Source organism: Lycorma delicatula, chromosome 9 (assembly GCF_047948215.1).
Source record: "Lycorma delicatula isolate Av1 chromosome 9, ASM4794821v1, whole genome shotgun sequence".
In the NCBI taxonomy this organism is placed as follows: domain Eukaryota; kingdom Metazoa; phylum Arthropoda; class Insecta; order Hemiptera; family Fulgoridae; genus Lycorma; species Lycorma delicatula.
In genome coordinates, this window is record NC_134463.1 from 10,765,001 (window position 1) to 11,012,585 (window position 247,585).

The 247,585-nt window shown below is 30.5% G+C and overlaps 2 protein-coding genes and 1 pseudogene across 3 annotated transcripts; all 3 read left to right on the forward strand.

The window, feature by feature from the left end:
* Nucleotides 1-11,147: 11,147 nt before the first annotated feature.
* Nucleotides 11,148-189,533, forward strand: LOC142330605 (uncharacterized). 2 transcript variants are annotated; one of them, XM_075376005.1, is made up of 24 exons: nt 11,148-11,352; nt 29,159-29,298; nt 79,719-79,879; nt 112,135-112,284; nt 112,716-112,845; nt 119,532-119,727; nt 123,469-123,609; nt 123,795-123,909; nt 129,333-129,510; nt 134,822-134,991; nt 142,121-142,229; nt 142,346-142,521; nt 143,817-143,955; nt 146,850-147,136; nt 149,367-149,540; nt 151,503-151,679; nt 154,464-154,667; nt 157,977-158,231; nt 160,619-160,791; nt 162,730-162,883; nt 168,435-168,696; nt 174,777-174,923; nt 178,312-178,468; nt 179,786-189,533. In XM_075376005.1, the coding sequence occupies exons 2-24, from the start codon at nt 29,270-29,272 to the stop codon at nt 180,122-180,124; spliced, it is 4,023 nt and encodes a 1,340-aa protein (XP_075232120.1). In that variant the 5' UTR covers nt 11,148-11,352; nt 29,159-29,269; the 3' UTR covers nt 180,125-189,533. The 2 variants fall into 2 exon arrangements, with proteins under 2 accessions (XP_075232120.1, XP_075232121.1); XM_075376006.1 differs by having other exon boundaries at nt 29,162-29,298.
* A 4,960-nt stretch (nt 189,534-194,493) lies between these two features.
* Nucleotides 194,494-221,466, forward strand: LOC142330402 (NEDD8 ultimate buster 1-like; annotated as a pseudogene).
* A 15,422-nt stretch (nt 221,467-236,888) lies between these two features.
* LOC142330403 (rapamycin-insensitive companion of mTOR-like) lies at nt 236,889-242,891 on the forward strand. Its single transcript, XM_075375626.1, has 5 exons — nt 236,889-237,098; nt 237,189-237,233; nt 241,041-241,200; nt 242,182-242,313; nt 242,735-242,891. The coding sequence occupies exons 1-5, from the start codon at nt 237,044-237,046 to the stop codon at nt 242,889-242,891; spliced, it is 549 nt and encodes a 182-aa protein (XP_075231741.1). The 5' UTR covers nt 236,889-237,043.
* Nucleotides 242,892-247,585: the final 4,694 nt, after the last annotated feature.

Consider the following 247,585-nt stretch of genomic DNA (forward strand, 5'->3'; position numbering starts at 1 on the left):
GTAAATACTTTGATGATGCGCAAATTAAGAAGAGAGGCCTCGTCCTGGGTATTAGGTTCCTAGGTCCGATACATGTGACCCACCGGGTTGGTCTAGCGGTGAACTCGTCAACGCAAATCAGCCGATTTCGAAGTCGAGATTTCTGCGGTTCAAATTCTAGTAAAAGTAGTTAGTTACTTTTATACGGATTTGAATTCTAGATCGTAGATACCGCTGTTCTTTGCCGTTGGGCTTCAGTTAACCGTACGTCTCTGGAACGGTCGACCTGAGACTGTACAACACTACAGTTCATTCATTCATATCATCTTCTGAAGCAATACCTTACGGAGGTTACGAAGGCTAAACAGAAAAGAAAAGAAAGCTCCAAAACATGTGCTCTCTTTAATCGCCTTTGATCTTCCTCATTTTATCTTGAGGTTAACAGATAGATATCTTACGCGGTCGTTAAGTCTTACTTTGTATGTAGTTGAAAATCGATCGACTTCCTTTCGAACGCACGACAACCTTAAGCGTAGGGTTAAGTAAATATATTTCATATTAAAAGAAAAATTAATTATAACGAGTCCTAAGTCTATTATTATTATTATTTTTAGTATTTTATAAAAGAATATTTATTAAATGCCCATCAGTAATATTTGCGGGCGATCTGAACAATTCATTCCCGTAGATAGCACGTTCATTTTCAAGATAACAAGGACCCTGTCTAAACTGTCTAAACTGAGGAATGAATCGGTTTCCCTTTACTTTCTTTTCTGATCCGGTTGTACCTTACCGTATTACCGAGTAAAATCCACCGAAAATGCAGGCCCAGTTGTTCGATAACGTGGAACTTTCATTATTTTCACCAGAGATTCTGGCTGTATAATAAACATCATTACTCTCAGAGAAATCAGTTAAAATTACTTCCTTTTTACTTTTAATACTTTAGATGCGTTGTTGCTATAATTACGGTTTGGACAGGTCGAATAAAATAACAAATTACTTTTTTATATTTTAAATTAGGAAACAATTTATAAATACATTATCCACTCGGCAGGGAATATAACTTTTTACGTAAGAAAATAATTTTTTAGTTTTTTTATAATATAAATTATACGATAATTTTATTTATAAATTATGAATTTTTTTTATCCTAAGAAAATACTTTTTGTCTTTAAATATTTCTTCGTTAAAAAATAAATAAATAAAAAAAATTATTTAAGTAGTTTAGTTTTAAATTTAGAAATACTTTTCTTTATTTTAAACCCGGAATTACATATTTGTTCTCATTGATGTTTTAATCCCACCTTTTGAAAATAACGTAATAACTTTTATTTTTCATGTTATCTATCATCCATAATTACCGTAATTCGTGAAATATGTCTAATAATTCTATCTCACATCGTGTTATTTTATGTAGTTTTTTCGTAATTAGACTGTTTTATTATGTAATACGAATTAGCTTATTTAAAAAAATTATATATATAATGGAATAATGAATATTAGCTCGTTTGTTATAATTTAAAATTTATTAATAATATTTTGACTTATATTTTATGTAGTTATTTTAAATTTAAGAGTATTTAAATAACTCTGTTATTAAAAATCTTATTCGTAATATTTTTAATTAGGTAATAGAACGGGTTATAAATACTTTATATTTAGTTAAAGGAGATTGATTGTTAAACAAGATTTTTGTCGTAAATAAATTCATTTTATTACATAGACACTTCTGTACATCTGATTCTCCTTGGAATTTTTTGATGTACTATATCGCGTAAAATTACCAGTTTTTTGTTTTAAGTATCTGTGATTATAATATTTTTTACAGTAGTTTAATGTTATTGACTAGTACCCTACACGATTTAAACGCATTATTGTAGGAAATAATATTATTACTTCGATATCGGTTATTTAGTTGCCTTATTTTTTTTCTTTTTAATAGTATATGATTTGTATTTAATGAACGTAATAACAGGTTCGTAAGAAAAACTTGCATTTAACATTTTTTTTTAAGTTGATAGGAATTTCTTGACAAAAAATTTACATGAACCGCTTAAAATCAATGAAAAACATTTTTTTTTTAAATTAAAAGTAAACTCGCCTTGAGAAAAGTATTAAAAAGTTAATATAGCTAATGTAATTTAATTCTTTAAAAAGCGAATTCCTTACGATTTCCTTATCCCTTAGTTGGAACGTTGTGAAAATATTGAAATTTAATATTTTTAATATTTTGTGGAAATTAATATTTCGGAAAACAAAAAACTAAAACGCCGTTTACAAAAAATTAGTTTAAAATTAAAAAAATGTACAGTTATTTCGATTTTTAAACGGTTATCATCAGTATAGTGAAGAAATAGTGGTATTAATGTTGTAGGCCAGCGGTTCCCAAACTTTTCCTAGTCGCGGCGCCCTTTTTCAATTAACATTTTTCCACGGCGCCCTACCCTAAGTAAAAGTACGACTGCTCGTAAGTAAGAGAGAAAAATAAATAAAACTCGTGTATTTTCATTATATTTTTTACTTTAACATTAAATTAATAATTATGAACGTCTCGGTTCTGTTAATTATGAAACTTTTACAATATTTCGCGGCTCCCCGGGGCGCACAATTTGGGGAATCGCTGTTGTAGGCGATCTACCTCTGTAGGCGGTTCTTAGATGGCGCCACTGAAATGCTACATTGAAATAAGAAAATAAATACGAAAAAGAATGAATGAATGGACTGATTTAAGATTAAATGGATTTATTTTTATTTATTAAAACCGAAATTATTAATATAATCTCACCGAACTTAACCTACGCTCGCTTCGCTCGTCAGTTAAGGTTAAAGTCGAGCGAAGCGACCGCAGTTTAAGTTTGGTTAGATTATATTTATAGTTACGAGCGTGTAATTGTAACACGAGGAAGGTTAATTTATTATTAAATTAGTTTATTTATTTATTATTTTTCGTATTTATTTTCTTATTTCAATGTAGCGTGTTTCAGTGGCGCCATCTAAGATCTAACTACAGAGGTAGATCGCCTTCTACATTAATACCGAAATAGTATATCAAAATAAATAAAGGAGTTAGTTATAACGAATAATATTAAAAGAAAACAAAAAACAATTCTTACGAAATATTGTAAAAGGACTTTTTTCAGTTTTATAGAATTACATTTAAGTTTAATTTTACAATTTTTCTTTTAATTTTTCTTATCGGTAAACATTTTTCTTTACGTTTTAAAATTAAACAGTATTATTGTTTTACTTTTTACATTCCCGGCTGTTTAGTTATATTTCATGGATTTACTGTGTACTGTTTAAGGGAATTTATATATATATATATATATATATATATATATACTAATCGAGTCAAATTTTTCCCGTTACAGCTTTTGTAGATTTTAACTTTTCATAACTTTAAAAGAAAAAAACACTCCGGAAACATATAGAGTGAATCAAGTGTATGGAAACTCCTTAACAACTTTAAAATCGTTCCAAGAAAAAAGTAAATTATATAAATAGAAAGTTGGTACGATGTCTGTACCAAAAATGGCGGCGGAATAAAGTTTGAATTTTGAAAAAATTGCATTGATAATTTAAGTAACTATTACCGCAAATAAATATATTCATAAATATTTGATTGAGTGGATATTATAGAATAAATTTATTTAAAAAAAAAAAAAAAAGCTATTATTAAGCCTAATGATGTTTGCATATTTACTTATATTTCATTCTAATAAATGTTTGAAACGTCCTTGTGTGTCAGTCGGTTGTAAAAGGATGATAATGCTTTTTTCGCTAATTCCCTAGTAATATTTTGTAATGATTCTCGAATTATGTTTTTTAAATCGTCGATCTCTTGGGGCTTATTATGATAAACAATACTTTTTGAGTGGCCCCATAGAAAGTAATCCGTTGGTGACAAGTCGTGTGATGTAGCTAACCGTTCTATTTGATCCCTTCGGCCGATCCATCTTCCAGGAAAAGATGTATTTAAAATTTCACTTACCTGAAGACGGAAATGAGGGGGAGAAGCATCTTGTTATAACCAAATGTTTTGGAAATTGGGGCTAACAACGTTTTGAATGTTTGGAATGATAAGGTCGAGAAGCAAAGACTCGTATTTCACAGCGTTTAAATTTCCATCAATAAATATAGGCCCTATCAATCGTCCAGCTGTAATACACCTGTCCGTACATTTATTTTGACTGGATACTGTATATGCGCCTCATAATATCAGTCCAGTATAGACAATTATAATCCATCGGGTTGGTCTAGTGGTGAACGCGTCTTCCGTAGGATGTTGAAATATTTTAGTTAGCGGTGTTGTAACATCTAGTTGTGCACCTCCTCTTTCGATTCCAATCGACTGGACCAAAAGTGTCAAATAAAAGCCCAAAATACAAAAAAAATTGATTTTGGACGTTTTCTTAACCGCAGTAATAAGCCCTCGTCGAGAGCTTTTCAACGATATATTATAAGCGGTACTTATTTTCATCGCTTCCAAAGTTACAGCCAAATAAAATTTTAATTAATGAAATTAAATATTTGGATCTTATAAGGGGAATGCACATCGGTTCGAATCGGACTTCATCTACTTTCTTTTTAACTGTTTTTTTTTTTTTAATTTAAATGTATAAATTTATTAATAATTAAACTGATTTAAAAAAAAATTACGGTAAATAATAATTCAATAAAAAAAAAAAAGAAAAAATATCAGCGGTTGTTAATGAAAATAAGTTTTATGTACTTTTAATTTTAAAAAAAATGTGTATATGTAATTTAATAGGCGTACAAGGAAGTCATGTGACATCCAAATCAGGTTTTTAAAGTAAAATTTAATTAATTCAGTTTAATATGTTTTTATTTAATTTTATTATTTAAACTTACTAGATGTAGTAATTTTTAAAATTTAATCTTTATCCCGTCGCCATTTTGGGTACAAATATTCTACCGACTTTTTATTTATATCATTTTTCTTGTCTTAAAGAGACATTTAGAATGATCTATCGCACTTAAAATAGAGTTACAACCACTTAGCCACCTCCCAAAAATCGGTTCAAATTGTATTTCTCGTTAAAAGGTAAAGTAGTTGACCGATACCTTACGCTGAAAGTCAGAGTATACTGTTTGGAACAGTTTTCAAGTTGTTAAGGGGTTTCCATACTTTAATCTCTCACACACACATACACACACTACATATATATATATTTATTTATACAAAATAATGTACATATATATGTACATATTTGTGTGTGTATGTTGTTCTGTTTGTTATTTGATACACGTGGAAATTTCTATATATGGAGCACTCACATGTCATTTAATTTTGGTCAAGGGACAGAGAGATACGGACTTTATGGATTCCGCATCTCAAAAATTTATTCGAACGGTAGGTAAATTTTTTTTTCATTATTTTAATGCTTTTTACTTAGATAGCTAAGATACTTTTTGATCGTATTCGGTTATATTCAAACCCCTAATAAAGGGGTAAGGGTTTTCTGCTCCCGTAAAGGGACGTAAAACCTTTTTTCTTTTTTGTCTCTTCTATATTCAGAGTCGCACTTTTATAAATTAAATGAATCTATTATATTTTGTGCGTTTGGTTTGGTTATGTAATTGAATAATTTCATTCAGGGTTTGAGAATAATAAGACTTCTTTTTTTTTTTTTTGCTTTTTTAGTCGGATAACGTTTTGCTTGATATCTTCAGACCGGATTAAATTTTTATTAAAAAATATTTTTTATGAATTTTTGTACGATATTTTTTCAAAGAAGGTCATCAACGCCATTTAATTTTTGTTACAACCGGTGAAGGTGCGATATATGGATCTCGTATTTCAAATCTTACAATTTTTTATATGACAAACCCTTACGACAAGGGGTGACCAAAATGTTGCTAGAATTGTAAGAAGGCGGGGCTTTTCTTATCCTAAACATGTGAAACTTTTTTTTGTCGTATTGAGTAAAGTTGAAGTTTTTCTTCTTTTAGGTGGAAATTTTTTTTATCGGATTTTAGTACCGATGAAATCCACCTCAACCTTCCGGCGTGCCGAAAGCGATTTTTTTTTTGTATGGGATGCGTTAACTTTTCAATTAACGATAATAAATATCTATCGATTAACAACACAGTTACAGGTCTTTCCCGTCGCGCGGCTAAAGCCACGTTCCGGGAAAGTCCTACAATTGTAGTTTGTTTCTACTGTACGGCTTACACACACAACTTAGTTTAAAATATTTATCGTTTTATTTAAATATAATATTTTTTCGTTTATTTAATTCAATGATTTTAGCTAAAGCGCTCGCGTATAACGTATTTAATTCGCGTGGCTGTTGCGGTACTAGCGGCGACAGTAGCACCGACTAAACTAATCTAATTTCACAACTTACATACAAAAAATTTCACTCGTACAGTTGTCAGACTGGTGTTGCCGTAAAGCTTAACGCACTAGGTACCGACTCGACGGGGCGATCCAGTAGTTTGTGACCCAACCAGACCGAGTTATATTTTTACACTTTAAATAATATTTTTATTTAGTTTTTTTGTACATTCTGGGTCCGGACATAGCTGGCGCGTCTAATGTATCGGGAGACAATAAATATTCTCTGCTGCATTGTGTAACCCGTTTTCCTCAATCTTTCTTAATTAAATACGCGACAAAAAAACAAACATTCTTCCAGAAAGTTGCGTCACTTTTTGAACACTTTTTTATATAGATATACATATTTATATGTAGACTTGTACAGATAATGAATATATTGCAAACGGGTTAGTAAGCGAGTAAATAATAATTACGTATGTAATTTAAAAGTAATAGAGGATAAGTGGCACAGATACTCACGATTTATTAGTATAGTAGGGGGAATTTCTCCTACCGTAAAATCTGTTTTTATTTGCCCCCATCGCGCAAATTCATATTCCTTGTTTTCTTTATAGGGATTAATTAATTTTTATTGCATTTTACTTTCGTGAACTTTGATTATTTAATTTTTTTAAATCGGGTTGTTTGTAATATTTTCATTTCACGTTATTGTTATTATACTTTAATTATTATTATGATATAAATTATTACAGCAATATACTCGATTATGAATATTAATACCAAGGTTATTGTAACAAATGCATTAAAGTGTAATTATTTAAATACATCATCAGGTATATATGTTGTATAATATATTTTTACATGTTTTTATTGTGTTGTATTTTATTATAATGCGTATTAAAATACTTGTTGCAGGCTACATAACAGGAACTATTCATTTTAACGTGCAAAGATTAATTTATAATATATAAACATTATGGAATCTTTTATCGTAAAGTATTGATTCTTTTTAATTATAATAAATGTGTATGGATATGTTTTATTTATATTACGTATCGTTAAATTTTAATCAGAAAAAACTAGTTGCAGAATTTATTTAACAGTGCAGCCTGAAACAGTATCACAAGGTATCGTATTTATTTATAAAAAAATATTTGTTACAATAATAAGAAACTTGTTTAATATTAATTTATCATAAGCGATATTAATTTTCAGTCGCTTGATTAATATTATTATAATTTAAATTGGATTCCGATTTAATAATTCATTTATGTAGGCTTTATGATTCTATCAATAATAAGAACCGGATAGACTTATTTAAAAGAACATACTGATTCTCCTTGATTTATGTAATTATGTATTACTGGTTAATATAAATATATATATATATTTTTTTTTTGGTTTTGTTATTGTATATACTATATACACTCAAACTATTCAGTTTATTTGAAAACCAAAATTTTTCGCTACTTCGTACAAGGAACTAAAAACAACAGCAATAGGTAGTGCTGCAAAGCTGTTCATCCGAAATTATTGTATTAACATTTTTAAAAAGTATTTTGCTTGGGTTGCGTTTAAATGGAAACATCTAATATATGTTTGGAAAAGAACAAGAACATAAAAAAAGTCCCACCGTTCAACTTTCATTAAGATGTCCACAAGTATAGAAATGAACAATTGCAAACATGTACAGGAACCAAACAGCAACAATAACAATCGAAGAACATAAGAAAGAAGCCCTAATAAGAAAGGGAGTCCGACAAGGATGTTCCCTATCGCCGTTACTTTTTAATCTTTACATGGAACTAGCAGTTAATGATGTTAAAGAACAATTTAGATTCGGAGTAACAGTACAAGGTGAAAAGATAAAGATGCTACGATTTGCTGATGATATAGTAATTCTAGCCGAGAGTAAAAAGAATTTAGAAGAAACAATGAACGGCATAGATGAAGTCCTACGCAAAAACTATCGCGTGAAAATAAACAAGAACAAAACAAAAGTAATGAAATGTAGTAGAAATAACAAAGATGGACCGCTGAATGTGAAAATAGGAGGAGAAAAGATTATGGAGGTAGAAGAATTTTGTTATTTGGGAAGTAAAATTACTAAAGATGGACGAAGCAGGAGCGATATAAAATGCCGAATAGAACAAGCGAAACGAGCCTTCAGTAAGAAATATAATTTGTTTACATCAAAAATTAATTTAAATGTCAGGAAAAGATTTTTGAAAGTATATGTTTGGAGTGTCGCTTTATATGGAAGTGAAACTTGGACGATCGGAGTATCTGAGAAGAAAAGATTAGAAGCTTTTGAAATGCGGTGCTATAGGAGAATGTTAAAAATCAGATGGGTGGATAAAGTGACAAATGAAGAGGTATTGCGGCAAATAGATGAAGAAAGTAGCATTTGGAAAAATATAGTTAAAAGAAGAGACAGACTTATAGGCCACATACTAAGGCATCCTGGAATAGTCGCTTTAATATTGGAAGGACAGGTAGAAGGGAAAAATTGTGTAGGCAGGCCACGTTTGGAGTATGTAAAACAAATTGTTGGGGATGTAGGATGTAGAGGGTATACTGAAATGAAACGAGTAGCACTAGATAGGGAATCTTGGAGAGCTGCATCAAACCAGTCAAATGACTGAAGACAAAAAAAAAACCGTAAAATTAGAAATAAGTATTTTTACGTAAAATGTGAAATAAAGAATTCAAAATTGGTTTATTGTTTTTCAATAAAAAGGAATTATTTTATCGTAAATTGTATCTTTTATAAAGCTTAAAATGATTGAATTGAAAAAATTAATCGGATAACTTGACAGCCTTAGCGAAACAAAAGGTTATGCGATCTTCAAAGTCCGGCAATTTATTCCCGGAATTTTTTTTAGTATTTTAGAAACTGTAATTTTTCTTATTGTTTTTACATATAAATGAGCTATACCAGAGGGTTATTGAGATGACCGGAACAGAAGTTACAAAAAATACTTTTTTACTTATAACTGAAACCTAGATGGTCATTTTCATTGTTAAAAAATCATCGTCCATTAGATACTACGAAAAGAATTATTTATAATATCTTTTATTTATAAAAGATAGAAGGCTAATGACCTGAGGCAGTTGATACCCGTAACCTCAAAAATAAATAAATATTCGATTGAAAAAGCTTTAAAGGGGTAGAAAGATCGGTTTAAAGATTTATCTAAACTATAAATTAAAAAAATAAATAAATACACAACAGAGATTTTTTAGAACAAGATCTGATGGAATTTCAGAATGAAAAAACTAAAAGTAACAAAATAAAACGTACTGAGCAAAGAAGAAAAGAACTCGTCGAAATGATTAAAATTTACTGAGAAAAGAGAGAGTACTTCAAAATAGTTTTCTTTATGCGCAGTGCACAGCAGCTTATCTCGAAAAAAGCTTACCGCACCGTCGTATGATTTTCCCGTCATGCGGCTTTAACTGACTTTCTGAAGTACGGCTTACACACGCATTCGTACACAACTTAATTTGAAATATTTATCGTTCTATTTAAATATAATACTTTTTCGTTTATTTAATCCGATGATTTTAACTAAAGCGCGTACGCATACCGTATTTAATTCGCGCAAGTGTATCGGTTCTAGCAGCGACGGTCGCCATTAGCCAAACTAATGTAATTTCACAACTTACATAGAATTAATTTCGCTTGTACGGTCGGCAGATTGGTGTAGCCGCGAGGCTTAACGCATCAGGTACCGAGTCAACCGGGCGATCGAGTTCGAGACTCGACCGGACCGAGTTAATTTTTTTTTTTACACTTTAAGTGTTATCCATTTATTTAATTCTACCGTTCACCTGTGATGTCACAACATAGCAGTAGTTTAGAGCATTTTTGGGGTGGGGGTGCGATTACGCAAAAAAAGTTTTGCAAATATTATTATTTTTAATCGTTAACAAATACGCCTAAGAAAAATATGACCTTAATTATGCGAAATCTCGGGATATTGAGGGTGACCTTTTATATACAAGTAATTAGTATTTTGACCAAGTTTGGTCAAAGTCGGTCCATTAGTTTTTGAGATGTAAGGTGATTTACAGGCCGACACCGAAAACACACGAACATATGAACATTAACATCCGGAAAATTTACGTCCGGTTTTTTTGGGTTTCTTAGGTGTCAAAACGTCAAGATCCAGTGAAAACCGCATATACACAAATTGGACCTATTACAATACTTTCCCTTCTAGAACTACAGCTCTGTTAAAGCACTATCTAAACGGGAAAATGAATATTGGGACCGTATATTTAAGGCTTTCGTGAATTAATTGTAAAAATTAGATTAGAATTTAATTGTAGAATTTAGATTTAATAATAATAAAACTGGATAATAAATAATAGATAATTATATTTGTAAAATGTGATATTTTGTAAATAAGAGACTGATTGGCACAGAATAAAAACTATTGAAGAGATGCATCAAACTAGTTACACGATTATCGATAAATAATATCTATATATAACATTTTAAACAAGTTTTCTCGTTATTAATTTTATATTGTATTAAAATCTTAATAATAATAATTCGCACGAAAAAGCGTCGGTAGATAGATAACAGTATTGTATTATCTAGGATATGCAAATATGACAAAATGCAAATCATATGAATAAAATATTTTACTTTAAACGAATACTATTAAATAATGAAAGTTGTAATGCTTGTTTGTACGCGCGTAAAAGTATGTGTGTATAAAATACGAGGTGGAAGTGGAATCGATGAAAGGAGGCGGCGGTGCAGTTGAAGTAAACAAGCGACAGTGAATGAGAAAAAGACGACGAAGAGGTGATACACGGGTAAAGGAGGCGAGGGAATTCATTAAACTGGAGGGGAGAAAGTTTTCAATATTTGTCTCTTTCTCTTTTCGTTTGCGGTAATTCTGTGGGGTTGGTCGGTACTAGTCTTGTTTTGTTATAAACGTTTTGTTCGTATCACTCTCGTCTTCAGTATTAATTTGTGCAGTTGTCTGGTGACTGTTAAAGTGCGCTTCGTAGTTTTTAATTGTTTCGTGGTGTTTCTATCTTATTCGTGTGTATGTTTTATTGTACTATATAAGTACACTTCATGTTCTTTTTTATAATTATTTATTATTATTATTTTAATAAAATTAAACTTTTTTAATATAATTTATTTATATGATTTTTAGACCGTTTTGGAATTATTTTTAGAAATTAAGTTACACGTGTTTTTTTTGTAGAAATTAAAAAAAAAATAAAAGCGTATTTTTAAAATTTACATTTAACAGATAATATTAAAAATTAATCTCTAAAGAAATAACTTTCAACGTTTTGAGCTCATCATAACGTGAAATATTTTTATAAATTTGATAATTAATAATAAATTAGCAAAAATACTATAATGTTGATGTAAAAAAAATAAATAAAATTGATTAGGTTTCTTTTTTATAGATAATTGCTATTTTAACTAATAATATAAAATAATTTCTGTGTCAAATACGTGAGCATTCTGTGTTTTTTTTTTCACGAAGATTTCTATTGCGAACCTACAGCGTGCCGTAGCTCCAGTTGCGATTACAATTAATTCGCTTCTTATGATTATTAATATAATTAATTTCTTTAAGCGTTTAAACGAGGAGATATATATTTTTTAAATAAAACTTAAAAAGATTTGCAGGAAACGGGGAGATGTATTTTTCCTTTCTTATTAATGTATTTATTTTTGCTTATTTTTATTTTATTAGAGGTTATATAAATTATAATCAAAGATCGTTACGGATTTTTTTTATAGAGAGATCTGTATAACATTTACTCCGTTTTTCAAAATTATTCTAAATTCATTAATTATTATCTCTTTATTTTAACATATAATTATTTATTTTATCGGTTCTAAACTTTTCCTCCTTCCGTAGTTTTGCTTTTTACTTTCTACATTTCCTTTCTATATTAAACTTCTTAGAATTTGGCATAGCCTTCTTTTTTTGCAATCCATTTTAAATTTATTTTTATTCCTTTTTTTTCTATATATTATTCTGTAAAATAATTCTTTCGTAATTTTCTTTTTTTTTAAATTATAATTTCGTATTATAAAGACATATACACCTTAAAATTATTTATAAAAATTTTATTTTTTAATAAAAATCATCGTCTTTCTGACGTAAATTGTTCTTTTCATTATTATTTGTCCTTTATAATTTTACCGCTTAAAAAGTTTTTACTTTGACTTCTGAAGTATATTGTTCTTCTATTATAATATTTAACTTAACGTTATCATTTTAAATTACAAATTTCAAAAACATGTTTTATATAAAATTTGGTATTGCTATAGAAAAATTGAACCGTTTAATTTTCGTGAAAATTAGTACTTAAAATATAATTTGGAATAATAAACTTATAAATAGTATTAGGACATTCATCTTTTTAGCGAAACGGTAGCTTTTTTACTTTTCATCTGAAAGATTCTGGGTTCGAATCCTGGCGTGATTTGACATTTTTATATTCAAAACTTTCATTTATCAAAATAAAAAGTAACGGAGGTTAAATATTTTGGGTATCTGCTTATAGTTTTAGGATTGAATTAAAGAATAAATAAATGCATAGTCTTTATAAAAAAGTTACAGTTGTTGGTATATTCTTGCACATGTCAATCAGCGTTAAAACATAATTAATTTTTTTATTATAGTTTTATATTTGGCTTTTTTAAGTCAAATTAGTGTTATTTATTGTTGTACTCCGTTTGCATTGCGTTATAAAACTACTAATAAAATGATAATAGAAAAAAAAATAGTATTATAATAATAAAACAACAAAAAGCGGTTTAATAAAAACGAATCTGTATTTTTTAAGCGTTTTATTTCATTTACATTTTAAACAAAAGATCACCATTAATATATATAAACTTCTTTCGCAAATCCTTGAACTTGTTCTAAACTATTTTTAATCATTCACGAATCCGGTTTCAGGACAGTTATACTTCGTTTTTTAAATATATTGCAGACAGTAGTCTGCAGTGTATTTAAAAAACAAATTGAACCTTCACCGCAAAAATTCCAATTTTTTGAATCGGTTTTATGTAAAAATAATTAAATAAATGAGGGCGTAAAATTTAATATTTATTTTTTATTTAATTATTTTCGTGTGTATAAATACAAAAGTTATATATAAAATACAAAAAAAAACATATGCATATATATAACGTATATACATATTATGAAACAACATATATATAAAAACGTATATACATATTATATTGTGTACGTAAAAGTTATACAAAAGTTTTTTATTTAATTTTTAATCTTTGTATATATATATCCTTTAAAAAATTAACTATATTATATTATAGTTCTCAAACAATATAGGTTGCTCGAATGTAACAAATTTTTAATTCTTAATTTCATTAATTTTTACTTCCTTTTAGGAAGTAAAGGGTAAAGGAAGTATTGTGTTTGCGAAAAATTTCAGTTCTCAGATTTCAACGGAAATATCCATTTTGACCATCCCTGAATTCATTTTAACTAATTTCGGGGTGAAGTCTGTACGTATATGTATATGTATCTCATAACTCAAAAACGATTAGCCGTAGGATGTTAAAATTTTGAATTTAGGACTTACGTAACATCTAGTCGTGCACCTCCCCTTTTGATTGCAGTCAATTGGACCAAAAGTGTCCAAAAAAAGCGCAAAATCCAAAAAAATTGGATTTTGGACTGCAGTAATAAGCCCTCATTGAGAGCTGTTCAACGATATATCATAAATCGTACTTATTTTCATCGGTTCCAGAGTTATAATTAAATAAAATTTTAATTAATGAAATATTTGGATCTTACAAGAGGAAGACACATCGGTAGTTTTTTTTCATTTAAATATATTGATTTATTAATAATAATTATTAACCTCTGATTGTAAAAAAAAATTACCATAAATAATAATAATAATAATAAAAATGAAAAAATATCAAAAATTATTATTGAAATAAAATTTTATGTACTTTCATTTAAAAAAAAAAAAAATGTGTATCTGTAATTTAATAGGCGTATAAGAAAGTCATATGGTGTCCACATCAGATATTTTTCTTTGTTTCCTGTTAAAAGTAATTTTCGTTTAAATTTTACAGCGTCGTTACCCTTTTCCTATCAGCTGTTTAAAAAAAAATATATATGTATAACATATTTTTATACGGGTCAGTCGGACACAAAATTTATTTCGATAATTTTAGTTATTTATTTTTTAATTAAAAAAATAAAAATAAAATTCAGCCGTTTCAATAAACGGAACAAATATTTTAAAATCGGAGTGTTAGCGTCTCGGCCTTTCATCCGGAGGTTCCGGGTTCGAATCCCGGTTGGCATTTTTCATACGTTACAAAATTCTATTTCCATATCCCACGCACAAGCGAACTTTTATTATAAAATTCTAATTTTTTGGGTCGACGGGTCTGTGTCGTTTTTGAAAGTTATTTATTCCTAATATGTAAATTCAGTATGTTCAAATTGTTTACGATCTCACGACTCAAGGTATAACTTATAAATGAGTAGTCGTAAACAGAATCAGGCCGACCATTTCTGAGACGTGTGGTTAATTGAATCCCAACAACCAAAGTTCATATGTATCCACCGATTAGTATTCAAATACGTATAAAAGTTATTTTTACTAGAATATCAACTTCAGAAACTTTCTTCGAAAATTAGTTGTTAAACAGTTGATTTGCGAATTAAAATTTTTTTTTTTAAATGTATCGATGGTTTAATGTTGTCCATTTACGTTACGTGTGATATATGCATATGTTTGTAATAGATTCTATGTGAAAACAGTTAAATAATTCTGTTAACTGTGAATTAACAGCACTTAACAGTACTATCTACTGTTATTAGAACTTTCTTAATATAAATATTTGTCAGTAATTTTAATTTAATGAGAAAATGAAAGTTATTTGTCTATATTTACAATTTATTCTGAGTTTTATTGAAAATTTAGTTTTATTCTCAGTTAGATATTTTGACATATGTGCTATTTATTGTTTGTTAAAAAAAAACTTGTCATTTACAGTATATATTTTTAAATAATTTTTCACCCGTAAAGGAATAGATAAAACTTTACATTATCTACATTAAACTTTATTATGTATTTAATACACACACACACACACACACACACACACACACACACACAGTGTGTGTGTGTGTGTGTGTGTTTGTTTTTTTTACACAAACACATACGTAAATAAATAAATGGATTATTTAAGATCAAGTTGTTTTCTCTGTGTTATTAATAATGTAATTATTAAACCGGTTCCTTCGGAAGAGTGAAAATATCACTTGCAGTGCTCAGTATAATTTGCGTTTTGGAGGACTTAACATGATGATATCCGACAGTATTTTTACTTCAATGAAGAAGGTAATAGAAAATCAGTTCACCTTTTGTTCTTCTTAGTAAACTTATTACGGGGGAATTTTTTTTTTTTATTCTTAAGAATGGTTATGCAATTTTTAGGATTTTCTTTTGTCTTATGCCAAATCGTCTAAAACAGTTAAAATTATGGCGTCTTACAAACAATGATAATGAAATGTTAGTTTGGATTTGGTAAATTTATTTTAAGTTTTAAGTTTCCCCATTTTCACAATAAGAACCGTAATAGTGTTCTAAATAACAATTAATTGAAATATCAATTTTCGGTATATTTTTACTTTACAGTATTCAATATTAAATTTATGCTGTTAAAAACCACGTGAATAACAAAGAAAAAACACAAATTATAATTTGTTTGATCACAATCTATGTTGGATCCGGTTCATTTGTTCTATAATATGTTGCTACTTAATCTGTTTTTACGTTAAATATTATAACTAAAATGTTGTTGTTGGCGATCTAACATTAGACGCACTAGTTATTCTAGCAAAAATATAACTAATCCCAAGAATAACAAGCATCCTATACCAGGCTTACTTGGAAAGGTGGAAGTGAAATAATTAATCGTATTATTTTTTCGCTGAGTATACTATTTTTTATTAGAATAAATATTCCACCGAAATGTAGATGATGTTCAACCCTATGAGTGATTTATCCGTTGTGTTTATTACACGGATTGGCCGTTTAATTAACCTTATTAGTCTAATAGAAAGCGATTCTGATTAATAACCGCTTCTACTTTATATGTGTCATAGTCATTAGAAACAATAGGTACTAAGGTTTTAAGTGCGTTGTACACTGTTTTGAAGTAGAACTTATTTATTATCCCTCCAATTAATCATTTAAAATTTTTCCCAAAACTGATGTTCCTGTTGATGTTCCTGATGTATCCTGTAAAAAGGATATTGTCAAGTATTACTGCAAAAATTGAGAATTCATAGAAAAGCGATGCATATTTAATTCGTAGAAATCGATTTAGAATCTGTAATTTCCTTTATGCAATTATTAAAGCTTATTATAGTTACAACGTAGTCATGCGTAATAACCTACGTAATTACACCGCGGTTTATGAGATTGTATCTCATTTTATTTATCGCTAGCGGGAATTATTTAATAAAAATCTTTCATCTGATGAGTAGAATAAGAGATTGATTTCCGTATAAATTATTCTTTACCGGTATCAGTATAGATCACTTTTTAAATTACGGCACTAAATTTTTCCCAGATCATCAAAAATACTTCTTTAAATATTTATTTACCTAACAATAAAGCGATGATTATAAGCTGTTAATGGATGATAATGAATTATATACCCTGAGAATAAATTTAATCCCCTAGTGGAATTCGAACCCGGAACTCTGTCACTGAAATATTTATGGCGTTATATACGCGGTAAACTTGACGAAAAACGTTTTTTGATTTTTTTTTTTTTTAGGTTTAAATACTATAATTTTATTAAATGATTCTCTCTTTTTCTTTTTAGCCTCCAGAACCACCGTAAGGTATTACTTCAGAGGATGAAGGAAGATAATATATATGAATGTAAATGAAGTGTAGTCTTGTACAGTCTCAGGTCGACCGTTTCTGAGATGAGTGATTAATTGAAACCCAACCGCCAAAGAACAGCGGTATCCACAATCTAGTATTCAAATCCGTATAAAAACATCAGCCTTTACCAGGATTTGAACCTTAGAACTCTCGAATTCGAAATCGGCTGATTTGCGATGAGTTAACCACTAGACTAGGCCGGTAGGCTTTTTTTCGTTAAATGACTAATAAATGCGTACGTTTGGTGGAATTTACGAACATTTATTGTAAACGAATATAGTGTTCATTGATTCTCAAACTTTTACGCCCGCCGCCCACATTGAGAATGAAAATTTTTCTAGCGCCCCCAAAAATTTTGAACTCACCATCTGTTAAAAATAATAATTGCAATTGCTGTTTTTAAGATGCGCTCTTAAAAACAGCGATTGCAATTATTATTTTTAAACGTGGCATATCCTATCCCTGAATTGAAATTTACATTTTAAATGAGAGCATTTAAAACGCATATTTATCATATTTGGTTCATATTTAAAGATTTCAATACCTAGGCGCAAAATGAACAAAAGCCAAAAACTGCAATGCTACATTAAAGATCTTACAATTTTTCATTAAAGCTAGATCAAAACTCTTTTAATTTCCATATTTATTTGTATCTAAACGTTGCTTAGATCGAAATATATACTGCAGAAAAGACACAAATGGCCTTTTCTTTTTAAAGTGAAATATTTCGGTTCCGAAAATTCTTAGAGAGAAATACGTAAAAAAAAACTAAAGCTAAAGTCTTAAGGTTTTAAAGATTTTAATGCAGTTTACTGAAAAAATTTCCTTTCCCCATGCGCTCGATCAAACATGAAGAAAAACTTTCTAATTTTTAAAACTTTTCTTATCGCTGATTTTTTTTTAATTTGATGATTTTTGAAATCTGAAGTTTACTGTAGAGCAGTCAAGCTTTATTATTTTTTTTATAAGTCTCCCAAAGCTTCTTGGTTGCAAAGTTAAAGTAGTTTGTATACAATAATTTTTTATCATATAATATAGGTGTCCCTTTAATTTTTTCTACTAGTGTACTAGATAATTTATTTTAGTTTGAAATATCAGGAAAACATAATTGTTGCCTTTTTTTAATCAGCTATGGCCTTCCTAGACCGCCTGAACGCGCCCAATTTTCTGTAGGCCTTCTACCGACCCAAAAGGCCTCCAGCACCCACAAGGGAGCGTTGTCGCCCACTTTGAGTACTTATTTTTGTCTTCAGTCATTTGACTGGTTTGATGCAGCTCTCAAAGATTCCCTATCTAGTGCTAGTTGTTTCCTTTCGGTATACCCTCTACATCCTGCATCCCTAAAAATTTGTTTTACGTATTCCAAACGTTGCCTGCCTGCACAATTTTTTCCTTCTACCTGTCCCTCCAGTATTAAAGCGACTACTCCAGGATGCCTTAATATATGGCCGTAGTATGTGTTATCTTTGTTCCGCCTAAGTTCGCTTCTGCTGATTTAAGAATTTCCTTTTTAAAATTCTCCCATTCTTCTTCTACATTTTCTGCCTTCTTCCCAAAAGCCTCAAAAATCTTCTTTACCTCCTCCTCCTCAAGCTTCTCTAAATTCCACCGATTAATCTGATATCTTTTCTTCAGGTTTTTAAACCCCGATCTACATTTCATTAACACTAAATTGTGGTCGCTATCGATGTCTGCTCCAGGGTAAGTTTTGCAGTCGACGAGTTGATTTCTTAATCTTTGCTTAACTATGATATAATCTGTTTGATACCTTGCAGTATCAACTGTCTTTTTCCACGTGTATATTCTTCTGTTATGATTTTTAAAATGGGTGTTGGCAATTACTAAATTATACTTCGTGCAAAACTCTATAAGTCGGTCCCCTCTTTTATTCCTTTTGCCCAGCCCGTATTCACCACTATATTTCCTTCCTTGCCTTTTCCAATGCTTGCACTCCAATTTCCAACTGTTTTACGTGTTTAATTGATTCGTATACACACTTTACCTCATCATCATCATGGGCGCTTGTAGGCATATAAACATTAAGAATCGTTGTCGGTTAGGTTTCGATTTTATCCTTATTACAATGATTCTATCGCTATGCTTTTTGAAAGACTCTACTCTCTTCCCAATCTTCTTGTTCGTTACGAAACCCCTACTCCTGCCTGCCCGTTATTTGAAGCTGAGTTAATTATTCTAAAATCACCCGACCAAAAGTCGTTTTTATCTTCCCACCGAACCTCTGTTATTCCTGCTACATCTACGTTTATCCTATCCGTTTCTCTATTTAAATTTTCTAACCTATCAACCTTTTTTAAAGTTCTAACATTCCACGTTGCGACTCGTAGAATGTTATTTTTCAATTTCCTGGTGACCCCTTCCTTAGTAGTCCCCAACCGGAGATCCTAACGGGGGACTGGTTTACCTCCGGAATATTTTACCAAGGAAGGCGTCTCCATCTTTGTTATATGAAAATGCAGAGCTACATTTTCTTGGAAAAAAAGCAGCTGTAGTTTTCCATTGCTTTCAGTTGCGCAGTACTCAGAGGACTGAGTGATGTTGATATGGCCGTTTAAGTCGTCCTTCCTTCTTTTTCCTGTTTAGCCTCCGGTAACTACCGTTTAGATAATTCTTCAGAGGATGAATGAGGATGATATGTATGAGTGTAAATGAAGTGTAGTCTTGTACATTCTCAGTTCGACCATTCCTGAGATGTGTGGTTAATTGAAACCCAACCATCAAAGAACACCGGTATCCACGATCTAGTATTCAAATCCATGTAAAAATATCTGGCTTTACTAGGACTTGAACGCTGTAACTTTTGACTTTTGACTTTTTTGTAACGTTTAAGTCGTCCTGACCGACACCAACAACTACTGAAGGAACTGCTGCCCTCTTTCAGGAATCATTCCTTAGTCTGGCTCTCAACAGATACCTCTCTGATACGGTTGCACCTTCGGTCCAGCTACTCCGTGTCACAGAGCACTCAAGCCCCCTCACCATCGGCAAGGTCTCATGATTCATATAGGGAGCGCTTTTTTTAGGTAAATTAAAAGTATTTAAATTTTACAGAGATCTAAACTTATTGTACTAGAAACAGATATAACTAACAAATAATTTACAGTAAATGTTCATAAATTTCACCATTGACATCGCATGCACTTTTAAACTCTTTTTCTTAAATTTTCTATCGCCAATCTTCGTGTTCCTTGATGAGACCAATAGCATTGCGAATACGAGCGATCATTTCATCACGTGTTTTATCCATCCCCATAAAGAGTAATCGGAGGGAGTAAGGTCTAATGATCTTTGAGACCGATTTACCACCCCTCTACGTTTAATCCATTTACCAGTAAATCTTTCACCTAAGAATTAATTATCTTTCTTCTTTCGTGAAATGTTTTGGTGTTCCATTAAGTCGATAGAAAATTTCCATTCGATTCGTCAATGAAAAATTTTCAAAAACAGTTACAAAATTCATTGTTTAAAAATTCCAGACAATTTCTCGTTGTAACACGTTGTTCTAGTATGAAAGAGCCTATTAATTTCAGCTGTTTTTAATTTTTACAAATTCATATTTTTTTTCTGTTAAGTTTTGGTTCTGTTTTGTTTTTAATAATAGAATTTTGTTTTTTTGTTTTTCATAGACGTTATTATAACAATTTCTCAGAATTAAATCTTGTTTGTTATGAAAATAAAATTTACCCGTTTATTAGTAATTTAACAAAGTTATTGTATTTCAAACCTAAAAGACCGTGTTTTTCGTCACAAAATTTTTCTGTTTTTAATACAGAAGATGCCGTTCTGGGACATATTTTATTCGATTTTTCAGGTCAAAAAACATAAGAAACGATCAAGTTTACCCCTTATATATCGCCCTAAAAATTTCAGTATGACCTCATTTCACGAGGGAAACTGAAATCCAGGCGAAATTTTTCCTTTTCACGGGTGAACGTTTTCCTTATTTCAAGCTTTAGAAACTGTTTCCCTTTCCTCCTGCATCATTCTGTTTATATATATACATATAAATCTTTAAAAGAAAGTAGGTTTAAATTAAGCATTTGTTCTATTTGTAGACAGAAGTTTCATTACGTAAAAAAAGAGAGAAAAACTAAAATCATGTTTTTGCTTTCGAAATATTATTCTTTGAAAATGAAATGTACCTTTTCAATTTATTTTCTTGAGGATGATTTATTTATTATGTTATTATTCCGTTGTTTAATTTGTGGTAACAACTTTCTTTTGAATATAGATTAAAGAATGGTCATGTTTTTTTTTACATTCTTTGCAATTTTCGTTTTCGTTTAAATGTTAATTTTCATTTCTCATTTGTTTATTTCATATAATCTGTTTTATGCTTTTTTTACATGTATATTAATTATTCATCCTGTTATTAAATACACAATTTACGTAAATTGTTTAAAAGTTGTTTACATTTACAAAAGAGAAAAAAAATTGTTAAAGAAGTAAACTATTATTATTATTATTAATAAATCAGTATATTTAAATTAAAAAAAAAAAGGAAATCAAGTCGGATTCGACCCGATGCGCATTCCCGTTGTAAGATAGAAATATTTCATTAATTAAAATTTTATTTGGCTATAACTCTGGAACCGATGAAAATAAGTACCGCTTATGTTATATCGTTGAAAAGCTCTCAATTAGGGCTTGTTACTGGAGTACCAAAAAGTCCAAAATCCAAATTTATTGGATTTTGGGCTTTTTGGACACTTTTGGTCCGGTCGATTGCAATCAAAAAGGAAGGTGCACAACAAGATGTTACAATAGTCCTAAATCCAAAATTTTAGCGTTCTACGGCTAATTTTTTTTTTTAGTTATGCGAGATACGTACGTACAGACGTCACGCGGAAACTAGTCAAAATTGATTCAGGGATGGTCATAAAGGATATTTCCGAAATTTTTCGCGATTGAAATACTTCCTTTACTTCGTACAAGGAAGTAAAAAGAAGAAAAATCTTAAAAATTATTTCTACTAATGTTATTTATTTGTTTTTAAGACACTTGTTTAAGAGATATGACTATAGAATTTAGATGTTTCTAGTAGACTCAAAAGATAAATATTCGATATTACAGTCTAGTTTGAGATTTGATTAAGGGAACTGTTTATTTTATTTTGTTTTTTTAATGTTAGAGATAGCCACAGGGATCGCGCTTCCTCAAAACGGTTAACGAGTTAGTTCAGAGGGCTTTAAATTAGAATAGATGAGCGAACTTGTAAGTAACCCGATACAAAAGCGAGAGTAAAGTTGAGTAAACGAACCGATGGAAATATCTGCCGGGGCAATTTGCATCGGTAGCATCCTGCCAGAGGCCTAACTGATGATTGTGATATCTCATTTAGAGAGTGTAAAAGACAACCTCCATTAAAGTCCATCAGGGCTATGATCGGAGGAGGTATCCCACCTCCTCCAATCCCAGCCACCCCGGTGGCTGGGATCGGTACAAGGCGGATTTCTTCCACTAAGAGGATCATTTGATGATAAAATTTATTTTAATCATTTAGTTCTACATCTACGGACTGTTAATTAAAGATAATTATGGATTATGGATATTTCCACATATACACACATAATTTTAATTTAGAGTTTCTATTTTTTTATTATCAAAATTATAAAATCCGGTAATTATCAAGTTTAATAGTTGACTAAAAAAAAAGTAATTATCAATCTGTTGTAATACTATTTTAAATAAAGGTCTTTTTAATTCGTTTAACCTATTGAATTATTGCTGCTCATTGTTATATGTAGGGCTAAATATCATTTGTTACTAATTTTACTTTAACGGGCTTGTCATGCTAATATCGAATAATATATTCGGTTCATTAATGAATGCTACGGGAAACCACTTTATTCCTCACATTTCCTAGTAAGTCTGGCACGGGGTGCTTGTTATACCTAAATATGGCTTTATACAGAATGTTCAGAAAGACGTAACTTTGTGGGAAAATGGATAAGTTGCAGTAGTTGTTGAAAGTGGTCTCCTTTATACAATTCACATAATTGAATACGTTGTTGCATGCTCTTAAAAACATGTTGTAACGTTTGCTGAGGAATTGCAGCGACACATCGTTCAATTTCGCTATGAAATTCAGCAAAGATGTGAGGATGAGTTTTATAAGCAGCATCCTTGAGTATCCCTAAAAGAAAAGTCAGGAGGGGATAAATCAAAACACCGAGGAGCCCACAACCCCTTTGAAAAGGCATTTATCCATGAAAACACCGATTCAAGAATGTCATAGTGTTATTGGGTGTATCGAACCGTAGCATTGTCATGCTGAAACTACGTGTACTCTAGCCGCTCTGTAGGCATAGTATTTACAAATTGCTGCACAATCTGTATGTAGCGGTCACTGTTCACCGTGCCGTGAAAGAATGTCATAAAGATTCGCCTATGTGACATTGCGCGCTAAACAGACACTTTTTATCCGCGCAGAGGAGACTCGTGCAGCAGATGTGGATTTTCCGTACACCAAATGCGTGAATTCTGTACATTTACGTATCCATCAAGGTGGAACCGAAACCGGTGGTCGAGTTCTTCCCCGTTTGGCGTTACAGATGACATTAACCGCTGACAGAGAGCTACATGTTTTCCAGTATCTGGAGGTAACAACTCGTGAACAACAACGATTCTGTACGGATGACTCTTTAAACACTTGCGCGATGCCGTTTGGGCACTACCGACGGAAAGACCAGACGGGCTAAATAGGGGTCGCACAGATTTCTTGGGACTAACAGAATATTTAACTTGAACGACGATCAACTTTTCTGTGTTAGAACTTTCGGCTGCATCTGCCGCGTTCCCTGTCTCGTGGAATTTGTCGTAGCCTCTTGATGGAGGACTTGTTTGGTGCATCCACACCGTACTTTGAGTAAAGGCATTCTGGGTCTGGCATAACTTTTTTTTATAGTGGTGGACGAACCCCATTTACGGGCGCCTAAGCAGTGTCGGGCTCGCTAACAGGTTCCGCAGGATGTTATTAAGTGCGTATGTATATCTGCGCACTACCGACTAAACCTCCACCCCTGGAAGCCCACCCCCTGGAACAGCTAGTAGAGCATTACTTCAGGGGGGGTTAACGCCCCAACATACACAGAGTTGGTCACCACAAGGAAACATCAAAGCCATATCATCACGCGCTTCATAAAACACAATACATCACAAAAGGATATCAAACACAGTTCCAACCAAGTGCAAACACTCCCACAGGCACATGAGACCTCCTCAGACACACACTCCACACGCTCACACACACGGGTACAGACCCTGCCGACGCACAGACCCAGACATCGCATGAACCCAAGCGGAGAGAAACACCAATCACAAAAGGCACTCTCGAAAGAGACGCCCATCAACCACACATGCACTCGCCGTGCACACACACCCACACACGCCTAGCAAAACACGCACTCAACTCACATACTTACCCGTAACAGTCATCAGTCCTTGCTTCAGTGATGAGGGCAACACGGTCAGGCACCGGGAACGGGTTTCCACGACCTCAACGCGGGTTTGGACATAAATGGCACATCTGATGTATCGGGTGACAATAAGTATTCTCTGCTGCATTGTGTAACCCGTTTTTCCTCAATTAAACCTGCAACAAAAGAAGGAAACATTCTTCCATAAGGTCGCGTCACTTTTTGAACGCTTATTATTTACGGGTATAACTTGTGATTCATGTCAGGTCGCCTTCAACTGTTTTGATTATGACACTCTCAGCATATATACAGAATTGATCCAAAATTCGTTTTAAGTACATTTATTATTTTAACACTAAATTTATCAAATTTCATAAATGTTAATCTTTTACCAGATATATTAATATATATTTTTTTTTAACGAAATTCTCTTTTATATTTTTTTATGCATTATTGAGGCTTCATTTTGCATCGATTTAAGTGATTATATATTTGCGGCTCATTAGAGTCGCAAGGACACTCCCATGGGCTGAGTAATACTTGATTGTTGAGTTGGCCCAGGGGAACAGGAGAACAAACAAAAAAAAAACAACATATTTTGTAGTTGCGGAGTATATTTTTTCTGGTGGTCTGATAATAATATTCTCCCTTATTATTTTTAATTGAAAATTTTTAAAAAGAAAAATTACATGGCCTATATGAACGATTAAAATTTTTTTTTCATATTTTTATCGTAGCCTTACATTGATCTTCATGAATCAAAAATCACTACTGTAATGATACAATCAATCCGTAAGAATAACATGCATCCCGTATTAGACTTACTAAAGAAAGTACGGTTCGAAGTGGTTTTCCTATTGCCTTTTTATCTGAGCTGAATCTACGATCGCATGTGCGTGCCAATCCCATCAAAATGCAGATGATATTCAGTCCTATCCTTCATTTTCTTCACTGCAGGAACCGGCTGTAAATTAAACATCATTGCTTTCAAAGAAAGCAATTTTAACTCCTTCCTCTTGTAACTCAGGTTCTTTACGCGCGACATAATCATAAGAAAGAATGGGACAGAGTAATAATGTAACCCTTCTGCAATGACAATGAAACATCGCTTATATATACTGCTTCAGTTCAAGGGATTCGTCAACATTAGTATTGGTTTTTTGCGGCAAAATAATATGTAATAAAATTTTATTCAAAGTATTTTTGTACAAAAATTCAAGTAATTTTGGTGTAAAATTTAAATGTAGATTTGAAAATGAATCTGAAAACATTTTTTTTGATTTTATACCGGGTGTTTGTTTTAAAACGCAACCCGATTTAAATAAAAATAATGTGCTATATTTAGCGCGATTAGTTATTAATATTATAATTATTTTCGCAGAACTATATTGAGATAAAATTTTTTATAACAAATATTGAAAGCGTCCACCATTTTCATCAATGCAAGTTTTGTACCCTCTTTTTCATATTCCGTGCAAGCTGTCGATATGTACCTCTCTTACGATTTCTCATAATTCTTGAGTTATAATGGCATCCATATTTAGTATACGATTCCAGATTTATTTTTATCTCTACAATCAATTTTCGAAATAAGTGTTCTTTTCTGGCGGACCACTCAAGAGTGGCCAATCAGTATAATTATTTATTACGATTTTTATAAATCGTAAATATAATTTTAAAATGATTATCGTAGTAATCGTCTAATTAATTAAATCTATTTTAATTAACGAATTGATTATTTGAATCTACAAATAAAACCGATAATATCATGACCTTTATTTTAACATATGTTCAACTTCTTCTTATTGTAGCTTCAAAATTTCCAGTTTTATCTTTCCTCCCGTTACATTTCAGAAGATTGATTTTTTACCTTCTTTGTCGTTTTTTATATAATACGCTTTCGTTACACGAACGCCAAACATTAAGTAGATATATTTTTGTAATTCGTTTTTTTTTAAATGAAATACTTATTAAATTTTTTTTATCCTTAAAACTGTTTTAAATTTTCAGAATTTTTTTCTGTATAAAAAATTTATTATCGGTTATAATCTTAATGTTTTTTTTTAAAGTCTTCTTTGATTTAAATTATCAGTCGTTTGTAATTTCATTGAAAAAAAAACATGTTTGATGATATCACCACGTAAGATTGAAAGCGCTTATGCGTGGGATACAGAAACAGAATTTTGTAGCGTATAAAAAATGCCATGTCTGACCGGGATTCGAATCCGAGACCTGCAGATGAAAGGTCGAGATGCTACCACTCGGCCACGGAGATTGGCTCTTCCTCTGGTTTGGATATTAGGCAGTAGTAGATATCGGTGTTCTTCGATGGTTGGGGTTCAATTAACTGTACATCTCAGGAATGATCGACCTTAATCTATACAAAACTGTTATTTACATGCCGTACGTATCATATGCATCTAATTTGGCCTTGAAGTTAAATACTGTTTACAATTTGAGCTGATTGCAATGAACACATTAGGAGTAGAAAAAAATAAAAATAAAATAAAACAGATTTCTGGAAGAAATATATTATTTTCTTCGTAGTAGTAATAATGCAATCGTATGCTATTTTTTAAAAAAAGCATGTATATTATGATAAAATATCGACAAAAAATTCACATCAAAATATAATATACGGCCAAATGTTTTTCAAATGAATATCGTAATTTTAGGATGATATTCTACTATCTTTGAAGTCACTTAATTTAACAAAAGCGATGAAGTTATAACAATATTATATAACTAATTTATTTAAACGAACTCGGTAAAATTTTAATTTGAAAAAAGTTTAAAATTTACAATTTCCTTTGTATTTTTAGATTATTAATGAATAAAACAGCAAAATGTTTACTTAACGAGATATGCTATAACCGGGTTTAATTATTTATTTAACAATTTATCTAAAAATTACTCTAATTATTAATCAAATTTTACTAACGCCGATCTCAATAGCAGAACTCAATAGTTTAATTCGAAGGTTCAGGCATGGCATTCTTTACATATTATAAATATTCATTATCGTCCATTACAATTAAATTTTTATTGAACGTTAGCTTGTTGCTGAAAAAAATGTATTTTTTCCAGTAAATAATTTTTTTTGCTGAAAATATATAAATTTATTTATACATACACACGCGTGCGCGCATATATATATATATATGCGTGTGTGTGCGTGCGCGCGTGTGTATTTTAGAAACAAGTACTGACTTAACATTTTTTTACATACGTTATTTTTCTTTTAGAGGGAAAAATTGTACTTTACTGGATAATTTACATATTATTTAATAACTGGATCGTATTTATTTTATTAAAAAATATCCATAACCAAAACCATTACTAAAATGAAAATCAGTTTTTTTTACAACCCCAAAATTCATCACGAGTTCTTTCGAAATTTATACAGTTTTCAGGATATATATATATATATATATATATATATATATATATATATATATATATATATATATATATATATAAAATCAGAATTTTTATTTTTGTTTACAGTAACAGGACTCTTAATCTGATGTTTGTTTTTTGTAGTTTTTGCAAAGATGGATTAAAACATTTGATAATAATATAAATATATTTTTTAGTATGTTTTTTTTTTAATATAAAATACATAAATGTATTTTTTTATACTAGGAGACCTGACAATTCTTCGTTATTGCTAGATTTTAGTATATGTATATATTGGATGAACACAATTGAAAGTTTGGTAAAACATTAACAAAATAATATTAAGGAACTTCACAAAATATAACCTTTCCCATTTACCCTTTCCCTTTCTCCCTTTCCCCTTTTCCTATTTACGAATTTCCCATTCCCATTTTCGTTTTTACCACATTTCCTTTTCCCCATTTCCTCTTTCCTCCTTTCCTTTCCCTTCCCCCGTTTCTCTTTCCCTATTTTCCTTCCCCATTTCTCTTTCTTCCTTCATATTTTCTTTTTTCTACTTTCCCCTTTCAATTTTCTTTTCCCGTTTTTCCTTTTCCCCGTTTTCCCCTTTTTTCTTTTTTCCATTTTCACTTCTTCCCTTTTTACTTTCTTCCTTTTTCGATATTTTCCTCTTTTTCTTTTCCGATTTTTCCCTTTTTCCCTTTTTCCCCGCGCGTAAATCGGTCCGATAGTTTTTTAGTCTATAGCGGACGCACTGAAATGAAATCGTAAAATATTTAGTATAGCGTGTGTTGCTTTTACGTTCAACAAATAGCGCTGTTTTAGAAAAAAAAATATTTCCTGTCACAGGTGTGACATCTTAGGTATATAAATAGTAGGTAAATAAAAACACGCGCGTATTCGAATGCGACGTTGTGTCAAAATTTCAAAGCGATCGGTGAAGAACTTTCGGAGATTTAAGATTTTGAACAAAGAAACATTTACATTTTTATTTATTCTTAATTGTAAAAGCTAAAATTGCAGAAATTTTTTTTTTAAATCAATTTTTATTTTTATGTAAATTAATCGAGTTTATATATTATTTGTTTTGTAGCAGTTGGAAATAAACGTAAACCATTAACGAACATGAAGTGTGTCTAAATAATCGATATTAACACTTTTATTTATATTTAATTATTGTTGAAAGTGAAAAATAAATATTACCATGTTTGGATCTATTATATTATTTTCTTGGTAAGTAATTTATTTTTTTACTATTTATTTAATTTATATATATACAAATATAGTTATATAACATTTTATGCGTGCTTTATATAATACTTTTGTTATACATTTGTTTTAAGTTATACGCTTTATATATTAAGTGTACTAGTATAGGATATAAATATTATACAGTTAACCTGTATTGTAATTATAATGAGGAACTATTTTTTTTAATCGCGCGATTCTAATCGGGAACAATTTATTTTTTATTACTTCCTTATAATGATTTTATTAGCGCGTAATAATTTTAGAAATGTACTATACTAATTTTTGTCTTTTAATCGATTGGAATTTATAAATAATTATTTAATATGCAAGTCATACCAATTCCTTGACAACATCAGTAATAATTCAGCCGCTGTTACTCGAACCCTTGACGATTTTCGTGGAATGAATCCGGTCTGAAATGGATTGATACCTTTCTGTTCTAAATAATAGATTATAATTAATGTAACTGTCGGAAAAATGATATTTAATAAATTGATATAAGTTGTTTGTCGTTTAAAAATGATTTACGAGATTGGCAATGTAATCGATTAATTTACTATATTAAGGATACGATTAAATTCAGCAAAGCTTTAGGCCGTTCAGATAAATGCGTGTACGTAATTAAGTTAAAAATCGATGAATCGAATCGAATTGAATGAGAATTCTTTCTAATTGTTTATTTTTTTCGACTGTATTTTCTGAAACGGTAAAAGCATTGCTTATCGGTTGATAATGACCTCTCCCTCCAGATTTAGGTATTTCTCGACAAGACATTAGTGAAAAAAAAAAAAGTTAAATTATTTTTTATTCGTGTAAATGTATTAACCTATGTTTGATTTGCATTTCAAGAACAGTTTAACGTATAATTTTAAAATTGTGGTAACTAATGGATTAGGGAAATTAATCGTAGATAGTAACTGAAAGTGTATTGCATAATACAAATTACATCTAACTCTAATTTGAAAGAGATCTTTTATACTGAAAACTTTAATTTATTCAGAAAGAAAAAAACATATAGTTTCTTCCGGACTCTAATAAACTATTCTATACAATGAAAATAATGGAAAAAGTTCGCAAAAACATATGCCCGAACTACCTGCCTACTTGCATATAAGCTAACGGCTTTTTTTTTTTTTTTTTTTTGTCTTCAGTCATGTGACTGGTTTGATGCAGCTCTCCAAGATTCCCTATCTAGTGCTAGTCGTTTCATTTCAGTATACCCTCTACATCCTACATCCCCAACAATTTGTTTTACATACTCCAAACGTGGCCTGCCTACACAATTATTCCCTTCTACCTGTCCTTCCAATATTAAAGCGACTATTCCAGGATGTCTTAGTATGTGGCCTATAAGTCTGTCTCTTCTTTTAACTATATTTTTCCAAATGCTACTTTCTTCATCTATTTGCCGCAATACCTCTTCATTTGTCATTTTATCCACCCATCTGATTTTTAACATTCTCCTATAGCACCGCATTTCAAAAGCTTCTAATCTTTTCTTCTCAGATACTCCGATCGCCCAAGTTTCACTTCCATATAAAGCGACACTCCAAACATACACTTTCAAAAATCTTTTCCTGACATTTAAATTAATTTTTGATGTAAACAAATTATATTTCTTACTGAAGGCTCGTTTAGCTTGTGCTATTCGGCATTTTATATCGCTCCTGCTTCGTCCATCTTTAGTAATTTTACTTCCCAAATAACAAAATTCTTCTACCTCCATAATCTTTTTTCCTCCTATTTTCACATTCAGCGGTCCATCTTTGTTATTTCTACTACATTTCATTACTTTTGTTTTGTTCTTGTTTATTTTCACGCGATAGTTCTTGCGTAGGACTTCATCTATGCCGTTCATTGTTTCTTCTAAATCCTTTTTACTCTCGGCTAGAATTACTATATCATCAGCAAATCGTAGCATCTTTATCTTTTCACCTTGTACTGTTACTCCGAATCTAAATTGTTCTTTAACATCATTAACTGCTAGTTCCATGTAAAGATTAAAAAGTAACGGAGATAGGGAACATCCTTGTCGGACTCCCTTTCTTATTAGGGCTAACGGCTTATAATCACATAACGCTTTGTAATCTAGTCGATCGAAAATTCTTAGAATAGTTAATAATTCACTGTGATACTTACGCAACAAAACAATAAACAATGATTTACGACTATCGGATGTAATTCAATTATAGTGAAACGTTTCTGTAAAGAATTTCTTCTCAAAATAATTCTACAGAAAGGGTAAAAAGAGGATTCATGAAGATATTATTTTAAGGTAATAAATAACATTTTAATTCATCGTTACATATAGCCGTAAAATACCTCAAACATGATAAAATTTTCTTAAATAAAGAAATAGAAACAATTAAAAGTATTGCTGTCGCTAACGGTTATAACGTCGGTACTATAAACAAATTATATAATAAAATTAATATAAATAACAATACAAAATTATTCCCAGATAAAAAGGATAAAATATACATAAAAAATGAATACACCCCTTTTAGTCAAAAAGTTGAAAAAAATAAATAAATATATATATATAATAAAACTGTATAACACCTGTATTTCCTACTAGTAATAAATGAATTAAATATATTAATAATAATTATAATACAAAATCATCAATCAGATTTGATAGTATACAGTCTCGTTTGTAAGGATTGCGACATCATATACATGGTTATGACCGATCGCAATTTCTCCATACGTGAAAAAGAGCGCATAAATAGCATTACAAATAATAAACCAGAAAACTCCAAACATGCCAAACATAGAATACGGTCATAGATACAATCATAATTTCATGAAAATCTTAGATATTTCCTATAAATATTACAATACTTGTAATTTAAAAAAATATCATATTTACTGTAATAATAAAAATTTAATTAACGAACAAAAAATGTTTTTTTTTTTGTCTTCAGTCATTTGACTGGTTTGATGCAGCTCTCCAAGATTCCCTATCTAGTGCTAGTCGTTTCATTTCAGTATACCCTCTACATCCTACATCCCTAACAATTTGTTTTACATATTCCAAACGTGGCCTGCCTACACAATTTTTCCTTTCTACCTGTCCTTCCAATATTAAAGCGACTATTCCAGGATGCCTTAGTATGTGGCCTGTAAGTCTGTCTCTTCTTTTAACTATATTTTTCCAAATGCTTCTTTCTTCATCTATTTGTCGCAATACCTCTTCATTTGTCGCTTTATCCACCCATCTGATTTTTAACATTCTCCTATAGCACCGCATTTCAAAAGCTTCTAATCTTTTCTTCTCGGATACTCCGATCGTCTAAGTTTCACTTCCATATAAAGCGACACTCCAAACATATAGTTTCAAAAATCTTTTCCTGACATTTAAATTAATTTTTGATGTAAACAAATTATATTTCTTACTGAAGGCTCGTTTAGCTTGTGCTATTCGGCATTTTATATCGCGCCTGCTTTGTCCATCTTTAGTAATTCTACTTCCCAAATAACAAAATTCTTCTACCTCCATAATCTTTTCTACTCCTATTTTCACATTCAGTGGTCCATCTTTGTTATTTCTACTACATTTCATTACTTTTGTTTTATTCTTGTTTATTTTCTAAAAAATATAATTATTTTTATAATATATAATTATTTTTGTACAATTATTTTATAAAAAATGTTTAAAGATGATATATTATTTAAAAACATAGTAAATATAAATATAAAGAAATAATAATTTAATCTAATAATTATCTCGTAGAATACACGGTTCCGTTTAATTTCATTTTAATCCAACAGAATACATATATTTTCCTTCAGTATACTGTTAGGACCGAACAGTCGTCACTGTTTACACATTTTAATTTACGGTTTTTAATTTTTGGCTTCGATTTAATATTTTAACACCTGATGATGGATACATTAAATAAAATCATTTTTAGCGATGAGGCAAAAAAGATTGAAAAACTTTCTACGCATCCTCAACGGGTCACGGTTTGGTGCGGATTTTGGGGTGGGGAATTAATTGGACCTTATTTCTTTGAAAATAAAAATGCAGATGCCGTTACCGTTGATGATATCGTGAGATGATTACAAACCTGTGTGGCCTAAAATTAACGGTATAGATGTGGAAGACATGTAGTTTCAACAATACGGTGTAACATATCACACTGCCGATGAGTGTGCAGCTATTGCAAGAAAAGATCGTGTTCGCAGCGAATTGGACGCTAAAATCATATTACTTGACACCGTTTGACTTTTTTCTTTGGGGTTATGTTAAGGATAAAGTGTACATCGATTGTTTGTCGTAACGACAAACGATTGAGGACCTCAAAAAATAAATTCGACAAATTGCCGACATTTCCCAGCAATTATGTCAGTATGTTTTGGAAAATTTTGTCAAAAGTGTGAGCATGTGCAGCCAAGGCCGGGGAGCTCAGATGTCATCGGTCAGATGTCTTATACCACACGGTACCTCCATGTCACTACTTTCTAATAAAGCAAAAATATTATCAATTATAAAATTTAAAATGTGTTTTATCAAAAAATTAAAATGTCAGCTCATTTTGGGACACTTTATATTGAAATACTTGAGATTATTTGAAGGGTCACGTCGACGGGTGGTTTCATTCCTCATGTCATGTCCATTTCATTACTTTTTTCGGAAATTTTTTGTTTTGAATAATGTACAAAAATAATTATGAACTTTAAAAAAACGTCGCTGGAGCATTGGTTATATGATAATATATATATATTTCAGGTTATTTAATTTAAAAAAAAAGAGTTTGTAATTATAAGACAGATTGCTACATATTTGCCTTTTAACTATTAAGTTATACGAATTGGTTTTGAAACTATTATGACATAGCACGTAAGTTGTAACGCATTTTAAAATGATTAATACAATGTTTGGAATTTCCAAAACTCTCACTTTTATTCATTATTAGTCCACATGAATCTTACTAAATTCTTAGATTAATTCTAATAGACGAAGTAATTGTTACATCTAGTAATGCTGTGTATGTATATGATATAGTTTTGATGTATCCTTCAGGCTGAAGTTAATTGAAACAGGCTTTTAAGAAAAATTGATTCTTAATAAATAATTTTATAGAATTCACGTATTATCCGAGAGTATTATGTTGTAGATTTTTTCTTGTTATTGTAAACGTATAGATTGACGATTTTATATTTGATATGAATTGTTTTTACTTCCTTTTATGATGATGTAATATTATATGTACGTACGAGTTTGTATGCTTTCTTTAATTAATCTTAACGTACGTACATAAAGTATTTTTTAAATTGTATACTATATTACTATATGCATCTTAAAGTGAAAGTTTATTAAGACCGACGATTTATTACATTTTTATAAGATTACTATTTAGATATAACCGTTACTAGATATTAATTTACTTTCGTCGTAACTCATGAACGTGTATATATGAATATATTTGATTTCCTTTCCTTTTTTACACGTGCGTGGGTACATGTATATACCGATATCGTGTTAATAAAAAATGTTTCATTTAATTGTTGGATTAAAACCTCATTAAAAGTTAATTACACTTCTCATAATACATTCTTTTATTTTAAACTAGCCAGGGAGCTCCGCCCCCTGGACCATCGACCCGTTAGTATTCTCATGTTTGTGAGAATATTAAGTACTTACAAATATTCATTAAAGACAAGTAATAAAATTAGAGGTTTTAAAAAACCAACTACGAAATTAAATTGTATAATTTAATATTAAAATAATAATTAGAAAGATTTAGAAACATTCAAAAGCCGTTTTTAAGAAACATATCTGCTGCAGCACTCCCTGGCGGTTTATATCCGTAAAACTAATCTAAGTACCTGCTGTGAATTGATACCTATGTAATGCAAAAAATGCATCGAAATCGGGTTTAGTAGATTTTGAAGAAAATGATAGCGCGAGCGAGCACTAAACCTCTTACTCCAAACGTACATACCGTCTCCGTTCCGTCATGGGTAAAAAAAAGATTAGTAATTTTATATTTCTGTTTCCATGGTGACAGAAATAAAATGAATACATCGTTCGTATCAAGAAGCGTGGTGCTTCTATACTTATTTATTTTTATAAAATTTCAAAAAAACTTGTGTGCAATAGTTTTTTTTTAACAAAATGTAAAAAAATAATAAGTATAATAAATGTTAATGTAGACATCTACTGTTTATATTACACGATACAATTTATTATACAGTAGTTAATTCAGTTTTTCCATAGATGAAAGCGCTTCATTCAAAATAAAAATGTGAGCGCATACGGGGTGTGTGAAAAAACTAATGAGACTGACTTTTTACTTACAAAGTTTTTAATTTTTTTCAAACAACAATATTATCCCCTTCAAAGTAGTTTCCTTGGGCAGCTATACACCGGCGGAGTCGTTGTTCCCTCTCCTGGCAGCAGCGCTGGAAGGCTTCAACCGGTCGGTCATAATCTTTTGAATGTTCTCCAGAGTTCCAAAATAATGTCTTTTTAAGACACGTTTCAATGTCGGGAAAAGGAAAAGTCACAAGGACTCAAATCAGGAGAATGGGGGGTTGAGAAACCGTAGGAATCTTTTTTGAGGTCAAAAATTCCCTGATGGAAATGACCGTGTGACTCGGGGCATTGTCATGATGAAGCATCCACTTGTCTGCAATGTCTGGTCTCACGCGAATCAATCTTTTCCTGAGCCTTTCAAGGACACCTTTGTAAAACACTTGGTTGACAGTTTGTACTGGAGGAACAAATTCTTTATGCACGATATCCCTACTGTCAAAAAAGCAAATCGGCACGGTTTTGATCTTTGATTTACTCATTCGACATTTTTTTGGTCGAGGAGATGACGGAGTGTGCCGCTCTTCACTTTGCCGCTTTGTTTCAAGATCGTACTCAAATATCCAGGATTCATCACCTGTATCACACGATTGGAGAATTCTTAGTCGTTGTCAATCCTCTCAAGAAGATCTATGCACACATTTCTTCGATTGTCCTTCTCTTCCGTTGTGAGGTTTTTCGGCACCGATTTCGCACAAACCTTTCGCACGTCCAAATCGCCTGTCAAAATTTGATGTACGGTGAAAGTGTTTAAATTTAACCGTTCACTCATCATCCTTATTGTTAAACGACGGTCTGATCCCGCAAGAACCCTCACACGCTCGACGTTTTCGTCAGATTTTGAAGTTGAAGGTCTCCCCAAGCGAGGTTGATCTTAACGTGTTCTCGGCCTTCGAAAAATGATTTGTGGCAGCGGGAAACTTTTGTTCTTGATAAGCAATGTTCCCCATAGGCCTGTTTCAACTTTTCGAAGGTCACACTCGCGGATTCCTCAAGTTTAACGCAAAACTTGATCGCACAACTTTGCTCTAAATTCTGACGCTCCATTTTCGTACCGCACAACAAAAACACAACTTCACTGATGGCACTGTCAAAAATAATGTGTTGGCTGAACGGAGTTGAAACTCGTACTGAGCATGTGGAAGGGATGAACAAACCGGTCTAGCACAGACCGGTAGATACAGCGTTGCCAGATCGGTCGCAGTGTTACCAATTTCATTACTTTTCTCACACACCTCGTACAACAAACAAACCAACGCCCACTCCTTTTTATTGCAGAAATAAATCTAAAACAATTATTTTTGTATTTTGTATTGTACATTCTCGATTTTCTGCTAATTGTATGCTACTGCATCAAATAAAGCCAGAATAGTATTACTTTTGGTCATAATTAGATAAAATTTAATGTTTATAATTTGTTTCTAAAGTACGTATTTAAACACCCCCCCCCCCGCCCCTTTTATTTATTGTGATCGTGACGTCATCTTTTCATTGTACATTCTCTTAGATGAGCGATTTAGAACCGAAACGCTGCAGACCAGAGTACACGGTGTGCAACATTTTATAAATGAAGTTAAAAAAGTATAGATTAAATTTTGTATTTATATTAGCAAAAGTTTATATATTTATCATATTTTTTTATAAAATATGTTCGAAATGAGCGTCCTGCGCAGCACTTTTCTGCTCATATTTTGAGAGATCATATCGTGAGTCACCTGACGCAATGTATTGTCGATGCTGTCAATTTCTTGTTTCGCCTTTAAGTCAAGTATAATGTGGGGATTTAATTCATAAATTCCATCCTTTAAATAGCCCCGAAGAAAAAATCGCGACTAGAGGACAGCACCCTCTGCTGGAAGTTCTTCGTTCTTCTGTAAAAGCTGCATGAACACACGGTAGTGAATCGTTTGATGTTGTTTTGTCTTGTTGATAATTCAAGCCGTACTCTTTTTTACGATCTGTTAACTGAACGTAGAATTCTTCTAAGTTTGTAACAGCAATTTTTGTATTGCCCGCCGGGCCGGTTTAGTGATTAACTCGACGTCGCAAATCGGTTATTTAACAGCTGATTTTCGATGTCGACGATTCTGAGGTTCAAATCCTAATAAAAGTTAATCGCTTTTAAACGGATTTGAGTGGATACCGATGTACTTTAGCGGTTGGAGTTCAATTAACCACACGTCTCAGGAACGGTCGGCCTGAATCTGCAAAAGCCTACACCTCATTTACATATCATACATATCATCTTTATCTCGTTGGATCGTGGGGGGGGGGGGTTGCTTATTGTTCACTAGTAGAACAGATTGCAAACATATATATTAGAAAAAAAAATTCTGTATTGACAGTCTGGTCAAAAAATATTGCTTCCATTATACGATTACTAACAGCAGAGTTTGAAAACAGCACACCATACACCAATTTTCTCATTGTGAAGTGAACGCTTAAACATGTGATGAGGATTTTCAGTCGGTAAGGTGATTTTTTCCCTCGGAATTTTATGAAGGATCTTATATGCCTCCAGCGCTTATCGGTCTACAGGACCGCTGTACTTATTTGAGGTACAGGATTGAAGAGGCTGTCGCTTCCATTACTTCAGATATAATGGTTAAAGTACGGGATTAACTCTACTCTCGGTCGGATGTTTGCCATGTTTTGAAAGGCCTTCGTATTTGATAGTTGAGCGCCGTAAGTTACGGTAGGTGGTCGTGGATGGAAAGCCATATGAAGGCGATAGATTAGTAGGTTGTGTAAACACACTAATGGAGATGTGTGCCGTGGCATTTGCATCGGTGGCGTTCTGACAAGAGGCCAAACTGATGAGCGTGTTTGTCGTCAAGTTTGGAGGGTCTAAGACGACCTCCGGTAATGCCCATTAGGGCTTGGAACGTAGGGGGTGGTTGTGGTGACCGGGATCGTCATAAGGCGGGTGTCTTACCCTACAGGGATCAGGATATTCACGTTGAACATTTGTAGGGAAAAACTGTAAGAGTTACTCTGTTATTTTATTTGCGATTCATTACTGTAAGTCTAATTAAGAAATATTAAACGACTTTAAAACCCCGGTATTCTTTTATGTACACTATATATTTTATTATGTTTTTTGACCGATTAAAAAAAAAAAAAAAGATAAAATGGAGTTTAGATTCAAATGTTTTCTCCTCTCTTTGTTTTCTAATAAAACTTTAGTTATATGATAATGAAAATATTAAAACTGGTATTATGAATTATCAATTGTTCTCTAAGCGGCTAATAATTAATTCTGAATATATTATTCGAATCAGGACATTCATGTTTCAAGGTAAATTCAAATCGTGCAAAGGGTTACTCGCTACCAATCTATTTTTTTATTTATCTTAATTCAGTTACCTTCTACTTTTTTATCGTTATATGATAAAAAATATTTGTTATACATCCGTGAAAAAATTCGTTGAATATAACTTTAAAATACTCGATTTAATTCATTACCGTTAAAAACCGGTTGCTAATATTAGTTTATCACGTTGATTTCTTTTATACTTTTATATAAAAAACATAATTTATTATTATTATTACTAAGAAAGAACACACAGTAATATTTTTTTCGCGTTTCTTCTTTCTGCAGTAACAATAAATTATATTTCAACCGATTTAAAATGAAAGTAAACGTAGGAAAAGAGGCTGTTATAGTTATCATATATTTAAATGTATTTCTGATTGTTTAGCGAGACAGATCAAATACTATGCTCGGGTAATTCTATGCTCTAAAATTATGATCGCTGTTTTTAATATAATTCTTAATATATAACATTTTAAATTACTTATATTTATAAATAGATCATTATTATGAAATGAAAAAAAAAATATAATATTTTTAATTTTCAAAGGATTTGGCACCGTTCGTATTAATACAATCTGTTAATGTTTTCACTTACCAACAATTTTCAGTGTGTTTGAGCTAGCGCTTTCGTAGTCGCTTCTCCATCATCACGGATTTTATTGAAGTTGTTAATTTAATATTCATGTGTATAAATTCTCTATCTATAATTATAATTAAATTTAAGTTAAAATTGTTACGTTCATAATAGTCGATCGTCAAATAATAAAATAATTTATACGTCGATAGGAATGTAAAGTCATATCCGTAAGATGTTTACGACTATTACGAAATATAAATTAAATAGTACCGACCTATTAATTAATAATTATTGTATAATTTGTTTATATAGGATATCATTATCGAATCTGACTTGTTCGTTCATCGTATTCAAATATATATGACGTTTTCTAATATGCTGGTTTTATAATAATTATTATTGTATTCTTTTAATATATTCGTTAGGGTTATAATTATATCCAATTTCTAAAATGTATTCAGCGAAATTAGATTTTTCTTTACTATTTTTAATTATACAAAGAACATTAATTGTAATTCCAATTAACAACTTAAATAAAATACCTGATGATGGAGAAGTGACTCCGAAAGCGCTAGGACACATACATTGAAAATTGATGGTAAATGAAAACATTAATTTATACGAATTATAACATAATTGGAGATATTTTATTGATAATCCGTGACTTAGCGGTGCACAAAGTTAATCGCAATTGTTAATCGCTTTTAATCTAACTGAACAATATCGTATTTTTGTTGAACTTCATCGGTATTGTTTGCTTGTTTCACGTTTTTCCGGTTTGTATATTTATTAATTTTTTTAAATGATGCATGTTTGTTGTACCTAGCTTTTTTCCCCCCGGGCTATAGCGATGTATGCTGCTATAGCTATAATAGGAAAGTATTTTTTTTTTGTCTTCAGTCATTTAACTGGTTTGACGCAGCTCTCCAAGCTTCCCTATCTAGTGCTAGTCGTTTCATTTCGGTATACCCCAAATATTCGACGTCCCTAACAATTTTTTTTCCATATTTCAAACGTTGTCTGCCTGCACAATTTTTCCTATCTAACTGTTCCTTCAATATCAAAACGACTATTCCAGGATACCGTAAGATGTGGCCTATAAGTCTGTTCTTCTTTTAATTACATTTTTCCAAATGGTTCTTTCTTCATCAATTGGCCGCAACACCTCTTCATTTGTCACTTTTTTGAAGTTCGACGGAACTTCCTTTTTTTTTTTGTAAATATTACACACCAGCTTGTATAATCTATCTATCGCTTCTTCACCTAATCTGCGCAGTAATTCCGCAGGTATCTCGTCTATCCTAGCAGCCTTTCTGCTATTCAAATCCTTTAATGCTCTATTTGAATTCCGATGTGAGTATTGTATCTCTCTTTTCATTCTCTTCGACTTCCTTTTCTTTCTCTATATATAAGACTAGTTTCTAAATCATTTCGTCCGTATAACTCTTCAATATATTCCACCCACCCATCAACCTTTTCTTTCGAGTTAAAAATCGGTGTACCATCTTTGTGTAACACATTATTAGATTTTAATTTATGTACCACAAAATTTTCCTTAACTTCTCTGTATGCTTCGTCTATTTTACCGTGATCATTTCTCTTTCCACTTCTGAACACTTTTCTTTAACCCACTCTTCTTTTGTTAATTTACACTTCCTGTTTATAGTATTTCTTAATTTTCGATACTTTCTTTTACCTTCTTCGTCAGTAATATTCTTATACTTTCTACGCTCATCCATCATCTGCAAAAAACCTTCAAAGAAGGTAAATTTAAGCGATTCAGTTCTTTAAGCGTCGAAAAATAGAAGGAGACTTCATTTTCGTTTAAATATATAATAAAAATGTTTCTTTTTTTCATTTAATGTCAAAGCAAATAAATTTAGATCAAAATCATTACATTTACTTTAATTATTGAAATTATTGATTTTGTTTTTTCCCCTAAAGATATATTTAGTTTTTGCATTAATTTTCTGTCACAGTTTTTCTTATGTCTTTAACGCGTGTAAAGAATCTGAGTTACAAGACTGTGCGTCTTAACTCTAACTTGTGCAGTTAGAGTTACTTTCTTTTAGAGTAATGATATTGATTAGTCCCTTTATTGAACGAATGATGACGTTACATGTTTTATTTTTTACAGTATTTCAGTATGCTTTACCAAGTTGATATAGTTAGAGAAAACAAACCGGTGAGTCGGTTCATTCCCCATCGGTTAAAATTGATAACTTCTTAATGTTAACAAAAAGGGGATCGTCGTATATTAACATCTTTACTTTGAAAGAAAATTACTTATAATACTGGTTCTTTTACTTCAGATGAATCACAGCCAAAAGAAAAACATGAATAAATAGTGTAAAATCAGCCGATTGATTTTTTATAGTCTTTTAAGTTACATTACATACTTCGTGGTAAAGCCTAATGTTAGGAAAGTCAAACTTGTTTATATGAAACTGACGTCACCATTATACAGCTTTTTGTCCTTCAATATTGTTCGATCGTCTTTAATTTAATTATTTTTATATATTATCGACAATTTATTATATTTTTAATCGTAAAAGTTTTATTTAACATCATTTAATGATTTTGTACTTGTTAAAATTTATTAATTATAGATTTAATTTAATTAAATTTTAATTTAATTTAATTTTATTTTATTTAGATTTAATTTAATTTAATAGTAGAAGGAAGATTAAAGAAAAACAAACCAACATACTTGGCGTTTATAGACCTAGAAAAGGCTTTCGATAACGTAGACTGGAATAAAATGTTCAGCATTTTAAAAAAATTAGGGTTCAAATACAGAGATAGAAGAACAATTGCTAACATGTACAGGAACCAAACAGCAACAATAACAATTGAAGAACATAAGAAAGAAGCCCTAATAAGAAAGGGAGTCCGACAAGGATGTTCCCTATCTCCGTTACTTTTTAATCTTTACATGGAACTAGCAGTTAATGATGTTAAAGAACAATTTAGATTCGGAGTAACAGTACAAGGTGAAAAGATAAAGATGCTACGATTTGCTGATGATATAGTAATTCTAGCCGAGAGTAAAAAGGATTTAGAAGAAACAATGAACGGCATAGATGAAGTCCTACGCAAGAACTATCGCATGAAAATAAACAAGAACAAAACAAAAGTAATGAAATGTAGTAGAAATAACAAAGATGGACCGCTGAATGTGAAAATAGGAGGAGAAAAGATTATGGAGGAAGAAGAATTTTGTTATTTGGGAAGTAAAATTACTAAAGATGGACGAAGCAGGAGCGATATAAAATGCCGAATAGCACAAGCTAAACGAGCCTTCAGTAAGAAATATAATTTGTTTACATCAAAAATTAATTTAAATCTCAGGAAAAGATTTTTGAAAGTGTATGTTTGGAGTGTCGCTTTATATGGAAGTGAAACTTGGACGATCGGAGTATCTGAGAAGAAAAGATTAGAAGCTTTTGAAATGCGGTGCTATAGGAGAATGTTAAAAATCAGATGGGTGGATAAAGTGACAAATGAAGAGGTATTGCGGCAAATAGATGAAGAAAGAAGCATTTGGAAAAATATAGTTAAAAGAAGAGACAGACTTATAGGCCACATACTAAGGCATCCTGGAATAGTCGCTTTAACATTGGAAGGACAGGTAGAAGGGAAAAATTGTGTAGGCAGGCCACGTTTGGAGTATGTAAAACAAATTGTTGGGGATCTAGTATGTAGAGGGTATACTGAAATGAAACGACTAGCACTAGATAGGGAATCTTGGAGAGCTGCATCAAACCAGTCAAATGACTGAAGACAAAAAAAAAAAAATGTATTCAGCGAAATTAGATTTTTCTTTATTATTTTTAATTATACAAAGAACATTAATTGTAATTCCAATCAACAACTTAAATAAAATACCTGATGATGGAGAAGTGACTCCGAAAGCGCTAGGACACATACATTGAAAATTGATGGTAAATGAAAACATTAATTTATACGAATTATAACATAATTGGAGATATTTTATTGATAATCCGTGACTTAGCGGTGCACAAAGTTAATCGCAATTGTTAATCGCTTTTAATCTAACTGAACCATATCGTATTTTTGTTGAACTTCATCGGTATTGTTTGCTTGTTTCACGTTTTTCCGGTTTGTATATTTATTAATTTTTTTAAATGATGCATGTTTGTTGTACTTAGCATGTTTGTTGTACTTTTTCCCCCGGGCTATAGTGATGTATGCTGCTATAGCTATAATAGGAAAGTATTTTTTTTTTGTCTTCAGTCATTTAACTGGTTTGACGCAGCTGTCCAAGCTTCCCTATCTAGTGCTAGTCGTTTCATTTCGGTATACTCCAAATATTCGACGTCCCTAACAATTTTTTTTCCATATTTCAAACGTTGTCTGCCTGCACAATTTTTCCTATCTAACTGTTCCTTCAATATCAAAACGACTATTCCAGGATACCGTAAGATGTGGCCTATAAGTCTGTTCTTCTTTTAATTACATTTTTCCAAATGGTTCTTTCTTCATCAATTGGCCGCAACACCTCTTCATTTGTCACTTTTTTGAAGTTCGACGGAACTTCCTTTTTTTTTTTGTAAATATTACACACCAGCTTGTATAATCTATCTATCGCTTCTTCACCTAATCTGCGCAGTAATTCCGCAGGTATCTCGTCTATCCTAGCAGCCTTTCTGCTATTCAAATCCTTTAATGCTCTATTTGAATTCCGATGTGAGTATTGTATCTCTCTTTTCATTCTCTTCGACTTCCTTTTCTTTCTCTATATATAAGACTAGTTTCTAAATCATTTCGTCCGTATAACTCTTCAATATATTCCACCCACCCATCAACCTTTTCTTTCGAGTTAAAAATCGGTGTACCATCTTTGTGTAACACATTATTAGATTTTAATTTATGTACCACAAAATTTTCCTTAACTTCTCTGTATGCTTCGTCTATTTTACCGTGATCATTTCTCTTTCCACTTCTGAACACTTTTCTTTAACCCACTCTTCTTTTGTTAATTTACACTTCCTGTTTATAGTATTTCTTAATTTTCGATACTTTCTTTTACCTTCTTCGTCAGTAATATTCTTATACTTTCTACGCTCATCCATCATCTGCAAAAAACCTTCAAAGAAGGTAAATTTAAGCGATTCAGTTCTTTAAGCGTCGAAAAATAGAAGGAGACTTCATTTTCGTTTAAATATATAATAAAAATGTTTCTTTTTTTCATTTAATGTCAAAGCAAATAAATTTAGATCAAAATCATTACATTTACTTTAATTATTGAAATTATTGATTTTGTTTTTTCCCCTAAAGATATATTTAGTTTTTGCATTAATTTTCTGTCACAGTTTTTCTTATGTCTTTAACGCGTGTAAAGAATCTGAGTTACAAGACTGTGCGTCTTAACTCTAACTTGTGCAGTTAGAGTTACTTTCTTTTAGAGTAATGATATTGATTAGTCCCTTTATTGAACGAATGATGACGTTACATGTTTTATTTTTTACAGTATTTCAGTATGCTTTACCAAGTTGATATAGTTAGAGAAAACAAACCGGTGAGTCGGTTCATTCCCCATCGGTTAAAATTGATAACTTCTTAATGTTAACAAAAAGGGGATCGTCGTATATTAACATCTTTACTTTGAAAGAAAATTACTTATAATACTGGTTCTTTTACTTCAGATGAATCACAGCCAAAAGAAAAACATGAATAAATAGTGTAAAATCAGCCGATTGATTTTTTATAGTCTTTTAAGTTACATTACATACTTCGTGGTAAAGCCTAATGTTAGGAAAGTCAAACTTGTTTATATGAAACTGACGTCACCATTATACAGCTTTTTGTCCTTCAATATTGTTCGATCGTCTTTAATTTAATTATTTTTATATATTATCGACAATTTATTATATTTTTAATCGTAAAAGTTTTATTTAACATCATTTAATGATTTTGTACTTGTTAAAATTTATTAATTATAGATTTAATTTAATTAAATTTTAATTTAATTTAATTTTATTTTATTTAGATTTAATTTAATTTAATAGTAGAAGGAAGATTAAAGAAAAACAAACCAACATACTTGGCGTTTATAGACCTAGAAAAGGCTTTCGATAACGTAGACTGGAATAAAATGTTCAGCATTTTAAAAAAATTAGGGTTCAAATACAGAGATAGAAGAACAATTGCTAACATGTACAGGAACCAAACAGCAACAATAACAATTGAAGAACATAAGAAAGAAGCCCTAATAAGAAAGGGAGTCCGACAAGGATGTTCCCTATCTCCGTTACTTTTTAATCTTTACATGGAACTAGCAGTTAATGATGTTAAAGAACAATTTAGATTCGGAGTAACAGTACAAGGTGAAAAGATAAAGATGCTACGATTTGCTGATGATATAGTAATTCTAGCCGAGAGTAAAAAGGATTTAGAAGAAACAATGAACGGCATAGATGAAGTCCTACGCAAGAACTATCGCATGAAAATAAACAAGAACAAAACAAAAGTAATGAAATGTAGTAGAAATAACAAAGATGGACCGCTGAATGTGAAAATAGGAGGAGAAAAGATTATGGAGGAAGAAGAATTTTGTTATTTGGGAAGTAAAATTACTAAAGATGGACGAAGCAGGAGCGATATAAAATGCCGAATAGCACAAGCTAAACGAGCCTTCAGTAAGAAATATAATTTGTTTACATCAAAAATTAATTTAAATCTCAGGAAAAGATTTTTGAAAGTGTATGTTTGGAGTGTCGCTTTATATGGAAGTGAAACTTGGACGATCGGAGTATCTGAGAAGAAAAGATTAGAAGCTTTTGAAATGCGGTGCTATAGGAGAATGTTAAAAATCAGATGGGTGGATAAAGTGACAAATGAAGAGGTATTGCGGCAAATAGATGAAGAAAGAAGCATTTGGAAAAATATAGTTAAAAGAAGAGACAGACTTATAGGCCACATACTAAGGCATCCTGGAATAGTCGCTTTAACATTGGAAGGACAGGTAGAAGGGAAAAATTGTGTAGGCAGGCCACGTTTGGAGTATGTAAAACAAATTGTTGGGGATCTAGTATGTAGAGGGTATACTGAAATGAAACGACTAGCACTAGATAGGGAATCTTGGAGAGCTGCATCAAACCAGTCAAATGACTGAAGACAAAAAAAAAAAAATGTATTCAGCGAAATTAGATTTTTCTTTATTATTTTTAATTATACAAAGAACATTAATTGTAATTCCAATTAACAACTTAAATAAAATACCTGATGATGGAGAAGTGACTCCGAAAGCGCTAGGACACATACATTGAAAATTGATGGTAAATGAAAACATTAATTTATACGAATTATAACATAATTGGAGATATTTTATTGATAATCCGTGACTTAGCGGTGCACAAAGTTAATCGCAATTGTTAATCGCTTTTAATCTAACTGAACCATATCGTATTTTTGTTGAACTTCATCGGTATTGTTTGCTTGTTTCACGTTTTTCCGGTTTGTATATTTATTAATTTTTTTAAATGATGCATGTTTGTTGTACTTAGCATGTTTGTTGTACTTTTTCCCCCGGGCTATAGTGATGTATGCTGCTATAGCTATAATAGGAAAGTATTTTTTTTTTGTCTTCAGTCATTTAACTGGTTTGACGCAGCTGTCCAAGCTTCCCTATCTAGTGCTAGTCGTTTCATTTCGGTATACTCCAAATATTCGACGTCCCTAACAATTTTTTTTCCATATTTCAAACGTTGTCTGCCTGCACAATTTTTCCTATCTAACTGTTCCTTCAATATCAAAACGACTATTCCAGGATACCGTAAGATGTGGCCTATAAGTCTGTTCTTCTTTTAATTACATTTTTCCAAATGGTTCTTTCTTCATCAATTGGCCGCAACACCTCTTCATTTGTCACTTTTTTGAAGTTCGACGGAACTTCCTTTTTTTTTTTGTAAATATTACACACCAGCTTGTATAATCTATCTATCGCTTCTTCACCTAATCTGCGCAGTAATTCCGCAGGTATCTCGTCTATCCTAGCAGCCTTTCTGCTATTCAAATCCTTTAATGCTCTATTTGAATTCCGATGTGAGTATTGTATCTCTCTTTTCATTCTCTTCGACTTCCTTTTCTTTCTCTATATATAAGACTAGTTTCTAAATCATTTCGTCCGTATAACTCTTCAATATATTCCACCCACCCATCAACCTTTTCTTTCGAGTTAAAAATCGGTGTACCATCTTTGTGTAACACATTATTAGATTTTAATTTATGTACCACAAAATTTTCCTTAACTTCTCTGTATGCTTCGTCTATTTTACCGTGATCATTTCTCTTTCCACTTCTGAACACTTTTCTTTAACCCACTCTTCTTTTGTTAATTTACACTTCCTGTTTATAGTATTTCTTAATTTTCGATACTTTCTTTTACCTTCTTCGTCAGTAATATTCTTATACTTTCTACGCTCATCCATCATCTGCAAAAAACCTTCAAAGAAGGTAAATTTAAGCGATTCAGTTCTTTAAGCGTCGAAAAATAGAAGGAGACTTCATTTTCGTTTAAATATATAATAAAAATGTTTCTTTTTTTCATTTAATGTCAAAGCAAATAAATTTAGATCAAAATCATTACATTTACTTTAATTATTGAAATTATTGATTTTGTTTTTTCCCCTAAAGATATATTTAGTTTTTGCATTAATTTTCTGTCACAGTTTTTCTTATGTCTTTAACGCGTGTAAAGAATCTGAGTTACAAGACTGTGCGTCTTAACTCTAACTTGTGCAGTTAGAGTTACTTTCTTTTAGAGTAATGATATTGATTAGTCCCTTTATTGAACGAATGATGACGTTACATGTTTTATTTTTTACAGTATTTCAGTATGCTTTACCAAGTTGATATAGTTAGAGAAAACAAACCGGTGAGTCGGTTCATTCCCCATCGGTTAAAATTGATAACTTCTTAATGTTAACAAAAAGGGGATCGTCGTATATTAACATCTTTACTTTGAAAGAAAATTACTTATAATACTGGTTCTTTTACTTCAGATGAATCACAGCCAAAAGAAAAACATGAATAAATAGTGTAAAATCAGCCGATTGATTTTTTATAGTCTTTTAAGTTACATTACATACTTCGTGGTAAAGCCTAATGTTAGGAAAGTCAAACTTGTTTATATGAAACTGACGTCACCATTATACAGCTTTTTGTCCTTCAATATTGTTCGATCGTCTTTAATTTAATTATTTTTATATATTATCGACAATTTATTATATTTTTAATCGTAAAAGTTTTATTTAACATCATTTAATGATTTTGTACTTGTTAAAATTTATTAATTATAGATTTAATTTAATTAAATTTTAATTTAATTTAATTTTATTTTATTTAGATTTAATTTAATTTAATAGTAGAAGGAAGATTAAAGAAAAACAAACCAACATACTTGGCGTTTATAGACCTAGAAAAGGCTTTCGATAACGTAGACTGGAATAAAATGTTCAGCATTTTAAAAAAATTAGGGTTCAAATACAGAGATAGAAGAACAATTGCTAACATGTACAGGAACCAAACAGCAACAATAACAATTGAAGAACATAAGAAAGAAGCCCTAATAAGAAAGGGAGTCCGACAAGGATGTTCCCTATCTCCGTTACTTTTTAATCTTTACATGGAACTAGCAGTTAATGATGTTAAAGAACAATTTAGATTCGGAGTAACAGTACAAGGTGAAAAGATAAAGATGCTACGATTTGCTGATGATATAGTAATTCTAGCCGAGAGTAAAAAGGATTTAGAAGAAACAATGAACGGCATAGATGAAGTCCTACGCAAGAACTATCGCATGAAAATAAACAAGAACAAAACAAAAGTAATGAAATGTAGTAGAAATAACAAAGATGGACCGCTGAATGTGAAAATAGGAGGAGAAAAGATTATGGAGGAAGAAGAATTTTGTTATTTGGGAAGTAAAATTACTAAAGATGGACGAAGCAGGAGCGATATAAAATGCCGAATAGCACAAGCTAAACGAGCCTTCAGTAAGAAATATAATTTGTTTACATCAAAAATTAATTTAAATCTCAGGAAAAGATTTTTGAAAGTGTATGTTTGGAGTGTCGCTTTATATGGAAGTGAAACTTGGACGATCGGAGTATCTGAGAAGAAAAGATTAGAAGCTTTTGAAATGCGGTGCTATAGGAGAATGTTAAAAATCAGATGGGTGGATAAAGTGACAAATGAAGAGGTATTGCGGCAAATAGATGAAGAAAGAAGCATTTGGAAAAATATAGTTAAAAGAAGAGACAGACTTATAGGCCACATACTAAGGCATCCTGGAATAGTCGCTTTAACATTGGAAGGACAGGTAGAAGGGAAAAATTGTGTAGGCAGGCCACGTTTGGAGTATGTAAAACAAATTGTTGGGGATCTAGTATGTAGAGGGTATACTGAAATGAAACGACTAGCACTAGATAGGGAATCTTGGAGAGCTGCATCAAACCAGTCAAATGACTGAAGACAAAAAAAAAAAAATGTATTCAGCGAAATTAGATTTTTCTTTATTATTTTTAATTATACAAAGAACATTAATTGTAATTCCAATTAACAACTTAAATAAAATACCTGATGATGGAGAAGTGACTCCGAAAGCGCTAGGACACATACATTGAAAATTGATGGTAAATGAAAACATTAATTTATACGAATTATAACATAATTGGAGATATTTTATTGATAATCCGTGACTTAGCGGTGCACAAAGTTAATCGCAATTGTTAATCGCTTTTAATCTAACTGAACCATATCGTATTTTTGTTGAACTTCATCGGTATTGTTTGCTTGTTTCACGTTTTTCCGGTTTGTATATTTATTAATTTTTTTAAATGATGCATGTTTGTTGTACTTAGCATGTTTGTTGTACTTTTTCCCCCGGGCTATAGTGATGTATGCTGCTATAGCTATAATAGGAAAGTATTTTTTTTTTGTCTTCAGTCATTTAACTGGTTTGACGCAGCTGTCCAAGCTTCCCTATCTAGTGCTAGTCGTTTCATTTCGGTATACTCCAAATATTCGACGTCCCTAACAATTTTTTTTCCATATTTCAAACGTTGTCTGCCTGCACAATTTTTCCTATCTAACTGTTCCTTCAATATCAAAACGACTATTCCAGGATACCGTAAGATGTGGCCTATAAGTCTGTTCTTCTTTTAATTACATTTTTCCAAATGGTTCTTTCTTCATCAATTGGCCGCAACACCTCTTCATTTGTCACTTTTTTGAAGTTCGACGGAACTTCCTTTTTTTTTTTGTAAATATTACACACCAGCTTGTATAATCTATCTATCGCTTCTTCACCTAATCTGCGCAGTAATTCCGCAGGTATCTCGTCTATCCTAGCAGCCTTTCTGCTATTCAAATCCTTTAATGCTCTATTTGAATTCCGATGTGAGTATTGTATCTCTCTTTTCATTCTCTTCGACTTCCTTTTCTTTCTCTATATATAAGACTAGTTTCTAAATCATTTCGTCCGTATAACTCTTCAATATATTCCACCCACCCATCAACCTTTTCTTTCGAGTTAAAAATCGGTGTACCATCTTTGTGTAACACATTATTAGATTTTAATTTATGTACCACAAAATTTTCCTTAACTTCTCTGTATGCTTCGTCTATTTTACCGTGATCATTTCTCTTTCCACTTCTGAACACTTTTCTTTAACCCACTCTTCTTTTGTTAATTTACACTTCCTGTTTATAGTATTTCTTAATTTTCGATACTTTCTTTTACCTTCTTCGTCAGTAATATTCTTATACTTTCTACGCTCATCCATCATCTGCAAAAAACCTTCAAAGAAGGTAAATTTAAGCGATTCAGTTCTTTAAGCGTCGAAAAATAGAAGGAGACTTCATTTTCGTTTAAATATATAATAAAAATGTTTCTTTTTTTCATTTAATGTCAAAGCAAATAAATTTAGATCAAAATCATTACATTTACTTTAATTATTGAAATTATTGATTTTGTTTTTTCCCCTAAAGATATATTTAGTTTTTGCATTAATTTTCTGTCACAGTTTTTCTTATGTCTTTAACGCGTGTAAAGAATCTGAGTTACAAGACTGTGCGTCTTAACTCTAACTTGTGCAGTTAGAGTTACTTTCTTTTAGAGTAATGATATTGATTAGTCCCTTTATTGAACGAATGATGACGTTACATGTTTTATTTTTTACAGTATTTCAGTATGCTTTACCAAGTTGATATAGTTAGAGAAAACAAACCGGTGAGTCGGTTCATTCCCCATCGGTTAAAATTGATAACTTCTTAATGTTAACAAAAAGGGGATCGTCGTATATTAACATCTTTACTTTGAAAGAAAATTACTTATAATACTGGTTCTTTTACTTCAGATGAATCACAGCCAAAAGAAAAACATGAATAAATAGTGTAAAATCAGCCGATTGATTTTTTATAGTCTTTTAAGTTACATTACATACTTCGTGGTAAAGCCTAATGTTAGGAAAGTCAAACTTGTTTATATGAAACTGACGTCACCATTATACAGCTTTTTGTCCTTCAATATTGTTCGATCGTCTTTAATTTAATTATTTTTATATATTATCGACAATTTATTATATTTTTAATCGTAAAAGTTTTATTTAACATCATTTAATGATTTTGTACTTGTTAAAATTTATTAATTATAGATTTAATTTAATTAAATTTTAATTTAATTTAATTTTATTTTATTTAGATTTAATTTAATTTAATAGTAGAAGGAAGATTAAAGAAAAACAAACCAACATACTTGGCGTTTATAGACCTAGAAAAGGCTTTCGATAACGTAGACTGGAATAAAATGTTCAGCATTTTAAAAAAATTAGGGTTCAAATACAGAGATAGAAGAACAATTGCTAACATGTACAGGAACCAAACAGCAACAATAACAATTGAAGAACATAAGAAAGAAGCCCTAATAAGAAAGGGAGTCCGACAAGGATGTTCCCTATCTCCGTTACTTTTTAATCTTTACATGGAACTAGCAGTTAATGATGTTAAAGAACAATTTAGATTCGGAGTAACAGTACAAGGTGAAAAGATAAAGATGCTACGATTTGCTGATGATATAGTAATTCTAGCCGAGAGTAAAAAGGATTTAGAAGAAACAATGAACGGCATAGATGAAGTCCTACGCAAGAACTATCGCATGAAAATAAACAAGAACAAAACAAAAGTAATGAAATGTAGTAGAAATAACAAAGATGGACCGCTGAATGTGAAAATAGGAGGAGAAAAGATTATGGAGGAAGAAGAATTTTGTTATTTGGGAAGTAAAATTACTAAAGATGGACGAAGCAGGAGCGATATAAAATGCCGAATAGCACAAGCTAAACGAGCCTTCAGTAAGAAATATAATTTGTTTACATCAAAAATTAATTTAAATCTCAGGAAAAGATTTTTGAAAGTGTATGTTTGGAGTGTCGCTTTATATGGAAGTGAAACTTGGACGATCGGAGTATCTGAGAAGAAAAGATTAGAAGCTTTTGAAATGCGGTGCTATAGGAGAATGTTAAAAATCAGATGGGTGGATAAAGTGACAAATGAAGAGGTATTGCGGCAAATAGATGAAGAAAGAAGCATTTGGAAAAATATAGTTAAAAGAAGAGACAGACTTATAGGCCACATACTAAGGCATCCTGGAATAGTCGCTTTAACATTGGAAGGACAGGTAGAAGGGAAAAATTGTGTAGGCAGGCCACGTTTGGAGTATGTAAAACAAATTGTTGGGGATCTAGTATGTAGAGGGTATACTGAAATGAAACGACTAGCACTAGATAGGGAATCTTGGAGAGCTGCATCAAACCAGTCAAATGACTGAAGACAAAAAAAAAAAAATGTATTCAGCGAAATTAGATTTTTCTTTATTATTTTTAATTATACAAAGAACATTAATTGTAATTCCAATTAACAACTTAAATAAAATACCTGATGATGGAGAAGTGACTCCGAAAGCGCTAGGACACATACATTGAAAATTGATGGTAAATGAAAACATTAATTTATACGAATTATAACATAATTGGAGATATTTTATTGATAATCCGTGACTTAGCGGTGCACAAAGTTAATCGCAATTGTTAATCGCTTTTAATCTAACTGAACCATATCGTATTTTTGTTGAACTTCATCGGTATTGTTTGCTTGTTTCACGTTTTTCCGGTTTGTATATTTATTAATTTTTTTAAATGATGCATGTTTGTTGTACTTAGCATGTTTGTTGTACTTTTTCCCCCGGGCTATAGTGATGTATGCTGCTATAGCTATAATAGGAAAGTATTTTTTTTTTGTCTTCAGTCATTTAACTGGTTTGACGCAGCTGTCCAAGCTTCCCTATCTAGTGCTAGTCGTTTCATTTCGGTATACTCCAAATATTCGACGTCCCTAACAATTTTTTTTCCATATTTCAAACGTTGTCTGCCTGCACAATTTTTCCTATCTAACTGTTCCTTCAATATCAAAACGACTATTCCAGGATACCGTAAGATGTGGCCTATAAGTCTGTTCTTCTTTTAATTACATTTTTCCAAATGGTTCTTTCTTCATCAATTGGCCGCAACACCTCTTCATTTGTCACTTTTTTGAAGTTCGACGGAACTTCCTTTTTTTTTTTGTAAATATTACACACCAGCTTGTATAATCTATCTATCGCTTCTTCACCTAATCTGCGCAGTAATTCCGCAGGTATCTCGTCTATCCTAGCAGCCTTTCTGCTATTCAAATCCTTTAATGCTCTATTTGAATTCCGATGTGAGTATTGTATCTCTCTTTTCATTCTCTTCGACTTCCTTTTCTTTCTCTATATATAAGACTAGTTTCTAAATCATTTCGTCCGTATAACTCTTCAATATATTCCACCCACCCATCAACCTTTTCTTTCGAGTTAAAAATCGGTGTACCATCTTTGTGTAACACATTATTAGATTTTAATTTATGTACCACAAAATTTTCCTTAACTTCTCTGTATGCTTCGTCTATTTTACCGTGATCATTTCTCTTTCCACTTCTGAACACTTTTCTTTAACCCACTCTTCTTTTGTTAATTTACACTTCCTGTTTATAGTATTTCTTAATTTTCGATACTTTCTTTTACCTTCTTCGTCAGTAATATTCTTATACTTTCTACGCTCATCCATCATCTGCAAAAAACCTTCAAAGAAGGTAAATTTAAGCGATTCAGTTCTTTAAGCGTCGAAAAATAGAAGGAGACTTCATTTTCGTTTAAATATATAATAAAAATGTTTCTTTTTTTCATTTAATGTCAAAGCAAATAAATTTAGATCAAAATCATTACATTTACTTTAATTATTGAAATTATTGATTTTGTTTTTTCCCCTAAAGATATATTTAGTTTTTGCATTAATTTTCTGTCACAGTTTTTCTTATGTCTTTAACGCGTGTAAAGAATCTGAGTTACAAGACTGTGCGTCTTAACTCTAACTTGTGCAGTTAGAGTTACTTTCTTTTAGAGTAATGATATTGATTAGTCCCTTTATTGAACGAATGATGACGTTACATGTTTTATTTTTTACAGTATTTCAGTATGCTTTACCAAGTTGATATAGTTAGAGAAAACAAACCGGTGAGTCGGTTCATTCCCCATCGGTTAAAATTGATAACTTCTTAATGTTAACAAAAAGGGGATCGTCGTATATTAACATCTTTACTTTGAAAGAAAATTACTTATAATACTGGTTCTTTTACTTCAGATGAATCACAGCCAAAAGAAAAACATGAATAAATAGTGTAAAATCAGCCGATTGATTTTTTATAGTCTTTTAAGTTACATTACATACTTCGTGGTAAAGCCTAATGTTAGGAAAGTCAAACTTGTTTATATGAAACTGACGTCACCATTATACAGCTTTTTGTCCTTCAATATTGTTCGATCGTCTTTAATTTAATTATTTTTATATATTATCGACAATTTATTATATTTTTAATCGTAAAAGTTTTATTTAACATCATTTAATGATTTTGTACTTGTTAAAATTTATTAATTATAGATTTAATTTAATTAAATTTTAATTTAATTTAATTTTATTTTATTTAGATTTAATTTAATTTAATAGTAGAAGGAAGATTAAAGAAAAACAAACCAACATACTTGGCGTTTATAGACCTAGAAAAGGCTTTCGATAACGTAGACTGGAATAAAATGTTCAGCATTTTAAAAAAATTAGGGTTCAAATACAGAGATAGAAGAACAATTGCTAACATGTACAGGAACCAAACAGCAACAATAACAATTGAAGAACATAAGAAAGAAGCCCTAATAAGAAAGGGAGTCCGACAAGGATGTTCCCTATCTCCGTTACTTTTTAATCTTTACATGGAACTAGCAGTTAATGATGTTAAAGAACAATTTAGATTCGGAGTAACAGTACAAGGTGAAAAGATAAAGATGCTACGATTTGCTGATGATATAGTAATTCTAGCCGAGAGTAAAAAGGATTTAGAAGAAACAATGAACGGCATAGATGAAGTCCTACGCAAGAACTATCGCATGAAAATAAACAAGAACAAAACAAAAGTAATGAAATGTAGTAGAAATAACAAAGATGGACCGCTGAATGTGAAAATAGGAGGAGAAAAGATTATGGAGGAAGAAGAATTTTGTTATTTGGGAAGTAAAATTACTAAAGATGGACGAAGCAGGAGCGATATAAAATGCCGAATAGCACAAGCTAAACGAGCCTTCAGTAAGAAATATAATTTGTTTACATCAAAAATTAATTTAAATCTCAGGAAAAGATTTTTGAAAGTGTATGTTTGGAGTGTCGCTTTATATGGAAGTGAAACTTGGACGATCGGAGTATCTGAGAAGAAAAGATTAGAAGCTTTTGAAATGCGGTGCTATAGGAGAATGTTAAAAATCAGATGGGTGGATAAAGTGACAAATGAAGAGGTATTGCGGCAAATAGATGAAGAAAGAAGCATTTGGAAAAATATAGTTAAAAGAAGAGACAGACTTATAGGCCACATACTAAGGCATCCTGGAATAGTCGCTTTAACATTGGAAGGACAGGTAGAAGGGAAAAATTGTGTAGGCAGGCCACGTTTGGAGTATGTAAAACAAATTGTTGGGGATCTAGTATGTAGAGGGTATACTGAAATGAAACGACTAGCACTAGATAGGGAATCTTGGAGAGCTGCATCAAACCAGTCAAATGACTGAAGACAAAAAAAAAAAAATGTATTCAGCGAAATTAGATTTTTCTTTATTATTTTTAATTATACAAAGAACATTAATTGTAATTCCAATCAACAACTTAAATAAAATACCTGATGATGGAGAAGTGACTCCGAAAGCGCTAGGACACATACATTGAAAATTGATGGTAAATGAAAACATTAATTTATACGAATTATAACATAATTGGAGATATTTTATTGATAATCCGTGACTTAGCGGTGCACAAAGTTAATCGCAATTGTTAATCGCTTTTAATCTAACTGAACCATATCGTATTTTTGTTGAACTTCATCGGTATTGTTTGCTTGTTTCACGTTTTTCCGGTTTGTATATTTATTAATTTTTTTAAATGATGCATGTTTGTTGTACTTAGCATGTTTGTTGTACTTTTTCCCCCGGGCTATAGTGATGTATGCTGCTATAGCTATAATAGGAAAGTATTTTTTTTTTGTCTTCAGTCATTTAACTGGTTTGACGCAGCTGTCCAAGCTTCCCTATCTAGTGCTAGTCGTTTCATTTCGGTATACTCCAAATATTCGACGTCCCTAACAATTTTTTTTCCATATTTCAAACGTTGTCTGCCTGCACAATTTTTCCTATCTAACTGTTCCTTCAATATCAAAACGACTATTCCAGGATACCGTAAGATGTGGCCTATAAGTCTGTTCTTCTTTTAATTACATTTTTCCAAATGGTTCTTTCTTCATCAATTGGCCGCAACACCTCTTCATTTGTCACTTTTTTGAAGTTCGACGGAACTTCCTTTTTTTTTTTGTAAATATTACACACCAGCTTGTATAATCTATCTATCGCTTCTTCACCTAATCTGCGCAGTAATTCCGCAGGTATCTCGTCTATCCTAGCAGCCTTTCTGCTATTCAAATCCTTTAATGCTCTATTTGAATTCCGATGTGAGTATTGTATCTCTCTTTTCATTCTCTTCGACTTCCTTTTCTTTCTCTATATATAAGACTAGTTTCTAAATCATTTCGTCCGTATAACTCTTCAATATATTCCACCCACCCATCAACCTTTTCTTTCGAGTTAAAAATCGGTGTACCATCTTTGTGTAACACATTATTAGATTTTAATTTATGTACCACAAAATTTTCCTTAACTTCTCTGTATGCTTCGTCTATTTTACCGTGATCATTTCTCTTTCCACTTCTGAACACTTTTCTTTAACCCACTCTTCTTTTGTTAATTTACACTTCCTGTTTATAGTATTTCTTAATTTTCGATACTTTCTTTTACCTTCTTCGTCAGTAATATTCTTATACTTTCTACGCTCATCCATCATCTGCAAAAAACCTTCAAAGAAGGTAAATTTAAGCGATTCAGTTCTTTAAGCGTCGAAAAATAGAAGGAGACTTCATTTTCGTTTAAATATATAATAAAAATGTTTCTTTTTTTCATTTAATGTCAAAGCAAATAAATTTAGATCAAAATCATTACATTTACTTTAATTATTGAAATTATTGATTTTGTTTTTTCCCCTAAAGATATATTTAGTTTTTGCATTAATTTTCTGTCACAGTTTTTCTTATGTCTTTAACGCGTGTAAAGAATCTGAGTTACAAGACTGTGCGTCTTAACTCTAACTTGTGCAGTTAGAGTTACTTTCTTTTAGAGTAATGATATTGATTAGTCCCTTTATTGAACGAATGATGACGTTACATGTTTTATTTTTTACAGTATTTCAGTATGCTTTACCAAGTTGATATAGTTAGAGAAAACAAACCGGTGAGTCGGTTCATTCCCCATCGGTTAAAATTGATAACTTCTTAATGTTAACAAAAAGGGGATCGTCGTATATTAACATCTTTACTTTGAAAGAAAATTACTTATAATACTGGTTCTTTTACTTCAGATGAATCACAGCCAAAAGAAAAACATGAATAAATAGTGTAAAATCAGCCGATTGATTTTTTATAGTCTTTTAAGTTACATTACATACTTCGTGGTAAAGCCTAATGTTAGGAAAGTCAAACTTGTTTATATGAAACTGACGTCACCATTATACAGCTTTTTGTCCTTCAATATTGTTCGATCGTCTTTAATTTAATTATTTTTATATATTATCGACAATTTATTATATTTTTAATCGTAAAAGTTTTATTTAACATCATTTAATGATTTTGTACTTGTTAAAATTTATTAATTATAGATTTAATTTAATTAAATTTTAATTTAATTTAATTTTATTTTATTTAGATTTAATTTAATTTAATAGTAGAAGGAAGATTAAAGAAAAACAAACCAACATACTTGGCGTTTATAGACCTAGAAAAGGCTTTCGATAACGTAGACTGGAATAAAATGTTCAGCATTTTAAAAAAATTAGGGTTCAAATACAGAGATAGAAGAACAATTGCTAACATGTACAGGAACCAAACAGCAACAATAACAATTGAAGAACATAAGAAAGAAGCCCTAATAAGAAAGGGAGTCCGACAAGGATGTTCCCTATCTCCGTTACTTTTTAATCTTTACATGGAACTAGCAGTTAATGATGTTAAAGAACAATTTAGATTCGGAGTAACAGTACAAGGTGAAAAGATAAAGATGCTACGATTTGCTGATGATATAGTAATTCTAGCCGAGAGTAAAAAGGATTTAGAAGAAACAATGAACGGCATAGATGAAGTCCTACGCAAGAACTATCGCATGAAAATAAACAAGAACAAAACAAAAGTAATGAAATGTAGTAGAAATAACAAAGATGGACCGCTGAATGTGAAAATAGGAGGAGAAAAGATTATGGAGGAAGAAGAATTTTGTTATTTGGGAAGTAAAATTACTAAAGATGGACGAAGCAGGAGCGATATAAAATGCCGAATAGCACAAGCTAAACGAGCCTTCAGTAAGAAATATAATTTGTTTACATCAAAAATTAATTTAAATCTCAGGAAAAGATTTTTGAAAGTGTATGTTTGGAGTGTCGCTTTATATGGAAGTGAAACTTGGACGATCGGAGTATCTGAGAAGAAAAGATTAGAAGCTTTTGAAATGCGGTGCTATAGGAGAATGTTAAAAATCAGATGGGTGGATAAAGTGACAAATGAAGAGGTATTGCGGCAAATAGATGAAGAAAGAAGCATTTGGAAAAATATAGTTAAAAGAAGAGACAGACTTATAGGCCACATACTAAGGCATCCTGGAATAGTCGCTTTAACATTGGAAGGACAGGTAGAAGGGAAAAATTGTGTAGGCAGGCCACGTTTGGAGTATGTAAAACAAATTGTTGGGGATCTAGTATGTAGAGGGTATACTGAAATGAAACGACTAGCACTAGATAGGGAATCTTGGAGAGCTGCATCAAACCAGTCAAATGACTGAAGACAAAAAAAAAAAAAATGTATTCAGCGAAATTAGATTTTTCTTTATTATTTTTAATTATACAAAGAACATTAATTGTAATTCCAATTAACAACTTAAATAAAATACCTGATGATGGAGAAGTGACTCCGAAAGCGCTAGGACACATACATTGAAAATTGATGGTAAATGAAAACATTAATTTATACGAATTATAACATAATTGGAGATATTTTATTGATAATCCGTGACTTAGCGGTGCACAAAGTTAATCGCAATTGTTAATCGCTTTTAATCTAACTGAACCATATCGTATTTTTGTTGAACTTCATCGGTATTGTTTGCTTGTTTCACGTTTTTCCGGTTTGTATATTTATTAATTTTTTTAAATGATGCATGTTTGTTGTACTTAGCATGTTTGTTGTACTTTTTCCCCCGGGCTATAGTGATGTATGCTGCTATAGCTATAATAGGAAAGTATTTTTTTTTTGTCTTCAGTCATTTAACTGGTTTGACGCAGCTGTCCAAGCTTCCCTATCTAGTGCTAGTCGTTTCATTTCGGTATACTCCAAATATTCGACGTCCCTAACAATTTTTTTTCCATATTTCAAACGTTGTCTGCCTGCACAATTTTTCCTATCTAACTGTTCCTTCAATATCAAAACGACTATTCCAGGATACCGTAAGATGTGGCCTATAAGTCTGTTCTTCTTTTAATTACATTTTTCCAAATGCTTCTTTCTTCATCAATTGGCCGCAACACCTCTTCATTTGTCACTTTTTTGAAGTTCGACGGAACTTCCTTTTTTTTGTAAATATTACACACCAGCTTGTATAATCTATCTATCGCTTCTTCACCTAATCTGCGCAGTAATTCCGCAGGTATCCCGTCTATCCTAGCAGCCTTTCTGCTATTCAAATCCTTTAATGCTCTATTTGAATTCCGATGTCAGTATTGTATCTCTCTTTTCATTCTCTTCGACTTCCTTTTCTTTCTCTATATATAAGACTAGTTTCTAAATCATTTCGTCCGTATAACTCTTCAATATATTCCACCCACCCATCAACCTTTTCTTTCGAGTTAAAAATCGGTGTACCATCTTTGTGTAACACATTATTAGATTTTAATTTATGTACCACAAAATTTTCCTTAATTTCCCTGTATGCTTCGTCTATTTTACCGTGATCATTTCTCTTTCCACTTCTGCACACTTTTCTTTAATCCACTCTTCTTTTGTTAATTTACACTTCCTGTTTATAGTATTTCTTAATTTTCGATACTTTCTTTTACCTTCTTCGTCAGTAATATTCTTATACTTTCTACGCTCATCCATCTGCAAAAAACCTTCAAAGAAGGTAAATTTAAGCGATTCAGTTCTTTAAGCGTCGAAAAATAGAAGGAGACTTCATTTTCGTTTAAATATATAATAAAAATGTTTCTTTTTTTCATTTAATGTCAAAGCAAATAAATTTAGATCAAAATCATTACATTTACTTTAATTATTGAAATTATTGATTTTGTTTTTTCCCCTAAAGATATATTTAGTTTTTGCATTATTTTTTCTGTCACAGTTTTTCTTATGTCTTTAACGCGTGTAAAGAATCTGAGTTACAAGACTGTGCGTCTTAACTCTAACTTGTGCAGTTAGAGTTACTTTCTTTTAGAGTAATGATATTGATTAGTCCCTTTATTGAACGAATGATGACGTTACATTTTTTATTTTTTACAGTATTTCAGTATGCTTTACCAAGTTGATATAGTTAGAGAAAACAAACCGGTGAGTCGGTTCATTCCCCATCGGTTAAATTTGATAACTTCTTAATGTTAACAAAAAAGGGATCGTCGTATATTAACATCTTTACTTTGAAAGAAAATTACTCATAATACTGGTTCTTTTACTTCAGATGAATCACAGCCAAAAGAAAAACATGAATAAATAGTGTAAAATCAGCCTATTGATTTTTTATAGTCTTTTAAGTTACATTACATACTTCGTGGTAAGCCTAATGTTAGGAAAGTCAAACTTGTTTATATGAAACTGACGTCACCATTATACAGCTTTTTGTCCTTCAATATTGTTCATTTTTATATATTATCGACAATTTATTATATTTTTAATTATAAAAGTTTTATTTAACATCATTTAATGATTTTGTACTTGTTAAAATTTATTAATTATAGATTTAATTAAGTAGATAATAACTAGTACAGCATATGTTCATACTCTAAGTACAGGAACTAAAACGGTTTAGGCGACCTGATACGAAACATAACTTGGTCGGTATAATTGTGAAACTGAAATAACAATTATTTTTGAGACAACAAATATTACAAGGCAGGAAAGTGTCGCGTGAATTCCTACTACACTACATTCTTCAGTAGCTATACAACTACTTTTCTTTCTTTTTCCTTTCTTTTTCCTAACCGGAGGCTAAATCCGGTAACTACCGTTTAGATAATTCTTCAGAGGATGAATGAGGATGATATGTATGAGTGTAAATGAAGTGTAGTCTTGTACATTCTCAGTTCGACCGTTCCTGAGATGTGTGGTTAATTGAAACCCAACCACCAAAGAACACCGGTATCCACGATCTAGTATTCAAATCCATGTAAAAATATCTGGCTTTACTAGGACTTGAACGCTGTAACTCTCGACTTCCAAATCAGCTGATTTGGGAAGACGCGTTCACCACTAGACCAACCCGGTGGGTTAGCTATACAACTAATGGATGTTGACTTGCTAAGACCGCCGAATTGCACCCGAGATATTCAGATTTACAAGTGACTCCTTCAGTCGGTTTATTCAGACGGGCCGATTACTAAATAACATCATTACTCAGTTATATGTGCTTTAATTGGGAAACCGAAAGGCAATGGAACGTAGTTGATGGCTTTCTTAGATTCTTAGCCGTGCGGAGGATGGCTAAAGGTGTCTGATGCTGTTATAAATGTATAGATGGAATAGCAGGCCTGGTGGCTAGGGGTGCTTATTTCGCCAAAGTAGACGTTTTGCTATCGAGATCCGGTTAGCTTAGATATTCGCTGTTAGGAATAGATGTGTGGAGAACTCTGCGATGGAGCTGCAATGTAGGAGGGTGTAGGCATTGATTTTGCTCCCGAAAGTGGACCAGAGCAGAGAGAAATACGGTATATTTTCATTAGAGGTTTATTAAATTTTGGAATCTATTTCTTGATTTTTAAGTAAATCAATAGGAGTTTGAGTAAATTGAATTGTAGGATAAAATTGTCGTTATTGCGATCACCACTTGTTTTGTCGGTATGAGGACAGTATTTTTGGTGTTTAAAGATTCAGTCAAGTAATGATCTGAGTGCGTATCTAATTGGAGTTAGATATAGGAAAAGTTTTTGTGTGAAACCTTCGGTGTTAAGAGGAAGTTGCGAGGATCGCGCTTCCGTGAATCGATTAATTTGATAGTTGAGGGTTGTAATTTACGGTAGGCATTTGCATCGGTGGCATCCTGACAGAGATCAAACCGATGACAGTGTTGTGTTATCAAGTTTAGAGGGTCTGAAAGACGACCGTCAGGGCTAAAAACGGAAGGGTGGTATGGCGACCGGCATCATCACGAGGGCCCGGATGCTTTAAATATGTCACAGCCGTAAAAATAGTAGGAGATAATCCAAAGTAATAAATTAATTTGTCCTTTCTGCCATGAAATAGGGTATTATATAAATTTCCTTTACTTAAAAGGGTAGATAAATGCACCTGCATGGCTGTTTAAAATGTTATTAATTGCAACGTGCGGTTTGTAATAATTATTAAGACAACCTAATAGTACGCGTGTACTAAAAACGCCTGTACCGCTCAAAGACCATTTCATTCGAGCACAATGAAACAGAATCGGTACTCTCCCTTATCCGGGTAACCTATTAATCTTTTCAAGTTATTAATCGCGTCAATTCATTAGGGTTATATTTTTCTATATGTTTTTCCACCGAAGAAAAATACTGACGAAATTACGATAGTAATTTTTACGAATCTGTTAAATAACGAGAATAATGTTGTAAAATATTTTATTTTAAATTTATACATCTTCAATATACACCCCTCCTCTATCTCTACAACGCTCCATTCGAATATTCCATTGTTCTAAACAGCGCTGAAAGTCTTCTTCTGTGAGCTCTTTCATGACGCGTGCCGCTGTTTCTTTCATAGCTTCAACGGTCTGAAATTTTGTTCCTTTTAATGCAGATTTTACCGGGGAGCGGATAAAAGCCGCTTTAGAATTTTGATCATTATCTTCAACGTTTTCTCGTCCATTTTGGAAACGCTTAAACCACTCAAAAACCAGCGCACGTGATAAACATTCATTACCACACACTTTGTCTAATAAAAGATAAGTTTCAGTAGCGGTTTTTTCAAGTTTCATGTGAAATTTCACGCCGATTCTTTGCTCTAATAAAACGAAGGCCACGGCCAGAGTAATATGTCTACAGAAACTGGAGTGGCGACAATCGAAGGAGAAGGCTTCATGCTACACAGTTGTCGGTCGTACGAATTTGGCGCATGCGCATTTCGCTCGTAGCATTATTCTCGTTTTTATTTAATAGCCGCTCCTCGTATACCTATTAAACCTGTTATGTAACGTTATCTAACCTGTCAAATATTAAAAGAGATCGGTTCAGAAAGCAATGCCGAATGGGCTCTTCGTTATATTCTAATCCTACTTCCTTTAAAAATATTAAGCGTTTGAAATTGTAATACCGTAACTTTTAATCGACTTGGTAAAAGTAGGAGCTTCTTAATTCGGCAAGTTTATTTATTAAACACTTATTAAGTCCAACTGAACCGGTTCTGTTTTTTTGTTTTGTTTCATTTTGTAAAATATGGTTTTGTAATTATCTCTTGCAAGATTTTTCAGATAACATCGAAGGAATTTTCAGATAATTTTTGCAAAAATTGATAAAAGGGAGGGGGCGTTTCGGCCGAAATAAAATTTAAAATTTTCCCTGGGGTATTTTAGAAAAAAAGTACTTTCTTACCAAAGTAGAAGTTTTTTTTTTAAGCTCACAAACTATCAAAACGTTTTATTTAATATTCACCTTCTCCCAAAAAAGGACTGTATTTTTTTCCTTTTTACTTCCTTATACGAAGTAAAGTTATTGTGATCGCGAAAAATTTCGGTTTTCAAATTTCAACGGAAATATCCAGTTTGACCATCCCTGAATCCATTTTGACTAGTTTCAGCGTGACATCTCTGCGTATGTACGTATCTCACATTACTCGAAAATGATTAGCCGAAGGATGTTAAAATTTTGGATTTAGGACTGTTGTAATATATAGTTGTGCACCTCCTCTTTTGATTGCAATCGACTGGACCAAAAGTGTCAAAAAAAGCCCCAAAAAAAAAACGTTTTCTTAACTGCAGTAATAAGCACTCATTGAGGGCTTTCAACGATATATCATAAGTGGTACTTATTTTCATTGGTTGCAGAGTTATAGCCCAATAAAATTTTAATTAATGAAATTTTTGGATCGTACTAGGGGGAGGAACATTGGTTCAAATCCGACTTCAAATAAATATATTTTTTTAAACTTTTTATTTAATTTGACTGATTTATTAATAGTTAATAACCTCTGATTGTGAAAAAAATTAACAATAAATAATAATTCAATAATAACAATATTAAAAAAAAATATGAAAAAATATCGGAAGTTATGAATGAAATAAAATTTTATGTTTTTTCATTTTAAAAAAATGTGTATATGTGATTTTAATAGTCTTACAAGGAAGTCATGTGATGTCCACATCAGATTTTTTGTTACCTCAATATATTGGGTTTCACCACAGATTTCTCAAAACTTGCTGCAGATACGGTTTTGGAATCTATTTTACTCGATTTTTCAGGTCAAAAAACATAAAAAAATCACTAACTATGTCCTTAATTAACGTCCTAAAAATTTCATTACGACCCCATTTTACCGGGGTAGCTGAAATCCTACCGAATTCTTTCACTAGCCGTAATTCGCAAACGAAACATTTTAGGACAATTTTTATATCAACTTTTTTCATTATTTTCACTAGTAGAATAGGTTACGAAAATCCCGGGAGAACTTCGTGATAGACTCTATATATATTCCTGTATTCCTAATAGCCTTAATAGATTTCATCCTCAGTAATTCCCGTACATGAATTTAATTTAACATATACTTAATTTCGTATCTTTGTTTAAAAATAAAAACGCACATTCACTTTTAAAAGTTAGACATTTTCTTTAAATTATGACTATTTGAAGTCGATGTGATGTTAAAGGTTAAATTTAATGGAATTTATTTGAGTAGTCTCCCCACATATTTTGAGATTTTTTTTTATCAAATAATATTAAATGTAAAGATAGCGTCTTGGCATTTCTTGCGGAGGTCCCGGGTTCGAATCACGGTCAGGCGTGGCTTCTTTTCATACGCTATCAATTTCCACCGGGGTAATGACCGTAGCTGTTGACGCACGCTTTTTCATAACAAAACGTAATTGAATTAAAAGATTATTTTACTCAAATAAAACTATTTAAAACATATTTATATTGAAATTGATGCTTTAAAACTTTGAATTTTATTTTATATATATATATATATATATATATATATATATATATATATATATATATATATATATATATATATATAAAGAAGAAAAACCAGAGAAATAAAATTATATCCTGTAGCTAATAAACAATTTGTAGGGCGCATTGACAGACAAGAGGAGAGAGCTAAACACTATCTTCCTATGAACTAAAGTTAATTCGAAATAACTGTTAACTGTCCAATCATTTAAAATATTAAAGCGTACTTGCTGTTTTGTGTTCTCGGTAGACAGTATACGAGTTAACAGAAATCAACGTGACTGACTCTCATTTATTTTTTATCGCGCAAAAATTTCAGTCACGATTATATTTTTATTTATTTATTTCTTTTCTTTGATAAGTCGATAACATTTTATTAACGTGTGTAAATATTCAATCTGTATAATATCGCATTATTTGAATATCAATACACTTAATATATGACAATGTATGTCAGAATTAACAGTCTAAACAGTGTCTTGTTCATTTTAATTTTCTCGATGCATATCTGTAGTTATTTTTATCATAGCATTGTTGTATGAAAATACAAAATAGGATTTACAATTCTTCTTTTTTATCATCTTTATATTTATCTTGAAACATAAAATATTTATGAGAAATTATCTTTTAGATGTCAACTGCTATGCGTTTTAGAAAGACCAGACGTAAGAATGTCTCTTATATATGCATTGTTACTCTTAAAAAACAAATTAAAACGATCCCTTTCGGCACACCGGAAGGCGGAGGTGGATTTCACCGATGCTAAGTAGGGGATAAAAAGGATTTCCACCTTAAAATTAAGAAAAACTTCAAATTTACTCGATACGTCAGCGTTTGCTTGTGAAAAAATTTCACATGTTTACTATACGACAAGCCCATCTTACAATTCCAGTAAAAGTTTGGTCATCTCTTGCCGTAAGGGTTGATCGTATCAAAAATTGTTTCAGACAAAATTTTAGGTAATATTTAGAGGACTAACGACCGCTTTAAACCGATTCGATATTGTGCCTGTTAAGAGAGATATGATGTTTTTTGTCTTCTAAACCCCATTTTTTCCACCCCCTGGGTCAGCGGTTGGTGATATCAAAAAACTTTAGTGAAATAGGTTTTAGGTCCTTATCCAAAGAATCGTAGGAACTTTAAACGAATTCGATATTTTACTTAATAAGAAAGTTATAGAGATTTTTTTTTCGAAAAAGCCTTCCTCCATTACCGTTCCCACGATTCGATTTTAGCCGGTAACGAAGTCGACCGAGATTTTGGGTTTTTTAGGTCGATTGTTTTTTAGGGAACAATTTGAAAGTGATTGGCGCAAAATTACGGCAGTTAACGTGTTCGCAAGAAAGTGAAATGTATATAAACTTTTGAGCTGACGGTGGTTTTGGGGTCTGGAAGATGTGAAACGCGAAGATATGTCGAATCAAGAACCCATTACAATAGGTTGCTTTCTGCTTTCTTATGAAATCTACGTAAAATATTGGATTGTCCAAAAATATAATGAAATAAACTATTTTGTAATATTTGGGGGATTTTACCCATTTACAACCCCTTAAAATTGTATAATTCATTCGGTTTGAAAAATAGATGTTTTACATAAAAATAAAAACAATAATTTACTTTTAATTATTAAAGACTTTTACTCATTTTGAATAAAAGTCCATTTAAAACCACGAACCCGTTTATATTAAGAGTTAACATCGGACCTTTAATTATTAAATTTCACGTCATTATTTTCAAGTCATTTAAATATAAATGCGTTGATATTAAAGCGTTTAGCTGCCTTATCCTATTCGTATTGTATTATAATATTAAATAATTTTTTTTTTCATATTATAAGCGTGTCATTACACATGTATTATTGGTATTTTTTTTTTAATTTTGTTTATATAAGGTAGGAATTTTTAATATTATTACGATCTATTAAATGAAATGTTTTATCTCTTTAATTTTTAAATAGCAAATGTAATAATATTTTTTAATACTGTAGACCGGAAAACTCGTTCGTTTTTTTATTTTATGTTTTAATATGTCGACATTAGAATATAAACAAAATCAAATAAATAAATCATATATATATATATGTAACCGTTTACTTCAGGGTTATCCTTTTTCCGTTTAGCCTCCGGAACTACCGTAAGCTATTACTTCAGATGACGAATGAGGATGATATGAATGAATGTAAATGAAGTGTAGTTTTGTACAGTTTCAGGTCGACCGTTCCTGTTAATCTAGTCCCAACCACCAAAGAACACCGGCATCCAATATCTAGTATTCAAATCCTAGACTTTTGTTTCAGGAAAAGGTTTTAGGTAATGTTTAGAGGACTAACGACCACCTTAAATGACGGTGCCAAACTTTACTTAGATAAATTTTAGACCGTTATTCAAAGAATAATAAGAACTTTAATTGAATTCAATATTTTACTTAATAAGAAAATTATAGCGGTATTTTATTTTTTGGTTTTGTTTTGTTGGTTTTGGTTATCCCTTGCCGTAAGAATTGGTCATTTCAAAAACTGCTTCAGACAAAAGTTTTAAGTAATCTTTAGAGGAGTAACGACCACTTTAAACCGACGCGATACTAAGCCTATTAAGGGAGATATGATATTTTTTGCCCTCAAAACCCCATTTTTCCACCCCCTGAGCCAGTGGGTGGTATAATATCAAAAAACTTTACTTACATATGTTTTAGGCCCTTATCAAAAGAATCGTAGAAACTTTAAACGAATTCGATATTTTTCTTAGTAAAAAAGTCATAGCAATATTTTGTTTTTTCGAAAAAGCCAAAAGTGATTGGCCCAAAATTACAGCATTTATCTTGTCCACAAGAAAGTGAAATATATATATATAAACTTTTGAGCTGACGGTAGTTTTGGGGTCTGGGAGATGTGAAACGCGAAGATATATCGAAATTTCCTGGAAGTCTAATTTTGGTACCCGTTACAATAGGTAGCTTTCTTATGAAATCTACCTAAAACATTAGCAACTTGATTTAGGACATCAAAAAAAGAAAGAATTTCATACAGACAAATTTTGCTTCATTTTCTCTCTTTCCGGTAGTTTTGTTCTGTTTTTTTAATAAAAATGTATAATTTAAGAACGGACTGAGATATTTTAACGACATTTGGTGTAAATATACCTAACAATATCTTCTATTAAATATATAAATTTAAAAAAGTTTTACCTTTTAAAATGATAAAATGGTGGCCTTTTAGATTTTTTAGTCATTAGCAGCTCCATAAATATTAATATTATGGAATTATGTTTTATTAGATAAAATTTTAATACTTTTATTGTTAATCGAGTGATACCCTATTTGTTAAAATCGGTTGATAAATTGTTGAGATGTGGTTGAATTATTTCTTGGATCGCAAAATGTACAGAATCAAACAATGTTGTGGCTGTTTTCATTTCCTTCACTAATTGAATTAGAAATAATTAATAGTAATGAAAAAATTAATAATAATAATGATAAACAATAAAGAATTAATAAACTAATATATGCCAAACTAGCAGTTAATGTATATCAGTATATAAATTGGAAAACAAGATTACCCTAAAAATCCGAGTTTATAAAAATCTACAATTAGATGGTCATTTCAGTTGTTGATCAGTCGTCATCATCATCAGTAAACACTGAGAAAATTGTGTGTGTGTGTGTGTGTGTGTGTGTGTGCGCGCGCGCGTTTGTGTGTATTATTATATAAAAAAATATAATATATCATGTTATGGTTTATCTTCATCTTATCTCACTAAGTTTATTGCATGAATCTGTTTATTTAATGATTATTTTTCGTATTAGACTGGAAACTTTGAACGAATCTTTTTCGATGTACAGTACAATGAGTTATACAGTTTTTAGTCGGATATTACTTAAATATTATAATATTAGCCATTAATAAGAGCGGTAAATAGATAATAAAATTCTCCACTCTCCATCGGTTAACACGAAGTAACTATTCTTATCTTTCTCTTTTCTTCATACTTCAGAAGTTACAGTCTGATTCTCTGGAATTACATCGTATTGAAATTCTTTGTTGTATATTTAATTTTATTTCGTTTTAATTTAATAACATTTTGTTATACTGAAAAAAAAAGGTTTTCAATTTTGTAGCCTTTATTGTTATATTTTTCAGTGTATAATGTACAGGTGTCCTTTAAAGGTGAGGCCAAACTCTAGTAAGCGATTTTAATTAACATAGAAGAAAAAATTTGCGGTGAACAGGTCCGAAAACGCATATTATTCTCTCTGTCCGCCGTTATGTATTTTTTACGAAAAAAATTATTTTTCAAGAAAGGTTGGAGATAAGCGATAAATTTTGTTTCCTATATTTTAAAGTAACATTTTTTAATAAGAAAAAATAACGGTACTCTTCAATCTTAAATATCTTGAGAATTAATAGATTTATCAGATTGAATCGAAATAAAAATTATGAAGGATTTTTTTATGAACAAAACGACACCTTAGTCGTAAAACTCCGACGACAAACAACAGAGATATTGCAAAACGTAGGCCTAAAACGATATGCCGGACATTTTTTTTTTTTATTATCGTGGTTCTGATTAAATTGCTCGTTTTAGAAAGTTTAATCAGAATTTAATTTTAATCGAATTTAATCAGAAAATTTGATTTTTTTATCGAGTGAGTCACGATAATAAAAAAACAAGATTGCCGATACGTCGGTTTAGGCCTACTTTTTGCAATAACTCTTTTGTTTGTCGTCGGATTTTTACGATTAAGATGTCGTTTTATTCACAAAAAAAAAATGTTTCATAATTTTTATAATACGACACAATTTGGTAAATCTAATAATTACTAAGATATTTAAGATTGAAAAGTATAGTTTTTTTTCCTATTAAAAATGTTAGTTTAAAATTAATAAAACATTTTATTACGTTATATTTTCTTAAAAAAAAAAAAAAAACCTTATAATGGCGAACATATAAAAAATATGCGTTTTCGGACCTATTCACCGGACATTTTTCCTTCAGTACGTTAGTTAAGCAGAATCACTTCCTAAAAATTGGTCTCACCTTTAAACGACACTCAGTAAAAATGTATAAGTAATGCGATGCAGGTACATATATTGGTAATAAATATGACCGGTGTTACTTCATATACTCGTTTAAAAAATATTTCATAATATACTTTGCAATAACAATGTGGGACAAATATTACTTGATTACTCCAATTCGTTATATGCGGGTGTAGAATATATTTTTCTTGTAGGAAAAGATTGTAACAATTATTATTTAGGACGTAATTATAACAGCTTATTGTATAATGCTAGTTACCGATATTTGTATTAATGTAATTTTGTATTGTAAATATAAATTATATATTAAATTTAATTTTTAATTGTTGTCTTATTTTGTAATTTGTTTATTGTTATTACTTATACATATATAGTAGTCGGTTGTATTGTTTATGTATACATTGCTTAAAATAGAATGTAAAAACATGTTAAACATTACGTGAAAGTTACAACTTGAATTTTAACTTATAATATATGTGTGGCTCACTATAAAAATAATATCATGTTTTAGTATCGGTCACTTCAATTATTTATTCAGTTTATAATCGTATTGCTTGAAGGTCATTTTACTGATCGGTAATTTTAACAATTCAGAATTTTAATTTCAGTTTAGTAAGAGTCCATTGACTAGATTGGATGTATTAAATTAATATATATATCTCCCACGAAGAGGTATACGCTTTTGATTTCGTATTACTCGCCCATCCCTCCACCGATTCTACTGAAACTTTACAGACCTTTTAATAAAGATTTTAAAAATTTTCTGTGAAAATTCAACTTTCTAGGAGTTATAGAAACACAATGACGGCTTTCAAATAAAAAAATCAATTTCACATAAATTACGTTTTTTATTTATTACAAAATAGCTAGTAAAAATTATTAAAAATAGATGAATTACAGAATGAAAACAACTCCTAAAATTATGAGATTTTTTTTAATGAATTAATAAAGAAAATACGGTACTCAAACTGAAATCAACCGACAGCGACGCACTGGTATTATCTTTTATAAATCTTGCGTATGCATTTAAAAAGAAATGTCTTGGAATTCTTATAATTTGTTCTTCAATTACCCTTTAAACTCTTCATTAGTGTTAAGGCTATGGGAGTACACAAGTCCCTTTTAATTACCCCACAATAAAAAGTCGCAAACAGTATGGTCTGGCGATCTCGCTGGGAAGTCAAAAAATTCACTTCCACGACCGATCTTACGACCGTGAAAGTGAGTATTTAGTAGCAGTTTAACTGGGTTTACAAAATGAGGTATGTCTCCGTCTTTCCGAAAAGTAGTGTATCTTATTTTTGGAACAGTAAATTGAGGCATTACGTGTTGTAGGATAATACACCATCGACCATAACAGTTTCCCAGACAGTAATGCTTTTTTGATTTAAGCTGCTTCTGCTCAAGAATGTGAGGGTTTTCGGTGTTATAATAAATACAGTTATGCCTGCTTTTCATACCGTTAAGGTAGAAAGTAGATTCATCTGAGGATGCAACACGTTCATCCCGCTCTGGATCGACTTCATGATGCTACATAATACGCGAACGAAACTCAACTCTCCTATCTGGGTCATCTTCCAAAAGATTAGGAACCGGTTGGCTTCTAAAAAATTTAACTTTATTCCTTTTTGCTGTTGTTTGAACAGTCGACTTTGGCACACCGGTATCTAAAGAAACCTTTCTCGCTGAATTAGGTTTACCTGGAGATCTCAGTAATGAAACGCGTACCGTTTCCTCCTAATTTATCAGTAGATCGGCTGTATTTTTTAACTACACTTCCAGTTTCCAACAACAAACACTTCTACTTAGAAATTAACATCTTGGTCGGTGGATCAATATTAGGAAATTCGGCACTTGTGCACTTTAGGTGGTGCCGCGGTTTGAAAAAAGCTTTTCTCCAAAAATAATATTTTGCTGCTTATAATTATAATTTATTATTTAAACTTGATTATTTAAATTATAAGCCAAAGGTTTGCTACTTATAATTATAGATATAAATTAATCAAACTTAACCTACGCTCGCTTCGCTCGCTAACCTCGATTAAGTAACAGTAATGTTATGATTATTTAAATAATAAATAATTCCAGTAAGTAATAAATTTTAAAAAAATTAACCTCCGGGACCACCGTTAAGTATTACTTCAGGGGATGAAATAAATGACAATTTTTTAGAGTATGAAAATGCCATGCCTGATCGGGATTCGAACCGGGGGACTTCTGGATGAAATCCGAGACGCTACCAGATGCGCCACGGAGGCCGAAAAATTTATTATTTAAATACTCTAAACATTACTGTGTTAATTAGTCAAGGTTAGCGAGCGTAGGTTAAGTTTGGTTAAATTATATTTATAAAATAAGTAACTGTAAATGGTTATAAAAATCGTAATATCAGTTATATCGGGTGATATTAACAATAATCAAAAAGTTTGCAATTTATTGGTAGACAGGCTAATACGTAAGCCACTGTGGTACCACCTAAAGTGCACTAATGTCGGAAATTCAGCTCTGAAATATCATGTGGATTCTACTAGATTGTCAAATGCAATGGCCCGTGCACATTTATCTTTTTGTTCAGTTATAAATTCCATTCTAACAACTAAATGTCTAAACTGAAAAGTGAAGCAAGGTTATGACTAATTAGTAACTTGTTTTATTCAGTTTGAACTGCTGTTTAATAATACATCATCAGGTTTTAATGATTTTTACCAGCTATTTTGTAATAACCCACCGGGTTAGTCTAGTGGTGAACGCGTCGTCCCAAATCAGCCGATTTGGAAGTCGAGACTTCCAGCGTTCAATTTGTAGTAAAGGCAGTTACTTTTATACGGATTTGAATACTAGATCGTGGATACCGGTATTCTTTAGTGGTTGGGTTTCAATTAACCTCCCATCTCAGGAATGGTCGAACTTTATTTTCTTTTTTCTGTTTAGCCTCCGGTAACTACCGTTTAGATAATTCTTCAGAGGATGAATGATAAATATATTTATATATAATATATATACCATACAATGTATGATTGTAAATGAAGTGTAGTCTTGTACATTCTCAGTTCGACCGTTACTGAGATGTGTGGTTAATTGAAACCCAACCGCCAAAGAACACCGGTATCCACGATCTAGTATTCAAATCCGTGTAAAAATATCTGGCTTTACTAGGAATTGAACGCTGTAACTCTCGACTTCCAAATCAGCTGATTTGGGAAGACGCTTTCACAACTAGACCAACCCGGTGGGTAGGAATGGTCGAACTGAGACTGTACATGACCACACTTCATTTACACTCATACATATCATCCTCATTCATCCTCTGAAATAATACCTGAACGGTAATTACCGGAAGCTAAACACGAAAAAGAAAGAAATGCTATTTTTGTAATAAAAAATGTGGTTCATCTGAAGTTAATGTTTTTATCTGAAAGCCGCCATTTTATTTCCATAAATCCTACAAGGTTAAAAATTTCACAGTACGTATTTAAAACTTTCGTTAAAAGCGCTGTAAAATTTCAATAGAATCGGTTGGGGAATATGCGAGTGATACTAAATCAAAACCGAATACCTCTTAGTGGAACACACAAGATATATATATATACATTTGTGTAGTCTACATCATTACTCTTAGGGAATGCAATTCTGATTGGTGTCTATTGTAGCTGAGATTCCAAAAATGCGTTGCAACTGTAAGAAAGGCCGAGATAGATAGAATAAATAACAAATAAATTTATTTAATTTTGTAAAGCAAGAAATCTTGCATATTAAGGATTGTAATTTTAGAAGATTCTATACTCATGCATTATAACAATGTAAAAAAAAAAGACACAAATAGTGTAAAACAATAAATTAATGTATCCCTGTATGTAGCGAAACAACGCAGAAAGTACATTGTTTCAACCAAGCAGGGGAATAGTGGTTTTATTTGAGAATGTAGAAGCGATATAAAAAATACAAGTAAATTTACAGTTACCGGTTTACTATTGGACAAGGTCATGGATTAATTTATATATATTCCGTGTACTTTGCATTAATAGTCTATTTAATATTAATATTATTTCTATTTATGTACTTTAAGATATAAATTGTATAATGAACTGAGGTATGTGACTGGTTATTGTAAAGAAAATTCTCAATATACGTGCACTTCTAATTTCATTTTTAATAGAGGAATATTGCAGTTAAAATCGTAGTTCTCCACACTATTCCGATTATTTTTCGTAACATCGAATTTAATGATATTATCGATAGCTACCGATACATCAAACATAATTAATAATTTTTATCGATCAATTCATAAATTTACTTAATGAACGTAGCGGTAAATACGATGATGGTGATATATTTTTTCCGAAGATTTCCCTTTTGCTTTCCCGTCAAGGTAGCGTAGAAGCTCTAAAAGGGAAAGTATTCTAATCGGCCAAATTTCGGCACAATGCGGTTTTCACCGAATCTTGACGTTTTGACACTTAGGGAACCAAAAAATAACGGATGGAAATTTTCCGGATGTTCGTATGCACGTGTGTTCAGTGTTGCCCTCTAAAGTCACCTTATATCTTCAGAACTACTCGACCGATTTTGACCAAACTTGGTCTGATTACTTTTCTATATGGGGCATTGATGTCATTAAATTTTCAACTTAAAAGGTCAAGGGGGTGTGGCTATCCCGAACAAGGTCACCCTCAGAATCACGATATTTCTTTCGCTTAATTATGATCATTTCTTTCTTAGTTGCATTTGTTAAAATTAAAAAGTAACAATATTTGTAAAAAAGTATTTTTGCAAAATCGCATCTCTGTCTCAAAAATTGTTCTAAACTACTGGTATGTTATGACGTTTAGTTAGTGCCAACCGTCGCCGTTAGTACCGCCATACCTGCGCGAATTAAATACGGTACGCGCGCGCGCGCTTTAATTAGAATCATTGAATTAAATAAACGAAAAAATATTATATTTAAATAAAAAGATAAATATTTTAAGTTGTGTGTGTAAGTCGTGCATCAGAAACAACCCGTAGTTGTAGGACTTTCAGTCAGTACAGTTTGTAGTTCTACGACTTGTTGTCAGTTTGTTTTGGTTTATGATTTCGCCAAGCTTGTGCGTGAAAAATTGAAATGGAATTTTTTACCGTATGAAAAAATGTCAAGTCTGGCCGGGATTCTAATCTGGGACCTAGATGAAGCAAACGATAGAATATTCGGTTAAATTATATTATTAAGGCCAAAGCGTTCCTGTCACATAACTTTTATCTTGTATTAAGGTCTTATTTGGAAGATTGATATTTTTAAATTAAATCTGGGAACAATGTTTCTCAACTGTAGAAAATCAATATCGGTGTACCCCAAAGGAAATGTTCTTGAAACTTTAATGGTTTGTGTTTTACTAGGTGCTGCATAAAACCTGAAGGCTTACGAACAGGGAAAAAGACAGTTTAATTACCGAACGTATTTTTAAATTTATCTTTCCGATACATTATTATACCCATGCCATTTATCAATTACACAAAAGATATAGAATATCACCCAAATGACATTTTTCATCAGGCACTCCTCAAGCTTTTCATAGAAACTCTCAAAAACATGACCTAACTTCACTTGTACTGTGGTAGCAATTTCGTGGTTTACGGTCTCCTTAAATTTATCCAAATTACGGGTTTATTCACCTACAAAAAAAAACCCCACATATTCCGAGGTCGGGAGAACGAGATTTTGTCTTCATGGTGAAAGATTTGAAGTCCAGGAAAATTCTGTTTCAAATATTCATTGTAATGATAGCTGTGTTGCTTCTTGCTACTACCAAACTCGATTGCGAACAAGGCGTCTTCTTCAAAGTTTTGAACATTTTGAAGAAAGCAGATGTAGGGGCTAAGTCTTCACTGTTTATTGCAAATCTATTTATAACATAGCATACGTTTTTGGTAACGTTCGCTAATGATACGACTACTCTGGTTATCGATGAGAAATCAGTACTAGCTTGATATTGTTTGTAGAATAATCTTGCGGTTGAAGAAATCAAGGAATTAAATAAAGGAAAGCAAATTTGTATCTGTTACATTTACTCTTTGAAAAGGAGTGTAGCCGCTTGTGATACTGAAATATGTAGGATTGTCTTAGTAAAAAGAAAAATGTCCAAATATTTGGGAATGAACCTAGACCTCTTCGTCTTACGCGAAAGAAGCATCAAATATTAAAAGAATAAAATTTGTATCGATGGCGAAAGGTTTATTCGAAATATCGGGAAAGCGTCTTAACTTTCACGTTAATCTGCACGATCAGATCTACGTGATGATCAGAAGTCAGCCTACCATTCAACGGATGTACTTTTCGAAAACTTTGCCTATAACTGGCAAGAGCGACAGAGGTCTGTAAGAACAACTCACGGTGGGATCCTTTTCGCCACCTTTGAAGAACAATTTCAATTCACCAAGATTCCAACAGAATGGAAAATGTCGAGCAAAGAGCATTCTAGTAAAAACCCTAGTCAGGGGACGAAGAATCTATGCGAACACCGCATGAAGGAGCTCCGCCGTGATACAATCATACTTGGGGCTTTGTTCCTAGCAATTATTCTGAAGCAGCACATTTTTTGAGACGTGTGCATATGGGAATGAGCCATTACAGGAAGAGTGAGATTAAACTTTTAACATATTTGAGAAATAAACATATTTGCTAATACCCCGCATCCGAAGTTCAAAGCACGAACGTAGTATCTAAAAGGCAGCGGTATAAGAAAATAATAAGAAATAAAATTAAAAACAACTTTAAAAACTCATAAAGTAAAATTTCTCTAAATTTCAATTTTTTTAGTTAAATTAAAAATTAACGTTCTAACTAATCCGAATCGGGCACCGACTTTGAACTACGAAAAGTAGAAATTTAAACAATAACTGAACAATATAATTTTATTTTTTTAGTATATGTTTCTTATATCGTTAATTTATTCCTAGTTTCTTCATTTATATTCTTTTAATTTTTATTTAAAATGTGGATAAGATTACAACAAAAAAAATCCGAAGATATGAATAGATATTCTATAAAAAAAAACAGTTTCTCTTTGAAAGTATGAAAAGAAAAAAAAACGTTAACTGCTAGTCATAAAATTTCGAAATGAGTACTCGTAAATAATTATAACTAAAGATTCTTATTTATATATTCCAAACAGCTTTAGCTCATGTTTGCTAGTAATTAACGCTTCTTCATTGAAACGGTTTCAGAATAAATTATACAAAATTCTAATTATTAAAATTTTCCTTCTTTAAATAATCCATTCCAATAAAAGAAATTTCATACATTCCTTTATACAGAGACAATTAAACAATTTTTTACAAACAGAGATGTTGATATTGTTTTCAAATCTGGTAATTCTCTTGGTAAATTTATTAAGAATAATAAAAGTAAAACTGATAGACATAAACAAATCCCAAGTTTACAAACTTTCATATGGTTCTTGAGATAAAGTTTATATCTGACAAACCGGAAGATCTTTTGAAAAACTTTGAAAGGGACCGCAAATCTTGTTGTTCCCAATAATAAGAGAGTTTCTAATTATGCCTGTAATTTAATCGATGAAAATCGTGTTTTAGTGATAATTTCAAAGTACTTAATGTCGAGAACGAAGATTTGAAACGACCGTTTAGTCATTGGAAATTAATATTCTTAAAAATGTTAATTTAGTTTTGTTGAACTTATGGATGTTAGATGGGCTTCTTATCTTTTGTATGTACCGCCCCTTTTTCTGAATTGACCGATAGTATTTACTGTTATATGTGTACACTCCTTATTGTTGCTCTTTATCTTGTGCGTTTTATTTCCTCTGATTGTTATATTTATCTTTTTCGTTATACGTACTTCTCGTGTAACGCCTGAGGAAGGTACTGTGCACCGAAACTGCTGTTGTGATTTTTTTAAATAATTTTGTTAAAATCAAAAACATATTTATTTTCTTTTGAAGAACTGAAGAGTTGTTTTTAAATTTTGTTATTTTAATAAAAATATGCGCGTGATTTAACAAAAACCGTTTTCCCTTTTTCTGTTTCAGGACAATATTTGTTGTAACGGCAGAATGGGTACCGCGTTCTTCATCATCAGTTTGTACCGCTTCAAAATATAGTAATTTAGATGGTGTTTGTAATAATGTAAGGCATCCTGATTGGGGTACTACTGGATCGCCGTTTCTTCGTTTATTACCGGCTAAATACGGTAAGTAAAATGCTTGTTTTTAAAAATATTAATATTAAATTTATATTGGTTATTAGAAAATAATTGTTAATTTCAACAAAAAAAAATGTATTGGAATTTTTATGGAATAACGTATACGTATTTCAGTAACTGTTTTTTTCCTAATATGTACGTTACAATCTGTTCAGCTTTCTTTCTTTTCCTGTTTAGTCTCCGTTAATTACCTTTCAGATAATACTTCAGCGGATGAATGAAGATGATATGTAAATGAAGTGTAATCTTGTACAGTCTCGGTTCGACCGTTCCTGAGATGTGTGGTTAATTGAGACCCGACCACCAAAGAACACCGGTATCCACGATCTAGTATTCAAATCCGTGTTAAAATAACTGACTTTACTAGGACTTGAACGCTGGAAGAATCTTTTCAACTAGTAATCAATAAGTAAACCCACCGGGTTGGTCTAGTTGTGAAAGCGTCTTCCCAAATCAGCTGATTTGGAAGTCGAGAGTTCCAGCGTTCAAGTCCTAGTAAAATCAGTTATTTTTACACGGACTTGAATACTAGATCGTGGATACCGGTGTCCTTTGGCGGTTGGGTTTCAATTAACCGCATATCTCAGGAACGATCGAACTGAGACTGTACAAGACTACACTTCATTTACACTCACACATGTCATCATCTGAAGTATTAGCTGAAAGGTAATTACCGAAGGCTAAACAGGAAAAAGAAAGTGAACAATAAGCAACCCCCACGGCCCAATGAGATGAGGAAGATATGTACTACACGTAAACGAGGTGTAGTCTTATTTAGGCTCAAGTTGAATATTCTTGAATAGAGTCCTTAATTGAACCCCGACCACCAAAACACCGATATCCATTGTCTAGTGTTCAAATACGTGTAAAATCAATTAACTTTTACGGGGATTTGTAATCTCAGAACCTTCGACTTTAAAAATCAATTGTTAAACAACTGATTTACGACGACGAGTTAACCGTAATTTATGACAACAGATTCAAACGAAGTACTCAGTTTTCATTGTGGACCGGCTGTTAGTATTGCCAACCTATACGATAAAATTTGTTGTAATATTTCTGAAGTAAATAAATTTCAAATTAGTTTTCTACGTAATTGAATATACAGAGCTAAAATATTGTTTTATCAATTTTGTATTTCTTTTAAAATTATTTTCAGATTTTAGCGTTTTTATTTTTAAAAAGATTATTTGTTAATTACCGAAAGAGTAATACGATTTTCTGTTTATTTTTCGTCTGTTTTACATAAAAACTACGACATTTTATAGTTTATATTTACTTTTTATTGGCTATATTTACATTAATTTTCTCAGAATTAAATTCTATTCACATTTAGTTACTAAATTTTCCTTATTTATTAGTAATTTAACAAAGCTTCACCGAATTTTGTGTTTTACATCGGATATATTAAGAACGAATGAAGTTACAGTTCTGGGGCCTGTTTTATCCTATTTCCTACCTCAAATTACATATGAAACCGCCAACTTTACTCTTTAATTTGGATCTAAAAAATTACGGTAGGGCTTCTTAGTAGAAGAGTTGAAATTCTGGTGAAATCTTTCGCTAGCCGTATCTCTAAAACAAAGCGTTTCCAGACTTATGTTTATATGAACTTTTTTCATTATTTTCACCGGTAGAACATGTCCTGAAAGTTTCTCATTTTCTTCGTGGGAAAATCTGTATATCTGCAAACCGTCTATGAAAATTAATTACTCGTTTTAAATATTTACACTTAAGGTATGTGAAAAAGTAGTTGCGGGAATATCAGAGGAACGTCTTCTAAACAAAACAAAAAAAAAGAAAATGTAATATCGAAATCGAGGTCCAACTGGTAAAAGAGGAAAACTTGAATGTAAAATATACAGGTGTTCCTGGAAAGGAAATAGTATATCAGGAGAGGATTTCGGGAGGTGTTTCTAGAACCAAAAATAAAAGTCGTTTATGAATATCAGTCCAGAACTGTTTAACTTTGGAGTTATCGCTTCCGAAAGATTTCATCCCGATTTTTGGTTCACAGGTAATAGAATGTGGTAATTTTTTTTTTTTATGCAATTATGTAAAAAGAAATTCATGTATTTTTATTTTAGATGACCTGAAAAGAATTTGAGTTATTCTATTTGTTTCGTCGATTTTAATGATAAATGTTTTTAACATTAATTGGAAGGTAATAAATTTTCAAGGTTAAATTAATTAAATTTTTACTAACTTGAGTATTGATTTTTTTTTAATTATTATTTAGCCGTAAAAATAAATGTCTTTAATTAAAGTCGAATTTTTCAAATTAATATTTTGTCTTTTTTAATTGACTTTATTTACTTCAATTTTGTCAATTTTTTACTACAGATACAGTTCTCAGAATAATTTTTATATCAAATAACATATAAATATAATATTTTAAACCGATGTAAAAAAAAAAATAAATAAATAAAATAAAAATAGTATTAGATTATCTACGTAGTAAAAAGCTGACTAAATCATTCGGCAGCCGTAATTTGAAAACAACGAATTTCCGGTTGTATATTGAAATGGCATTTTTTCTCATTTTTAAAACTATAACCTCTCAAGTATCCTTTCCTGGTGGAATAGTTTCTATATATTTATTTGGATCGTATTGAAAACCTTCCTTTTTTTGCGCTTAGTTAAAAATAATAACGATCGATTGTAAAATATATCGAGTGATTTTTCTGAACAGATTGACAGACATTTATATATTTAAAATAAAATGTCAAATTTCATTTTCCTTTCACTTCTATTTCTTTGTTCCAAATAAAAAATATCCGTCACGAAATATTTTATTCATCATCTAATGTCATTAAAAAAAAAATTATTTTTGATTTGCGGCAGTCTAATAATATCACGTTATTCTTCAGACCATCGATATGGTTTATCGATACATTACTTGTTATTCATGTATATAAGAAAGCAATCGGAGTTTTATTAGTCCGGAGTTTTATTAGAAATATTATTATTATATATTTCTGGTTTTAATTCTGATATTTATTATTTTTATCTAAGATAATTATCTTCTTTTTTTTCTTTATTTATATTTTATTACACAATATTTATTTTATTTTACTTTCTATCTATAATGAATTCGTGGCATTCGAAAGTGTTTTTTTTAAATTTTTAAATAGAATTTATTCATAACTCGTCTGTTCACACGTTTTAATTTATATTAGTTTAACCGTACGTAGTTAACCATATCTGGATTTTTTATTTCCTGTCGCTGTATTTAGAATTCTAAACTGAAAAGAGTCACGGCGTTCTTTTTATTTTCAAATACTTTCCTGTGTAGTTAAGTGAAATGTTGCATATTAGTCGCCTATTAATAAGTATAAAGCGCTGCTTGTATTACATATTAAATAATACAGTACCCCCTATTACATTAAATATTATTAAACAATTTTTTTTTTTTTTTTTTATTTCTCATGAACTTTGTTTATGTAATAGTATTTTGTTTTTGTATTCAATTTTTTTCTCTACAAATGTTTACCTTATTAGTATAATACATATAAACATAATATGATAAATTTATATATTGATATATTATACAAAGGAAGGAAGTAACTGTTTTTAATAAGGATTTAAGTCACGATTGTACTTACAATATTTCTATCCTTTTATTACGTTAATAGGCGTGTGTACTTTTTAATGTTATTATTACACTAAATTATGTAAGAATAACCTTATTTAAATAGGTAGAAGTAATAAGAACAACAAACAAAATTTATAATTGAATTTACGTGCACTTCTTATTCAAATAATTTTATAATTGTTATGTCATAATTAAGCAATAAATATTTATTGAATTATTTATTTTTTTTTTGTCTTCAGTCATTTGACTGGTTTGATGCAGCTCTCCAAGATTCCCTATCTAATGCTAGTCGTTTCATTTCAGTATACCTTCTACATCCTACATCCCCAACAATTTGTTTTACATACTCCAAACGTGGCCTGCCTACACAATTTTTCCCTTCTACCTGTCCTTCCAATATTAAAGCGACTATTCCAGGATGCCTTAGTATGCGGCCTATAAGTCTGTCTCTTCTTTTAACTATATTTTTCCAAACGCTTCTTTCTTCATCTATTTGCCGCAATACCTCTTCATTTGTCACTTTATCCACCCATCTGATTTTTAACATTCTCCTATAGCACCACATTTCAAAAGCTTCTAATCTTTTCTTCTCAGATACTCCGATCGTCCAAGTTTCACTTCCATATAAAGCGACACTCCAAACGTACACTTTCAAAAATCTTTTCCTGACATTTAAATTAATTTTTGATGTAAACAAATTATATTTCTTACTGAAGGCTCGTTTAGCTTGTGCTATTGGGCATTTTATATCGCTCCTGCTTCGTCCATCTTTAGTAATTTTACTTCCCAAATAACAAAATTCTTCTACCTCCATAATCTTTTCTCCTCCTATTTTCACATTCAGCGGTCCATCTTTGTTATTTCTACTACATTTCATTACTTTTGTTTTGTTCTTGTTTATTTTCACGCGATAGTTCTTGCGTAGGACTTCATCTATACCGTTCATTGTTTCTTCTAAATCCTTTTTACTCTCGGCTAGAATTACTATATCATCAGCAAATCGTAGCATCTTTATCTTTTCACCTTGTACTGTTACTCCGAATCTAAATTGTTCTTTAACATCATTAACCGCTAGTTCCATGTAAAGATTAAAAAGTAACGGAGATAGGGAACATCCTTGTCGGATTCCCTTTCTTATTAGGGCTTCTTTCTTATGTTCTTCAATTGTTATTGTTGCTGTTTGGTTCTTGTACATGTTAGCAATTGTTCTTCTATCTCTGTATTTGAACCCTAATTTTTTTAAAATGCTGAACATTTTATTCCAATCTACGTTATCGAAAGCCTTTTCTAGATCTATAAACGCCAAGTATGTTGGTTTGTTTTTCTTTAATCTTCCTTCTACTATTAATCTGAGGCCTAAAATTGCTTCCCTTGTCCCTATACTTTTCCTGAAACCAAATTGGTCTTCTCCTAACACTTCTTCCACTCTCCTCTCAATTCTTCTGTATAAAATTCTAGTTAAGATTTTTGATGCATGACTAGTTAAACTAATTGTTCTATATTCTTCACATTTATCTGCCCCTGCTTTCTTTGGTATCATAACTATAACACTTTTTTTGAAGTCTGACGGAAATTCCCCTTTTTCATAAATATTACACCCCAGTTTGTATAATCTATCAATCGCTTCCTCACCTGCACTGCGCAGTAATTCTACAGGTATTCCGTCTATTCCAGGAGCCTTATTGAATTATTAAATAAATAAAAAAATTGTAATAAAAAAAACATTCCAAATACAACTTCAAAATTTCAATACATTTGTAATATTTAACAGAACGTATTTTATGTACTTATCACATCTACGCTATTATATAAAGACGAAGAGTGTTTTTGTTTGTTCGGGAAAAACAAAAAACTAGTCGATCAAGACGCAACCAAATTTTACCCATCTTTCTTGGGATAACTGAGAAGGTTTTTAATTTATTTCATCTCAAAAATTCTCGAAGAACCAACCGATCGATTGCTTTCAAATTTTCAGGATACGTTATTATACGGTAGATAATTATACCGCGGAAGGTTTTAAGCCAGACCGAAGTTCTAACTCCCTTGAAGGTTAAAATATTAAAAATATTCATTATTTGTTCACCCCCAAGTAGGGTGAAGTTGTAAATTAAAGATATTCATTAAGGGAAAAAATTATTCCTTTTACTTCGTTATTATATTTGACCGGGTGGGAAGACGATAGCATGGACGAATTAGGTTAGAACATCATTCCTGTTGAAAGAAGTTTGATTTTTACATTTTTAACGTGGTCATCAGTAATAGTCATTGTGTAAAATTATTCAAAAGTGAAAAATTAATATCGATTGTTTTATTATTATGCTATGTTAAATTTTATCGTGAGAAAATTATTACTTAATTTGATACTTATTTACAATATTAGAATTAACAATAAATGAAAACGATTAATATTTAATCGAATCGAACGTTAAGTGGAGGACATAAAACAGACACAAAATTACATCAATTTTCTGTCATAACTCGGCTATTTGTTAACCGATTTTAAAAAATAAAGTGATATTTTGTTCAAAATGAAAGGTTTAATATTTTGGAAATAACACATATTTAACTTATATAACTTATAACATATAAAACTTATATTTACGGAAATATAACGTATCGAAAAATAAAAATGGCCGCCGTTTTGTAATTTGCGAAAGTATTTAAGTCCTGATTTTTTGTTAATTTGAAAACTTTATTACAAAGACGCTTACAGAATATTAATCCGAACTTGAGATATAAATTTTTATATAAAAATAACAAAATGGCGGACAGCGGGAGAACGAAGGAGAAATTACCATTTTTCCTAAGGATATTTTTTGTTTAGTTTTACAAGTATAATCCGAAAAAGTATAGCCAGCCCGCTAGTTTAAAAACACTCTGTTAATACAAGTATATTAGTGTATAGTTATATGCTTATATATGGTTAAGCTATAATTCTATTCCGTTTGGTGATGAAAAACAATTTTTTTTTCTTCAATTCGTCTATTTAGATAATTCATTTTTTTTTAAAGTTATCTGCTTAAATTGTATTGAACAGCTTCACAATGTGATGATCGATGTAGGAATTTCTTCTAAAATACGTATATATTTTTTAAAAATAATCATTGAAATCCGTTTATTTATGAAAAGTAAGGTAAGGGTGAATATTCAAACAGAAAAGATACGTATAGATCGAATTATAAATAATTTCCTATCCTCTTTTATTAAAAAATTATTTCTAAGAACTAACAAATTACTAATTTTATTAAATTATTTCGATAATTACTTACGATTTAAGTTATTTAATATGTATATAAATTTAATGCAACAATGTAATACTTAACTTTGCGGCACTTTTTTCAATGACAAAGTTCCGCTGCAACTACAATTTCAAGGCTGTGTCTATTTAAATCAAGCTGTCCGTTCAACCAGAACGATTGTAACATAATATCTATTTATAAATTAATGTAATCAAATGCGAAGTAATAGCGTAATGATAATTTTTATAAATTTATTTTAATATTCTTGTGTGTTAAGTACGGAGTAAGAATAAATTTATTAGCTCTGGCTCTAGTCTACGTGCGAATTTTTTTTTTTGTTGAATATGTATGTATTCATGTATGACAAAAATTTATTAATTATTAGTATTATTATTATTTTATTTGAAACGGATCGATAAGTATTTTACTTACTACGTTATTTAAATCAAATTATTGATTTTAGATTCGGTTTAGCTATTTCATTTTTTTTTCAATTTTTTTTACGGAAAAACGAGCGAAAAGATTACAATTTGTTATCAGCTTACGACATTATATCTAAAAATTTATGAATAAACCATAGTAAATGTTGAGAATGTATTTTTTCGCAATATTTTTCTCTTTACGCTATATTTTATTGTTTAATTTCGGATGACGGTATTACGTAAACATTCTGTCTTACGTATTGTATCCGTTAAATAACGGTGAAGTTTGATGCAATCTTACGTTTAAAAACAAAGCATGGCAGTAATATAAGTGCACATCAATATGATAACAAACTTTCCAGAATTTTATCTGCTCAATAGATTTTTATATGCGTCCCGTTAGGTGTCTTGTAGAACATCGAGATGATATTCAATCTCTTGACATATACGAAAGAAGATTTAGTGTGATAAATGAAACAGCTTCAGCGATTCGTTCTTTAAAAGTGTCAAACTGAGAACTACAAAGACATAAGTCTTTAATTAGCTCCTAGAGTAACCGGTTAACAAAGAAAGTCTAGAAGACGTTTTCGAATCATCATCATTATTATTATTATTATTCTCTTGGGCAAGCCTAGTAAAAAGCATCCTGGCCGGCCCAAAGGCAAGGCGCAGGAGCTATAACTATTGTTCTGACATGCGTTGTATATGGGAACATGAACTATTGAATATTACGGGTGAAATATATGAATGAAAGACAAAATACCAGACATAAAAATGTATGAACTGCCAGATGTTAACGGCCATTGTCCCCCGTCTGCAGCTCCATCTGATGACGATCAGGTGGCTCTTCAAGAACAGGCGTTAGCTTATCGCTCGAGCTTGTGATGTACCGACGGACCAAGCGGCATGTATCCAGCAACACAGCCTTCTGCATTGGTCGGAACAGATTTGCTGATACTCCAACGGATCTTAATTAATCATGCAGAGAACGTGGAATCTCTCCCATCGCGCCCAAAACCACCGGGACTACCATTAGTTATTACTGTATGATTTAATACAGTCGATATGTATAATAGATAAACATGTATGCGTAGTATAAAGTTAGAAATTATACATATCAATAAAGTATTTAAATATACTGTTTGTACGTAACTAAAATTTGAGTTTGTATATTTATCAGTAAAGAATCATTTGCCGGTTATTCTTAATCGTTACCACACTCTTACCATCGCTGAGGGTGACTCATTTAAGAGTAATGCAATATAGAGTTGCAGTGTTGCATGATATTTACAATGAAGATGATATATATTTCTTATGGTTTAATATATTTTTTTCGGGGATCCTAAATGTGCTAAGTTAATATAATTAATTTATCTCGTGTTTTGGAGGTTTTATGGTATATTTTTTTCAATTATTAAAAAGTTAGTTAGCATCATATTCGAAATATTTAGTTATTAGGGCAGAGTTCCATATGGGTAGAATGACGTAAGCAGTGAGGAAATGTAAATAGATCTGATTAGAGCATATCAACAAGATGGAAGACAGTAGGTTCCCCCTAAGAGCATTGAACTATCGTCCAGAGGATAGACAAGATTGAGATCGGCCCAGAAAAAAATGAGTGGAAACTTTATGATTCCTTATAGAATTTGAATCCTAATCCATGATAGCTGAAGAAAAAGAAATTAGTCTTCCCGCCTTTTAGAGGTCTTACACATGATTTAAAAAATTGATATTTTAAATATATATATATATATATATGTGTGTGTGTGTGTGTGTGTGTATTTTAGTAAATCTTACATTAGTAAGTTTGAACCAGTTTGATAGATAACACTATAATTGCGTAATGATTATTACAAAATTTTAATTTTGGCGGTCATTTTTGAGGTTCGACGGTCAATCACGGCCATTCGTGTATTTTTGTAATCTAACAATGCTTAATCTGAATCGGAAATCAAAATCAAGATCGGAGACAAAAAGTGTTCACATACGTTCATATTAAATGCAATAACGAACTGTTGGTTGGTTGAAAATCAGTAGGGGAAGGCTGAAGACCATAGAAGCCAGGCTGTCCACCCGTTGGTGAGGAAATGTTTTGTTTAGATAATCCTGCACGAATGTGAAAAAATATGGAGAATCTCCTAACGTGGAGTATTCGAGAGATTGCATACCCTTTTTAAATATCCGGGAAGTTTTTCTCGTTAAAGTTTGTTTTTTCTGGAATAAAAGTAGGAATTAATAACTATGTCTCATCTGTTTGCGCCCTAATCATTTACTTTTGGAATGTTAGGTTGATTTTCCGTAATGACATTTGGAGTCGATGGACTCGCCGGCTGATCGGAGAGATTGGGCCGTGGTTTGGTGAGCTAAACTATCGGCTCACCCAATTCCTGACCGGAAAAGGTGCGTTTCGGACATACCACTTAAAGGAGAAGGACCGAGGACCCTGAATGCCCGTACTCTGGAGAACGAAATACTGCAGAGCATGTTATTTTTGTGTGCAACAGCTAGGTGGACGAGAGACGCGAATCCGTCGCCTCTACAGTACAGATTAATGCGGACAGCATAGTGCGTACCGTGCTCGTCGGAGGCCGCTATTTTGCTGCATCGTCAAAACTGGTCACGGTAGTTTTACAACAAAAGGAGAGGGTTGCGAGGAGGTGAAGGACAGTCAGTCTCCTGTGGAACTGCTGTTCGTCCGTATTTATATAGATGGGGAACACTGATTAGACAGGTGGACCCTGGAGCCCCTGAGCCAAAAGACCGTAGTCCCTATGGCAAGGCTGACAAGGAAGACAATGAGCTCAATGAAGACTAGCTGGAAACAAAGACCTCCAAGGACAGAAGGTGAAAACAAAGGCTGGAGAGCGAGGGAGTGACGGACAGTTTCCTGTGGAGCCGTCGTTCGTCCGCGCTTGCGTGAATGGGCGACGGTGATAATGCACGGGGACTAGATCCCCGAGCTCGAAGGCACCTTCTGGGGCTGTGTTGTGCTTAATTGCGGGTCCGGCCCCTGGAGGGGAATTGGGAGGTGGAAGCTTAGTTGGTAGGGCGCAGGTATACATACATCAACCCACCGGATTGGTCTAGTGAACGCGTCTTCCCAAATCTGCTGATTTGAAAGTCGAGAGTTCCAGCGTTCAAGTCCTAGTAGTCAGTTGTTTTTACACGGATTTGAATACTACATCGTGGATACCGGTGTTCTTTGGTGGTTGGGTTTCAATTAACCGCTCATTTCAGGAACGGTTGAACTGAGACTGTACAAGACTGCACTTCATTTACACTCGTACATATCATCCTCATTCATCCTCTGAAGTATTATCTGAAAGGTAATTACCGGAGGCTAAACAGGAAAAAGAAAGGTATACATATGTCGGGTTGATCTAATGGTGAACGCGTCTTTCCAAATCAGCTGATTTGGAAGTCGAGAGTTCCAGCGTTCAAGTCCTAGTAAAGGCAGTTCAGTTATTAAGTCGGATTCAAACCGATGTGCTTTCCGCTGTAAAATCAAAATATTTCATTAATTAAACTTTTATTTGGTTTTAACTCTGGAACCGATTAAAATAATTAGCACTTATTATATATCGTTGAAAAGCTCTCGATGAGGGCTTATTACTACAGTTAAGAAAAGGTCCAAAATTCAATTTTTTTTTTATTTCGGACTTTTGGTCCGTCTGATTGCAATAAAAAGGGGAGGTGCACAACTAGGTGTTACAAAAGTTCTAAATCCAAAATTTCAACATCCTACGGCTAATTGTTTTTGAGTTATGCGGGATACATACGTACGTACGTACGTACAGATGTCACGCCGAAACTAGTCAAAATGGATTCAGGAATGGTCAAAATGGATATTTCCGTTGAAATCTGAAAACCGAAATTTTTCGTGATCATAACACTTCCTTTACTTCATAAAAAGAAGTAGGAAAGGAACTTCTCCTGTATTTTCTTGGATGAATCAAGGGAAAGCGCGGTAAAATATTATTCAGAACAGCATCACAGATAATAATTAATTATCAGTTATTTAAAATATAAACACTTGAAATAATGTCAAGTTAGTCAAGTAGAAATTACAATGACAGCGAAAGACGCGAAATCGACAATAAATAACCTTCGAACATTTTTCGGAAGTTCAAGCGATGTAGAAGATGGTGTATTTAGTGCATTAGTAAAGATTGAAAATGCCATTGATTTTCAAATCTACCACAAGAAAAAATTACAAACTTTTTTCAAGAAATAATTAAAGGTATTGTACGATATTTCATTATTTTTAAATTTTTACATAATGCTATACACATTTTGGCTTTTCTAACGTAGTTTAGTAATGCAGTACGTTATTATAGATTAACATAAATTTTTATTAAATTATGAAATTTTTCTGTACAATTTTTGAGTTTCATTATTTTTCTTCTCTAAATAGAAAATTCTCTAAATCGAAAAAATACTGGTCCTTGAGATTCAAATAAAAGCGGTTTGGCTCTATTTTTAAATAGCACGTACGCACTACTTTTTGGCAACCAGTCGCACGTGTTCTGCATGTTGGATTATAGAAGTAGAGGCAGCTTGTAGGGAGGACCCGCTTTTAGATTATACATGTACTATAATTTTTCTATCTGTTATAGAGGGATGAAAATAATTTTTAGATGATTCTTGAACTGTTTTTTTGTAGGCTATGAATGTTAAATATGTTTCACGTGTAGGAGGTCGATGAAAATCCTATTATTCGTTATTTATCGGTAAAAAAAATGATGTAAAAATTGTTAGGTTGTTTATAAATATTTTTTTCAAAATTTATCATTTGTTTTTGAAAATGCAGAACTTATTTAAATGTCAATATTAATGATTTAGATAAAACAGAAGTAAAAACGAGTCAGGTGTTAACCGTATTAAAAAAAAATAAATATTTTAAAGTCGAAATATAAGCCGATAAAATAAAAAAGTAAGAGTGTATATTATTGTATTACGGAACCCGGAACCATCTTAGTAGCTGACTTGTTATTTAGTGTTATTACTATTATGTTAGTGTCCTGTTTCACTGGGGGTACAGGTTTTACTAGTTACTGCTGCAGCGATGTCGGCTGAACTACGAACTGCTGCTGGTGTAGTACCAGCGAGCGTAAGGTTAAAACAAGCCTTGAGACGTTAGTCTATGGCATGTCATTGACCTTGTGGCTCACTTTCATTACTGTCACTTTCTCCAATGTCAATAATATATTACCCAACAACAATAAACAACAACAGCGTAGAATATAATAACATAACGTAGCGATTCTAATCGACAATACAATCGACAAGTATACTCCACCTGGTAATTTTTAATTTGTTGTTTCTCTCTACTTTTTGAAATTTTTAACTCTTTTATTTAATTATTATTATTGTTTATGATAATTTTGTACTGTTATAAACAAATTAATTCTTTTTTCTTTATTTTATAACATTAAAAATGAAAAAGAACGGCCTCCTTGGTACAAATGGTAGAGCGGTTACCTGTTCCACGATTTCAGATTCGATTACCGGTTAGAGCTTGAAATATATAGAACAGTTAATTTTTAACGCCCTCATTAGTTGAGGAATTTATAATTTTACATGATTGATTTGATGTTATATTACATTCTTTTCTGTTCTGCGATAACCTTATATATATATATATATATATATATATATTTTTTTTTTTTTTGTCTTCAGTCATTTGACTGGTTTGATGCAGCTCTCCAAGATTCCCTATCTAGTGCTAGTCGTTTCATTTCAGTATACCCTCTACATCCTACATCCCTAACAATTTGTTTTACATATTCCAAACGTGGCCTGCCTACACAATTTTTCCCTTCTACCTGTCCTTCCAAAATTAAAGCGACTATTCCAGGATGCCTTAGTATGTGGCCTATAAGTCTGCCTCTTCTTTTAACTATATTTTTCCAAACGCTTCTTTCTTCATCTATTTGCCGCAATACCTCTTCATTTGTCGCTTTATCCACCCGTCTGATTTTTAACATTGTCCTATAGCACCGCATTTCAAAAGCTTCTAATCTTTTCTTCTCGGATACTCCGATCGTCCAAGTTTCACTTCCATATAAAGCGACACTCCAAACATACACTTTCAAAAATCTTTTCCTGACATTTAAATTAATTTTTGATGTAAACAACTTATATTTCTTACTGAAGGCTCGTTTAGCTTGTTCTATTCGGCATTTTATATCGCTCCTGCTTCGTCCATCTTTAGTAATTCTACTTCCCAAATAACAAAATTCTTCTACCTCCATAATCTTTTCTCCTCCTATTTTCACATTCAGCGGTCCATCTTTGTTATTTCTACTACATTTCATTACTTTTGTTTTGTTCTTGTTTATTTTCATGCGATAGTTCTTGCGTAGGACTTCATCTATGCCGTTCATTGTATATATATATATATATATATATACTTAATTCTCAGTTTATTCGTTTTATATATAGACTGTACAAAAAAGAACGTCCAGATTTTAAATCTATTTAATATCTCGACTTTGATTTGCAGTAATGAATAGCAAACAAATGGAAAGAGTAACTTATACAGTTTATCCCTACAAGCGTTCAGTGTGAACATTTTCGTCACGCTGCACACATGCAATCGGTATATAACAATTTTTGAAGAATTCTATATTCATTTAACAGATCGCGAAAAAGAGTATACTTTGTTCCAAGGCAAATAAACATGTTACGCATCAAACGATTCACTTGCACGTGTTCATAAAGCTTTTACAGAAGAACAAACTGTCAACAATAGCCTCCGCGTTCCCTAGTTGAGAACTTTTGCTCGGGGCTATTTGAAGGATAAAATCTACGAATCAAATTCTCACGATGAACTGAAGTCGACATTCAACAAGAAATCGAAGCGGAAACGTACAAACAAGATCCTTTATAAAACTCCAAAGGTAAAAACCAGATGGAACCAAATCGGGTGACCTTTTACGACACCGAAAACATACTCTGTCATCAACTTCATGCCGACAGATCCAGCGGTCCGGGAAAAGTTGTTCAACCGATCCCGTCATACCCCTGATGAGGCGTACCGTTTTGTTGTCAAATAAAATGATCTGGACGATCTTGCAGTCCAGGAAAGAGCTAGACACGCAGCGTATACAAATAATAACTACTGTTACGCTCACTTTAGCGAAAAAAACTAAAAAAACGGCCCGCAGCTAACCGATAGAAAAATTTAATTTCGAGAAGTCCCTATTGCATTATAAGAGTTCATTGAAATTTTTTCATCAAGATGAAATGTTGACTCATCCCTAATCACAATACGATCGAGAAAGTCGTTGTCATCTTTCTGATGCAACATGTCGATCGTGTAGACGGCACGCAAAGCGCAAGTCTGTAGGCTTTAAAGCCTGTAATAGGTGAATACGGGCTACGGACGTATATGTAATTGTTTCCTTAAAATGTTATACAGCGGCATTGCTTGTTCGTATCTGTTTCTTCCTGACGAATTTTTTACAACTACGCAGAAAAGTTTCCGTGATATTTTTCAGCAGTTTCTTCAGACAGACATCCTTGGTCGGTTGTTTCAAATTGTTTAAGCAGTGTACGAATGCTATTTATTAACACTCGGATGATCCCAGTTGAATTCTCTATGCGGCGCACGTGGAACTGTAATTCAAGATAACCATTTAATAAACTGCAAAGCATAGAAGGCTCTCTGTTCAGGAGTCGCCATCTGTGCTAGTGGCGTTATCAGACGGAAAGATGCAGAATCAGTTTACGTCCGTGCACGTAATAAAACTGTCTTTTTTGTTCTTTGATTATAGCCTTAAATCAGCACTGTACACCTCATCCAAAATGTATTATAACAAACTAAAACTCAACTTTTTTTTTTGTATATCCGGTATTCTTTTTCTTCCTTTTGTTTTTACCTTCAAATCATTCATCTACTATTCATATCGATTAAAACTGATTACTTCAATATTCCTATTAATGACGGTTACTATTAGTATACGGATTTGAATACTAGATCGTGGATACCGGTGTTCTTTGGCGGTTGGGTTTCAATTAACCACACTCTCAGGATCGGTCGATCTGAGAGACTGTACAAGATTAAACTTCATTTATATTCATGCATATCGTTCTCATTCATCCTTTCAAGTGATACTTTACGATGGTTCCGGAGGCTAAACAGAAAAAAGAAAGAGTATTTTAATACATTGCCAAACAGGTTTTGTCTTTTTACAAGTTTCTGATACAAAATTTTTTTTTTCGTTTTTATACATCTTATCTATCGGTGTAATTTTCAATATTCTCTTGTAACACTATATTTAAAAATTTTTCTTTCTTTTCATTTCTATTTTAAAGTTGTAATTTTATGATAAATTTATTATTTCATAGTCTATTAATTAAATTTTTCGTCTTTATTAAAAATATTAATTTGCATAATTTTTACTTCCTTGTACGAAGTAAAAGAAGTATTGTGATCGCGAAAAATTTCGGTTTCCAGATTTCAACTGAATTATCCATTTTGACCATCCCTGAATAATTTTGACTAGTTTCGGCGTGACGTCTGTACGTACGTACGTATATATCTTGCATAACTCAAAAACGTTTAGCCGTTGGACGTTAAAATTTTGGATTTAGGACTGTTGTAACATCTAGTTGTGCACCTCCCCTTTTTATTGCAATTGACTGGACTAAAAGCGTTCAAAAAAGCCCAAAATAAAAAAAATTGGATTTTGGACTTTTTCTTAACTGCAGTAATAATCCCTCATCGAGGGATTTTCAACGATGTATCATAATCGGTACTTATTTTCATCGGTCCAGAGTTATAGCCAAATAAAATTTTAATTAATGAAATATTTGAATCTTAGAGGGCACGTTGGTTAGAAGCAGTCTTCATCTCTTTTTTTTAAACTTTTTTTTTTAATTTAAAAATATCGATTTATTAATAATTATTAACCTTTCATTGTAAAATAATTTTTACGATGAATAATAATTCAATAATAACAAAAAAATCAAAAGTTTTTAACGGAATAAAATTTTATGTACTTTTCATTTTATAAAATGTGTAAATGTAATTTAATAGGCATAAAAGAAGGCATGTGTTGTACACATCAGACTTTTTTTTAGAAGAAAAAATCAAAAGTTTAAAAATATTTATGTTTTATGAGGTAATTTTTTAAAAAATATTTATGTTAAAATGTGTAGAGAACCGATTGAAATTTTTAGCGTAAAATATTTTAAAATAGTATTGACGTTGGAAAACTTTCGTTGCTGTAATTAACTGCAGTTTTTCAAAATATTAAAAAAAATTGTAATATTGGGTTTAACAATCATAAAGATATTAGAGTTTGAGAAATTGGAAAAAGACAAAAATATATCCTACGTTTTGGGAAGTATTTTATTATTTGTTGGAATCGCTAAATTTTGATATTCAATTTAATTAAAAAAAAAAAATTGAATATGTAAATAAATTTTCAAACAATCATAAGTTACGGAAACAATGAATCGCCTCCTCTCTCTCCCCGAGGATTAAAAAAAGTGACTGTGCTTCCCTCCTACTATTAATATTATTTTTTATATATATTTATACTAATTTAAAAAATAAAATATATAGTTGTAAAAATGTAAAAAAATAAAACATTAATTTGCTTTTGAAGCAGGGCAGGGTGAGTTAATATTAATATTTTGGGCGAGTTAATATTTTTTACATCGTACTATAGAATGTTCAAAAAGTGACGCAACCTATGGGAAAACGAGTAAGTTACAATACTGTTGTAAGCGACCTCTATTATCCGTTTCACATAAGCTCGTAAACACTTGTAACGTCTGTTGAGAAATTGCAGGGACACACCGTTTAATTTCGCTGTGTAATTCGGGAATGGCGTGAGGATGAGTTTTGTATGCAGCATCCTTAAGGTATTCCCACAAGAAATCGCCAGGAGGGGATAAATCAGGATACCGAACAGGCCGCAATCCCTTCGAAATCACTTGTCCATAAAAACACTGATCCAAGAACGTCATGTGTCGTCGGGTGTTTATTGTCCTGATGAAACCACGTGTACTCTAGCCGTTCTACAGGTATAGTGTTTACAGATTATTGTACCAATTTGTATGTAGCGCTCACTGTTTACTTTAGATTCGCCTAGATGAGGATGTACTCCAAACACCCACTTTTTGTCCGTGCAGAGGATGCTCGTGGATTTTCCGTACATCAGATGTGTGAATTTTGTGCTTGTTCTACTGGTGAAAATAATGAAAAAAGTTCATACGAACGTAGTTGTGGAAACGCTTGCTTTGTTTTCGAGTTACGAAAGATTTCGCCTGGATTTTGGCATTTCTAATAAAAAAAGCCCTACCGTAATATTTGGGATCCAAATTAAGGAGTAAAGTTGGTGTTTTCTTATGTAATTTCAGTCGGGAAATAGGATAAAACAGAACTCAGAACTGTAACTCTAGCGCTTTTTAAAATATCCGACGTAAAGCACAAAATTCGGTGTTGAAAAACATTTCCTGAACGTTTCTTCCTTTCTTAATGGGACACTCTGTATAATTGTAAAAATCAAAATCAATAAGGATAAGAACTGGAGACCGTGAAGGACAGCTATCCACCCTTTCCATCCCCCTCATCGGTGAAGGAGTATTTCGTTTAGATAATCCCTCCCCACGATTGTGATAAAATATGGAATAACTTCGTCAAACTGGAAAATGGAATTCTCTGGTATTCGAAACACCGCATATCTTTCTCGTATTGATGTTGGATAATAACATGAAGGTTCAGTGCTTGTATTCAAATATTATATCGTTGTACTCGTCTCAAAATGCAATTTAACCGTCGCAAATAAAATCGTTTAAAAACTACCCGTTATGATCTAACGGACCCTTTTTTTGTTGTTTTTAGCTTTTAGCCTTTTTCCCCTTTTTAACCTCCGGGAAAAAAGGATCTAGTCTCCGGGTCGTCAGGATCTAATCGACCCAGATAATCTGTAAAGAATTTAAATCGTTTAACATTCTGATTTGGATGTTTAATTTTATGAAATACCTGAATTTTATAATCCGTAAACGTTAGCCTTTTATAATTAGTACTTTTAATTCTGCGTAAAATTAAAAGCGAAAATGTCATTTGATCGAGGAGGCAGAAGTGAGCCCAAATGTTTTTATGAAAAATATTAATTTTTTCACATTTATAATCTAAATGTTTTAAAATTAAGTCGTTATTAATATTTAATAATTCTAAGGCGTATTTCAAATAAGAATCTTTCATCGGTAAAGCCGGGAAATTGAGTCCTTGCTAGCCTTTTTTTTATAATATACTCGTATTTGTATTTTGAATGTTTGAATAAAACTTTTTAAAAAATATTATATTTTTAAATCGCCTGTTTTGTGTTTACCCGTTAAAAATATTATCTTTGCACATTTGCAGTAGCGATGCAAATATATTAAGATAATGAACAAATAGAATCGGTACAAAATAAAATATTCTTTTCGTTACTTTAATCGATAAATATTTAAGTTATATTTTTAAAATCACGTTACACGAGAATATAAATGCAAACGATTCAAGTTTATGTAATTAGTATTATTTAAAAATTCAGCGACAGTGTAATATTGTCTTTGTAAAAGGAAATTTTTTATTCGATTTTAAATTAATTAGTCGAAAGTCGTATTAAAAATAAATACAGAAGTTTTAATAATAAGCAAGCTACCCTCTTAGGACGACGTAAAGCGAAAGTAGGTTTTGTTAGCCGATTTCATCAAAATTAATATTTATTTATTGTTTTTACAGATAAATAAATAATCTTTTTTTTAATTTACCTTTTAAATATATTGAAAAAAAAATTACAAAAAAAATTTCTCCAAAATATAATATTGTATTTTATATGGGAAATATACGTAGGCATAATAAATATTTAATATCGATTATTAAAAAACGTTTAGCGATCGATTAAAACGATTCAAATCTAAACAATACAGTTAAATTTTTTGAAGCGAGTCGATTTGATCGTTTCATCAAAATTTATTACGGAGCGGTCATTAGAAAGGAAAGTAGGGGTCGAATTAGGAAACGATCATTTGATGAGGTGAAAAAAATTTGTCTGCGTCGAGGAGGGGATTGGTGACGGTTAGAGTGGTGTAAAGATTTACCGTGGAGATGGTCCAAGGGCTCATAAAATTGTCAAATGAACAACGATGAAAATTTATCAACGTACAAGGTGCCCCAAAACCTGCTAATATTTATTAGATATACTTTTATTTTCATTAATTATTTTTCCTCATTTAATATTGTTTGCATCGTATTGTATTATGCGTTATGCGGTAATTTTTTAAACTAGACATATTTAATTTATTCTCGCGTACCTGTTTTGTATAATTCCGCTTTGTATAATCCTGTTTTGTATCTTCTCTGCAATTTTTACTGTCTACCTCGTAATTAACGAAACCTGGATGGTGTAATACCTTGTTTATCAAGATACGACATTTTGTAGAGAATTCTTCGATTCTTATCGCCTTAATACCGCTTCGTTTTGTATTTTTCAGTACACCTAATTTTTAGTATCCTTCTTAAAAAATTATTTTTTAAAGCTTCTATTTTTTCCCCGTAGGAAATATTAATACTGCATTAATTTAATTACGGGAATAGATCCGTGAGATTAACAGTCGTACGAAATATTATTTTTTAAAGTTTATAAAAAAAATATAGAAGGTAGTCTAATAGGTAAGTTATAATGGGAAATTGAAAAAGAAATTTTTTTCCCTTTCGGCACGCCGGAAAACGGAGGTAGATTTCACCGGTGCTAAGTAGGGGGTAAAAAAGATTTCCACCTTAAAGTTAAGAAAAACTTCAAATTTACCCGATACGACAACGGTTGCGTGTGAAAAAATGTTTCACATGTTTAGCATACGACAAACCCCATCTTCTTACAATTCCAGCAAACGTTTGGTCATCCCTGTCCGTAAGGGTTGGTCATATCAAAAATTGTTTCAGACAAAAGCTTTATGAAATGTTTAGAGGACTAACGACTACTTTAAAACGATTAGATAATGCGCCTATTAAGGAAGTATGATTTTTTTTCGTCCTCGAACCCCATTTTTTCCACCCCCTGGGCCAATGGTTGGTGATATCAAAAAAACTTTACTTAGATAAGTTTTAGGCCCTTATCCAAACAATATTAGGAACTTTAAACGAATTCGTTATGTTACTTAATAAGAAAGTTATAGCGATATTCTGTTTTTTCGAAAAGCCCCCCCATTTCCACCCCTATGGTTCGATTCTGCCCATTAACAAACTCGACTGACATTTTTGGTCGTTATATTTTATGTATCAATTTGAAAGTTATTGGTGGATAATTACGGCAGTTATTGTGTCCACACAATAGTGAACATATATATATATATATATATATATATAAACCTTTAAACTGACGGTGATTTTGGGGTCCGGGGTATGTGAAACGCGAAGATTGTCGAAATTTTTCGGAAGTCGAATCATTGTACCCGTGGTAAGTTCTTATGAAATCTACCTAAAAGAAACTGACGGCTATAGAAATGACTTACTGAGGAGATGCTGCCGGATGACGTTGCTAAATGGCATCGGAAGTGAGCGTTTTAGGGATGTTATAAATGTCATATCTTCATCGACTGAAAATACCTCTACAAAATAAATGTTGAATATGGATACATGTGTCCACAGAGGTTCTAATAGAAATTGGAGAAGACCGTTCAGAGTGAATGCGATTAGAGGCCTTAGAGGATCGTACTTTGGAACCACAATTTTCTAAACGTTCATCGACTTCCACGACTTAAAATAGAAAAGATTAAAGAATGGAGTGCGTTAAATGATCGCAAAGGTTGTAGATACTCATTAAAATAACCCGGATAACGGGGTAGTAGGACTGCCTTTTTTTTTTGTCTTCAGTCATTTGACTGGTTTGATGCAGCTCTCCAAGATTCCCTATCTAGTGCTAGTCGTTTCATTTCAGTATACCCTCTACATCCTACATCCCCAACAATTTGTTTTACATACTCCAAACGTGGCCTGCCTACACAATTTTTCCCTTCTACCTGTCCTTCCAATATTAAAGCGACTATTCCAGGATGCCTTAGTATGTGGCCTATAAGTCTGTCTCTTCTTTTAACTATATTTTTCCAAATGCTTCTTTCTTCATCTATTTGCCGCAATACCTCTTCATTTGTCACTTTATCCACCCGTCTGATTTTTAACATTCTCCTATAGCATCGCATTTCAAAAGCTTCTAATCTTTTCTTCTCAGATACTCCGATCGTCCAAGTTTCACTTCCATATAAAGCGACACTCCAAACATACACTTTCAAAAATCTTTTCCTGACATTTAAATTAATTTTTGATGTAAACAACTTATATTTCTTACTGAAGGCTCGTTTAGCTTGTGCTATTCGGCATTTTATATCGCTCCTGCTTCGTCCATCTTTAGTAATTCTACTTCCCAAATAACAAAATTCTTCTACCTCCATAATCTTTTCTCCTCCTATTTTCACATTCAGCGGTCCATCTTTGTTATTTCTACTACTAGGACTGCCATCACGTGATTACAACCGCGTTCCGGGAAAGTCCTACAACTAACTGTAGATTGTTTCTGTTGCACGGCTTACTCACACAACGTAATTTAAAATATTTATCATTTTATTTAAATATAATATTTTTTCGTTTATTTAATTCTATGATTCTAACTAAAGCGCGCGCGCATGTCGTATTTAATTCGCGCGGGTGTGGTGGTACTAGTGGCAACGGTCGGCATTAAGTAATGTAATTTCACGACTTACAAAGAAAAGATTTTGCTTGTACGGTCAGCAGACTGGTGTAGGCGCGAGCTTAACGTACCAGGTACCCCGAATCAACCAGGCGATCGAGTTCGAGAACTAGCCAGACCGTGTTGCTGCTTTTTTACACGTTAAATATTATTCATTTATTTAATTCTACCGATCGTTTGTGGTATCACAACATTTTTTGGGGTGGGGGTGCGATTTTATAATTTTTTTTTTGGCAAATATTGTTATTTTTTAATTATTAACAAATGCGCCTAAGAAAAATACGACCTTAATTATACGACATCTCGAGATACTGAGGGTGACCTTGCTCTACAGCCTCGCCCCTTTGACCTTTTAAGATGAAAATTTAACGGCATCATTGCACCATATATAGAAGTAATCTGACCGAGTTTGGTCAAAATCGGTCTAATAGTCCTGGAGATATAAGATGATTTAGAGGCCGACACCGAATACACACACGTATATATGAACATTAACATCCGGAAAATTTCCATCCGGTTTTTTTGGGTTCCTTAGTTGTCAAAACGTCAAGATTCGGTGAAAACCGCATGTTGTAATCGCATCAATTACAACAATTTCCCTTCTAGGGCTATAGTTTTTCTATAATACTAGACGGGAAAGTAAAAATTGTAAAACAAATTTTTAATTAAAAGTAAAATACTATAAATATCTGGTTTTGTTTTTAATCTTTTTTAAAAATGTTATTCGCTAAAGAAACCCTTTATCGTATAATCTTTTTTTGATATTTTAATTTTTTTTTTTTCCATTCGTATGTGATCAAATTTATATTGTTTTTTTGCAGATATGATATTTTATAGAACAAAAAACAATAAAGGTTTTAGATATTAATTATAGATGTTCTTTTTTTCTCAGTCGTCCGTATCGTTGACTTGTAATAAAAAGTTCCTTATGATAACAGGCATATATAGATTCAAATCTACCGACCTCCATGGCGGAGCCATGGATATATTATTCATGAATAGCCATGAATAGCCATGAATAGGTATTATTCATCTCTACCTTTCATCCAGTAGGTCCCTTGTTCGAATCGCGGTTATATGCATAATTTTTCATACACTAAAAATATTTCCGTACAATATTCTTACGCCTAGTATCTTTCCTACTTTATGTGGTCAGTTAATCGACAAATTTATCACAAAAAAAAATATTTTTTTATAAATAATTAATAAATATATAAATAATTCTCTAAATTATTCCGTTACAAGAAAAAAAACGAGTAACTAGGATGCAGATCGCAACGGGAAACCCGGCACACGTCTTTGTTTCGCAATTAATTGAATATAACCTCTCGCATGTTTTGTAGTTTTTATTCACCTTCGTAAGTGTTACCAACCTTGACATTAAAAAAATAAAGTGCTATAAAAAATATAGCGTTACTGTTCACTGGAATTGTAACAACAATAAGTGAAAGAATTATTCGTGAGACATTCGATGACGATTAAAACAGATCGTGATTATGTTGCGCGTGGGTTGAGTATGTATGTCATCGTTGAGTAAATAAAAAAAAAAACACGATAGCGATGACATTTTTATTGTCACGTTTGTAATGAAACATGTATCTCTATGTCCGTTTTGTTTTTTATACTTTTACGATTAATTAAACTGTTAATATATTGCATTTATATATTTTTGTCATTATTTATTATATAGTAAAACATTCTATGAAACAGAAAAAAAAATCGGCATTAATAAATATCTCTTCTTTATTTTAAGTGAAACTGTGTTACATTTATTAAAATGCCATTTAAAAATGCCAACAACATATATTGAACTCCACTCAGCGATTTTACCTTTGATGATTTACTTTTGTAAATTACCGGTTATATATATGGGGTTTCACAGCATATTTAATGTGCCTTTGGCCATTGGTGTTTTACTTTTTTTAATATATATTTCAGTTTTTTATAATATTACTCACTGACCTCATATATTCCAGCTGTTCCACATACAGGATCACTAACTGTAACAAATTAATTCCCTTTTTTTTAATATCCACCCATGCCTATATATATATATATATATATATATATATATATATATATATATATATACACACACCAAACTGAAAATGAAAAAAATTGATAACTTAGTTCACTGAGATGACTAAAAATGATATTTATTTTTTTAGTAAAAATTTTAATTTTGACGCTTGCAGTAGTTTTTTGTTAATTGCTTGGTAAACGTCATTTTCCCAAGAGCAATGAGTCTTCATTGATGAACATTATTTTTCCAGTAGTTCTTATGTACATGTTTAGACAAATTTTGTATGAAATATCCGGATGTGGCAATGCCTAACAATTCGATTCGACCATAACGAAATTAATCGCCTGTTTTAGAGAATGCGGACCAGTTGCAGGTAAGAAGAGAATTAGGAGACCGGCCTAAATTGGCTGAGGTTAAGAAAGTGAAGCAGCGTTTGCCTTCAAAAAGCTTGAGGAGACTACCATTGCACTCTCAGATTTCATATGGAATTGCTCAGAGAGCGATGAAGCAGTTACACTTTCGTGCATATCATGTTCGCAGTGTTCAGGAATTGAAGGAGCCGGATAAAGAATAGTGCGCATAGTGTACTGTACATGGTTTCGGTCATTTGTTGACAACCATGGAATTGCAGAACTTCATCGTGTTTTTTTCACTGATGAGGTGTGGTTTCACCTTAGTAGCTATGTGAACATCCCAACCCCATAGGGGAAGACATCCGCCTAGTGACGTTCCGGTCGCCCCCCCCCTTCCATGCCTTGTTGGGTTCTCTGACTTTTTACATCTCATAGTAATAAGCCTGGCCTCGTTGGGATGCCACCGATGCAAATGCCTCGATAGACATTTGCATTGGTGATTTAATAACTCAGTTTGTTGCCTTCGCTGTAGGCTCGTCCTGACATCTTGATTGTCCCACATCGTCTCCCTCTGAACTAGCTAATCGAGCTCGCGGAAGCGCGAACACCGCGTCTAGTTCTACTTATTATGAGCCAATTTCGTGAATGTCTCGTAATTCGAGGCAAATAAACACCGCATGCCATCACAGACATGTTGATCGCAACAACGAGATTTTGTTCTAGTTCCCTTAATGAACTCAGCTTACGCTTACTAAACCCCTGACTTAGGTTAATTACGGACTCCGGTCTGGTCTACCAGGGAGAGGCGGATTGATCGCCTACTCCCACTCATCCATCGCAGAGTCCCGCGTGACATTCACCACCGTAAACCGTCGTCGAGATGCCGCTACACCTCACGGCTGCATGGCGTCCCATGCCCATCGGCAGCTCAATCGTCGTTCCGCCGACAGCTTTAACTGTCATTGACACCTCTTATCTAACTAACCGTGGCTCGCTGCCGAAGCGCCTACCTTCGGTCAATCAAACTGTCCAGGCGGACCCTAGCCACACGGGTTCCTACTCTACTAAATTCCCTTGGCCGCCCTACGTTGGGCGAGGAATTTCAGGAAGCCAGCCACAATTGTCCAGTCTCTGCGAGTCCTCCAGTTGGCCCGCAGATCAAAGAAGGAGTTCACTCTCTCAAGTTTCCTACCAACTCTGGTACGCTCAGCTTTGTACCTCGGACAGACATACAGGACATGGTCCACCGTGTCATCGACCCTACATTCCGGGCACAAGCCGGAGTCAACCAACCTTTACTTTTTCCTGTTTAGCCTCCGGTAACTACAGTTTAGATAATTCTTCAGAGGATGAATGAGGATGATATGTATGAGTGTAAATGAAGTCTTGTACAGACTCAGTTCGACCATTCCTGAGATGTGTGGTTAATTGAAACCCAACCACCAAAGAACACCGGTATCCACGATCTAGTATTCAAGTCCGTGTAAAAATAACTGGCTTTACTAGGATTTGAAAGCTGGAAATCTCGGCTTCCAAATCAGCTGATTTGGGAAGACGCGTTCACCACTAGACTAACCCGGTGGGTTGGAGTCAACCAACCTAAACCTAGCCAAACTATCCCTATAAGCACTATGTCCCGAAAGAAATTGAATAATATGCCGATTGGGGAAACCCAGCTAATAGCACTCAACTCCCTAACATTTAGAATGATACCATGCATGGCTATGTGAAAAGTCAAAACACTAGAATTTGGTTGATTGAAAATCCAGTGTTACCTGAAAACCCCTTACCAGAAAATGGAAGTGTGGTGTGCCATATCAGATCATCAAATAGTGGGCCCAATTTTCTTTGAAACTACAGTGAACAGTTTTGTGGTAATGGGACATCATTATACAAATTATTGCATTTTTAAAGATGATGATCATTGGTTCTAGCAGGAAAGAGCCACATGTCACACATCTAATGAAACAATGCATTTCTTGCACTAGTTTTTTGGTGAGCATATCATCCCTAAAGAATGATGGCACCCGTGTTCATTCGATTTGACGTCCCCAGATTTCTTCCTGTGAGGTTATCTTAAAGGAAAGGTTAAAATTATTATAAAGGAAAGATATGATTAGTTGAAAAACAAATCGTACTGGAGGAACTGAAGATGAACATAACAATGGAGATTAATAACATCAGTATACATGTGCTCCACAAAGTGACCTCAAACATGGTAAAAATAGTTCTTACATGAGTTACTGAACGGGGCAGACATTTTGAGCATATGTTGTGATAATAAAAAAATCTTTAAATATTATTACTTAATGTCTTATTTTTTTTACTTTGATATGCACGACTTTTGGATCTCTCTGTAAAGAAATATTCAAAATTTCATCCTGCATTCATGTTTGTATATAATCATCAGACTAATAAACATAATTATGACGGTTTAGTAGGTCATTCTACTAGAAGTTTGCATCATCAGTACTGCTTCATCACTAAACTGTAGAAATAAGGATTTGTTTATAATGAGTAATAAATTTTTCACATTATTCCACTCGTATCAAAATCATTTTCATTTGCATGAATGATGAGTAGGAACATTTACTGTAATCTTGGCTAACTAAACTTAAATTCTTTTAGAAACTTTTTTAAGTTTATCTTGGGATTCTACAATCTAATATTAGCCTTTTTGGTTTGCGTTTATTAATCTTTACAATGAGTTATTTATTTTCTACTGTTCAACTAGTTCTAGGCCTATTTGGTCACAAAGCATCTCCAATAATTCCAGTATTTTCAAATTTTATGTTCAGCATATGCAAATGTTAATGCATCAGTAATAAAGAATTAGAATTTTTTATGAAATTCTTACAGTGGCAGTATCCTTATTATTTTTTCATCAAGATTAAAGTATAAAAACTCATTTTTGTATTTTTTAAAATTTAAATGCCATTATTTTCAATAGAAATACAAAAATTAAATGAACAACAGTTGGTTAATAATATTTGTTTCGATTGATTATTATAGGTTGCAAAATTAAAACTTAACTCCTGTACAGAGTTTATATCTACGTGCAGGGGAAACCAACTTTTAGTCATTGTGTATGTCATGTAAAAACAGGTGACTCATGTAACTTATTGGATACTATACTGTAAGGAAGGAATAAAAATGCATGCAGAATACAGTTGCTAAAGATTGAAAAATGGCATGTTCTATGAAATAATTTATTTTTTCTTCAACCCATTCAGAAGCAATCTCTTGATCTGTTGATTATTTTCTTTCATTATCTTTTATCTCTTCATAATTGGATTGGTATCATAGATGCTGCTCTTTTTCCATCTGTAGCACTATATTGATTTATTCTAGTAGCTGGAGTACCTTTTCTTTATTTTTGCTCATTGCGATTCAAGGGTTGCACAGTAAGTCAACCTAAATGCTTATCGGGTGAAATTGGATTTCTTCCTTCTTCTCCTAAAAAACAATCTAATTAATGTATTCTTATAGTATTGAATTATTGAACTTTTAAAATGATTACAAAGTATTTAATTTAGTTTTTTGGGAAAATTTTACAGAAACAACTTAAGAAATTCAGTATATTATATCCAAAAAAATTGCAATGAAATTGTAAACCGTACGTAAGTCTCACAAATATTTCTTCCGCTCAAAAAACAAAAATTTCTGATATATATATATAAAACTGTCTGTGTTTAACAAAATGATTCTGATAGCAAAAAGTATGAAAGACACTACATTTCTATTATTAAAATCTGTTATTAATTTAGAATTTTGTTTTTAAAAAATACATGTTAAATATATGTAATAGAAAATAGATATACAATAATAGATTTATAATCAATGTTAAAGGTTCCATATAACAAGCAAAAAAAATAAAAATTTGTTTCAAAACTCTTACTGGCCCGATTTCATTTATATGTAATACATGTCAAATTTATAGAAATAATACAATTATTATGATTATTTGTTGTTTAATAAATGAAATCAGGCCGGTAAGAGTGTTGAAACAAATTTTTCCATTTTTTGCATGGAACACTTAAACACTGTTTATTATCTATTGTTGTATATATATATTTGCTATTACATATATTTAACATGTATTTTTTTTTAAACAAAATTCTAAATTAATAACAGATTTTGATAATAGAAATGTAGTGTCTTACCATTTTTGATACCAGTTTCGTTTTGTTAAAAACAATTTTATTTATATTATAGAAATTTTTGTTTTTAGAGTGGAAGAAATGATATCAGAGAGACTCTTATCGTACGGTTTAAAATTTCATTTAATATCACTGCGTTTTGTTAGATTATTCCTTTATTTTTTTTATACATTACCGATAGTTATCTTAAGTATTTATTATTAAAATGTATTGCCTTTCTAGAACAAACAAATATACATTTTGTGAATTTCACGGCCAATTTTTTTTTTTTTTGATACTCATATCATTCACTTTATACCATAATTTTATTTCTTTAATAAAATTAGTATAATGACTTTCACAAATCAAAGATCCATGGTATAATATTGCACTTACTATATTTTAAGTGTAACTTTGATTTTTATTCTGTTTTATTTATCACTTTTTTAATAAAATTAATATAATCTCTTGTAAACTAATACTTTTATTTTATTTTTTCTTAAAGAAGGGATAGGAATTAAAAAAATTGTTTCATCTTCAGTATTTTCATTTACATAAGAGCATTTACTACTAAAACAAGCTGTAGTATATATTTTTTTTAAATTTTATTATTTCAAGTATATTATCAAGTTTTTGTATACTACTATCAAGTACTGCTATCTAGCGGCACGATTCATAAGGTCACAGTAAAAAAATTAAAAATTACATATTCGAGTCCCGCGGTTCATTAAGTGGAAAAAATGTTGTCTAACAAAATTTGAGGTATTTTTTGAAAATATTCTTTATTACAAATGTAATTGAAACGAAATATAATGTTTCCATGCTTATTTCTTAATATTCATTTCACTTTTAGGTTAGGTCATGTTTAGAAGTGTAAACGTAGTTCGTTGACTTCACCATCTACAGACTCTTACTGGCAATGGCTCCACTGGCAAGTGTAGTGGGGTCGGGGCTCTCTGATGATGGCATTAAGGACCCTCATGGTATGAGGGTCCTTAATGCCATCATCATCATACCGCTGTCCCCTTGCATTCCTTGAGGAATGCAAGGGGACAGCGGTACGCGGAACGCGTGCCGGCTGCAGGTAGGTTAGCGACAGGGAGTGTAGCCCCATAGTGGAGAAGTGGATTAGCTGACCGGAAGTAGTGGTTGGCTCGCTCCGATGAGGCTTTGGGGACCCCGGTGGGAGATCCTCCGGTAGGAGGCAGATAGGGTGGGCAGAGACTGCTGCTGCCATGACACACTGAGGCGACCATGCTATGTCTTAACAGGCGGAGGCTGGTTGCCTTGGGATGTTTAATAAGTAAAGAAAAAAAAAGAAAAGACCGGTGAAGTTCTAACGAACCCCGTGATACTACTTATTATTTCACTTTCTAGTGTGTTAAAAGCAAGTTAGTTTTTTAAAATAAATTATTTCATGCTTTTTTGTGATAAATTAGCAAAAGGTTCTAAAAATTTGTAACCAAAAAATTTTTTTTTACGAATAAGGTATTAGTGTATATTATGAATGTTGTGATTTTATTCTTTCATTAACTGTTTTAAGTAAAGTTTTTTGAGAGCGATCTGTTACGAAATCTGAATTTCTTTTTTACTTCCTTGTACGAAGTAAAGGAAGTACTGTGATCGCAAAAAATTTCGGTTTTCAGATTTCAACGGAAATATACATTTTGACCATCCCTGAATTCATTTTGATTAGTAAGTAGGTACATATACATACGTATGAATCTCGCATAACTCAAAAAAAAAATTAGCTGTAGGATGTTGAAATTTTTGATTTAGGACTGCTGTAACATCTAGTTGTGCTCCTCCCCTTTTCATTGTAATCGACCAAAAAATCCAAAAAAATTGGATTTTGGACTTTTTCTGAACTGCAGTAATAAGCCCTCAATGAAAGCTTTTCAATGATATATCATAAGTGGTACTTATTTTTATTGGTTCCAGAGTTATATGAAAAAAAAAAATTTAATTAATGAAATATTTTGATCATACAAGGGGAAGGCACATCGGTTCGAATTTCTATACATTTACTTTTTCTTTTTTTTTTTTTAAATTTAAATCTATTGATTTATTAATAATTATTAACCTTTGATTGTAAAAAAAAAAATTTTACAATAAATAATAATAATAATACGGTAATAACAAAAGAAATCAGAAGTTATTAGTGAAATGAAATCTTATGTATTTTTAAAAATGTGTATATGTAATTTAATAAGCATACAAGTCATATGGTATCCACAGATTTTTTATTTTCTGTGGTTTTAATTTTTTAGTTTAATTTTGGGGATAATAATCAAATTATTGATTAGTAGTTTTTAGTTTTTCTATCTTGTGTAGAAATATTTTATATCCAAGGTTTACTGGCGATCAGAATAGGTGTTCACTGGTGTAATGACACCTTAAACCTGTCATTAAGGTGTCAGTTATGTCAGTTTATATGTAGAAAGATCACTCTTTCTTTTTTATATCTCTTCTTATTTCTGTTTACCATTTTTCCTTACCATTCATCCTTTTTCCTATTGTAGGTTGAAGTGCATTCCTGCTAGGTTGGAGGCGCTAGCACTGAAAAGCTTTCAGCGGATGAACTGAAGGGGAATCGGGCCGGGAGGACAAAGCACATATGCAGCTAGTCTCCCAAGGTCAGCTCAAGTAAGCTTTCAGACTGGTCTAAAGGACTGGAACACAAATTCTGTCCTAATTAACAAACTAATGTATAACTGCCAAATAAAAAATACCCACTCGAAAATATGAATGACCAAGCAGCAAAAGACTTTTGTCCAGTCTCTGTGAGAGTAGGGAGATACATAAATCTCCCACTATCTTTGTGTTCCATTCTGTTGTAGGCTTCATGGACCCTGCTTATCAGACCAATACCTACTTATTCTATGCTGAGGATACAAGGAACTGTGAATTTGATATGTCCTGTTACCATAAGGTTTGGAACATCATTCCAGGGACTTTGTTCGATATATACAGCTCATTAACTTTATTTATACTATCACTTGGTGACAGTACTGAGTACTCTGTACGTTTTAAGTTTAAATTACATCTAATCTTAAATCAATAACTACTTACTACTGGACCAGCTAGTTGGTTTGATGTTTAGCAATCTTAACTTCTAAATTAGCTATGTTGAGTTTGATTCCAGGCAGAGATCAAGATTTTTTTCATTGGTTATTTTTTCTGTCTCCTGATACGCTTTGAAATATATATTAAATAATTTTAAAAAAAGAGAAGGTAATTCTGTAATGAAATAAAAATATTTTTCACTCAAAAAATTGTATAAAGCTGTTAATTAACACAAGTACTAATGTTATATGGTATCAGTACCGTACATAAGATGATTTATTTTATTTTATTCAAATAATTAATTTCAAGAAATTAATTAATTGAAAAAAATAATTAATTGAAATAATTAATTTCAATTGTTAAAAAATCTGTAGATTACATTTTTTTATAATCTGTCTATCAACAATTAATTATTACTTCATAAATAATAAAGGTGTAGTTATGAATTATATTTCATTTAAAAATAATCTACAGATTTTTTAACAACTGATGTTTAAGGTTTAAAGCCCTCCTCATTAAATATAAAATGTAAATAATGTTAATATAAATTATTATATTAATAACATACTCGCTAAGTGAAATACATCATTACCTACTTATTTGTTTATGTGTTCAATATTTACCATTTTTAATTACGATTTGTTTCTATTAATTTGTTCTAGAACCAGAGTCCCAAGAATGGCTTCCTAGTATTGAAAATATATTAGCTTCGATACAGTCTGTGATTAAACCTGAACATCATGACTTTGTTACAAGTATACTTCCTATTTGGGCAGAATTGATTCGACGTGATATCTCGCTTATTACTGAAGGTAAAATTTCATTAATTGTATGAAATTTCTAATAGTATTATTATTTTTTTAATATTTTTCTCTTTTAAGTAAAAATTTGTTATTTTTTAAACATAATAATCATTTATTTTAGTTGTTAATTATAAATATTTCTTCGATGAATATTTTGTATTTCTTTTTTTGTTGTATTATTTAATTTAAGTAGAAATAATTTAATATAAATTAAATTAACTCTTAATTTATCTATTTATTAGGGTTATGTTATATTGGAGATTTGATGAACATATCTATTTGTGTCATACTAGACTAAATTGTGATGAAGATATCCTAAAAATGCATTATATTACTTGTAAATATAAGAAATTTTAAGATGTATAATGATAATAAATATTCATTAATATTTTAATTAAAATTTAAAACTTATTATTAATTAGGCATTGTTTTATTTCCAGATAATGGTTCTTTAGTCAATGGTGCTAGTGGTTTCTTAGATGCTTCGTTTCTGTATGGCAATTCAGAACAATATTCTAAAACGTTCAGGCATTTTGATAAAGCTGAACTTGAATTATCATCGTGTAAAGAGTAAGTTCTGAATAAGTTAAATATATATGTTTATATATTTTTTAATAGAATATCGGCGTCCTTGATGGCTCTTAGTCAGTAGCATCACTAACTGTAAAACTAAACGTCCTAGGCTCAGAGCTCTCTTCAAGGGTGTAGCTTGGTAAAATAGAACTATTTTTTGATAAAAATAACAAATAATATAAATAATAACAAACATTTTAGTGATATGTAGAAAATATTACACGTGTAAATTTTACATTGTAGTTTTACCATTCAGCAACACTCCATAATTGTTACTTGTCCCAAAAATAAGGCTGTATTTCATGTCATTTTGTATATAGCTGAAGCTTTAATTCATTTGATCAATTTAATTACTACCAGACAACATGACTTTGTCTGAAATCCTTATAGTGTGTAAAACCAGTACATAAATAAAAGTAGAAGTGTGAATTAAACTTTTCTAATGTCTAATCTTATCTTCTTTGAGAACGTTAGAAGAATAGTAGTAATTCATTAATTTTGTAATTGTTAATCAATCAATCAATTTAAAAAAAGCAAAGACCAAATTGACCAACAAACGTTTTCAATATATCATCACATCTTACAGATAAAAAAAAATGCATGTACAGTGTATAAAGATTAGATCATCTGTAAGGAATTTACCTTTTATGATCATTTGAATTTACCACATTACTTTCTAAAGATATTAGCAAATCAAAAGGTGTCTCAGTTGTTCAAGCAGGTTCGAGAAAATGATTGCATTTGAAGCATTCTCGGAATTAACAGATTAGATTATTTTGAAAAAAACAAATCATATCCATGACTGTACAGTCATAAAAGGAAATTACTTGTTCTGTCTTTTGTTAGTTCTTTTCCTAATCTGAAATCTGTAATAAATTTTATTAATCTGTCAATTTATAAAATCAAGTACACAGTGACTTTCAGAATACTCTGTATGACTAAGAACTGTATAAAACTGAAGATGATGTAATCGACGAAGATGAGAGATGAAGATGATGAGAAACTAAATTACAAAAGACAGATTAATAGTAGCTATGATGCTTATAGCAAATTTTTCCAGCATGTCCAAATCCTTATTTATAAATCCCTTAACATGTGAAACTAGATGTTTTTTTTTTAGTATTTCTTTAATTTAAATGTACAATGTTTGCTTTTCAAGTTTTTTTAATATATTTTTTCACACAAGGAATACTACTTTCAGGAAACAAAATGCTAGAGTGAAACATACAGAACTGTAATTATGTATATAGGCGTATATATTGTATATGTATAAATGTTAATAAATAATGTTTTAGAAAAGTTTCTAAGTACAAATCTGACATAATAGTAACACTACATGACAAAAAAAGAAAACCAGTATATTGTTGGATCAACTCATGATATTTTTTCATGTGAACTGTGAATCATAAAGAATGTGAATTAAAAATGCTGCAATATTTTTATAGTTCATTGATTTTGTTGTTAATTTCTGATTAATAACTGGGAATTCCAACTTCCACATCTTGTAATAAGATTTTGTATAAATGTTCTGTGGTTTTATAAGATCATTTAGCTTTACTATTGATTGTTAGTAATAAAAAGTATTGGATATCTTTGATGATTCTTATGCTATTATTCTAATTTGTATTGTGCAAAATAATTGTAGATATTAATTTTCTTTTTCTATTCATACCTTAAAAAGGTTTTGTTTTAATTTGTATATTTTTGTTGTTATAAAATTTTAAAATGTATTATTTTTTTATAGCATATTATTTTTGCTCAAAGCGTGTTTTAATTAATTCAGTCTTCATGGCAGAGAGGTAGATTCTAGGTTCAAATCTTGGTCAGACGTGGCATTTTTTACACACTACAAAATTTATTTCTTATTGTAAAAAAATCTAAAAATTTGGTTAAACTCATTTCATTAATCTCAAAAAATGTTTCAATCTTGTTCAGTTAATCTTAAATAATTTCTACTAGCTCTCATATCATTAATGAACCATGAGAAAATTTTTTTTTAGTTTTGCTGTAACATTTTTTTCTTAAAAAAATAAATCAGCTCAATTAATTAAAATTTATCGGCAGAATGGATAGAAGAAGTATGAATTTATTTATTTCTTAAGCGATTAAAATGTATAACTTTTAATTATGGAATGTAGTTTCACTCTGTTTTATACGTTTAGTATTCATTTTATGTGATTTTGTAACAGTAGCTACATGAAGTTAAAATATTAGTTTGCCTAATTGCATAGTTTTGTACAATTACAGGAAAATATAGTCTTGTTATGTGATAAGAATAATTTATGAAATAGTCTTGAATAAAATAAATTATGATTGTAAGCACTAATTACTTTCATACATTTGTAACTATATCTTAGTCAATAGTGATTTTGTTATTTAGTTCAAATACACCTTTTACTTTCATTACTTATTATGATGAGTGGTACTGATGATATATTTTTTAAACTAAGTAAATGAAAGCTTTTTCTTTTAGTGAATAACTTACTTTTTTCTTTCTAGAAATAAGTTTTAATAACGAGTTACTTTTCTGGTGTATTATTCTTTTTCACTGTTAGATATTAAAGAGAAATTAAAATCGCTTTATCTCTGCTTTAGTGATATTTTGTTAATGTAATTAAATAAATGTTAAAGTTAAAATTTATATAGAATCACTAAATCTTTTTCTTATTGGTGACCACTTATTTCATTAGTGTCCAGATTTGTAATTATCAAATAGGCAAAGAAGTACTAGTGAAGTTGTTAACAATAGTTTAAGTTTGAATATACTCTCTTCATATTTGAAATTTTCTTAACCAGAACAAAATTTGAAAAAACTACTGCTTTGCAAACTTATAAAATGTTCTCTTCACTATAAATAATATAATGAGGGTGTCCCAGGAGATGTTGACCAAACATAAGACACTGATTCAGGACATAAAAAAAGTTCATGTTTGCAGTTGCCCTATTTCATCATTACCTGTTTTATTATTACTAATAATAGAAATAATTATTTATACTTTTAATGCAATTTGTGAAGGAAGTGAAAACTGGTAAAGAAGTTTCAGAGTACATATATGCGACCCACTGTAACAGTTTTAGCTATACCCCAGCTATTTACGAGCTATCTATTTACTCTATTTTACTCAGCTATCTCATGTGTCAACCAATTTCAAAAAATGAGGAACCATTTTGTTCATGATACGTTTGTTTATTTTACCTCAGAAAACATAATTTGATGAAATTAATATTTACATGACAATTAACAATTTAAAAATGCTACATAAAATTTTCAAACTTATTTTTTTATATAAGATGTTGTTTGAATAACGTCGCATGTTTTTGTGTGTTTATATATCTCATTAAAATATCTCATCCATTCTTAAAATATAGGTTTTTATTGAAAAAACACAAATTGGTGGATAGAGAAAAAGTCAAACGACTTAGGGGATTTGTAACCACAAACCTTTTTATCTACTTTGATGCTCTGGACTATCATTAAATTTGGCCTATACCTCCTGAGACATTCTGTTTGTACATGTGTAAAATAATCACTTACAGTTTTTTTTTTATTTTGATATATTTATGAGTCATGTTTTTTTTATGTTTAATGAATTTTGGGATCTGAAAAACTGTTTATACAAAAAAGAATATCAGGAATTTAACTTATTATAATATATTTCGGATGAAGACTACAGTGTTGATTTAAGGCTAGAATCAAAGAAAGACAGGACAGTTTTAGTTGCGTGCATGGCCAGAGATTGATTTCCCATCTTTCCACTGGCATTGAACAGAAAAACGTCTTTGTTTTGCAGTTTGCTAAATTTAAATTAATAGTTTGGTTTTATTACAGTTCAAAATGTGTTCAGTAGAAAATTTAATTATGATTCTCCTAGTGGCAATAAAATTCATCGATGATATAATCAGTTTGAAATGACTGGATGTCTATCTAAAACCCACCGGGTTGGTCTAGTGGTGAACTCGTCATTGCAAATCTGCTGATTTCAAAGTTGAAAGTTCTAAGGTTCCAATTCTAGTAAAGGCAGTTACTTTTATAAAGATTTGATTACTAGATTTGGTTACCAGTGTTCTGTGGTGGTTGGGTTTTTCAATTAACCACACATCACAGGAACGGTTGACTTGAGACTGTACAAGACTACACTTCATTTACATTCATGCATTTCATCCTCTGAAGTAATATCTTATGGCGGTTCCAGAAGCTAAACAGAAAAAGAAAGAAGGATGTCTACACAAAGGAAAGAGTATGAGATAGCCAAGGGTGTTTGATGAAAATTAAAGATGACAACTTTCTTGATTGTATTTTGTTTAGTGATGAGTCAATATTTCATCTTAGTAGAAAAGTAAGTTGCATAATGTCCATATGTAGGGGCTGAGAAAATCCTCATGAAAAAATGCATTTTATAAGGGACTCCCCAAAATAAAATGTTTTCTGTATAATATCCTGCCGACAAGTTTAGGTGTTCTTTTTTGCTGAAGCAAGTATATTAGGAATTTGGTTATTTGGATATGCTGTACAGATGGACTAGAGAATTTTATTTGGAAGCAAGGTGGTGAGCCTTCCCACTGGAATAAATTTGTATGGGATTGATCGAATGATGTTTTCCTCAACTGCTGGGTAGGTCATCATGGACCCAATAACAGAGCTATGTGCGATGCCCTCCAAGGTTTGATACAATCTGATCCCATGTGATTTTTTTCCTTTTCTGGTTTTATAAAGGATCTGAAGTGTGGGATAGGATTGAAACATCTGTCGCTTCCAGTACTGGTACACATTCTAGTTAAAGTACGGGATGAACTCTCCTATCAGTTATGTTTACCACACAACAAAAGGTGCTCTCATTGAATACTTATAGGTAAATAATTTTACCTACTCTTTCATTTTATTTATTATTCATTACTGTAAGTCAAAGTTAAGAGATACTCATATTATGTCATTTTAAACCCCTGCTTTTTTATACTTCTGTATATTTTGAGTGAAAAAAACTTCGTTTTTTTAACCTTCATTTCTCTTTTTTGGGCATTTTCTTTCCTGGTCCCTAATAGTTGTTCATTCTTCTGGTTTGTTTTTATCTTATCTCTTTTGACCAGACATTGTTAGTTTCTTTTTTCTGCTTCTTTTGGAAACCATTATTGAACATTATTTTATCTTGGTAAAACTATTTTTATTATACAGCTTTTAGAAAATTAATTTTAAGCTGTTTTTAATTTAGTAATAATCTATTAAAATGATCAACATATTCTGTTTAATAACTTTAATGTAAATATTTATTTTTATTAGTTAACATATTACATTTTATCCAGTTAAATTTAATAGATTCAGTTATAAAATTATTGTAACGTTTTGTTATATACAAGTTTCTGTACTATTACGACATGTGCATGATATCTCTTACATAGATTGCTGGTTTATATTTATCATTCTCGTTGATTGAATTTTACAATTCTTTCTGAATTTATGATGTCCAATTTAGTTACTGATCAACTTTCTAAGAACTTTGCGTAGATTGAGAAGAAATCTGGTATGATCTTTAATGAGTTCTTTAATAAATCGTATAGAATTTAATGGATGGCTGAGTTTTTTTTTTGTTTATTGCTTCTTCAGTGACTTGTTATTTTACTGCAGTTTTAGCAAGATAATTGTTAATTACAGAGACTGGTCACATTGTCTAATTAATTGGTGTTGTAGCATCCCTTTTGACCAGAAAATTAACCCTCTTATTACCTTCAGCTTCCGGCTGTTCACAATCTCTTCACAATTCTACTCTGTTAAGAGGTGAAAAGTCTACTGCCAATCAAAATACAAATAATGGTTTAAATTAAATTATATAAATCCCACCCCGACTTCAAAAAATATGATTATTTTTTTTTATAGATATATATTGAGATACAATCAATTCAGAACTGGAAAATTCTGAATTGAAAGAAAAAAAAAGACTGAAAGATTGCTATCTATGTCATAACATCTCTTTTATGATTCATTTACTATGCACTTTTCCTATTGATTTATAAGGATTTTTTACAAAAATGTTTTTTCTTTATATGCTTTTAGACATGTGTAAACAAATAAAATGGTTGAACTTGTTTCAGATTTGATATTTAATTTTTTTAGTTATCGCTAAACTGGATTGGTTCATCAGGATATAGTTTAAAATTCATTATGAACTTTAGTAATATCATTCTTGTGTTTTCATTATAACAAAAATAAAAGCTAATTGTATATACTACTGCAAAATATAAATAAAATGTATTTAAAATTAAAAAATTAAAAAATTACTGTTGATGTGGTCGATGCTGAAAATAGATAAATAATATTTCCTTTAAAAAAAATTCTCTTATTTCATTAACCATTTATTAGTGTAAATCATACTTTTATACCACCTGTATTTTGTTTAAGATAATTGTAATGTATGAAATTTATTGTAATAGTTTTTACCCATATATATTTTTTGAACTAAATGAACTATTAAGGTAATTAGTGACTGTATTAGGGCTGAATTATTATAAATTTGTCTGTCAGTCTCTAGCTAGGAATTGATCCTGGGACATTCAATATAGGCAGCGAGCTTACTGCACCTTTTGCACAAAGACAGTTTGAAAATAATATATATTTCTCTATTGAATATATAAGAATAACCGTTTGTTTACTACTTTGTTTGATTAATTTTTATTTTCATTTATATTTTTAGATGTCATCAAATGAGTTCAGGTATAGCCGCTTTGATGACTACATTAATTTTGGAGCATAATCGTTTATCAGAAGAATTTTTAAGATTAAATCCACATTGGTCACCAGAAACACGTTTTCAAGAAGCACGCAGACTTATCATTGCGCAAATACAACATATAACATACAATGAATTTTTACCAACATTACTCGGAGAGGTATTTTATTCTGTTTTTATGATGTATGCTAATTTTTTTTTATCAAAATGTTAGGTAGTTTTTAGTTATCGTTATGTTTCTATCTCTACCTGTTGCAGTTGTAAGTAGGTTTTTTAATTAAGTGTTGACATTTTATTACTGCTACATATCATAGGCATGGCCACAAAAATATTCCAGAGTGGGAAATATATATAAATTTTATTCAGATCAGTAAGTAAATTATATATTATATTTTTAATTCATTCTGGTAATGGAAAGCTATATACTTATGGGTTATAAAAACAAAACTACTTTGGAAATTAAATTACCTGCAAGGATTGAAGAAAATAAAGAAAAACCCTCGGTCAGAATAAAAACACATAATTAATAAATAAAAAAAGAATTTTTAGTTTGTATCTAAAAATAATAATTATATGAAATAATATAATGCTGTTGAAAAGATCTGAAAAAGTAAAATAAATAAAATCTTTAGTGAATAAAATAATAGAGTAAAAAATGCACATTTACTAGAAAGCAGATGATTCTAGTTAATTTAAATAATGTCATTTAAAAAAATTGGCAATAGCTTTGTTATTTCTTCCTAGCAAATGATCCAGGGTATGATGTCTGTCTGTATATCTCATTACCCTTTTTAGACCCGACTAAACTTGATAGTATGTACCCCATATCATCATCATAAAAATTTGAAAATGTTTAGGTCCATACGAGCCTGAGTTATAACTCAAATTGATGCCAACATAGACATACATTAGTTAAAATTAATGGAATTTACCCTCCTTTTTTTAATTTCTCAATGTTTTTTGATCAACTCTCTGTGTTCAAAAAACCAAAAATGTGTAATTTTTTTTTACTATCATTCCCCTTGTTGGATTATATAGTATATTATAATTGCAATACAAGTATAAATGCTATTAGATTTGGAGACAAAAATTAGGAAATGAGGCCTATTGACTCATTTTCATGTTTTTAAAATTTTATTTACTTATTTGAAAAGTTAAGTGACCTTTGGAAAAATTATAGAAAAATATTAATGTTAAAGTCCATGTTAATATAATTTTTACAGTAAACATATGTTAGGTGATTTATATGCAAACCAAGTTATTAAATTATTAAATCTTTTAATATATATATGTAGGGCAGAAAAACCTATCAATTTCTAGAATAATATAACACTGTAATTAAAAGAGTCCTTTTTTATTCATATATCAGACTTAAAACCACAAATATAATATTATTGTTGGAAAACAATTTTTTTATTTATACTAACATTAAGTACGGAAAATAAAATCTTAAAAATATTTTATTTTTTGGTCCTCACACTGCTGAAGTTGCTGAAATTTCTCATTACATTTCACAGTATGCATCTCAGTATGGCAGCCATCTTGGTTTGAACATGGTTTTCTGACATACATTTTAGATTTTAAATTACCCCAAAGTAAAAATTCACACGCTGAAAGATCAGGTGAATGGGATGGCCAGGTGATGTCTCTGTGTCCAGAAATTAAATATTCTGCAAAATTACTCCTTAACTCTTCCATCAAAACCCTAGCCATATGGACAGTCATCCATCCTGCTAGAAATACAATTCAGCTTGGTTTATGCACCTTCTGTGAAGTACTGCTGCATCAAAGTGTACCTTTTTGTATTCACTAACTGTTTGACCAACTTCTTCAAAGAAATATGAGCTATTTATTCTAGTATTCACCACACTATGAACTGTGATCTGCTGTTTATGAAGTTGTCTTGGATTTGCGTTGGACCAATTCCAGAAGTTTTATTTAGTAATGCAAACTGCCACGTGAAAATCTGTATTTTTTGTCATCATCTTGACGTTGTCTTTGCAAAAATTTGACGTTGGTCCCGATCATGAAAGGTCAATTCTTTAACTACTATCAGTTGATAGGAATAGAAATTCAAGCCAAAATGCTGTAGTATTCTTGTGGTTTGATTGGAAGTGTTAGAGTAGAGGATTGTTGACATGCTGAATTCCAAGGGAAAACTTCAATCGCCTGGTTGACCTCTTCAATGATCTGCCATATTGTTGTGAATCACAGCCTTCCTGATGATTTTCTTTTTGTTGCTGAAATTGTTCTGAAATTCTCCATCTACAAAATGATAGTGTTAAAGAAGGCAGAGGACTATGGCAAAAACATTGAAATGTTCACAGAATATTTTCTGCGTGAGTACAATAATGTGGTGTTTTTAAAAAAAAAATTTCCTTAGTGAAAGCACAATGCAGCTGCATTGCAACTGAAACCAGAACCAGTAAGGAGTAGATTCCCTACTATCATACCTTTCCATGACCTCCATCATGCATGTAATAACCAATCAAAAATATCAAGTTTTTCTATTCCACCTTCTATAATTATAAAACTATAAATGTAGTAATCTAATGTTTTGAGTTAGCAGACCTATTCTTGTATTTTCTATTCTACATAGTGAGAAATCAGCTAATTTCACTGATAATTTCACAGTTGTGATAGTAACATGTTATAGAAATAGGATAAAATTATAGATTCATCCTATAATTGCGTGGGCACAATTACTTATAAAGCAGTATCAAAACAATTCTTTGAGATGTTGCGCAAGGCAATTCCCAATATTTTTTCAGCTGGAAATTTTACTAAAATATTAGTATTTTGTTACTGTTTTATGAAAGCAGCCCAGATATAAAATATATGGGAGATAAAATTCCAAAAATTTCTTTGAACATATGTGTCTGTTACGGCAAAGCTATGAGGCTATAAATGTTGTTTGCTGTTAATAAAATTCTACCCTAAATTTAAAATGGTGGCTAGAAGCTTTTTTATCTTATTGTTTAATTTGAGACTTGAAGTTTTTAAAATGGGGTTTTTCTCACTAGCAATATGGAGCAATAAACATACAACACTTTTGTTATTTTAAGGTAATTTTCCTTTGCCTTTTCTCTTAGAATTCGTGCTTATTTTGAATTGGGTTTTCTTATAACTATTTCATTCTGGATGATTGTTGCTCCTCAGTCAGAAAGATGATTTTGTATGGTTGAAGAATTTTTCACGTAAGACATTTGCGGTGGATGTATTTATAAAAATGCAAATGGAGTTCATGGGCTGGGCAAAAGTATTTTCCAAATTTTTCTTAAAGTAAAAGTAAGAATGCCGATGTGATTGAGTGCCAAATTCTTCCTGTTTAAAATAGTATTTCTTTTATTTCTACAAATAAATTAAACCTATATTAATCTGTAAAGTACCCTTAAAATTCTAAACTTTTTAGCGTCTCTCTTTGCTTTTTCCTTATGAAAATTTCTTACATTTGGTTACACTTTACAAAAAAACTAATTCATTTACATAAGCAACCAAGAATAGATTTTGTGTAAAGTTTTCTTTTTTCATTTTACGGGTTCAGTTTTTAATATTTATTTTGGTTTTAGAAATATTAGTGAAAAATTAAAAAAAAACTGTTGACTTTTTTTTTAAGTGGTGTCAAATGCATTAATGAAAATAATGCTATTTATTCTTCACTTTTATCATCATGAAGAAATTCATCCTGTTTGAAATTTTTGTTAGGCCATAATTGTTTGAGACTGGAATAATATGTTTTTATAATTTACAAATATAACTTCCAGTTTTTCCTGTATGAATCGGGTATTTAGTTGATAAATTTCTAATTACTCTCATTTATTGTTATTTTTATTATTTAGCTTTTGGTTTGAAAAGAGCCTTTAATTTTATTATTTTTAAGAATAATAATTTTCTGTTACAGGCTGTTACAACAGAATGGTCATTAAGATCGGCTAGGAATGGAAGATTTAATAGATATTCAAGTTCAAAGCATGCCGGAACATATTATAGTTCTGTTTTAGCTCCACTCTTTGCTATATCTTCTATGATTCCTGCCACACTGGTACGTAAATGTGTTATTATATATATTAAAAATAAATCCTTTAAGTTTTTGTAAAGAATTTTTGTAGGCTCAACATGAGTAGAATTACTGCTCATTGCTGAGAGTTACTGCTCAGCATGAGCAGTAAACCCTTGTTATAAGTTTTGTGAAATATATATTATAATAAATTAATTTTTATTTTGTAGATATCAATGGATGTTAATTTTCCAAATAAAACTTCTGAAGAAATAAAAACAAATTTGTTAAATTCTTTATCAAACATGATAAATTCTCCAGCACAACTGCCAAGTCTACATCAAGGTATGTATTTATTTGTTTCTTATTATTAAACAACAAATAAATACTGTTTTAATGTTTAATTTTGCATTATTTTAAAACTTACCTGCATTATTAAGAATTCTTAGAAATATAATTTTGTATGCTTGTTACCTTATTATGTTTGCTAAACTCATTTGAAAATATTTTTGTTGGTAACTAGTGATTATAACAGAGAGAATCTGGCTATGAAAAAATCCGAAGTTAAAGTCAGCTTTTATAAATAATTTATAATTTATTAAATCATTTATATAAAAAAAGAAAAAAGTAATTAAAAGTGTATTAATCATTTAATTATGAATTAATAACATATTTTTTAGTATGAATGGTCTAAAGCACCACAATTTCAGGAAGCAAATTCTTTTATTATAGTTGAATAGTTTGAACATTTAAGATGTTCTCAAACTACAAAACTGTATCTACACTTTCAAGCAGCTATCTGCTCACTGTAGTTCAAATATGACCATCCAAATAACATTTAAAGTTCACCTCAGATAAAAATGCTGTATTGAAAATTTTACTCAGAATTCACTTAAAATTGGGGACAATTTACCACATAATTGCGCACATTCTTCTCCAAAACTACATACTAAATATCTTTTTTCAGATATTAAAGAGTGCATGTTTAATAGCAGTTCAATTCTTATCTTGAAAAACCTTGTGACAATATTTGCCTTCTCATTTAACAAATAATTATTGTTGATGTTCTTAATTCCTTATTAAAAGCTCTTTCCATACTTTTATGGGAGGTAATTATGTTGTTATTAACACTTTTATTTTAATATATTAATGTATGAGATGTATCCTCATATACTTTTTTATTCTTTTATAAAAAAATTATATGGTTTTACAAGATTTTTTAACCTCTCATGCACTTCATACTCATAGGTTTGTGAACTGTTAAAGCCTATATGCAAGTACTTCTCTGTACTCATAAATAAATGAACTTGGTGGGTATTTTGGTACCCATATCATAATATGAAACTTGCTTTTATTGAATTAAAACCAATCTTTTTATTTTCAGTGATTGTATCCATTTGATTGAATTTTTAAAAAATAAATATATAATATTAATTTAATGCATTCCTTTTCAAAGTGGTTGATAACACCCGCTTGAGGGCGCTGGAGGCCTTCAGGGGGGCGGTAGAAGGCCCACAGAAAATTGGGGGCATTCAGGCGGTCTAGGAAGGCGATCGCTGATTAAAAAAAAGACAAAAATTATGTTTTCCTGAAATTTCAAACTAAAATTAAATACCTACTAAACTAGCTTTTAAACAATTTTAGTACAGTTTACTGAAAAAATTTATTTCCCCCATCCGCTTGATCAAACACAAAGAAAAACTTTCAAAATTTTAAAACTTCTCTTCTCATTGATTTTTTTTTTTAATTTGATGATGTTTGAAATCCAAAATATACTGTCAAAGAATAGAGTATTGAAGCTTCAAATCATTTTTTTCTTATTCATCTTTCTAAGCCTTTTCTTATTCATCTTGGTTGCAAATTAAAGTAGTTTGAATACAATCATCATTTTCAACTTAGAAAACATTTTTCAACTCGTTTCAACTCAGAAGTAGGATATGCCATCTTTAAAAATAATAATTGCAATTGCTGTTTTTAAGATGCGCTCTTAAAAACAGCAATTGCAATTATTATTTTTAACAAATGGTAAATTTTAAAATTTTGGGGGTGCTAGAAAATTTTTTGATTCCCAATGTGGGTGGTGGGCGAAGAAGTTTGAGAATCAAGATTTAGTGCAAATGAAAATGAAAATAATTTTTTTCAAATTATAATAAATATTTCCTGAAATTTATAAGTATACAAAAGAATTAGCAACACTCCAGTTATATTTACAGTTGAAAATAAAAACAAAAATATATATAAAAAAATAACTCCCCTTCCATAGACACTATAATTTTGACTTCTACTGATATATAAAATATTAAATTGATCCTTACCACATCACTCATACCTGGTTATGGTGAGTTGGCATTGGATAGTGACCAGTTTACTTTTAATTTATTTTTATTTTTTTAATATTTACCATTATTTTTTTACAAATTATTTTTTTTTGTTGGTTACTTTATTTACTTGCATTTGATACCACACTAAACCTGTTAACGAAAAATCAGTTTTTAGTTAGAAATGAGTTTAGTTTTTTATAATCATTTTGTATTTACAAAACCTTTTTGTAGCTTATAACCTGCATATTGGTTGAGGTGAATCAAATGACATCTAATTTATGAGATTGATTCAAATGCTTTAAATCTGAGAAGCGGACAAACTTACATATACACATGTGTCCAAACCCTTCCTTTTGGCTTTATCATAGTCACATATAAAAATGAACCACAGTTGTTAGATAAATAGCTGTATTTCATGTCAGATGAGGCACGGTTTTATTTATCTGGCCATGTTAATTTACACAATACCTGATACGGATAACTGAAAGTCCTTACCAGATGTTTGAAGTCCACTTCACTATGAGAAATTTTGTTAATGATGTGCTGTTTCTAATAATCATAAAGTGGGGCCAATATATTTTGACTGGACTGTTAATACAAAAATGTACTGTACAGTTTTCGAAGAATTCTACCCTCAGTTAACAGATTATTTGAAGAGTTCAGCTTCTTCTAACAGGACAAAGCAATCTTTGTCACGTCAAAATGATCACTAGGATGCATTTGTATAAATTTTACATAAAAATGTAAAAATGTGCCCTCTGTCAGCAGAGGGCACTAGCCTCTACATTCCTCATATTTTTTTGTTGAGATTTATTCCTTTGGGATTATTTGTTAGTTAGTTTCTGTTCTCATAATTAATAAGATTAAATGATTTTGTTTTTATGAATGAGTATTTTACAATCCGATATATTAAAAAATTGGGCTGAAAACCTATTAGAAATAGGTTGGGGTATCTGTTGGGGCATTCTTCTGGACGGATTGGGTTGATATTTTTTTTATTCTGCTCAGAATGATCCACAGATATGTCATCAAGGGTCATTGAACCCTAAACTTGAGTCTGCTCTGAGAGTTCTTCATTTATTACTAAATTAAGCAACTTTCCGAGGCTATTAATCACAGGAAAATCACTATGAAGGTCTGTCAATGCTTGATGACATATCTGCAGACCATTCTGAGCAGTATAAAAAAAATCAGCTTGATCCATCCAGTAGAACATGTGACCAGAATGGAAATAGGTTTAGACCACACAATATGAAAACCTGTTTTCAGTCCATTCAGGCATTTTACAGGACAGATTGGGATGATTTTTTTTTATTCCATTTGGAATGATCCGCAGATATGTTATCAAGAATTATCAGACCCCAAAGTTGTGTCTTCTCTGAAAATTCCTTAAAGAATCCTCATTTATTACTTAACGAGGAATTTCTGAGGTTATTACTCACAGGAAAATCAATTTGAAGGTCTGTTGATGCTTGATGACATATCTGTGGCTATTCCTAGCAGAATAAAAAAAAAGTCAGCCTGATGGATCAGGCTGAACAGATGTCTGGATGGGCTGGAAATAGGTTTTGAGCATGCATTTTACCTACGTAAGGAAAGGAAAGAGAAGAACAAAGGGTTTGGAAATGTGAGACAAATGGAATAGGATTTTAGCTGATTTTTAAAAATATATAACATTACTTTGTAATAATAATACTGCAGAGCAGCAAAGAGTCACTAGTTGTAATATTACTTTAGTGAAAAAGTTCATATTCCTGTCTATTAAGAGTGAAGCTGTAACATTTACATTATATATATACAGAGGGATTCAAAGAAACGGGAAATTTAAAAAATTAAATAACAATGAAAAACTTTTTTTAGAAAATGGAGTTTATTTCATGTAACTGTACAAATGTTGCCATTTTAGGATACATACATTTTAGTTTATTTTTTAAAGATGACATCTTCCAGGTGATCTCCTCTTCTACGTAAACACTCACGAAGTCTCTTCGTTAAATTGTTCATGGTTTGACGTAATTCTCAACTGGAATTTCCGCAATTGCTTCTCGGATCTTTGCCTTCAGTTCTTCTGTTGTAGCAGGTCTACTGTGGAACACTTTGCTTTTAAGGTGACCCCACAAAAACAAATCACAAGCTGAGAGATCAGGCGATCTGGGAGACCATCTAATGTCACCATTTTGTGAAATGACACGTTGTCCAAACAATCGGCTGCCATCGATATTCGTGCAGTATGTGACGTTGCTCCGTCTTGTTGAAACCAGGCTGTGTTAAGAATTGGTGGAAATCTCTTTTGTTGTTCCACAACAAAGGTTTCAAGCATGGCTATGTAACGAGCCGACGTCACTGTAATTGCAAGACCGTTGTCATCCTCAAAAAAATAAGGGCCTATAACACCGTAAGATGACATAGCACACCACACGGTCACTTTCTGGCTGTGCAACGGACGCTGGTGTAGCTGCGTAGGATTTTCTTGTGCCCAGTATCTGAAATTTTGCTTTTTAACAAATCCACTGAGGTGGAAATGCGCTTCGTCTGACATCCACAGTTCGTGAACAAACTCTTCGTTATCATTTATCTTCTGAAGCATTACATTACAAAATTGTGCTCAGACAACTGCATCGTTCGGTTTCAGTTCCTGGACGATCAGCAACTTATATGGATGGTATTGCAAGTCCTTCACTAACATTCTTCGAACACTTGAACTATGCAATTGTAAAGATGCTGAGAGACGACAGATTGACCGATGTGAACTTCGTGTGACAGCATCTTGTAAAGCTTGAACATTCTGTGGTGTACGGATGGTTTGCTCATGGCCTGGAGGTTTCTTTTTCATCGCCAAACCAGTTTCCTCAAAATTAGATATCCATGTTTTAATTGCATGTGCTGATGGAACACGGTAGTGCCTTCCCAGATTAAAATGACGGCGAAATTCTCTGCGTGCTCCCTCCACACTGTCATTGTTTTTGTAAAACGCTTTGATAGCAAATGCATGTTGCGCACCTCTCCAAGGATCCATGACAACTAAATGGCAGGTTAGGTTAGAGAGGCTGGCGCCACTTATCAAGTTGCCCCACCATCTCTAAGAGATACCAATCGCCCACGGCTACCAACACAACTTTCAAAATTTCCCGTTTCTTTGAATCACCCCATATATATATTTCAGTTTCAGCCATTTAATTAACCAAGTTATTTATATCAAAATTTTACATTTATAGTTTATTTGTTTTATTTATTTTATTATAATTTTCATTTTATTTGAAAACACAGCAGTAATGATAGACAATGTAAGGGAACAGACTAATGTAAACCTTTTTTATAGTGAAACAATGTGTAATATATTCTAATTCAACTGAGCAGTGGAAATCAGTAATAACATTAAATATTATTTAATATAACATTATTTTTTAGTGATTATTATTAATTGTACTTTTATCAAATAATTTTCAGCTGTAGATGGTACTGAATCAATTGAAATTGTTGAAATAAGCCGTGAAAAAAAATTAGCGGGATTTACTCATTGGGTAAATCTTTGTACTGGTACCAACAGTGTTTCTAATTCTGACAATTTTGATAAAATATTTACATTGGCACCAGAGTATCAGGAGTTTCTGTCTAACTTGTACAGGTAATATACTGTTTCTAATTATTAATATATATCGTTATTATAAGATTTTTAGGGGCCAAAAAAATTAATTATTTATTTATTTTGCACTAAAAAAATAGAAAAATATGTACTAAACATGCATAAATATGTTCTTTTAAGTATCTCATGAGTAGTATAGCTTATTGAATGTAAATGAACATTGTAACTCATTAATTAAATTTCATCATTTGTTGAAAATTCTTTGTCTTACAGTGAACAACCACCATTTCCAAGTTTACTTTAACTAATCTGTTGATCATTCCAGAAAAAATCCCAGTGTTTAAGCTTGATTGTGTTTTGATTTCATTTTTTGAATAGGTTGAAGATGTATGTGGAGTTAATAAAAATAGTCTTATATTGAAATAAGAATGAAACTTTGTAGAAGGAAAATGATTGAATGAAAGTTTAAGCTGTGTTTTGATTTCATTTTTTGGGAGTTGAAGATGGAATTCCATAGATTTCCATGCAGATAAAGTCGCACTTGCTCCTAAGTAATCTTTTTTGTAAAAAAAAAAAAAGAATGATCACTAATTTTGAAAATAAATACGGAGACAAATTTCTGTTTTGAAAAAGTGTGATTGTATGCGTGAACAGTATTCAGTGTAAATATTAAATAAATCATGAAAAATACTTGACAGGATGTTTGATTTTATTTTTTGGATAGAGTTTATTTTTTCTTTTTATATTTTGAATATTATAATATGTAGTATAGATTATTTTTTATTTAGTGAATTATTTTATTTATTATTTTCTATTTTATTAATTTATTATTTTTATTTATAGATTAGTGCTGGCATATTTTTTTTTTTTGATGGTTATATGCAATAACTTTTGTTTGATAAAAAAATAAATTTTATTTACATTTTTTAATAGTTTTTCCAATTTTGCGTGTTTGGATCTCATTTATATTATAAACTACAGAGAAAAGGAGTCTGACAAAATGGTTTACAGTTTGATTGGATACTAACTAATGCTGCACAATTCTAGAAAAGGCCAAGATCTTCTTTTAGGAAATCTATATTTGTTCTGGCGTGACTCTTAAATTACTAGAAGAAAGGAAAATTCTTTTTTTTTAGTGTGTATTTAAGCTGTTCAATACTAAATTGTTGATCACAGCAATATGCTGCTTCCACTTTGGTAAAGCGGGCAAAAGGAATGAAAAGGGGACCGACTTATAGAGTTTTGCACGAAGTATAATTTAGTAATTGCCAACACCGAATTTAAAAATCATAATAGAAGAATATACACTTGGAAAAAGCCAGGCGATACTGTAAGGTATCAGATAGATTATATCATGGTTAAGCAAAGATTTAGAAATCAACTCGTTGACTGCAAAACTTACCCTGGAGCAGACATTGATAGCGACCATAATTTGGTGATAATGAAATGTAGATTGGGGTTTAAAAACCTGAAGAAAAGGTGTCAGATGAATCGGTGGAATTTAGAGAAGCTTGAGGAAGAGGAGGTAAAGAAGATTTTTGAGGAGGACATCACAAGAGGTCTGAGTAAAAAAGATAAGGTAGAAAATGTAGAAGAAGAATCGAAGAATGTTAAAAAGGAAATTCTTAAATCAGCAGAAGCAAACTTAGGCGGAATAAAGAGAACCGGTAGAAAACCTTGGGTTTCAGACGATATATTGCAGCTGATGGATGAATGTAGAAAATATAAGAATGCTAGTGATGAAGAAAGTAAAAGGAACTATCGGCAATTAAGAAATGCTATAAACAGGAAGTGCAAACTGGTGAAAGAAGAGTGGATTAAAGAAAAGTGTTCAGAAGTGGAAAGAGAGATGAACATTGGTAAAATAGACGGAGCATACAGGAAAGTTAAGGAAAATTTTGGGGTACATAAATTAAAATCTAATAATGTGTTAAACAAAGATGGTACACCAATATATAATACGAAAGGTAAAGTCGATAGATGGGTGGAATATATTGAAGAGTTATACGGAGGAAATGAATTAGAAAATGGTGTTATAGAGGAAGAAGAGGAAGTTGAGGAGGATGAAATGGGAGAAACAATACTGAGATCTGAATTTAAGAGAGCATTAAAAGATTTAAATAGCAGAAAGGCTCCTGGAATAGACGGAATACCTGTAGAATTACTGCGCAGTGCAGGGGAGGAAGCGATTGATAGATTATACAAACTGGTGTGTAATATTTATGAAAATGGGGAATTTCCATCAGACTTCAAAAAAAGTGTTATAGTTATGATACCAAAGAAAGCAGGGGCAGATAAATGTGAAGAATACAGAACAATTAGTTTAACTAGTCATGCATAAAAAATCTTAACTAGAATTTTATACAGAAGAATTGAGAGGAGAGTGGAAGAAGTGTTAGGAGAAGACCAATTTGGTTTCAGGAAAAGTATAGGAACAAGGGAAGCAATTTTAGGACCCAGATTAATAGTAGAAGGAAGATTAAAGAAAAACAAACCAACATACTTGGCGTTTATAGACCTAGAAAAGGCTTTCGATAACGTAGACTGGAATAAAATGTTCAGCATTTAAAAAAAATTAGGGTTCAAATACAGAGATAGAAGAACAATTGCTAACATGTACAGGAACCAAACAGCAACAATAACAATTGAAGAAGATAAGAAAGAAGCCCTAATAAAAAAGGGAGTCCGACAAGGATGTTCCCTATCTCCGTTACTTTTTAATCTTTACATGGAACTAGCAGTTAATGATGTTAAAGAACAATTTAGATTCGGAGTAACAGTACAAGGTGAAAAGATAAAGATGCTACGATTTGCTGATGATATAGTAATTCTAGCCGAGAGTAAAAAGGATTTAGAAGAAACAATGAACGGCATAGATGAAGTCCTACGCAAGAACTATCGCATGAAAATAAACAAGAACAAAACAAAAGTAATGAAATGTAGTAGAAATAACAAAGATAGACCACTGAATGTGAAAACAGGAGGAGAAAAGATTATGGAGGTAGAAGAATTTTGTTATTTGGGAAGTAGAATTACTAAAGATGGACAAAGCAGGAGCGATATAAAATGCCGAATAGCACAAGCTAAACGAGCCTTCAGTAAGAAATATAATTTGTTTACATCAAAAATTAATTTAAATGTCAGGAAAAGATTTTTGAAAGTGTATGTTTGGAGTGTCGCTTTATATGGAAGTGAAACTTGGACGATTGGAGTATCTGAGAAGAAAAGATTAGAAACTTTTGAAATGCGGTGATATAGGAGAATGTTAAAAATCAGATGGGTGGATAAAGTGACAAATGAAGAGGTATTGCGGCAAATAGATGAAGAAAGAAACATTTGGAAAAATATAGTTAAAAGAAGAGACAGACTTATAGGCCACATACTAAGGCATCCTGGAATAGTCGCTTTAATATTGGAAGGACAGGTAGAAGGGAAAAATTGTGTAGGCAGGCCACGTTTGGAGTATGTAAAACAAATTGTTGGGGATGTAGGATGTAGAGGGTATACTGCAATGAAACGACTAGCACTAGATAGGGAATCTTGGAGAGCTGCATCAAACCAGTCAAATGACTGAAGACAAAAAAAAAAAAAACTTTGGTAAAAATGCCCTGATGAGGTAAAATGGGATCTTACTGCTTGAAGGAGGTTTCGAGCTTCTTTCTGGGTTGGATTAGTTTTCTTATATTCGAGTTTTCCTCTCAGAGTTAATGGTCCTGTTTCATCACCCCCACACTTGTTTTCCTTATTTGTTCATCCCTCCATTCTTTGAATTAATTTTCTAAATAAGTGATCTATCTTTTTTTTACAAAAATGATTATTTATGAGCAAGTATGAGCCTACTACATCCTCTATGCTGTTGATTCCAGTGTATCTTTGATGTAGGAGAACACTGCCTGTGAAGCACTCTGATGATCTATTATTTTCTATTCTGTAAATGTACAAGGGTTATTTTTTTTCAATGTCCGATCGCTCACGAAATTAAAACCAGTGAAATTAAAAAAATTTTTATTTGTAACAAGTACTTACATAGTTACACTATTTCTCTACACAGTCGCCACTCCGATTTAGACATTTGTTGTAATGTGGTACTAACTTTCCAATACCCTCGTCATAGAACTGAGCCACCTGTGTTTTCAGCCATGTTTCTACACTGATCTGCAGCTCGATGTGTGTGCCAAAATGTTGTCCTCCTACCCAGCGTTTCATGTGAGCAAAGGGGTGAATATTGGATGGAGCCAAGTCCAGGCTGTATGGTGGGTGATCAAACACTTCCCAATGAAAATACTGCAGGAGCTTCTTTGTTACAGCTGCAGTGTGCGGCCGAGCATTGTCATGGAGAAAGACAATGCCTGATGACAACATTCCTCTCCGCTTATTCTGAATTGCCCTTCGTAGACGTTGAAGAGTCACGCAGTATGAGCCTGCAGTAATGGTCGTGCCACGTTCCATGAGTTCCACCAAGAGAACTCCATTCCGGTCCCAGAACACAGTAGCCAGCCATACACTTTCTGTTGAAGAAGGTTCGCTTGAACTTCTTTGGTTTACTGGGAGAATGAGAATGCATCCTCTGTTTGGATTGTTCCTTTGTCTGTTCAGTTTCAAAATGGACCCATGTCTCGTCCCCTGTGACAATTTTGTTCAAAACATCTTCTCCTTCATTGTGGTAGCACTAGAGAAACGTTAGGGAGGCATCCATTCTCATTGTTTTGTGATGGTCGGACAGCTTCTTGGGAACCCATCTCGCACACAGTTTGCGGTACTGAAGTCTCTCACTCACAATGGTGTAGAGAGCTGACCTTGAAATTTCAGGAAACGAATCACTCAATACAAAAATTGTGAACCGATGATTTTCTCGAATTGTCTCATCCACTCGCTCAACGAGATCATCGGTTGACACTCGCTTCCTTCCTTGACCACCTGCATCATGAACATCTGTACGTCCTGCTTTAAAGTTCTTGCACCATTGTCGCACTTTGCTGTCACTCATTGAAGTTTCACCGTACACATTACCTATTCGTCTATGAATTTCAGCTGCATTACACCCCTCAGCCTGAAGAAATCAAATTACCGCACGCACTTCACACTTAGCGGGAGATGCTATTGTTGTAGACATGTTTACGTGCTGCCTGCATGTTCAGAACTGAACAAAGTAACGTGGCGTGATTGAAGGCCATACTAGAGACGCTGTGCAACACATATGTGCAAAGATTCATACGATTTTTGCGCGGGTTTTTATTTCACGCGAACCTTGAAAAAAAAATAACCCTCAAATTTAAATATAAGCCAATGGCCCTTACTTCATTAATATGCCTCGTGTAATCTTATACTAATTTTTATGATTTTTTTTTAATAGACGACCAAATTCTATAGACCTTTTAATTGGAGGACTTTTCGAAAAGCCATTACGTGGAAGTTTGTTAGGACCTACATTTACTTGTATACTAGCACATCAATTTGCAAACATTAGAGAGAGTGATCGATTTTGGTATGAAAATGATATACCACCTACTTCATTTAATCAAGGTATTTAGCTATTTTGAGTTTATTGTTACTTTTACATAATTTTTTTTTTAATAAATTTTAAATTTAAATATTTATGGGAGGGTTTTAATTATGCATTATTAGGCATGATTGGGGACAAATTATATTATAACGTTTCCATTAAACATTTAATCTGGCCCTTATAATAGGTATATATTGTACATCTTACTTTTTTTAAAATTACAATTATTGTATTATTAATAAAATTTAAAAACAATGTTTTTTATAGAAAATGTTCATGATTTATTTAAAGGACAAATGTGTTCTTTCCATGGATAACACAAAAATAACTGCTCATGCATTTTCCTTGAAGAATTGAGAGAAACTATAATAATGTCATGAATAAAGGGACATCACAAATTATAAAATAAAGGAATAAAAAAGAGAAGTAGTTGTTAATCACCTCACTGCCAGATTTATTTTCAAATGTCTAATCAGAATAAGTGTCGGGCATTTCCCTAAATATACTTGCTAAAAGTGTTTGCCTGGCCCTTTTTTTTTACTAATTTTACAGTGAGTTTTAAAAAAAAGTCATATCATTGTTATTTATTCATCAGTTTTCTTTTTCTTAATTTAATTTTTTTTTTAATTTTGTTAATAATAACTTTAATCCAAAAAATAATATAATTTTATTGAACTTCTTATGTCTCCGTACTGTTAAATTATATTTAAATTCTACTTACATAAACCACCTACTACAGACTATTGAGATAAAACATTTCTTACCTTAATTTTATCATGATAATACTTTCACAAAATCCCACGTTGTCAATCATAATTAACTTCATTGAATTAAATTGCACATTGAAATAAAAATATTAAAACTTAATAATATACTTTGCCAGTAAAATAAACTCATACATATGTCCATTAACTTCTGTAATAGTATAATGAAATCTACATATTAATTTATTATATGAGTGCTGCTATTTGTTGCTGTGTTTATAAGAATTTCTGCACGAAATACTGTTTGATGGTTTGCCAATATCTTAATAAACATTATTAAGTTAATAAACATTTCCAAATCAGCTGATTTGGAAGTTGAGAGTTCCAGCATTCAAGTCCTAGTTACTTTTATATGGGTTTGAATACTAGATCGTGGATACCGGTGTTCTTTGGTGGTTGCGTTTCAATTAACTATACATCTCAGGAATGGTCGAACTGAGACTGTACAAGACTATATTTCATTTACACTCATACGTATCATCCTCATTCATTCTCTGAAGTAATACCTGAATGGAAATTCCTGGAGGCTAAAACAGAAAAAAAAACACATCAGTATATAGAAAGTCTATTCTAATAATATAACATTTCATAAAAAATCAAATCACCCTTGGTCTCATAAAATTAATACATAAATATGATTAATAGAACAATCCAGTACACACATAATAACAAAGAAAAATTAAATAATGAAGAAAACATCATAAAACATATAGCAGTTGAAATGAATATGACACAAATAATACATAATATGATACATAAAAGACATAAAAAAGTGAAAACATGTGCGTAAAGTATGAGTAAGTACACTAATAATATCATTGAAAACATTACTAAAATTTTCAATAAAGAAATATTTAAACAACATACAAACCTAACAACCACATAATAAAATATTTAAAAAATAATAATAAAATAACCTGTTTGGAGAAATATAATGATTGTGAAGCTATTTATTTAGGAAAAACAAATAAATCCTTTTAAACTAGATTTCTTGAACATTATAGAAATTACAAAAATAATAAATTAGGTTTAACTAAAATGACAGACCATCTAATAAATAATAACATCTATTTCTGATATTGACACAAATTTAAAAATATTGGAAATTAATAAATGTGACAAAAAAATAAATATATTAAAAATAGTACACAAATATTACATATACAAATACAAACAAAATTTCAATTTGATAAACTGTCAGACAGTATTTGAGGTAGACATTCTTATAAAAACAGTAAGGGGGGATAGAGCAACACTCATAATAATTTAATACAAAAATTGAATTATAATAATACATCACTGTAACAAACATGCAAACATTACACATGTATGGTTTTACTTTAGTGACACAGTATATATTAATTTCTAAAATTATTAAGATTTTTATTTTAATCTGCAGTTTAATAAAATTAATTCAATCATGACTGAGGGTATGTGATCCCATGAAAGTACTATCTTGATAAAATTAAGGTAAGAAATTTCTTATCTCGATAGTTTGTACTAGATGGTTTATGTTCGTAGAATTTAAAATATAGTAATAACAATTTTATACACAAAAGGGGAACAAATTAAAGAAAAAGACTAATTAAAGAAGTTATGAATTTAACATGGATTAATTAAAGGGTATTGTACAATGAGAAAAAATGCTATGTAGATATAACTATAATAGCGCAGTTATAATATAAAACAGAATGTTTCAGCGTATTGTATGATTTTTTTTCCTAATAAAAAATACTAAATATTAAATACTATTAGAAAAAATTAAAAAAATTTTTGCAAACAAGTCCATTTAAATAATACATAAAATAGAAAAAAAAAATGTATATATATATGCAGTATATTCAGAGGGATGATGAATTGTAGGTGATGAATTGGAAAGGTTCTACAACATACATGTATTATCATTTTTATTCTAAAAGAAAGGTAATTTTATTGGTGATATATTGGTTTTTACTTACAGTATTTCATTAAATTATATCTGTAAATAAAAAAGTAGAAGTTTTTACTAAAATTATTATTTGCAAAAACTGATTATAATAGTAACCTATATGTATTATTTATCTGATTCTACAGAAAAAATGTTTGTTTCTAGTAACAGCTAACATAAGTTTACCTTCCTGGTGAACATAACTAAAATAGGTATCTTAAAAAGGAAAATATGGTGACCAAAAAACAATGTATGTGTGTACATACAGTAAAAAAATTATCTACACTTTTCGTTCTACAATTCATTTACATAAAGGTAGGGGTTCAAAATGTACATCATTTTTCTACAGTCACCTCCCTTGTCAATGCAGTTGGTCCATTGGTCCTTAAGCATGCATATTCCATCCAAGAAGGTTTTCAGCTGATTGCGAAGCCACTTTGCACCGCTTTCTGTATGTCTGCAAGTTTGTGGACAATCTGATGACTCACAAAGCATCCTTTAGTGACCTAAATAAATAAAAGTCAGTGGGAACTAGATCTAGGTCTCTACAGAGACTCTTGTTGTCTCTGTATAGAGAGTGTTCCTGTACCTCAAAATTCAAGTTGTTGATGATGTGAACAGTGTGGTGAGCCTGTACAGGTAAGCGTTATCATGCAACAAAACACTTTCTTTGACAATAGATCTTGGTGTTTTTTTGGGAATTGTTGGCTTTCCAACATTTCACTTTAACTTGCACGGTTGATCATAATCCCCATTTCCATGAAGTCTTCCAATATAGGCTTTTTTGTGTTCCAAAAAACTGTTAGCATACATTATTTTAGCATACTGTTGCATGCTGTTAGCATACCGTTAACATAAGCTTTCCTGCTGATGGTTCAGTTTTGAGTCTTATCTTTGTCAGAGATCCTGGGTGTTTCCAATTCATACTTTGGTGTTTCGATTCTGGCTCATATTGATGAATCCCCATTTCATCACGTATTCTGCTTAAAAATGAGTTGGCTTCCTTTTTGAAGGAATTGAGTGAGCACTGGTAGATGTCAACACGTTTGAGCTTGCGTTTTGTCTTAGTATTCATCGTACATAGACTTTACAGAAGTTGAGTTCGTTGTGGATGATTTGGTGTGCAGAACAAATGACTGATGTTCAAAGAAGATGCTGCCTCATCAATGGTAACTCACCTATTCACCAGCCCATTTCTCATGTTTGCTGAATCTTGTCATCTGTGGTTGAGGTTGACAGGTGTCCTACTTCCTCTATGTGCGTCATGTTGTGCAGTCGGGCATCCTGCTTTCTCTTCGTGCGTCATATTGTCCAGTCACTTTTAAACTTTTCGATTCATGAAAAACTCTTTTATGTGATAAAGCACTGCCCCTGTATTGTGATAAAAGTCTGTGATGAATTTCAGCTCCTTTCACACACTTCGACTAGAGAAATTGGATCACTGCTTATTGTTCATCCTTAGTGTTAGTGAAGCAGTACGTTTACACTGCATAGCTGGAAGGCAAATGACACAATCAGAATCAAATTTTGTACACATGACAACAGTCATACCAGTGCTAAGCATGTATGCACAGAAGACAGTATGACGACCTTGAAGGTGTGTTATGATGAAAGTGTGTATTTGACTCGCTCTTATACATATGGATGTTGCATTGCTTTTTGCCTAGAAGCCAATCTCAATTTTCTTTAAATTTGACTCTAATATTTCTAAATATGTAGCATTGATCATATTAACCTTCAAAATTCAGTAAGGGGGTGGGGATATATTGTGAAAAAATCAGTCTTGATTTTTTCAGAGGCATTTTAGAGAAAACTGTTTTTCAGGTAAAACTTGTTTTAGGTAAAACAATTTTTTTACCTACAATGCATATTCAGTAAGTATCATTTATAGTGACATCAGATTAATGACATATCGTATATAGTGACCAAAAACTTGTCTCTTGGTTGGTTTGGTATGCTGTTAATACAAAAATACAGTATGTATATTGTTTATAATTACATCAGTTGTAATGCGTCATTGTCAACATTGTAGCTACAGAAATATTTTGACAGTTAAAATGTTAAACCTTTTCCTTTTTACCTGTATATATACTATAGTTCTTGTTTTCATTATCTTCTTCCTGTACCAGATTATTGTAAACTGAAGCAGCCACATTTAGTTGTTATTAATCTTTTGCTGTGAGTGTATCATATCATAGTATAGTACAGTATAAATAATTTTAAAAAATTTTTCAAACCTCAACCCCCCATTTCTTAAAATTGAAATATATGTTTTCTGTTCTTTTGCTCCATCTTCCTTAAGTTTAAATGTTTGTTCAAAAATCTTTTGAGTGTTTATTCTTCATATAAATAACTATAAAGAAATGTCTACAATATTTTTTTAAATTGGTAGATGCTGAACCGAAAATTCAGAAAAGTTTTAGGAAATTTTTTTTTCTTATTTTAGCCTCTATTGAAGGGTGTGATTTGGTAAAAACTTTACTTAAGCAAATTTATTAAGCTTAACCTATGAATATTTTTCTTAAAATCTATTGCCCACTTCTAAAAACTATATATCCTGTTTTTTGTTTTCTACTCATAACTCATTTAATTGTTATTATTAATACTTTTTTCTATTTCTCTTCTAAATTTAAAGAACTTTTAAAATTAAAGTAGCTTTAGCTCCACTCGTATATTATGCTTTGGACTCAGAAAGTTTTTCATTACTTTCATAAAAGTTATAGATTATTTTTTTCAATATTTTAAAATAATTCTCTCTTAAATTAATTTTTTTATGTTAGGGATCACTTCTTTATAGATACATTTTCTCCTCAGAGTAAGAAGCCCATGAGATGAAAAATGTTTTTATTCAAAATTTGGGAATTTGATGCTTGAACCTTACAACAAACATGCAAGCTGGTGTAGCCAGTCAAGTCATGTAAGACGGGTTGCCAGCTTTTTTTTTAACTTTACTTTCCAATTGTTTATAAAGTAACATTTCATTAGAAGAGTTAATAAATTTTCCATATGCTACAATATTTCCATTTGATATTTACACTTACAAACTCTTCAGTGTTATGTTGTGAATTAATAATCAACCAAAAAAATAAAACTAATAATGATAAATTTATATGAAAATAACAAATGAGTAAAATCATCATAAAATAAAGATTTTGAAGGCTTTTGGTAAGTTTTTATTTAGTTACATATTAAAAGGAACCAAACAGCAACAGTAATAATTGAAGAACATAAGAAAGAAGCCGTAATAAGAAAGGGAGTCCGACAAGGATGTTCCCTATCTCCGTTACTTTTTAATCTTTACATGGAACTGGCGGTTAATGATGTTAAGGAACAATTTAGATTCGAAGAAACAGTACAAGGTGAAAAGATAAAGATGCTACGATTTGCTGATGATATAGTAATTCTAGCCAAGAGTAAAAAGGATTTAGAAGAAACAATGAACGACATGGATGAAGTCCTGTGCAAGAACTATCGCATGAAAATAAACAAGAACAAAACAAAAGTTGTGAAATGTAGTAGAAATTACAAAGATGGACCACTGAATGTGAAAATAGGAGGAGAAAAGATTACAGAGGTAGAAGAATTTTGTTATTTGGAAGTAGAATTACTAAAGATCGACAAAGCAGGAGCGATATAAAATGCCGAATAGCACAAGCGAAACGAGCCTTCAGTAAGAAATATAATTTGTTTACATCAAAAATTAATTTAAATGTCAGGAAAAAATTTTTGAAAGTGTATGTTTGGAGTGTCGCTTTATATGGAAGTAAAGCTTGGACAATCGGAGTATCTGAGAAGAAAAGATTAGAAGCTTTTGAAATGTGGTGCTGTAGGAGAATGTTAAAAATCAGACGGGTGGATAAAGTGACAAATGAAGAGGTATTGCGGCAAATAGATGAAGAAAGAAGCATTTGGAAAAATAAAATTAAAAGAAGAGACAGACTTATAGGCCACATACTAAGGCATCCTGGAATAGTCGCTTTAATATTGGAAGGACAGGTAGAAGGAAAAAATTGTGTAGGCAGGCCACGTTTGGAATATGTAAAACAAATTGTTAGGGATGTAGGATGTAGAGGGTATACTGAAATGAAACGACTAGCACTAGATAGGGAATCTTTGAGAGCTGCATCAAACCAGTCAAATGACTGACGACAAAAAAAAAAAACATATTAAATGAGAATGCAAAAAATTCTTGTTTACCTAATGAATACTATTTAGATACGCATTAACAGAAAAGTAATTCTGCATCATTAACAATCATAGTTGGCCAAATATTAAATCATGATCTGATATACTTCCAAATTTAGTATATCAGTCAATGTATAACTCTATGTAATTATTTTTTTTTTTGTATGTAAAGATTTTTGCTTAGAATTAATTAATAAACTTCAGTTAAATAAATATGTTGCTGTACCATATGTTAATATATTAAATCAACTCAGTATTTCTATTCTATTTCAGCACAGCTGCAGGAAATTAGAAAAATAACTCTTGGAGGTTTGCTTTGTGCTAATGTTAGAGGACTTTTTACTATTCAGCCTAAAGTGTTTCTACAACAGGATCCTTACTTGTGAGTAATTTTTTGTGCTCTTTTTTAAATATTGTGTTTTTTTTATTAAGAACTTAAGAAGAAGTTGAGTTTAAGTTCATAAAATTTTTAGGATTAACTTGATAATTATTTTGTAGGAATGCTGTTATTGGGTGTGATCTTCAGCCTAGTATTGATTTATCTCCATGGAAAGAAAATGAAAATGAACTTCTAGATGAAGCAATTACAATGGAAGTAATTAAGGAGGCTGTACGTCGTGCAGAAAGTGATATTCAGCAACGACAGCAATTAGAATATATGTTTTGGTCAAATAGTGAGTAATGTTTTTATTAGAAATGTAATAACTATTACATAATGTAATAGTTGTTGATGTTTTGTTTGTTATCATTTATTTAAATAGAGATAGTTTGTAAAATCTGTCATGCATTATTGCTTTAAATAAGTATACTGTAGCTAGTTTTTAGAATATAGCAGGGTGGTACAGAGAAATGGAAAATTTTGAAAATAGTAGTGGCAGCCCTGAGAAACTGGTAAAAAGTGGGAATGGCATCCTGTGCACAACTACCTGCCATTTAGTAATCGTGGACCCACAGGTTGGTACACAACGTTCATTTGCTGTGAAGTCATTTTATGAGAATGGTAACAGTGTAACTTACGATGTCATGGTCGCATTCCATCTTGTCACACCATCAAGACATCGGTTGAGAATTCGAAGGAGACGGGTTCAACTCTAAAAAAGAAACCATGAGGAGGTCAACGAACTCAATGAACCCCAGAAAACATTGAAGCAGTTCGGGACTCAATTGGACTCAATAAAACTTGTAAATTCATTTTTTTTATTTTTGTGAGAGTTACTTCAAAATTTCCTATTTCCTTGTGCCTCACTGTATTATTGTTACTTTAATTTACATTTAATACACTATCTCTATTTAATTGGTAGTTCTAGATTACCCATTACAATATAATAAATATCTGTTAAGTAAATTATTATTTTGACACTGTAAAATAATATTTATAGTAACAGATTGCAAGAGATGCATCAGAACACAAGTTCTTTGCATAACATTTATTTATTTGTGATAAATACCAGTTAATAAGTAAATTTTGGCTGAACTTAAAAATAAATAAATACTTTAAATATTTCATAATGAATCAGTCATTTACCAAAAATCAATATCTTTAAAATTAAATATATTTAATAAAAAACACTCCTGCTACTAGCATTGTTTAGTCAGAACTAAACAATTTAATTGAGTTGTGATAATAACCAATTAGGAAGTCAAAGTCCACATGATGAATCAGTGATAGAAGGTATTCTAGTAGTCAAAATAAAATCTTTCCCGTTCTACTTTGCTTGCTTAAGAAAGCCTCTATTGCATTTTATATTAGCAGGACTCGTTTCTTTATTTTGAATCAACTATTTTGTTTTTACAGATTTTCAGTTTTGTAATAAAGAGCAGGGCAAAAGTTTTCCGATGTTATTTAAAAAAATTCATGAATAAATTAATGAATAAAACAAAGTCATGAATAAAACAGAGTTATGGAAACTTTTGGGTGATCCGTTTTTATATATTTATTCTTATTAGATTTTCATATTCTATTTTACAGAAGGTGGAATTGATCCTAAATCTCCAGCTGGAACTGCAGCAGCATTCAGCAAACCCAACAAGCAGGCATTGCTAATTGCAAACACTTCATTGCTGTATGAATTTGCATCAACAGAGATTCTCAATGCATTAAGCAATAAGTAATGTATTTTTTGTGTTTTTATCCTATTTTAAGATAAATTACATAATATACATTATAGATATTCAGTATACACATAATAACACAGTAAGGCATATTTACATAATAATTTATACACTAATTATGCATATGATTCATAAACTCATTCATGGACTGTTTTTCTTCTATGTATTTTGTACATAGTATCCTTACTTAAATGAAGGTTAAATTTTACAAGTGTAATAGAATAATTAATTATAGTGTTGATTTTTTTGGGGGATTTTATTTTAATTTAGGATATATATATATGTAATTGTAACAGAAAAAATATAATAAAAATTCTAAATTCCAATATAATTAATATAATTGAATTCTGATAATAAACAAAAATCAATCTCTACATTGCATTTGTTGAAATGTTAAAAAATGCCATAAATAATCTTATTACTTATTACAAGAAACACATATATTCATGATTAAACTGGAATCTGTTAAACTACTAAGAATGCATTACTTCTGAAGTTCCTCTCATCCCTGGCATGAGTAATGTGGCATCTGCCTGCAAAATCTAAAAGAACCTTAATAAAAGGATTACGGATGAAGAAAACTGTTGGATTTTGAAAGAGGGACAATCTACCCCACTGAAGGAACTTTAAAAGCAAAGTACAAATCCACCCAAATATGCACTTTAACACTTCCAGACAGTGGATACTTATCCTGCCTACAATTATTTGAGATATGAGGCATCTTTACCGAGGAAGAGATGATATTACATTAATTTTTTATAATTAAATTTTGCAACTATAAATAAAAAACTTAAATCTCCAAAAAGGCATAGAATTGTAGTTTTATGGTATTCTTAGTTAATACTTAATGGATGACAACAGGTATATTGTTTAGTTCTAAACAATGTTTTATGAAGAATTCTTTAGGAACTGATGAATATAATATTTTCTGCAACATATTTTATGGTTATACAATATTTTCTCCAACAAAATGGCTTTATCTGTTAGACAAATACAAATGACTAATATGACATACTTGTTTTACAACAATATTTGATTTATTAATCAAAATAATTATACTATGTGTGAATGTATCCTAGCTGCCTGAATATAATGAAAATATTAATCCGTAAAACAATTTAGGAACTTAGTAAACAAAATGAGTTGTGCATGTAGTAAATATGAAAATTGAAGTAGGGACATGGAGACTTGTTTGCTTCAGATAAAGAACCAGTCAACATTTAGGATTAGCAGGAGAAGAAATGAAAGGAAGTCAGAATAACAGGCAAAGAAAATTTAATTGAAAAGTGTTGTAGTATGAATTCCAAACAAATTTCATGCACATAACAATTCTATCTGTTTTCATGAGAACGTCAAAAATGATCTTACTTATCTCTTATCTCTGAATGTACTATTACCTAATGAATATTTAATTACTTTTAAATTTTGAAGTATACATACAATAAGTATCCACCTTACTGTATGTATACAAGTAATCTTTAGATCTATTTCAAGAAAATAAAAAACAAACTTTGAACAAACTGGATTTTTATACAACTGTCAATAAATTATGATATTGAGATTTCATAGCAATTGATTTGTTCTACAATTATTTTAGACTGAGGGAATGATGCTTAGAATCAGTTTTGCAATACCCAGAAAATTTGTCTTGTGCATTAATTTTTTGTTGTTAATAAAAAATGGGTATGTTTAAAAATTACTAAGATAAATTAATTTTCATGCTGGCATAAAATATATTTTATGTTGTGCCAGTCTATTTGTGGTGGATTCAAAAAGTATTGGATCAATAGATAAACAATAATAAAAAAAATGCAATTATAAATTTAATAGTAAAATTTAAATAATAATAATTTAATAATAAAATAATAGTCAATTTCTCAATTATGGTTACTTTTGATATAGTTAATAAATTGTGAAAAATTATTGAAAAAGAAAATCCACCTTACCAGCAAATTAAGAGTGTCTCAAGATCTTTTGGTTTATTTTAAAACCATCATCAGAAGTTAAAAATATTATAACAAAGTCACAGGTTAAAATACTTATGCAGTTATGACTACATGCATTCCAGCAGTATACTCTTACAATGTATACTCAGAGAGTATACTATTGGAATGCATGACTGTGATGTCTGTATGCATCACAATGACTGTGATGCATGTCATGTGAAAAGTCACATGACAGTCATGAGTGTGTAAATATTTTAACCTGTGACTTAGTTTTAATTTTTTAACTTATTTAATATTTTTAACTCCTGATGATGGTTTTGAAATAAACCAAAAGATCTTGAGACACTCTTAATTTGCTGGTAAGGTGGATTTTCATTTTTTAATAATATTTATTAAAATAATAATATAATTGATTATTTTTTCCTAAATACAAAGAATTAAAATAAATAAGAGCAGGTCACTGAAATCTTGTAGGAAGATTTGAATGCAGACACTTGCTCTCAGTTAAGGCAGTCTCTTGTAAACTGATTGTAAAAAAATTTTTATGATGTAAAACTGATTTTAAATATTTATATATGTGATATGATCTCCATAATTAAATAAGACCAGGAGCAACAATTTTTAACTGTAAAAATCTATTCTCAGAAGACATACATGAATTTGTTAAAAACAAATTTGTAATCTGCTTTTATTTATTTTTTAATCATTAATAAGAATAAAATTATATTTAGTAGCTAATTCTAGCCAAATTTACTTTTTTACATGTTGCAAATCCAGCTTTAATTTTGAAAAGTTGATGTTATATTAATAAAACAAATAAATAAAATAAAGATTAATAACCATATAAAGACAAAGATATTAATAGATTTAGAATTATTTTTATTACTATTATTTACTAGGTAAAGTAATTTAATACCTTAATTAATTTTAATTTAAAATTTAAGCCTTGCAGCTAAGAGACGTCGACGACAGTTAACTGATAATGGCGATAATGTAATATCATTTGGACCAGATATTACTGGAAAAGAATTTTTATCAGAATTAGATGTCTCTGGATTTATACCAAATATAGAAACACCACCCTCTGAAGCATGTCGTGAAGAACAAGGTCCTTGTAATCCTAGATCACCATATCGAACATTTTCTGGCCATTGCAATAATTTGGAACGCCCACATCTTGGAAAATGTTTAACTACATTTGCTCGTCTTTTACCATCTGTTTATGAAAATAGTGAGTATTTAAATATAATTGACATTTTAAAAAATCAAATCTTAATTAGTGATAGCTGTACTTCTAAAACATTTTTCTAAAATTTCCCCAAAAAAATTCAACATGATTTTTGTTAAGACTATTTTAGAGGCTAATAGTATTCATTGAATAATTAGTTTTTATTTCATAATATGTGTTCATATTTTAAATAAATTACCAGTCATTCCATAGAAAAGCTTTTAGACTGGTTAACAAACATTGTTTCTACCTGGAAAGAAATAAAACAAATTATTTTTGTCATGGTTTCAGTTGATTTAGTTTCAAGAAACTTTATTAACATAATTTTTAATCACCAGAAAAATACTTAGCCTTACCATATTCATGTTTTCTTACTATTTAGCCTCCAGAACCACCGTAAGATATTACTTCAGAAGATGAATGAGGATGATGTGTATGAATGTAAATGAAGTGTAGACTTGTACAGTCTCAGGTCAACCATTCCTGAGATATGTGGTTAATTGAAATCCAACCACCAAAGAACACCGGTATCCACAATCTAGTATTCAAATCCACATAAAAGTAAATGCCTTTACTAGGATTTGAACCTTAGAACTCTTGACTTTGAAATCAGCTGATTTGTTATGATGAGTTCACCACTAGACCAACACAGTGGGTTTCATATTCACGCTAGTGGATGATTATTAATTAATTATAAATTTAATAGTTTTATTGCAAATTTTTTTTTACTAAATACAAAAAATTAAAATAAGATCAGGTCACTGAAATTTGTGCAGGAAGGTTTGAATGCAGACATTTTTCTCACTTGTTTATATCTTTGCCAATGAAGGGTAATAACTCACTGTAATGTAACACTAAGGGTTTTCTTATTTCCCAGTCTGATTCCTGTTAACCTGCACAACTTAATTTCACTACTTAAATTTGTATCGATACATTAAAGATAAAATTTTATTTTTTGACGCTTCTTTAATCTTAGTAAATTTTATACTCTTGTGAAATATGAGAAAAAATGTAAAAAGTAACTTATTGATAATATTATTTCTGATTGTATTTAAAATATTTAAATGTATTCTCTAAAGTATTGAGCATTCCCAGCATTTTATTCATAAAAAAAATTATAAAATGTTGGTGTAAAAATGCAAAGGATGAATGAACAAATAAGAAGAGATTACTTGAAAAAAAGCAGTGTGCTTTTATTAGATGTTAACATTAGAAAGCTCAAATCAGTGTGTTTCTAAATGTATAACATAAAAAATAAATTTCTAAATGACATAAATAAATAAAAAAATCCACCTTACGAGCAAATAAAAATATAAAATCTCAAGATCATTCGGTTCTTAAACCTATCAGAAGGAAATTAAAAATATTTCAATATAAAATCAAGATTAAAATAAAATAACAGTCATTACTGTACGGATGTTATCAATATACTAAATTAAAATGTAAAACCTACTCTGGTGGAGTAAAATGAAATTAACAGAAACCACGTTATAAGGATTAATAATGTTTTAATTATTTATATACATTATCTCTTTATGTTTACATTTAAGACATGTTTAATTAATTTATCCTCTTTAAAAAATGTTTGTTCATTAATAAGTTTTTTAATAATTATTTTTTTTAATTTATTTTATTAGATCATAGCAGAAACCATTTTAAGAAATTTATATATAATAAAATTTTTTAAATATTTGTCTGGAGTGTAGTGTTTCACGGTAGTAAAATGTAGACAGAAAGACAAATATCGACTAAATATAGATACTTTTGAAATGTGTCATGCTATATGTTGAAAATTAAATGGATCAGTAAAATATAAAGATAAATAGACTTGAGATGAATAGGAGAGGAGAGAAATTTTGGTAGAATTTTGTAAAAATGAACTAGGTTGGTGGGAGGTTATGTATTAAGATAACCAAGTTAAGTTAATTTGATAATAGTGGAATGTGCTAAAGGTAAAGAGCATGAAATTAGACAGAGATTGGATTATAAGACAGATATGGAGGATGTAGGATGTAGTAAATATGTTGAGCTTATAAGATTAGCACAGAACAGAAATGAATAAATATTATCATCAAATTGATCAAGTGACTGATTACTCAAAAGAAAAAAAAATTATATACAATACTTATTTTAATTAATATTTTTATTTTAATTTATTGTTACGTGTAGAGTGCAAAATTAAATATGTGTTAGAATATAATTACAGTAATAAAATATTTTAATATTTTTACAGGAGTTTCAAGTCCAAGAGTTACATCAGTAACAGGAGTACCATTACCTTCCCCAAGATTGGTATCGCAGATGATTCATGCTGATATTAGTAATCTTCATGGTCGTTATACTTTAATGTTGATGCAGTTTGCTCAGTTTGTTGACCACGATATAACATTTACTCCAGTACATAGAGGTATGATATTAAAATATTTTTTTTAGTGAATTTCTAAAGAATTTGTAGAATTTGCCCTGGTTAGATTTTCTAAGGGATATCAGAGAGAGGGGGACTAAAACTTCTTTTCTTTACATTTTGAAGTCTCCTGAACACCATTCTGCAGCGTTTGATGAAACTTGAATGATGTAAACATAGTAAAAATAGAACCCTCTTGATTTTCAAGTGAATTGATTAAGAACTGGAGTTAGAGGCAAAAAACTGAGTTTTTGGGCACGTTTTCAAGGTTTTCATATTGTAATGTAAAGGATGATATGTTAGAAAGCCAAAATTAGATTTTTGCGAGCACCACCAGGTTTAAGCTGGTTTCCTAATGGTCCCAAACATCAAGTTTATAGCCCAAATCAGATTTTTATAAGCACTGCCAGGTATGATCTAGTTTCGCTGTAATACTTTAGTTTCACAATAATCCAAAATGTAATCTGGTATGAAGGAAAAAGGTCAGTGTCTAAAAAAAACAGTTTTGAAGTTTTAATCGTTTTGAGTCTCTTTTTAGGTCAGTTTGAACCTTTTCTTCTTATGATGAGTGTGGCTCCAAAACCACATAAAATATGGGTAACTGTATCAAAGTGGGTTGTTGTTAGCAACTGGCAGTTTAAGCAATTGATACAGTTACAACTCTATAATTATGTTAAAAGGAGAAAGAAATAAAAACACAAATATACAAGTGTAATGTATATTTTGGAACAATACATAGACCTCACAGTATTATAAAAGAACATGTGATACTAACATAACATGAAATGCAAATAAAACATCAAAAGCAATATTATTTTCAAGAAGTCTCCTGACACATTACAGCAATACAACATCCTTTCTTTTTTAACTAAAATCGGAAATCCGTTCTACTGACACACTTATACAACTGAACTTTTTATATTTTGTAATGTTTATATTCTCCTGCAGATTTTCTTGATTCTTCCAGCCAAATTGGAGGGATCCTGTTTTGACATTATATAATATTTATTTATTGATCTCAATTAATTTATTATTATTGTTAATTTTATAATTTTTTTTCATAAAATGCATGTCATTATCAAAGGTTCTACTACCTGAAATGTTTCATGTTTTTTTTAACAAACTGAAAAATGATTACATTTTTAAATAAAAAAATGTTAGGTTTAGCTGCTTCATAAAAAATTCACTTAAAAATCTGAAAGGTTGACTCATATCGAAACTTTTATGCAGAAATGAGAATATGTTATTCATTTTTTAATTTTTCAATCATCATCAGTTATATTATGTTGTTGACCTTCATCTTATAATGAAAGCATCCCTGCCTTTTATTGGAAAATTCTGGTTTAAATGCTGTTAGAATTCACATTTTTCAAATGCAACAAAATCAATTTCTCATTGTTATAACAAAGAATGCATCTGTAATTTGGCTCCTGCATATAGTTACTAAGAGAATATAAATAAATGAATGATTGAGTTATTTTACCCATCAATAATCAGTTGGTTTGTTTGAAATTGACTGAAAGAGTAATTTTAATAAGCACTATTTAAACTATAAAAATGAAAATAGTTCCAAAAATTCCTCAAAACTTTCAAAGAAATTATTATAATTAGCTAAATATCAGAAACATTAAAAAAATTATAATTCAGTTAATCTTTCTTACAAATACAGCTTTTCCACAGCATGAACAAAATTTAATTATATATGTACCTGAACTTAAAAAAAAAATGGTCCTTAGACTTAAGTATTTAGAACTTAATGCCATCATTTTATTTTCTTATGGGAATTTGTTATTTTGTTACAAAATATTTCTTATAATCTTTATTATTCAATGTTCTAGCCTATTAACCTGTTTAGTTATTTATTGCTTTTATTCTTTTGTACCAAAAACTGTAGCTATTGTAGTATTTACACAATTCCTTTTATTGAACAAATTTTAATATTCACTGTTGGAATTTTTTTTGTAGGTTTCTTTGCATCAATTCCAGATTGCAGATCTTGTGATTCTCCTTTAACAGTTCATCCAGAATGTATGCCAATTCAGATTCCTCCTGGTGATCCATTTCTTCCACAAATAAATTCTACATCAGGACAACGTCTCTGTTTACCATTTATGAGATCTTTACCTGGTCAACAGCGACTAGGTAAGATTTACAGTTGGTTCTTGTTATATTTTAACATATAGTATGATTTAACATATAACAGGTTTGTTATTTTTATAATAAACTTTATCTGCTAGATCATAAGTGTCAGTTATTTTTGATATACAGAAATATAGTTTTTCTTAAATGTTTAGAAAAAATTCAGGCCAAAAAAATGTAAAATTTGTAATTTAGTTTTTACAGAAAGATGGAATGATTTAATAAATAAATAATCTAATTTTCTTGCATATATAACATTTTAACCTAAGCACAATGAACTTATGGTTAAGTTCTGAGTGATCGAAGTCTCCAGATTTGTAATGCAGCATTCTTGATTCAGAACCCTCTTACACAGCTACATCTCTTGTTTTCTTGTTTAATCTAAAGAGTCTACATACATCCTAACCTGCATTGAGAAAAACACTCGCCTGTGACAATCCCAATCACCACACCTCCCCACTGTTCATAGCCTTATTGGGCTTTACTGGAGTTTCTCTTTGACCCTCTAAACTTGATAACACATCACAGTCATCAATTTGGCCTCTGTCAGGATGCCACCAATGCAAATGTGTCGCAGACATTTCCATCAGTATATTTACACAACTTACTATCGCCTTCATATGGCCTCTTCCAACCACAACCACCTTCCTTTCTTTTTTGTTCAGCCTCCACAATCACCTTGGGTGATATATATGAATGTAAACAAAGTGTAGTCTTGTACAGTTTCAGGTCGACTATTCCTGAGATGTGTGGTTACTTGAAATCCAACCACCAAAGAACACCAGTATCCCCAATCTAGGTAACCCCAACCACAATCAACTGCCATAATTTACAACCCTCAACTATCAAATTAACTGATTCACAAAAGCGCTATACCTGCACCTTTCTCTAACACCAAAGGTTTTACACAAAATTGCTTTCTAAATCTAACTTCAGTTAGACTATGCACTCAGATAATTACTTGATTCAGTCTTTAAACATCAAAAATACTACCCTCATACCATAAAACAAGTATTGATCGCAACAACAACCGTTTTGATCTACAATTCAGTTTACTCAAAGTCCTCTTGATTTACTTAATCTAGAAACAAATTCACAAATTTAAAAATCTCTAATGAAAACATACCTTGAGTCTACATCCAGCTTTATACATCCATGAATCACAAGGCTAGTATGGTGTTGATTGGAGCTCAAAAGTGAAATGGTGGGCATGGACAACATCAAGAAGCGATTTCTATTAAAATATTATTGGTTTTGCTAGATCTTCTGCTAAGTAAGGTCAGTTCTAATCATCAGTGGCGCTCCAGCTTTTTACATTAATCAAACAGTATCTTTTAAGTAATTTAAAACTAAGTTTAAGTTTGTTTATTGCCTCAGCAGTCAATATAAAAAATAGATAGAACAACAAACAAGTTTTTCCAGTTTTAACTTTCCATTAGTAATAGTGCTTGAAATATTAGAATTACATTTCTTCTTTTTATCTGTATCTAATTATTAATATAACCTACCAGATTAATTAGTGATCAGTATGTTCCATTATTACCCCTAAAAAATAATAATAAAATAAATTCAGATTATATCATAAATGAAATTATGGTACACTTCAGTCATTAGATTTATTGTGTAACTACGAAATGGGAAACAAAATTCCCAGGTTAGTCTACAGGATACCCACCGGGTTGGTCTAGTGGTGAACGCGTCTTCCCAAATCAGCTGATTTGGAAGCCGAGAGTTCCAGCGTTCAAGTCCTAGTAAAGCCAGTTATTTTTACATGGATTTGAATGTAGATCGTGGATACCGGTGTTCTTTGGTGGTTGGGTTTCAATTAACCACACATCTCAGGATTGGTCAAACTGAGAATGTACAAGACTACACTTCATTTACACTCGTACATATCATCCTCTGAAGTATTATCTAAACGGTAGTTACCGGAGGCTAAACAGGAAAAAGAAAGGAAAGGTTAGTCTACAGGAGAGCCCTCTCATCTGATATCATAAAAGGATACACCAGTTCTATCGATGTTATTGTTAGCATAGTTCTAGTAGTATGATCTACATTCAAGAAATACAAAATATGGAAGAAGGCATCAAAAATAAGGGGAAGGAGTGGATAATGAGAAAGGATGATATTCTTGGAGAGGCACTGTTTCAGGACTTTCTTAGTACATCTGTCACCCATTCTGTCCACAACCTCATGGGAGTTCAGGAAATTTGTATCTGAATTGGGAACTGCATATTGCTAATCAAGATTTTCCATTGATCTTTTAAATAAATGCTGCAAAAAAACTTATTTTCCTCCAGAAACTAAAGCTATTTGAAAAAATATAGAGAATAACTTCATCCTTCTCCTGATTTGTGTGAAATGTGGAATTAACCATTTGACTGACTATAAACCATTCAGTCTGTCTCCACAGAATTATGAATAAAAAGAAAAAAAGTTTTTCCAACCAGCTCTGGGGAAAAATACATCATACTGCAATATTTACTGGATTTATATACCTTTTTCTGAAACCATGCTGATTTTTAAACACCTGGTCTCAGGTTTAATTGCTATCAAGGGTCTGGTGTTTTTTCATGTGCACTCATATTCATAACATAAAAATATAATTGTAAGCATATCAAAGGTTGTAATGGTAAATAACAGTTCATTCTTCAGGGTCTACAAAATTATTTTTTTTTGTTTTCTTAGTGGTTACAGTTTAAAAATCATTAATATGTGTAGTATTAATAATAAAAATCTGATAATCTTCTTGAAGAATGGATAATCAAGAGATAATTCATTTGTTAGGTCCTAGAGAACAGATAAATCAGAATTCAGCTTTTTTGGATGGTTCTCAAATTTATGGTGATACTGCTTGTCTTGCAAAAGAGTTAAGAGGTTATGGTGGACGACTTAATGTTACTATCAGTCGATTAAATGCTAAAGATCTTTTACCTCAATCTCCTTCACATCCAGAATGCAGAGCACCGTCAGGATATTGTTTCATTGCAGGTATATTTTATTTATTGTTTTCTTGTGTATGGAATTCTTCTACTGTAGAATTCACTAAATAATTAATCATAATTTATGCATCTATTATTAATATATGCATCTACTCTTATGCATCTATACAAAATATGGTGTAATATATTTCTATGTATCTATAATACTTTATGCATCTCTTCTTATTGGTTTATTACGTACGTACGTATGCTGTCATTAGAAGCAGTACTGCACCATGGGTAGAAGGTTCCCTGTGGAAGAAGTTTTTTGCACCCCCCCCCCCAAAAAAAATGTTTTTGTGAAATAGTTATTTAAAATTTTTCCTGGGTTTGTTGTTTTAATAAATTAAATCTTTCCATGACTGAAGTTATTGTTGTGTCTAAAATAGTGAAGAAAGATTTATTTAAAAATTTTGTTCATGGTCAACAATGAATCGGCATTGTCGGATATTTTATAATTAAAAGATTCTGTTTTTGTTCTTTAGCATATATCTGAAAAAATATGATCAACATCAAGATCACTGGCTACTTACTGTGAAGAGTTTATAATATTGTTTTTAAACAATCTGATCTGTCTGGAAAGTATTTTAATTGTTGTAAAACATGATTAAGATTTTCTATAATTTTTCCAATTACAGATGTTGGATTTTACATAATTTTGCTGACAACATTTACTAGGCTTAACATTTTGTACCAAACATTAACTGAGCAAAAATATTTAAAGGAACAAATTTTTGAAATTAACTTGTCTGCTTGAACTTGGGAATCAATATCTTTGATACAGTCTTCCATGTTTCAGAAAGAATTCGGTAAATTTCTGTGATTTTACATTTAAGTGTTTTATTTCTTCTACTTTGCTCTCCCACCTGGTAATAGAATGAGGTTTTGAGTTTAAAGCATGTAAATGTTTTTTTTTTAAGTTATGAAAAATAATTATATAATTCTTGTATTACTCTAAAAAAATTTACAGTTTTACTTGATATTTTAACACTGTCATTAACTACCAAATTTAATGTATGAGCACCACAAGGAATAAAAAAGTCTTTGAATTGATTTCAAGGATTTTTTGGTGTAGTCCATTATGTATGCCTTGCATATTGGTACTGTTGTAGTAAGATTGCTCATGTAAATCAGAAGATTTAATGTTTAATAATTTCAAAAAATTGTAGTAAAATCAAATAATCCCTGATCAATTGTATCATCTACAGTACAAGTTGAGAACCCAAAAAGTGTTCATGAACTTCTGATAAATTTTTATTTTTATTTTGGGTGACAAGTATAACATCAGTGGATAATTGATCTGTGTGACTTATATCCGGCGTAGTATCAGAATCAATGAAAAAATTTTTGCCTCTGACCATTTCTAAAAATTTTTCTTTAATGTCTCAGAAATTATATATTTGTATTTTATCATTTAAATAATGAGAATGTTCTTTTTTTGTAATTTTTGATGCGACGAAGTGTTTTTCCGTTACAGAATTGAATTTAGCCAAAGTTTTTAGAGCTTGAAAAAATTTCAGTTATAATTTTCAAAACGTTTTTTAGCAGAACCTCTGAAAGCTAAACACTGTTTTGTGTAAATTAATTGCTCAATAATAATAGATTGCCAGTATTTTTTGCAGTTTTGTATAGTAATTTTTGTGTTAATTAATGGTACATTTCTTAATCATTTGAAGTTCACTATATTTTGAACAATTCTTAATATGCGTGCAACAGGTCTCATGTACTTTCAGTATATAACTTAAATGTTGTCAATCCTTGCAACCACTTTCATTAGTGAGTTAGGAATTCTGAATACCAAATATTTTACAATAATAACAGAAAATCAAATTGTCTGATTTCAGATATGAAATCACAAAATGATTACGTAGTTTCATGATAAACTATATAATAATTTATCTGTTAATAATTTAATTTACCTGGAAAAATATATTCAATAATATTTAATTTTTAATCAATTGAAATTCCTGTGTTCTGGTAGCAAGTGACAACTTAACTTTTTCATTGTAATAAATTTTTTCTGTCTTTCTGCAGTGTTTTGAGGTATATCAATATAAATAAAACAAATAAATGTTTCACAAATTTTTTCTTAGCCGTAATAATTCAATTTTTTTAAGTGTTTTTAAGCATTTTTGTTTTTAAAATATTTTAAATATAGCCTTTCTGAATTTAAATTCATGTTCTATAAAATCTTGTAATGTATTATCCAGCAAGTAGAATAGTTTTTAACCTTTATTTTGCATTAGAGCTAATTTTTGTTTAAGATGAACTTTCTGTCTGAAAGGTTAACTTTTTTTTAAGTGAACAGATTTTTAATATAAAACCAACATGGGATTCTTTATTTTACAGCCAAAACTTTGGTTCATTTTTCAGTCATTAAAATCTTCGGTCTATTAATGCTAAAATATTGGTGTACTTTTTACTCTACTTTGGATGCAAGCTTAATCTAATGAGTCAATCAAGATTACATTTTAAATTTTAATTCTAGTTGTACAAATTTCATTCATGTAAATATAGCACTTTATACTCCAATATTGAGGCCAGTAAAGGATGAAAATTTTGATTGGCCATAACATAAAAAAGCTTTTCTAGACAAAAGTTCATGTGAACTTTTTTTTTTATTTTAATTAGAGGAATACTTTGTAAATTTTAGCAAGAACATCTGTCATTTTTTTTTTTATACATAAACTGTTTGTTGTATTTTTTTTTTACATATGATTAAATTTAATATAAATTTGCCGTAATGTTTTTTTGCTTCCCTCATAGTGCCTCAACCTACATATTGTGTCATCACTGGGCTGCAGTTAGGTGTTACAGTTCCTATGAGGAAAAAAGTGTTATGGTTGTGGCATAATCTAAAATGATGCTATAATTAAAAATGTTGTAGGTGACCTGACATCATATGAAGTTACTTCTGAAACTGTCATACCCATTCTAAAGATAATTAGTATATCTTAGTATGATTACTTAGAAAACATAATGTTGCACATCAGCATGCCATGTTCTCTGAGTTGCATATGCTTTATTCCTTAAGTGATGCAGTCATTTTATTTGCTACAGGGGCTAACTGTACAATGAAAATCATTATTTTCAGAGAAATCAGTTCTCTGATTAGTGTCTCTTGTAGCTCAGATACATTAGAAATGTTACAGTCATAAGAAAGGTTGAGATGTATAGTCACATAAAGACACATTGTCTCTATTTAGTAGGAGAAAATTAAATAAAAATATTATAAAAAGGAAAATTAATCTTGAATTAAATTAATTTGTATCGTTAATAAGTAAAATTTTTTGTAATATATGTTTTTGTTTAATTTTAGGGGATGGTCGTGCAAGTGAACAGCCAGCTTTGACTTCACTTCATACATTGTACATGCGTGAACATAATAAATTAGTATCTGGATTAAGAGAAGTGAACCCGCATTGGGGTGATGAGCGATTATTTCAGACCGCAAGGAAAATTAACATTGCCATCTATCAGCACGCACTTTATAATGAATTTTTACCTAGAATACTTGGATGGAATGCTGTTAATCTATATGGACTTAAATTAAGTAATCAAGGATATTATAAAGGTTTGTATTAAAAAAAGAATGTAGCTTATAATTTTTTTTGTATAAAAAACCATCTTATCTGTTTTATAATTAAAACTTCATTTGAAATATTAATATTTTATAATAATGAAATTTGTAAAATCAAGGAACGTTGTACAATTTATAATTGAATGCGAAAACAGATTTCTTCCTGTTTCAGCCAACTGTGGACCACAATTTTAACACTTTTAATAACGTACCTCTCCTTTTTTTTGTCAATACTTTTTAAGTCTTTCTCTTAGGCCTTTTTCTGAATTCTTCTGTTATCTTCTTTTTTTTGTTTTGGAGTGTCCCTTCAAAGCAGTTCTTGTTTTTTCAATTTTTTTTTTAATTTCATCTATTAATTTCTAATTTTGTAAGACCAGAATTTCTATTTTACATTTATTTATTCATTTAATATACCTGATTACAGTTATATATACATGCTAAGCAATGGTTGTAGTTGACAACATGAGTTACAAGTGACTCCCAAAAATGTAATAAAAAATAATGTATGCAATAGATTAATTTACTTCTTTTAATACGTTGTTTCATATGAGTAATGGAAAGTTACAGTATGTCTGAATAAAATAGATTGATTATCTTTTAACTGTTGCCACAGCTAATTAAATCAATGAACAACTATACTAAAAACAGACCATATCATATTGGATTTACCTACTCAGTTAAATATTTCTGTTCTTGGATTACTAATCAAAAAATTTATTTTACATTTATATTATTTTTATTATCTGTTATTAACCTATATCCTCATGATGAAATTTGAATATATAAAAGTCAAAACAAATCTACTTTCATGTGTTATATCGTCCTTTGGCTAAGCTACAGTACAGCATTTCTAATATTCCTCTTATTAATGAAAAAATGGATTTTCTCTAATGTACATTTAATCCAAAGCCTGATCAGGACTCAAAGTTACACGTTCTACATGAAAGACAGAAATCCTTTCATTCTGCTGTGGAAGTTAAAATTTTCTTTATAACTTGAAATTATACCAAAGTAAAATATTCTATTAACTTTAAAAATATATATATATAAAAACCTTAAGGTTTAAAAAAATTAAAACGTTAAACCTTGTTAATGTTTTTATGAAAAACATAAACAGTACAATATGTCTCTTTTATGAAAAAATTGTAATTCTTCATAATGTAAAATGTAATTTTATGAATTTACCATTTGCAGAACAAATATTTATTTGTGATATCCTAACTCGTATATCAACATGATAAAAAATAGTTTAAACTTTTATAAGATAATAAATGAATCACGACTTACTTTTTTGAAATATTTAGAAATTTGCTTTTAACCTTTTGTGAAACTATATTTCCAAGCTGATTTTCCTGTATTACGTAACATTTTGTGATATTTTAAGAAGAAATGTAATTCTGAAACAAGCTGATTGTCAGCACTACTGGTTGTATCCTTACTGAAGAAAAACCATTCATTCTGTTGTATTCAGTATCTATTTAAGTGTATAAAGGGAGTTACAAGAGAGAAAAATATAAAAAGTGATATTATACAAAGTGGTAATGGATAAAACGATAATTTCTTGGCAAATTAATATGTACACACATCATCAAATAGTAAGTAATTTTAAAAAAAATATGTATGTGTGCAATTTATTAGGATATTCAAAAAAATATAATTTAAAATTTTATGTTTTCTTATAAATGTTAGACCTTTTATATACAGAATTGGGTGAGAGATGGAGTGTAGTAAATAGTTACTTGTTTGAATGGTTGTCTGTATAAGTGGATATTTAAGCAATCAAAATTATACTTCTATAAAAAAAAATATATAAATGTTGGAAGGTAAAATTACTTTTTTTTAAAATAGCTATTAAAAAAAAACAAACAAAGAAAACAGAACCATTTTTATTTTAAAATTAGTTCGTGTAGTACAGGTTTATAAATATTTTTAAATTTTCTATCAAGTTTTTATATAATTTCAGATCAAACGATTATTAGTAAATTTTAGTTTATGTGCACCTAATAATCATGAAATAAAATAATTTTTTTTTTAGTATTCTGTCAAAAATTGATGTCAGGAACTGATCAGTTCAGCGAGATGAAATTCAAAAGATTATTAAAGAGCGTAATGAAGATTTCTTTGGAATACTGTTATTGATATCTTGAAATATGTTTATTATATTACATTATTTTTTTCTTTATTAAATACATTCTTAAATTTATTACTGTAAATTTTATATGGCTGTAAATACAGGTACATCTCGGTTACATTAATATTAAGCTACTCCATTAAGCAATTAATTCAGTAAACAAATTGTTAACTTTTGCCTAGACCAATAATAATTGTTTTGAATTTTTACAGATTTACAATTAATTTTTTTTTTTTTTTTTGTATTTTAGGTTATTCTAGTTCTTGTAATCCAAATGTAGTGACAGAATTTTCTTCGGCAGCATTCCGCATTGGACATAGTTTATTAAGACCTCATCTTCCACGTATGTCTCCATCATATACGACAATTGATCCACCTGTACTTCTTAGAGATGTATTTTTTAACCCAGATATTGTTTACCAAGTATGTAAATCAATTTTAAGCATTATGTGATTATTTATACATATAATTTATAGTTGTATTGGATTTAACTATTAGTATTAAGGTTTTAACCATTTTAATTCTGTTTGAATTTGTTTAATAGTATTATTTGAAATATAATACCTTTCTTGGGGATTTGGCTAAATTTTTTATAGTTCGCTTGATATTTCCACGTGCCAAAAAATCCCATTATTTTTCTACTGTAAAAATATTTTATCTTAAAAGGGTTCTTTTTTAGGAAGTTTGAGCCAATTTTGAGTGGTAATTTATTACTTAGAGGTAAGTTACTTTTTTCTGTCATGTAAACTTTTCCAAAAAAGAATCATAACATTCAACAGATCAGTAATTTTCCACTCAAGGACCAAGGAAAAAAATATTTCGCTTATAAGTAAAAAAAATTAGTTCACGTTGATAATACTGGTTAATACCTATATAGTATTTCAGTTAGATTTTGTTTGTTTGATTGAAATATGCTATTTATTGTTTTGTAAAAAAAAGTGCAATGTGTCGTGTGGGTAGCAGAATTTAATTTATTATTTATCCTAAATTTATAAATAATTATTATTCAGCATAAAATAATGGTCATACTCAATAGCCTTGGTATTACAAAAATAACAATACTCCCTCTCTAAGAGTTAGTTAATTTGAAGCTTGGTATTCCTAAGTACTATGTACATAATGTTATGCAGAAGAGATTGTGATTGCACACGTAAAAATTTTGACAAAGATAAAAAATTAAATATCATCTCAAATATTAGGTTAGTTTTTGACTGTGATGAAAATGTCTTTAAACTTGTTACTTTTAAAGGTGAAGGAAATCTTTTTGTTGTGGTTTCATAAATTGGCACATCTAGCAAATTTGGGGTTCAGAGCAACCAAATGAGATAGTTTAATTTGTCTGATAATTTGTCTTTAATAAATTCAAATCTGGTGGTATGGACACAAAAACATTTATACCTTTTGCTTTCTTGCAAACTAATGACAGATATAATCAGGTTGTAAACCAGAATGATGGAGTACTACCATATTTAACCTTAAGATTAGAAATATTTCAACAAAAGATTTCCTAATTAGAAGAGTAATAAACTGTTTCCACATCTACGTGATGTCCAGATCTGTAGCCATTGGTTTGATTCCTCGGGTTATATAAAGTTAAATTGTTTATACTATGAGAGTTTGTGATTCGACCGTTTGCATGATGGGATAATGGAAACTATGATCGTGCTAGAAACGATTCAGTAAACAGAAAGAGAATATTGTATTGATATCTTCCATGCTGAAAAAGATGCCTGTACAGAAACTTAATTATAGACTTATTAAAATTTTACAGTCTTTGAGTATTTTTTTAAAAAAGTATCCTAGAACTATCAAATAAATAATCTACAAGAGTTGTGATACTTTTTGAGAAGTCCTTTATTGAACATGAGTTGTCAACAGAAAATGATTGCAAACTAGTAATATGCTACCCATCTTGAGTAAACACATACCCCCTGAGTGTTTGTTGGCAAATGGATTGTTGGAAAATTTTTTAATTTATTGAAAAGAATGAAAAAAAGAATGGAAACTTACAGTTCCTTATTCTTCCTTATTATAATCATATATTACTACAATAAGTTGATAATGGTTAGTTTTAATGTTAGATTTGTAAATACAAATTACAATCCACTTTAAATGGGTATCCAAATCAAGTTCTAGGTATAAAAGAGGTTTTGTATATTAAAACATGTGTCATCACTTACTATAGCTACTGTAATACATGGATATAGCTGTTTTCATATTTTCATAGTGTTTTGATATGAGTATTAAAATTAAAAATCTTTTAAATTAAAATTATAGTTCAGTTTACATTGGAAAGCAAGATTTCATTTTGTGTATAATTTATCATTTAACATTATGAACATATAAATTTTGTTGTTACAGCCTCAGATGATTGATGAATTAATCCGTGGTTTAGTATCTACACCGATGGAAAGTTTAGATCAATTTATCACTGGTGAAATAACAAATCATTTATTTGAGGAAAAACGTGTTCCTCATTCTGGTATGGATCTTCCTGCACTTAATATTCAGAGAGGTAAGGTACTAATAGGCCAGTCTGTAAGCACGCTATATGATTGTACAGAATTGATTGTTCAGTAATTATTTGTTTTCTCCCACAGCTTAATTACAGTTATTTATGAAAAATTAAATTTGGCACATATGAAAAATACCAAGCCTGCCCAGTGAATTCAGAAGTAGAATATTGTATATGAAAAGTACAGATGGTGCCACTCTGTATTTAATATTAGGTTTTTTGAAGTTTACTGTTTAAAAAAAATAAGTGATTTAAAAATTTCACACAAATTTGGTAAACTGACAGAATATTTGTACCATTATTGGTTTATTGGTTGCTGACAGTGAATTCATTTTAGTCTGTGCTTCATCCTTCAGTTCAACAAATTAACACTCAGGGCTGATAATTACAGGATAAATGTTGAGTGAATTTCATTTCATTGTTCTCAGACATTTCTTGTGCAATAATAATAGTAGTGTTTTTGTATGCAATATAAATGTATATGGGGTTCAGGTGTTTCAGACAGTTTCTACCCAAAATATTACTTAATAAATGATAAACGATACACCAAAAAATGTTTCTACTCTTTTCACTTTTACATTGACCTAACTATAACCTAATTGACTTGAGTCTAGTACAATATTATTATAACACTCATGCTAGGTAAACAATGCACTACAAAAAAACTAAAAAAATAAAGTTCAGTATAGTAAAAAGAAGTGTTTACTGAATTCTTTTTGTTTGTATTCAGTTTTCAGTAAATATGGACTTAAACAAAATCTTTTAAAGTTTTATCGAATTTAAATTGCTCCAGATTTTTCAGAACGAATTGTATGTAAATTTATCTTGATTTTCTTATTTGGTTATTAGCAATTTAACTAAGTACATTATGCCAAATCTAAAAATGTTTGTTTTTTACAATTTTCTCAGAAACTGCTAGAGTTACAGTCACCTGGGACTCATTTTTTTTTCATATAAAATTTCTTACAAACTACTAACTTTAATGAATAATTAGGGTCTATAAAAATTTTTGTATAGTCTTAATATACTCATATTTAATGTAAGTTTAATATATTTTATTGCAGAAATCTGGGCAAAATTTTTTTTACTATCACTAACTTGAAGAAATAGTCATTTCTAGATGAATGCTGTTTCTATGTTTAAATGACTTTTTTTCCACAAGAGGAATTTTCCTGTAAAATAAAGACAGAAACATCCTATAATATTCTGTTCAGGAAGTGTCTTTCATACTTTATATATTTCCTTTATATGTATATATATATATATATATACGAGGTGCGACAATAAAGTATAGAGACTGATGTGAAAAAAAATGTTGCTTACCGTTTTAGTCATGTTTAGTGTTGTCTCCTTCAAAGTAGCTCCCCTCTGATTGCACACACTTATTCCAGCGCTTCTGCCATTGACGGTAACATTTCTGGAACTCATCTTCTTAATATCCTCCAAGACCCTCGTCACAGCTTTTTGGACATCTTGTGTTGTTTGAAAATGGTGTCACTTGACCGCTCCGCACAGAGCGATATCTGGTGAATAAGGTGGCTGTGGTAATACTGAAATTTGTTTTGAGGTTAAAAATTGCTGTATTGACAGAGCAGTATAGGATGGCGCATTATCATGATGCAGAATCCAATTATCAGCAATGTTGGCACGGACACGAAGAACTCGTTTACGAAGTCTTTCTAAAATTTCTTTGTAGAAATATCGGTTAACTGTTTGTCCAGGAGGCACCCACTCTTTATGAACAATTCCCTTGGAATCGAAGAAGCACACAAGCATGCATTTCACTTTTGACTTTTCACTGTTGACTGAGCTTTTTTTGGTCTGGGTGATCCCTTTGAGCACCATTGCGAACTTCAGCATTTTGTCTCTGGATCGTATTGAAAAAACCAACCTTCATCACCAGTGATAACACGGCTCAACAAATCTGGATTGATTTCCGTTTGCTCTAACAGATCGGCTGCCACATTTTTCCGTGTTTCTCGCTCTTGGTAAGTTTTTGGGGACCATTTTTGCACAAATCTTTCTCATACCAAGATCTTCAGTTAATATTAGACGAACCGTTTCTCGATCGATGTTGAGTTCTTCTGCAATCATTTTCATGGATAATCTTCGATCAGATCATACGATTTCACGCACCCTGGTCAAGATGACATCTGTCCGTGAGGTTGATGGTCGTCCACTGCAGTCTTCATCTTTAACATTCGTTCTGCCTTCACTAAAAATTTTATGCCACCGAAAAACTTGAGCTCTTGACATAACCTCCTCTCCAAAAGCCTTCTGAAGCTTGCCATAAGTTGTCGTTGCGTTTTCACCCAATTTAACACAAAAAGAAATGGCATACCGTTGCGCAATATTTTGCAGTTTCATTTCACTTATTACAGCACAACTCACGACTGAGCAGTTGCATCAATGTGCTGCTTGGACTAGAAGTAGCTTATAGACGAAGGTCAAAGATGGTGTGCCTACGCAAGCTGCAGGGTTGCCACATCTTGCAAAGAAAAATCAGTCTCATTACTTTATTGTCACACCTCGTGTATATATATATATATATATATATATATATATATATATATATATATATATGTATATATACATATTTAATATATGAAATGTAAACTACCAAAACAGAGTAATTAGATAAGTTAAACTTACCTATTAATTTCCAATAACTGGTTTTCACAGTATCCTGCATTTTCAATTGATATTAAATTCTACATCTATTACATATTAAAACATATTATTTCAGTAACTTGTCATTTCATTCTAAGTTACTTTTTCTATTTTAAAATTTTGAATGATATTATGAGCGAATATGTAAATTTTCCTGCCCAGTTCTGGAATAATTTAATCTTTAAAATGCAGTATTTTCCTTTGTTCTGTTGTCATTATTGCCAACTGTCAGGTTTTTATTGTGTTTATAATTAAATCATCATCTTTAAACGTGATCTGGTGATTAATCATTTTACATTTTTGTTTATATTTATAAGTGAAATATTTCTGAAGTACATTCTTTTTTTTATTATCATTCAAAATCTCAAAATTATTTTTGCAAATATATTTGCAATTAATTTTGCAAGTTTTATTAACACTGTGCGTCACTATGTTTATGAATTATTTGAATATATGTATGTCAAACACATTGGTTTTATTCTCTGTATATATTTGGTTTGCCTTATAATCAATGGTAAACATTAATAACTATAATTATAACAGAACTTTTAAAACAAAATATACATCAGAAATCGATAAAAGTGAAATATTTTACAAAATTCTCTAACTGTGAAATATTACCACATCTGCACAGTGGTTTTTTCATTTATTTATTAATAAATTGGAGTAATTTTTTATTGAATCTGAACAATGAGTTATTGTAATAAATGAAAAACGTGTTTAAAAAATACTCATTTACTGGAATTTAAAAAAAAATGTGATCTGGTAGAATTGTGTAATCCATTCCTTACAAAAAACCCTAAAGCTATGACCTCCCTACTAACGTGGGTCACCTCAGATCTGTGTGGTCTTTGAGCTTTATATATTTTCTCACTAATACATGGAACAAAGTAATTTATTTATTTTTTGGATGATAATTAATTAATTCATTACATGTTGTTAAAAGGTGAATACATAATGTTTGCATGGGTAAATGGAATGAAAATTTTGTAACAGAATAAATGCCATGTCCAACTGGGGCCATCCCTGGACCTTATTTTAACCTGGAAGCTTCCAAATGAAAGACTGATGATACTACCACTCTATCGCAGAGGTTGGCGAAGTGGTGCTTAAATAATTTGATTACAAAATTTCTATAACTAAATCTGAAGATATTTATTGAAATTAATGATAATAAGACCAATTAGAATTTGTAAAATAATTTCCTCTTAATAGAAAATCCTTTTCATAAAGCATTGTTTCTAAATTATGTACTAGGTAGGAAGATCAGACCATGGGGAAAGGAATATAAATTTAATGAGGGTGAATTAGTGAAAAAAGGGATTCTTATCCAAGATAAATGTATTTTAAAATAATTATAGTGCAATAAGTATAATTTATTTTAAAAACTTGCAAAATTAACCACAGTATCAATATAAACACTAAAACATTAACATAGATTTCTTTCAGCTCTAAAAAATATAGTGAAATATTTTTTTAAAAAATAAATGAATAAATAACTGTAGAAACAAAAAAATTAACTGTTGTTCAATGTAGTTATCTGTTTAGAATATCTTACTCCTTATTTTGATTCTGTTATAGTTTCTGGTGAGAAACTAACAAAACACTCGTGTATCTTTGAGAGAAATAATAATTTAAAATTATTCTTTATTTATTATAGTTATTTACATTTGTTAATATAATTATAAAATTTATTAATTTTCAGCTGCATGGTGTATCAATAATATCATTGACAAAAAGAAGACCATAATTAAGTTAAATAATTTTGTTTAATGTTTTCTTTTAAGCATTGTTTTTAAAATTGATTTGTTATTTTTCTTAATCATTAAATATTTTTTGTAAAAACAAACCACAAAAAAAGAGAACACTATAAATTGTTATTTATTTTTCCCATTTTTAAAATTACAATAAATCACAAGATTATGTAAACAAACCTTTAAAAAAATAGTTGAAGAAACTTTTTAGAATGCAAAGGAAAACAAATGCCTAAAAAAATTATACTATTTCTCATTTAAAGTGCATAAAAATTAAATTAATGTAGTAATTATTTATTGCATTTAAAACAAGGAAACTCATTTTTTTAATACTAAAACCACCCCTCCTCTCACCAAAAAACTTTATGCACAGTAGAAATGTAAACAAATAAAAACTATATAACTACAAACAGGTGAGAGTTCAAAAATGTTATATTTCATAAGCCATTAAAAGGTGGCTGCACATTTCTGGGACTTGGTGGTGATATTTTTGTTAACTAAAATTATAGTTGAATAAAAATAGAACAATGATCTAAAGGGAGATTCTGCCAGAACAACTTAAAGTAAAAAAAAAAGAAAATTAAAAGAATTGAACTATAATTTCATCAAGATTATGTGTTTAAGGTAGATCAAAACTACTGTGATAGCAAGAATGTTGGAATAAATAGAGAATTTTGCTGCTGTAAGCAATTTTTTATATTCAAAATACAATGATTAAAGTAAAAGTCGTTCAGATAAAAATTTTAAATTCATTGATTTGTTTTTTTCTTAAAATATTTGAGAAATATCTTTTATTAACTTGTTTTCTTTTTTAGAAAATAATATTTAGGAGAATGGATGATACCAGGATTAAATACCCAAATAGAGAGAAAATTTGTCTATGTTACTTGCACCTAGAAAAGACTATATAAATCTATTATAGTTAACTTTGGTGTCATTATTTTAAAGAGAAAAATTTAATTATTTGTGATTCAAGAAAAAAGTACCACACTTATGAAGTTTGTTCTTTTAATTAAAAATGAGATGAAGATCACATTATTAATATCACATTATTTTATATTAATTTTTATAAGAAATGCAGTACCTTACATTTTTTTATAATTGTAATTCAATTTAATTATTTACAGCTAGAGATCATGGTATTCCTCCATACAATGAATACAGATCACTTTGCAACTTAAAACGAGCACAGACATGGGAAGATCTAAGTCGAGAATTACCAAGTGAAGTTATAGCTAGATTGAAACATATATATCCAAGTGTAAATGATATTGATTTATTTCCTGGGGGATTGAGTGAAAGACCATTACAAGGAGGTCTTGTTGGGCCAACTTTTGCATGTATTATTGGTCTACAGTTTCGGCAGCTAAGGAAATGTGATAGATTCTGGTGAGTGTTTGTTTTATGTTAGGTTTTTTTTTCATGCTTTTATATTTTACCTTTATATATACATGTTTATTTTAAGTTTCATAAAATGGAATGAAAGACTTTAATAAGATGGCGGTGTTGTTGCATTTTCTTACTAATATCGTTATCACAGGATGGGGAAGAATTTTATGCAATTCATATAGCATTCTTAAATGATATCATATTTAATACTTAATATACATAATCATTTTATTAAAAAAAAAGAAGTTTAACACTTACACAGTTATGTCACTGGTTAGTTATGCTGAAAATTTACTTATCACTTTTTAAAAATGATGAAATCAAAATATATAATAAATACAACACGCACAATATTTATTTTAGCCATATAAACGATAAAATATTAATATGTATATATACAACCAATACTACTCAGTACTTTTATACTACTCAGTACTTTTTTCTTTATATAAATTTGTAAAATGTTTACTGGTTGGCTAGAATGGACATGTGAACTTTACTTTTACCTATCTGATTAAAGATATCCACATTTTTTTTTAATTTAATGGTAAACATATACATTTTTTTCTGTAATTGATAGGTAAAAATGCTAAGATAGGCTTTTTTCATTTATTTTATTTACTCCTTTCCTCCAGTTTCTGTACCTCATTTCACTGCTTTTTCTAAATCGATAAATTTATGAAAGTTTTATTACTGTTAATTAATTAATCCTTTTTATTTTAATATTTAAATTTATAGTAATAGAATTTATTTATGTGATTAATAAAAACAATTATGAACCCACTAAAAAGCAAACTTAATGCAAAATTTAACTAGTTTACATAAAAGCTTTTCAGATTCTTGGACAAATCATGAGTTATAAAATAATATGTGACACAAAGCATTACCAATGTTAAATGTAATAACTTATAATAATTTATCATGACCAACTGATTTAATGAACAGTTAAGGTTGCTACTTAACAAGGTTTGACTGTATTTAAATAGTACATCTTGTTCAAAGTATAATTGTTCTATCATAATTGTGAGCTTATGATTTGTGCAATCCATTGGACAAGAAGCTTAGAAAACGACTAGCTAAGTATTACATCTGGGGTGTTGCGATATATAGTGTGGTGACATGGACCCTAAGAAAAGAAGGTGAAAGAAGAATAGAGGCTTTGGAGTTATGAATATGGAGAAAGATGGAGGGTGTTTGTTGGGAAGATAAAGTTAGAACCAAAAAGATGTTAAAAAGGATTGGGGAAAATAGACAAATGCTGATGAAAATAAAGGGTAGAAAGATGAATTGGATTGGGCATATGATGAAAAGAGAATGCTTGAATGGTACAGTGGTTGAATGAAAGGATAGTTGAGGGGAGAGGAAGAGATAGAAGAAGATACCAGTTAATAGACAATATAAAGATAGGAAATAGGTAACAAAATGAAAAGAACTGCACAGGATCCTGAGGAGTAGAGAGAGAGGCCATAAGAAAACTTGCCTTAGGGTTAAACTACTGATGATGATAATATAGTTACTGTTTGACTACTGTCTTTTGAATATTTACTTTTAATATGTATTGATATTACTAGTGACATTTAATTTTTTATTTTTTTATTTTTGTATGCTCTTAAATGATCAAAAAATCTTTGTCTAAATAATCTGTTAGCTGTACCAATACATATTTAAAAAGCTAATTTTTATTTAATTTAAAAATTCCACTACTATTAAATTTGTCTTATGATTTAAATATCTTGTTAAATTATTTATTTATTGATTTCAAAGAAATTGTATAATTTCAACTATTTTAGTCAACATCTTATTCCAATTTTTTCATTTAATTATACATAATGTATTCTTATTTTTCTATTCTGTTTATATTCCTATTTTTATGCTGTTTTTTTTTTTTTTTTTTTTTTATTTTAATAGTAGAATTAATGAAGTATTCTTTTTTTTTATGTTCTCCATAAAAGTATCATTCTATCTATTTTGATTAGCAGTATAATCAATTTATTTAATTCATTAGAATATATATCTTGTATATAAAATATTCAATGATACATACATGTACTGTATATGTTTGAATATTTTCTGTACTACACCATAACATTTTCTGTGATCAAGGTTTAGGGATTTTTTATGGATGGAAATATGATGATGTGTTATTCTTTAAAAAGTAGAAAATAATAATGTTTACGTTAATATTTATTTTTCATACAAAAAATTTGTTGATTTATTATCAGTTTCTACATAGACTTTCAGTTATTGTTATATGAATTAACTTTGTTAAATGATAAATCTTAATTTTTTTATGTTAGGATTAAATATAATTAAAAATATTAACTATATAACTTGTTAATGAAAGGATCTTATGTGTACGGGTTATGCTATATAATTTACTATATATATTTCTCAGAATCAGTCGTCTAGATTTTCATGAAGGCCATCAATTTTACATGTAACATTGATAATATATTGTTTGAAATTATGATATTTTTTTTTACTTATGCTTAATCTGTGGATTCAAGAAGAAATTGGTTAGTTTTATAATAATAATAATAATAATAATAAAACATGAAACATAATAATAATAATTTACATGGAACTAGCAGTTAATGATGTTAAAGAACAATTTAGATTCGGAGTAACAGTACAAGGTGAAAAGATAAAGATGCTACGATTTGCTGATGATATAGTAATTCTAGCTGACAGTAAAAAAGATTTAGAAGAAACAATGAACAGCATGGATGAAGTCCTATGTAAGAACTACCGCATGAAAATAAACAAGAATAAAACAAAAGTAATGAAATGTAGTAGAAATAATGAAGATGGACCACTCAATGATACGAAGAGAAAAGATTGTGGAGGTAGAAAAATTTTGTTATTTGGGAAGTAGAATTACTAAAGATGGACGAAGCAGGAGCGATATAAAATGCCGAATAGCACAAGCGAAACGAGCCTTCAGTAAGAAATATAATTTGTTTACATCAAAAATTAATTTAAATGTCAGGAAAAGATTTTTAAAAGTATATGTTTGGAGCGTCGCTTTATATGGAAGTGAAACTTGGACGATCGGAGTATCTGAGAAGAAAAGATTAGAAGCTTTTGAAATGCGGTGCTATAGGAGAATGTTAAAAATTAGATGGGTGGATAAAGTGACAAATGAAGAGGTATTGCGGAAAATAGATGTAGAAAGAAGCATTTGGAAAAATATAGTTAAAAGAAGAGATAGACTTATAGGCCACATACTAAGGCACCCTGGAATAGTCGCTTTAATATTGGAAGGACAGGTAGAAGGAAAAAATTGTGTAGGCCACGTTTGGAATATGTAAAACAAATTGTTAGGGATGTAGGATATAGAGGGTATACTGAAATGAAACGACTAGCACTAGATAGGGAATCTTGGAGAGCTGCATCAAACCAGTCAAATGACTGAAGACAAAAAAAAAAAAAGTAAGATATGTCTTATCCCAAGATTCTACACTGGTGGTTTATTTTGATAAAAAAAAAGGTGTGTGTGTGTGTGTGTGTGTGTGTGTGTGTGTGTGTGTTTATACACAATCTTGCAAACACTTCTTACATAGAGATCTTATCATGTATACTGCAAAAAAATTAATGCTTGAAAGTAGTTAACAATAATTCTTATTTTTTTCTTGATAAATGAAATTGTAATTCAGTTCACTTCAGTATTTTTAGGTATTTAAACTGATACAATTTGATTTTTAGTCTTCAATCTTATTTAATAATACATACAGTGTTCGTATTATTACACAAACAGATCTAATGCAGTTATATTTTTGAATATTTAAATTTATTAGTTTTATTATTTTTTTTTTAAGAAACACTGTTATAATAGTGGTTTATATAACCAAACAAAAAGTTCACTCAACCCAGTAACTATGGTAAGTAAAAACATAATCTTTTATATAGCTTAATAATAATACGCATTATAATGTTTTTCACTCTTACAATACATATTTCACCATTCAATGTACCATCCCATTTTGGATGGTCTTCCTTCTTTATAGTTTTTTTATAATGATTTCTATTTATAATGTTATTTCAATAACATTTCAACCTTCACTCAAGAAGTATAAAAATTAAATGTTTTTATTTCATTATAAATTAGGCCAAAGAATATAATTATTTATTTCTGTTAAAAATTTTTAAATGTCTAAAGCTCCTGAATTTTAAAATTTATATTTTCTTATACAATTTTGTACTTGAATTGTATAGTTTCAATTTTGTCACACTAAGATTTCTAAATTTTGTACTGAAGAGAGAAAGAAAGAGATTAAGATTCTTTTAATTTTCTTAATTCTTTTAAATCTTTCCACTTCATTAATGTTTTCTGTGTATGATTTTATACTTTATTTTTTTTAAATGCTATTAATTACAATTAAGATTTTTATTCTAATTTTTCAAATTTTCAGTTCCAAATATTTCAGTTAATATTGAAATTGTCAAATTTTTTTTATATTAATTTTTCTAAAGATTAATAAATAAATCTTTAGAAAGTTGACATTTTTGGAGTACTATTCTTTAAAAAAATTTTCATGTGTAATTTCTCAGCAAAGAGGATTACAATTGCTCTGAAATTGGTAAAACTTCAGGCATTGAAAAACTGCACCCTTGCATGTGGCAGTATACTACAAGTTCAGCTGAAGTAATTTAAATGATCAAAAATAATTATTCTTTTCTTCAGGTCAGTAAGTCAAGAGACAGGTCAGATGTCTGTAGCCCTTACTAACTGCAGCCTTGAATTGTTTCAATTATTGAATACCTTATTACCTTGCATTTCTCTTTGATAACCTTCCAGTTCAAGTGACATCTGGTGTGTTCTAAAAACAAGTCCTTTAAAAAAGTGTAATCTTACTTTATATAGGATGAAATGATATATATATATATATATACATAGCAATTGAATTGTGAATATTTCTGCAAGCAATAATTTTTCTGTTAACAACAAAAATGATTTTATTATCTTAATAGATACATTTTTGTCAAAAAATAGTAACATCTGTTTACTATCAGATAAATTGTATATTTTTACTCCATTGGTTAAACCTTTTAACAAAATTTTGAATTTGTCAAAATTAGCAAAGATAGCAATAATATCATCAATACACTCAAATCATTTTAGCTTTCACTTTCAGATTGTCAATGAAACAATTAGCTAGGAAGCCAGAGGCAGTTACTGAAACAGGGGATAGCTATTACATCTGCTTGCCTATTGAACTGTAATTTTGTCATGTACTATTTCTTCAGTATCTCCTCATGATGATGATTTTTTGACAATTGAACTGCCCATCTTTTAGATTTGAAATATGTTTTTGCAATGTTTTTTATTCTTTTCTAGATTTCTGAATAGTTTATACCTATCTAGAATGCTCTTAATTGTGTAAATTTACTTTTAACGAAGTAGTAAGTAATCTAATACATAAAATAACAATTAGTACTCTTCATCAAACTTATTCTAGCATAATAATCGCATAGATTAACCTTTATAAACTATGAGTATGTGAAATAACTTGATAATTTTTCACATTGTCAATTGAAATGATACATTTAGTATTTAATTGGATAGCTTTTTTTTAAATCTAATTAATAATAACTTAAAAAAAAAAAAAATAATAATAATAATAATATGAAGAATAAAAAGGAAATAATATGAATCTTAAAAAGATTAATTTCAATAAAGTAATATATATATAAAATGTATAATTTATTATAAATCACATACACACAGAATCAATTTGAAAGCCAATTTGATCCTTTCCAATGTCACCATTGGTTGTTATATCAAGTCTAGACCGCTGGCAAGGTATACCCTAGGTTTATGGGGGATGACCAGTTGCTTTCCTCCTTATGTATGTATAGAATACCAAATATATTAGTTGATGAATTAGACAAGACAACAATATATGCAACAAAAGTAATTTATCTGTGCTGCTATTTTATGAATAATTAACCAGGAGCATAGTTCAAGAATTATAAATCATGTAAATGCTATTATGGATAAATAAATTATTCTGTGATTGAAAAATGAAATAGATGCATGTAAAATATAATGGATGATTAATTGAATTTTTTTCTTTCAGGTATGAAAGTCCAGATCCACTTTTCCGTTTTACAGAACCTCAGCTGGCTGAAATTCGTAAATCAACTCTTTCAAAACTTTTGTGTGATAACATGGATGTCAATTCAGACATCCAACGTTCAGCTTTTGATCAACCCAGTGATTTTCTGTAAGTATAGATAATATTTTTAAATTTTAATTAATATTACACCCAAGTACCAATTTTTTCTTTTTTTAATTCACAATGTAAACTTCAAGTCTGTATGTGGGAATGTGATATAGAAATTTTGTAGCTATGAAAAGTACTACGCTTTGCCTGAAAGGATGAGATTCTATTACTTTCCACAGAGCTCAACAGAATAGTGGAGTTTTGTCAACATACAGTATGTTCAACACAGAACTATGAACACAATATTCTTGGGTGTAATTCAAATGAATAGGAAAAGAGCAAAATTTGATGATTAAAAGAAAAAGGTAAATGTCTAGGTTAAGGTATGTATATCACACTCAAAGAATGGTTTCAATGAAGGATCATACCGGGAAAATGAAAGGAAAAAGGATTGGAATGCTTACTTGCATTAAGAAGTGGAAAGCTTTGAGGAAATGAAGGGAAATGTTCAGGGCTAAAAAAAAAATGGAGGGCATTTGCTAAAACTTATCAAAATAGTTTCAACAAAGATTATTTAAAAAATTGACGTGGATGAATCACGTATTCTCTTTGCAAACTGATAAAAATGTTTTGCTTTGTATTATCTTGTTACTACCTCATTACTGAGCTTCCTATTCTCTGCAAACTCACTACAAAATTATTTTTAATTTTTCATCACTTCAAACATTTTCTTATCAGAGCAGAATTTCATCTCATGGTTTTTCATCCCCACTATTTTCTGGTTATCTCTGATACTCTTCTTATTATTTTACATATTTTAATACCACATGCTGATCCTGAAAAATTTTTAATTAGTTAATAGTGAAAAAGGGAAATTTTAAAATTATTTAAAAAAAGAAATGGTTCTTTTTTGTATCTGTATATAATCTGTCTTATGTATTTTTCTCTTGCTTTAGATAATGCATATGTTAATTTATGCTAACACTCTTTATTTTTTTAAATAAATACATGTATTCTAAAGCTGGAGAAAACTGCATAAAACATACCTTAAGTCCAGATACAAAGAAAAAATGCATTTCCCTAAAGATGTGTGTAGGAAGCTGACTTCCTCAGCTGCTCATGGACTGAAAAAACTACACTATAAAGCAATTTAATTTATAAATCATTTTGATTAACCATTTTAAAAATATTTTTACAAGTATTCTTTATTATAATTAATCTGTACTAAGCATAATTTTTATAATAAGTATATTTATCTCTTTTCAGGAATTGATACTTAAAGTTTCTACCCTCGGTTATTTTGGTTTCTGTTGGAAAATACTGATGTTTGTTATTCAAAATTAGTTTCTCAGATTTTTCATGATCACAATAATAGTTATTGATCACTTAGTATTTGTTTTGTTTGTGTTTTTACTCTTTTTTTCTCATCACTCAGAATGAAACCACTATTTTTATTCTTTTCGGGCAGCAAGCAGGTATACGTTAAGTCTATATTCCATCTGATGGTGCAGACAGTCAGGGTTCAGAAAATACTAAGATATATATCAAAAGGTTAAATGAAAAACTGTTTAATAAATTATACATATAAATATAATATGAATATAATAATGATAATGTATAATAATTACAAATACATGAACATGTTAAACCTGTTTTATAATAATTATAAAAAGCTATTTCGATATAAAAAATATATCATTGATTGTGTAACATTGCTAACAATTCAAATCAAGTAATTGCAAAAGTATTTCATAACAGGCAGAATATGCAGAGTGTGTCATTGCACTTGTATGTTAAAGGAGATAGCACTGGATTCAGGGATACAAATTAAGCATCATAAAGAAAGATGGCATTTATAAATAAATAATCAACAAACACTTTAACAAGATACAACAAAAATAACTTATCACAACCACCAAAAAAAAAAACACTTTCAGTGTAAAAGTGTTGTCTCCTATTCACTCCAAAAAAGAAAAATGATTACTTGAAAAGAAGCTGAAAAACAGTTGTTTGTCTGAATACCAATGAAAGCAACATAATTTAAAAACAATGGTTAATAATGCAAATCCTGGCAAACAATTGCAGTGTAAAGGTGTCCCTTGAAAAACATTTGTCCTGAATCTGAAAAATACTAATATACAAAAAGGCTAAATTTATTTGCTCCTCTCAAACTTCTCTAAAATGCAGTTCTTTGCTTCAAATGCTGAGAAAAATATTTAATAAATGAAATCGTGCAAAAATGATAAATTCACTTGCTATGGGGCTTTTTCTTCTATGTTAATCTGTCAAATACTGTCTTTTCTTCTTGTCTTATGTGTTAGCAAACATTATTATTTTTATTTTTTGAGTGTAAGAACCCAGATACAGGCTGTTTTATCCATGCGTAATATTTAAGGTTATAAAATATCATGGTTGCCAATATTTTTAAAACAGTTGCTTCACTGGATTTTTTCTTTTATGAAAGTAAAAGATTTTTATTGTATATAAATGTAGAGCATTAATTTACTAAAATACTGAAATAAAAAATCTATTTTTTTGTAAATGATAGTAGGAGATCACACAAAATTGCAAGTAAAGAATTTTCAAATAAAGGCGGTATGTAATGGTGTAAAAGAGATCAAACAAATTTATAATAATAATAGAAACTCGTTTGACTTTTTTCATACTCTGTAAAGAAAGAAGACTCATATATGGATGTAAATAAAAATGTCTGAAGCCAAGAAAAGATTATGATAACAGGCATGTCAGTTTGACTCAAGAATGCCAGAGATTTTTTATCCCTATATGTTTTAAAAACGTAATTACTGATGATTTTTGCAAACATGTTACCTTCCAAGACAAAGAAACACATAACAAACTACTGGTTTAGAAAAAACAAGCTAGCTACTCAATTGTTAACATGTATTTAGAGTAACATTATTGCTATTTATTATTTTGTCGTTGAAACAGGCCATGGCAAGTGAAGTTTTGTATTAGTACTATTTTTCAAGTTTTCGTACTAGTTAATTGCTTTTTTCTCTCTCTTTTGACATTATATACAATTACCTACTTTTTAACAATGAACAGCATAAGAAAACATGATATCTATTTAAAATGATTAAAAATGATAAAATTTAAACTTTTATTAATTTCAGAATGAGATGTTTTAAGTTTTAATAATTATGTTTTATTAGAAGAAAAGTATTCTGACAACTTTTGCAAAACTTTTTAACGTGTCATTATTTCTGTTTTGTGTTAATAAATGAAGTAGGCTATGCGCTCTTTAATTTTGAAATTAATCTTGTTTTAAGACCAGTCAGATCTATATATTACTATAATCCAATTAGTTCCACTGAAAACCACTATTATTTCCAATTCTGATGTTACTTTTAGTACGGGAACATAAATTTGAATATTATTAAGGTTTATATTGTAATAAAATATGTTTTTCCATTTATTATTTTTGTAGTAATCCACGTCTTCCATGTCAGTCTCTGCCTTCAATCGATTTGAATCTATGGAGAGAAGCTGCAGAACAGGGTTGTCAAATTGCCGGTAGAACTGTTCCTGTTGGAGATTCAGCATTGCCAACACCATGTACAAGTTGCGTCTGTACACCTGAAGGAGTAAGTTATAATTTTTATGTAAAAAAAATTTAATAGATTTTATTTATATTTATTTTTAAATTGTCAAAATAATTCTATTACATAGTGACTGAGGAATGATTACATGGGGCTTAGATAGGATCAACTTTTGAAATGAAGATGAACTAAGATAAAACAGAAGACAGAAGGAGTGTTTAGTTATAATAACTGGTACTGTTTTGTTAAAGTATTAGCTTGGGTACCGCAAGTTCAACAGAGTTTTATTTTTAATCTGTGACCTTCCATCAGTGATTTATTGTGTGCAGAAGTTAAAACATAGAAATGATCCAATGTTAATATAAATAAAACTAAAAACATATTGTTGCTGTAAGATTTGGTGATGATTACAGAAATTTATTGTGAGATTATAAATTTTTTTTATTATTTGGAGATTGTCATTTAAATAAAATTAAAAGTGTTTTTAGACTACAAAGTCCAATGGTAAGAATAAAGAAATGAACTTGTAAAGAATCTTTTGAAAATAAAAGTACTTTGTGGTACAGCTGAGCAAGTTAAGATTGCATCTGAATAAAATGTAATTGAAAGACTTCTAAACCCTCAGTATAGTCAAATATTTTATGTTAAAAGTACAAACGGGTTGGAAGCATCTATTGTAGCTATTCATTGTTAGTATACTAAGCATTATTATTTTCTTTTATTATTACTGTTAAATATAACAGATTATTATTACTTTTGCTATGGAATTTTCAGATATCATTGTATTCAATCAACTAGCTCTTTTGTTACTTTATTACCTATCTCATTGTCTTATTAAATACAGAAATTGAGATATAAATATGAGAAAACTTCATATTCATATTATTAGGTATGTTATTATATAGCTTAATAACGAGAAAAAAAACAGGTGAATTATTTCATCTACTTCAATTATAAGCTGTTAGCACCCATTTTTCCTACTGGTAATGTTAAATTGGTTGCGTTGTAGATTGGTGTTGATCACAGCATTATACCACTCAAATCCAGTTGCATCGTTAATTGGTCATCCAATAGTTCGTTGTACTTCTTCATCGGTCATAGTACTTCATTATTTACTTATGAAGCAATAAATTATTAATATGTAAGCAGGCAGATTTAAAAAGAAATTTAGATTTTTGTAATCATTACATAAGTAGGGTTATGTAGTTCATAGAACATTATTTGAATTTAACTTATCTTACATATGGCCAAAATTCTGGAGAAATTACCATACGATGATGGGAATTGTGATTTTGTGGTAAAATAATAGCAAGATAAAAAAATTTATAGTTTCTGATGTTGTTTTTTATTTTATTTTTACAGCCACAATGCGCATCATTAAGAGTAACAGACTGTGATCAACTATTACGTGAAGCAGGTCGTGATGCAATACTGCGTGATGATGTTTGTGCAGCTCAGTGCAGTAATGTACTTCTTACTTCCCCGGGTCCTACGTTAGAAGCGTTAGAAGATGTCATATCCATTACAACAAGAAGACCAACACCACCGCAATCACCAGCAACTAGTGCTCGTGGTGGTCGTGGTGAATTCATACCGACTAGATTAATACCTCCACCTCCTCCACCGCAATCATCATTTAGAAGAAATGCATTAAATACTTTTAAATTGCCTGATTTAGCTTCAATTATCAAACTGGTCTAGTACTAAACTATTTTCAGTAATTTGTTTATCGCCATAAATAATCAAATATATAATTAATTGACTAAAGTATAATAATACATGTCTTTTTTTATTAACTAATATGTCAGTAAAATTTATTCAACATATTTACCAAAAAATAACAATTTGAAATTTTTTTTAATTTAAATTTATACAACGGTTAGTCAAAACGTTTAGTATATATTGATTTTATTACAAATGGTTAGATAAAGGTTACACATTATTTATATATTTATAATCAGGTTAAATATAATTTTAAATTTTGATTACATAGGCTTAAGTTATTTTTTTATATTAGAACATAAAATAAAATTTGTTTGTTGTCCTGGTTAAGCAAGTCTGTGTTAAAGTAGTTTTAAGTATAGGATCATTAAAAAAGGTATTGATGGTGTTACCAAGAAGGAGCAAATACAGTGCTGTGTCCAACAGTACCATTGATGGAAAGACTCTCTTGAAAGTATTTTCATGCTGTTTGGTTTTATATCTACTATTTTTTTTATAATTAATTATTATTTTATTAACATAAACTATGCTTTTAATTTTTCATAAAATGCCAATTAAATTTAATTTCAATAACTTAGTATAGATAATTCTAATGTTTAATGAATTTATAGATGTCTTACATCCATTTTTTTGTGACTGTATGTTGAACATGAAGTAATAAGGATTAGAAACATTCAGTGAATTAATTTATTTAAATTATTTGAAATCTTTACGAAAGCCTTAATGCTAATTTGCACAATCACAATTTGATATACACCATTACTTGCTCCAGGAAATAAAAGCTAATGAATCTTTAGATGATATTTAATGTAACAACAAAAGTTATTGCAGAAGAATCTAGCAGGCACAACCACTTGATGGATAAGAATATATGCATTGTAATTTTGTGATCACCAAAATGAAGATGGCTTAAAGTGATCAATTTAAAATAATTAAAGAAAAGTAATAAACCTAAGTAATTGTGAATAAAATGTAGTATGATTAAGTTAATATTAAATTACCGACTTTTGTTGCTAAATGAAGTATAAAATAAGTTGTTTTAACATGTATTATTATAATTTAGAGAATTTTTAATTAGATTATATTTTTGTATAAAATAAAATTAATATAGATACCATTTTAGAGTTATATTTGTATGAGTTTATTTGATGTATATAAGCGATTGAATGTGAATAATTGTTTGTATGAATGATATTAAAATTTATTCATTATATATTTAAATTATTCAGAAAAAGATTAATATTTTATTCGTTCGTTAATAGTAGTAGTTTAACTGCATTAAAGGTTTTTTAGTACACAGATGTTAGGAGTGCATACCCCCCCTCCCATGTTTGCTTATCTTAATAATTTAATTTAATAATTGCTAACCATATATTATATTACTTATTTTTCTCTTGTATCAAACCCTTTTTCAAAGATTTTGTAATACAATAATTAATAATATTGTCAGTTGAATAATATGAGGCATGTTTTTAAAGTAAGTACCGTTTTAAAAAAAAAAACAATTACACTATTCTTAACAATTTTATTTTTACATGAAAGCCTGTACTTTAATCTACTTTTCTACGTAATTGCCCCCAATATTAAGGCGCTTGTTGTATCATGCAACCAGCTTTTGAACACCTTCGTCATACAAGTCTGCCACCTGATTTAATAACCACTGCAACACAATCATCACAATTTTCGGTAATTTAAGTGTACGGTCACAATTTCATAGATAGCACTTCTTTAAACTTGAGGAAACTCTTCAGATAGCAAAGAAATTGTAAAGCGTCTGTTCTGTCTCACTTTTTCGTCAACTTTCTGCACCAAATCTTCAGTAATGATAGAAGGTCATCTATTCTGTTCCTCATCATGAACATTCTGGTGGCCATTTTTGTACCATTTCATCACTCATAATGTTTTCTTCATACAGCTGCTTTCATACCTTTAGCATTAAGAAAACGAATCACACCACATATTTTACAGTCTGTGGGATTCTTGATCAGCAGAGGCATTTTAAATACTCACAAACATAAGCACAGTCGAATATTTCTGTAATGGTGTCTGTGGCTTGCCAACAGTTGCGAGTACACAGTGCGAATATGTGGAACGCTGACTGCAGCCTAGCAGCAGTGGAATTTCAAAATGGTACTTACTTTAAAAACATGCCTTGTATAATCAAGAATTATGTAACTGATAATTTTTAAAAAATATTGTTTCAGCAGTTTTTTATAACATTGTAAATTCTGACTCCTTGGAAAACCAAAAGATTTCTATTGGTTTGTACAGCAATTAAATTTTGTGAATCTTTTTCTTGGGCAAACTCATAAGTGATAAAAACACATAAGAAATAATTATATTTAAGTTGTTTAGTAGATTACTTAATATGAAATTTAAACAATAGATTTGGAATTTTTTTTATTTACAAAGATTGTACAGAAAATAATTTACATTTTGGTATATAAAAAAAAAAAAATCAACTTTCACTACTAATTAGTCACTAATTAGACAGAACACTAGACCAGTCATGTTGTTGTTCATCATAAACATTTGGGTGGCCATTTTTAAACATGATACACTACTGCCTCACTGCACTTTTCCTCATTACATCTTTCCCATAAACGTCAATCACGTAGTTCCTGATAAATTTCAATGGGTTTGTAGTTTTTTACCAAAAGAAATCTAATAACTGATCTCATGTCATAATTGGCAGAATTTTCTATAATAGTACACATTTTAAACACTTATAAAAAATCATCAAGATTGCTTTAAGTAATGCAGCTCAATGCGTACTGAGTCCAGGCTAGTAATAAACACCAAAATGCTTCCACTACATCCACTCCTTCGTGAACAATAGCAAAACATAAGTTAAGTTATTTTCTGGACAGCCCTCGTAGCACAGCAATATAAATTTAATCACTAAAACAACAGCTACTGATTGATGTAAACAATAATATTGAACAATGTATTATGGCATTTTGTTTGATCTGATATTTATAGTCTCGCTTTACATGTGACACTTCAGTTGTGGTGGGAGTTTGTAATGGCTGTGACTGCCCATCTTATACCAAGTAATATAAAAGTTGCATAAACTACCTACCCCATAAAAATAAAAATCAATAAATAATCAAAGATAAATTTCATTTTTACAGATTTAATTTAATTTTAAAATAGATTTTATTTTTTAATTCTAGAGCCATAATATTATCACAGAAAAAATATCCATCACCTACATTTGCACAAGCTTCACACTTAATATTTTATCTTTGTAAATTTTAACAATTTAGTTCTAGGAATTTTTTCCTATTTAATTTTTTTTTCTTTTGTTTTAGTCTTCAATTCTTGAATAGTATAAGGATTTTTATTTAATTCAGAATTTATCAAAAGCTGCTCACAGAGAAAAAAATTTTGGCATGTTAGATTAAGAGGTCTGGAAGACTATAATTCTTTTTAAGATTAGATGCTTTAAAAGCAGATTTTTCTGCTGTGGCATCGTTTTATTGTTAATAAAGTATTTGTAAACATGTTTATAATTTTTTTTTAAATCATAAAAAAAAATTTCTCTACACATGCCTTTATTTCAGGATACAAAGGTAACTCTTAAAATGCATGTGGATTTAGTCTACTTCAAATTCAGTCATTCATTAACATAATTGCTGGGATAGAAAAATACTTTATCATTCAAATACACTTTAATATCATGTGCATCTTTTAATAAATTGTTAGAAACCATTTGAAGTAATTTATCTTTTCTCCTTAAATTTGGTTCTTTAATAAGTTATTAAATGACATTGATTTTTAAGATCATAAATTTTAAGCATTGATTGTTCTTAAAACTGTTGTTTAAGGAATTCTAGAAAGATAGTTACTCAAACATTTTTCAGTTTCAGCAGCAACTGGTTTTCTGACGGTAGCAAAAACTTTGACTGTTGACACCGGAGGAAAGTCAAATTACATGGATTTTCCCCTGCCCTACCATTTTTAATGAAAGTGAATGCCACATTAAGATAAATCAAGTGCTAGTAATCATAAAATAATTTATTTTCCTGCTTCTGAGAATACATTTTCAGATACTGGTTTGTGACTGTTTCACTATTTATGTCATTTCAAACCAGTTTTCCTTTAACTATATTTTGGTGCATAATTTTTTTAAATGTTGAACAGTTCTTATTTAATTTGTTTTATTAAATATTTAATTTTCTTTTTTTAATGTATCTGTTAAAAATGTTGTATTTTCAATTATAAAAGTGTTGTTGGATTATATTTAGATTTTGCTCATAAAACTACTGGGAATTTTGCTCATTTTCAATTAAAAATATAAGTAAATAATTATGGATTTAAATTCATATTCATTTAAAAAATAATGTATTTAAGTTATTTATTTAAACAGAAAAAAATTATCAAATTAAATCACTTGTGTATATTTGAATGTATGTGTGCATGTGATAATTTATGTATGTATATTACCATACTTTTAGTATTAGTTTCATGAATTATAGCTATTAAACTGTATTAAATTTTAATTAGTCACTAATATTACCATATAATAATTAGTTAAGTACAAGAATTAAGTTTTAACGTCATTGTATTTTATTTAAAAATATTAGGGATTACGAAAGTTCGTGGTATTGTTGTATATTCAGAATTCATGTCTAATTGTTTGAAAACATCACTTAATTTTTAAATATGTTTTAAATGAATAAATTTAACAGCAAAATAAAGAAATATGTTTTGAATTGTGTCTTTTGAGTTTGGGAGGTATACAATTTTCTCACTAAGAATAATTGTCTGATTAGTGAAGTAATTTAACAAAAGATTATTTGATTATTGTAGAAAATACTGCACATCTTAAATTAAGTAGTAGAGAAGTAGTTCCAAAATGAGGATTTTATGTGTTTTCAAGCAGCACGATTGAATTGAAATAGTTTTATTTCTTTCAGGAAGTTTTGATTGGTATTTTCATTGGTATAGAATTAAGTCATGCGTACTTAAATCTACATTCATATATATTGTTTTTTCCAAGCAATGGAGTAATGCTTTGCTGGGAATTATTTTCCATTTAATTATACAATTTCATGACAATTTTGTTATCCCTGATATGTATCTTTGTAATAAAATATAGGAACTTTGTTCATTGAACGTTTTTTTATATAACTTTGTTTTCATGTAACTTTTAACATTATAAACTTTGAAGTAGTAATATGTTATAATTGTAAATAACCTTAGTGTGTAATAATTTAATGATAAAAGAGAGGCTGAATTTTAAAATAATTTTATTGTTATGTTTATATTAATAATATTATATTTCTTTACTGTTGTTCTTAATAGCCTTTTACTGCTTTTTATCAAACAATATAATCAAAAATTCTTTTATATTATATATATATTAAAGTTTAATATAAAAAGTTTTATCGAAATAGTTATAATACCCGTATGTTATGCAAGTAGTACAATCATTATTTAAGCTAACTAGATATTTTTTTGTTATATTGGGCCTAGTGAATAAAAATAAGTAGAGTCTTACCTTCTGAATTTAAAGTAATCACTTCAACTTCAATTGGAGAGAATAAAAACTGATAGGTAATACTCAAATTTGAGCTTTTATTCTTCTGGTGAGTGAATACTTCTAACATTTAAAATTTTCCCAGTCTTCACATAACTCATCGTGAATAAAGTAAAGACAACACTTCGAATTTTGAGTAAACACTCGATAACTTTTAAGAAAGGATATTCGCTTGCTCAAACTGTTTACTTATTTCTGTTTTTTATTTTGCCTTCTTGGCTTGTTTTAGTAAATTTTTATTATATAATTAATATTTTGTTTATACCTTGTATGGTTTATTATTTTGGAGTTATTTTACCCTTTTAATAATAACTACCGGGCGATAATAACGCCCAAGCGTTTTTCGCCCACAAACAAAAAAAAAAAAAAAAACTTATTTCTCTGTTCATTCAAGATAGCTGCTTTTATGCATATCCATGAAGTAAAGTGTTACAAAGAATGAAGAAATATAAATCCGTCCAAATGTAAAGAGGTGTTAAGGTTTGAAACTGGGAGTGTTGATTTTTTTAGTGATTTTGCCAGATGCTGACAAAACTAAAGGTGGTGTACTAAGTCAAGACAAGATGGAAGTGTTTCTATGTCATGTTAGTAACCCTGGTTACCAGAGTGAAATGGCAGAAGATTATAGTTTACATCATACAACAATTTGTAAAACTTTTGATTTCGTTTCAGATCACATTCTATGAAAGGCAGATAAGTGGATAAAATTGCCGTCAACGCTGAATGTATTGAATGAAGCACAAGCTAACTGGGAGACTTGTTTTCAATACCTAGAGTCATCAGTGCTCTCAACTGTACACATGTGAAAATAAAAAGGCCGCACAATATCTTTGCTGATGAGTACATAGATCAGAAGGATTATACTAGTATTAACATACAAGCGACATGTGATGCAAATGAAAGCAAAGAACTAGCAAATAACTAGCAAAGATGCACAGTTGCCGGGGAGAATTTGGAGATAAAGTGCAATAAAAAAAATGTCACTGTTTAATGGCAGGTTCTGCTTGTCAGGTGACAGCAGTTATGATATATCTCCATGGCTCCTTACACACTTCCTTTCTACTACCGATTAATGGAAAACAGGGACAATTCAGTTTTTTACATTCCAAGGAGAGGGTCACTGTAGAAAGAACATTTGGTCAGTTAAAAATGAGGTTCCCAGTATTGATTAGTATAAGGGTATCTACAGAAAAAAATTACAAGAACATTAGTATGCTGCACAGTTTTGCATATTGTTGCCAAATATTTAAATGACAATTTGGAAATACCAGATGAAAATTTGGGTGAATATAATAACGATTGTACTGTGGATCCTTGGATGATTTTATTTAATGAAAATGAGATAAAAACATTGGAAGAACAAGAACATCTTGACATTTTGAATATCCCTTTCCTTTTTCCTTTCTTTGTATGATAAAAAAAAATAACTAAAAGTAAAAGATAAATTAAAAAATGAAACAAAATTAAAAATAGCACAAGTATGGGCAAGTGAATCAGCAATTGTACGTTTTGCCTAGCCAACCAAACCATCGAGGCAGCTTGTTGAACTGAAGCGACAAGTTCAATCAAAAAATCATAACCATTTTTGTTAAGATTTCCTTACTGCTTCATGGGGAGTGGGGCTAACTTAACGCATGTGCCAAAGATCACCTTGATAAGGATCCCATCCACCAAGCTTAACAGGTGTGCCATTTAGGCAGCCAGTTTATTGTAAGAAGTAAAATTTAGAAGAAATTTAAAGAAAGAAGCATATTTAGAAGAGAAGACTGTAAGTGCAAATTTAATGGGTTTAATAAGGATAATTCTCATATCTTTTTTTATCAAAACTCAAGTACGTTTGCAATTGTGAGAAAATGTTAGGATCTGAGTTAGTAATGTCATTTTGTTATCATCTTATTTTTCTCATATTTCCTTTTCAGTATTTTCATTAAAAATCCTTCTTTTCCATTTGCATTTTAATCAATTTTTGCTGCTCAGCAAAAATTTTGCATTGCTCTATTAACACTAGTTGCTGCAGTTCTGGTGTAGATAATTCTGTTTCTTCTGTGTCATCTTTGCTTTCAAAACGTTTTCTTACTTTCTTCTTTTTATTTTCATTTCCTGCACTGTTGTAGGTGTCATTTGGAGTATCAATAGGATTTTCATAATCAACTGCAGCAGCCGATTCAGTTTCACAACTTTGTTTACCACCATCTAGGCCAACTGTTATTGCACTAGGCACTTTTGAAAATACTGGATTTTCTTCCCTATTTAACGAGTTTAGTGCTTTTTCCAGTCATTAAGATTAATTGGTTTATTACTTGTAGTGTGAATGTTAGATTTTTTTTCACAATAGGTTTCATATTGTTCAGTTTTTTTTTTTTAACTGTGAAAGCGTAACTTTTTGCCAATCTTATTATTAAATTTTTGCATCAAAGTTGTCCATGCCTGTTCTTTCTGTACTATTATGTGCAGCAACATAGATGTATTTAATAAAATTTCAACAAAACACATCCAATATGAAGGAATTAATTTGCCTTCCCCACTGGCCATGACTGTTTTTTTTTTTTTTTCACGGATGACGACAAAAGAAAACTCAGCTAGGTGAAATAACAAACGTTTGATTATCTTTTGCCACATGACAATTGATTACACCATTCTATAAATCAATCATAATATAAAATAAAATCAAATGAAGATAACACTTCGTAATTTAAGTATTCATTTTGAGTACATAAATGTTAAGTGTTGCTTAAATGTTTACTATGCTTTTCCAAGTGAACACATTCCTTAAAAAGTAAATGTTTATTCACTCTAAACCAACTGTATACTTAAAAGCAAACACAATATTCTCACAAGTGAACACTTTTAAGGTAAGTCATCACTCATGAGTGATTACTTTTTTCTGTTCACTAGGCCCATTACAATTTCTAAGAAAACAAAGAAGTATTTTACTGTTACAATTATTAATATGGTTTTATAATTAAATTGTACAAAATTAAAAATAAAAATAACCACCATTTATTGTTACAAAATATAAATACATTTACAAAGCACTAGCAAATGAATAATGGAGTTGCACTAAAGTTTTTATTGTTATCAATAATATCGCTGTTTAAAATGATTATTAGGTCAGCTTGTTTATGTCAGTGAATAATTTAATAACAGTTAATTATATTTGTTAAAGATTTATACAATTTTTACAAATCATCTTTTAGTACAATTAAAATGTAATTCAAAATCTTACTATGTAATTCAAACATTTTTTAAAGATATTTAGCCAAATCCAATTAATAGGAATAATTTTACTGTATCCGGAAAAATACTCCACTAATTGAAATATTTTAAACCAGAATACATCATCTTTTATTAATAACACATCATATGTTTATTATTTATTTTAATTACTAAAAATAGTACATTTTTTATGTAATTGTGTAGAAAAGTAAAAAGAACAAGATTCAGATGGTTTGGTCATGTTAACAGAAATTAAGAAAAAAGATGAAGGAGGTTAGACAGTTTAATGAAGATATTGTAAGTAGGGTTGCAGAATTAACAACGAATTATGTTGTAACGGTGAAGGAATAAAACAAAATGGAGGTACATGATTCATCACTCAACCCAAGACATTGGATGATGGAAACGTGGATTATTTCTTTAAGCCTTGTTTTATTAACTGGGTTTGGCTGTTTTTAATTTTTTTATTCAATTAAAAATTTTCCATATTTCCCAAAGTAAATTCCTATTCTTTAGAAACTAAAAGAATTTATATTGTGTAATGTATTTTATACTTTTTTACTCTGTATTACAATAATTTTATTATTATTTTTTGTGATAATTAATAAAAGATTTTTTCATTGTGTACTTATTATTTTATAAATTTATTTTTCCTTGTATATATAACTATTTTATTTATGCTATTGCAACCTCGGATTTGCAATTTCTATATGTATTTTAACATTAAAGATATAAGATGGACGATATGAATAGTAAAAAAATTTCAGACTGCTAAATCAATCAGACTGTTGTATCTGCTATCTGAAGATTTGTACACAACATGTCTGGTAGATTCTTACCTACAGCCTTCCATTCTTCATTGTTCATGAGTCTCTTAGTGTTTACAATTTCTTCTGATTTTAATAAAATTTATCATTTGAATATATCCTTCTTCCGCTTTTCTTCTCTCAATCTACCTTGATTCCAGCTTAACCAATTATCTTATTTGCATTCTTTCACAGCCAGTATCTTAACCAATTCTTATACTTTTAATCATTTGTCTTTCTTCCACAATCTTTTGCAGCATTTCTTCCTTTCTTACTTTATCCTCCCATTCTGCACCTTCCACTTTTCTCCATATGTTCCTCTAATTTTCTTTCATTTTCCTGTATTAGTCTATTTTCCAGCACCCATTCTCTTAGTTTCACCATGCTATATATTCTCCCTGTATAATGCTGCTAGTTTTTCTTAATTCTTTATTTAATGATCTACAGAATAACCTTCTCCTCTTGTTAAAATTTGCCTTCACCATCACTAGTTCCTAGCTATTTAACAAAATGCATATCCTCTGTTTACTGTGTTTCCTAATTATTTCAATCATTCTACTTGCTCTATTTCATCAATATGAATATTATAATGAATATATTATAATATTATGAATATTATAATATTCACCCTTTCTTCGTTTCCTTCTATTATTCCACATTATTATTTATTCTCTTTCCATATATTTCACACTTTTTGTCGTACTCTTCAAGCACAGACACATTGTTCTTACTAGATTGAAAAACTATGCTATTAGCAAATCCAACACATTTTAGTTTCTTTCAACTCTCACCTACTCTTTCCTCTCACTTAATCAAAGCATTCTCCTGTTATTTTCTCTAGAGATCCACTCTTGGAAAGTCTGATACCGTCTTATCTTCCAGAACTTTCCACTTATAAATTAACACTTGATCATCTGGGTGTCAAGAATGTTATATCAATGTAGAAGATGAATTCACCCCTGCTGAAAGTGTGGGTATCACCTTGATTCTGGCAGGTGAATCCCATCCCAGCGATTGCTTCATAGAGAGCACGACCACAGTGCTCACTCACTGTTCCCACAGCACGTCTTTAGGATTGAAATCGCCTCCTATCAAGACTGTTTTTGATGGCTATATGGCAGATACTAATTTATTAACCTCTCATTGTAAAAAAATTTACAGTGTATAATAATTCAATAACAAAAAAAAGAAAAAATATCAGAAGTTATTAGTGAAATATAATTTTATATACTTTTCATTTTAAAAAAATGTGTGAATGTAATTTAATAGGCGTAAATGGAAGTCATGTAGTGTCCACATCAATTTTTTTTTAAATGAAAAGTACATAAAATTGTAATACAATTCTAAATTATAATTAATTTTATTAAGCATGGCCCATTGGTATTAATATATAAATTATTTATGTAATAGTTTCCATTCACCCACAATCTTTAATAGTAATGTTCAAGCACTTTTGGATTATTGATCCATCCTCAGGAACAATGATGTGTTATACATTATAATTATTTAATTCGCATAATTAACTACACTAAATTGAATTTTATAAAAAAATATAAATATAACAATTGCTCTTCAAAAGGTAAAAAAAGTTACCGTTCTCCGTAATGTCAGTATGAAGGTCTCAGTTGTTATCCACTTTTATAACAATTGAGACCTTCGGCCGAATTCTCGGTCTTCCGAAAAAAAATACGCTGATGCAGAGGGCATAGGCATCACCGGGGCGGCCGTACGGTCTAAATGGCGTCGGTCCCGGTCGAATAGCTTCGATCCTGGCTGACATATACTCGATTACGTCAATTTTCGTTTCGGCCGAATTCTCGGTCTTCCGAAAAAAATACGCCGATGCAGAGGGCATACGCATCACCGGGGGGGCCGGACGGTCTAAATGGCGTCGGTGCCGGTCGAATAGCTTCGATCCTGGCTGACATATACTCGATTACGTCAATTTTCGTTTCGGCCGAATTCTCGGTCTTCCGAAAAAAATACGCAGAGTCAGAGGGCATAGGCATCACCGGGGGGGCCGGACGGTCTAAATGGCGTCGGTGCCGGTCGAATAGCTTCGATCCTGGCTGACATATACTCGATTACGTCAATTTTCGTTTCGGCCGAATTCTCGGTCTTCCGAAAAAAATACGCTGATGCAGAGGGCATATGCATCACCGGGGCGGCCGTACGGTCTAAATGGCGTCAGTCCCGGTCGAATAGCTTCGATCCTGGCTGACATATACTCGATTACGTGAATTTTCGTTTCGGCCGAATTCTCGGTCTTCCGAAAAAAATACGCAGAGTCAGAGGGCATAGGCATCACCGGGGGGGCCGGACGGTCTAAATGGCGTCGGTCCCGGTCGAATAGCTTCGATCCTGGCTGACATATACTCGATTACGTGAATTTTCGTTTCGGCCGAATTCTCGGTCTTCCGAAAAAAATACGTTGATGCAGAGGGCATAGGCATCACCGGGGCGGCCGCACGGTCTAAATGGCGTCGGTCCCAGTCGAATAGCTTCGATCCTGGCTGACATATACTCGATTACGTCAATTTTCGTTTCGGCCGAATTCTCGGTCTTCCGAAAAAAATACGCCGATGCAGAGGGCATACGCATCACCGGGGGGGCCGGACGGTCTAAATGGCGTCGGTGCCGATCGAATAGCTTCGATCCTGGCTGTCATATACTCGATTACGTCAATTTTCGTTTCGGCCGAATTCTCAGTCTTCCGAAAAAAATACGCCGATGCAGAGGGCATAGGCATCACCGGGGCGGCCGCACGGTCTAAATGGCGTCGGTCCCGGTCGAATAGCTTCGATCCTGGCTGACATATACTCGATTACGTCAATTTTCGTTTCGGCCGAATTCTCGGTCTTCCGAAAAAAATACGCAGAGTCAGAGGGCATAGGCATCACCGGGGGGGCCGGACGGTCTAAATGGCGTCGGTCCCGGTCGAATAGCTTCGATCCTGGCTGACATATACTCGTTTACGTCAATTTTCGTTTCGGCCGAATTCTCGGTCTTCCGAAAAAAATACGCTTATGCAGAGGGCATAGGCATCACCGGGGCGGCCGTACGGTCTAAATGGCGTCGGTCCCGGTCGAATAGCTTCGATCCTGGCTGACATATACTCGATTACGTCAATTTTCGTTTCGGCCGAATTCTCAGTCTTCCGAAAAAAATACGCCGATGCAGAAGGCATAGGCATCACCGGGGGGGCCGGACGGTCTAAATGGCGTCGGTCCCGGTCGAATAGCTTCGATCCTGGCTGACATATACTCGTTTACGTCAATTTTCGTTTCGGCCGAATTCTCGGTCTTCCGAAAAAAATACGCTTATGCAGAGGGCATAGGCATCACCGGGGCGGCCGTACGGTCTAAATGGCGTCGGTCCCGGTCAAATAGCTTCGATCCTGGCTTACATATACTCGATTACGTCAATTTTTGTTTCGGCCGAATTCTCGGTCTTCCGAAAAAAATACGCTGATGCAGAGGGCATAGGCATCACCGGGGCGGCCGTACGGTCTAAATGGCGTGGGTCCCGGTCGAATAGCTTCGATCCTGGCTGACATATACTCGATTACGTCAATTTTCGTTTCGGCCGAATTCTCGGTCTTCCGAAAAAAATACGCTGATGCAGAGGGCATACGCATCACCGGGGGGGCCGGACGGTCTAAATGGCGTCGGTGCCGGTCGAATAGCTTCGATCCTGGCTGACATATACTCGATTACGTCAATTTTCGTTTCGGCCGAATTCTCAGTCTTCCGAAAAAAATACGCCGATGCAGAGGGCATAGGCATCACCGGGGCGGCCGTACGGTCTAAATGGCGTCGGTCCCGTTCGAATAGCTTCGATCCTGGCTGACATATACTCGATTACGTGAATTTTCGTTTCGGCCGAATTCTCGGTCTTCCGAAAAAAATACGCAGAGTCAGAGGGCATAGGCATCACCGGGGGGGCCGGACGGTCTAAATGGCGTCGGTCCCGGTCGAATAGCTTCGATCCTGGCTGACATATACTCGATTACGTCAATTTTCGTTTCGGCTGAATTCTCGGTCTTCCGAAAAAAATACGCTGATGCAGAGGGCATACGCATCACCGGGGGGGCCGGACGGTCTAAATGGCGTCGGTGCCGGTCGAACAGCTTCGATCCTGGCTGACATATACTCGATTACGTGAATTTTCGTTTCGGCCGAATTCTCGGTCTTCCGAAAAAAATATGTTGATGCAGAGGGCATACGCATCACCGGGGGGGGCGGACGGTCTAAATGGCGTTGGTGCCGGTCGAATAGCTTCGATCCTGGCTGACATATACTCGATTACGTCAATTTTCGTTTCGGCTGAATTCTCGGTCTTCCGAAAAAAATACGCTGATGCAGAGGGCATAGGCATCACCGGGGGGGCCGGACGGTCTAAATGGCGTCGGTGCCGGTCGAATAGCTTCGATCCTGGCTGACATATACTCGATTACGTCAATTTTCGTTTCGGTCGAATTCTCGGTCTTCCGAAAAAAATACGCCGATGCAGAGGGCATAGGCATCACCGGGGGGGGCCGGACGGTCTAAATGTCGTCGACAAGATGTTTCTCTAGCGCTGAGCCACTTCACTTCTCTTCTGCCATTTCCACTCACCTAAATCATCATTTCCTTGAGAAATTGAATTGTCATAGAAGTCCATGTTCCTAGTCGCCAAGATCACCTGATCTGACACCTTTAGATTTTTGTGTCTGGGAATGGATGAAAAATATTATATACAAAACAAAAATACGTTCTCGTGAGGAATTAATTGTCCACATTATGGATGCCACTGAACAACTTAAGGGCAGTCCTGAACAACTAAAAAGAGAATCAAAAGTGTGCCAGGAATCGTGTTGAAAATGGTGTGTTTTATTTTTGAACATTTACTGTAAACTTGTATGTATAATCCACATTGGTCTAGTGTACTATTTCTAAATAAGATTTGAATTTTTCTACCTTTTTTTTTGTTTTATTCAACTTATTTTACAATATTTTATTCAGAATGAAATTCTCTACAAGTTTTGCTTAAAAGTTTTATGTGTTTATTATCCATTTAAAAAAGTTGTACGCCAAGTATAAAAAACAGGTTTTTACCGCAATTTATTGGTGTTCACCGTAGATTTCTCAAAAACTACTGCATATACAGTGCAGTCAGTAGTTTCTACTATTACTCTTCTAGGACCTATTTTATTCAATTTTTCCAGTCAAAAACCGATAAGAAATCACTAATTCTGCCACTTAATTATCTTAAAAATCTCAGTATGACCTCATTTCATCAGGGTATAACTGAATATATACGAGGTGCGACAATAAAGTAATGAGACTGATCTTTGACCTTGGTCTATAAGCTACTTCTAGTCCAAGCGGCACATTGATGCAACTGCTCAGTCGTGAGTTGTGCTGTAATAAATGAACACTTGTTTGTGTCTCTCGTCACAGAAATGAAACCGCAAAATATTGCGCAACGGTATGCCATTTCTTTTTGCGTTAAATCGAGTGAAAACACGACGACAACTTATGATAAGCTTCAGAAGGCTTTTGGAGAGGAGGTTATGTCAAGAGCTCAAGTTTTTCGGTGGCATAAAATTTTTAGTGAAGGCAGAACGAATGTTGAAGATGAAGACCGCAGTGGACGACCATCAACTTCACGGACAGATGTCAACTTGACCAGGGTGCGTGAAATCGTACGATCTGATCGAAGATTATCCGTGAAAATGATCACAGAAGAACTCAACATCAATCGAGAAACGGTTCGTCTAATATTAACTGAAGATCTTGGTATGAGAAAGATTTGTGCAAAAATGGTCCCCAAAAAGTCATACAACAACAGCGAGAAACACGGAAAAATGTGGCAGCCGATCTGTTAGAGCAAACGGAAATCAATTCAGATTTGTTGAGCCGTGTTATCACTGGTGATGATTGTTGGGTTTTTCAATACGATCCAGAAACAAAACGCCAAAGTTTGCGATGGTGCTCAAAGGGATCACCCAGACCAAAAAAAGCTCGCATTTCAAAGTTAAAAGTGAAACGCATGCTTGTGTGCTTCTTCGATTCCAAGGGAATTGTTCATAAAGAGCGGGTGCCTCCTGAACAAACAGTTAACCGATAATCTACAAAGAAATTTTAGAAAGACTTCGTAAACGAGTTCTTCGCGTCCGTGCCAACATTGCTGATAATTGGATTCTGCATCACGATAATGCGCCATCCCATACTGCTCTGTCAGTACAGCAGTTTTTAACCTCAAAACTAATTTCAGTACTACCACGCCACCTTATTCACCAGATATCGCTCTGTGCGACTTTTTTCTATTTCTAAGAGTCAAAATGGCGGTCAAGGGACACCATTTTCAAACAACACAAGATGTCCAAAAAGCTGTGACGAGGGTCTTGGAGGATATTACAGAAGATGAGTTCCAGAAATGTTACCATCAATGGCAGAAGCGCTGGAATAAGTATGTGCAATCAGAGGGAAACTACTTTGAAGGAGACAACACTAAACATGACTAAAACGGTAAGCACCATTTTTTTCACATCATTCTCATTACTTTATTGTTGCACCTCGTATATATAGATTAAATGTACACAATTGAAAGTCTGATAAAACATGAACATTAAAACAATAAAACAAAATGAACATTACAGAACTTCACAAAATATAACCTTCCCCTTTTTCCCTTTCCTTTTCCCATTTTCCATTTTACCTATTTTCATTTTTACCATATTCCCTTTCACTTTCTCCCATTTCCCCTCTTTTCTCTCCATTCCTTCCCCCATTTATATTCTCCTTGTTTTCCTTTCCCCTTTTCTTTTGTCTCCCTTCCCCTTTCTGTTTTCTTTTCCTATTTTTTCCTTTTCAATTTTCCCCTTTTTTTCTTTTATCTTTTTCAATTTTTCCCGTTTCCAATTTTTGCCTTTCTCACTTTTCCCCACCCATAAATTGTTCCAGTAGTTTTTTAGTCTATAGCACACACATATCAGAAACATTGAAATGGAATCGTAAAATATAGTAGGTATAGTGTGTATTGCTTTTACATCCAACAGATAGCAATGTTTTTCAAAAAAAGCATGTTTTTACCTGTCTCAGGTGTGACATCTTAGGTATATAAAAACACGCACATATTCGAATGCAGTGTGTCAAAATTTCAAAGCAATCGGTGAAGAACTTTCGGAGATTGAAGATTTTGAACAAAGTAACATTTACATTTTTATTTATATAATAGAATAGGTTATGAAAGTCCTGGGAGAACTTCATGTTCCATTCTGTTATAAAGGATGTAATTCTAATTTTATTTCTATTACTAAATGAAAGAACTACTGTACTCTCCATAGTAAATTGTATTTATATAAAGTAATAGGTTGTTAATAAAAGTATTATAAAATTTAATAATAAATAAAAATTTTCTTTATTGTTTTTATTAATTTGTAACAGATAACTGACCAGGTTGGTAAAACTCTTGTTCTTCCACATAAAGAGAAAAAAGCTTTGTTATCAGCAATGGCACTACATGAAAAAGAAAAGCTGCTCTTAAAAAGGATGAATTTGCTCTTGCACTCATATTTCTACTCGAAGCAGATAAGGAATTTAGGTTGGTTGTCATTTATTAACTAAATAATAATTAGTAGTAATATTCTAGTAAATATAGTAAATGGACAGAATATTATATAAATATTTATTGTTTATTAAATGTTATATAAAAAACAAAAATAAACTGTTTATAATTATGTATATTTATTTTACAGTTCTTGTAATTCTCAGCTGCTGAATTCTGTTGATAATTATGTATTACTTAATTTGGATATTGCATGGTGTTATCTTTGTTTGAAAAATGTTACCCAGTTACCAGACGCTGAAGAAAGATTGAAAATATGCGAATCAAAATTCAGATATAGTTATGGACCTAACTTGGAAAGAGTTGTAGCTTTAAAAGGAAGTTCTGGTAAGTTGATTAGTTTAATACTAGAACAAGGTAGATCATTCTATCTATTCAATGATTATTTCATAAAGGTATACTTAAGTAGATGAAGGAAACCCAGCCTCATCCAAATTGTATTATAGTCGCCGATTACAATTATTGTGTAACTCCCAGATTGGAAATGGAAGTCACTGGAATAGGGTTGAGAGATATCTTTGTACATATCCAACTGAAAAAAATTTGATCTAGACACCACATGACTTCCTTGTATGCCTACTAAATTACATATATACATTTTTTTAAATGAAAAATGCATAAAATTTTATTTCATTAATAACTTCTCTTTTTTTTATTGTTATTATTGAATTATTATTTATTATATTTTTTTTACGATCAGATATTAATAATTATTAATAAATCAATATATTTAAATTAAAATAAAAAGTTAAAAAATTGGAGATGAAGTCTGATTCAAACTGATGTGCCTTCCCCTTTTAAGATCCAAATATTTCATTAATTAAAATTTCATTTGACTATAACTCTGGAACCAATGGAAATAACCCCAAAATCCAATTTTTTTTTGGATTTTGGGCTTTTTTGGACACTTTCAGTCAATTGCAATCAAAAGGGGAGGGGTGCACAATTAGATGTTACTACAGACCTAAATCCAAAATTTCAACATCATACAGCTAATCATTTTTGAGTTATGCGAAATACATATGTATGTACAGACATCATACCAAAACTAGTCAAAATGGATTCAGGGATGATCAAAATGGATATTTTTGTTGAATTCTGAAAACTGAAATTTTTTGCAATCACAATACTTCCTTTACTTCGTACAAGGAAATAAAAAATAAATTATAAAATAAGGGTTTGAGGAGTGATATCAAATACCCTCTAGCAAGAAATGTATACTTCTTAAAGATGACAATAGGCAGCATATATATATGTTTTTTACTCAGAAATTAAAGTTTAGAAGCATGAAACATACTCAGGATTTCCTAAGGAAACTCCTTATCTATAATTGTAGTGACGTGTGAAAGGAAGTAATGTATAAGTTGTGTCAGTGCAATAGTTTCTGAAAACTTTATTATTGATGATGATTATTAAGCAGTTAAAAAGTGCACTTATCTTTTTTTATAGATTGTTTGCATTTTCCTCTTGGTAATTTTTTTCAAAAACAGTTTAGAAATGTTAATTTTTCTGGTAGTCAGCCCTCTTGTTTTTAATATTTATTTGATTTAGCTTTAAAAACTGAGGATTTTTTTAAACCTGCTTATATTAATGTTTTAAATTTATTCTGTAGAGAAAAAATATTTCTGAGGCTTATCATTAATTTAATCATAAAAAGTATGTCCACCAAAGAGGTGATTTAAATGCCAAATATAATCGGTTAAATTTTGAAATAAAATTTTTTTTTTTCTAAGAGATTCTGATTCAACAATCGACCTGGATCATCAAATAAAATTTTGTTTTTTTTTAAATAACCTGTGTTTTTATAAACATACCAATATTTTTGTAGTAAATATTTGTATAAATATTGAATATTTATATCTTCTGTAACTATAAAGCAACTTGTCCTAACTGGCTGATTCATTAACACCTAGTAAAAACTACTGAAGATAAATTAATGAAAATTTGTATATTGATTTTTTTAAATTCCAAGTTTAAAGGGTTGAAATGGAGTATCAATGAAATTTACAATTTTTTTTTTAAATTTTCAGTAAAAATGATAACAACTTGATTTTTAGTGTGTCTAATCTTCATGTGAATGTTTTAAAGCTAATTTTTAGATTTTTTAATCTCCATGTTAAAGGGTTAAAATGGATTTAAAATTTATTTTTGAAGAGCCTTTTTTTTTATTGTACTTTCTTGGTAACAAATGAAGAAATCAACCAGATTTTTTGTGTGAAAATTTTATGTAAATATCTAAAATTCAATTCTAGATTTTACAAAATTCAATCTTGAAAGTAGTAACGAAAAGTGAAAAAAGTTTTGACAATTCTTGCAAATTTTTCTCATTTCCAACTATACTAAACAAGATATTCACTAGACTGGGTCTTGCAAATACTCTTAGATAAATATCTAAAAATCACTTTCAGGTTTTTTAGAATTTCGAGTTTTTAAGAGGTGCGATTGTGTACGATGTGGTGATTTAACCAACACAGCCACTGTTATTGTATGTGTAACACAACTGGCTGCATCTGCTTCCAGTTACTTGACTAAAAAACAAAAAAAAATAAAATCAATTAAGAAATTAGAAATGAAGTGTGGTCATATCTATTGGTGTTTGTTAGGTAACACTAAAAACCGAGCAAAGTAAAATTTTGCCCATATGAAGGATAGATAACCAGTTATAACTATTATTTTTAGGATGGAGGCCAACTATTTTGAAACCCACATTCTTCAGATCATTGAATGTTTTGGCCAAACTCTTTTAAGTTCTCTTAAATCCATGGCAGAATAAAATATACCTGAAAAATTTTGTCATAATTTAAAAAAAAAATATTATGTTTTTTTTCTTTTATTTTGTTAATTTCTCTTTTGTTTTAGAGAAAAAACAATTCTAGGATAGTCTATGAAAATAACAGAACTTTTTTTAATTCTTCCCTTAAAATAGTGTCATTTATGATAAAATGTTAAAAGTAATTTTTTATTTGTAAATTTTAATAAAGTTTCCCCCATATTTTTTTACAACATTGGTTTACCAGTCACTTGTCGTAAATAGAGATGTATTTTGTCAAAATTAAATAAAATAAAGAGTAAGACTAATTATTCTGCATTTTAGAATACAGACTATTGTCAGATTTGTTCACTTTCATCTTTTTAGGAGACTTTTTCGTCATAATTACTTCAGCAATTAGGTTTATTGCATGACCACTGAACAAACTGCTTTTTTCCCATCAGAGTAAACTTTATTAGTGTATTCTGATAACTCATGCATACATCAGAATCTTTTTTTTTTATTAATTGGTTAGTTTTAGGATTACGCACAGCAGTGTTGAATTTGTAAATGCTTACTTCATTGGTCAAGCAAAAACAAAGTAGTATTCTATTTCTACTTAACCTTTTCATAATTCATCTATGTATTTTTTCCAATTTTTACAGAATATTCCAGCAGTAACTTTTGTTGTTCTTGCTGTTAGGCAAAACAGCATTTATAATTTTTCATAAATCATTCTGTTTTAAAATCAGCACCTACATTAAATGATAGTCAGTATAATCATTGGAAGAGTGTTGATTAGGGACATTACTTACCAAGTTATTGCATAGCAGGTACACTTTGAACATCATACTTTGCAGTTATTAATTTCATTGAATATTTATTGCAAATATTACAGTAAAATAACTGGAAAAAAAACTATAAATATAGCGAAAGTAACTAATCAAAAGTCATCGGTTAATTTATATTCAGTGTCCGTACTAACAGTGGTTATAATGTTGCATACTGTAAAATTATTTTTGGCATTGATTGGATTTTTCACAATCAGTTAAAATTGACAACCTCATTTGTACTCTAATTTTAACTTTAACTTTAACATTTTAATTTTAACTTTTATTCATTTTCATTCTGCAGCTAAATCTCTTCAATTCACTGCATGCATTATTAATTCTGCTGTTTATTAGCATCTTACTTTTTTATTCAGTTTTGAATCGGATTGGAAAAAAAAGATGGTTAAAATAATTTTTTTTTTTTTATTTTGCAAATCCTATTTTAACTTCACTACATACTATGGTTTTATCCTTATAAAACTTTTTTGAAGCAAGAATTTATATACTGGGAAAAATTTCTATTAAGTTTATGATTTACGGGGTATTTTTTTTTTTTTTGTATATTTTCTTTTATTCTCATTTAACTTACACTTATATTAGTTATTGTAACTTAATGATTTGTCAGGGAGCTGATATTTGATACAATTCAATCTCAAAACTGGCATAGTAGTACATTATCATAATTATAAAATATGAATCAACATTTTTTTACTGGGGTTATCCTTTTATTTATAAATATTTATAAGTTTTGAAAATATTATTTTTATTTAAGTAGACAGTTAGCATGGAACATAAAATTGCAACATTCTAACTATATATTTATTCACCTTTAAAATAAAAACCTTATTTAGTTTCACTAATTTTGTTTAGTTTTATAATCAACTAAGAAACATAATCATGAAATTTTATCATCCCTGTTACATCATTGTGTAATTTTTCTGCAAAAATAGTGTACAGGGAATTTAAATTGTTTATGGAATTTGTATTAATGACGTAAAGGGAAAAATATAATATCTTTTTCCTAATGTAAAATTTAACAAGACCTATAGCAGTTTTTAAGCAAACTACATTTTTTAATCATTTATTAAGATGTATTTACCCATTTTTATATTTTGTATTTAAAATTTTCAGAACGGTTTCATTCACCTGTCAAAATTTCCTAGCTGATTAAATTTATCTGCTGGAAAATCTTTTAACATTTTCTCATGCTATTTGTAATTATATTTATTTAAATATTTTTTTTTTTTTTTTTTTTTTAGGAAATGAGTCGGCACTTCTAATGAGATTACATTTACTTCAAGGTATCGTTTTATTTCATCAAAATAAACATTCTGAAGCTAGAAAAATTCTTGAAGAAACACAGCATGAATTAGCTTTACTTAAAGTTGATGACACAAGCCTTTGTGAACTTGTTGAATTTGGTACGCAAGACATTTTTTTAATAATAATTATTTATTTATCTGTTACATTTATTCTTTGTTAATTAAACTAAGAAATTGAAAAAAACGATTTTATAAGATAGTTCTGTAAAATCAGGATTAATAAAACTTTGGTCACCATGATTATTTAAAATATTTTAAATTATTTTTTTTTTTTTTTTTTTTTGTCTTCAGTCATTTGACTGGTTTGATGCAGCTCTCCAAGATTCCCTATCTAGTGCTAGTCGTTTCATTTCAGTATACCCTCTACATCCTACATCCCCAACAATTTGTTTTACATACTCCAAACGTGGCCTGCCTACACAATTTTTCCCTTCTACCTGTACTTCCAATATTAAAGCGACTATTCCAGGATGCCTTAGTATGTGGCCTATAAGTCTGTCTCTTCTTTTAACTATATTTTTCCAAATGCTTCTTTCTTCATCTATTTGTCGCAATACCTCTTCATTTGTCACTTTATCCACCCATCTGATTTTTAACATTCTCCTATAGCACCACATTTCAAAAGCTTCTAATCTTTTCTTCTCAGATACTCGTCCAAGTTTCACTTCCATATAAAGCGACACTCCAAACAAACACTTTCAAAAATCTTTTCCTGACATTTAAATTAATTTTTGATGTAAACAAATTATATTTCTTACTGAAGGCTCGTTTAGCTTGTGCTATTCGGCATTTTATATCGCTCCTGCTTCGTCCATCTTTAGTAATTCTACTTCCCAAATAACAAAATTCTTCTACCTCCATAATCTTTTCTCCTCCTATTTTCACATTCAGTGGTCCATCTTTGTTATTTCTACTACATTTCATTACTTTTGTTTTGTTCTTGTTTATTTTCATGCGATAGTTCTTGCGTAGGACTTCATCTATGCCGTTCATTGTTTCTTCTAAATCCTTTTTACTCTCGGCTAGAATTACTATATCATCAGCAAAACGTAGCATCTTTATCTTTTCACCTTGTACTGTTACTCCGAATCTAAATTGTTCTTTAACATCATTAACTGCTAGTTCCATGTAAAGATTAAAAAGTAATGGAGACAGGGAACACCCTTGTCGGACTCCCTTTCTTATTAGGGCTTCTTTCTTATGTTCATCAATTGTTATTGTTGCTGTTTGGTTCCTGTACATGTTAGCAATTGTTCTTCTATCTCTGTATTTGAACCCTAATTTTTTTAAAATGCTGAACATTTTATTCCAGTCTACGTTATCGAAAGCCTTTTCTAGGTCTATAAACGCCAAGTATGTTGGTTTGTTTTTCTTTAATCTTCCTTCTACTATTAATCTGAGGCCTAAAATTGTTTCCCTTGTCCCTATACTTTTCCTGAAACCAAATTGGTCTTCTCCTAACACTTCTTCCACTCTCCTCTCAATTCTTCTGTATAAAATTCTAGTTAAGATTTTTGATGCATGACTAGTTAAACTAATTGTTCTGTATTCTTCACATTTATCTGCCCCTGCTTTCTTTGGTATCATAACTATAACACTTTTTTTGAAGTCTGATGGAAATTCCCCATTTTCATAAATATTACACACCAGTTTGTATAATCTATCAATCGCTTCCTCACCTGCACTGCGCAGCAATTCTACAGGTATTCTGTCTATGCCAGGAGCCTTTCTGCCATTTAAATCTTTTAATGCTCTCTTAAATTCAGATCTCAGTATTGTTTCTCCCATTTCATCCTCCTCAACTTCCTCTTCTTCCTCTATAACACCATTTTCTAATTCATTTCCTCCGTATAACTCTTCAATATATTCCACCCATCTATCGACTTTACCTTTTGTATTATATATTGGTGTACCATCTTTGTTTAACACATTATTAGATTTTAATTTATGTACCCCAAAATTTTCCTTAACTTTCCTGTATGCCCCGTCTATTTTACCAATGTTCATTTCTCTTTCCACTTCTGAACACTTTTCTTTAATCCACTCTTCTTTCACCAGTTTGCACTTCCTGTTTATAGCATTTCTTAATTGCCGATAGTTCCTTTTACTTTCTTCATCACTAGCATTCTTATATTTTCTACGTTCATCCATCAGCTGCAATATATCGTCTGAAACCCAAGGTTTTCTACCAGTTCTCTTTATTCCGCCTAAGTTTGCTTCTGCTGATTTAAGAATTTCCTTTTTAACATTCTCCCATTCTTCTTCTACATTTTCTACCTTATCTTTTTTACTCAGACCTCTAGCGATGTCCTCCTCAAAAATCTTCTTTCTCTCCTCTTCCTCAAGCTTCTCTAAATTCCACCGATTCATCTGACACCTTTTCTTCAGGTTTTTAAACCCCAATATACATTTCATAATCACCATATTATGGTCGCTATCAATGTCTGCTCCAGGGTAAGTTTTGCAGTCAACGAGTTGATTTCTAAATCTTTGCTTAACCATGATATAATCTATCTGATACCTTCCAGTATTGCCTGGCTTTTTCCAAGTGTATATTCTTCTATTATGATTTTTAAATTGGGTTCTGGCAATTACTAAATTATACTTCGTGCAAAATTCTATAAGTCGGTCCCCTCTTTCATTCCTTGTGCCCAGCCCGTATTCACCCACTATATTTCCTTCCTTGCCTTTTCCAATGCTTGCATTCCAATCTCCAACTATTATTAAATTTTCATCTCCTTTTACGTGTTTAATTGCTTCATCAATCTCTTCGTATACACACTCTACCTCATCATCATCATGGGCGCTTGTAGGCATATAGACGTTAACAATCGTTGTCGGTTTAGGTTTTGATTTTATCCTTATTACAATGATTCTATCGCTATGCGTTTTGAAATACTCCACTCTCCTCCCTATCTTCTTGTTCATCACGAAACCTACTCCTGCCTGCCCATTATTTGACGCTGAGTTAATTACTCTAAAATCACCTGACCAAAAGTCGCCTTCCTCTTCCCACCGAACCTCACTAATTCCTACTATATCCAAATTTGTCCTACCCATTTCCCTTTTTAAATTTTCTAGCCTACCAACCTTTTTTAAGCTTCTAACATTCCACGCTCCGACTCGTAGAATGTTATTTTTTAATTTTCTGGTGACCCCTTCCTTAGTAGTCCCCACCCGGAGATCCGAACGAGGGACTATTTTACCTCCGGATTTTAAATTATATATACGAAAAAGTATATTTAAAAAAAAAAAAAAAATTTAACGAAATGTAATATAGAATCTGGGAAACAATCGTTAAATGTATCTTACGGTTTATGAGTATTGACATACTCATAAACCATAAGATTTAACTCATAATGTAGGACGATGTGTTCTTCATGTTATGGTTTATTTTTAAATTTTGCACCATTCTATATGTATTAATGAAAAGTGATTTCAAGAGATTACAATTCTGCATAATATGACCTAAAATAACCTCCATCTCCCAGCACTTTGCAACTACGTGCTTCAAGCAGCCATTAACATGTCCTGTTCTTACTTACATTCCCCCAATTATTATTTTATATTAAAGGAGGTATATACCTAATTGCAGTTAATTTATTCACTGGTGACATTTTAACAAAAGGTTACCATTGAAAAATTTAAAGGTTGTTAACTGTTTTTGGAAATTTCTCTAAAACCACCATGAATTTCTTTTTTTGTATTTTTAGTAATTAATTGCTTTTAAATAGCATAAAAAAAGGCCGTTTAATGATCAGTGGTTAGATATAAACTTACAACCAAAATTCAGTTTGTTGAGAAGAGAGATACATGCTTTTTGTGATGTGTGTAAAAAAACTTTTTGGACATGGTAATATAGGCTGAAAGGCTATTGTGACTTTGCACAATAAAGCAAAGCAGTGTAATGAAATAATTAAGATAAGGAATTCTCAGCCTTTACTGAAAGCTTTTTTATCTCCCGGTGGTACTTTGACTCTACAGACTAAATCTTTGATCAACAGTTGTGAGAACGGTAGTTGTGATACATCTGTGTGTTCTTTGCCTGGATCTTCTGATCAGAGTAATAACATTTCAGCTCCAAAGGTGATACATTTGAATCCTTGACTTCATTTACGCAAATAACAAGTATTTCCTGTTCAAATTTGAAATTTGAGCCATTTAAAAGAATGGATCACTATAGCATTTTGATTATTACACTAGACATTCTCTGTCTTTATTGCAAGAAAATGAATACTGTCTTGCTATCTGCAGGACAACTAAAGGAGTTGCCCTGTGACTCCTAGATTCTTGAAAGAATATTTTTATGTATACTTCATGACTTTATCATGGTTATTCCAAAACGATGACTATTTGAAACCCCGCTATTACATTATGGACAAAATATTATCGAAATATTATGACTACATGAAGTTATATATTAATTTGGATTATATACCATTTGCAATTTGTTAATGGATTTCTATACTAGTTCCGCAGTGAAATCAATAATACTGAAAATTAATATTTATTTGTTTAGGTTTGAAAAATTTGTAAATCTACAGTAAAATGTATCTGATGTATAATCAGTATTCCTTATCTTTGTTGATAAGATTAATATAATTAAATATTATAATAAACTGATGTAGATGATACATGATATGTTCACATAATTTTTATATGATGAACCTTGAGCCACGTTCCTTGCAACATGTTCATCTCCATTCTCATCTGTTTCCTACTAAATTTACAATCCCAAGAGCTCCCATTTCCATTAGACTTTCTACAATTTTTTACTTTTATAGCCTCTCTTTTATAAAACTGCTGATCCTTCTAATACTATTTTAACCAATTCTCCTTTCATGAGACATTACAGTCAGCTTTACTATTTTTAATTGTTTTTATTATGTTCTATTCTTGTTTACTCTTCCCATAATTTCATTTTTCATTTAGTCTGTCCTTTAATCTTCTCCAATCTCTTCCATGTTCATTCTTCAAATGCTTCCTGCATTTTTCTTTTCTTTGTGTATGCTTCATATGAGGTCTACTCAGAAAATAAACAAACGTTTTTAATTACATGCCCCAGTGGAGATATTTAGTGACATGTGGTTGGCAGCATTGTGTTTCACATAATCTCCTCTGTAAGCACATGTTCTTGGATTATTTATTTCTCATTTAGTTTTCGTGTTATTGTTATTTCAGTTCAACGTGTTTAAGTGTTGGTAGCAGTTTTTGTAATGTGTGATTTTTTAATGATTCAACTTTTGTTTCAATGTCATAGCCATAACCAACTTTCATCTCCCATTATGATCCTTTGCATGAATGTTACATCATCATTGGGTTCTTCAAGAAGTTGCTGGCAAACGTCCACTTGATGTTTTTTCTGCTGTTTGGTCATCAAATGAGGAACAAACTTTGCTGTAACTCAATGCATGTTCAATTTTTCAGTCAAAATGTCATGGCATGATCCAATTAGTAAATTACCAACATGTGTAAACTCAACAACAAGTAAATACCAACATGAGAAACTGCACCCAACATTGTTTAACAACAGTTATCTATAAAACTGATTTGTTAAATGCAGCCTGGGCTGTTACATTTTTTTTATATCTACTCTACAACTATCAAATATCAGAAGTTGGTCTGTGAAATGTTTCATACATTGTGGAATTATCAGCTTTTCAATCTCATTGAACAGAATAGTTTTGATTGAGTCCCTTGTATTAAAAACAAGCCCCCACATAATAGAAGTTACTTATACTAATAATCTATTACTTAATATTTCATATTTTTCTTAGGTTTTACTCCAGCTGAAGCCAGAATTGGTCTACGAGCTACTAATGGTTGTGTAAATTCAGCTGTCGAATATATACAAAAAAGAAGACAAGAACGGGAGGAAATTAGAGAAAAAGAAAAGTAAGTGTGATGGAAGAAGATTTTTTTCTTTTATACATTTCATTATAAAAAAACTTATTTTGCTGATATTGTTTTTTATAATATAGTACCTTAAGTAAGTATGTAGACATTACCTCTTCCTTGTATAATTAAAAGTTATAAAGTAAAGCAATCTATTAAATTTTACTTATAAAATAAGAAAGTTTCATACTTACAGTCAAAATGAGTGTTCTATGAAATCTTAATATAGAAGTTTACATAGCATACATGCTGCTTGATAGAATATTTTAATAATGTATGCATATTATCAACAATGACAATGACAATGATAACATAGTTAAAGTTGAAGTTCAAGCTGATGTAAAGTACTTTGTTTTAAAAGAAGAGTTAGCTTCCACTTAAAAAGATTCTTCCCTTTCATTTTTGACTGTAGAAAAGTGGGCTGCTGAATTTAAACATGGTCGTATATATTCCATTCAAGATGTTGAATGCTCAGGACATCCCAAAAATCACTATGACTGACAAAACCATTAAAAAAATTCAGTGCCATATTAAATTTGATTGCTGACTGAAAGTACTCAACCCTAGTGTAAATAGTTTAGAAAATAAAATATAAATAGTTTAGATTGTTAAATATTAAATAGTTGAGAAGATATGAAATAAGATCAACAGCCAAAGTGACATTTAATAAAGTTGTTCCCTTAGAGCTTTCAAGTTAAAGTTAGTTTGCTGCTATTTATTAATAACTAATGACCATACCAATTCAATGAGACACTTATATGAATAATACAGTTAGTATTATTGATTAGGTCCAGGATAATAACTGCTGTATATTGTAATATTTATGTTACAATGAAGCAGTTTTCATTATTTTTAATTTTTATTTCTTCCTCTTGGGAAAAGAAAATATTGGGTCTTTGTTCAGATGGTCAACAGTATGTGGAATCTAGACTAGTTAAACAGTTAGAAGCGATGGGATTTTCTCGTTTTATGGCGATCGAAGCTTTAAGGCACACTAATAATGCTGTAAATGATGCAATAAATTTAATACATCAACAACCAGAGTTATTGCAAGCGACATTGTCTGGCAATATTGACAGTCCTTTTTTTAAAGAACTTATTAATCAGGTAAGCATATCGGTTTAATTCATGGTTTTTAATTATCTGCTGAATGAATAAAAACCTGTTATTTAACTTTTTTTTTTTGTTTTGAAACAATTATTGCTGCATATTGATTTCAACCTAACATTTACATTTCAGATGTCCTGATTCTTTGAACTTTTCTTTATTTCCTTTTTTTATCTATCATTCTTCAACTACTGTTTCTGGAAAAAATTTTAAATTCCACTGATATTAAGGATGTTTTATTTTTAAGGATCCAAGTAATAGCATTTTGGCAGTTAACCAAAAGGCTGAAGCAGATTACAATATAAAAGTTTGTTTACCATCAAAGTAAGTCACCTTTTAGAAGCTGAATTAAAGTCATAGATTGTTTCTTGTTACCTTACAGTTCCAGTAAATTAAAGAAACTTTATCACACAAAATCTCAGAACATTTTATAAAAGGATATGCAATCTTTATCTCCAAATGAAACTTTATAATTTTGTTTTAAAAGGGAAATATATTTTTTTGAAATGTAAGTTCTATGAGGGCTGTTCAGAAAGTAACTTCCAAATCGTTTTAAAAAAAAAACACCAATAAATAAATAAATTTATTATAAATTATATATATATATAATATTTATGTTATTATTTTTATTTAGCTACTTTTCTTCATAATTGCCATCTAAATTAAGGTACTTGTCATATCTGTAAACAAGTTTTTGAATACCCTCATCATAAAACTACTGTCTGAATTAATCCAGGTAACAACACTGTTTTTCAACTCCTCACAATACCGAGTCCTAGAAGTTAATTTCTAAATAACCTTGAACTGAAATAATCCTGAAACTTATTGTGAGATGTTGCAGAAATTAAGAAAGGTCATACAAAACAAACAACGCGGCATGCTGAGTTCAAGCATTGTTTTCTTCATGACAACATTCATTCAATACAGAAATTGTGAACCGACGATTTTCTCGAATTGCCTCATCCACTCGCTCAATAAGATCATTGGTTGAAGCTCGCTTCCTTCCCTGACCACCTGCATCATGAACATCTGTACATCCTGCACCATTGTCGCACTTTGCTGTCACTCATTGAAGTTTCACCATACACATTACTTATTCGTCGATGAATTTCAGCTGCATTACAACCCTCAGCCTGAAGAAATCAAATTACCACACACACTTCACTCTTGGCAGGAGATGCTATTGTTGTAGACATGTTTGCGTGCTAGCTGCATGTTTAAACGAAGTGATGCGGCGTGATTGAAGGTCATACTAGAGACACTGAGCAACACATATGCACAAAGATTCATCTGATTTTTGCGCGGGTTTTTATTTCACGATCGATCGGACCTTGAAAAAAGAATAACCCTCGTATATATTATTTTTTCAAATCATTCAAAAATTTATTATTATGAAATAATTTAATATATTTACATTATATCGGTTAACATTTATCACTTAAGATACAACAAACAGTAATATAAGGAAGTACAGACAACAACTCTATTTCTAGAATAAATTGAATTTTCAAAATATTATACTTATTTCTAACATTCAAAAAGTGCAATTGGATAGTTTCTCCTTACTGAGCTTGGCATTTATGTAAGAATCAGTGTATACACCTCAGTTAGCTTTGTTGTCTAGTTCATTGATGTTTTTAACTTGGCTATTGTTATTGATTTTAACTAAATATCATGGATTAAAAAAATCTGAATCTTCGTTAAGTTTCAGATTCAATTACCTACAGTACTTTTGTGACATGATCTAATCCATAAATTTCAAAAGTACTACAAGAAATATTAATCTTTTTAATTGAAAGATAAGTTTATAATTATATATATTAGTCAACCAAATGAATTGAAAAAATTGCTTTAAAAATCTGATATCAGGTACGAGGAATTTATTTTAAAAAACTGTTAGGTTATTTTTTATATTATAATATATGTAAGATCTAAAGGTGGGTCCTCCTACAACCTGCTCCTAATTGCCTCCTCTACTCCACTCCTATATAACCCAGCATGCGGAACATGTGTTACTGGTTGCAACAAAAGTTAGTTCTCAAAGTGATACAGACTTGGATTTATTATTATTTTTATTTTTTTATAATATTTTATTCTACCATATTCATTTATTTTTGCTATTATTTATTTATTTAAATTTGTAATTTAATTATTATGTATTTATTTCATCAGTTATTTATTCTACTGTATTTATTTTTTTATGAAATCATTTCATGTTTTATGTTTATAAAATATTGTATGAATTAATGTTTTAATTGATTAAATTAATATCTCTATAGTATTCATAATTTTTTTTAGAATAAATTTAATAATGTTTATAGTTTTATTACTTTTATTTACATTTCTTTAACACTTTATTTTTTATATATTTTTTTGTACAATTTAATCTTGTAGTTTTGTAAGCCTATATAACTCAAAAGAATATTAGTTATTGATGCGTACATGCTATTTAGAAATAATTTTTGTAAATAATTACGCCAAGTCAAAGAAAATCATAATATTATAGCCTGTAATAAATAAACAACTCATTTCATATGTTTTGTATTATGTCATTACTTCTGTTTATTTATAGCAAATCCTTAGTTTAACATACAAAAAAAACCATATGCTTTCATGAAATAAATAAATTACCAGAACATATTTTGTTACTACAATAGTAACATCATAATTAGATAGGTGCAAGTCATTGCAAATTAATTGATGTGACTTTTGAAATACACTACTTCAGCTGTTGGTGTGAGGAGAAGTCGCTGAGTGATGTTAAGAGCAATAGAGGGGATGCCATAGTCTACTACAGACCCACCTTCAGATATTACATACACTATAAGTTACAAGTGTTCATTCATACATTCATAGTGTTCTGCCATTAGGACAGATCCTGTCACAGCTGCTGCTCTCCACGTTAATCTATCCTTTTCTAAACACTTTTTTTTAGCATATTTTTTCTTTTCCATAATCCAATCCATCATTTGAAATTTCTTCTTTTTCTTCCATTCACCAAACCTGTCACATCCACTTATAAAATGTTTTTTCTCATACAATGTCCTATCCAGTTCCATTTCCTATATTCAATCACATTTAGCATTTTCCTGTTCTCTCCTATTCTCCTTAACTTACTCATGTTACATGATCTTCTCATCTAACATTTATTATTCTGCACCACACTTACATCTCAAATGTCTCAATTCAGACAAATGCTTTTTCTTATCATCCAAATTTCAGCTCCATAGAGCATTGCAGTAAAAATCTCCAAGAAATTTAAATTTTGAAACTTAGAGCCATTTAAATTGATATACAAAAGTAATTTCTGGGCCTATATGCAATTCATCAGACATCTGTGCATTACCAAAGTTTTCCACCTGTATAGAAATTTTAGCTAGACATTTTTTTTTTTTTTTTTTTATAAAAAATAAATTGCTTTTTTTCCAAGAATACTATATACCAGATAAATATATCGTGTTACTCCATTGAAAAGCTTTACATAGATGAAATCTTGATTGTCAAACTGCAAGTAGATAATGGTACTGCATAAACCATTCATTCTAAATACTCTTTGCAAGAGGTTTTGAATTTATATTTATATTTAGGAATCTGTTTCAGTTTTTTATTATTTTTTTATATTTTATCACGTAAGCTTTTCTTTTAGAAAGCAGCAAAAACAGTTTGATTATATGTTAGTCAATATAGTTTGATTATATATTAATTGCTCATAGATAACTGGAAATCTGAAAGCTGCTATATATACCTAAAATGGCTTTTGTTATTTAATGGACTTTTAACTGAAATCTGTGAAGTATATCTTTAAGGCTAACACTTTGCCTAGAAACAATAATAAACTTAGCAATACTTTAAGAGCAGATTATATGCCTGTGTCATTTTAATAAAATTGTGAATAAACTTATTTGATGTTTCTTTTATCTTTTATAAGTGTTTTTTTTTAATACAAACATGATTTATTTTTATTATTTTAAATTATTATGTTACAGTTATAGAAATGAGTAACAAACTGAATTTCTATAAATTAAAAATATTATTGTATGGATAAATATGGAGGTAGACTGTCATGTAGTATTGTGTTAAAATGAAAAAAAAAAACATGTGATTTATCTTATTTATAGTTTGGATTTTGTTTCCCTTAAATTAATAAAATCTAAAGTGATAGACTACAGTAAAATGATTAACAACGTAGAAAATTACAGCTTCTAAAAATTAGACAGATCCAACACTTTACTTAATCCTATTAAATGACTTCAAATTTAACAAAATAGATTTATGTTTAGAACAGAAAAATAATTTTAAATTAAAATTAAGTTAGAAATTGAAATAACTGTGCATGAATGTTTAGTTTAATTAACTAGGAAAAAAATTAAATAGTAAGGGTTTCAGATGTTATAAAAAGTTTGAAGTCCTGCATTGAAGAATTAATAAGCATATTGTACAACTATATTTAAAACTTTTATCAAAGGTGCAGAGAGTGCTTTAATTTTAATTCTCTTCCTGTATCTAATTAATAAACCACACCCAAACAAACATTTTGGGGGGATGGAAAAAAGGCAGGTTTTCAGAACCTGTTTTTTTGGTTCTTTTAAAATTAGCTACTTGTTACTTAGTTATTTTCAGAAGAAAAAATTGTTGAAAATTAATGTTTTCTAAAGTCCTTACTAGTTGACAAACTATATTATTACCTTCATTGTTGATTGGGTAGTAACATACTTTCCCATCTTATTTAATAAAAATAACATGTTTATTACAACATATATATTTATTTTTTGATCATTTATTTTTTATAGCAGATAATCTGAATTTTAATAATACAAATGTGAACATTATTGACAACTTAACTCAGCTAGTAAATGCTGTAAGTAATTTTCATAACACATTGATGCAATTTGCAAATCATTTTAATGGTAAGTGAAAGAGGTAAAAATATGCTATGTTTGCTTAATGAATTTGGATATAGTGTTGGATTAACCCTTTATTTTTCATAAAGACTGTGCTATAAATAATTTAAAACAGCTAATTTTTTTATTCAATTATATATTAACAATAATCTAGTTGAATCTTCTCTAATTCAATCTTTTTATGCTTTTTTAATGACATTTCCATGTATCTTAATGCAGTTTTATTTTAAATCTCTTTTTTAAACGCTTTAAATATTAAGTGAATACCCAATCTGTTTTCTTCCAGTGCTAAACTCATTTACCATGATGAAAATTTTGATTAAAATTCTGAAAAATATTTCCACTGAACCTTTTTTATTCAAATTTTATTCCCTTAGATATTTGACCTGAGAATTATTTATAATCAACTTTAGAAAAAGATGAGGTTTTCAATTCGATCCTTACGATCCTTACCAACATTCAGTGTTCATGTATAATTTTGTAATGGTTGAACCATTTTGTTTTTGTTTGAAAAGCAATTTTTCCTGTTGGTCCAATGTAAAGTACATCAAAGTCATCTAAGAACGTTTTTAGAAATTAGCAAAAATCAAAAAAAATTATTTGTTGCAAGGTTCTGATCCTGAAGTTTGAAAGGTATGCTGTGTGTTTCTGGGTGGGTTAATAAATAAAAACTTTTGCTTTAATTAAAAAAAAAAACACACATCAACTAGGCAGAGCTCATAGTTTATGCATTTCTGCCAGTGATCTATCACCACCATTTGATTTGTTTAGTACTCCACCCACCGGGTTGGTCTAGTGGTGAACGCGTCTTCCCAAATCAGCTGATTTGGAAGGCGAGAGTTCCAGCGTTCAAGTCCTAGTAAAGCCAGTTATTTTTACACTGATTTGAATACTAGATCGTGGATACCGGTGTTCTTTGGTGGTTAGGTTTCAATTAACCACACATCTCAGGAATGGTCGAACTGAGAATGTACAAGACTACACTTCATTTACACTCATACATATCATCCTCTGAAGTATTATCTAAACGGTAGTTACCGGAAGCTAAACAGGAAAGGAAAGAAAGAAGTACTTTAGGCTCCAAAGAAAATCCTTCTAAGATTTTCACTTCATTTGAAGCAACATACACTTGACTTTCACAAAAATCTTTTTGCCATCAATTATAGCTGTATTAGGTATAGTGCCTTGTAATTTGTGTACCACTACTACAGCCTATAATTAGCGGAGCCGTTTGACATTCAACATTCCCATATCTTTCAGTGGGTTTTTACTTTTTTTTTGGATAATTATATCACCATGTAAACTTCAAAGTTAGTGTGTGGGAATATGAAGTGGAAATTTTGTAGCATATAAAAAACACCATGCCTGACCAGGATTTGAACCCGGTACCTCCAGATGAAAGGCTGAGATGTTACATTTTCCATCAAGGAGTTCAAATTGGAAAGTCACAATGACAAGCAATATTGAAATCGCCATCTGCATTTTTTGCATGATAACCAATGGTGTCATCATCAAATTGAATTAAAATAGCATCTTTCTACTCACCATCTTCTGACTGGTCTCTTCTAACAGCTGGCCATTTGAATTTCTTGACTATACACATACCTTCATTTACAAGACTGTTACTGTCAGATATGTTATGGTAGAGCATTACTCGCAACTCCGTAGCTAGTTTTATTGAGTATGAAGGACATCACAATTATTGTTGACATAGTTTGGAATTACATTTGATGTTTTTTCTGTATGTAGCAGCTTCCTGAGATTCATCAATTGTATGTAGCTTCTGTCATTTTTAAGAGAAAAAAAAACTTTTTTTTTCATATATTGCACTGAAAAGGAAAAGATGATCATTTTTCCTAGAAGTTGTACATTCTGGTCATTTCTTTAGGTTAGCGCCAAATTATAAATGAATTACAATTACAATTAGATTACAAAATTACAAGTGTACATAATTTGTTTGAATTTGGCATCAACTTCAAAAAATAAATTTCAAAGATTGGATTGCGGGCGTAGTGAAAAATTATTTTTTCCTTCTATTGAAATTGGTTTTTTTTTTTTTAAATAGTTATTTGCTAAACTTATCAATATCCATAGCATGTAAATTAAAAAAATAAATGGAAAACTTTATAATTTGTATTTAACCCTATCACAGTCTTTCACAAAAACTAATATGTGGGTGAAAAAAATTTAAATGGTAATTTGCTAGCTTTGAGTCGGCTTTGTTAGCTCCTTCACTCTTTTCTGTCGTCAGTACAGCCATGAGTGAGCAAGAGGTTTCGTTGTATGTTTTACAAGGTATAATCTTAAAGTTTTTAACCAATGAAAACATTAAACTTGCGGAAATTTTATTTTGTTTAAAGGTACCTTGTTTAGTGGGTATCGGCTATAGGAGTGCTCAATCCATTATCATTGATCATCTTAGAAAAATTAGTGCTCAATGGGTTCCAAAGTTGTTGACCAAAAATCAAAAATAGGTCAGATTGGAGAGATCTGTGAGAGACTTCTGAATCGATTTTGGCAAGAAGGGGTTGATTTTGAGGCATATCATCACATGTGATGAAACATGGGTCCATCATTACACTCCAGAGTCAAAAATGGCGAGTAAGGAGGAGCAAAGGAAGGATGAGAGGTGCCCATTGAAGGCCAGAACCCATCTATCAGCTGAAAAAATTCTTGCAAAAATCTTTCTTGACTCTAGGGGAGTTTTACTCATTGATTTTCTCTACAATCAACGAACTGTGACTGCAGCTTACTATTGTCAGCTGCTACAGTCAACAAAAGCTGAAACAAGATGGGGTATGACCATCAGAGATGTCATCCTTCTCCATGACAACACTAGGCTGCATACTGCAATTTTCACATGGGATAAATTTGAAAAAATGCACTGGGAAACCCTTGACCACCCTCCCTACACTTCAGATTTGCCTCCCTGTGACTATTTTTTGTTTGTACCCTTGAAAGAATCACTTGGAAGGGAACAATTAGAAAACAATGAAGATGACGAGGAGCACATGCGCAATTGGTTGACGACTCGTCCTCAAACCTTTTGTAAACAGGGAATATTCAAGCTTCCAAATCATTGGCAAAAGTGTGTAGTTTGTTCAGGAGAATATATAGAGAAATGATGAAGGTATGAATTGTGTATATTATTTATCAATAATTTTATAAAAAGAAAAATTGCCATTTATATTTGATTCACCCTCATAGTAATGAGAAAACTTGGAAAATTTAAAACATTTTTTTGTTTTAAGATAGATAGTGAAGATTTTTCAGTTTTTTATACTGCTACTAATAAATGTTAAAATAAAACTTACCAACTGAAGTTTTACCAAAATTCACGTAGAATATGATAGTTATCATATCCCAGCAGAGCCTATCCTTTATTTGTCTAAATTTTTTTTTTTACTGAATCTCCCTTACTTCACAAGTCAACATTCCATATATTTTCTTACCAAATTGTTAATAAATTACCATGACAAAACACAATCATCCAATCATTTGTATAAAATTTTACTCTAGTTTTATTTTTACTTCTTTACACTTGGGAGATCTCAAAACATCAAGATGTGTAAAACAATCTAAATTACAACCCACTATAATACTTACCTTATTATAAGTATTCTAACTATAATCTGTTATCTGTAATTGCCAAAATAATAAAACTGAAAGTGGGATATTATCTGTGGAGGATAATTTTATAACAAAATATTAGGTTTATATGTTTTTTTAAATTTTCATCATGATAAAATTCTACTTCTAAACATTTAAATTTTATTTTATCATTGCATGGGACAATAGCATGCGACATAGCAAAACAACAATTTTTTTTTTATAATACAGGAATAGTTATTGGTTTTCCTCACTGCTTCATAAGTTTACATTTTGGTTCATTGCATGTTAAAATGCTGCTTTTATTTAATCTTTTGGTTACATTGCTTACTAATATATTTATATTATAAATATGTATAGCTGAAAAATATGTATCAGTAGTAATTACTGGTTTGTGTAGTAGGTTTACGATGCTCAGTTTTTCTCAGAATTTCATTCTTTTATATATATAATATAATAATATAAATGAATGAACATCAAGGATTATAAGTCAGCATTTTTCCTTGAATCTGCCAAAGTAAAAGAATATTACTTGTATAAAACCTGACCGAGCTAAGCAAACACTTAGCTGCATAGTCAGTACACTTCTTTGTTGAAATAAACATGATTTTAATGATATCTTGTTGACTTGTTGACCACAAGCTGATTTATTGAAACTTGCCGGAAATTGGTATGTCAATCTTCACCATTTACACAGCTGTCAATGTGTATGTTCTGAGATTCAATCCCAAGCAGTATTTCAGAAAATGAGCAGTATACATTGACGGATTACAGTATTTTACACAGATTCATAGAAAATTAAAAAGTTTTCTATTTTTATCCACAGTCACTATACTGAAAAAGAAAATTACTGAATTAGCATATTCTAGCTGCTTTAATAATTCCTGGTTATATTATATTAATGAAAAAAGTTCATATTGACATAGATTTGAAGAAATTCTTTGTATTTTTAGTTACAGCTAGTAAAAAATTTGCTCTGATTTCTAGTCCATCAATAAAATGAAACTATAATGAAATTGTTGTCACACAGCAACTTTTTTTTAAAGATTGCATTTAATATTGAAATATGTGTAATATCTGGGAGTAAGTGAAATTTATTTGTAAATTAATACTTATTTCACGGAAGAAACTAAGTTTATGCCTATATTTCAACAAACCTTACTAGTATTTCTTCGTGGATAGTTTGTGTTTTTGTCATAAATTACTAAAGTAAATCTTGAAAGACTAATTTATTATTATCGATACTTCAGTTGATCTCCCATCTAACCACCAATTATAGAAATTCAACTATAAATTAATTTTATGTTACTCCTAAATTATTGAAGTGGTACATATAGTTAACAAAAAATAATTTTTTATTCATTGCTAGAGATTTTTTTTCATAAAAAACTTCTTAACCCCAATTCTGTAATTTAAAAATATGTTTATGCTACAATTTTATGTTACTTCTAAATCATCAAATTGTAAAACAGTTGTCATAAATAAACATTATAGAATGTAATGTTTTCTTTCACTTTTATTATGTTCATTGTGAGCTTAAAAAACTTGTAATAATACAGTCTTTGCTAAAAAAAAATAGTAACTTATTCTTTAAAAATAACAATACCCATCTTTACCTAACTAGTCAACAGAACTGTTTTCATATAATTCAACACATCATTTCAACTTATAATTAATAGCCATGTTTTACTTCTGTGGCATTAATATGTTCAAAAAAAAATAGTAACTTATTCTTTAAAAATAACAATACCCATCTTTACCTAACTAGTCAACAGAACTGTTTTCATATAATTCAACACATCATTTCAACTTATAATTAATAGCCATGTTTTACTTCTGTGGCATTGATAAGTTTTTGAACATATTAAAAATTCTCACCAATTTATTTAGAATACAATTAAAAGATTTTCTTTTACAGAAACAATATTACTGAGTCAGTGAATCTCATAGAAAATTCTTTTTAAAAAAATCATGATTTTTCTGCATCCCGTTCAACAATTTTTTAATTGTGAATTGTTTTATAATAATTTTTTATATCCTATATATTTAAATTATTTACTTTTTAAATCATTTTTATGGACTTTAATCCTTTGTATATTTTATTGTATAATTTATCTTATTATAGCATTATCTATTTAAGTACCAATCAGAATAGAAAATTATTTTATAGGGAAGCGTACTTTTTACCAGTTGCAGTGTTATATTTTTTGTTGCCTAATTTTTTCTACATGAATTTCTTTTTTTATTAGATTTTATTTTACAGATATTATGAGGCTTGTTTTTAAAGTAATATCTGTTTTGAATCTGCCGCCTACATACATGATGTAAACAGACTGCACTTACATAGTTCAGTTATTTCAATCAACTGTCAGATTTTAGGAACATTAGTTTTGTAATTTTATTGTTTATGTTCATCCATTTGTATTGAGTGCTACAATCTGTGATCCTGCAGAGTGTGAAGTATATGAAATAAACCAATCTTTGGCAATTTTTTGCAAAAAACAATTCTGTGGCTGAAATTCACAAGCAAATTTGTGATGTTTACACATGCTGAATATTGTAAATAGTGCTAAAATAAGACAGTCATGCCATTCATTTTAAGGGTCAGTGAACAACCTTCTTGTTGAAGAATGTAGCGGCCAGCTATATTGCAGAGCATTAAAAAATCTTAGAAGAGCTAAAAGGATTTTGTTTTTGCATGATAATTCCTGATTGCACACAACATATCAAGACGGTGAGACAGTCAGAAAAATTTAGTTGAAAAATCTTGAATCATTCTTCCTATAGCCCTGGTTTAGCTCCCAGTAATTTTTCTTTTTCTTCATCGTAAACAGTGGCTTATATCATAAAGGTTTGATAAATGAAAAAAATGATGTTACTGTGTGGTTTAAGTCAACTGATGACAGAATTTTTTGAAGAAGAAATAAAGAAGCCAGTGAAATGCTATGAAAAATCTGTTAAAACTGAAGGCAGCTGTATAGAAAAGTAGTAAATAAATGTAGTTTTGCATCAGTAATAAAGTTTGTTCATATTTTTCAGTTTTGTTTTAATTTTACAATGGAGTTAACTTTAAATATATGTCTGATGTATTTTTATTTTAACTTTTTTGTGTTAAACTTTTATTTATAGTTTCCATGTAATTTTTTTTCAGTTAAAAAGTTATTGAATCACTAATGAATACCTGTAATGCTACCTGGGAAGCATTTTATTACACCAGCTATCTGAGAATTAAAATACTTACACAACACCACACATAATTTACCTTTCTCCCATAAACATTAACGTTAGAAATACTTTTTATTATATTAGAACAATGAAAATAATTTTCTATTTTATATTATTTTTTGTAATCTACTTGACAAGATCATTTTAAAATTTGACTTAACCTGAAAATTCTTTGCCGTTATTGGGAATTCAACCTAAACCAAAGCCTCTGGACCAAACCCAAATCCAATCTCAGGTGTTTATAAAAAAAAAATAATGTTGATTGTTTAAATGTTTTCTTCTTTTTTTCAGGTGATGGTGCAATACTCTACATCAATGAATCCGCAATCATTTCTTAAACAACATTCAAAAGAACAAGAAGCTTTTAAGCGGTTTTCAGAATGTATAAATACTGATGTCGATGATCATTTAGATCTTACTCTGGAACAAGAAGAACAATTTTTAATGCAGTATCTCTCTTTGCTATCATAATTAATTAAAAAAATAAATAAAAGAAGAGAAAAGGCATTTTTAAATACTATAACATGTTCATGTACTATAAAATGTTCAGTTTTAATGATTTTTGTCTTTTTTTTTAACTTTTTATATTTCTGTATTTATATTTTCTCTCCATATGTGTACAGCGAAGCAGTATGATGTATGGTTATTAAAGAAACCAAACTGGTTCTATAACTAAAATTTATAGAAAAAAGATATTGTTAAAATTTTATCTTCTACTCGTACACCAGTACTGCTGTTGTAACTCTCAAAATAGTACTCTAGATAATCTTCTAAAAACCTTTTCAACAAGGCTCATGCGAAAAGTTTAGTTTAAGTATATATATAATTATGCGTGTAAGTTTACAGATTTAATTAACACAAAAATACTTATTAAAATCATTGTGTACAAGTTTAGTATATAAAGTCTGTATTCATAACGTTCAAGCTACGGAGAACAACTACACGCCTGCACTGCTGGGAAGTGACTGCTGTTTCCCGTAAATCGTTGCACTTCCCTCCACTCATTCACAAGAATCTCCAACATAGTAGATACTTCCTTAACTGATTTAGGAATGACTTAACGATCAATCACACCAAATATTGGGGAAATTTTAATGTGAAATTCATACATAACACTGATAAACATAATTTTTGTTTCCTAACATGCGATACATGATTTTAATCTGTTTTTTGATGCTGAAAACGAATATGAACTCAGAAATTCTATCATCCACCATTTTTGAAAAAATTTTAAATTTTTATTAATGGATTTTTTTTCATTTTTCAATGAATAGTTAGCATTTTAAGCTACTAGACATTCTTGAAAAAATAAATTATAAAAAACAGCTGGAACATGTTTGAAAGTTATAGCTATTTTGTTAGGCATGTATATACTAAGTACACGTTTCCTTTGCGAATGGGACATCCGAGGTAGGGATAAACATTATGAAACCAAAGAGTGGAAGAAATGAGACAACTTAACTTCAAATGGGAAAAATATTATTCATGAGCCCTTAGTTGAATCCAAAAAAATATTTTTACCCCGTCTCCATATCAAGCTAGGACTAATGAAAAATTTTAATAGCAGTGAAGAAGGATAGTCCTGGATTTTTGTACATCAGGCAGAAATTTCCAAATGTAAGTGAAGGAAAAATTAAGGAAGGAATATTTGTTGGTTCTCAAATAAGAGAGTTGGTAAAAGATGATGTGTTAGTGTTAAATAATGTAGAAATTGCAGCTTTGGCTTCATTTAAAGACGTTTGCAAAACTTTTCTTGGCAAACAAAAATCCGACAAGTACCACCATATTGTTAATCAACTTCTTACTTCATAAAGAGCTATGGGATGTAATATATCTTTGAAAATGCATTTCCTCCACTCGCATCTGGATTTTTTCCCAGACAACCTCGGAGACGTAAGTGATGAACACTGTGAACATTTCCACCAAGACATTTCGGTCTTGGAAAGCCATTCCATTCCATTTGGTGATGGAAAGCCGTTATAAAGGGAAATAGAATACTAACATGCAGGCCAGTTACTGTTGGACATTAATTCGGGATGTGCCTGAGGCTATTTATAAAAGAAAAGCGTCAGCAAAATCATTCTAACACAAGTATGGCATTGCAAAATTATAAATTTTACAGATTTTAACTATATTTTCCCTTAATTTTTTTTGAAGCGTAATTTATTTAAAACTAAGGTTAATAGAAAAATTGTATTTACAGATCTGTATTGTACGCAATAAAGCAGTTCAAGATATGGTATCACACTTAGAGAAACATTAAAAAAAATTTTGTCTATCAGTGTAATTATTTGAAACAAAGAAAACTCATCATATTATTATTATTATTAGTAGTAGTAGTAGTAGTATCTCAGTAGTAGTGGTAGTAATAGTAATAGTTTAACCTGTTTAAAATTATAATAAAATATTTCACCTGATTTATAACAAATTATATAATTGTTAGATTTTGCATGTACATATGTATTTAGTCCAAACGTAAATTTAAAAAAAAATACTCTTACAATCTAAGGATCCTGAATTATGATAGAAAATATATGTACTTCATTTTTATTCATCGAAGAAAAAATAAATAAGGTAACTAGGATTTTAAGTTTGTTCATTTTTGTGCTGTTAGTTAATTCTGTATCTTCAATAAAAATTAAGGAAACCTTTTCAATTGACTTCTCTTTATTTATCATATCGGTTTTCTGAGATATTTTTTTTTCAATCACAATCTACAAAGTTTAAATACTTACCATCATGACACAAAAAATAAACAGCATTTAAAGGGTAAAACATTGATGTTAACCATTTGGTCTCTGTATGAAAATAAAAAAAAAATACAACGTAGAAATTTTATTTGTAGTAATGTTTCTTACTTATATGAATCTGATTAATATTTAAAATCTCATCAAACATTAAAAATAGCTGAATCGCAGTTTACTGCTGCTGCCAGTCAGATAAAAATTTATTCATTATAAAACTAATTTTTGTTTGTTTAAGGGTTAAATCTTGTCGACCAATATAAGTTGATGATACATTTAAAAAAAAAAACACATTTTATTTAAATGGAATCTTAGTAAAAATTACTTTAATATGGTCTATATTATGAAGATTCCTGGCTTATACATAAGAAATTGGTTGTTTTTATATGAAATTTACATGAAAAATCATACATAACTGATTATCTTGAATGAGTTTTTTTTTTTTTTTTTTATTTATTTTTTTTTTGCTTGATGAAATTCGCTACAGAAACTCGAAGCTTGTGTGTAGGAATATGAAATGTAATTTCTGTAGCGTATGAAAAATGCCATGCCTGACTGGGATACAAACCCAGGACCTGTGGATGAAAGGATTATGTATTATTTTTAAATAATAAAAAAGAAAAGTTAATAAATTATGATATTTATAAAAAAACAAAAATTTCATAAATAATATTTTTTTATTACACCCAAAATTATTACAGTTTTATATTATACTAATAAACTAATGTATTATATATATATATATATATATATATATATATATATATCTTTTGCTTTAAAAAACGACTAACTTTTATTTTATTAAAATTAACACCAGGTTATAATCATGATCGTATTCATCTACTATGTCAACAACAAAGCACATAAAGTTTAAGTAGTTTTTAGAAATGTTGCTTGGTTACTCCAGATGAATACTTACTAGTAGTTGTGGTTAAAATGGTAGATTACTGGATAGATCACACAGAATACTGATATCATAATAGAGATTTGAATATAAAACAAGTTGTTATGGTGTGAGATATTAATGAGATACTATTACGTTATTCTTCTTTGACAAAATATATATATATATTATGAAAGAGGTAAAAATAATTAATGAATGATTATTAATTATAAAATTCTCTGATATAAAACTGTTTAACATTAGAAGAATTTTATTAAATTTTAGTGTAGATGAGTTTATAGTACAAATTGATGATATTTAAATAGTGTAATATTATGAGTTATTAATAAATAGCGCAATGTATTTTATTGTATGATGCACTATATATATTTTATGTTATTGATGTTACACTTAATTGTTCGTTAATATTAATAAGCTACAATGATCCAATATTATAAAGCCAGCTCTATATTGATGCTTGACTGGTAAAAAAAGTTCTTTCTCTTTTATTTAAACATTAGGAATACAACAGTGGATTTATTTTTACCAAATGATGAATATTTTAAATTAATGAGAAATTTTACCCAAAATTATATATATATTGACCTTAAAATGTACAGCTGCATTACTGAACCTTTATACAGATGTTAAACAGTATTTTATATTTGTAACTTTTAAAAATTATGTTAAATCTAATAAATTTTTATAGTATTGTTTTTTATTTTTTTTTTTTTTACTTTATATACATACTTCTAACATGAAATTTAAAAAAAAGGGTCTTCGTAATAAGCTATTGTTTTATTATTTTGCCTTATTTAAGAATATTCTGTAATCTGATTCAGACATATACAAGATCTATAAATAAAGTAATGAGTAATGGCTCAGAAAAACGTTTTATTTACAATCCAGTTATACATGGACTCTATCATCTTTGAAATAGTTCCTTTGGGAAGCCACACAACACTTCAAATGGTTTTTCCACTCTTCATAGCAGTGTTGAAACTCAGAAACTGGAATATCCTACAGATGGTCGGTTATATCTTTTTTATGTTTTCTACTGTTCCAAGATGGTGTCTTTGGGATGTTTTATTTCCTGTCGGGAACAGGAAAACGTCGCAGGAACTCAGGTCAGGTGAATAAGGTAATTGAGAAACTACAGGAATGTTTTTCTTTGCAAAAAACTCATTAATTGAGAGTGTAGTGTGACAAGGTGCATTGTCTTGATGCAGTTAGTTGCCTTTGATGGCCTCACGCAGCCAATTCTTTTCCACAGTCATTCAAGAATTTCTCAGTAAACCTATTGATTTACAGTCTGTCCTGTAGGCAAAAATTCCTTATGGACAATGCCATTACTATCGAAGAAACAAATTAGCATGGTTTTGCTTTTTTGGAACATGGTGAGTTTGAAGTTTGCCACTTCTTGCTCTGGCATTTTGTTTTTGGGTCGTACTCAAATATCCAAGATTCATCAACAGTAATAACAATTTTTTTTAGAAAATCAGGATTAGTTTCAATTCATCCTAGAAAATCGCTGCACACTTCCACCCTGTTATTTTTCTGTTCAACAGTGAGGTTTTTTGGGACCAATTTTGCATAAATTTTTTCATGTCCAATTCGTTTGTCAAAATTTGATGCACTGTGTGTGGTTCAAATTCAATTATTCTGCAATCATTCTGATAGTTAATCGCCGGTTGTACCTTATCAAGTCTTTGATTCGCTCAACATTGTCGTCACTTTCTGACGTTAACAGTCTTCCAGAGCATGGACCATCCGCAACTGATTCCCGGACATATGAAAATCCTTTAAACCACCTAAAAACTTGGGCTCATAACAGAATGTCATCTCCATATGCCCTTTCAATTTTTAAAAAGTTTCAGTCGCATTCTCACTGAATGTAACACAAAACTTAATTCCACAACATTGCTCATAATTAGTATCATTCATTTTTGTAACGCACAACAAAACTCATTTCACGAAAAGTTTTTTTTTACATCTCACATGACAGCAATAGACCAAAAATATTAATATATAATATAAATCAGCTGTTCATATAACCATATGTTTACTAGTAACTTTACAGTGTTGCCACTTTGACTGCCAAAAATCTACTCTCATTACTTTATTTACAGACCTCATATATTTTTATATCTTCTTTTATCTTTATCATATCAAAACACATTTTAAACTGTTACAACACAACATGGACTAAAATCAAATTAAATGCTAAAGAAAGATTCTGCCAGTTTGACTTAAGTTGAGGAAACCAGTGAAATGGTTAAATTTGATTTGTCCCTTATAAATAAAATCTTGATTTACTGATTTTATACATGTTTTATAATGATTATAATAGTTAAAATCATGGTTCTGAATAGTGAAGACGAAGACTAATAGGTAACTTAATATTGTTTAGATTTTCCTTCTTTTAATTATTGAAGCATATCAATAATTATGATTTATATCAGTTTGAATTTTCATTCTGAGATTTTAGAGCATAAAATGTTTTAAAATAACAAAATATTAAAATTAATTGTCATATATATTAATAAATATATGAATACTTATATACTGTTAGTATATGTAACTATATGTGTTACTGTAACTTATATGTATTATTATTCTGTAACTTATTTGTGTTAAGTATATATGTATATTGTACCGAAGATTATAAAAAAGGTTTTAAAAAGAAAACTGAAAACATATTTTTAAATAAGCTACTGAAATTGATTACTCTTTAAGCAAGCAATGTTTTGTTATCTCGTAGATCTGTGTCTTTTTTTTTCTTTAGCAAAAGCAGTTGTGTCATATACAATTAAGTTTTCATACTAAGCTGGTGAAGTCTAATCCGGTAATTGCTTTAGGAAGAGCAGGCCTAAATGTTTACGCCTTCTTGAAATCCCCAGCACAAGTTTCTTTTACTGATTTCACAAACTCACTGCAATTTTAAAAAAATAATTGTAATTTTAAAACAATATTAATATATTCAGTATTATTTACAGTATATCAGTATTATTTTGTAACCATTTTTTTGTATATTTGACAATTATAAAACTCTGGAATTTATAAAAAAATATTAATCATCTCATTTAATATTTGGCTCTCTTCTTTATTTTCATTTCACATACAATCATTTTTTTTATATTTGTTCTACGAGAGGCCACAATTTTTTCCTTGCATTCTTTAAATTAATCATAATAAGTGATTCCTATTCATCAAAATGTTAAATCTTACTATGTTGTGTAATTACTTTCAGTCTTTCATTGCGATTGCTATGCTTGTAATTTTATATGTATATATTTTTTTTATTTTTTTTAATGCATGTTTATTTGCATTAGAGATTACCTTATAGCAAAAGGAGTTTATTTCTAGTACAGATGCTTAAGGTCTTGATTAACTTACATATTATCATTATTCCACTTCTCAATGACTTCCATTAAGGAATTAAATTGTTATTTGTGTCCTTAAATATGTATAAAATATAAACAGTGCCTAGACTTAACTGATTGTTAGGATTATTGATAGTTTGTGTTGTTGAGTCTTATGTATTGTGTTATTCTGCCTAACTACTAAAGTTAAATCGTGCCGGTATGTGAATCGACTGACTAAACATTTTAAAACTAAATTTTTTTGTAATTGAAAAATTAATCGTAAAATTATTAATAGTTTTCAACTAAAATGGTATAATACTATTTTACCATGAACATAGACAGCTGAATTGATTTTGTATAATCTGTTATTCCTTACAATGGAATTTTAAAATATAATCATAAATATTTATAAAAATAACAGTTATTTTAATTATTTCTAATCTACAAATTGTATAGTAACTTTTTCAAAATATATATTCATAGAGAAACTGATGGTGACATTTTTTTATGGTAAATAAATAAAAAGATTTGTTTTTTTACTAGTACACCTGGCAATGCTTCACTATTGTTAGATTCGAGTTTATATATAGATTAAATGAACACAATTGATAGTTTGATAAAACATTAACAAAATGAACATTATGGAACTTCACATAATTTAACCTTTCCCTTTTCTTTTTCACTATCCCATTTTCCCTTTTCCCATACTCCCCTTTCCTTTTCTCCCCATCACCCTTTCCTTTCCCTATTTATCTTATTTCCCTTTCACCCTTCTTTTATTTTTTCTCCTTTCCCATTTCCTTTTCGTGTTTTTCTTTTTCCATTTTCCTCTTCTTCCCTTTTACCTTTTAGATTTTCCCTTTTTTCCATACATAAATCTGTCCAGTAGTTTTTTAGTCTATAGCAGATACACATATCGAAAACATTGAAATGGAATTGTAAAATATTTAATATAGCATGTGTTGCGTTTACATCCAACAGATAATGCTGTTTTCTTAGGTATATAAATAGATTTAAGATTTTTAACAAATTAACATTTACATTTTTATTTATTTAGATTTAAATTCGTATTAATTTCAGGATGTATAAAATTTTTTATTTTGTGAAACGGAATAAAAACCATAATACACATAAAGGCAGCCTGCGAAAAGTGCGAACTTTTAGTTCCACATTTGTGTTAAGTATATTAAATAAAAGTTAAGAATCTCATGTTTAAAGATTACATGTAATTGATTAACTTGCAGATTCAAAGATGAAAAAGTGTTGACTATACCAAAGGTACATCTGTAAGTCGTGAGGTTAAAACAAAGTTTTCTCCTTTCCATCTTGATCTAATATTTAATTATTTTAATTAATTTTACCTTCAGTCCAGTAGTTTGTCATAACTTGTTCTGAGATTTAATGTAATAATTTTACTGTAATTCTTACACTTCTCTTCAAATAAATTGAAACTTGATTTTTTTTCTATTGAATGGTGTATACAAGTGACAATTCAAAATCAACCTTTTTGTGTTAGTACAAATTCTTGAGCATGGAAATTTCAAGAACAAAGACACGGGATACTGGTTTTAAATGATGTTGAGTATAATAATTTAATAGTAGGGTTATAAAAAAGGATATTTTAAATTAATATATACAATTAATTTTAAATTTTATATACCCAAAGGTTGTATTTTTGCAATATGTTTGTATTATTATTATTAAGTACTATTGAAAAATATGTACATTTGTATATTTTTGGTTTACAAAAATAATGAATTAGAATTCATTATATATAAATAAACATATTTATGTATTGTTTTTCCTATTTATGTTATATTAATTATGTTTCCAAAAAACTCTGTTCACTTGTATAATAATTTAAAAAATATTTTCAGTAAATTACTTATGAACCAAGTATTGTGCTTTGAATTATGTACCTATTAATTCATTATATTCTGAAGGTTTTATTTTATTTAGATATCTAATGGGGGTCAAAGGCATTACCATCAGTTTGTGGCCGTAGGGATCCTCAAATATTTAGAGTACTTGGCGTAACAATTCTGGGGTACTCTAACTGGGTCAGACTTTCTTCAAACTGCGGAAAGGCTACATATCACATCTACATAAACCATTTCTATTACATACAGAGACATTCATTAAACAATATCACAAACATACTACACCCAGGGCTTCACACTAATCTCTTTTAGAAAACTATACCAGTGGGGAAGCTTGGATGTGATAGGAAGGTCACTTTTTGATTTAAGAAGTAGCAAATGGCATATCTTGTTTGAGAGTGCATCCACTCTCTGTGTAAATATAAGGCAGTTCCTGTAATGGAATTTGTAAACTTTTTTGATTGAAAACTGTTACATAAGTTAACATGAGTGGCTACGAGTCTACTTGAGTGCTTACTTCACCAAGATAGGCGTTTCGGCATTAAGCCCCCTTCAGTTTAGATATTTGCTGTTAGGATGTGTTGAGAACTCTGTGATGGAACTGTGGTATGGGAGGGTGTAGGCATTGATCTCACTCCTGAAAATGGACCAGAGCAGAGAGATATAAGAATGTTTTCATTAGAAGCTTATTAAATTTGTGAATTTGTTTCTTGATTTTTGAGTAAATCAAAGAGGACTTTGAGTAAATTGAATTGTAGGAAAAGATTATCATTTATCTAATCAACACTTGTTTTGTTGTTATGATAATAGTATTTTTGGTGTTTAGAATGCTGTATCAAGTAATGATCTGAGTGCATAGTCTAATTGAAGATAGATAAGGGCAGAGTTCTTGTGTGAAAACTTTGGTTAATTTGATAGTTGAGAATTTGAGAATTATAAGTTACAGTAGGTGGTCGTGCTTGGAAGAAGCCATACAAAGGCAATAATAAGTAGTATAAGCGCACTAATGGAAATGTCTACCAAGGCATTTGCATTGATGGCATCCTGACAGAGGCCAAACTGATGACTTTGATGTGTTATCTGGTTTAGAGGTTCTAAAAGATAACCTCCAGTAAAGCTCATCAAGGCTAGCAACAGAGGAGTTTGGGTAGCAACCAGGATCATCACAAGACAGATGTCTTTCCGTATGTGGGTCAGGATGTTAGGTAAGTTAGTACTCATGATGACCTCATTGCAGATGGAAAAAGTTAATTGTAGATAAATTAATTGGTAAATCTACTGATAAAAATATTAAAGATTCCTCCTCTTGAGTATGTAAAAAGTCTTATGCCTTGCCAGACAATGATATTATTAATATAAATGATAAATGTAATGAGAAGTAACACATTACAGTGCAGGTTTTAACTTTTAACATACATTAAAGTTAAAATTACAGGTATATTTGGTAATTTGTGGTCATCTGTGAAGGACAAACCAAAATGAATGTTATAAAGGGTTGGGGGAAAGGTTTCTTTTGTATTTTAATATAAAAGTAAAACAATTTTTTTTTTTATTTCAAATGAACTTTATTAAATCAAATATGTGCAGTTTTGATCGACCATCTTTTGCCATTTTTAAGATAAAATCTTATCCCATCTTTAGAACTTGTGTTTTTTGGACAAAAAACTGTGACAAGTGATCTTCATAGGCCTTTTTTGAAGCCAACGTAATACTGTTAAGAAAATCCTCTAGAGCTAGAAACAAGTGGTAGTTTTACAGTTCAAGGTCAGAACTATACAGTGATGCAACTAAACTTCTCAGCCAAGTTCTTTCAATTCTAAGATGTTTGGGATCTGCCATTGTTGTAATAGTATGCTACTAATCGTTTGACCAGGTTACTGCATCTCACAGTTGTTTTCCAATACCATCACACATACAAAGCATCGGTTTTCTTGGCGTTAATCTTGGCTTCGCCATCATTTGTGTAACTTCACCTTGCTTCAACCACAATCTTTTCCATAAATTATTTTGTTGTACGATTCATTTTTTATTCCCATAATGAGCCATTTTAAAAATGATTCAATTTCATTCCATTTTAGCAGTAATTTTAAGATGGAAATTCTGTCGATTAAATTTTTTGTTGTTAAATCATGTGGCACCCACATATAGTTTTTTATCCATCCTTCTTCAAATGGTTTAAAACTGTTTCATGGTCCATATTTAATTTGTAACTAACACTGCTAATCAGCCAGTCTTGCTCAATTTTTTTCACGATTTCACCAATTTTTTTCAGTCATTGGCCGACCAGAGAAATATGCATCATTGACAAAAATTTCCAGATTGGAAATTCTTAAACCAGTTTTATGCCACACATACTACTTCATGACATAAACATCACAAATGTTTTTAGTAGCCTGTTGCATTCTTCCCCTTTTATTATAAAATTTCAAAATATATCAAATCTCTTCTTTATTTTCAAGATTGAGTAACTTTTAATTATATAAGCTTCTATAATCATAACCTTTCTAAAAATACTCAGCGATATGTCACATTACAAAAGCATAGAAGTACTGCCAGAGTTACACAATCCTAAATCCACCTACTGTGTAAATACAAAGAAACTTTTTCCCTTCTCCCAATACTTGTATTCAGCAGTAGAAGGCAGTAGAAGGAAAGTTATATGTAAATTATGGGGCTGCAGCTTTCTCTTTTAGACTATGTGCTTTGAGGATATTGGATTTCACCCAGAATTTATTCATTCAATTTTCAACCAGCACCTTTAGACTTCACTTTTTATCAAGTATATAAGTGGACAGTGCCTTACAACTTCTAAATTTTTAGAAATATAGAATCTATTCTTTCTTGGTTAGTGGAAGAACTTGCCCTGATCTGATCACCTGCTTTTTTATACTGTCCTTTTCAATTGACCACAAAACAATGATCATCACCCCCCTCCACCCCCATTTAGTGTTAGGGCTGATAATGCCATTAATTTACTCAATCTTTAATCAACTTCACTTCACCTTTTTTGACCCAGAGTTTATCCACTGTGGTTAGTAACTAATATTTATTTCAACTTTTCATTGTTAATTTATCACAGTGACTGAACATCCTTAATCTCATATTAAAAACTGTTTCATGAAATTATTATTAGCACTGAACAAAATATTATTTTTTATATCGACAGATCTAGATTTAACAACTTTACTTCTACATTTGTTGTAGATAGCATGACATAACGTTTTGACTCGTTTTCATAGTGTTTTATGTGCAGAGTTATAAAGCACTCAAAATAATTTCATCATCAACAGACAATAATGATTTTCAGCATGGATTTTCTCACTATTCTGTTAGCATTGTCCAATTACTCTAATCATGCTTTCACATAAATTTGTGACTATATCAAGACATAGCTTTATTTTAGCAATGGTCAAATTGAGGTAATAGATGTTAGGAAGTAGTTAAAGGTAGGATACAATCTTTTGACCCACAGATTCCTATGGTTCTCAGAAATCCACCTGATGGCTCTCTTTGCTGTTTGAAATTTACTTTTCATACTGATAACATAGTGAGGTAACTCAACTTTCCTTTTCTAAGCTAATTGGTTGGTGATGACTATAACATGATAAATAGAATGCTTGTTTATTTAAGGCATATTCTCTAATGCAAACTATATTTTGTTAAACCGTTTTAGTTCATATCTATTATTTAATGAAAATGAGAATTCCTCACATCCTTGTTAGCTTTGTTTAATTTACTAGTCATAGTTATACCACAAAACACTAATCCTTTTGTGATTTTGTTTTTATTGTTATAAGAATTTTGCCTTATTTTATGTACTGTTTTTGTTAGTTAGGAACCCTCTGCAGTTAAAAAATGCATATATAATGGAGCATTAAACAAATAACAACAATGCAAAAGGGATTAATAAAACATATTTTATCAAATTTTTATATATAATTAAATTTGAATGAAGAAATTTCTTTTTTTAATTATTTTTTAAAACAAAAATAGAATTAGAATTAAAAATATGTGTGTTACACTTATAAGAGAGGATACAAATAAATTATTAAAATTAATAATAATAAAGTGAATTATTATTAAAATATGAAACCTATTTTATTTCTTATCAGCCTTTTGTTCCATGTCAAAAGGGGCAACGTGATTTCTGTAGTATTGCTCAAAAACATTAACATTTTGAGCAATATTGTGGTATAGGATCCCAAAACCTCAATGTACCATTGGTCATTGCATCTGGACATTTCAAAAAGCACAGTGCAATTTTTTAAAGAAAGATCTGCATATGCACATATTTAAAATTCAGCTGAACCAGGAACTGAAGCTAGATGACCATTTGAAATGCAAGATATTTGTTGATTGAGTACTGGAAAATCGACAAATGGATGTTAATTTTGGTAAGAAAATCAATAGCAACAAAGCACATTTCCACCTTTTGTAGGTATGTAAACAAGAAAAATTGTCGTATTTGGGACATATTTAAGTTTGAACAAATACATAACCTGTTAGTTTATTAGCTAATTATAATAAACCTACCTGATAAAAAAATAATCACAAAACAATTGAAAATATGCTTCTTAACTTTTTAATCTTTTATTCTGTTTTGTAATTGCAGAGAATTAATTAATTCATTACATTTTTCTATGAACTCCAATGCAAATTTTTTCATATTATTATATTACAAATATTTAATATTACAGCCATATGTAGATTTATCAAAACTGAACGAATGAAATATTAACTGTACCTATTTCATGTATGTAATTCAATGTAATTATTGTTTATAACAGCATTCCATGTATATTATCAGCAATATATAGTACTACTTATGAATTTTGATGTTCATTTTTAAATGGCAAAGCACCAAAGAGTTTTACAATCATTTCAAAAAGAATAAAATTCATCATCAAATAAATTATTATTATATTCAACAAAAATAAATTTTGAATTAACTTTATTGCAATACTTTGAAGATCTATCCCTACAGTCCTCAAAATGTATTACTACTAATATAAAAAATTGTCTGTAAGAAAAGAAATAAAAACTTGTTTAACTAGTTTTTGTTCACTTCTCATAATTATTCTACGTAGAATTAGTAGTAATTTTTTTAAAATTATTTTATTTAAAGCTTTTTTGTTGTTTTAATAACTTGTCATTCAATATTATCTAATCACCTAGGTACGATGCTAGTATAAGTTTTTATTTTTTTTAGTAATATGCTATTTAAATATAAATTTGAATGAAAATGAACACATGTATGTATGTACTAGCTGTGATGCATTCCTGCTAACTTTTACTGAGCAAGTTGTTTGCTTATATCTAGAAAAAAATGAATTTTTTGAAAAATCACAAAAGGCAAAAGATGTTTCCTGTTTTATTGTTTTATGGAATACATAATTAAAATTTGAAAATAGTGAAATTTTTTAATTTTGTTCCTCCTCAGTGTAGATAAGACAATTTAAAATATGTGATTGTAATATGGTATTCCGCCCCTACAGCAGCTGACAAGAATGAGAGCAATTCTGTATGAAGGAGGAACGAGTGAAGTAGCACTGGAAGAAATGAAGAGCAATTGGCAGAAAAGTTGGGACACGTCAAGTAAGGGTAGGTGGACGTATCAGCTGATAAGAGAGGGGATTCGATGAGCTAAATTTTTGGTTCATCCAATTCCTGACCGGCCATGGTATGTTCAGGGTATACCTGCATAGTAGGAGGAGGGTAAAAGACGATACCTGCTCTTATTGCGGTGAAGAGATACTCTGGAGCACGTGGCCTTCGACTGCCAGAGGTGGATTGTGCAAAGGAATGACTGTGATGGGAAGACGGGAAAGTTAAACACACAGGATATAGTGTCTACAATACTTCCGGGACCAAAACCTTCGAGGTAATATCAAAATACATAATGGGGATATTGAGGGAGAAAGAGCAGGAAACGAAGCGAGGATAGACAGCCCGCTGTGGAGTCGCCGTTCGTCCATGCTTATATGGATGGGTTTTGTTTACATTAAATAAGTACTTTTCTGACAAATATAATAATGTACTGTTTGTAAATAAAATTCTAACTTTTCTTTGTTTTATTCAGCTTATCTTACACCATTTTGCTCAAAATTAAATTCGTTACTAGTTTCGGTTAAACATTTTATGTATTTATTGCCTTTTTAACAATAGGTAATATTATTCAAACATAAAAAATAGGTTTTTTTACCCCATATGTTTATTATGTTGGTATCTTCAGTTTATTTGTTTTTTTTTTGTTCTTGACTATTTGTATTTTTGTGATGCATTCTTTGACAATGATGATATTAAATACCCAGGCAATCTTTTTACCACAAGCCACATCTGGAGATGTGGCTTGTGGTGACAAGTAGCATCTTACTTTGGTGAGCTTGATATGCTGTTGTGTGACAGCATATTTGATTTAATTAAGAAAGCTAAAAATATTTTGTAAAGTCCTCACATCTGTCTTCACTTTCCACTTATAATTAGTACAGGATTCTTGGTATTCTTGAGAATTACTTTTGTCTTTTTCAGAAGTATATGTAATTCATGTTAGTTGACAACAATATCACAAATTGCTCCCAATAAATAAGTTATAACGATGTTACAACTTTTCAGCATTTTCTGCCTCTAAAATCATTCTTAGTTTTATTTTATATGGAAGTTAGTGAGCATAATAATGAGTTTTAGCCTTAAAAATAGAACTTATTGCGTACTTAGCAATCTTTTTTTTTTTGTAAACCTCCAGGTTCACTGTTAGATATTGCTTCAGAGGATGAGATGAATGATTTGTAGTGTGTCTGAAAATTGCATGCCTGACCGGGATTAGAACCCAGGGCCTCCGGATGAAAGTAGTTACCATTTCTTTTTCCTGTTTAGCCTCCGGGAATTACCGTTCAGATATTACTTCAGAGGAGGATATGTATGAGTGTAAATGAACTGTAGTCTTGTACAGTATCAATTCGACCATTCCTGAGATGTATTGTTAATTGAAACCCAACCACCAAAGAAACCGGTATCCACGATCTAGTATTCAAATCCGAATAAAAGTAACTACCTTTACTATCAATCCAATCCTATCATTCGTCATTTACGTCACGAAAGAAACGATTCATTTATGAGCAATTTATCTTTCAGTATGTTTACTGACAAATTTTTTCTTGTAATTGGAATGCAATTGTTTTATTCGGTTAATCGATAGTATAATTAATGAATTATGGTGGTTTCCAGCTGGATGGTTAGAAATATTCTTTCTAGTCGTGGAACTAGAGGTAATTTTTTTAATTATTTGTTATTTCTGTGATTAAAAGTATTCGTTTTGTGTTTCGTTCAGTATGGTTATATTGTTTGTATTTTTTCAGGTTCCACTGGCACCGATAAAGGAATAAAATTGGATCCTAGTAGAGGTATGTTGGTTTTTTCAATGTTTTCTTGAATGTTAGATGTGAATTTGCTGTTTGTTTTCTATAATAACATACTAAATTTTGTTGGTTACACAAGCCTAACCAATTAGTATTCTTAGGTTTTTTTTTTATAGATTTTCTTTAAAAATTACATCAGCGGTAGTAATTTTATTTTTATTCAATAATTTTAGTGTTTTACTGTGTTTAGTTGTGTGAAGCTATGGAAAAACATATTTTGGATGTGGAACTAAGATGTTTTATTTCTGGAATGTAGATTGTTCGCATTATTAAATCGCAGAGTTATTTATTTTAGGTTTTTTGTACAGAAACCTATACATTGTAGTATTATATAAAAACACAAGATTATTTACTCATGAATGTTAGTACTTACATCTTAGTCTTCAAGTTTATGTTTAAATATGCGCGTCAGTATTTTAACAGTCTTAATTTTTCTTTTTCCTGTTTTATTTTTTTAACATCTGAACTGAGATTTTTCTTAATTATACTCTGTCTGCTACATTTAATGTACCTGAAATAAGTCAAAGTAATGTAAAAATTCATTAAAATATTCATATAAAAGAAATAAAAAAAGGATTGAGTTTCTGTAATGCTAAAATACTGAATCTGAGGTATAAGATTAGGTGCACGATCAATGATTGAAACCCAGGGTCAACAGATATAAGTAAAATAAGTATTTTTAGTGTATTTAAAAATACATTATTGTTTCTTCATCTTGTTACCCAGCAGTCATCAGAAGGATCTATATGATTAAAAGTTATATTGTTACTTTAATATTATTTTGTCTTTTTTTAATATCTTAATAGAAAATCAAATAAAAGTGTATAATTACTTTTAAACCCCGATGTATGAGTTTAATTAAACTTGGGAATGTTTTGAAATAACTTACAGCTAGTAATATGTAATTTATAATTATTAGTTAATAATGTTGATTGCTAGCCACTTAGCATTGTAAACTTCCTATAGCAAATGTATCAGTGTTATCTGTAATTATAAGTAGATCTATGTCTGTAGTAAATTAGTATTCACATTTTATATCATTCTATATGATTTTAGTTTTTTATGCCTTTTTCATTATTACAAGTAAATCATAAGGACAACATTTTTAAACAATTAATTGTGTATATCATGTTACTGAATACTGACGAGTGATAAGTAAATATAGTTAATGAATTATTATTGAGATAATTAATTTACGTGAATACTGACAAAAATTACGCAAATCTAACAAAGGGATATACAATATTGTATGAAGAAAAGATAGAACAAAATTTTAATATTTTGTTAATATTCATAATAGTGTAATCCAACAAAATTAACTATGCATAGTAACTGGATACGCACTTGTTTGACTGGTGAAAGAAGAGTAGAGTACTGGGGAGACAATCACGTTGTTGTGTAGCTGACCCCTGTTAGTGCTTAGTTAGGTAGGGTCTTTAGTTGTATTCATATTCTAATTATGATTGATATTGAAATAATAACCCCCAATTGTGAGCATTCTGCTGAAGTGCTATAACATAGATATATTGATAGATAATAATGGCATATGATCACAGGAATAACATTATTTTGTCTTTGTGAACTTTAAACTATTTTTAAATATTCTTACTAAATGTATTATCCTATATATATTTTACTTAAACTACCTATATATTCTTAAACTGAGGTATTTTTGATAATTTAAAATATTAGAAAAAATAGAAGAAGAATATTAGATAAAATAGAATAATAAACAATTATCAAAGTATTCATCATCAGAAAAAAATTCTGTAAACAATCTAATATGTGATTTATATGATTTTTTGATTTATATGTGTATATGAGGGCCATTTGAAAAGTTCTTGGCCTGACAAAGAAAACACAAAATTTATCAGAAATTAAAAAAAGATTTTCAACATAGCCATTTTGCAATTTGATATATATAGATCAATGACATTCCAACTTTTTAATACCTTCAATGTAATAGGATTTGTCCAACTCTGTAAAATGAGCGCATGTCAGCTTTGACCTCATCATTTAATGTAAATTTTTGTCCAGGGAGCCATATTTTCAGGTTTGGAAAGAGGAAGTAATCCCTGGGAACCAAATCTGGGAAATATGGTCCATGTGGAAGCAATTTGAAATGTAAATCATGAAATTTTGCAGCTACAACTGGAGACATGTTAGCAGGCCCATTATCATGGTGAAAGAGCATTTTCTTTTTTGCGAGTGTGGCTGTTCAGCCTGAATAACAACCTTCAATTGGTCTAATAGTGAAGCATAATACTCCCTGGTGATGGTCTTGCCTTTTTACAGGAAGTTTAATAGAACCACTCTATAAGAAAACCAAAACTTGTAGCCATAACTATTCCCACAATTGGAAAACCTGTTTTCGCTTTCTTTGGCGCACTTTCACCCACTCGCACTCCGGTTTTGACTTCTGTTTGGTGTTTAGCATGTAATGGTGTATCTATCAGTTATTTACTGTTATAAAATGAAGAAACTCAGCAAAATCCAGTTTAAATAAGTCTAAACACCTTTCAGAATTGTTCAGTCAATTGCTTTTTTGGTCAACTGTTAATAAATTTGACCTAAAATAACTTTTCCATAGAGTAAAAAGCTTTTTCACATCCAAAATATTTAATAAAATATAAATAGACACAGTCTATTTAGATATTTGCAATGTCATCCAGCTTGCATACTTTCAGTCATGTCATCAGTCATTTAATATGGTGTTGTGATTTCTTGAGGCATTTTGTTGGTAGTTGTTTTTGATTGCACTGATCATTCATCATCTTGGACAGATGTACGGACCACATTAAAATTCAGAAGCTTGCTTTTTTTACCAACGAAAACAAAGGGGAAGAATCCTGTAAAAATTAACTATTTTTATATGTCTGTTGGGATTAAATCTTTTATAAAAGTTCTTTATAGCAACTCGATCATCAATTTTATCCATTTTTTAGTAAATGTCAGAACTTATTTGCATTGCTTATTCACTACAAAGATGAAACGTATGCATCTGCTGAAACATTGCAGCCCACCATCTAAAGGATCATACTTGATAAAAACATAGTGATTTGGTCATAATTGCATCATCTCTTTGTCAAGCTGAGAACTCTCCAAATGACCCTGGTATTAGTCCTTTTTCATTCTCTTTTTCCTTTTACAATTCTTCTCTGAAAGGTGCCTCTACAACATATGATTGAAAATAACATTTTACTTTTTTAATATCTTTCAACAGATACCTCCCCCTTCTCCTTAATGCTTCTCTCATTTCTTATTCTATAATTTCATTTTGTTTTCTCCTTTTCGTATTATAACCAAATTTCAAAACCTTCATGGTTTTTTTCATTCCTCTTGATCCATATTCTCTCTCCACTTTTTACAAGGCTAGGTACCAAGCTTTCAAGAATTGTGTACTTATATTTTTAAGTGTATTTTTCTCTTATATTTTAGTGTAACATATATTTAATTTCATTTCTTTGTTTTTATTTCTATTTATTTACCAAAGGAGTAAGTCAGTGATCGGGTTGTGTATCCATTAATATGAATCTTAAAATGTTAAGTTCTGCTTGATCTTTGGGTGATATGGTTGGTAGGTCTCATGACAAGGTAGGTATAACAGGTTAGGTATTATGAATAAGTTTGTGTGTCATCAGGAATATATTCATAAACAACAAACTGTGTACAAATTAATACTTTGGTAAAATAAAAATGTTTTACTCACTTCGCAATAAATGAGTACCAATAATTCCCTAATATTGTATAAATAATTTTGTTTTATAAATATCAATTCTATTTGTTCTCTAGGAGTTGCTGAAAATGTAAAGGAGATATTGATCAGTGTATCAAAAAAACATGGTGTTTCAGAAAGTCATCAAATTAGTTATTTAAATGGATTTGTTAAAATTATAACTGATGAAAATGGTGATAAAGATTTTGGATTTCCAACTGAAGATATATTATTGTGGTATGTGAGATTTTGTTGTTTTTGTGTTATAGTTTAACAAAAGTAAGAATGCCATTAAAGGTTGCCAAAGAGATATTTTCTGCTGTTTGTTAAATAGGTAATTACCCTAATATTACTATTCATATGATCTCTGGCTCTTCCCAAATTTAAAGATGCACTAAGAGAAGGAATATGTTTTAACATTATTGGAATCCAGCATAATGTGATATACAAACTCAAGAGTATTTTGAAAAAAGGGTTTCAAGCCTGTTTTCAGAAATGTGAATTCAAACCTGGATTTAAATTCACAGTGGGAGTACTTCAAAAGCAACAATATTCACTAATTAATGTTCAGTTCCAAATGTATGTTTTATGTACACTTGTTTCCGGGCGGTAAGTTTGTATAACTCTCTGAACAAATTTTTTCCAAGAATTCTGAATAAAAGCAATATTTTTCTGGGAAGGAAAAAGCCATGAATTATTGTTAGTTGTGGTGAATATAATTAAGGATCATGTGGCAAAATTGTATTTGATAACTCTTTTCTGTTGTCTACAAAAATTCCAATATTAAAACAAACTTCTTATACACTTTAATAATGCTTTGAGTGTTAGGTAAGTTTTTCTGAAATGTTTATTTGTTAATGGTTAATTTAAAAAAAGATTTATTTGGAGTGATTTAATAAGATGAGAAATAATTTTTGATAAGGAAAGCAAAAATTGTTTCGGTGGTCTTGAAAAAAAAAAAATATTATTTTTAACTAAACTTTAAATAGCTATAAACTAAAACGCAAATGAATTGAGTAGAAAAAGTTAGGTACATATCTAATTTAGTTATATATCTAAATTAAAGGATAAAACATAACAAGTCTTATAAAAATTTTATATTGTGAGTGTTAAAACATTTATTTTTCTTAACCAGGTGGAATGCCCATTTGAAAAAATTCTTTTTCATTTTAAATATTTATTTTTCATTCTGTTCATTTTTTTCTTTTTTGCTTTCAGCTTACGACCTGCTATGGTACATGAATCTAGTCTTGTTCGAGCAGCTGCACTTCGAGTCGTTAAATTTTTTATTCAAACTAAACAGGATTTTGCTTCTTGTATAAAATTACAGTATCCATGTTTGTTAGTGAGGTATGATAAAAAAAAATATATATGTTCAGCAGTTTTACATTATTATTATTTACTCACTGTATAAGTATTTGCTTGTATATGTATGGGTACCTACTACTTATTTTAATTTTTTTATTCTATTTCACAATAGTTTTACTGTTACTGATTAATATTATTTTTATAATCTCTAGAGTCCATTTTTAGCAACTTTTTGTTTCTGTTTATTGTCACCACATGAAAAAAGATTTTCTGCATGTATTTCTCTTTGCAGTTGTATAATTTGATATATACTTGAATGCAGTAAGGCATTTTCCTGCTCTTCTTATTTGGGCAACATTAACCTGTTCAGTTATTCCCTCTCAAAATAAAAGATTGCAAATTTTGTTGCAATAAAATGAAGATAAACTCCCTAAATTTATTTACAATTCTTTCATTTGCTCAGTGTATTCTTTACAGTTGCAAATGGATATGTAGGTGATACTGTTGATGATATGTCTCGTATACATGTGAGACATCATCCAGTTGATCACTGTTACAGCAGCAGTGGATTAAAAATTCCACAAGATCAGCAGGGGAATGGTAGTAAGGAAACAATATAGTTTATAAATCTACACTGATAAAATTTGGAAATCATTGTTGCTACTGTATTAATACCTCATCATTGCAATTTTCGAACCCTATCCTAACATTTTGGCAAGTTTTCACTAAAGTATCTTCACATCTTGTAGTAACTGGAAAGACAGTCATCATAATGGTAGATATGATTCTACCAGTCATCATCTGTGGGTGATTCATCTTCATAAAGTTGTAGCAACAGGCTGTTCAATCTGTCTAAGTATTCCTGTTGACTTTACAAAGAAAACTAAATGCTGTGTACGTTGAATAGTACAAAACATGTTCACCTTTAGGGATTCTTGCAGATGTTCAATAACTGTGGGAATTTCTGGTTCCAGATTCATGTTTTTTTGGCGATTCATAATTCTTTATATTTGAAAAGTTGCATCATCACTAAAGACAAGAAATTCTATAAAACTGTTAAATTATTCAATACTTGATGCAGAAATGAAGGTGCACTTCTTTATCGTCATTAACTGAGAGTGCACCAACTGATGTTTGTTAGGTTTGACCTCTCACCAAACTGTTTGTTGAGATGTTGTATTGTAAGGTTGCATATGTACTATAGTTGGAGGGGTATTACAGTCTTAAATGACAAATCTGCAGTCTCTTTTTGTAGCTCTTGATATTCCAGCTTAGGAGTATATGTATCTTAAAAAGTTTAAGATAAAGCTTTATGTGGTAGAGTTGTATACAAGTAGACTCATCTGGAATTATGCTCAAAATCATCCTATATTGTTATTTAGTATGGTTTTCTTATATTTTGACAGTGAGTGTCTGCATATTGACTTGGCAGCAATGTTTCTAAATAAACTGCCTAATGGGAGACAATAACAACTTTGTAACATGGTTGTACAGTAACCATAAAGTAATTTACTCATTATTGCCTCTTAAGTCCCTAATTAATTTCTAATCAAATTTTATATTTATGGATGTTTTTAACCTTTCAACATAATATATTAATTATCTGATTTGGAGGACAGTTCGTATTAATAAGAATTCAGCTCGCTATAATCATATACAAAGTGGTGTAACCCTTTAAACTGTTGCATTCTGCAGTGTACTTTCAGCACATACCAATGTCATAAACTACTATTTGCATTTAACTATATTTATTTAAAAATTACACATGAGAATTAGAAAATATGAAGTTTCTTTAATAAGACTAATTAAAACTTTAAGAAGTGTATAATTTTTACATATAATAGAGGTAAAATTTATTATGCTGCATAAGTAGACATGTTATATATGTCTAAATAGATTTATTTATTACTAAACAGACCTGGTCATTTTTTCATTATCATAATTTTTTAAATTAAAAAAAAAATTATTATTTGATATTAATAAAACTTTTTGATGTAACAAAAAAATAAATTTTTATTGAGGAAAAACTTATATATATATATATATATATATATATATATATATATATATATATATATATATATATATATATATATATTCAAGCTTGTTTTTCTTTTCCATAGATCTTTAGATTTTTTACTGGATAATGATTGTGAAAGGACTCAAGCACTACGTGTTGTATGACGTTTACTTTCCTTAAATGCTGCTGAGTTTCCAATCAGTCTTGTATCACTTACTATGACACTTCCTGATATACGTGATCGAATGATTCGAGCAGTTCTGGGTACACTCGTTGAGTTATGTATGTAAAATAATAATTCTTTATTTATTTATTTTTATTTTATTTTTTTCATTTGAGGGTGAAAAACAAGAAAATTGCCTTTTACTGAATTTTTTTTAGGCACATAGACCTTGAATTTCATCATTTGGTGGCAAATAAATTACATTGTATGCAAATGTCATGATGTAATAATAGGTTCATCATATATATGCTCTCTTTTATTATTATTATATTATTATTATGCTTTTACGGCCAACATGGGACCACTTAAGTCAATTTTAGTTGGATCTTTTCTGAGAAAAGCGTGTTATTTTACTCTTTCGAGCTGTCCAGTATTTCTTCATCCGTTCAGATCTTGCTTTCTTTTCTTCATCCGTAAACACCCTCTTCGTTGTATTTTGTCGTTTGTCTGTCTTTTGTTTAAATCTAATGCTTTTATCTTTTAGCTTTGTAATTTTTCCAGTTTTATTCTGTAGGTCGGTCAGGGAAATTCTCAATTCTTTCATATCTTCTCTAATTTCTTTGATCCATCCTACTTCTAGCTTTTGGAACCAGAGCTTTTCAATGATATTTCTTGACAGTCTTGTTTGCGGTGTCCTTATGAGATGACCGAAGAAAGAGATTCTTTTTTTCCGCATAGTATCGGTAACAGGCTCTATTTCTCGATACACCACCTCATTTGGCACAATCCACCATCGGCCTTCTTTTTGGTGTTTTTTATTGATACACGTTCTGACAATTCTCCTCTCTATTTTCAGAATTTTTTCAATTCGGTTTTTCTGAGTGATTTTGAAAAGGGTCTTGCTTCCGTAGGTGAATTCTGGCTGTACTACAGTTTTATAATGTTTAAGTTTTGTTTTAGCAGAAACGCATTTTTTTTTATATGTTGACCGAGTTAATTTTTGGGATTTAATCATTTTATTTGTCCTGTTTTGCCATGTCACTTTTTCATTTAAATTATAAGTTATTATTTCCCCTAGATATTTAAATTGTTTTACTATTTTAATTTTCTGATTGTTTACCGTAATGTGCTCTATTGCCAGAGGATCTATGGCCATTAGTTCACTTTTTTCGAAAGAGATATGAAGCCCTATCTTTTGTGCTAGGTTTTGAAGGCTCATGATTTGTGTTTTGGCTTCTTGAATATTATTTGCTAAAAGAGCGAGGTCATCTGCAAATCCTAGGCAATTTAGTGTGATGGAGTTTTTCTTAGTACCCATTTTTATATTTTTGGGATTTATTTCATACCATTTTCTCATGACAAATTCAAGGGCGCAGTTAAAAAGGAGTGGTGAGAGGCCGTCTCCTTGCCTCAATCCAGTTTTTATGTAGAAGGGTTGAGAGAGTTCACCTCTGAATTTCACTCTGGACTGGGTATTGGTTAAAGTTAATTTTATCATGTTTACGAGTTTAGGGTGAAGGCCCAGGTTTCTCAGAATATTCAGCATGGATGGTCGGTGTATAGGCCCTTTTAAAGTCGACGAAGGTGATTATTAGTTGTTTTTTCCGTCTTTTATATAAGTCCATCATAAGTTTTAGGGATATTATTTGCTCCGGGCAACCTCTCCATGGCCTAAATCCCCCTTGGTATTCCCCAAGTTCCAGTTCAAGTTGGTCTTTGCATATATATATATATATATATATATATATATATATATATATATATATAAAATAGTATTTACTTACTATAACAAGAATAAACTAATAAATATCAGTATTGTACGTTCCGACCAGTACTGTTTTATTTTATTAATAATTTTGTTTATTTTTACATTTTTTTTTATTTACGTAATTTTTCCGTAGTGTACTGTTGAGGGTTGTTTAGTAATTAAAATTACAATCTAGGTTTAGATACCAAGATCGGGGTTTTTTAAAAGTAATCTTGTCGCCTAATTTATTTCGATAACCGATTTAACTTAATTTTTACATTCCCGGTTATAGCGATATATGTTGCTAGACCGGCTGCAGCTGTAACCGGTATACAGATCGTTAAAAAAAATTCTAATGAAATTGGTCTTTTTTTAAGGTTTGGGCCTTAAGAAGATATTTTTTTTTAAATTTAACAAAAAGAAATAGATTTAAATAAATTGCAAATAATCTGCATAAAAATCTTTTTATTCCGACGCTGCCAAGTCCAAAAAATCTGTTTTTGAAAGACTGACGTTTGTGCGTGCGTACGTTTGTATTTACATCGGACTGTATTTGGTCTTAATGTGGATCCCGTAAGCCGATTTTCTTCATAATCGGGAGATAGATACTGCCTTTAGTGGGGATGGGTTTGGAAAGAATCTATTAAACTTTTACAAAAATTGGAAAAAGGGACAGGGGTTGTTCGACCGAAATAAAATTTCAAATATTTACCGGGTAGCCCACCGGTCTAGTGGTTAACTCGTCATCGCAAATCAACTGATTTCGAAGTCGAGAGTTTAAGATTCAAATCCTATTAAAGGCGGTTACTTTTATACGGATTTGAATACTAGATCGTTGATGCCGGTATTCTTTGGTGTTCGGGTTTCAATTAACCACACGTCTCAGAAACGGTCGACCTGAGACTGTACAAGACTACAGTCGATTTACATTTATACATATCATCCTCTGAAAAAATACCTTACGGTGGTTCCGGAGGCTAAATAGAAAAAAGAAAGAAAATATTTTGGGGAAATCTAGAAAAACATTCTTCTTACAAAAGTCGAGCTTTTATTTAAATCGGAAACTAACTAAACTTTTTAATTAATATTCAACCTCTCAAAAAATTATTTTACATTTCTTTTTTTTTGGCTATATCTTTCTTTAGAAAAGGAGTTAATGGGAGTTTTTTGCCTGTTTTCTAAATAGATAGGCGTGCACACCGGTATAAAATGTTTTTTCCCGTCTCGCTCCAACGGTCACTTTTCCCACTGTTTAGCCTCCGGGAATCAGCGTCAGGCATTACTTCAGAGGATGATATGTTTGAGCGTAAGTGAAGTGTAGTCTTGTACAGTCTCAGGTCGACAATTTCTGAGATAATTGTGGTTAATTGAAACCGAACCGCCA

What these genes read in the sequence shown, in the direction of transcription:
- LOC142330605 (XM_075376005.1), top strand. Translation starts at nt 29,270, where the DNA reads ATGTTTGGATCTATTATATTATTTTCTTG. An exon ending in CTATGATTCCTGCCACACTG is followed by an intron (nt 123,610 to 123,794) that starts GTACGTAAATGT and finishes TTTATTTTGTAG; the next exon opens with ATATCAATGGATGTTAATTT. An exon ending in AGGATATTGTTTCATTGCAG is followed by an intron (nt 154,668 to 157,976) that starts GTATATTTTATT and finishes GTTTAATTTTAG; the next exon opens with GGGATGGTCGTGCAAGTGAA.
- LOC142330403 (XM_075375626.1), top strand. Translation starts at nt 237,044, where the DNA reads ATGGTGGTTTCCAGCTGGATGGTTAGAAATATTCTTTCTAGTCGTGGA. An exon ending in AAAATTGGATCCTAGTAGAG is followed by an intron (nt 237,234 to 241,040) that starts GTATGTTGGTTT and finishes TTTGTTCTCTAG; the next exon opens with GAGTTGCTGAAAATGTAAAG. An exon ending in ACTGAAGATATATTATTGTG is followed by an intron (nt 241,201 to 242,181) that starts GTATGTGAGATT and finishes TTTTGCTTTCAG; the next exon opens with CTTACGACCTGCTATGGTAC.